General features: G+C 41.6%; 16 protein-coding genes, 1 long non-coding RNA gene and 1 pseudogene across 21 annotated transcripts; 11 read left to right on the forward strand and 7 right to left on the reverse strand.

The window, feature by feature from the left end:
- Positions 1–2,440: 2,440 nt before the first annotated feature.
- On the reverse strand, positions 2,441–12,636 carry meis3 (myeloid ecotropic viral integration site 3). Its single transcript, XM_082504216.1, has 12 exons — positions 12,576–12,636; positions 9,672–9,811; positions 9,214–9,388; positions 9,077–9,127; positions 8,938–8,988; positions 8,532–8,681; positions 8,263–8,371; positions 7,093–7,238; positions 6,394–6,470; positions 4,962–5,020; positions 4,779–4,865; positions 2,441–3,801 (listed from the first exon to the last, which is right to left on the reverse strand). The coding sequence occupies exons 1-12, from the start codon at positions 12,591–12,593 to the stop codon at positions 3,602–3,604; spliced, it is 1,263 nt and encodes a 420-aa protein (XP_082360342.1). The 5' UTR covers positions 12,594–12,636; the 3' UTR covers positions 2,441–3,601.
- Positions 12,637–22,010: 9,374 nt separating this feature from the next.
- Positions 22,011–34,827, reverse strand: prss16 (serine protease 16; the record flags this gene model as incomplete). The annotated part of the gene is made up of 13 exons (XM_082503879.1): positions 22,011–22,331; positions 23,201–23,355; positions 23,515–23,694; positions 24,054–24,195; positions 24,432–24,596; positions 27,083–27,202; positions 27,299–27,346; positions 27,645–27,722; positions 29,352–29,475; positions 29,808–29,937; positions 32,152–32,251; positions 33,960–34,135; positions 34,767–34,827. 13 exons carry the CDS (start codon positions 34,825–34,827, stop codon positions 22,260–22,262), a joined length of 1,551 nt encoding a protein of 516 aa, XP_082360005.1. The 3' UTR covers positions 22,011–22,259.
- Positions 34,828–39,579: 4,752 nt separating this feature from the next.
- Positions 39,580–40,836, forward strand: LOC309688431 (lysophosphatidic acid receptor 6-like). The gene has a single exon (XM_082504146.1). It carries the CDS (start codon positions 39,660–39,662, stop codon positions 40,506–40,508), a length of 849 nt encoding a protein of 282 aa, XP_082360272.1. The 5' UTR covers positions 39,580–39,659; the 3' UTR covers positions 40,509–40,836.
- A 367-nt stretch (positions 40,837–41,203) lies between these two features.
- Positions 41,204–43,164, forward strand: LOC309688519 (lysophosphatidic acid receptor 6-like). Its single transcript, XM_082504309.1, has 2 exons — positions 41,204–41,419; positions 42,073–43,164. Exon 2 carries the CDS (start codon positions 42,143–42,145, stop codon positions 42,986–42,988), a length of 846 nt encoding a protein of 281 aa, XP_082360435.1. The 5' UTR covers positions 41,204–41,419; positions 42,073–42,142; the 3' UTR covers positions 42,989–43,164.
- A 13,340-nt stretch (positions 43,165–56,504) lies between these two features.
- On the forward strand, positions 56,505–57,450 carry LOC309687614 (lysophosphatidic acid receptor 6-like; annotated as a pseudogene). The gene has a single exon. The product of its transcript is annotated as a lysophosphatidic acid receptor 6-like (transcript).
- Positions 57,451–57,918: 468 nt separating this feature from the next.
- LOC309687612 (lysophosphatidic acid receptor 6-like) lies at positions 57,919–61,617 on the forward strand. Of its 3 annotated transcripts, XM_082502709.1 has the most exons (3): positions 57,919–58,143; positions 58,795–58,927; positions 60,689–61,617. In XM_082502709.1, exons 2-3 carry the CDS (start codon positions 58,865–58,867, stop codon positions 61,469–61,471), a joined length of 846 nt encoding a protein of 281 aa, XP_082358835.1. In that variant the 5' UTR covers positions 57,919–58,143; positions 58,795–58,864; the 3' UTR covers positions 61,472–61,617. The 3 variants fall into 3 exon arrangements, with proteins under 3 accessions (XP_082358835.1, XP_082358833.1, XP_082358834.1); XM_082502707.1 differs by lacking the exon at positions 60,689–61,617 and having other exon boundaries at positions 57,956–58,143; positions 58,795–59,833; XM_082502708.1 differs by lacking the exons at positions 57,919–58,143; positions 60,689–61,617 and adding an exon at positions 58,465–58,480 and having other exon boundaries at positions 58,795–59,833.
- Positions 61,618–78,527: 16,910 nt separating this feature from the next.
- LOC309688352 lies at positions 78,528–79,593 on the forward strand. The gene is made up of 2 exons (XR_014271053.1): positions 78,528–78,759; positions 79,339–79,593. It is a non-coding gene; the product is annotated as an uncharacterized lncRNA (long non-coding RNA).
- A 4,942-nt stretch (positions 79,594–84,535) lies between these two features.
- LOC309687610 (lysophosphatidic acid receptor 6-like) lies at positions 84,536–96,194 on the forward strand. The gene is made up of 2 exons (XM_082502704.1): positions 84,536–84,889; positions 95,106–96,194. The coding sequence occupies exon 2, from the start codon at positions 95,184–95,186 to the stop codon at positions 96,039–96,041; it is 858 nt and encodes a 285-aa protein (XP_082358830.1). The 5' UTR covers positions 84,536–84,889; positions 95,106–95,183; the 3' UTR covers positions 96,042–96,194.
- Positions 96,195–104,436: 8,242 nt separating this feature from the next.
- On the forward strand, positions 104,437–105,488 carry LOC309687613 (lysophosphatidic acid receptor 6-like). The gene has a single exon (XM_082502710.1). The coding sequence runs from the start codon at positions 104,470–104,472 to the stop codon at positions 105,316–105,318; it is 849 nt and encodes a 282-aa protein (XP_082358836.1). The 5' UTR covers positions 104,437–104,469; the 3' UTR covers positions 105,319–105,488.
- An 8,260-nt stretch (positions 105,489–113,748) lies between these two features.
- Positions 113,749–117,825, forward strand: LOC309687611 (lysophosphatidic acid receptor 6-like). 2 transcript variants are annotated; one of them, XM_082502705.1, is made up of 2 exons: positions 113,749–113,895; positions 114,010–117,825. In XM_082502705.1, exon 2 carries the CDS (start codon positions 114,311–114,313, stop codon positions 115,157–115,159), a length of 849 nt encoding a protein of 282 aa, XP_082358831.1. In that variant the 5' UTR covers positions 113,749–113,895; positions 114,010–114,310; the 3' UTR covers positions 115,160–117,825. The 2 variants fall into 2 exon arrangements, with proteins under 2 accessions (XP_082358831.1, XP_082358832.1); XM_082502706.1 differs by having other exon boundaries at positions 114,328–117,825.
- Positions 117,826–120,737: 2,912 nt separating this feature from the next.
- Positions 120,738–124,047, forward strand: LOC309687740 (lysophosphatidic acid receptor 6-like). Its single transcript, XM_082502911.1, has one exon. It carries the CDS (start codon positions 121,137–121,139, stop codon positions 121,983–121,985), a length of 849 nt encoding a protein of 282 aa, XP_082359037.1. The 5' UTR covers positions 120,738–121,136; the 3' UTR covers positions 121,986–124,047.
- A 1,889-nt stretch (positions 124,048–125,936) lies between these two features.
- Positions 125,937–130,829, reverse strand: itm2ca (integral membrane protein 2Ca). Its single transcript, XM_082503337.1, has 6 exons — positions 130,553–130,829; positions 128,758–128,901; positions 128,356–128,544; positions 127,224–127,334; positions 126,592–126,742; positions 125,937–126,429 (listed from the first exon to the last, which is right to left on the reverse strand). Exons 1-6 carry the CDS (start codon positions 130,643–130,645, stop codon positions 126,338–126,340), a joined length of 780 nt encoding a protein of 259 aa, XP_082359463.1. The 5' UTR covers positions 130,646–130,829; the 3' UTR covers positions 125,937–126,337.
- Positions 130,830–132,582: 1,753 nt separating this feature from the next.
- Positions 132,583–146,738, reverse strand: cab39 (calcium binding protein 39). Its single transcript, XM_082502223.1, has 9 exons — positions 146,509–146,738; positions 143,665–143,820; positions 143,351–143,515; positions 140,908–141,026; positions 139,084–139,252; positions 137,892–137,951; positions 137,386–137,451; positions 136,831–136,974; positions 132,583–134,817 (listed from the first exon to the last, which is right to left on the reverse strand). Exons 2-9 carry the CDS (start codon positions 143,776–143,778, stop codon positions 134,629–134,631), a joined length of 1,026 nt encoding a protein of 341 aa, XP_082358349.1. The 5' UTR covers positions 143,779–143,820; positions 146,509–146,738; the 3' UTR covers positions 132,583–134,628.
- On the forward strand, positions 144,877–151,553 carry her8.2 (hairy-related 8.2). Its single transcript, XM_082502224.1, has 5 exons — positions 144,877–145,693; positions 149,810–150,124; positions 150,240–150,335; positions 150,415–150,493; positions 150,911–151,553. Exons 2-5 carry the CDS (start codon positions 150,062–150,064, stop codon positions 151,243–151,245), a joined length of 573 nt encoding a protein of 190 aa, XP_082358350.1. The 5' UTR covers positions 144,877–145,693; positions 149,810–150,061; the 3' UTR covers positions 151,246–151,553.
- A 4,035-nt stretch (positions 151,554–155,588) lies between these two features.
- her13 (hairy-related 13) lies at positions 155,589–158,513 on the forward strand. Its single transcript, XM_082504218.1, has 4 exons — positions 155,589–155,991; positions 156,262–156,348; positions 156,459–156,540; positions 157,130–158,513. The coding sequence occupies exons 1-4, from the start codon at positions 155,902–155,904 to the stop codon at positions 157,597–157,599; spliced, it is 729 nt and encodes a 242-aa protein (XP_082360344.1). The 5' UTR covers positions 155,589–155,901; the 3' UTR covers positions 157,600–158,513.
- Positions 158,514–163,323: 4,810 nt separating this feature from the next.
- Positions 163,324–183,108, reverse strand: LOC309688462 (period circadian protein homolog 2-like). The gene is made up of 22 exons (XM_082504217.1): positions 182,949–183,108; positions 178,584–179,134; positions 176,270–176,362; positions 175,906–176,060; positions 175,654–175,775; positions 173,544–173,745; positions 172,669–172,720; positions 171,909–172,051; positions 171,062–171,140; positions 170,854–170,960; positions 170,609–170,762; positions 170,405–170,513; positions 170,049–170,328; positions 169,752–169,908; positions 169,493–169,629; positions 169,210–169,416; positions 168,869–169,114; positions 167,535–168,565; positions 167,169–167,388; positions 166,841–167,072; positions 166,577–166,727; positions 163,324–166,226 (listed from the first exon to the last, which is right to left on the reverse strand). Exons 2-22 carry the CDS (start codon positions 179,024–179,026, stop codon positions 166,071–166,073), a joined length of 4,476 nt encoding a protein of 1,491 aa, XP_082360343.1. The 5' UTR covers positions 179,027–179,134; positions 182,949–183,108; the 3' UTR covers positions 163,324–166,070.
- Positions 183,109–188,581: 5,473 nt separating this feature from the next.
- On the reverse strand, positions 188,582–237,858 carry pik3cb (phosphatidylinositol-4,5-bisphosphate 3-kinase, catalytic subunit beta). Its single transcript, XM_082502077.1, has 24 exons — positions 237,567–237,858; positions 226,276–226,352; positions 214,637–214,832; positions 211,128–211,356; positions 208,961–209,190; positions 206,336–206,515; positions 204,896–205,063; positions 202,386–202,475; positions 201,932–202,186; positions 201,754–201,850; positions 201,534–201,664; positions 201,148–201,195; positions 200,068–200,256; positions 198,837–198,958; positions 198,464–198,607; positions 198,194–198,293; positions 197,368–197,564; positions 197,167–197,276; positions 196,924–197,002; positions 195,652–195,819; positions 195,446–195,569; positions 195,191–195,336; positions 191,606–191,738; positions 188,582–190,765 (listed from the first exon to the last, which is right to left on the reverse strand). The coding sequence occupies exons 3-24, from the start codon at positions 214,793–214,795 to the stop codon at positions 190,628–190,630; spliced, it is 3,237 nt and encodes a 1,078-aa protein (XP_082358203.1). The 5' UTR covers positions 214,796–214,832; positions 226,276–226,352; positions 237,567–237,858; the 3' UTR covers positions 188,582–190,627.
- Positions 237,859–251,959: 14,101 nt separating this feature from the next.
- On the reverse strand, positions 251,960–254,012 carry foxl2a (forkhead box L2a). The gene has a single exon (XM_082502930.1). The coding sequence runs from the start codon at positions 253,697–253,699 to the stop codon at positions 252,788–252,790; it is 912 nt and encodes a 303-aa protein (XP_082359056.1). The 5' UTR covers positions 253,700–254,012; the 3' UTR covers positions 251,960–252,787.
- Between the last annotated feature and the right edge of the window lie 34,289 nt (positions 254,013–288,301).

A 288,301-nucleotide genomic window follows, 5' to 3' on the forward strand; every position in this document is an offset into this window, starting at 1 on the left:
GTTATATGGATTGAGAATGTAAAGGCCTCAGGCTTAAACTTCAGTGGTAAGGAGACATTTCTTTGCATTTCTTCATCTTTTCCCATGTTGATGCTGGAGGTTCTCAAATATTTAAAACCATGCCCTTCACTCCGTGATATGCTAAATGTCAGATACGGCACCATCAAGATGTTATTTTTCATAGACAAACCATATTCATTCATTCCCCTGGTTATCCACATCCCCTGGAGAGACTCTGTGCTTCACCAGGGAGAGACATTTATATAAAATTATATAAAATGTCTCACTGAAAAACTTCCTGTTATCCCTTTTTGACTTTTGTGCCCTCCTTTTGGTCTGACTAAACAGTGGCAGTGTGATGGACAGTGTGTTTGCTGTAGGCTTTAGTATCTACTTTGGTGCAGAGCTCAGTTTCAAAACCAGTATAAAAAATAATGGTACATTTTCACAGATCATACTGAAACAAAAGTTGCTGAACTATTTGCATGACAGTGTTGTGAAAAAAAAAAGGGATTACCAGGCATACAGGGCTGCATGGGGGGGTGGGGGGGATTAGAGAGTAAAAGTGAGGGGCCCGTCCTGACCAGCATGGCTGAGGAGCGAGTGCGTGAAGGGACAAAGAGAAACGAAAAGTGGAGGAGTGCTGAGGTCAGGACCTGCGTGCTAAGGGAGAACGACCATTTCCTGTTGACCCCTGTCTGAACTCTGGCCTCTGACCTCCCCTGCAAGTCCCCATCCTCCTGCAGGCCAAATGGGGGTAGGGCGAGGATGGGGTATTACGTGTTTGTTGTGTCCTTTGGGTGCTGTGAGTGGATGTAAGGCAGCAAACGGTGTAATTATGTGTGGATGTTTGGGGCCTAAAGTAGAAGAGAGGTGAAGGTTATGAATAGGATTGGTGTCTACCAGGCTTTAAGGGGGGAAAGTGAGGCGACAGGCTGCTCAAGTTTTAAGTGTTTGTGCTTCTAAATATGGCATAAACAGACAGGAAAGAAGAATGTGAGCTCTTGTCTGCGCTATAAAACATTTAAGAATTCGGACTCTTTTTTCCTCCCTGTGATAATCCAGCCTGCGTGACAGATCACTGCAGCTGCAGCCTGAGGCCTCCATCAGATAAACAGATAGTCAGAGGACACCGACGTGACTTATGAGTGGAAAATAGAGAAAGATCGCACCATTTTTCAAAAAATGGTTCTTAGAAAAGCCAGCGGCTGCGATGTTTGTTATGAATGTTTGAATGTCTCTGGAGTTCCACATTTTCTAAGTGGAACGGATTGTTGTAAATCTCACGAGCTGTTTTTATTTCTCGGTGCTGTTTTGCATTAGCTTTGCTGTCCCATTGCCATATGTGTATATATCTACCAATAAGAGAAAAGGTTTATAGTTGAGGAGAATAGATGCATTTAAGGAACTCCAAACTTTTAAATGACTGTTTCTGCAAAATGAGCCGTGTGTTTACTCATAAGTGGCTGTGTTTTCATCAAAAAGCCTGCACTCTGAATGTATGGCTCTTTACAGCATACGATAGAAATGCAATGCAAAGCTGAGTTCATAATTTGACATTTGTCTGGGTTATCCTTTATGTACATCAGACGTATTATCACTCAGCTTTTGCACAGGCTTGTGTATGTGCCAAATAAAACCAGATGCACACATTTCTCCGTTTTTTATTCACATCACCTCAGTAGATGTGAAATGGAGCATTCATAAAGCATTAGAAGTTTGAGCTTCCAGCTTTAATTTAAGGAGTTTAACAACACTATTTTATTTACAGTTGAAGAATTTCATTTTAAGGTCATTTGATTTAACCACTGTCTCGTTTAAATCTAAGAAACACAAGCAGTTTACAACACATTTGAGTGCCAGATCATTTTTAAAGGGGTGACCAGGTTGAGAACACTCACAGACAATGAGGTGAAAATCAGCTTATATCAGTATCATGTCATATCATTGATACCTTTCAATGTGTCCAGCTGGCAGATCTTTAGGGTGCTTTCTGCTTCATTTATGGTACTGTGGTTGTGACCATTTGCTTATGTATTTGCTTTTCAACCAATGCAATGCAATGCTTTGCAACCCACTCCCCGATACCTGCTTCTCCTTTCATGCTGCATGACTTAATCAGTGTTAGGCCTGTTGTTATTGCTCAGCGATGTGTTGCTCTCCCCTCCTCAAGAGTGGAGAGATCCCAGAACAGATCCATGCCAGAATATGAATCACTGCAGATGGAAATAACCGTCTTCTTTTGACTACAGTGGCCTTGACTGAACCGATGTCTTCTAATTTTTCTGGGAAACACATTGCTTCACGACAAATATGAATTTTCTGATCATGATTCGTACAATTTGCTTATGCAGACATTACGACCATGTTACGATAAGCTTTTAAATAAAGGAACACTTGCAAAAGTTAATTTTAACCTGCTAATAAATGTCATGTGATAATATTACTGGTTTAAGACAAAAAACCCTCAAGTTTTATAAAAAGATTTTAATACTTTAACTGTATTCCCATCAACATCTTCATCATCATAATCATTCAGAAATACTTCAGCAGTCCAAGCAGAGTGGAGAGGGAGCCGAATGTTTAAAGAGTCCTTTGGCTGCAGCTCCCCTCACGCACCGCTGTGACAGACAACACTGTAATAGAAATGCTTACAGAGGACTTTGTGTGTGCGTGCGTGTGCGTGCTGCAATGGCTTTCAATGTAGTGTTTACTGCAATGTGTGTGTATGTGCGTGTGTATAGGAAAGATCCTAAGGTAACGGACGCCTGCAGGCGTCTTAAGGAGGTCAGTGGTACGATAGCGAGGCAGACTGGAAGTCATTCATAGTGTTTAGCTTCATGCTGAGGAAGAGCACTAATATTTCAATAAACTCACGTGAAGCTGCAGCTGCCTGGAGTGGCGTGCATAAATATAAAAATAGAATAAGAAAAAACTAACAAAAAAAATAACAACACAAAAAAACAAAAGAACAAAGCTTTAAATAAAGTTTGTGTGTGAAGGGGAGTGTGTGTGTGTGTGTGTGTCTCAGTCTCTGACAGTCAAACATGTGTAGGAAGACAGGGAGGAGTGAAGAAGGCGTGCTCACAGGACCCGAGCCCCGTGCTGTGGCAAAAAGTCCGGGATGAGTATTCATCGGTGTGTCTGATCCAATCCCTGGGTCTTCCTGTGGTTCAGCAGGCATGATGGGAAGTGTAGTTTAAAGCATATGTCTCACCCACAGGACACAGTGGAGTCATTTAAAGAAGAGGAAGCACTTCTACTCTGAAAGAGGTATGGCTTAAACCTGTGGGTCCAGACTAACGCATGTGTGTAAGGGTCACATCCACTTGTGTGAGTGTGTGTTTGTGTGCATGTGTGTTAGGGTGGAACAGCTACATTGAGGTCAGTGTCTTTCAGTGGGGAATGTAAACTTTTGGAGAAATGTGTCTTTTTTTCTTTAAATAGTGTACCTTCATTACACATAATCAGCCGCACGCACTCACACACACACACGCATACATATCCCTCCAAACATATACACACATTCAAACGGCAATTACCCCTCTCTCTCTCTCACACACACACACACACCACATATACACCCCAGATCCTCCCACAACTAATGTGCGTGTATGTCCAGTCCTTGGGTGAGCAGCGGCTCTGCGGGGTGTGCATGAGGCGGCGGGTGGAGCAGCATGGCCGCGTGAGGGTGCGGGCCAGGATAAGAATGGAGGGACGGTCCTGGGTGGGGAGGATAGCCTGGTTGGGACAGGAGAGCGCCGGGGTAGTCACCCTGCAGGGAGGACATTCCCTGGAGACCTGGTGCGAGAAGAAAGTGGAATATTTACGAGGATCCTCCAAGATGCAGAAGTACAGAAGACCCTTCCCTTCTGTCTTAAATCAGTCTTTTCACATTATTAATGGATTATAGGTTTGCACTGGAAACTATGTGAACCTGACGCAGGTATTCAGTGCAGGTTCACCTGTTTAGTTCCTCTTAAGCACCTGAATCCTTTGAAATTTGTAACAGCTTTCAATTAAAGCTACAAATAATTGTTATAATTCATTGCAATATTCTATAAATCAGGAAACATCCCTGTCAGACTTAAAAACAAACGTATGCAGGTTTTAAACAGTGCCCTGCTGTACAGCATGTATTTCAGTCCCTTGAACACTGCTGCTGACTTTTAAGAGGTTTTTTAACAACTTTATTTTAGGACACGGGGTTTGGTATTTCAGAGTGGTGTTTAGTGCTGGGCAAAGTTTTTTGTTAATATTAAAATCACAAACTTTAAAACTTCTACTTCAACTAGAAATGAAAATGAAAAAGAAACTGGTGGGTCGTTAATTAACTGTAGCCACGCAGGTAGTTATATTTTATTTAATATGTATAGATATTTCACCTAATCCATGTTATTTATTTTCATTTATTTTCGTTTCATAATCAGCGTTGCTGGTAATTTTCTATAGATTCATACTTCATACTAACTTCTACAGCAAACTGAAAAGACCAAAACAAACATTTCTTAATAATTTCAACTTCCCTCCTTAATTTAGTTCCAAAAACAAAGGCTCCTATTGAAGATATAATATATCATAATATAATAACATAATGATTTCCAGATTCAGCTTGGTGCTGCAGTTGTTGGGGGGTGTTTTCAGAGATGGATAACTCCACATTTGGTGTGCTAATGAGTATTTCCAGCAGCACAAACGGTGTGTGTCTGTCAAAATAAACTATAGTGTTTGTGCTCCTAGTGACGAATGCAGTTCAGCTGTATTTAATTCTGCCGTACCTGCTGTTCGAAGCCCGAGGTGGGCCTGGCCGTCAAGCCCGTAGCCCCCGAGAGCCGCGCCCTCCGGGCTGTAGGGACCACCCTGACCTGTGAGACAACACACGCCTTCTTACACAAATACACAACAGACACACACTCATATGCACACATTTAGATTTACTGAATGACTGACTAAACACTGACCTGAGCGATTTGACTGATCAATCATTGGCTGGACTATTCTCCTCCTGGCATTGATGAACCTGTATGAAGCATTCACATAGATAGATAGAGAGAGAGAGAGAGAGAGAGAGAGAGAGAGAGAGAGAGAGAGAGAGAGAGAGAGAGAGAGAGAGAGAGAGAAAGAGAGAGAGAGAGAGAGAGAGACACCCGTTAATGGAGAAAAAGGCTGACCGGGAGACTATTAACCTTTTCCATTTTACAACCACTTAACCCTTTCAGAGGACAGAGTAAATCAGCGTTAGGGCAAAGGACGTATCGATCAGCCCTGTGATAATTGATTGATCTGCATTGATTGGATTTGTGTGTGTGTGTGTGTGTGCGTGTGTGTGTGTGTGTGTGTGTGTGTGTGTGTGTGTGTGTGTGCGTGCGTGCGTGTGTGTGTGTGCTCAGAGAGTGTATAGGAAAGATGCGAGCACTAAATAATTTGATTATTTGATTATTGGTTTACTATTCCGAACACAGAGCTTGTGAATTACATGGCACTGCAGCTTGGGAAAAATGCTTCCTGTTACACGGCACACTCCAGTAAAGTACATTAAATGTCTATTTTCAAATCAATTTTTTTTGTGTGCACTTTTTAACTGGATTAAAAAAAAATACTTTGGGCTTTGTAGAATAAAAACTTGCAAAAAAAGTTCACAAAGCAAAGTAGCAGCAACATAATTTCAACACAACATTAAAAACAGGGCATGCTGGCAGGGAGGATCTTAAATCTCCATCAATAGAGCACCAGAGAAACGAGTCCTAAAACCCAGAAGAGATATAGCAGTTCTACACCTCTGGTTCCCTCGTTTGGATTCAGGTCTCTTTGGTTAGAAAGATGAAATAAGGTCTAGCTTTAAGCTTTAGAAATCTGGATGCATGCTCAATCACCCACACATTTGCATAATGACAAAAAATAGCACTACTGACTAACAATGGGCCAATTAACGTCATTACGCTGAACCCAGGTGGTTTTGTTTATACCATAATGCCTGCATTTTAGTTTTTCCAATTGCACTTATGCTGCAAAGATCAGAAAAGAGATGTGCATTCATTCAGATTAATTTGCTGACATGCCATGAGCTTTTATTTTACACGATAATTAAAGAACAAGAATCTGCTTTGTGCGGAGAAAACAAAGGTGATGCTAACTTCTGGTTTAACCTACAGAAAAAGGAAAAAAAACCTTTCCCTGCCACACTTTAAAGGAACAATGAACGTCAGAGGGGCGGAGCCTAAAGGAGCGTAACTATTGGACAAAGTTTAAACCCTGGAACGCAGTTCTGTTCATATAGCACCAAATCACAAAACTAGTAACATGCACAATAAAAATAAATCTTGGCATAAGAAACATAAAATGTAAAGGTTATGCTTCACATCTAAAAATGTAACTGATGTTGAGCACACTTACCAGTTGTTGACCTGTAAGATGGTCAGTCCTGTATCCTGTGACAGCTGCTTCTTCTGCTCCTCAGATGGGTACGGATGCTGCAGGAGGACACACGAGGCTCAGGTTAGAGAAATCAAACATTCCAGACTCTGCGCTGTGATCTTTTCAGCTTTTGTTGAGAATCATCTCGAGGCCTGAATCTAGAATAAAGCGACGTGTGTGAGCTCTCAGCTCGAACATCGATGACCTTCCGTCTGAGCGAACATCTGCACTCCCATTTTCACCCTCATCAGCCCCTCTCGCTTTCCATCTCAGTATCTCTCTCTAACTCACACACACGTTTTAATAATTGAAGTGAAGCAACATTTGACCTGCCTCATTTAGTAGCTAATTACCAATCCAAGCAGCTCACCAACAATTACTCACTCCATTTCTGTCGCTTCCACAATTATTCAGCAGCAAGCATATTCACATAATCACTTAATCCCAGATTTTTCATTTAATTTAATTGACCTCCATTATACCTCCATTCACCCCTCTTTCTATTCCCGTCATAGACGTTTTGTTCCATGCTAAATCCTCTCTTTCACTAATTACAGCGCGCAGACTTCCTTTGTTTGGTTACCAGTGTGGAAGGATGACTTAACTACCGTTTAAATTCAATATTTTCAAGGGTAATAATTCACTTTAATGTGGAAGGTAGATGAAAAGCCAACCCACCGACAGGTGCTGGAAGAGCCAAGCTCTCATGATATTTGTGGCCACTTTAGGGAAGATCCCCCTCTTCTTGTTGTTCCTCCTGTCTCTGTCCGTCTCGTCCTCCTCACCTGTGCTGGGAGAGGCCACGCCTCCATCGAGACCATCGCCTGCAGGGAGACCATGGAATCATCATCATCCTAAATGACTGCCAGCATCTATCAGGTCCCAACTCACGCGAGCCCACTAAGCAAATGTGTTTGACCCGAGACAGGCAAACTGCGTCAGCTTTAAAACCACACTCTGCTTTCACAAATCAAACTCACCATAACTATTATTTTACAGTTTAGTATAACTGCTGTGCATGTCATTCATTTTACGGTTGAAAGATGGTTAATTTTCTAGAGTTATTGCACTGAAACTATTTTTTCTATCCAGCTTGAAATATTTAATATTGCGAATGACAGAGAAAGGCAGTAATTTGTCTTTAAGAAGCTGAAAGCGAAGAATGTTTCTCATTTTTGTTTAAAAACACCTAAAGTGATTCATTGATTATCAATGCAGCTACCAGTAGTTATGATAATACTGGCTTGTTTTAACACACAGTTATTTATATTCTTACTATACACAGTGAATGTGTAACCTGCTTTCCCTGTGTCTGCTTCCTCACTGCAGTGTTTTCTGGTGCACACAGTAGCTCTGTTCATCATTAACTATTGATGTCATGTAAATAATACACATATGATCATGTCTCACGCACAAATTGTCCTCTGCTCTGCGCAGACTGATTCTTTTACTTTCCACTCTATCTGCCTGTCTTTTCTGTACTCTGACTCTTTAACCCTGTGGACACCTGCCAGGTAACACCCTTATGTCTCTTCTCTAAACTGAGTGGTTTCTGTCATGTTTCAGGCATGCTTCCAGCACAAAAGGACTGGCTGTGCATCAGACGTTAGTGAGAATGACCTCTCCCTATACAGTTTATTAGGACTACCCTCAGAAAAACCTGAAGCCTGCTCTTATGGCCATCAAACTAAGTATTTATAGATATATATTGAGAAACACATCATTGAGGGTACAGAGATTGGGGAAAGAGTTAAATTTAATTCCCTGATGGTTTTAGATATATCATAGCTGCGACTTCCTTTGGCTATTATAATTATGCAGCTAAGATCTGTGCTAGCCTATGTGTACCTGCATCACTACAGGTGTCTGCTGTGCTGTGTGAAGGTAGGCCACAGGTGCCTGGCGTTCCCAGAGGAGTAGTGGCACATTCATCTGGCTCTCGTAGCCACGATGCATTCTGCAGGCACAGGGAAAGATGGAGGACAGAGGTGAGATGAGGAATTCCTAGTACAGGCGGAATAAAAGGGAATTGAGAAACACTAGGGGCACTACTCTGGATTCTCAGTGGACACAGATGGATGTGTGATAAGCATGCCGATCAACATCCAACGTCTCACCTGCTCCGACAGACTGGTACAGGACCCGGTGAAATCCTCCATGTCAGACTTGGACCCACCCTCTCGCTCATCCAGCACAAGGTCTGTGGGCATTTTGCCCTTCAGACAGGTGATGTAGCGATGGCAGAAATTATCACACAGGTCGTGCACCTTGGGAAAAAGATTTATTTATTTATTTATTTTTACAGATTTTTACTTAATAATTAATACTAATAATACCTAATAATGAGCTTTAAGCTTTAAGCCTACCAACAGATTAAAGGACAGGTGCACATATTTCAAATTTAAAGAAATTATAACTATAACAATAAGAATTTTACAGACTTATTGCCTTTCTTGTTTAGTTTAATAAAAAGAAATATGATGCTAAACAAAGATAACATCAACAACATGCAGTCTCACCAACCTTCTCTAACTCCAGTAAATGAAAGCGAAGAACCTGTATGGCCTGGATCATCTGAGGAGGAAAGATGCACTTTAGTTATGAAAACATATCCCACAATGTGAAATCTGAGTTAAGTGTGAAGTTAGTTGGTGCATCATACCAAATTGTCCAGCTCGGGATTGGAAGAAAAAATGGGTTTCTCTGACCGAATCTGCAACCCGGTATTAAAAAAATCTGTAAGCAAACAACATCAGCTGAGACCTGGTTCTCTGATTGGGCCTCACAGTCACCGCTCACCTGCTTTGCGAAGGCGGCGATGTCATCGTTGAAGGATTCGGAGGAGCAGACGTCGCTGTGATTGGTCATGCCAGGGAGGTGGGAGGTTGCTGACAGGGAGGTGGAGTCTCGAGGGGAGCAGGTGGCCAGCTCACACTTCTCAAACACTAAGGCCAGCAGTGGAAACAGTGGGTGACTGTACACACACACACACACACACACACACACACACACACACACACACACACACACACACAGAGTTAACAAACTATACATAAACACAGTCACAGTTGACATTCATGTGTTAAGAGAAACTTTAAACCGCAGTATTTATGTTGCACACAGCTATAAACACTCCATGTGTATTTTCATATTCAGCACAAACATATACTTTATGTTAATCTCATAAGAGTGTGCATGTACTTAAAATTTTTCTAGCCACTGGAAGGCTACTAAATCATTTTTTGACACATGCTTACCCGTAGATCTGGTCCTTGTGGTGTTTGAGGGAGTCGGGGATGGTGGGTCCGTACTGCGGGGGAGGAAGCCCCCGGACTTCATCCCCGTACCCCCCCACCGACATGCCCTCTGACCCTGAGTAGTGCACCAGCTCTTCATACTGAAACACAATTAGATGAAAAGACAGAAAACATGAGACACGTTGGACATCTGTGGCTGTCTGACATCAAATCACACTGGGATTTTATTATGTGGTCGGGCTGTCAGTGGAACGGTCTAATATACAGTTACAGTTACTAGACCTGATGTGGGTTTATATCTGTATGCTTCTGTTTATGCTGTCATTTATATAAATGGAAAATGACCGCATATTGATATTGTAAGTTTGAGTATGTGTGTAAGTGCTATTACAACTAGTAATCCTAGCTAATCTGAAACTAACTGTCGAACCAGTGTCACTGCAGTTTGATGTAACATTCATGAGAAAAATGGCCTGGATCATCTGAGGAGGAAAGATGCACTTTAATTATGAAAAATTGCTTTTTTTTTCACTTTGGTAGAATGATGAGATACTTAAGGAAATTCTAGCAATGCCAGGATCCTAAAACACTCATGAAAGCCAAACAGAAGCAGCAGCAGCAGAGCTGCAAAGCAGTTATCCTCACTACTTGAAAAGTTTACTTTCTGTGAGCTAAGAAGAAGAGGAGGAGATAACAAAAGAAGGCGATGTCATCTTTGAAGAAAGACAGCAAGCCTGTAGCTGCTAATACAGTATCCTGGTTGCATTACTCAGACAAGACAGTAGCTGTGCAGACATCTCTCATGATTTGCTGTGTGACAGCCTCACTGAGGCCCACTTGCAGAGGGAATCATACACAGACATATGTTGCAGACGCAATGACTCACACATGCACAGAGACAATCGTGCACTCAGCAGCCCTCAAAATACGTGTCATGAATCCACATGTCTGACTCCCTGGTTCCCCCAACTTGCTCTGTCTCTGTGTGAGTTTTATTGAGTTATTGAAACTCAGTCTCTAAGGTGATGTTGCTCAGGTCAGAAGATCTGCTTCTGGGACTCCTGTTACACTCCCAAAGGGCCACTGGGATCAGACTGCACGGGACAAGTGACCCCAGCATGGACACCTTTAACTTCAGTGTTATTTTAACCCAGTCATTAATGTTATGATGCGCTTAGGCTGGTTTTTACTGCGCAGACTGTTTCCAAATAAAGGTTTCTGATTAACCACATTATTTTTATATTTATTTTACTCAGAAGTGTCCACTTCCAGATCATCAGTGATGTTTATTTGTAGAGTGCAAAAGCAGATAACCTGCAAGTGGTGAGACAGTGAAACCTGGTATAAAAGCAATTATTCTCCCTCAATGTTAACCTCTGGGAATTACATAAAAGAATGAAACAGAAATTAAATCATTCCTCTTTACACGCATGCACATGCCTTCCATGAAAACCCCTCTTTAGGACCCCTTTGGAGGTCTCCGGACCCCACTTTGGGAACCACTGTCCTAAACGCCTTATCAAATTGTTGCATTTCAGCCTCACATATGGCCACCGGGATCACAGAAAGCACCTGCTCTGAGGCCCTGTCCCCGGACACCTTCTAGTTTTTATGGAGGCTGGCTATTAACACAATCACCGCTATCAGATTGCGCGTCTCTCTTTACGCACGGCCCCTATCGAGTTTCCGTGCGTCAAGGCGGATCAAAGCGAACAAGTCGAGATGACAAATTCCGCGAATGTTCCCTTTTTTTTTCCAGAAAAGTCACGGAGCCGGTAAACAGGATTCAGATGGCAGAACAACATTTTCATTATATTTTAAAAAAAAGAAGTTATAGCTGGCCTAACAGGAGACTTTGAGCTGTTTGACTATGGTCATATGCGCCACAGTAACGCAAAGTTTTCTAAAAGAGGAAACCTGGAGCAGATGCTGTGTTTCATAAATGTCAGACACTATGTGAAAGTAAAGCTGAGCAAAAGAAGCTAATGTTCTATCAGCGGAGAATAATTTAACTGTAAATATAAATTCTTTCAAACTGAAATTTAAAAACTGTGTTTTAAAACAAGAAACACGCAATTTAATCTATGGGCTTAAAAGTACAAGCCTGCTTTCATTTTACTGGAAAATAACTAAGTGTGGATATTTTTGATAATTTTGTGCTAAACTTCAGATTTTCCACGCTCTTCTAAAATCAATAAACCTTAAAAATCGCAAAGCGCAAGCAGCGGGCGATACCCTCCACAAGGAAAGAACATAGATTTAGCATATATTTCTATAATGCACTGTTTAAAAATTGTATTAATTATTAAATTTGCCTAAGATATGGAAATGATTATCTACAGCTTTCCAAAACGAAATCTACATATTTCTTCTGAGGGTAAAATACCCGTACCTGTTGCAGGTTATAGACTGGAGCGCCACAATATAGGCGTGTTTTTCGCAGAGACACGTTAAAGCACTGATTTCCATTTGAATTGATTGTTTAATTTTAATTTTTAACTTTTCTCTTTTAATCTGCGTTATTACTGTACGAACCCGAATAAAAACATTTAACGTTAAATGGAGCAGTGAAAATCTTCTGTCTCTCAATATACAAATGAGCCATACAGCAAGTATCCATTTTATTTCTGCGATCTGAAAATCTTTCAGTTTCTTTATATGGGCTCTGTGTGCAAGCAGTTCCCGGTACACGTGGTTGTCCATGTTTGGCCCCTGCTGCTCTCGCTGTCTGCGCTGTTTTCACACGGCAGTGATTTTCTGTATACACACTGAATATCTACACTTGCTTTCCTCCATTCAGAGGTCTCTGTCCGCCTGCTGCCCGTCAGCCTATTTCTCCTCCACCACCACCACCACCACCACCAAGCCTCTGAATCACTGTAGCAAAAAAACTGACCTACTTACCGAGTTGCAGAGCTGCATCTCTTCTCCTCTGCCTCTTAATGACCTCCACTCTAAACCTATCTGACATTAGGCTATACGCAAAAAAAAAAAAGGACATTCTTTTATGGTTCCCACACTGCAAGTTATGCATCGCATAAACTAAACTAGACCGAATTTTAACTCGTGAAATAGATTATGGTTGATTAAAAGTGGTGGGCCAAAAAGTTCTTTGAATCAATATCAAATTGATTATAAGTAAGCATTTAGCTGCTATATACAGAATATTTTATGATGAGTTTTTATAGCATGAAATGATATTAATGTTCTGTCCTTTCCCCTACTAAACATCCACTGCTCTCCTTTCACTGGGCCTTGATTTTTTCTTTTTTTTAATGTGCCCTGCAAGCAAGAGGATTTCCTACCATGTGCTCCCTTTGTGACTGTTTTCTAATTACTTCTCTGTAATGATAAAACGATGTTAGCCGAGACAGGCTCTTGTCTGCCTCACTCATTAAAAAAAAGAAAAAAAAGAGCAGCCCTACCCTCTTCTCCATGCGACCCGACAGCCAGTCCTACACCGGGGATGATGATGCGCTGCTCGGCTAGCGCAGCGTGCTTTGCTCCCTTCCTCTGCCTTCCGGGGTCCTGGAAATAAAAGTGCATTTGTTTTTATATTTATTGTGAATTAAGTTGTAATTGTAAGAACAGCCCATGGGATTCAACAACAGCGTGAGGTATTGGATATAAACACTTAGGACCTGCTCCTTGTGTGCGTGTTTACTCCGAGTCCATCGTGCTTTATATAACAACATAACGACGGGACTAGAGGTTTTATGGACGGCTGATATTCTATGGAGGACCTAATGCTTTATAGTAAGATAATAGCTAATAAACGCTATAATAATCCCAGCAGCCCATTAAACGCTATTGCCGGATGAGGAGGAGTAATGCGAGGCTCAAATAAATGGTGTAAAATGTCCCACCGAGACGTAAACGCTCGCCGTATCCTGTCCTACGCCGTGTCCGGTGTAGTCCACAATCCCCCGTGTGAAAGGGAGCGGCGGCTTCCTGCAGCGCCTCGCCTCCGCCTGGTGCGCGTCTCGCTCCGGATCGCAGAGCGTCGGGATGCTCGGTGCTGTGGAAGACGGACTCACAGACAGCGTCCCTCCTTTCCCCCCAGTTTTTTTCTTCTTCTTCTTCCTTTCCTGGCTCCTCGCGTTTGGCTGTCCGCTCAGCATACGGCGACAGGCTGGAAAATGTCACGGCTGGGAATGAGCAATGGTGTTTTCAGCCTCCAGAGGAGAGACGGAGGAGGAGGAGGTGCAGAGAAGGAGGAGGTGGAGTGGTGGTGATGGTGATGGTGGCGGTGTGCGGGGAGGTTTCGGAGGGTCAAAACACGACGGGGTCTCTTGCCCCCCCACCCACGCCCCCCCTCATCCCTCCTCCTCCCTTTCCTTCTTTTCCCCTCCTCCTTATCCTTATCACACACACAAACGCCAGAGAAGAAGAAGAAGACGCAGACCCCCTCGATCGCTTTTTTGTTTTTATCTCCGCGCTGATTTCACTCCTCCACCCCTCCATCCTCCCCCTGCAGCTGCGCGGTTATCATCTCGGGATAACTGGGGAGAAGAATAGCGATAGCTCACACTGTTTAAGAGAATCTATGAAAATCCAGACACTTTGAAGGTGTGTGATCACCTTCACACACACACACAACAAAGACATTTCATTCAAAACGGTCTCCTTCTGAAATATGGGCACTTTAATCACATGTGCAACAATTAGGACTTGAATTAGAAAGAGAAAGCTGTAGAAAAATAACGCTGGTTTGCCTTCGGCGGAGTTCATCTCCACTAATTATAGGATTAAAGTTGGTCTCGGTGAAGCTATCCCTCCTGTGCCTCATAAATAAGTTTGGAGCGTGCTCATGACATTTACAGGCTCACAGTGTTTTGCTGTTTTTGTTGACGTCCATTCAAGGGCAGCCTTTTGACCCAAATCAAATGCCACCCTTTGGCCCTCTTTCTTAATTGTTGTTGTTGATTGAAAGACGTCCGAAAATAAAACCATTACGCGTAACTTTCATTTTAACCAGAAAGAGAGAAACAGAGAGAGAGAGGGGGGACCTTTCAGATGTTAGTGGCATTGCTAAACTCGCCGTCTTGTGTTGTAAATGACATCTAAGTAACATGATAATTATCCAAAACGTTCTTTTCCCCCGGGCCCTGCTGTGAGGGGCCAACAGGCGGCTGCTTTTCAATCAGCAGCGGCTTGGCGGGGATCAGGAGGCCGGGGCAGGCGGCTCTGTGGGCGGCACGGTGTTTGGCCGTAGGGCCGCCTGCGAGGGCCCCGCGTCGTCCCTGCAGCCGGGGAGGGCTTTCAACTCCGCAGGGTGCTGCTTTCCTGCGGGGGTGATCACAGAGCTCAAGCCCCATCCTACACTGAGCCACGATGCCATGTCAATGGGCTGGAAAAGGCGATCCAAGGCTTGTTTTCTCTTTAACAGGTTAAATGAAAGGATTAACACCGAAGCGTGTAACATCTGATGGATTCATCTTCGCAGGGCTTTAGATTTTCCTCTAACCCTTTCCACAACACAAATAGCCTACTGAATTAACATAAGTTAATTTTTTCAAAGTTTTTTTTTTTCAAGCCCTTAAGACTACAGTGACCCGGATGGCTGACGACATACACGACCATCAAAAGTTATTGATTTCTTGATCAGATCTTGATCCGGATTTTTCTCAAGCATTTTTCTGAATTGGACCATAAATCTTCGCACTTTATCCAACAGGCTGTTTATCTAAACACAGATTACAGCCATTTACATCACAAACACTTAAACGACCCATCACTTTTATCACAGCTGTAACACCTCCTTTCACTCACAGCATAACAACACGTTTTAACACAACATATGTTATTAAGTTTGTGCTAACGGGTAACACGGCTGATCTGAATGTTCTCACGGAGGCACACAGAGATGCCCCAAAATAACTCACAGAGCAAACTGCAGGGTAGCATTTATATTCACCTTCAGCTGGTGGCTTATCAACATTCATTAGTGGTTTATTAGCTCTTCATTAGTCATTATGCAACACTTCCCTTGTTCTGCACAACCAGATTGTAAGTTAGTAAGACTTTTCTCATTATAACGTCCTAGTTATTGCTTAATAAGTGAAAAACTGGTTATTGGAAGGAGGTCTCGTTGAATTTTCAGAAACAGACAGACTTAATTTAACACTACTAACTACAGAATATTAGATTAAATATTCTGATATCAATTAATAAATGGCACATTAAATGTTAATTTAACCTCTCTCTAACAGGTAGTTATTGTTTCCAAACCGTGGAATAATAGTTGGTAATACTTGGTAATTATTTAATAATTGAACATCATATAAATAGGTATTGTAAGTTCCCAACTACTGCTTATCAAACTCTATAAATGATTCATAAAGACTGTGGAGTGAACATATTTTGTAAAGTAAAGTTATATTAAAAATGCTTTTGTTAAAAAATGTGTAGGAAAGCAGGTAGAGTGGAATCATAAGACTCCAAACATGAAGTCTGTGGCTCATTGACCTCCTTCAGTCACTGTTATTTTTTTTATTTCTGCTTTGTGTTTACGCTGCCATCTGTTTGGTTATGTTTAGTCTTGATTAGGTTGAGAAAAAGATCGTGATTTAGGCTGAAATACAATGCAAGCAGCAGTATCTGACATCCTTTGACCAGTGAGGACAGGCTCACTGCTCAGTAATGAAATAACGTTCAATCATTAACAAATACATAATATGGTATTTATAAATATTATATGTAGTGTACGTGTAATTGAATGCTATCCTTACTGTCTATTATCAGCTATTCAATTAACTATCAGTTTAGACATAAACCCTAAATTGATGGCATTAACATAAATTACCCCCTTGCTACTCACAAGTATGCATTATTAATGATTACTTGTTTGCTTGTTAGCAGTAAAATTCATGTTTTCTACAGTGTAATGTCCCACTATTTATCAAGAGTTTTTAGCACTTGTATTTATAGTGTGTTATTGAGTTGATGAATATGTGTGTGTCCTGAAAAAGCCTTAGAAAGTGCATTGTAATTACTAACCATGAGCCAATATGCAGTTGATAATCATGTTGGAATAATTAATAATATTAATAATAATTAAAAATAAATAAATACTTATAGGTATTATAACGTGGGTTTGTTAATATAAAGAGTTAAAATGTGTGCGTTAAAACAACACATCGTGAAACAAGATTACAACATTGAAACAGTAAATTAGCTCTTGTAGTTAGGATTCTATCTTTGCTATATTGTTGCTTTATCAGCTTGATAAAACAACAACAAAAGTTGCACCACCTCTACTATGTAGAATAGATTGTCCTGTGTCTCTCCCCTTACCTCAAACCGGTCAAAGCAGGTGGCCGCCCCTCCCTGAACCTAGTTCTGCTGGAGGTTTCTTCCTTTTAAAAGGGAGTTTTTCCTCCCCACTGTCACCAAGTGTGCATAAGGGATCATCTGATTGTCGGGGTTTTCTCTGTAACATTGTGGAGTCTTTCCCTTAAAATATAAAGCGCCCTGAAGTGACTGTTGTTGTGATTTCGTTCTATATAAATAAGATTTAATTGAATTTTTTCTACCCACTAAATGTGCGATTCACTGGGTTGTTTACACAACCTCTTCCAAATGTGCACAAAAGTCTTTGTGGGTTTGTGCTTAATCATTTCTTAATGTAAAATAGATGACTTACTATCGCTACTTTGTTAGTTTTTCCATTCCTGACAATCATGACATGATTAAAGACTTTTCATAGATCAGATTAAAGCAATATTAATCTTTATGCAAAAGTTTTTCTATACATGCGTGTCAACAAAACAAAAGCCTTACTCGTACGCCATAAACTAGATTTCCTTTTGCTGCCTTTAGAGGATCCCCACCTTGTTCTTCTTATAACATGCTGTTTGGATGAGTGTACATTTTCAGCATAATTATTTAAAACCCAGTCTGAACATGAGGTCACATGCTATCACTTGTGCAGTAATTCAGTCCGTGTTTGGCAGACAGTGCGACTGCATGCGCGGTGGCTGATAAAAACGTAGTATTGGCTTCTTGTCTGACTCCCAGGTTAATTCAGCTTTACGTGTTGGCCTTGTGTTGTTGGGGACCTTGTGTAAAGAACGGGCTCGCTCTCTACACCAAAGAGCTGGAAATCAGTCAGGCAGGTTCACTGTGGGACCATTCGCCATGTCAGGGCTGCTGCAGTTATTTGTCATTCCCTGTCAAGGCTCAGGCGCTCTCTCCACTGCACAAGGCCTGTTGGGTGCACGTGCTTGCAGTAGACCCAGAGATGCATATACGTGTTTGTGTGTATGTAAATGTGTGTGCTCGCTTGCTTGTTTGCTTGCGTGCTGGAGGGTTACTGTCAAGGTGGTCAGTGGTGGTTTACAGTGGTTTACAGTGGTTCAGTGGTTTACACGAAGGTCAGTGGTACTCTTCTAATCTGGGCCTCACTGCAGGTGATGCCCAGGGCTAGAAAACAGGAAACAACAGGCAGAGTTGTGTGTGGAACTGTTTGAATGTGAGAGCGCATGTGTCTTTATGTTCTTCTTGTGTGACACAGGAAAAATAGAAAGAGGGTTTGTCTGTAAACTCATCAAGTTCCCAGCAGAATTTCCTCCCACTTTCCTCTTCCTGTTCTCAGCTAAATGCAGCTGCTGCTGCAAAAACAAATGTGACATTGCCAGCTGTTGACACTTTTAAAATTCCAGTCCATCCTTTTCATCATCTGCAAGGTGAAAATCAGCCACCTCCAGCAACTGCTGCTGTTGCTGCTGCCCCATTTCGCAACAAAACTCTAGTTTTACTCGACTTGAGAAGGCCACCCAGCCTTGTTGACTTCAGTGACTCCACCATTAAGAAAATATGGCTGCTATGACCTCTGGCAACCACACTGAACCACCCAAAACATCAGACAACCGTAAGCCTTTGCCGCCTGCTTTGCGAATGAGGGGATGAGGAAAGGAACAAGAGAGAGGTAAAAGTGGGGTGCAGTTAGTGGGTGCAGAGTGCATTTTTATGAGGCCATGCCTATCTAGTTTCTTTTTTGTCTGGCTGTGTGGACATAAATTTTTACCCTCCCTCCCTCCCTCCTTGCCCGTGTTCCTCCATCTCTCTCCGGTTTTCTTCTGGCATGCTGGCCAAGCAAATCCGCCCTTATCGACCTGCTCCTGCAGCCTGTTTGCAAACTTTCCCCCCAGTTTCTCTCAGTCCCCTCAACCCGTGTCATTCATCTTCCTTCACGTCCCCGCTGCCATCTTACCATATTTCCATTCCCTGGTTCCCTCTGCCTTCTGCTTTGCCATATTTTTTGTCTTTAAAGGCCAAAACCACCTTTATTCCCTTCAGTTATTTTCTTCTCTTCCATTCTTCCCCTCCTTCTCCTCCACCACCTCCACCCCCCCACCCCTGGTCCCCACCCTACCCCCTTATAGATGGAGATTAACTGGGGAGAGCAGCGCCATCCGTCCTCGTGACTGTTTGTTGTTAAGGAGATGGATGGAAGCTCCCTCTGCCAGCCCCACGCAGCCGCAATTACACCAGCCGCCATGATGGATGGAGGGGAGGGAAAAGGGGGGTGGTGGAGAGGAGGGAGCCACAGAGAGGGGGGCATCTATCACACCCCTTAATCTACCTGTCACTGCATGGCTTGCATGGGTAGAGGAGGGGCCGAAGGGAAGAAGAGAGTCGGCTTTACATCCACAGCTGGTCGAAGCTTCTTTTTTTTTTCTTAACACAAAATTTCTTTTTCTTTTTTTCTTTTTTTTTTTGCAGAACTTGGCCTGCAAGAAAGGGACATTAAATATCCCGATCAGTTTAATTGATTTCCCAGAGCCCACTCAATTCTGCTGAGCATACCACGTGTGTGTGTTTGAAGTGTGTGTGCATGTTCGGCGGGCATCAACAGGTAATGAGATGCAGATTCTATTGCCCTTTTGACGAAACCCACACTTTGCATAAACCTCATAACATATACATATATATCCACACTAAATCTCAAGTGATAAACATGCAGAAAGGTGACCACAATACACACACACAGTACCAAACTAAGTTGTTTAGCATCCCCCCACACACACACTCACCCCTCCAACATTCTGAGCTCCTTCTCATACCTGTTGAAGACATCATGACCTATCACAGAATAAATCTGCATACATCACCTGCAGCACTTCTTCATTCCCCCCCCCCCCCCCCCCCCCCCCCCCCCCCCACACACACACACACACACACACACACAATGGTACAGAAATGTTATGAAAAGTAATCTGAGGTCTCCTTCCCTCGACCCCTCCCCCTCCTTCTCTCCCCATCTTCCTCCTCCACCTCCTCATCTGTCCAGAGAAGAGAGAGAGATGGGATGGAGGGATTAATACTCTTCCGCCCAAGCCAACCCTGAGAATGATAGATGGACAGATGCAGGAAGGGAGTGGAGGAGGAGAGAGATTAAAGGAGAGAAGTCTGAGGGTTCATAAATCCAAAAGAGTAGAGACCTGGTCCGCATCACACACTAATAAGATCTGCAAGAAATCTATGATGAGGAAGAGAGGTGGAGTGAAGAGGAGGGAGAGAGATGGGAGTGATGTAATAGCATTAGATGTAATCTAATCATGGCAATAAGATGTGAATGGATGAGTGTGAGCATGGTGATTATGCAGAAGAGGGATGGCAGTGCGTTGATGAAGCTTTGAGGCCTTGTTATTAAACAACAGATCAACAGACAGGCCTCACTGAGGAGCTTTCTGCTGCAAAGGCTCCATAAAAACGCTGTGTTTGTCGTACTTTTTGACAGATTTTATCACGCTGGCTGCCACCAGATGAAAACAAGAAGTGGTAACACAGTGGGTGCTGTATGGCTGCAGAATGTCTCTGTCTGAAGTAAATGTAAATCAGGAAGAAAATGTGTGTTGATTGAAATGAATCATTCTGTGTGTCATGAAAGCTATGTGCTTCATCATGTTCGTGTAGGTGTGTGTGTGTGGCAGCCATCAGCATGTACAGAATCAACTGTAAGTGCATTAAGTGCAGTCGTGCAGCCTGATCTGACTTGGAACAGATAGAGTGCTCCTTCACCTCCCTCCTCTTCTCTGCGACCCCACTGCCACCAACCCCTCCCCCTCATCCCCAACTTCTCCAGCCTCCCCTCAGTCCACTGGGCCACATTTTTCATGGCCCAGCTGTCGTAGGGCTTTGATTGGTTGGCCCGGCGGACAGATAGCCGATAGGCTCTGATTAATAGTTGAGGCCCAAGAACTTCCTCATTGATCAACAGGACAGGCTGCAAGAGGGGGAGGAGGAGGAGATAGAAAAAGCATGCCCTGTCGCCCTGCAAGTGCTGGCTGATAATCCAGATAGTGGAATTTGTGGCAGTGTGCGTGCATGTGTGTGTGTTTGTTTGTTTACTATAGTAAGTAGATTGTTAAAAACAGAATGAAACAGAAGCGCTGGGCTGAAAACACACACACACACACACACACACACATATATATATATATATATATATATATATATATATATATATATATACAGACACATTTACCAACAGCAAACCTCTGGCGGTCCTTTATAGATGCCACAGTGTGCCGTGTGGGTGTGTGGCTGAGAAGGAGGAGGGGGGACTGGAATGTAAAATAAATGCTTGATGTCTGATTCAATTACTTGTTTAGTCCATTTAAATGCACTTTCATTGTGCTATATGCCCAGCATTTGTTACAGTATCTAGGTATGCCTGTGTTTGTGTGTCTGTGTGTGTGCGCTTGTCCCCTCCTGCTGCTCTGTCCAGCCTCTAGCTGATTGATGATCTTCACTCCCACGGGGTCAGCAGGGTCACGACCTCCCACTTTTGACCCCCCTACTGAGAGATATTCTCTCTCTCTCTCTCTCTCTCTCTCTCTCACTAACACACTCACACACACACACACACACACACACACACACACACACACACACACACACACACACACACACACACAAACAAGGAAACAGATGGCCTTGGGACAATTTCCTCACCTTTCTGTCACAAACAGTCTCCATCTCATCACATCCGCTGAAGTTCATTGATTTTAACAAATGTAAGCAAAAAGAAAGAAAAACATCAGAGACAAATGCTTGAGATTCGCATGCTTACTGTATTTCATCAAAAACAACAAATAAGCCACTCAGGACTTTGATAGCAGCGCCTCAAGAAATGGGTTTCATCATGTAGCAATATCACACCCTAGTGACACTTAATGGTTATGACAACTGAGGAATACTTCAAAAACAAAACTCAGATTAAAAAAAAAAACGAAAAACATTTTATTTTACTAGCACCATTTAAAAATTAATCAGTGAGAAATGGCTGTTAAGAACACAAACCTCTAAAAACTCAATCAGCCTAAACATCAGAAATGTTCAGCACAAAGTCCAAAATAAAGACATAAGAGGAAAATCTCGAAAAGCACAACACATAAATACACAGATCGGCCTCTGTGCTGTGAGATTGATATAGATGGACAGCAAAGGGGCAGAGAACAGGAGGGAGGAAATGGAAGATGATGAGCAGGAGAAGGAGGAGGCGGAGGACAGATTATTAACTATTTCTTATCAGCTTCAGACGTGGGTGATAAGGGATGATCGGGTTATAACGTGATCTGATCAGGACGTTCCTTTCTCCAGCTTCTCCTGGGCAGCTGTCTTTAGCCAGTTAGCCACGTGTTTTTCAATCTCCTGAGAGGTGGAAAGATGAGAAAGAAAGGCAGACATACATTAAGGTTTTTCATGTTTCTAATGCTACAACTGCTTGAGGATTGTTACCACACTATACCGCAAAGCAAAGGTGCTTCCTGGGTTAGTATGTGGTTTAAAAGGCTGGTTTTGATATGGGAAGCCTGCAATGTGTGATTTGCAAGAGTGCAGTAAGCACTTGATTTGTGATTGTGCACCACCAAGCAGCACTTAAGTGGTTGTTTTGTGCACTATGATATATGAATCACAACTAATTTGAGATTTATAGATTATATATCTATATATATGCAGGACAAATCCACAATACTGTGTAAAAATGCATTCCAGCATTTAACTGACACTTTCACAGTATAGTTTATTATATCACGAGGCAGTATTTTACAACTCTGACAGTTATTAAAGCTGGAATTACCTCATTTCTCTTTAAAGGAGACAAGGCACGCTCTGGAAATATATGGTGTAAATGCTGCAATGTAATTAACCAGCAATGTGCAGTTGCATGTATTTGACTAGAGAGTGCATCATCTTTGTTGTTAACTCATATCAGATGTTCTACTTCTAAAGTTTGGAAGTTTAATTTAAGTTCAAAAATAGCTAAAACTTCAGGTAAAATGCACTGATTTGAATTTTACTTTAAAATGTGGGCATTGTGGATTTTGTCCTCTGTTTCTTAGGCTGAAATAACGTCAGGATAGGATCTGTTTACTCTTCAAGCGCGCCTCTGTGCTGTTTTAAGACAGACATGGAAAGAGAGGAAAATATGCTTTAAAGGATTACAGCACTGACTGGTGTGTGAAGCTGCTCTGAAAAATGCTTTTCAGATTGAAAACTTCTCAGTGAGGCGTGGGTACCTGTCTGGCTTTCGTGAGCGAGCTGCGGTCTGTGACTCTTCTACTCGACATGTCAGCGCAGTGAGCAGTGTCCTTAATGAAAATTGTCTGGGCCTCCTCTCCTTCCTCAGTCCCGTCCTGCACCACCGACAACGTCTTCCACGGGTCGATTCCTCCTGTGGAAGTGATAAAAAAAAGTCTTCAACAGTCAAGAAAGTGCTGCAGCCCTGCTGGTTATCTAAATATGTAAGAAAAGGCGGTATTCTCTGTCTCGCCTTACTTTTGTATTTTCTCTGTAAATGTGTTGACTTTGTCTGTAGTAAACCCACTCTCACCATTAACATAAAGGATTCTGTGTGTGTGGGGGTTGTCTCCTCCGTAGTAAGTGTTTGTGAAGGCGATGCGAGCAGGCAGGGAATGCTGGGAAATACCAAACAGCGTGGTACAGAGCTTAGTCTGATCCTGCAGGGTCAACATCCCAGAGAAAGGACAAGTGGCGTCCTCACAAGTCTGGTCTACAAACATGAAAAGAAAAAAATCACGTATGATAAAGAAGTGTTAGTGTGTGTGTGTGTGTGTGTGTACATGTCTACATGACTTTGTGAGGACAGAAAATTGGCATGCCACTATACTTGTGGGGGACAACAGTCACTTATGGGGACAAGATGCCTATCTCCACAAGATTGAAGGCATTTTCCAGGCTCAAAATGCTGTTTTAGTGTCAGGGTTACAATTAGGTTATGGTTAGGTTTAGGCTAAGGGTTAGGCATTAATTTTCTGATGGTTAGAGTACGCAGCTAGGGAAAGCATTATGTTAATTATGTTAATTACGCTAATATATGAAAACAAGTGTCTGTGTGTGTTTGTGTTGTACAGAAGCCAAATTCAGTGCATGTCTGGTAGGTCCACTGTCTCTCTCCTCTTCTGCCGGCATGGACTGACGTGTCCATCAGATCCTTCATTGATTTCTCATAGGAGATGTCCAAACACGGCTCCTTACTGGTGAATCGGTAAATCTGTCAAGTGCAGAAACACATGCAAAGAGACAAAAAAGAAAAGAAACAAAACTAGTAGACAGATGTTGTGGGAGTTGCATAAGGGTAAAGGCATAAAGGAATCACAAATGCTTGCACTGCTTGTTTTTAGCTCTGAGAGGGACAGCAGACATACAGGAAAATGGCTCAGCAGTGACATCTGGTGGCCACATATCGACATGTAAAGGGGGAGAAGGAGCCCGCTCTGTTCTCCATACCTGTGAGAGTTTAACAAGGCGGTTGTAGGCTTCCATCCCATCCTGATATTCCTGGCTGTTGTTGGCCATTATGCCACAGAGCTCATTTATCGACATGAGTACCCCCTCTTCATTGTACTGCACTGCTCCCATGAAAATGTCGGCCAAGCTTTCCATCAGCTCAATCTAAAGTAAAGGAATATGTTATTGTCCACTTGCATAAAAACTGGAAAGAGATAGATACAAATAAAGGAAAGAGTTAAAGAGAAAGAAAACAGGATTAAAATAAAGGAAAGAGTTAAAGAGAAAGAAAACAGGATTAAATGAGGAAAAATATCGATTGCCAACTAGGAGACTACGTGGAAATAATTTGAAAAGTATGTCTGTGAAGGTTCTCAGTCATCCAGGTCATCGTAGTCAAAGGAGCTTGTAAAGAAAAGCTTCTGGACTTCTTTAAATTGCTTGAAGACGGTTTACGACACCAACTCTCTGCCATCTATAATCCAGTTTTGAGTTCCCTTCCCAGACTCCTTAACGCCCACTCACATCCTGGGCCATCTGATCTTAGGAATTCACATGATAAGGTGGGGCCAGGTTTCACAATGAACTCATCCGAAACTCTGGCTGATTGGGACCCACACCCAGTTTCACACCTTGGCTCAGGCGAGTAGAGGATCATCAGGGGGTCCTTTTGTCCCTCTGTGGGGGGATACTCCCACTAGGTTTATATCTGGGACTCTCCACCATTTGACCTTAGAACTGAAGAAGCTTCTTGGATGAGAGGTGAAACGTCTTCAAGTAACTTAAAGAAGTGGAAAAGTACACTAATATTTGAAGCCCAGTGTTCAAATAAGAGAGCAAAATAGATTTAGTGAGCAAATTTAATGCTTAAACTAATGAACATACAGAAATAACTTGTTAACTTTAGATGATAAATACTAAAAAGTGAATGATATTAATGGAAAGTTAAAAGTAATGAATAAATGGTAACAAGAGATTAACATGAAAAGTTGAATCTGTGTACAGTGTTTGTTAACCAGCCTAAACACTTTGACAGCCCACACGCAGTCAATACAAGTAGGCAAATAATTAAGCCCACTTTATGTATACTACTACTTAAAAAACTCTTTCATTTGACCTGGACTGTGAAAGCAGGGCTAGGTCTAAAAAGAGAGCTTTCCCAGGGATCTGGAGAAGCCATGAACTGCTATGGCCAGCAGTTTAGTGGCCACATTATATTGAATGTGAAAAGTAAAGGAGGCTTGCATCCTCTTTCAGTTCAGGTTTTACACATCAGGGTATTATCAGGACATTATTTGGAAGGGCTGCTTCCTCAGAAAGCTACTTTCTCTTTATCTGTGTGACAGATCAGATAACGTTTGGTTGAAAATGGGTTATGAAATATGAAAGTGATCCCAAAAGCAAATAATCAAAGTGCTGGAATGGACCACTGGTCCAATTGAAATGCTATGGTGGGACCTTAAGCGGGCTGTGCATAAATAAATGCCTGCAAACTTCAAACAACTGAATCAACATTGCAAAGAAGAGTGGGCCACACTTCCACCAGAACAATGTGAGAGCTTGAAAAAGACATACAGAAAACAGACACTTCAAGTTACTGCTGCTAAAAGTGGTTCTACAAGCTAATAAATCATGGCGTGTGCTCTACACACTGCTTCTGCTTTTTGGGGTTAGCTTTTGTTGTTGCTGTTGTTTTTCATTTCTGTTTTCTGGCCTCAGAAAGGATCATGCTAGTACATACAGAACACCTAATGGCTAACACGGCGGTCCACAAGAAGAACTGTTGACAGTACACGCTTTAAGTTCCATTTTTGAACCTCATGTCATGACTCCCATTTTGAGCACCCTCTTCAGTAAAGTCTGGACTCAGTGACCCATAGCTCTTTATTAGGCAGGCAATGTCATGGTCCTGAGTCTGCTGACTCAGTGTTTTGTGTTTCTTTATGCTTTTGTTTATTCTGAGTATGTATTCTGTTATGATTTGTTAGGTTTCTGTTCTGTGCCTGCCCTGGTCACACTGTCTGCTTGTGAATCTGTCTGTTTAGTTCAGTGTCATGTCTGGTTCTCTGTGTCTGAGTTTCCTGTTTTATTCTGAAGGTCCCCGTCTCATGTGAGTGTGTTCAATTTACGTTTCCCCTGTCCCGTCAGCTCCGATTTCTCCCAGGTGTGTTGCCCACCTGTCTCTCTCATCACCAGTCCACTGCCTGCATTTTGGGTCCGTTTCCTCCTTCACCACATGGCTCGCCCCGGCAGCCATGATAGGCAAATGAATAATTTTGAATTAACCTCCATATTTGTTTAAATATATTTAGCAAGAGAGCAACACTCTGGACAAGTACCATATTATGTTTTGCAGTGAAGGTCTCGCAACTACAGCTTTGGCATTTTACCATCAAGTTGAACTTTGCAATAAAATGCAATAGTATACCTGACAGTTGTCCTATGTTTATCACAGAAAGACTGTAGACAGGTTTAAAATAAAGCTGCGCTTTCTTTTTCACATGATTGCAAAGGTTCAAACAGCTTATTACCAGCATACAGTGGGAAAAGAAAGTTATCACAAAAAAGTATATATTTAATTTTTTTAAAAAGCAAAAAATGAACAGAACTGCGTGAACAAGAGCTTGGTGTCCATCAAAGCATGTCATCACCTGATCATAAGGATCCTTGGGGATTTGACAGCATCCAAAGTCTGAGGCTACCTGGTTGATATTTCCACTCATCAGAGCTTCTTTCACTGCAGCAAACGCTTCACGCACTTTAGACAGACACTGCAGGAAGTGGATGGTGTGAAGTTAACAGACAAAAGTAACAGACTAAAATCTAATCCCTGACACATGATGCACAGATGGTGGCAGACTTCTCACCTTCTCTGAGCCACCAACTGCCTCATTCAACAGGCTCAAGCCAACAACCTGAAATAGAGGAAAGGGCAGATATGTGATTCAAAAGGAAATGAACTTCAGTAGACACCTTAGTTGTTTGGAGGGATGTAGGTACAACAGAGGAACCTAAGGTCAAGTTCTGGTTATGGAGGAACCTTTGTGGTGTACTGACATCAGAAGGGAAAAACTGGACTTGATCACAGTTACTTCTTTGATGGTGAAAAACACATTCAGCCCATAAGAGTCAGCGATGAAAACACAAAGAAATCAATAATAATTAAATGAATGGTGATATTAAATCCTGTGACCATGGTTTGTGTCGTATTACGTTGTTATACTCAGAAAAGTCCAGCTTTGCCTTGACTGGAGCAGAGGAGGCCACAGCTCCATACACCAGATTGGGAAACTGCAGTACAGAGCGAGAGAAGACACACAAAAACAATTAATATATTTCTGTTGAGTTTACATGATTTTTGTAAAACATGAGGATCAATGTTAACAACCCGATAATCTATACATGTCTTTATATCCAAAACTTAACATGTAACATTCCTCTCCACACTGTTACACTACCTAACACATGACTCCGCTTAATATGGTGACTGAGCTTGGTTTAGCTCCTTGCTTTTGCTATACAGGGACTAATGCAGCAGTCAAATCCATACTTGAAAGTGGCTTCATCCTCAGATGTTCTAAAAGTATTTCCTAAAATCTTCTTTACCAAACACCACTTAAAGACTTCATCTTTCTTTGGGAATGAATTCATGGAGAGCTGCATGCAGGCTATGAAGAGTGGAAGCAGCAATCGATGTACTTTTATATATATGAATATATGCTCCTTCCTGATTTCTTTTGCATATTTCTCACATTTGCAAGTGTCAGATCATCAAAGAAATTCTAATATTAAACAAAGATAACCAGAGTAAATACAAAATTGCAGTTTTGAATATTTATTTATTGGTTAAGTGCTTTTAAGAAGTAGTTTTTTTTTAGTGTATTAAAAGCTATCCAGACCTACATGATCCTCTTTTTAAAAGGTAATTGCCCACTAAAACTAATAACTGGTTGTGCCACCTTTGGCAGCAAGAACTGCAATCAAATGTTTTTGATAACTAATAATATGAGTCTTTCACATCACTTTGGAGGAACTGGAGGATTTTTGAGCATGAACGGCCTCTTTAAGGTCATGCCAAACATCATGATTCTGGACTTTGACTAGGCCACTCCAAACCCTGACGGCCAGACATTCTCCTTCAGGATTTTCTGGTAAAGTGCAGAAAAGCTTTGGTGAGGCCCCCCCCCCCTTATTACCTGAAATCACTATTTAAAATACTGCATTTTACTCTGCTTATATTTGGCTAATATTAAAATTAGTTTGATTATCTAAAATATGCAATTCAACATGTGAAAGATATGTTAAAAAATCTGAAAGTGGGGAACACTTCTTCATAATGTAGCTGATTTTAGTCTTTTTATGGGATTTACTAACAAAACCATAGAGGTAGCATAGTAACGTCATGACCTCAGAAAGGGTACTGATTAACTCTTTGTCTAGAAAATCATTGCACAAGAGTAACCACAAATATTCACTTAAAGAATCATCTTCTTTTAGTTTGTGGACTTGAAAATGTAAGTAAAAAAAAAAAGCAAGTGATACATTCATATAGTAAGATGAGATTCAGTACTTTCTTATCTCCTCAGGGTATAAACAGAAGAGCATCTATGAATTATTGCCTGTCTACAGTTCTTCGGAAACAAATGACTCACGCTGTGTTTTTCCCTAAACTAGATCTTTCCTGTCAGTATGAAATACAAATATGTTGCTCTGATCTGTTTTTGTAAAATGATATAGAACAAATATCTCAGTCACAGTATCAGGAATAAGAAGTGTTGTTCCAGAAGAACAGTCAATAAGCTCTAAAATCTTTCTCTGTCTTTTATAGGATTAGTTTTTAAAGATTGTGAGGTGCTGTATTTTAAAGTTTGAAGCCTTATGCATCTTTGAATGCTTCCATATGTAAACCATGTCCTGTACCTTTCCTCTGAACCAGGCTGATAGAGCTCCAGAGTATGAGCCTCCGAAGCTGATCCATGTGTTTCTGTGCGTCAGATTGAAGTTTTGGCTGATGTACTGGTGGAATGCAGCCAGGTCAGTAAGTCTGAATGAAAAGAAACAAATTACAAAAAATAAAGTGCACATGCATCTAAAGAGGTCTGCACAAAAGTCACGAAGACAAATGTAATCAGATAGATGAAACGACAGAGAGATACTTGGAATCAAATGTACAAAATTACATTAGATTTGCCTGACTTACAAATAAAATTACTGATAGTCTATGTCCTAATGAATCCTAAGATAGACAGGTGTGCATTCATATGCAGGAGAAATGCGATGGGAAAGATACACATTTGCATGATGAACACCCACACACACACACACACACACACACACACACACACACACACACACTGGTAGAGAGTCAGCACTAACGCCTGCTGGCTGCTTAGGTCTGCCAGGTTCTCTGTTTTGAGGCCATCAGGGTTAATGCTGTCACCATAGAAACGATGCTCCAGAGCCAGAAGTAGAGCACCGTGCTCTTCAGCCATGTCACTATGGTGACCTGGGAAAACATGTTCGAAGCAGATAAGATTCATTTTGAAGCAAGCCCTAATATTTTTTTAGAGATGCAGGTACGGTACACGAGAGGCTTAAAAGTGAGTGTAACTTTAAAAAGTTACAAAGTGTCATGTGTCCAGCTACACTGTCCTGCTACAGTCTGAGCAAAAAATATGGAAACTATTAAGTGGTAACTAATGACTATTTGCACTATTGATCAATTTTATACAAACAAGATGATGCAGTTTAATAAATAAAAGTTTATAATATTCAATCACATAGAACCACGATGTACTGTAGATACAAAACTATGTTAAATATACACTAACTGGACACAAAATGTAGAAATCTAACAAAAGACATACAGAGACGCATTGATTATAACATGATTCCTAGAAAATATGAATAATTATGAAATTCTAATTAATTGAAATAGCTGCAGCTCTGTGCTTTTTTACAAACTTTGACCTTTACCGTGAAAGATTTAAGCTCTGTAATTAATTTGATTTCGGGTGGAAGTGTATTTATAGATAACAGGCTTTTACAGAGAATGCTGATCTTCTCCATATTGCTGTGACATTTTACACTTCCTGTTCACTATTCTCCTAACGATTCTTCTTCTCTTTGGTCATTTCTTGAAAGAGGCTCTGGGGCTAGACTGTTTGCACATTTGAAGACAAATTTCAGAAAACACGAATGAATGAACTCTCGATATATATATATATTTCATTAAAATATGACAGTGGTGCCATCAGAAAGGCTTTTCATCTATAATCTTCTTGATATATGAATGGTGACGGTGATGATTGAGCCTGTACTGCCATACAATGTGAAAAACAAGAAAATATCAAAATGATAGCGTTGAATTAGCTGTGAAAATAAGTATAATTTCTTGTCAACCATCATTTTGGCATTGTGCTTAGAAAAATCCTAAATGATCTAAACTATTATCAAAATAATGAACTAATGATTTATAAAAACCAACATCTACATATAGCTAATAGCTATAGCCATTCAAATACAGCCTCCTCCCTGACCTTGCTGGACCTATTAATCACTTTCCTTATTTTCTGTCATAAATGCACTGTGACTGCTGTCTGTGCTCATATTAAACATGGCCGGTGTTTATAAAAATTAGGTCAGTGTATGAGTTGTAGTAATCGCTGTGAGGATAAAGCTGATCTAAATCCTCAGTATTAGACTTTTTTTTTTCTGTGATTGGATCTGTATGATGTCATAGAAAAGGGATAACTATAATAAAAAGTATGCATTTTATTTATATACACCTTTCAAGACACTCAGTGGTAAAAGCAATTAAATAACAAAATCACAGTATGGACAAACTGACAAACTGACTGAATTAAACATCAGAGGTTCATAAAATTAAAATTAAACAGAAAAAGCAAGTTTAAAAAAAGTCTGTTTTAAGGCTTGCTTTAAAGATAGGGAGAGAACCAGTGTCGCAAATGTGGAGAGAGTTACAAAGACAAGGGGCCAATCGGCTGAAAGCCCATGGTGGTGAGGCGAGCAGATCAGGAAGATGTTAGAGAACGTGAGGGAGTGGCAATGTGCAGAGTATTAGTGACATGGGATATCATTAATATGACGATCTCTGCAACACACTTTCTGGCTATATGAGTACTGAAGCTCTGCTTACCAGCTTTTCAAGTATTCTGTTTATGTGGGGAAGCCAATCAGAAGAAAGGTTGCTTATAGGAAAAATGGACGAAAAGGGGAAGGGAGGAGGAGTTCAAAGATCTTGCAAAATGACTCTATTAATATATAATAGGTCTTCTTTAAAGTTTTGTCGTTGTTAAACAACAATCTACGTAATATTAATGATTAGTGATCTACTGTATATTACGTAGATTGTTCCACAGTATATTTTTAGCAGTAAAGTATGATAACAGGTGAATTTAGTATAGAAGCACTGTGTCTGTGTGTTTTAAAATTGTAACCCAGTACCAACATCTACTTTTTCCTAGGTCTCCTATACACGCTTCTCTGGGGGATTACGGGTACTTACAAAACAAGTTTTAGGGTACAAAAAAGACAAAACACAGATATACTCGCAGATGAGCATCACTTTACCTCCAAAGTTTGATTATTAAGTCATTATGTTGCCAGTTCTTTGAGTGTTTTGAACACTGATTTCATATGCGTGTCTGATCTGTGAAAGGCACAAACAGGTGACGATATGTGCTGTATTTTACACTACCTGTCAGAACATCATACTCAACGAGGGGCCCTTCTCCCCCAATGTAGAGAAACACCGGGCCATCAGGATGCTGCCAGTATGCCTCATTCACAAAGAACCTCTGGAGGACATTGAGAAAAGTACAAGAAGAAAGACATGCTTTATTTATGCTCGCCCAAACCGGCAGCAGTGCACATTCAAGGACTTGCTCTGAGTAATCCTTTACTTGATGCTGGAGTGGGCAAATTTGCACATTGGCAGCCTCAAATGGCTGCAAGAGCTAAATGAGGCCGAACATTTCAGTTCATGCTGTCAGGAAACGCCACCCTGTCACTCCGTGCTGAATCAGGAGTGATGAAAAAGGTTCATCTAGTCTACATTTCTCTGAATGGACCGCTCACTCTCTGCTTCTTAAGAACCACAGCAACTCAGTTTAGCTCTTATCTCCACAACAAAGTGAAAGCAGCAGGGTTCAGTGGGACGGGACACTTGCTCTGCTGCACGCAGCCTATTTTGCGATTTGAGCTGACAGGGCATCTGTTTTATCAGCGTCACTGCAATCCAAGCAGTCTTCAGAAATATCACACGATGGCATCTTCTCCAGTGCTTTAAATAAATTATGGCCTCCTTTTGGTTCACAGGATCTGACTGATGGAAGAGTTCTCTTATCGTTAACATAGATTTTCAAAGACCTCTCAAACATCAAGCCTTTAATTATCAGCACCATGCACTCGCACTGGAGAGGTCTGTGCCCAGAAGTGAAATGTAAATTTAGAGTCATATTTAAAAAGTAGAAAATGGATATCGTCCATATTTAGCCAAGCCGGCATTTGATTCTCTTTGATGCGATGCCTACAGATAAGATAAGACGATATACGGAAATAACATCAAAAACTAACATTTCGTAATATTCTTCATTATCTTTAAAAAAAAAATCCCTAATAACATAACCACACCATTTCAAATCCAAAATATTAAAAAAGGGGACGAGATGCTCCTAAGGGAGTGACAGGCAGACTCTATCTTTGATCAAACCTCTGGCATGCTCTATTATTTTGTCTGTTTAAATGTCATGCCAAAGTTGGAAGAAGCTCTCTGAGGCCTTCAAAGACAAGCTCGAGCTTATTAGTCTAACAGAGAATAAAAAATGATTTCTAAATTTCAAACAAAGGAAACAAAACTTGAAGTTGGTCTGGACTTGGACTGGCTACTTCAGCAAATTCAGCGCGAGAAAAGACAACCTGAAATAGAAATTCTCAAGAACCACAAAATATTATCAGAGAACCTGCAAATAACTCTTGCAAATGGTGATACCTAAAAATGCAAATTTTACACATACAAAGCAGGCGTTATGAAATGATGTGCTCTGAAGGGAAATGTGTTTGCTGCATACTAAAAATAGCATGTTGGGAGAAGAACCAACTATGAAGCACTGTGGTGGAAATGTTCTTCTGCATCAAGTCAACGAGTGCTTGAAAATAATAAGATTGTTTATCTGAAGGTTTGAGCTGAACCTTTTGTAATGATAAAAATTCTAAACACGCTGCCAAATTCAGTGAAAAACTCAGATGTGAATCCAAGTGGGAATCAAAGATGTCAAAAAAGTCATTACAAAACACCTGTAAGAAGTTATTTTTGCTAGAGCAATAGCAAAATTTCCTTTTCCCACATATGATTATTTTATATATTTTTCAGTTACATAAAAGTTTTGTTGTTTTTTTAAAAAAAAAACCTCATTAAGTCTTTTTCTTTTAACTGCCTTTAAGTGAATAACCTTTACGTGCAGGCAGGGGTGTGAAGCATTAAAGCATTGCTCAGCGTTCCTCTACCTGAGGGAAGGTGTTGCTATTTTGTTGGTTGAAATGGTCCAGGGGCTGGACAATCCAACCCTCCTTCACGTGGTGGAGAGGCTGATGAAGACTGACTGTGAGCTTCAGGAGAAGCTGCTTGTTTTTCTGAAGCTGGTTGTCACGTGCACGCCTCTTGATCATCCTCAGAATCTGTCCTGTTAGCAAAAAACAACAAACAAAAAAAAACATAGGACAGAAAAACAACTGTGAAACTGCTTAAATTAATGAATCGAAACTTGAATAGTTTGTAATCTAAATCATAAGCTAAACATAATTTATGCAAAATAATGGAGAACTTGGCACCGTCTTAGCTCTGTTGGCCAGATTAGTGATATGAACAGGTGAACCATATTTTGTTTTATCTAAACAACTGATTGATCCTCATGTGACTGAAGATGATGAATGAATCCAAATTTGTCTGTCATGGACTGCCCAGCGTGGGATCATCTTGACAGAGAACAGAGCAAAAGGCAGAAACATCCAAAAAAGAGCTTTGAATGACATTCAAGAAGTCTAGAGAAATATTCCTGAAGACTATTTAAAGAAATTACAAAAAAGTTTGACCAAGAGGGTTCAAGCTGTGTTGAAGAATAAATTCATAGAATTGTAAAAAACCCTGTTTTTGCCTTATATACTATATTGTATACATTTTAAACATTTTAATAAGCAGTTATTTCTTAATTCCCTAGGAAATTATGAAGCAATAAGGAATTGGTCAAGGCCTGTGCACAGTACTTTATATCAAGATCTAAAGTATCACATTTAGTGGAATTTTCATTAACTCACCAGAATAAACAAAGTTTAAAAGTAGCAGAGGAAGGAGACAGCGCAATGTTAAGAAATTCATCTTAAATGCTATATCCACTCTGTAACACACAAGACGTCACTCTATGGGTCCCATATATAGTCCCTGAAGGGCTCCTGTGTGTGTGTGTGTGTGTGTGTGTGTGTGTGTGTGTGTGTGTGTGTGTGTGTGTGTGTGCGTGCGCACTAATAAAAACTGCTCAGCAGAAATGAGCATCAGCCTCGTCCTGTAATTAGACCTCTCTGCTTTGTAACAGCTTTTTTCTGAATGGTTGAGTTACAGAGGGCAGTTTTCAACTTTTTGCGGCTTCCTAATTGGGAGTAGTGAGAGAGACTATCCTATGTCCACACAGAGGCTAAGTTCATATCTATCTATCTATCTATCTATCTATCTATCTATCTATCTATCTATCTATCTATCTATCTATCTATCTATCTATCTATGTATTAAAACATACAATCCAAATATTATGGAATGACACCATTACATTCAGGATGTGTACAATGTTGATATATCTGCCAATGCAAACTACTCACCAAGAGGTAGTGAGACTCTTACCTGTGCGTAACTGTTAAGTAGTTATGAACTACTTAAAGTTATTTCTCCTTTCCTGCAATATACCTAAAGTATAATTCAAATTACTTACAGTATAATTATTTCTTCTTCGCACTAAAAACTTGAATCATTACTAGTGTATCTATCAGTAAATATTTGTAGGTAAATAAAAATTATACTTTAATTTTAGAACAAATACTATATTATATTATAGTTCTACCAGAATTTCAAATTAAGTCTAATAGATTTTGTATTACAGTCTTTTCTGTTAAAACCTTTTTTATTTGGTTGTCATGTCTGCCTCGCAGAGCTGTCTCATTGCAGACAGCAGCAGCAGTGACAGCAATTGCAATGTTCAAGTCAGCCAGTGTGGCAGCAGACGGTAAAATTATGAGCACAGAGCTGAATGCTAGTCATGTTAGCCAACTCTACTTTGGTTGCGTGAACTTTAACAGAGAGGTTCTGGTTCAAATATCACAGTGGAATCTTTTGTTTTTGTGTTTGTTTTCTCAACCCCCCCCCCCCCCCCCCCCCCCCCCACCAAAAAAAACCCCCAAGAAAACCCTCCAAAACAAGATAAGAAATCAGGCCCAAGAGGAAAAGGCACTGCTAACTCTGTGCAGAACAACCATCTGCGTTATCTTCGGTATCACTTGCAGACATCTCTATGTCTTGCAATTTGCTCTAAGTGAGCGCTGATGAAACCCACGTACATGGCAAGCAGTGGCATGTTTCACAGGTTCATAATGTCAGGCTGGTTTTATCACCGTGCTAGTTGTTGCTCTGGTTAAGGTTATCTTCCATTCAGATCAATGCAGAGGACACATTTGCATGGCTTGTTTTACATTATCAGCGTTCCAGAAGAGAGTAGAACACAATAGAGAGGCACATTTAAGGCTATAAAGTACTGTATATAAAAAGCCCCAGCTGCAAGTTTAGAAACAAGTTTACTGCATTAAAAGTGGACAATAAGCCAATATGTTTACAACTTATTTTTGCTGTGCCCAAGAGATGCTTAGGGATCTCAGAGCAAATATCACCGGGGAGCTGGTTTGGTAACTCCTTTACGGACAGGGACTCCGGTCAGAGAGTAGGGCACAGAGAGTTCAGTCTCACATAGATTTTAATAATGTGTACTGTAGCCTAATACCAGATCAGTTGCATGGTAAATAGTTTACAGTGCTTTCCAAAAGAATGAAGAAAAAATAAATATTATATTGGTGGTCAACAGAGCCTGTTTATTACTGAAAAACACAAGTGCAACACTGAAACCTGCCATGATTAGCAGAACAACAGTAAATCAAATTGAATGCCTATATTCAATTAATATGACACTCTTAAAACAGGAATACATAAAGGATGTAAGCAATATTACCAACAAATATAATATATTCTCCTCATAATCTAAACTAGCAGACCTATTAATAAAAAATCTTGTACTTTCAGATCTTGTATTATCAAATATTTGGAAATTTACTTTTAGCTAGCATGAACACACAAGATTGGAATTTGCTATTCCTTATCATCCATAGAAAATATGCATAATAGCATCAATCCTTGATGTAAAAATGTACCATCATAAGAACACAAAACATCATTGAGTATTAAGAACAAACAGGAAATCTTACTAGCCATTACAGAGCACTAAAATTACAATAATAACATTGAAAAGTGAAACACAGACTCTCTGACAAGTTGATGTTTTATGTGGTCACTTTTGGATGGTAAACCCTCATATTTGCAGGGTCCTCTAGCAAATACAGTATTTGCACATTAAACAGATTTGTGCCACTGATCCAAAAAACACTAATTTTATTTAAAAAAAATATGAAAGTTGTATAAATGTTAGTTGACCACTAAATAACGGCTATAAGTATAACTCCCAATGTGTAAATATTACACAGTGCTGGCCATCCATTCATTCTGTGGTCACTCTTTGGACTTTTAAAGAACATGGGAGTCACATGTCACAACATGTCTATTTTTTGCATAGATTAGGGATGTAACAAAAACGAATTATTTATAATATTATTTTATTATAACCATGTCATAACCGTGTGAGTGGTTTTGTAAACTACGTCAGATCTTATAAAAGCTGATGTGTAATAAGATATTACATTACAAAATGTTTTAAAGCATATCGAAAGAAAACTGCATGATTAATTTGCGGCACAACTCTTGAAGTACCTCAGCAAACTTGCTGTTGTAGCTTTTACTTTCTACCCTCCATAGTCTTATCTTATCTTATTTCACCTACACAAACTGCACTAGAGGAAACTGTGAATGTTGTGCTTGGTTGCAATTTTTCATTAAACACACTCCTCATAGTAGCCATTCCTCAAGACTTTCTCGATTTGAAGCAATGCATTATCAGGGATTGTAACATCGTGTCCTTTTATTGAATTAGTTGCAATTGTACATTCATATAATATTGCATTCTGGATAAAGTGCATCTAGCAGCAGTTTAGTTTAAATGAAAAGCTCTTCTTGTTAAACAGTTACCCTCGGTTATATTTTTGTTTCTTATTTGTAATCCATAGAATTTTAGGTCAAACACTTATTTATACTTTGACTTTCTTGCTAAGGAAGTTTAATGTTGATAAGTGAACGTGTGTTTGGTTTTTCAAGCTTGGTTGATATCTGAATGTAATGACAGTTTTTCCTCTGAACACTGATTAACGATTTCTGTTAGAGGAAGTGGGGTGGAAGGAATCACACAACTAGCAATGTTTACAGTTAGCCCTAGACTTTATCCAGGCTCACATGTGCCTGGATAAAGGATTTCCTCACAAACCGGCCCCAGACTGTAAGACTCGGCCCTCATCTCTCCTCCACTCGCACACTGAGCACCGGCTCCCCACAGGGCTGTGTGCTGAGCCCCCTCTTGTATTCTCTCTACACCCACGACTGCAGTTCGACCCACAACAACACTCTCATCATCAAGTTTGCTGATGACACCATGGTAGTCGGACTCATCTCGAAGGGAGACGAGGCAGAGTACAGAGAGGAAGTCCTGAAGCTGGCAGCATGGTGTTCAGAAAACAACCTGGCACTGAACACTAAGAAAACCAAAGAGCTCATTGTTGACTTCAGGAGACACAGCACCGACTTGGCCCCCCTCTACATCAACGGGGAGTGTGTGGAGAGGGTCCACACCTTCCGGTTCCTTGGTGTCCTCATCTCTGCTGACATCTCCTGGACAGGAAACATCTCAGCGGTCATCAAGAAGGCCCAACAGCGGCTGCACTTCCTGAGAGTCCTCAGGAAGTACAAGCTGAACTCCAACCTGCTGCTGACCTTCTACCGCTCGTCCATTGAGAGCCTGCTAACCTACTGCATCACGGTATGGTACGGCAGCTGCACCAAAGCAGATAGAGTGAGGCTTCAGAGTGTGGTCAAGACAGCACAAAAGATCATCGGCTGCCCTCTCCCCTCCCTGATGGACATTTATTCCTCCCGCTGCCTCAGCAGAGCAGCAAACATTATCAAGGACAGCTCTTACCCTGGCTTCAACATGTTCAGCCTGCTTCCCTCAGGGAAGCGCTACAGGTGCATCAACACAAAAACCCACAGACTCCAAAACAGTTTCTTCCCCAAAGCGATAACCACCCTGAACTCACACATGCACAGATAACACAGCCCCCCCACTTCCCACTTCCTTTATGGACCACCACTATGCAATACCAATTCTATGTGCAATAACTCAACTGTATATACATAACACTATTTATACCAATTCTATGTGCAATAACTCAACTGTATATACATAACACTATTTATTACATATTACTTACGGCTTGTATATTGTACATTTTATATATATATATATATATATATATATATATGTTTTTCCCTATGTTAATACTGTCCATATGTACATAGCGCTGCAGAACTGTACCCCCCATCATGTTTACACTGAGTAGGAGATGCTCTGTATCTCATTGTACAACTCTATAGTGACAATAAAGGCATTCTATTCTATTCTATTCTATTCTAGACAGGAGATATAACATATATATTTAATTCATAATAACCATTAATGTGAGCTAGATCTTAACTATCTGAAATAGTTAAGATATATTTATTTGAGGTATAACAACATTTGGATTTAATTATAGCATACACCACACAGAAAAACTCAATTTACGTCATCAACCACAACTCTTGAGATGAGTCTACAAATTTCCTGTGCCACTTCATTTCAATTTACTCTTAAAAACTTTCCTCAACGCACCTCACACAAATAAACGGCACTGAGAGGAACTTTGAATGCTCAGCTATAATACTTTATAAAGAACAGAAAAATCTCTTCTGTGATCATGAACACGTCAGTCATCACTACAGAGGACAGGGTTTACGCTGGGGTCTTTGGCTGCATTATGGTGATAGGTCTGCCTCTCAACGCAGTCGCACTGTGGATTCTTCTTCGTCGTCACAGCCTCCAATCGCCCAACGCTGTCTTCATGGTCAACCTGGCAGTATCAGACCTGCTGGTCATCATCTCTTTGCCCATGAGGATCTACTTTCACGCCACCCACAGCTGGCCTCTGAGCAACATAATGTGCCAATTCATCACAATGCTCTTTCGCAACAACATCCGCTCCAGCTCCTTCTTCATTACTTTCATCAGCATGGACAGACTTCTGGCTGTGGTTTATCCTCTGAGGTCACGCCATCTTCGAACTTCATCCAATGCCTGGAAAGGAGCAGCAGTGGTCTGGCTATTTGTTCTGTTAATGAATGTCCCATGGTTTATGGACTTAAAACGTTTTAAAAACAGAAACAATGCCACTTGTTTTGGAACTGTTTCTATGAGTGCAACACAATCAGCAGTTATTTATTTGTATATGGTGTTAATCATCACAATGCTAGCAGTCAACATTGTTTGCACCATTATGGTGTCTTGGACTCTATGCAACCGTCCCAGTGACACTGCAAAGATCAACAAAAGGGTGAATGTAATGCTGATTTTTGCCATGAATTTGGTTTTATTCACGATCTGTTTCTTGCCTGTGCAAATAGGTTTAGCCACAAAAAGTTTTGCTCATTTAGCCCCACTTGTATGTCTTGCTGCTGTGAACTGCTGTTTCGATCCTCTGCTGTATTACTTTTCTTTTGACTCCTTTTGGAAGAAAAAGGAAGATGCAATGAAGGGAGGAGAAATGTAGACGCTAGACATGTTATTTTTGGTATGATATTTTCTTTTTGACATGAATTTTTTCTTCTTTTTTTTTTGGTGAACTAACTTGTTATTGCACAAAATGCTCATTTAGTTCAAGCATAATATCCCAATTCCTAAGTTCTGAAACTGAGCTTATTGTACTATTGTGTGTCTTTTGACTTGCCTCTCTCTGCTTTCTTGTCTTTCCACTCACCTCCAATGATTTGTGGCAGATGGCTGCCCTCCCTGACCCTGGGTTTGTAGGAGGTTTCTTCCTGTTAGAAAGGGACTTTTTTTCTACCCACTGTTACCACAGGTTTGATCAGAGTCATGCAATTTTGGGGGTTTCATTCTAATATTATTTTATAATATAAAGCACCTTTGGGTGACTGTCGTTGTGAATTGGAGCTATATAAATAAAATCGAACAACATTTTCACCAGTAACTCAACAATAATTGTCAGTTAAATGTACTTGTGAAGCTTAGGCAGTGGGATACATAGAGAAAAGACTTGTCAGCCTCACAGTTTCATAAAACTATTCTTTAAATATAAAGCTTCAGGACTGTAGCTGATTTATTGTACATTTTGTACACTTGACGACTGAGGAAACAACCTGTCTTTATCTGCTGGAGAGTTTAAAAAAGACCTCCGGAAGTCCATACCGCAGAACAAGATACTGTCAAGCACGTAAAACAAACCACATTGTAAGTGAAACTTTTTAACTCTTCACACACTGTTCATCACAATGCTCTTTAACAACATCCTCTCAGTGAAAACATCATCCCCGTCATCAGCTTGGAACATCTGATGGCTCTGGTTTTTCCTTTGACGCCATGCCATCTTAGACCCTTGTCCTGTGCCTGAAAAGGATCTACGCTCGTCTGGCTCATTTTGCTGGTAGAGAAACTACAGACGATGTGAGGTTTTGAAAGCGTTTGAACAATCTTGAATTTCTCAAGGCTCTAAGAGTCATAAAAAGGTTAATCTGCATCATCAAAGCTTTAAATAGCAAAATAATCTAGGCTGTTTTATGAGAATTCAGTCACTTTTTGCTAATTATTTGTAACATTTTATGAAATAAGCTTATTTGTGAAAAACAGGAAGTCTCAAGTTTACATGTCTCTATGCAAAATCCAAATCGAGAGCTCATAACACAACTACTTGGAAAAAAAGGAAATAGCTGGCTCCGTAACTGTGGAAACACTTTTGTGCGTTGGTGTAGACCTGCAGCCTGTTTGGTTTGTCTTTTTCACGGTAAAACTAGTTTATAGTTGTAAAATAGTAAAAAGAAAATGGTAAAAACTGGTTTTAATGCTACCTGTTTTTCATTGGGAGTGGGGGGGAAATACAGCTTTTACAGTTAACCTAGGCTCAGGTGTTAATAGTATTGGTTCTAAATGGTGTCAGATTGTATAAAAAAGTGTGTTTATTATTTGTCAAACAAGATATTTCATTTAAAAATGTTATACCGGTAACTATTAACGTCAGCGGCCACGATCGAATTGCACCACCAGATTTCCTGTTGCAATATTTCACACTCCCTAGTCTAATCCACCCTCACTTCACACAGATAATCATCAGAGAGTGGAAGGTTTGCTGCTCAGCTGCAATTCAGTTAATAAGGAGGCAGAAACTTCATCATGAACGCATCAAATGTCACTACAGAGGACAGGGTTTACGCTGGGGTCTTTGGCTGCATTATGGTGATAGGTCTGCCTCTCAACGCAGTCGCACTGTGGATTCTTCTTTGTCGTCACAGCCTCCAATCGCCCAACGCTGTCTTCATGGTCAACCTGGCAGTATCAGACCTGCTGGTCATCATCTCTTTGCCCATGAGGATCTACCATCACGCCACCCGCAGATGGCCTCTGAGCAACATAATGTGCCAATTCATCACAATGCTCTTTCGCAACAACATCCGCTCCAGCGCCTTCTTCATTACTTTCATCAGCGTGGACAGACTTCTGGCTGTGGTTTATCCTCTGAGGTCACGCCATCTTCGAACTTCATCCAATGCCTGGAAAGGAGCAGCAGTGGTCTGGCTATTTGTGCTGGTATTGAATGTTCCAGAGACTTTGGACTTTCCAAAAAATGCAAACCACAGTGGATGTTTTGATTTCAGTCGTGACAGGAAACCAGGTTTAACTAAAGGTATAGCAAATGTACATCTTGTGTTAATAGTCACAATGCTAGCAGTCAACATTGTGTGCACCGTTATGGTGTCTTGGGTACTGCACAGACATCTCAGTGACTCTGCGATCAACAACAAGATGAACGTAATGCTGATATTTGTCATGAACTTGGTTTTGTTTACTATCTGTTTCCTACCTTTGTCAGTAGGTGTAGTTACAGTTAAACCTACTGAATTAAAGCCATTGATATGTCTTAGTGCTGTGAACTGTTGTCTAGATCCATTCTTATATTACTTTTCCTTTGATGGCTTCTGGAAGAAAAAAGAAGATGCGGATCCACCAAGAGAGCAGTAACTTTAGGACATGCTATTTCAATGCATAATTCCAGTCACATTAAGGTTTTCCTATTTTCCAAAAAAAGTGATTGTGTAGCAATGGGACAAGTATTTTGTTCAACTGTATTGTTTTGTTTTGTTTTGTTTTTTTAAATTGTTTAATAAAATGTTTCTGGTGCTTCAAACAACAACAATGATGGACTAAGAATGTAAAAGGCTTGTTGTTAGCAGCAGGAAATTTTGGCAAAATTTGAACACTTCTTCTGTTTTCAAAGAATTATTAATAGTTGGGGAAATATGCTCATTTGAGAATACAGACATAGAGGCACGTGAACAGGAAAGGTGGAGTTGCCGGTAGACTTTTCTCAGCTTCAGTCAGAGACAATCTGTTGCCTCTGTGATGGTGTTGTTCCTATATCATCAAAACACTGTTGGTCCAGCTCCAGCATCGCAACTGACCAATCACATTGTCAGAGCATTCAGTTTGCATTAGCTAAGAAGCTAACTAATGCAATTAAAAACTATCACAAGCAAAGCAAGCTAAATTTGGCAAATAGCAAACCTAATTTGATAATGAATTTGTTATATTGCATTAATTATTAGAAAAAAAACCCCACTTGAGACATTTACTATTTGTTCCAGAAGGGAGTTTATATAAATGGTAAATGGACTGGTTCTTATATAGCGCTTTTCTACTCTTCTGAGCACTCAAAGCGCTTTAGACAACTTGTGCATTCACCCATTCGCACCCATTCGCACAAGCACATTGTTCTAAGTGCTTTCTAAGTAGCATTCACACACATTCATACTATGATGGATGCATCGGAGACCAATTTGGGGTTAATATCTTGCCCAAGGATATTTGGCATGCAGACTAGGGGAAGCCAGGAATCGAACCACCAACCTTCCGATCAATGTGACTGGTCGGTTGCAGTATTACTCTTCATTGTGATCTCCAAAAGTTGAATCTGTTCTTCTGGACGTAGCGTTTTTGTGGGAGAAATGTTTCATCACTCATCCAAGTGACTTTTTCAGTCTCAGCTGACTGCAGGTTTCCCCAATCTTATAAACAGTACATTTGCATAATGACTGAAACCAGCCCACTGAAGGAACAATGGGCTGTGAGGTCAGTTCCTTAATCTTAATTATGCAAATTCTCATGACCATTGATCAACAACAACTGACCAAAACCAACTGATCGAAGACCACTGATCAATGGCCATGAGTACCATTCACAGGGAGTTGGGGAATGGCTGCAATCACAGCATTGTAAGATGGCGAAAGATGTACCCTTAGGCCCCCTCCTCGATTCAGAGATGGTCTTTCCCTTTTCACGTAAATGGCCTCCTTGACTCCGCGCTCAAACAAGCGTTTCTCCCTGTCCAGGATGTGTACATCCTCATCATTGAAAGAGTGTTCACTGGCCTGTAGGTGTGAATAGACTGCAGAGTCCTGGACGGACGAGGTAGCTCTTCTGTGTTGTGCCATCCGCTTTGCCAGAGGTTGTTTGGTTTCCCCGATGTATAAATCCTGGCAATCCTCCTGGCACTTAACAGCGTACACTATGTTACTCTGTTTGTGTCGGGGGACCCGATCCTTGGGGTGGACCAATTTTTGGCGCAGCGTTTTGGAGTTTAAAAGCCACAGAGACCCGGTGTTTAGAAAAAATGCGTCTCAACTGCTCCAATACTCCTGACACATATGGGATCACTACAGGTTTTCGCTTGGGCAGCGGTTGTCCTTCTCTCCTGGATCGGCTGGAGCTTTCTTTTGGCACCTTCTTGGCACCCAGCTTTGACAAACGTCCAGCTGGGATAACCACATTTACTCAGGGCCTTCTTGATGTGCTGTTCTTCTGCCTCCCTGGCCGCTGTGTCAGTGGGGATGGTGTTCGCTCTGTGTTGTAGCGTCCTGATGACACCCAGTTTGTGCTCCAGTGGATGATGAGAGTCAAACCTTAGATACTGATCTGTATGTGTAGGTTTACGCTTTTAGATGTCCCCCATTACTGATGGAAATCTCACAGTCTAAGAAGGCTAACCTGACACTTTTCATATCCTCCCTGGTGAATTTGATGTGTCAGTCCACCGAGTTAATGTGATCCGTGAAATGTAGTACGTCCTGAGATTTGATTTTCACCCAGGTGTCATTCACATATCTGAACCAATGGCTTGGTGGTGTTCCAGGGTAGGATGGCAAAGCCCTCTTTTCCATATACAAATTGGCCACGATGGGTGAAACTGGGGAGCCCATGGCACACCCATGTTTCTGCCTGTAGAATTGACCCTTGTATGTGAAGTAAGTGGAATGAAGACACAGTTTCAAAAGCAAACACACTTGGTCGACGCTGAGAGTGGTCCTGTTGCTGAGGTTGGTGTCATCCTGTAATATCTTATGGACTACCTCCAACGCTTCCGTGACTGGGATGCAAGTGAAGAGAGATGTAACGTCGTACGAGACCATCTGACTCCATAATGACATCTCTCACCTTCTCAACAAAATCCATGGTGTTGCAGCCATTCCCCAACTCTCTGTGAATGGTACTCATGGCCATTGATGAGTGGTCTTTGATCAGTGGGTTTTGGTCAGTGGTTGTTAATCAATGGTCATGAGAATTTGCATAATTAAGATTAAGGAACTGACCTCCCAACCATTGTTCCTTCAGTGGGCTGGTTTCAGTCATTATGCAAATGTACTGTTTATAAGATTGTGGAAACCTGTAGTCAGCTGAGACTGAAAAAGTCACTTGGATGAGTGATGAAACATTTCTCCCACAAAAACGCTACGTCCAGATGAACAGATTCAACTTTTGGAGATTTACTTTCCTGGATGATTGAGAATGCATCAAGACGTCTTCATTGTGATATTACTCATCCAGGATGATCAACAGTGCAGCTATCTGGTAATTGCTAATAGTTACATCTTTTAAATGAGTGTGCATATCAACCAGGTTTACATTCATACTGACTGTTCTGACCTGCCTGACCTGTACAAATTCCTCATGAAGTGCTGTTCAGTGTTCGGAACTTCAGCTATGTGTGGCTTTCTTTTGTTCCACCGCTGCTGGTAAGTCCCAGTTGTATGTTTATTTTTTTTATTTTTTTTCCTTTCTTTATTCAAATCAGGCAACAAAGTATATATCTCATTTACATTGACATAGTTCTTTTTTTTTTTTTTCCCCTTTTCCCTTCCCCTCCCCTCTTTTTCCCCTTCCCTTCCTTCCTCTCCCCATCCTTTTTACATAAAATATAATTACCATTGTATAAACAATCATATCTATGTCTATACATACACATTTATTATCCTAAATAAATATATTCAAAGGAGGGAGAGAGGGGGAAACAAAACAAACGAACCCCCCCCCCCCCCCCCCCCCCAAAAAAAAAAAAACAACAAAAAAAAAAACAACACCTGCGTAGACCCATATATATATTCTTGGGGCAGATATGGGAGGAGGCCATACCTCCCAGTTTTACTTATTAAAGTAATCTATAAAGGGTTGCCAAATTAGGTAAAACTGTTTAACATTATCTCTTAATGAAAATTTAATTTTCTCCAACTGTAAATGATACATTGTGTCTCTTAATAAAGCAGAATGAGTTGGGGGGGCTTTATTTTTCCAATTTAGAAGTATAAGGCGTCTTGCAAGCAATGTTATAAAACTCAGAGCACAAATTTGTTTATTATTTAAGTTTTTAACTGTAGCTACACCAAATAGTGCCATTACTGGGTCTGGGGGGAGCCTGGAGATTTAGAGCGGACCTATCTGAGTGACGATGAGTTGTGGCTCCTCATCCCTGAGGTGCCCTCACATCCTGCGGCACCCATGGTGTCATTTCCCGACACCACTACAGTCCCATCGGTGGAGCCCAGGCTTATTTCCAATGTGCCTGTTGTCACGACGTACGGGGTGGACTCACGCGCTGGACTCCGGGGATGATGCACACAAGGAAATTTATTGTAGAACAATGTCCAAAGAGAGAGTATATACACAGATATGAGGCAGTGCTATTTACAAGGGGGTGCGAGGCAGTGCTATGTACAAAAGGTGAAGGGGGCAGGGCTCCGGGGAAAATCCAGGGGAACACGCTCGTCTTACTCCACACAATCCAGACACGAATCCACTCGCACACCCGGGGAACAGTCCAGGGAATCTGTACACAAAGAGACGCTTGTTAAATGCTGTACACATACACTGCATGGGAAAATACTTGCTGGGGCGCTCGACTTTCACTGACGCGATTCTCGCAACGATCCAGCGAAGAACAGCCGTTGCTTCCCCTCTTAAATACCACACTGATAAGGCACAGGTGTTTCTTCCTCCGAGGGCGTGGGCCAAGGGCGTGAACCCATAATGAGTTCAGCCCTGGCGAGAAAGCGGAGAAGAGAGAAAGAGAGAGGACTAGAGAAAAAGAGGGGGAGACAGTACCCCCCCCCCCCCCCCCCCCCCCCCAAACGGGAGCCACCCGGCGACCCCCAGGCCTCCCAGGATGAGCGGCATGGAACGCCCGCACCATGTCCCCGTCCAGGAGGGCCGCACGCGGGACCCAAGACCGCTCCTCAATGCCATAGCCCCCCCAATCCACCAGGTACTGCAAACCACGCCCCCTGCGCCTGACATCCATGATGCGCGAGACGGAGAAGGCCGGAAGGCCATCAACGACCCGGGCGGGTGGAGGGGGCCCGGAAGGAGGGCACAGAGGGCTGGAAAGACAGGGCTTCACCTGAGAGACATGAAAGACATTATGGATCCGCATGGTCCGGGGCAGCTTAAGGCGGACCGACACCGGGTTCACCAGAGAGTCAATCACAAAGGGACCGATAAAGGTAGGGGACAGTTTCCTAGACTCCGCCCACAGCGGAACGAATCGGGTCGACAGCCAAACTTCCTGTCCGGGCGCATAAACAGGCGCCGGGGTCCTACGGCGGTCTGCCAGGCGCTTGTTCCGCTCAGCCGTGCGGAGAAGGGCAGCCCGTGTGGCCCTCCAAGCGCGCCGACACCTCCGGACGTGCTGCTGGACAGAAGGCACGAAATGCTCACCCTCAACAGCCGGAAACAGAGGTGGTTGGAAACCCAGAGACGCCTCAAAAGGGGACAATCCGGTGGCCGAGGAGGTGAGGCTATTGTGGGCGTACTCAATCCAAGGGAGCTGCTCGCTCCAGGTGGTTTGATGGGTGGACGCCACGCATCGGAGGGCAGCCTCAAGCTCCTGATTGGCCCGCTCTGCCTGGCCGTTTGTCTGCGGGTGGAAGCCAGAAGACAGACTGACCTGAGCCCCCAGGGAGGAACAGAACTCCTTCCACACGCGAGACGTGAATTGCGGACCCCTGTCCGAGACTATGTCCGCCGGAATGCCATGGAGACGGAAGACCTGCTTTGTCAGGAGCCGGGCGGTTTCCAGGGCCGTGGGAAGCTTGGAGAGGGCGACAAAATGAGCCGCTTTAGAAAAACGGTCAACGATAGTCAAAATGACAGAGTTACCTGACGAACGTGGCAAGCCTGTGACGAAATCGACAGCTATGTGGGACCAGGGGCGGCTAGGCGTAGGCAAGGGCTGAAGGAGACCAGAGGGGGGTTGATTGACACATTTGTTCCGAGCACAGACTTAACAGGCCGCTACGTACTCCTTGACATCCTTGATGTGGGAGGCCCACCAAGCGAAGCGCCGAAGGAGTGAAACGGTGCGGAGGGTCCCCGGGTGGCAGGCGAATTTTGCTGTGTGCGCCCAATGTATCACCTGTGACCGGACAGCGGGGGGCACAAAGAGTAGTCCAGGGGGACCCGTTCTTGGGTCTGGTTCTGTTCGTTGGGCCTCCCTAATGGCCGATTCAACTTCCCATGTCAGGACCCCAATGACACACGAGGGGGGAATGATGGGAGAGTCCCGAGCGGTCTCCTTGGAGGCAGCGTACTGGCGAGAAAGAGCGTCGGGTTTGGTGTTGCGGGAACCCGGCCTGTAGGTTATGGTAAACTGAAACCTTGTGAAAAACAGGGCCCACCTAGCTTGGCGAGCATTAAGCCGTTTGGCTGACCGGATATATTCCAAATTCTTGTGGTCTGTCCAAACTACAAATGGCTGGGCAGCGCCCTCCAGCCAGTGACGCCATTCCTCTAGGGCGAGCTTAATAGCCAACAGTTCCCTGTCCCCAACGTCATAATTTTGTTCGGCAGACGAGAGACGGCGAGAGTAGAAGGCACAGGGATGGAGCTTGCCTTTCTGTTCCTGGGATAGAATGGCCCCCACCCCAGTGTCCGAGGCATGCACCTCCACAACAAACTGCAGGCCGAGGTCAGGATGAACCAGGATGGGTGCGGAGGTGAACCGATCCTTCAGGAGATTGAAAGCCTTTCGTGCTGACTCCTCCCAGCAGAAGGGAACCTTAGGAGACATGAGACGAGTTAGTGGGAGAGCCAGCCTACTGTAGTCACGGATGAAGCGTCTGTAGAAATTAGCAAAGCCCAGGAAACTTTGGAGTTGCTTACGGTCTGTCGGGATGGGCCAATCTACGACTGCCTGGACCTTAGCCGGGTCGGGCCTGAGGTTACCTTGTTCAATGATGTAGCCCAAAAATGAAACAGTGGTCACATGAAATTCACACTTCTCGCCCTTCACAAAGAGACGGTTCTCGAGAAGACGTTGCAAAACCAGCCGGACGTGGCGTTCATGTTCAGAGACGGAGCGTGAAAAGATGAGTATGTTGTCAAGGTAGACGAACACAAAGTGGTTAAGAAAGTCCCGAAGCACGTCGTTGACAAAGGCCTGGAACACGGCTGGGGCATTGGTTAAACCAAACGGCATGACGAGGTATTCGAAATGGCCCAAGTGTGTGTTAAAAGCCGTCTTCCATTCGTCCCCCTCTCGTATCCTAAACCAGATGGTACGCGCTACGCAGATCTAGCTTAGTAAAAACTGTGGCCCCTTGGAGCAGGTCATAGGCTGAAGTTAGCAGTGGTAGTGGGTATTTGTTCTTGATGGTGATATTATTGAGACCTCGATAATCAATACAAGGCCGTAGGCTCTTGTCCTTCTTAGCAACAAAAAAGAACCCGGCCGCAACAGGGGAGGATGATGGGCGGATCAGACCTGCGGCGAGTGACTCGTTAATGTACGTCTCCATGCTATCCCGTTCAGGCTGAGAGAGACTGTATAGGAAGTGGTAGGAAGTGGGGCGCCTGGGAGGAGATCGATTCCGCAGTCGTACGGCCGGTGAGGGGGAAGAGAACGTGCTCTATCTTTACAAAAAACTTGCTCAAGATCGTGATAGACTGAGGGTACAGACGAGAGATCGGGCGGCTCAGATGGTGGGGGGTTACTCAGAGGGTTCGCGGGTGGAGTTGCGGCTTTTAGACAAGACATGTGACATTCCTCTCCCCACCCCAGAATGCTTTCCCTCCGCCAATCCAGGACCGGGTTGTGTAGAAGTAACCAGGGGAATCCTAAGACCAGCGGTGTAAGAGGAGCCTTAAACACAAACAGCTGCAACGTCTCGGAATGGTTGCCAGAGAGGGTTAACGATATTGGCTCCGTAATATGGGTGATATCTGGGAGACGCTGCCCACTGAGGGCGGTAACTTAGAGTGAGTGAGGCAGCGGTTCAGTGTTTAATTTTAATTCCCGAGCAAGGGACTCGTCAATGAAATTCTGCTCTGCGCCTGAATCGATTAGTGCGTGGAGTGGATGAGAAACCGAACGAACCATTAGCTTAGCCGCAAGCATCAAGCGAGGGGGAGATGGTGAACAGGAAACCTCGCCCACCCGTACTCTCCCCTCTACTGGCGGGCGCGGTCTTTTGGCTGGTATGGACAGGAAACGGCCATATGACCTTTACGGCCGCAGTAGAAGCACTCACCAGCCCTCCAACGCCGTTGTCGCTCTTCCGGCGTTAATCGGGAGCGCCCTATCTGCATGGGTTGCTCACCCTCGTCTTCATAGTTCCGGTCCCATCCTCCCATTCCACTCGCCGTACCTCCGCCGGAAGCCGTCTCCTCTCGTCCTAGAGGCTTCTGGGAATTGTAGTCTCTAGTGCCGTGTCGCGCTCGTATGTTGTCATCCACCTTCACACAAAGGGTCATAACATCAGGAAGAGTAACAGGTAATTCCCTCATAACCAGCTCCCGTTTTAGCTTGTCACACAGGTTATTCAACAGAGTACTTATCAGTGCCGACTGCCCCCACCCGGTCTCCTCTGCCAGAGTCCAAAACTCAATCGAGTAGTCGGCCATGCTCCGTCTTCCCTGCTTCAAATTAAGCAGTTGGTGAGCCGCCGCTTCGGCCCCGGTGCCTCTCTCAAAGACATTCTTAAACTTAGCGAGAAAATCGGCATAGGTTATTTCAGGATCCGTTCTTAATACAGCCTGCGCCCAATTAATGCTTGACCACGTAGCAACTGAACAAAAAAAGCAATCTTAGCTGCATCGGTCTCATAAGTCCGCCGTAGCTGGTTGAACTGTAATGTCACTTGCGTTAAAAAACCCGCAGTCTTGCGGAACTCACCAGAGAATGGTTCCGGTACGGACAGCGACCGCTCTGGAGGCTCCGCATGGGCCGGCGGTGGAGGAGCGGAGGTCCCGGGCACAGAGGGCTCGTGAGCCGGTAACCGTGGAACAACGGGCGGAGATGTAGTCGGCGGGCTTACCAGCGGTATCTGTTGAGCGATGGCTTGAGTTAGCGCTGTCAGCTGCTGATTAATGTGCAGTAACATTTGTTCGTGGCGGTCCAAGATAGCCTCCGTGGAGATGACCGGCTGCTGGGTGGCTGAGTCCGCTGAGTCCATGGTGTGGCTGGATCGTTACTGTCACGACGTACGGGGTGGACTCACGCGCTGGACTCCGGGGATGATGCACACAAGGAAATTTATTGTAGAACAATGTCCAAAGAGAGAGTATATACACAGATATGAGGCAGTGCTATTTACAAGGGGGTGCGAGGCAGTGCTATGTACAAAAGGTGAAGGGGGCAGGGCTCCGGGGAAAATCCAGGGGAACACGCTCGTCTTACTCCACACAATCCAGACACGAATCCACTCGCACACCCGGGGAACAGTCCAGGGAATCTGTACACAAAGAGACGCTTGTTAAATGCTGAACACATACACTGCATGGGAAAATACTTGCTGGGGCGCTCGACTTTCACTGACGCGATTCTCGCAACGATCCAGCGAAGAACAGCCGTTGCTTCCCCTCTTAAATACCACACTGATAAGGCACAGGTGTTTCTTCCTCCGAGGGCGTGGGCCAAGGGCGTGAACCCATAATGAGTTCAGCCCTGGCGAGAAAGCGGAGAAGAGAGAGAGAGAGAGGACTAGAGAAAAAGAGGGGGAGACAGCTGATCAGCGACCAGCTGAACCCCCAGGCCGTGACACCTGTAGTACCCCCGACCTCTGCTCCCCCAGATTCTTCCTCAGGCTCGGTCAGACAGTCTGAGGTGAGTAGCCACAATTGCGGAGAACAGCACGCTCCACAGCTGATCAGCACTCTAACATCCATCACTTGCCATGCCCTGCTGAATCCGGACCAGTCGCTAATGCTCAGCTTGCCATATTCAGGCCATGGTGTTAGTGCTTCCTTGAGTCATTGTCAGGGCGCCAATGCAAAAAGGGGGGGTAGATGTGGCCGGATGGGTTGTGTGCGTCTCTCTCGCTGGTTCTTTGCTTGCTCGCTTCACCTTCTCTCCCTCTATTTCCGATACACTCGCTCCTTGTATCATGTGATTGGGATAATTAGGAACCCACCTGCATATTGATTACAGGGTGGTGACTGTCTGTATAAAGGGAAGCCGTTTTTTTTGTTGGTTCATTCCTCCCGAGCTTCTGGCGCAACACAGCAGTAAATGCTGGCCTATTGTTTAATTTACCGAGGCGATCAGATAGTGTGGCCCGCTACAGCACGGCTGTTTCTCTTTTCTTTACTCCAGCCATGGTGGAGAGACGCGTTTGAGTTGCGTCCACCGTGCAGTACAGCGCCTCCAGTCTTGGGGTAAGCCGCTTATATTATAGCTGCTTGTATTTGTAAATCAGAAGATTAAGGAGGAGCCAGCTGAGGTGGTTCGGGCATCTGACAAGGATGCCCCCTGGGCGCCTCCTGGGTGAGGTGTTCCAGGCATGTCCCACCGGGAGGAGGCCCAGGGGCAGACCCAGGACACGCTGGAGAGATTATATCTCTCGGCTGGCCTGGGAACGCCTTGGTATTCCCCCGGACAAGCTGGAGGAGGTGGCTGGGGAGAGGGAGGTCTGGGCCTCTTTGCTTAGGCTGCTGCCCCCGCAACCCGACCCCGGACAAAGCGGATGACGATGGATGGATGGATGGAAGATTAAGGTTATCTTTGCCCTTTTGTTTGTAGGGTTTGATTGCTGCCGCACCCTCTCAGGGACCAACTGCCTGATTTTAAGCGAAGAATCGAGACGCCTGCCTAGCTGCTGTCTTGTCTTGTTTTGCTTTGTGTTCCGTTCTGTTGGCTGTCCAGTTTTGTTCCTGCTACTTTGCCTCGCCTCGCCCCTGGGGGCTTTGGGTCTCACTCTAAGCCCCTTCTAGACTATTGTTTCACTCCAGCTTTTGCGGCTGGCTATGGCGATCCTCAGCTGGATATCGGGCTGGTGCTACAAAACTGGTACTGCCTCCCCTTTTTCTCCCAGTTGTGGAGAGTTGCATGAGACTGAGTGGGGCTACGGGCAATCAAAACCTGCACCAGCTGTGGGCTGGCTCGCAGAGTCGAACTGAGGATCTACCAGCGGCCGTGGCAAAATTCCCCCCTGGTGGTACTGTCATTTTATTATTTCTTTCATAACCCCGCCAACCACTTGGTTACACTAGATAGACTTTGGTAAACAGGTATTACAAAGGGGTCATATATAAAATTTAAAAATTACCTGTTTCTCAAGTATCTTTGTGACTCTCTTATTGTACTTACATTATAATCAATCAGCTCCCTTTTGTCAACTTAAAATATATTTACAGAACTATTTTTGCATTTGTTGCAATTTCAGCTGTCCTCTTGGCCAGATTACTCTTAAAAGAGACATTTTTAATGTACCCCGCCTCTCGCCCTATGACAGCTGGGATAGGCTCCAGCGACCCCTGCGACCCTGAAAAGGATAAGCGGAAGCGAATGGATGGATGGATGCACAAATGAAGGATACATAAAACTCACTGCCAAAAACTGATTGCGGCTTCTACCTTATTACAGGAATGTTGTTTATTGCTCAAGACGATGTGATGTTATTAATGAGGGATATATTTGACATATGTTTCACATATTATACACCAAAAGTTATTTATAACAGTTTAAATACAAGCAATAAGTTTTTGGCAAATACCGGAAATCAGTTTTTGGCAGACAATCACTTTTTGGCACAAAACCAGCTGTATGCATACAGCAACCGTGTGTGAAAAGTGGTCAGTAAAGAGATGCTGAAAAGCATGTACAGTGGGGCAAAAAAGTATTTAGTCAGCCACCGATTGTGCAAGTTCCCCCACTTAAAATGATGACAGAGGTCAGTAATTTGCACCAGAGGTACACTTCAACTGTGAGAGACAGAATGTGAAAAAAAAATCCATGAATCCACATGGTAGGATTTGTAAAGAATTTATTCGTAAATCAGGGTGGAAAATAAGTATTTGGTCAATAACAAAAATATAACTCAATACTTTGTAACATAACCTTTGTTGGCAATAACAGAGGTCAAACGTTTACTATAGGTCTTTACCAGGTTTGCACACACAGTAGCTGGTATTTTGGCCCATTCCTCCATGCAGATCTTCTCGAGAGCAGTGATGTTTTGGGGCTGTCGCCGAGCAACACGGACTTTCAACTCCCGCCACAGATTTTCTATGGGGTTGAGGTCTGGAGACTGGCTAGGCCACTCCAGGACTTTCAAATGCTTCTTACGGAGCCACTCCTTTGTTGCCCGGGCGGTGTGTTTTGGATCATTGTCATGTTGGAAGACCCAGCCTCGTTTCATCTTCAAAGTTCTCACTGATGGAAGGAGGTTTTGGCTCAAAATCTCACGATACATGGCCCCATTCATTCTGTCCTTAACACGGATCAGTCGTCCTGTCCCCTTGGCAGAAAAACAGCCCCATAGCATGATGTTTCCACCCCCATGCTTCACAGTAGGTATGGTGTTCTTGGGATGCAACTCAGTATTCTTCTTCCTCCAAACACGACGAGTTGAGTTTATACCAAAAAGTTCTACTTTGGTTTCATCTGACCACATGACATTCTCCCAATCCTCTGCTGTATCATCCATGTGCTCTCTGGCAAACTTCAGACGGGCCTGGACATGCACTGGCTTCAGCAGCGGAACACGTCTGCCACTGCGGGATTTGATTCCCTGCCGTTGTAGTGTGTTACTGATGGTGACCTTTGTTACTTTGGTCCCAGCTCTCTGCAGGTCATTCACCAGGTCCCCCCGTGTGGTTCTGGGATCTTTGCTCACCGTTCTCATGATCATTTTGACCCCACGGGATGAGATCTTGCGTGGAGCCCCAGATGGAGGGAGATTATCAGTGGTCTTGTATGTCTTCCATTTTCTGATGATTGCTCCCACAGTTGATTTTTTCACACCAAGCTGCTTGCCTATTGTAGATTCACTCTTCCCAGTCTGGTGCAGGTCTACAATACTTTTCCTGGTGTCCTTCGAACGCTCTTTGGTCTTGGCCATGGCGGAGTTTGGAGTCTGACTGTTTGAGGCTGTGGACAGGTGTCTTTTATACAGATGATGAGTTCAAACAGGTGCCATCCATACAGGTAACGAGTGGGGGACAGAAAAGCTTCTTACAGAAGATGTTACAGGTCTGTGAGAGCCAGAGATTTTCCTTGTTTGAGGTGACCAAATACTTATTTTCCACCCTAATTTACGAATAAATTCTTTACAAATCCTACCATGTGAATTCATGGATTTTTTTTTCACATTCTGTCTCTCACAGTTGAAGTGTACCTCTGGTGCAAATTACTGACCTCTGTCATCATTTTAAGTGGGGGAACTTGCACAATCGGTGGCTGACTAAATACTTTTTTGCCCCACTGTACATGCAAACATCATCGGGTCTGCCGTAGTATGTTTACAATGGGACTTCTGCTCCCGAACCTCTGCACACAGCGTCTGTAAATCGGGGCTGTACGAATTCACTTTCATCTTTACGCAGGACTGTAAGTTGTCATCTGTGAGGCGTGAGCGGTGTTTGTTTTTAACATAGTTCACGGTGGAGAATAGCTGCACTTCAGCTAAATACATCTAATTTATTTTCCCAAACCACACGGAGCCACAGTATAAGGACTAAAGAGCCGCATGCGACTCCGGAGCCGCAGGTTGCCGAACCCTGTGCTGGGGCAATCTGATTATTTCAGACCTGCTGTTGGTCATTATCATCTCTTACTTTCATCTTGCCATAATTCATATCCTAATCAGTAGAGTTGTTAATATCAGCTGGTGTGTCATGTGTTGCATTTGAAAACAGCAAACTTAATTTACGTCAGCAACCACAACCAGAGTTTCCTGTTCCATGCTAGCTCTCCTCACGTAGCACAGATGAAGAGCACATAAGGACATGTTCACTGCTTGGCTGCAATACTTCATAAAGGACCAAAAAGAACGTCTTTTCTCATCATGAACACATCAAACAGCACCACAGAAGGTGAACAGGTTTATGCTTGGGTCTTTGGCTGCATTATGGTGATAGGTCTACCTCTCAATGCAGTCGCACTGTGGATTCTTCTTTGCCGCCACAACCTCAAATCACCAAACGTTGTCTTTGTGGTCAACCTGGCATTCTCAGACCTGCTACTCATCATCTCTTTACCCATGAGGATCTACTTTCATGCCACAGGCACCTGGCCTCTGAGCAATATGGCGTACCTCATCATTACGATGCTCTGGCTGTGGTTTATCCTCTGAGGTCACGCCATTTAAGAACCTCGTCCAATGCCTGGAAAGGAGCAGCATCCGTCTGGAGTTTTATGCTGGTGGTGAATATCCCAGAGAGTTTGGACTTTCTAGAACATTTGCAGAACCACACTCAACCTACCTGTTTTAAATCTTATGGCTCTTACGAGCTTTTATTGAGTAAAACTCGATTAGCAATTATTTACCTTCAGATTGTGTTACTGGTCACAATGCTAACAGTCAACATTGTTTGCACCGTTATGGTGTCTTGGACTCTGCACAGACACCTTATGCTGGTCTTTGTCATGAACTTGGTTTTGTTTGCCATGTTCCATGATCCTCTGCTGTATTACTTTTCTTTTGACTCCTTTTGGAAGAAAATGGAAGATGCAACGAAGGGAGGAGAAATGTAGATGCTAGACATGAATTTTTTTCTTTTTTTTTTTTTGGTGAACTAACTTGTTATTGCACAAAATGCTCATTTAGTTCAAGCATAATATCCCAATTCCTAAGTTCTGAAACTGAGCTTATTGTACTATTGTGTGTCTTTTGACTTGCCTCTCTCTGCTTTCTTGTCTTTCCACTCACCCCAAAATGATTTGTGGCAGATGGCTGCCCTCCCTGACCCTGGGTTTGTAGGAGGTTTCTTCCTGTTAGAAAGGGACTTTTTTTCTACCCACTGTTACCACAGGTTTGATCAGAGTCATGCAATTTTGGGGGTTTCATTCTAATATTATTTTATAATATAAAGCACCTTTGGGTGACTGTCGTTGTGAATTGGTGCTATATAAATAAAATCGAACAACATTTTCACCAGTAACTCAACAATAATTGTCAGTTAAATGTACTTGTGAAGCTTAGGCAGTGGGATACATAGAGAAAAGACTTGTTAGCTTCACAGTTTCATAAAACTATTCTTTAAATTTAAAGCTTCAGGACTGTAGCTGATTTATTGTACATTTTGTACACTTGACAACTGAGGAAACAACCTGTCTTTATCTGCTGGAGAGTTTAAAAAAGACCTCCGGAAGTCCATACCGCAGAACAAGATACTGTCAAGCACGTAAAACAAACCACATTGTAAGTGAAACTTTTTAACTCTTCACACACTGTTCATCACAATGCTCTTTAACAACATCCTCTCAGTGAAAACATCATCCCCGTCATCAGCTTGGAACATCTGATGGCTCTGGTTTTTCCTTTGACGCCATGCCATCTTAGACCCTTGTCCTGTACCTGAAAAGGATCTGCGCTCGTCTGGCTCATTTTGCTGGTAGAGAAACTACAGACGATGTGAGGTTTTGAAAGCTTTTGAGCAATCTTGAATTTCTCAAGGCTCTAAGAGTCATAAAAAGGTTAATCTGCATCATCAAAGCTTTAAATAGCAAAAGAATCTAGGCTGTTTTATGAGAATTCATTCACTTTTTGCTAATTATTTGTAACATTTTATGAAATAAGCTTATTTGTGAAAAACAGGAAGTCTCAAGTTTACATGTCTCTATGCAAAATCCAAATCGAGAGCTCATAACACAACTACTGGAAAAAACAGGAAATAGCTGGCTCCGTAACTGTGGAAACACTTTTGTGCGTTGGTGTAGACCTGCAGCCTGTTTGGTTTGTCTTTTTCATGGTAAAACTAGTTTATAGCTGTAAAATAGTAAAAAACATTGTAAAAATTTGCAACTGGTTTTAATGCTACCTGTTTTTCATTGGGAGTTGGGAAAAATACAGCTTTTACAGTTAGCCTAGGCCACGGATGTTAATAGTATTGGTTCTAAATGTTGTCAGATTGTATAAAAAGTATGTTTGTTATTTGTCAAACACGATATTTCATTTAAAAATGTTATAACTATTAACGTCAGTGGCCACGATCTAATTGCACCACCAGATTTCCTGTTGCAATATTTCACACTCCCTAGTCTAATCTACCCTCACGTCACACAGATAATCATCAGAGAGTGGAAGGTTTGCTGCTCAGCTGCAATTCAGTTAATAAGGAGGCAGAAACTTCATCATGAACGCATCAAATGTCACTACAGAGGACAGGGTTTACGCTGGGGTCTTTGGCTGCATTATGGTGATAGGTCTGCCTCTCAACGCAGTCGCACTGTGGATTCTTCTTTGTCGTCACAGCCTCCAATCGCCCAACGCTGTCTTCATGGTCAACCTGGCAGTATCAGACCTGCTGGTCATCATCTCTTTGCCCATGAGGATCTACTTTCATGCCACCCGCAGATGGCCTCTGAGCAATAAGGCGTGCCAATTCATCACAATGCTTTTTCGCAACAACCTATGCTCCAGCGCCTTCTTCATTACTTTCATCAGCGTGGACAGACTTCTGGCTGTGGTTTATCCTCTGAGGTCACGCCATCTTCGAACTTCATCCAATGCCTGGAAAGGAGCAGCAGTGGTCTGGCTATTTGTGCTGGTATTGAATGTTCCAGAGACTTTGGACTTTCCAAAAAGTGCCAACAACAGTTGGTGTTTTGATTTCAGTCCTGAAAGGAAACCAGGTTTAACTAAAGGTATAGCAAATGTATATCTTGTGTTAATAGTCGCAATGCTAGCAGTCAACATTGTGTGCACCGTTATGGTGTCTTGGGTACTGCACAGACATCTCAGTGACTCTGCAAAGGTCAGCAACAAGATGAACGTAATGCTGATATTTGTCATGAACTTGGTTTTGTTTACTATCTGTTTCCTACCTTTGTCAGTAGGTGTAGTTACAGTTAAACCTACTGAATTAAAGCCATTGATATGTCTTAGTGCTGTGAACTGTTGTCTAGATCCACTCTTATATTACTTTTCCTTTGATGGCTTCTGGAAGAAAAAAGAAGATGCGGATCCGCCAAGAGAGCAGTGACCTTAGAACATGCTATTTCAACTTATAATTCCAGTCACATTAAGGTTTTCCTATTTTCCAAAAAAAAGTGATTGTGTGTGTGTGTGTGTGTGTGTGTATATATATATATATATATATATATATATATATATATATATATATATATATATATATATATATAAAATATGAAACCAGAAATATAAAGCATCTTGCTGCATTGAACAAAAATTGATAAGAACTACTTGTTCAACAGTTTATTACAAGTTCTACTATGAAATTTGATCCCTGGCTTTTTATTCCTTAATAACCATTCGTGTCAATTATTTCTAAACTTTGTTTGATCTTATAAAACTATGTTAGTTTTTTTGTATAAGAAGATATTAATTAATAAAAAATTCTAAACCATGTGAAAAACAAATTGTTTTATTCTTTTACGTAAGTAATATGACTGTTAGATTGTATCATTACATTTCCTGTTGCAATACTTGACTTTTTAACCTCTCCAGTCATCTCACTTGACACAGCTAAAGACCACAGAGATACATGTGTGAGTGTTGTGCTCAGCTGCAGTTTTAATCAAGGGCATGTATACATTTCTTTTATCGCCATGAGCTCATTAAACATTCACTATGGCCGCACAGGTTTATGCTGGGGCAATCTGATTTTTTCAGACCTGCTGTTGGTCATTATCATCTCTTACTTTCATCTTGCCATAATTCATATCCTAATCAGTAGAGTTGTTAATCACAGCTGGTGTGTCATGTGTTGCATTTGAAAACAGCAAACTTAATTTACGTCAGCAACCACAACCAGAGTTTCCTGTTCCATACTAGCTCCCCTCACGTCGCACAAATGAACAGCACATAAGGACATGTTCGCTGCTTGGCTGCAATACTTCATAAAGGACCAAAAAGAACGTCTTTTCTCATCATGAACACATCAAACAGCACCACAGAAGATGAACAGGTTTATGCTTGGGTCTTTGGCTGCGTGATGGTGATAGGTCTACCTCTCAATGCAGTCGCACTGTGGATTCTTCTTCGCCGCCACAGCCTTAAATCACCCCACGCTGTCTTCATGGTCAACCTGGCATTCTCAGACCTGCTACTCATCATCTCTTTGCCCATGAGGATCTACTTTCATGCCACAGGCACCTGGCCTCTGAACAATATGGCGTGCCTCATCATTACAATGCTCTTTCGTGACAACATCCGTTCCAGCGCTATGTTTATCACCTTCATCAGTGTGGACAGATTGCTGGCTGTGGTTTATCCTCTGAGGTCACGCCATTTAAGAACCTCGTCCAATGCCTGGAAAGGAGCAGCATTCGTCTGGAGTTTTATGCTGGTGGTGAATATCCCAGAGAGTTTGGACTTTCTAGAACATTTGCAGAACCACACTCAACCTACCTGTTTTAAATCTTATGACTCTTACGAGCTTTTATTGAGTAAAACTCGATTAGCAGTTATTTACCTTCAGATTGTGTTATTGGTCACAATGCTAACAGTCAACATTGTTTGCACCATTATGGTGTCTTGGACTCTGCACAGACATCTCAGTGACTCTGCAAAGGTCAGCAACAAGATGAAAGTTATGCTGATCTTTGTCATGAACTTGGTTTTGTTTGCCATGTTCTTACCTGTGCCTATAGGAATGGCTGCACATGGCAAAGAAATCATGCCGCTGGTGTGTCTTACTGTTTCTAACTGCTGTTTGGATCCTCTGCTGTATTACTTTTCTTTTGACTCCTTTTGGAAGAAAAACGAGAACTGTAGATAAAAGACCTGCTATTTCCAAAAGTTGGTATTAGATTTACAATGGGATCTATATTTTTTAAGAGGAACAACGTGTTTGTTCACAAACTTTTCTGTAGTTCAACAATTTGTATGGCTTCACCAATAAACCAACATTAACATGTTTGTGAAGCTTTGCGTGTGAGACAGATGGTGAAAAGGCTAGTTGAAGTAGTGGTTTCGTATTTTATTTAGACCTATGCTGCAGCATGACAGCGTCAACCACCAAAAGAATGGTTGCTGTATTAGAAACTGAAGCTTAAAAAAGACAGCTGCAAAGCTTTTTTTAGTTTACACATTCAAGAGGTTACTACTTGTTGTCAGCTTAAGAACTTCAAGCAATATCGTTTGTTAATTTTTTCACTTTTAGTTTGACTATTTGGATCTATTCATGTGCAAAGTTTAGTGCGCTTCTGTTATTTTTCTCCTAAACCCTTCTCTTGGATGATTTTTCTAAAAAAGAAAACAAAAACAAAAACAAAACTAACTGCTTGTCTTTTTCAAGTAGTTGAAAAAGACAGTGTGAGAAAAGGGTGTTGATTGAGAGCCTATTTTACATTTTGCTCATTGTTCAGTTGAGGAAGCAGACTGTTTTCATCTGCTGGAGAGCTAAAGAAAAAAAAACATCATGGTTTGTCCTCCGGAAGTCACTGCTGCAGTACAAGATACAGTAGGGCACAGGTTACAAACCACATTTTAACAGAAATGTTTCAACTTTTCATTGCAAGGCTTGTTCAATACAACATCGTCTCCTATGCTGCCTTTAGCAGCTTGCAACATCTGCTCGCTGTGGTTTATTCTCTGAGGTCAACTTCAAACCTATTTCTGTGTCTGAAATGGAGCTGCACACGCCTGGCTGATCTTGCTGGTGGGGAAAATCACAGAGGGTGTGAGGTTTCGAAAGCAGTTAGGCAATTTTGAACTTTCTCAGGGCTCTAAGCATCATGAACAGATTCTTGCTGCAACATCAAAGTGTCATAATTTGGCTGTGGAGTGGGCATGGAGTGGACCCACGTGCAGGACATATTGCTGATGCTAACCTAAACTGATACTAACTCAGGGAAGTAAGAAATCGGGAACTTATAAACTAAGGAACTACGAGGAAAATGGGGAACACACAAGGCAAATGACACACAACATTAAGGGACAACATGACAAATAATTGAGGAGAATTTAGAGCGTAAATACACACGAGGTCGCAAAGCAGAGTGGATTCACCTGGGGAACACAGCTTGGCAGAATCTAACTAGTGTGACAAGGGGAAGCAAAACTAAACATGACACACATGAGACGGGGGACTGTCAAAACAGAACAGGAAACATAATACTGAGACAGAGACAAAGACACAGACGAAAAGATAAACAGACACAGAGACACGACTTACTTGACATAACTAAACAGCGAGACCAGAAAACAACAGAGAGAGATTATAGACAGAGAGACATAGGACACAACTGGGGAACAAACAGCGATCACAAAGAGAACTAACAAAATTATAATAAACAAAAGCTAGAAAAGGCACAAAAACACTAAAGTGTGTGCCTGAGGCAAAAAGAAAAAACCCTAACCCAAAACTACCATCAGAAGACTAAAGACCTAAATATAAATCATTTCTTAAAAGCAAATCATTAACTCAAAAGAAAAACTCAAAACCGTGGATCCAGGACCTAAGGACCCTGACACAAAGTTTCAAACGCAAAAAAAACAAAACAATCCAGGCTGTTTTATTCAGTATTCATGCACTAATTAGTACATTCACTAATAATTTAAAACATTTTAGGAAATAAGCTTACTTGAGACAAACATGATGTCTTAAGTTCAAAATTTTATGGCAAATACAAATACAGAAGCATAAATATGGTACAAAAACTGGAATAGGAGAGACACCCATTTAGTATTAAATGTAAAAATGATCTAAATGTTTGGCCCTGTGGGAAACACTTGTTTGTTTTCTTGCAGAACCACAGCATGGGTTGGTTTGTTTTTTTCTACTTGCTGCTAAAAAAACAGAAGAGTCAAACTCAGCACCTTCTTGTTGTGAGGTAACGGTGCTAACCACTGTGTCACCGTACCCCCCCCCCCCCCCCCCCCCACAAAATATACAAACATTTTTCATATGCAATATGAACTTGACTGTTAATCAGCTTATATCACCATAAATAACCATAGTAAAATTTCCATAATTGATAACCTATTGCAATAAGCCAGCCACAGAGTGCTGACCCACACAGGTGTGCACACGGGCATACGCTGTTCATAGACACAAACTACACCTATCTTGGCTGCTACCTCAAAGCACATTGTGCGGTCTTTAGTATTTACTGTTATTCCCATATGGAAAAGAAATAGAAAAAAACTTATAAAAGACTTGCATAAGATTTGGCTTACTTCATATAGTGAATCATGTAAGGCTTATATGATTTACTCATGAAAGTGGCCACTTTCACATTACTTTCATATATTGTTTTAGTAAGTATCCAAAACATACAAGTTTCATTTATATAATTTTTCAAGGGATCTTATATCCGTTTTCACTCTTGTATGCTTTTCATACAAGTTTCATGCAAGACAGATACAAAGTTTATAAGATTTATATATATCTTTTCCATATGGGTTTACATTTAGCTAGATTAATGCGATGGTGTTGCGTTTATTATGTTGCTCTCTTTTTTGCTTGTTTCCTCTTTTTCTCCCTTTTTTCCTCTCTCAACAGGTGATCCAAGAGATTTTGGTCTTTTTTAATGGCCTTTCTCACTGTCCCTCTTCCCCTCTGCCCTCCCCCCCCCCCCCCCAAAAAACAAACAAACAAACAAACAAAAAAACAAATGCTGAGTCTACAAGAGTTTCTCTGAACTGGTGTTCAGAAGTTAGTCTTCTACACAGTGCAAGATGTGACCTTTGTTGATGGGGTGTAAGAGGCTACTGGGATCCCTGGAGGCAGCCTGTTCATTAGTGATGTGTCAGTCACGAACGAAACGGCTCTTAGGCTACGTTCACACTGCAGGCGAAAGCGCATCAAATCCGATTTTTTTGACCCTATGCGACTCATATCCGATCATGGTGTGACAGTGTGAACGGCACAAATCCGATATTTTCAAATCCGATCTGGGTCACTTTCGTATGTGGTACTGAATCCGATACATATCCGATGTCTCAGAAAGCGACTGCTGTGTGAACGGTCAAGTCGCATTAACTCCGTCTTTTACGTCACTGACACAAGACAGACGCCAATTATCAGCGCCAGAGAAGACATCGCGAACGCTTTCTGGCCATTCGGTGAAACTGCTGGGAAGACAACGTTGGAGAAACGTTAACATTTTATTTGTACTGCATAACCTGCAGGTTCTGACAGAAATCTGCAACTATCCTTTGAAGCACCGCTCCTCTAAAACAGCAATAAGGATCATTATTAGGTTATCTACATTATTATGTAAATAACAAAATAACTTAAAGCAAAAATCGGGAAACATGAAGTCCAAAGTCTTTATATTAAGGGCCATCAGTCAAACAATATAGTTTGTTCTGGGTCTAAACAGAGCGCGTTGTGTATGACGTCTTCTTTTGCGCATGCGGGCCGCTTTGAGCGTTCACACTAGAGAGCGTTTGCTGTCGCATTTTATTTGTAGTGTGAACGAGCAGACAAAAAAATCGGATTTGATCAAAAAATCGGAATTGAGCATTAAGACCTGCAGTGTGAACGTAGCCTTAGAGCTGGTTCTTTGACACGAGCCGGCTCCTTATTGGGAGCTGTGGGGTTTTTTTCTTTCTCTCCCCCACTCTCTCGCACTTTTTTCCCGCTTCACTCCGCACGCAAGCCTTGTGCTTTGCGATGGGAAGAGGGGGGAGGGCCGGTAGTTACACTGGCAGTAGCACAGGAACAGAGCAGGAGGGAGAGAGAGAGAAAGAGAGCCAGGAACAACAACGTCACATTAGAAAGGTATAGTAATCATCCACAACTATTTTCAGTTGCGGATGATAAAGGACTCAGGAAGTTTATTCATGCAGGCCCATATGACAGAGAATGTGCATCTTCTTTTTGTTTTCATATTTTAATTTATATTTAATTGTGTTGTGGTTTGCAGTGTTTTGTGTTGTTTCACTTTAAATTGGTTTAAAAGGAAAAAGCTGAAAATTTAAATAGTTAAAAGTTGAACTGTGACTAGTAGGTTTTTGTATTATATGATTTATTTATTACATTTTATGTGGAGTGAATAAATAAAAGTATATTTACGGTGGCCCCTACAGACAAAGCACGTACAAACTCCAAAACATGTACAAACTCCGACGCCCGTACAAACTCCAAAACACGTACAAAAGACAACAGAAGTGCTCCAGGATGCTGGGCGCAGTGTTGAGCTTTTGTTACCTAGTGGCTACACAAGCCAGGAAGTACCAACGGCCGGATTCGGTGTGTGGTAATAACAGGTAAACATTTTTTTTAATTATTTGAATATATATGAGTGCTTGTGTATAAATACACAAACAATACACATATGCTTTCAATTGTGTAATTTAAGTGATCTAGGTAGCTCTGTTTTGGAAGTTCAGTTAACACTAGAAATGTGTTTTGGAGTTTGTACGTGTTTTGTCTCTAGGGGCCACCGCATATATTCATATATAAACATATATAAATAAAATGACTTTTTTTTTTTACATTAGTAATTCCTTTTGTGCATGATTTTATATTATTGTTAATAATAAATTAATTAAAGCAACAAAACAACCTGAAGAGCCGTTTCGGAGCCGAAAGAGCCGGCTCTTTTTAGTGAGCCGAGCAAAAACAGCCAGAAATCCCATCACTACTGTTCATGGTGAGGAAATCTTTTTTGCCTGAGGTTCTTTGTTAGCAGGCCATCAATGGCACCCTTCATAGGCTGCGTCCACTGAGAATGCTTGAAAACATGTATTAGACTTCCTGCCTGTAAACACACACGGGGGACAGGGGGATAGCTTGGGACTGCAGTTCCAAGAGGCAGCATTTCCAGAGTGTCTGCATGTGACATAAGACTAGCTCCTTGGTCTGACCTGTCACTATCACTGCTTTAACTCTGTGTTAAGCAGGAGATCAAGAACTGTGGGAAGCTTTACTTCAGACTGCTTCAGGTTTTCCGATGCAATGGAAATTCCAGCAGTACACCCTAGTCGTGCCCTGCAACTAAGAAAGATCTGTGGAAACACGAGTGCTTCTGGTCCATTTTGCCTGGAAATAGAAGCCCTCATGCTATCAAACATGTCAATATGCTGAGATTTGTTTTAAACCAGTCATTTTTACAGGCGATCCAAATACCAGTAAGTAGTCCACACTAAAAAATGCTGGGTTAAAAATGACCCAATTTGTAACCCAACGCTGGATCAAATATGGACCGAGCCAACGCTGGGTTGTTTCAACTTAACAGGGTTGGGTTACTGGTTTGACCCGGTTAGGATAACTATCCAAAAATTGGATTAAATTGACCAATGTTTAAAGTTGAGGTTACCAAAAATTGAGTCGAAACTCAGAACCCATCACAAGGGTTATATTACCATTAACGTTTGGGTTAAGATTCCTACTTAGTATAAAATTCAGCATATAAAAACTAGATTCAAAACAGATTTTCTCAAAAATCTTTTTATTGCCATATGATACATAGAACATAGACAGCAAAATTCATAAAAAATATATCATCGAAAGTAAAAAGCAAGTAACAAAAAAGTAATTAATTCATTATATCATATTCATTACTTCAAATCAGTCTTTGGTTACAGCACATACACATGTTAAGACACATAAAGACATGCTTTGTGAAGTTGACTCTGTTTTTAGAACAAATTACATTTAAAAACTCTTAAATTGATAAATTGATGATTTTTTTTCAGCCCCCAATATTTAGGTTTTTTAATTGTTGTTGTGTGTATCCATTGAAGTGTAGATACTTACATATCCGGTGCTACAGCAGTCCTTTAAACATGGACACTGATCTAATATTGATGATGCCAAAATTGCCTTTATTCCTGAAGTTGGGCTGCAAGCAAAAACAGTTGCATTTCATAAAATTGGATAAACAAAAACTTTACTTTTCTGTAGATTTCTTGTAAAATAAACAAATACCAAGAGCAGAAGCTTTGGAGAAAAAAAAAAGAAATCCAACATTTAGACTGATCCTCTTTGTTTTCATCACACAGCACACACACTTAAGGAACTGCCACTGGAATCATTTTACTTGGGCCAGCACAGGGCAGTGTCCCTGACGTTCTGGCCAAGAAGCCTAAATGTAGAGACAGTGAAAATGCCGCACAAACTACCACCACCACCACCAACAACAAAACCTATAACTGATTTAGTTTATGTACAAGAAATACTGACTTTTCTCCATAGTCCTCTATGAAGTGTAAAATAAGTATCCAGATCCTCCATCTTTCATGAATGGATATGTGCTGGTGTTCCTCAAGACTGGCAACTAAAGATATCCCCTCAGGTGCATCTTACGGATGTTCTAAAGTTAAATAATTAAGGTTAAAACATTTTCAATGTTAATTTTAGAATAATTTAATATACTTGTGATGGCTGCAGTTACAGCCACACAGTGGTAATATCTACTGAACATCAGTGTACATGTACAAACTCCAAAACACGTACAAATTCCGAAGCACGTACAAACTCCAAAACACGTCCATTCACCAGCCTCTTTCCTGGCAGCTATGTGGTCAGAGGATGAGGAGGTGGTCTCTGTCCTCCACTGGTTCCTGTTCCCTCATACCGCAGTAAACGGTGCCCTAGCCACTGCCACTCCTCTCCTCAGTCATCTGTTCTGCCACCTGTTCCGGCTGCAGGGTCCGAGGGGCCCGTCTGGCCTTTGTCTGTTGTTCCCGCTGGGGGTTCTGGAGAACCGCCTCAGCCTTCTGTCTCCGCTGGAGGCCCTGAGGAACCTGTCCAGCCACCTGTTCCTGCTGGAGGGTCCGAGGGGCCCGTCCGGCCTTCGTCTGTTGTTCCCGCTGGGGGTTCTGGAGAACCGCACCAGGCTTTGTGTGTCTCTGCTGGAGGGACCCAGGGGTCTGTCCAGCTGTCTGTTCCTGCTGGGGGTTCTGGAGAACCGCTCCAGCCGTCTTCCGTCTCCGCTGAAGGGTCCGAGGGGCCCGTTCAGCCTTCTGTCTCTGCTGGAGGGCTTGAGGAGCCTGTCCAGCCACCTGTTCCTGCTGTAGGGACCGAGGGGCCCGTCTGGCCTTCATCTGTTGTTCTCACTGGGGGTTCTGGAGAACCACTCCAGCCGTCTTCCGTCTCTGCTGAAGGGTCTGAGGGGCCCGTTCAGCCTTCTGTCTCTGCTGGAAGATCCGGAAGGCCTATCCAGCCTTCGTCGCCTGCAGCACCACCACCTGCGGCTTCCTCGCCGTCGCCTGCAGCGTCACCTTCTGCAGTTTCCACACTGCCGCCTGCAGTGCCACCACCAATTCCATCGCCTGTGGTTGCCGTGCTGCCATCTGGTCCTGCTTCGTCTCTGCCTGAGGCCTCTGCACGGGCTGATTCCGCTTCGTCTGCACCAGAGGTCTCGGCGCCACCTCATCCTGTCCGGCCTGCACGTCCTCGTCCTGTCCAGCCTGCACATCTTCGTCCTGTCCGGCCTGCTCATCCTCGTTCTGTCCGGCCTGCTTGTCCTCGTCCTGTCTGGCCTGCGCATCCTTGTCCTGTCCGGCCACTTTCCAGGCCGTTGGCTGGACATCATTGCGGCCGGCCTTCAGATCTGCTCCGTTGCCGCCGCTGGCTTCGCGGCCAGCCTCCAGACCTGCTCCATCACGGTCGCTGGCTTCGCGGTTGGCCTCTTGAACTGTTTTTTGGACTTTTGTGTTGTCGACCTCCAGGCTGGACCCCTGAACTGCCTGGTTCTGGACTCTTGGGCCATCAACCTCCCGGCTGGCCCCCTGAACTGCCCAGGTTTGGACTGTTGTGCCGTCAGCCTCCGGGCCGGCCCCCTGAACTTTTTTGGGACTGTTTTCCTGGTCGCCTGCACCTCTCGTGAGCCTGTTTTTGTTTGGTTTTTTTTGTTTCCTAGGCTCCTCTGCTGTTGCCCTCTGGGGCTTCCATACTCTTAGGGTACCTGGGTCGTTGACCCAGTGGTTTCAGGTTTGTACCTTGTAACATTGGACCCGATAAACATACGCTGGAGCGCATATGATGACAGCAGAACTTTTTATTTGACACTGTGGTTTTTGTATTGTTCATTGGGACACAGACACTCCTGCTCTCTCTGCTGTCACGTCCGCTCCCCCTCCGACTGTCACTGCCAACATATAAAGAGACACAATCACTGTCAGATCCCAGCACACCTGTTCACCCCACCCCTGCACCGCCCCGGGAGCTCACTGCGTCACCCCTCCTCTGCAGCTGGCCAGAGACCACACCCACGCCACATACCTTTTTATTGGTGTTCTTATCTTAGTTTATTTTTGTGAAGGTTTTGGTTTCTGTTTTGCATTTCTATTTTTTCCGTAGTTCTTCTTGGTGTGTGATTATGTGGTTCTCAAGTTTTGGTTTCCTTACTCCCTCTATTCTGTGTCCAGTCAGTGTCCGTGTCTGCCCTGGTCCCACGTCTCTGTTCCCTCTGTTGCAGTGCCTGCCTGTGAGTCTGCGTCTCTGTGTTATGTTTCCTGTTTTACTTTGAAGGTCCATGTCTTATGTTAATGTATCTGATTTTGCTTCCCCTGTTTCGTTAGGCCCGATTTGCCCCAGGTGTGTTTCCCTCCTGTTACCCATTCCCTGATTGCTCTCTCTGTGTATTTAAGCCCTGTGTTTCTCTGTGTCCGTGTTGTGATCTCCCTTATCTACCCTCATCTTGCTGTGTGTTCTGTCTCCCTGCCAGCCAATTCAGGTTATTGTTATTTTCTGTTTAGTGTTTGTATTCTCAGTTTTGCTAGTTCTCTGTTTGCCATCTAGCAATTAATCTGAGTTTGAGTTCACATTTTGCCTCCGAGTGTCTGCACTTTGGGTCCTTCATATCACCACTCCTGCCTGCACACAGCCTTCACATGACAGATTAGCCAAGTTTCCCCTTTGTCTCGTTTAGGTAGGTTAGTTTGTTTGAGTTAGTAGTATTGCTTGTTGCCAGCTTTTCTGGCAACAAAGAGTTCTGTTACTTTAACCTCTTTTATGGGCCCACGATTTTGAATTCTCTGTATAATTTAACCAAGTTTGTTTTATTTGACGCATAGATGGTTAGATTCTGACGAATATCTAACCATGCAGTTTAAGGCACGGTTTACAAATTTGAGTACACAATTGACAACATTTAACAACTTCAACCTAACACCCTGCCAGGCATAGCTGGACTTGCCATCGGGCATTTGCCCAGTGGGCCGATGGTGATTTTTTTTCTTTTTTTTTCGGCCAATGGGGTTTTTTTTTTTTTGTACTGTTGTTGTTGCTGTTTTTGTAACGGTATAAAGAATGAAAGGTGGTGGATTGGCCAGATGCTGGCAGATGTGTAAAAATAGCTTCCACAGAGGCCAGCAGGTGGATGAGGGAAAGGAGAGGCAGGAGAAGGAGAGACCCAAGGCGGCCGCTGGTCCAATTGTCAGGTCAACTGAACTTCAGGTATGAAGTTCTGAATTGCAGTCTATCTGGGTCAGATATAAACCAAGTTTAGGTGGAGTTTATTTTCATTTTTACAGTCAGCTACAATAACTCGTACTGCGTACTAGCTAGCATGAGTTTCTATGCAGCTGGGTGGGTGCTATGATGTTACTGATAGTGAACTTTATTCTATTCATAAGGTTAATTAGTAGAGTTGCCAACCGTCCCCTAAAAAACGGAATTGTCCCGTATTCAGAGAAAATCGCGTTTTGTATTGAGCTGAAAAGCAATGCAGTTTGTCCCGGACTTCAGCTACAATGGGGAAAAAAGACACAAAGCTGAAGTAATTCTGGGTCTTTACGCTGTCAGCTGCTTCTTCTTCTCTCATTCTCCCCCCCTCCCTCTCCTGTTGCTACTTCAATCATAAAACTGATCAATAATCAGCTGATCGGCTTTTCTGTTGCAAGTCCCGTCTCTCTTGTTTGTTTATTGCCCAGTTTGTGCCAGAATAAACCAGCAGATGCTAAACAACAGCAGCACGTTTAAGCCTGATCAGCTGTTGTTAGAATTTATTTAATATTACTTTCTAGTATCAGATGATGTTTGCTGGAGCCACAGCTGTAAAAGCTGCTGGTCATGATATCGGTTTGGATATGTGGTGAGAGGGAAACATGAAGATGAAACCAGGAGATGTCCTTACTGAATCATCAGAGCTGAACAGGTGATGGAGAAACAGATTTACCTTTTAGGTCACATGAATGAGTTGAAGGGAAGTTATGAACTGTTTCTGAGAGACAAAAAACATCAGGATCCTTTTCTAAGTAGCTAACAGCTGGTAACTGTGCAGGGGCGGGTCTAGCAAAGTTTTGCCAGGGGGGCAGGTAGGGCATTAACAGGGAAAGGGAGGCACAAAGAAATACTTTTCTTTCTTATTCTCATTTAAAATGTCTATCTTTTATTAAATAATTACCCGAATCTTACAACCAAAGTTTTCGTCTGATGTAAATTGTATAGAAATCCATTACTGTATATAGTAAAGTCTTCTCTGTCTTAATTTCAGGTTTCTACCATGTGTTGTAGATAGTTCAGGGGGTTAACTCGACCAAGCAGTCTTTTGCTTTCGGCTAAGTACTGTTTAGAATAACATAATAGGGAGGATAGTGTAGGTTTAAGTTGATTAGATTGATACATATATACCAACAAGACAGTGTACATTGTGGGAATGTAGGGATAGGGAGAGCTCTAATCCCAACAACATCACTGTCACAACAGTTTTTGTTTTCATTCAAAGGCTTTATGGCTTTTCCTATAATACCTGGTGGGCTGGTCTCTAGTCAAAATGCCCGGGCTGATTTTTTTTTGTCCCAGTCCAGCCCTGCTGCCAGGTTAACTCTTTAACTTAGCCTTGTGTGTTGACTAAGAACCAAAAGGCTTAATACAAACGATATTTGTAAGGCATTAAATTAGTGTTTTTTATTTTACTTTGATTATACGTAGAGTGAGGATCAAAGATGGTGGATAAATATTGGGTGGGGGCAGTATAAATACTCAGGTATGTTGCTGTTACATCACGTTTTCATTAGTAGCAAGTAGTGGTGCAATGGATCATGGTTGATCCGAAATCCAAACCGATCCCACTCCACGGTTCGGTACACACGTGATCCGAAGATTTGAAAAAGAAAAAAAAGTATGTGTATGGTGTGCGTGGTGGGTCTGTCAAGCGGTAGTTATGGCCAGCGCTAGTGATCGGTGTGGCGGAGCAGAGGAGTTTGCGGTATTTAAGCAGCCTTTTGCTGCCCAATCCGACCGGGCTAAAGCTATTACAGAAGCCATTGGGGTGTTTAGCTGCAGACGGGAGGCCGTATTCCATTGTGCAAAACAAGGGGTTTAAACTGTGATGAACGTGCTTGAGCCACGCTATGTCTCGTTGTGCGTCCACTTCAGTGTGACACGATCGTTCCAAGCATGTATGAGCAGGAAAAGTTTAAAGTTATGGCTGAACTGTCCCAGGCATCTTCTGTTGCCCTAACTACAAATGGGTGGACCTCCAGGGCAACGGAAAGCCACGTGACCATGACCGCTCGTTATATCACAGTCGAGTGGTAGATACAAAGCCCTGTACTGCCCTATAGATTACATTAGATTAGATGAAACTTTATTTATCCCTTGGGTGGGTTCCTCCGGGAAATTCAGTTTCCAGTAGCACAGCACCGACAGAAGTTGCAGAATGTGAGCAGAAATATACCATATATACACACATATAAATACAGAGTATATAAAAGGGATAAATAGAATAAATAGGAATAAGAATACAAGGGAACAGCACATTTCAAGTATTGTGAGTCTATTACACCGTTGGATATTAACAAAAACTATTGCACAGTGAAAAGGCACTACAGCTTACTTGTTCCCCCTCCTTTATCCCCATTTCCCCTCCCTCTCCCTTCCAGCGAGGAGTTAAACAGTTTGATGGCGTGTGGGACAAAGGAGTTTTTAAGTCTGCTGGTCCTTGACTTTGGGAGAAGCAACCTGTCACTGAACAGACTCTGGTTGTTTATGGCCGTGTGCAGAGGATGACCAGCATGGTCCATAAGGTCCATATTGCACCTTAATTTGTTTTTATATAACTGCGTGGAATGAGTCTTCAGTTGAATGTTTTTTAATAGGCAAAAAATACTTAAATAAGTAAATGGCGAGTCGAATTTTTGTCTTTTTTTACTACTTTTGCTGATCTGAAAATTGATCCGATCCGTGACTTAAAACAGTGATCCGATCCAAACCGTGAGATTTTTGATCCGTTGCACCACTAGTAGCAAGCCAGCTAAGCACAGGGATGCGCATGCCCTTGGGTCAGAGGAGGTCGGAGTACTGGCGCAATCTCTTTAAAAAATCTAAATTGGACAAATTATCATTTCCTTTAAATTTTAAAAATAAAAAGATGTTGTTATCAACATCGGGGTCATTTAGGTTAAATTAAATAATTGAATTAAGTTAAATAGTTTAGATAGACTATGCTCCTTTTTCTTTTTTACCTTTTTCCCACAAATGCAACACCCAATCTGATACTTTCTTTGTTCTATATACAGTGATCTCTAAAGAGTTTGTCAAACAGAGTGACCTCAGCCTCATTTCAAATAATAACTTTAAAAGATGATATCAAGCATTTTTAAGTAGAAATAACTTTCTTCGACACAAGCTAGCTGGTGTTATCTGTTAAAAGACCTTTAATGAGTAGGTAAAGTTCTAGAATAAACCAATAAATTGCGTTACCAACCCTATGATTTTCAAACTGTTAGAATTCACTTTTTACTTACCATGTTTTAGTTCATAGTAGTGGAGAAGTCCAGTGATATCTGATCAGGTCACAGTCTAGTTGAAAAAGGCAGTTTGTGAAGAATGATGTGGCTTCTTCTGAGGCTCATCTTCAACCCTAACAATTGGGTAAAATTTTGACAATATTTTATCAAAGCTTCCCACTCTACATGGCCGTAACTTTGTGCTGAAAATTGAGGGGGGGGTCAAGATCTCCATCTAAATAAATAAATACATCTGGGTAAATTCCCAGATGATTAAACATGCAACTATTTTGCTGGTAATAACTGAAATGAGTAAAGAAAATCAACAGAGTTGCACATATTAAAAAGACCTAATACAGTGCTCTAAAAAAAACCCTTTGCCCTTTCCTGATGTTTCTTCTTTTTTTTTCATCTCTATTAGATGTTTCAGCTCATCAAACTCATTTTAATATTACACAAAGATAACTCAAGTAAATATAAAATACAGTTTTTAAATTTTGATCTCATTTAATAAGGGGAAAAAACACTATCCAAACCTACCTGATCTTGTGTAGAAAAGTAATCCCAACTTCTTAAATCAGTTAATTAATTTAATTGTTAAGTAAGCCAAAAGTCCAAATCTGGTAAACCACACTGAGAGCATTTTTCCACAAATGGAGAATTTGGAACAATGATGGACCTTCCCTGGAAAAACCAGCCCACAAAATTAATCCAAGAGCATGAGTGTGTCAAGAATTTGCTCTGGCCATTTTCATTTGAAATATCTGTGGAAGTGGAAAGTTAGTGTAATAATTCAGGTATTCTGAATCTGATGTTCTTGTTAGTTTGTAAATTTCTGATTGTTGACATTTCTGTGTATAATACAGAACTGTAAACATAGAATGTGTAGTAGCAGTTTTTTTTTAATGATAAGCCTTGTTTGTTAAACAGTTTTGTTTCTCTCTTATTAAAATCGGTAGGAAAGTCAAATGCGTATTGTTTTTATTTCATTTTTTAGTTATAGAAGTTTTGTTTTGACTAGAAACTTAGCAATGGAATTTTCATGACAGCAAACCGGTTTATTGAGAGACGAGACAAGTTTTCACTTGATTTATTTACAATGAAGCATCTAGCCCAATTATTAAAACAACTTAACAGATGTTCACAAACCAAAACAAACAAACAACAGCAAAGAAAGAGAGAGAGTTCTGTTTCACTCTCATAAAGCCTCAGTTACTGTACAAACAGGTTTTTCCAGGCGTGCAGCGACCTGTCCTTTTTTAAGAGTTTGCAGAAAAAGGCTATTCTGGGCTTTAGTGCAGAATTCATAACATGAAAAAGTGATAAAAAACACTGCTCTGAATTAAATTGTCAGTATGAAAATGTTTTTCCTTATGAAAAGCAGATAGTCTGAGGGGAGGTTTGTTCCACTGGCTGTGACCCATGCCACACTGTGATCATGAAGGACAGTATATTGCCAAAAGTATTTGCTCAACTGCCTTCACACTCATATGAACTTGAGTGAAACCTCATTCTGAATCCAAAGGGTTTAACATGATGCCGCTTCACCCATCCAGTTATAAGAGCTTAAAATCTTCTGGGACCCTTTCCACAAGGTCTATGAATTTTTGAACAGAATCAGAGTTATCTTTATTATGCCAAGTTTGTGCACACAAGTAAAAAGTTTGACGCTGGTTTACTTTGCTCTCTTCATGCCAAAAAATCCATGAATGCCCTGCCTCCTGTTATGTTCTGGATCGTCTCAGGAGAATCTTTACACAGCCTGCACCTGGGGCCTTGCGTGGTATGGTAAACTCCAGCCTCTATTGATCTTGTGCTAAAAGCTTGTCCCTGTCTGCCATGATTAGTGCCTCTGTTCTGTCTTTTAGTCTTGCTTTGCCCAGCCATGGGTACGATGTTTGGATATCAGCCACTTCCTCTATCTGCCAGTGGTACATACCGTCCAGGGACCTGTCCTTACATAATGGTTCTTCTCTTTGTTCCTCTTTTATCATGGGTTTCTGTCTGAGGTATTCACCAAGCACATGGTCATTTGTGGCCATCTTAATGATGAACTCATGGATAGGGCAGGGCAATATGGCCAAAAATATTCATCTCGATATATATTTGAAAATTTGTAATAACGATATAACTGATGATATAGTGGATGCGAGACAAAATACTTTACAACTCCACAACTTTATTAGTGCAAAAAAACCCATCAATTTATTTTCACTTAAACAAGCAGCTGGGTTTTTTTGGAGATTATGTATCTGAATTTCAGGAGCGGGACCACGCCTCCAAACACACTCCTTCCGGTTGCCACCTATATAGATTCCCCCAGTTCTGCAACTGTTCATTCTCGTTTACGTTCCCCACCCTTCCTCCCTCCTTGTTATCAATTCTTTAACTTCTTCACTTCTATTTAGTACATGGGGATCTGCCAGGCCCGGGAGCCGTCGGCAGATCCCTTCGAGGCCTTCCCCAAACCGCAGCTCAATTCATGTCCAAGCATTCACCTCTACCTACTAAAACGCTGTCACTCCTAAAATGAGGACGTGTCCTTCATGTGGCTCAACTCCAGTCTTTCAAAAGACTTCATGACCACAAACATCATGGCAGCAGTCCTGTAGTTATTTAATTATGTAATGGTGGACTTCTTTGGGACAGAAATGATATTGGAGCATTTGAATCAGCAGAGGAACTTCAGAGACAACTTCGGAGACATTCAAGCACAAGCGGGGCACACCATCAGGTCCTGGAAACGTCCTGGTCTTCTGCCTCTGGACAAGCAGACACACATCCTCCTCACAGCTCTTTAAGCACTTTTCCATTAGTACCCACTCAGATCGACTTGCACAGATTGGCTTGGATCAACAGGTTTTCCATTACAATCAAGTACCACCTAATGTGTGTGGTTGTTGTCATAGCAACACTGCAGAACATCCCGTGACATGATTAGTATATGACATGAACGTTACAACAAAGGTGGACGTTGAGAAAAGAATATACCTGCTGCTCGGTCTGTGGCTTTCAGTCAGAACAGACCACAGTGGCGTTTTTTGTGCCCATTTCCCTCGTTGCCAGGTTTCAAAAATGGTCTTTCAATTTTTTGTGAAAGAGACACTCTCGTGAGCCATCAAATAACACCACTGTCCAGCCAATCAGTGGCATGCAGTCTGACAATATGCTATCACATTTTAGTACCTGTTAAGTCTATTAGTGTCACAGTCCTGGGTCTGCGACCCAGTGTTTTGTGTTTTTGGTTTTATTCTGGGAACTGTGGTTTTCTGTCTTGTATTTCCTGTTTTACTTTAGAGCAGGGGTAGGGAACTCCAGGCCTCGAGAGTTTCTAGTTTCTAGTTTCATGTTTAGCTGACCCCAGTTTGGGGTTTTGGTAATTCTTACAGCTGCAATAAAGGCTCATTCTCAGTTTGAAACACTCTCTCCTGCATCATTGTCTCGTAAACCATGACAAATAGACTATCTTTTTCTGGACAATTTGAATTGTACTGGGCTGTCAACAATTTGAAAGAGATTTAAAGAGTTATAGCTTTACAATCATCAGATATCAATTGTAGAAAATAGCAGTTTAAGCCCCACAAATATTTTATTATGCATAAAACATCTTTATTTAAAGATCTTTATTTATTTAATTGTTTAATTTTATTTAATTTAACGTTCACATTCATTTCCATCACACCACAATTTTTTTAGATCAATGTTATTAGCATTGTGTTATCCTCAATTGTTTATAAATATTCATTTTCATGATTTAAAAGATTGCATTTTTCAGTGGTTAAGCAGAATTCAATAAAAATGCAAGATGTTACAATCCCTGACAATGCATTGCTTCAAGTGGAGAAAGTCTTGAGGGATGGCTACTATGAGGAAGGCAGCCTGGAAACTTTACCTGCAAGATACATCGTTGTGTGCCTCCACTTCACAGGGTGTTTCGGTCTTTTATCACAAGCTATTCTGCCATTTTTTTTTAGTTTCTTTTTACTTTCCTTGGTTAGGTTTAGGGATTCAAAATCTGATCTTGGTTATATTAAAATCATCAGTAGTGGACCTTGAATTTATTGGGTGTTTCAGCCATTATCACTAGATACACAGCAAATTCAAAAGTGTTAAATGTTTTGGTGTTAATAGTCTTCTTGCAAAAGTAGAGTTAATTTTACTCTAAGTAGAATCACATTCTTTTAATGTAACTCTGAGGTGTAAAATGATAGTAGTTAAAATCGAGTGTTAAAAATGAGTGTTTCTATGTCAAATCTGGACGTGTTACAATGGAAACATTAAGTCTTGACCTCTTAACTCTGAACTCCTAGAGGGGCCATGACACCAATAGAGTAAATTCACAGACTCCGCCCCCAGCACCATAGGCTCCAATCGAAGCTGAAGTGAAGCCGTTTCAGAACATTTTGCTCTACATATTTGAGTTGTTTGCCATGCTTGGTAAGTCATTTTTTCAAAGATTGTTTCAATTATTTCTATTAGCTTTTACTTCTGTGGCTCTTTGGAGTTGAGACAAAGCTGTGTGGAAGGCATTAGCCATGTTGCTCGCTGATAGCATAATATTCTGTTTTAGCTAGCTGAAAGGTATTGTTTGCGGGCAAATACCACAGCCTTGAAAAAAGCTTGCATGTGAATTTTCAGTCAAACTTTTGGTCAAATACACCTAAAACAATGTCTAGAATGTGAAATGTTGGTATAATGGTGCTACTTGAAGCCTGAAAACGATCGCCCATAAAGAAAAAACGAGCAAACAGCAGTAGCTGACGTCCTGACTGGATTCTACGTTAGCATAGATCCCTCCAGAGTTTTGTGCACACGGTTTAGGTAAAAATTAAAAAGGTTGAGGTTTGCATTTAGTTCAGTATTACCTGTTGCCTGTGTCCTTGTCTTCTGGGAAAATACTTTACACAAGTAATGGCTCAAAGAAGATTCCTTTTTTTTTTAACTGTGCTGCAATTGTTACTGGATTATTTGTGCCATTAATTAGTGTCAACTAATTTTTATTCAATCTCCACACAGGATATGCTTGTGAAGATGGAATATGGGGGAGAGCAGAAGTGCGTTGGAGTTCCACAAAGGGATGAATGAAGGACATGCATATTGTATTGAAGAAATAAGTGATGAGAATGCTGTTATTTGCATTTACCAGCTCACCTATGTCAGACCTTTTGATAAACAAAATTCTAATGAAAGTGAGAACATGTACACTGTTACATCTTTCAGAAAATGTTTTGAAATTGTGGTGCACAGTTCAGAATAAATGTTTTTCAAGAACCATTGCGTCTTTTTAGTAAATGTTTATTTCCAAAAGAAATTTCTAGAAGTTCAGAACAGTAAAATTCCCGCTTTTTAGAATGAATTAGAAGATAATTCTTACGTAGTTAAACTAAAATACTCTTTGAGAGTTAATATATAAACTCTTAACACCAAGTGTTAAATTATCAACTCCAGACAGATTTGGTGTTTAACACTAAATCAGAGTTAACGTACCAACTCTCCAAAAAGAGTTAAATTAACACTCTCTGGTGTGGACCCATATAGACACTTTAATAGTGTTGAAATCAAATCCGACAGTGTTAATTTGGACATGCTGGATTTGCTGTGTACCCTCATCAAAGGACGCCCTGTCAGGGTTGATCAGGCCTTGGAGTGTGTCACTGATTAATGTTAAACTGTTTTTTCTCTTCTACTTTCTTCTTTTTTAATTTTCTACAATTTAATTTCTTCTATCAATTCACTGCAAAACGAAAAGTAATACTTAACTATTGAATATTTAAAGAGCCTCACTTCTTGTGTCTCTCGGTTAGCTGACTGCCTTAGGTGCCTAAGTGATGTCAGCCCTATTTAGCCATAGCCAGTGATTGGTCCGCTCAGCAGTGTTAGCTAATTCTCTCATAGCCTGCTGTTGTGCCCGTCCTCTGACTCCAGACTCTCTAAGCAGTTTTGCTGTTGTACTGGCAACAAAGCCCCTGCACCCCACTTCCACCAGGTGCACCTCGATCTTCCTACCTCTGTCCTCTGCCTCAGCTGCCAAATTGGCATACCGCAAACACGTCCTCAATTGCATCCTCCCACGGTACCGTCAGATCAATGACATATGAAAGTTTTTGGGAGTTAGACCACAGGTCGCAGAGCTGACTGCCTTAGGTGCCCAAGTGATGTCAGTCCACTTGCATCTGCCAATCCCCGGCAACCTTCAGGAGGCTCAGGTCCAGGGTTGAAGGGCTAGTCCTCGGCTTGTATACCTCCCAGACAAATGTTGATGGATACTAACGCTCCTCTTGGTTCACGAAAGGTTGGGCGATCGTGGCTCAAGGTTTGACAGTTCGTCTTGTAATCGGAAGGTCCCGGTTCGAGCCCCGGCTCCAACAGTCTCGGTTGTTGCGTCCTTGTTGCGTTTTATCCCACACACACTTGAGAATTTTACCAATACTTTTTTAACTACATGTTCCTCGATTCTTAACACTGTTGCACCTATCAAACACAAACGCCCCAGAACCTACTCGCAATGCTGGTTAAACGACTCTGTCCGTGTTCTACGGCGTTTGTGCAGGCGCGATGAGAGGAGGTGGAGGAATGATAGACTCCAGTCATCATATGACATTTTACGTATTAGCCGCTCGAAATTCCAATCTGCTGCCAGAATGGCTAAAGCAGCCTTCTTCGCTAAGATTATTACTTCTAATGGTGACAATCCTCGCATCCTATTTAAAATTTTTAACTCAGTGGTGAATCCTCGTCCCTCTATGCCACTCTCGTGCTCCCCAGGTCTCTGTGAAAAATTTTCAAACTACTTTCTAGATAAAGTTTTATCTCTTAGATCTACGCTTCCTTTGGTGACTGACAGTATGTCTAATTCTGACTGTTCTGCTGCCTTACATCAATTTGAATTAATTTCACTTCCCACCCTGAAGCGTATAACTGAGAAACTAAACAATACTAATTGTGTACATGATGTTCTTCCATCTCGTATAGTCAAGGATTGTTTTAATGTAATTGGACCCTGTCTATTGTCTATATTGAACCTCTCCTTGCTTTCTGGTTATGTACCTTCAGTTCTTAAACATGCATTTATTCAACCCGTTTTAAAGAAAAATAACCTGGATCATAGTGATTTTGCCAACTATAGACCGATTTCCAAGCTTCCTTTCTTGGCTAAAATCCTTGAGAAGGTGGTTCTACTTCAACTGCAGACCTACCTGGACGAGAATAATATAAATGATAAATTCCAATCAGCCTTTAAACAACATCATAGCACTGAATCAGCGCTTCTTCGTGTTTTTAATGATCTTTTACTTATGGCTGATAATGGTCGTCCTTCTGTTTTAGTTCTATTGGATCTTTCATCTGCATTTGATATGGTTGACCATAACATCCTAGTCGCAAGATTAGAGCACTCTGTTGGCATTAAGGGCACTGCCTTGGACTGGTTCAAATCTTACCTCTCCAATCGGCTTTCTTCGGTACATCTGGCCTCATCTTCCTCTTCCCCTGTACCTGTTTGCTGTGGTGTCCCCCAGGGTTCTGTGTTAGGCCCGACCCTTTTCTCACTGTATATGCTTCCTTTAAGCGCTATCTTTGAGAAATACCACATTGCTTTTCACTATTATGCGGATGACATCCAGATTTATTTTGAGTTACATGATGATCTCGCTTTATCTTTAAATAACTTTCGTGAGTGCATGAGTGAGGTCAAGAAATGGCTGTTGGCAAATACTCTTATTCTCAATGAAAAAAAGACTGAAATCATGATTTTTGGCAGTAATGCCCTTCGCGCCAAACTTCAAGATGCCTTTGGCTTTCTTACTAGTTCTTTCTCTGATACTGTCAGGAATCTGGGTGTCTTGTTTGACAGCTCCTTTAAACTTGATAAACAGGTGTCTGCTGTTGTCAGATCTAGTTTTTATCAGCTTCGTCTCATCTCCAGGGCCAGACACTATATCCCGTATAATGACTTAGAAAAGCTCATTCATGCTTTTGTAACGTCAAGACTAGATTACTGTAACTCACTCTATTCTGGTCTCCATGTTACCCTTCTACATAGATTACAGACAGTTCAGAATGCTGCGGCACGTATTCTAACTAAAACCAAGAAGTTTGACCATATTACTCCGGTTCTTGCTGAGCTGCATTGGCTGCCTATCAAATACCGTATTCAATTTAAAATTTTGCTGCTTACTTTTAAAATTATCAATAATACTGCGCCAACCTATCTTAAGGAACTTTTAAACCCTTATGTCCCTGCCAGGGCTTTAAGGTCATCCTCGCAGTTATTGTTAGTTCAGCCCAGATCTCGGTTGAAATCTAGAGGCGATCGATCGTTTGCCTTTGCTGCACCTGAGTTATGGAACAGCCTCCCGATTGGCATTCGGGAGTCTGATTCTATTTTTTCTTTTAAAGCACGCCTTAAAACGTATCTTTTTGAACTTGCCTTCTCTACCCGTTAAATGCTGACTGTTAACTGCGACCTATTGCATTAACTTTTTACTATTCCTTCATTCTTGGTGTTCTCTATCATGCGGCACTGGGTCTGCTATAATCTATGTGCTGCAGTCCATTTTATTAGTGGCTTTCTACTGTGAACATTGTCTGCTGTTCTTATTATATTTGATATTAATGCTCTTAACTGTATTATTTTGCTCTTAACTGTATTATTTTATTGTTTTTTGTAAAGCACTTTGGTATGCCTAAGGCTTTTAATGTGCTCTATAAATAAAGGTTGTTGTTGTTGGGCAAGACACTTCACCCGTTGCCTACTGGTGGTGGTCAGAGGGCCCGGTGACACCAGTGTCCAGCAGCCTCGCCTCTGTCAGTGCGCCCCAGGGCAGCTGTGGCTACTATGTAGCTTACCATCACCAGTGTGTGAATGACTGAATGTAGTATAAAGCGCTTTGGGGTCCTTAAGGACTAAGTAAAACGCTAACAAATACAGGCCATTTGATGGATTTCCTCTTGCACTCAGCTTTCTCAGCTAGACACCTGAGGACCTGGTTGTGTCTCCATCTGTATCTGCCTTGAGTAAGGCTTGTCCTGCAACCAACCAAGATGTGCTTGAGCGTTGCTGGGGACAAGATGGGCCTTTTCCAAACCACAGCTGCAGATTTATCGGGGAAGGCAGCACATCATATGTGGCTGGAATGATGAAACTTAGCCTATGAGCCTCCATTCCACAGATTTCACTCCATGGGAGTTTCCTCTTTTCAGCACTCTCCCAATTCATCCAGCAATCCTGCTTGGCCAGCGCTACAGCTATGGCATACATGGCTGTTTCCTCCAATCGACGCACCGCCTCCACCACAATTTTTTGACATTTGGCTATAGATGCCTGTTGCCAGAGAGGTGTTAATGCACCAAGACCAAATCCTCCTCTCCCCTATTGGATGTGACCCACTACGTGACATTGGTAAAGAGCAGATTTGGCCTCTAGGCACAGCTGTGGCTGGGGTCCACTTCCCCCCTGTTGCTAGGTTGGGAGCAGCACCACAACAATAGCTTTCAACTGTCTCACTGAGGTTTTTTTAATCTGTTTCTTACATGGCTCAATTGTGAGTTTTCCAATTCAATAAATCAACTGTTGATATTACTGCACAATATTGTGTTTTTCTTCATAAAGTTGTTCTTTGTTTTTCTTAAGCTTAAATTACATCTAACACAATGAAACCGACATTTTATGTCAGGAATTAACTCTGGAATTATCGAGCTGAGAATCAAAATGAAATTAGAATAAAACAACACTTCTCAAAGTTTGACATAATTAAGTTCAAAATGAAATAAACAAAGTCTTGCCTCTAAGCGTTTAAAGCAAGTTTAAATGAAATATAATTTGTCTCTGGGCACCATCATTAGAATAGAATAGAATTCAACTTTATTGTCATTGCACATGTCACAGGTACAGGGCAACAAAATGCAGTTAAAGAGAAGATAGGGCATCACATTTAAGTATCTATTCTACTCTTGCAGTTCACCAACAGTGTTTTCAATTTTTATCCTCACTACCACACTATAGGAATTAGTTGATTAGTTTACTTGTAGAACTATGTGAAATTAAAACAAAACAAACAAACAAACAGAAAAGCAGAAGTCGCCACGGTATTTTTTGTATTATTTCTTCCACTCAGAACGTGTTATGCTTGCTGAGATCAAGCAAGCAAAACGTGTCAATCTAAGTGCGTTAAAGTCCTGACCATATTTTCGGTTTTGCCGTTTTGAATGGCACTGCAAGCATACAAAGCTCTGTAAAGAAAAGAAGAAAAGCAGTACAAATATGGGGCATGTCTGATGTCAGATACAAAGAAAAATTATTAAAGAGTCCAGTGGGAGCAAAAGGAGCGCAATTTTCCTTATTATGCGGAGTTTGGCGGAAACGTCTCACAATTTAAACTCCAGCGGCGGTCTTACGCATGGAAATGCAACCTGTCAAACTGGAAAACTTTTTGGTGTTTATGTTGTTTAAAGAAATGTCCTAAAAGCCACGCCCAAAACACAACTGTTTCCCTGTAAGTCTAACACGCCGACAGATGTGGGGGCTCCGTCGTTGGAAAGCGACAGCAGAAGAGTTGCGGACCCGCAGGTACGTAGGTCCACTTTTACGTATGGGAGATCGGGAAAAAGGAAGGCTTCCTGAATAAAGATACGCAAAGTATATTACAGAGTATATTTGAAGAGATTGTCTGACTGAGCACAGTCCAAGCTGCAGTTAGGCGCAGAAACTTTAGTTTAAACCCCTCTTGTAGCTTGTAATCCGTCTTATCAAACACGCTTCTGACTGCATGGGCACAAATTGGCCTTTTTCGCGTTTAAAATGACGTTGTTTCATTAAGGCTACATTTAGACGAATTTAGTAAGTTTCCAAAACAAATAATAATAATAATAATGATAAGAAGAAGAAAAATAACTATAGCTATTAGGTTAAAACGCAAACTGCCAGCAAGACCTTCGGACGAGTACGCTCATAACTCAGGAGCAGGTTATGTTCAGACTTTCGGTTTAAAATCGACCAGAAGCGCCACGTTTGACTGATTTGTTTATTTACTATGTGTGGTAATAGCATGTTTTAAGCGCAGCACAGTAGCACATCCAGCGATAAAGTAATTAACTGGAATTAAAATATTTATTTTACCGGTCTGAGAATCCCAAGACTAACGGCAGCAGTAATCTCTTGTCTTATTTCTATGAATGGAAATACGTTTGTAAAATGTGGGAGCTTGCAGAATAAAAAAAAGAAAGAAAGAAATGCGAACTTTTATTTTGAAACTTTTACTTTTAAACATATTTTACATGCTTGTGTGTTTGTTTTATTTTAATTTGCAGTTACTGAAAAAAATATTCACAAATGTCTAGGTTGATACTTTCACAAATATACTGAGAGCTGCAAACTTGTGATTTGAATATTAATAATTTTTATTTCCCTTTTTACTACCTCATAAATCACAAATTCACACATTGACTTTTGACTTTGGCAACACTTCTTGCAAGGAAAGTTTTGCAAAACTCAAACTAATAGCTGCATTCATTAAGTGTTTTGTTGTCTTTTAAACGTGTCTCAGAAGTAGGCGACAAACAAAAAAAGCGTCACGTTTCATTAAAAGACCCATCAGACATCTGACTAACTGGCATCAGACTAAAAGGTTTCAGCCAAAACTTGGTTAGACTAAAAGGTCTCAGACAAAAGAGCATCAGACTGGTAACGGCCTAGGAGAAAGCTTGGTAGTATTGAGGTAAGTATTCAGTGTATCCCATTTATTTATGTAGTAATACAAATATTCCAGAAATGGGTCTATTATGGTATGTTATAATGTACACGGTATGAAGTATGTTGTGAATATTCTATAACTATAAGTATGTATAGGCTGTAGTGAGTACAAGCTATGTACAGGCTATGAACAGGATATAAATATGAAAAACTATACAGAATATGAAATAAATAACTTTACAGAATCTGAGATATACAGCTATATAGAAATGGGAACTATGCAAGTTGTAAACAGTTGTAGGATTAAAGATTATCGAATGTACAGAATGATTATTTACACAGAGCTATACAGTAGTGCAGTTAAGATAAGTGAGGGTGTAGATAGTTTCTACAGAGGCTATATAAAGTGCTAGTGGTTGTGAGTGGTGGTTCAGTCCATGTTATTATTGTGTGTTTGAGGGTACAGTTGTCCATTGTGGGTGTGGGTATGTTCAGTCCATGTGTTAACGTGGGTCAGATGTCAGGAGGCAGAGTTCAGGAATCTGACAGCTGTGGGGAAGAAGCTGTTCCGGTACCTGGTGGTCTTAGTCCGGAGGCTCCTGTAGCGCCTCCCAGAGGGCAGGAGGGTGAAGAGTCCATGTGATGGGTGACTGGGGTCTCTGATGATTTTCCCAGCCCTTTTCAGACACCGCTTCCTGTAGATGTCTTTTATGGCAGGAAGTGGTGCTCCGGCAATGCGCTGGGCAGTTTTCACAACCCTCTGCAACGCCTTCCGGTCTGAGGCAGAGCAGTTCCCGTACCAGACTGTTATACAGTTGGTCAGGATGCTCTCGATGGTGCAACGATAGAAGTTCACCAGGATGTCTGAGGACAGGTGGTTCTTCCTCAGAGTCCTCAAGAAGAAGAGGCGCTGGTGAGCCTTCTTGACCAGCTTGGAGCAGTTGGTCGTCCAGGTGAGATCCTCGGAGATGTGGACTCCCAGGAACTTGAAGCTGCTCACATGCTCCACAGCCGTCCCCTTAATGTGGATGGGTGGATGTGGGTCAGCATTCCTCCTGTAGTCCACGATGAGCTCCTTGGTCTTCTCGGTGTTAAGCAGCAGGTTGTTTGTGTCGCACCACTCAGCCAGACGATCCACCTCCTCCCTGTAGGCGGCCTCATCGTTGTCACTGATGAGGCCAATCACCGTGGTGTCATCTGCAAACTTAATGATGGTGTTGGAACCATCAGCAGGTCTGCAGTCGTGGGTGAAGAGGGAGTAGAGGAAAGGGCTCATCACACAGCCTTGTGGTACACCGGTGTTCATTGTGATGGTAGATGAGCAGTGGTTATCCAGCCGGACATGTTGGGGGCGGTTGGTCAGGAAGTCCAGTAACCATTTGCAGATGAGGGAACTGATGCCCAGGTCTGTCAGTTTCCTGATGAGTTGTGAGGGGTGGATTGTATTGAACGCTGAACTGAAGTCTATAAACAGAATTCTGGCGTAGATGTTGTTGTTGTCCAGGTGTGAGAGGACAGAGTGCAGTGCGATGGAGACTGCATCCTCTGTGCTCCTGTTCTGGCGGTATGCGAATTGGTGGGGGTCCAGGGTGGGGGGGAGACAGGATTTGAAGTGTGCTAGGACCAGCTGCTCTAAGCACTTAGTGATGATGGGGGTGAGTGCTACTGGGCGGTAGTCATTGAGGCAAGATGGGATGGGTTGGAGTTTTTGGGTATCGGGACGATGATTATATGATTATATGATTATCTAACCATACCATGATCCACTGTCTGTGATATGAAACAGAAATAATTGCACGTTGGAGTATTTACTGAAGCTCTGTATTTGAAACTTCAATTTTACTGCTGTAATTTTTAAATTTAATTTAGTAATAAAAGAAATGTAATATTGGACATATCATATTTTCATTACACAAGTGAGATGACACTAGTCACATGAGCATTAGCTGTTATTTTCTAGCTATTATTATAATGTTTTTACAGTCCGTTGGTCGCTCAGCCTCAGATACTTAACATACATAAGATTAAAAATTTCTCCTTCATTTCTGTCAAAAAATGCAGTGTTAAGCAACTCGAGCAATTCAATTCAATTTTCAATACAATTTTATACATAGCGCCAAATCAAAACAACAGTGGCCTCAAATGCTTTATTTTGTAAGGTAGACCCCTTCTATAATCAAAAAACAGCGTGCCGTAGGCTAAACCAGTCGCTTTTAACAGCCTCGAAATTCCGGCCTTTGCCGTCTTCGAAGGACCTGACCTACGTCGATCGCAAAGGACAAGTCTTTTGAAGGATGCAGACCCTGAATTGGCACACACTTTGATGCCCTTTTAATGACATTAATGATGTATTTAGATTTGGGCTGAGAACTGACAACAGTATCACCTGCAGGAAGATTCTCTCTGAGGCACTTTTATTTTGAGACCGTATGGTCTGATGCCTTTTAGTCAGAATTCAGAATTTTTCAATGAAAGCGATGCTTTTTTTGTCAATGTTTTGATGTCTGAGGCCTTTAAATCTGATGTCTCACAATTTCTTTCTCCATACCATCTGTTCTGTGCCCACCTTACTAGTGAATTAGGTGGAGCACTCTGAATTAAATCAGGATATAAAGCATTATCTTTCTCTTGCTTTAATGAACACTGTCGATCTGACAACTAGCCGCTTAATGAGGCTTTCTCCGGGGCAACAGCATCCGGTTCCAATGTCATCACATTAAGACATTATCCACATATCAGTACATGATATCCCCCTTTTCCTCTTTAGCCTTAATAACTTTGTTTTCTTTTTTCTCTCTTTTTTTAACACTGAACATTGTTTTCTTGTCTTACTTTGTGACAATTATTTTTTCTGTCTCACCACACCTGTACCTTTCCTTTCCCTAATATATACATATATACATACATATATGAATATGTCTGTGAAGGTTCTCAGTCATCCAGGTCATCGTAGTCAAAGGAGCTTGCAAAGAAAAGCGGCTGGACTTCTTTCGGATGAGAGGTGAAATGTCTTCAAGCAGCTTGAAGACGTTTCACCTCTCATCCGAGAAGCTTCTTCAGTTCTAAGGTCAAATGGTGGGGAGTCCCAGATTTAAGTCCTAGTGGGAGTATCACCCCAAAGAGGGACAAATACATATATGAACTTGAAACTTGTACATTTTATATTACCTCTACACATTAACATATTATGGTTTATTTAACCACAAAATCATGAAACCTCTCAGGTATCTTTTTAGCCCTCTGTGATCTACTTGGTCTCGCTGGCCGCTGGGGGCCCTCTTGTGGTTTTGGTGTGAAGGTGTCAATCTTTGTGTTTGTTTCACTTTCCTCCCTTTCATTGTGTCTTGCTCGTGTTGTCCTTCTCTGGTCTCATTTGTCTTGTATTTCTTCACATGTGTAGTATTCCGGTGATAGCGAGCTCCTGTTGGCAATTCAACATTGACTTGGTTTCCAGTTCTGCTTATAATTTTGTGTGGCATTGTGTTGAATGGTGTTGTAAACTTGTCCACTTTGTCTTGTTGACCCAGCACTGTCTCCCATGTCAACTTTTGAATACTCAGCTCCTCTTCGTTCATCAGCAGAAATCTTTGATTTTGATTTGATCTTCCTCTGTCGCGCAAATCCAACTCAGTTGATTTTGACTCACAGGTGTTCGGTAACTTTCCTCTCATTTTGCAGTCGAACAGGAGTTCTGCTGGACTTTTGCCTTTGGTTGGATGTTCAATGCTGCGATAATCTGTCACATGTTTTCTCAGCTCTCGTTTCCAGTCAAGGCTGTCAGCTTGTGTGATCCTGATTCTTTTCATCATTGATGCATTTTGACGTTCCACTTCTCCCTTTGCTTGAGCCAATTTTGGTGTGGTTCTTATATGTTTGATTCCATTAGTTTCGCAGTATTCTCTGAAAAACTCAGATTTGAACGGTGGGCTGTTATCAGATTTAATGGTAACTGGTAGCCCATGTCTACTGAATATATAGAGTCAATGACTTTTTCAGCAGTTTTAGATGTCATTACACCATACTCAGGGCGTGATCGTGGCTCAAGAGTTGGCAGTTCGTCTTATAATCGGAAGGTTGCCGGTTTGAGCCCCAGCTCCGATAGTCTCGGTCGTTGTGTCCTTGGGCAAGACACTTCACCCGTTTCCTACCGGTGGTGGCCAGAGGGCCTGGTGCTGCCAGTGTCCAGCAGCCTCGCCTCTGTCAGTGAGCCCCAGGGCAGCTGTGGCTATAATGTAGCTTGCCATCACCAGTGTGTGAATGTGTGTGTGAATGGGAGGATGACTGAATGTGTAAAGCGCTTTGGGGTCCTTAGGGACCAAGTAAAGTGCTATATAAATACAGGCCATTTATCATAGTACTTAGTACATCTTTCTATTCGTGCACAAGGTCTAGATCTTTGGCTGTATATGATCTCTATATGTGTTCTGTGATGAGGTCAAACTTCCTGACATACACATATGGATGTAGTCTCTCACATGCTCATACCAGTGCTAGGGCTTCTCTTTCCATTTGAGAATATATTTGCTCACAGTCTATTAAACTCCGACTTACGTAACACACTGGTACCTCTTCTCCGTTCTGTATTTGTATTAGCACTGCGCCCAAGCCTACAGGGCTTGCATCTGCTATGACCTTGGTTGGGGCTTCTTTGTCAAAATAGGCTACTGTACCTGCTCTGGCTAACTTCAATTCAATTTTAATTCAATTTTGTTTATATAGCGCCAAATCACAATAAAAGTCGCCTCAAGGCGCTTCATAGATACAGAGAAAAACCCAACAATCACATGACCCCCTATGAGCAAGCACTTTGGTGACAGTGGGAAAGAAAAACTCCCTTTTAACAGGAAGAAACCTCCGGCAGAACCAGGCTCAGGGAGGAGCGGCCATCTGCTGCGACCAGTTGGGGTGAGAGAAGCAAGACAGGATGAAAGACATGCCATGGAAGAAAGACAGAGATTAATTAAGTGTGATTCAGAGGAGAAGTCTATTAACACATGTTGAGTGAGAAAGGTGACTGAAAAGGAAATATTCAATGCATCATGGGAATTCCCCAGCAGGCTAAACCTATTGCAGCATAACTAAGGGAGGATTTATGGTCACCTGGTCCAGCCCTAACTATATGCTTTAGCAAAAAGGAACGTTTTAAGCCTAATCTTAAAAGTAGAGATAGTGTCTGTCTCCCGAATCCAAACTGGAATCTGGTTCCACTGAAGAGGGGCCTGAAGGCTCTCCTTCCCATTCTACTCTTAAATACTCTAGGAGCAACAAGTAGGCCTGCAGTGCGAGAGCGAAGTGCTCTAATAGGGTGATATGGTACTACAAGGTCATTAAGATAAGATGGGGCCTGATTATTTAAGACCTGTATGTGAGGAGCAGGATTTTGAATTCAATTCTGGATTTAACAGGAAGCCAATGAAGGAGAAATATGCTCTCTCTATCTAGTCCCTGTCAGTACTCTTACTGCAGCATTTTAGACTAATTGAAGGCTTTTCAGGGAGTTTTTAGGACATCCTGATAATAATGAATTACAGTAGTCTTACTTAGAAGTAATAAATGCATGAACTAGTTTCACAGCGTCACTCTGAGACACTTAAAGTTCATGTTTTAAAAACATGTTTAGTGTTTTTCTGTCAGTACAGAACATAATGTCATGTGGTTGGTTTTGGGCTATTAGACTTATATTAGTTATGTTAGCTAACTTGTGACAGAATAGATAACAAAACTAAAACCAAAAATCAGCACGTCAGCAGGGAAAGTAGGTCAGGGTGTGGAAGGGGAAATGTTTAATGCAATAGTAGAGCACTCATATTCACTGATTTTAGAACTTGTAGTCAGAGTTGTGGTTCTAAGTAGTAGTAGTTAAAAAAAAAAAGAAATAAATATGAGTATAATTTAAATAACAAGTTTGCTGCTCTCAGTATATTTGTGAAAATATCAATGAGAATATCAAACTTTTGAGTTAAGTTTTAACTTAAAAAGTGAAAGTTTCAAAATATGAGTTCACGTTTTCTACACATTCTCAATTCTCTGCAAGCTCTCACGCCAACATATTTAACTCTCAATTTGCAACAATGTTGCATTTTACTGATACATTTCTTATGTTCTTTTCACGTTTTTAATCATGATTTCATCGTCATCATCTGACAACATCTCGGTTTGGCGTAGGCGTCACTCATAGGGATCATTTCGCGTAGAAGAAGATTGATATGATCTACAAGTTGATAACAACCCTTGTGATACTCGTTATCTACAATTAGGGTTTTAAATGTTGTCAAGCTAGTTAATGCAAACAAAGCCAAACCAAAACCAAAAGCAGGGCTGACGATACTCTGGAAACACAAAGTATGTTTCTGTCAGGTAAATCTCAATACCTCAATACCAGATGCAACCTATAATTTCCTTCGGGATTAATAAAGTATTTCTGATTCTCAATTCATTATTTCCATAAGGTTCGTTTCACTTGCACTGCAACTTCAGTTACTCAACTCCAAGCGCTTTAATTTTATCTGCTGAAACAAGTAGTTCTTATACTTACGAGCCTGCTGGAATTAATTACACCAGCCTGGTTCCTTAATAAAAATTTGACATGTTCCAGTCCAGTCCAGTCCTTTTGATAAAACTGTAGCGTGTGCTTAGCTTGATGTCACAGAAACACATAGGTACAAGTCCAGTTAGAGGGCTGTTTTTATTTCAAAATTCAAAAATATTTCAAAATCATTGCAAATGCTTTTAATCAGTATAATTTACTTTGTTATCTGAAGACAATGTTGACATGTATATGCATTTGTATGATCTAGAGAGCAACTTTTTTCTGTCAGTGAGGTCTTTTGTCAAGTATGACATACTAGCAGGTAGAAGCACCTACTTGTTGAAAATGAGAAATCTGCACATTTATTATCTGAAGCAGTTAGAGTGGAGTGTGTGATATAACAAAAAAACTTAACCAGTGTAAAATGAAAACGAGCTAAACTGGAACACGGGTTATTTTCAGGAACAATAGAATCTCTCAGTTAACAAACACACAGATGTAGAGAGACCTGCTGCCCTCTTGGAGATTTTAATAAAGCTGCAAGAATCCTTTAGGATTATTAAGAACCTATTTTTAGTTTTTTTCTCTTCTTTGCGGTTCACAGGGCCTTAAGTGAAATATTTATTTTCACTTTTATACTGTGATCTCTAGGGATGGGTATCGTTTAGGTTTTATCCGATACCGGTGCCAAATCGGTACTTTTGAAACGGTGCCGGTGCTTAAACGGTGCTCGAACCGGTGCTTAAAGAATGGAGAACACAAACTTTGTCCAAAAACCTCTCATGTTCAGCTGGGTTTTTTTGTAAAAAGATAACAATGTGTGCCTTTTCTGCAGCTATGGGGCATATATGGCATCACTCTTGGCTGGAAGCAGTGCTTAAACAATGGAAAAAACACAAACTTTGTCCAAAAACCTCTCATGTTTAGCTGTTTCCCACTTTTTCTTTGGTCATTTTAGCCTTTTTGGCCAGGGTGAAGCGAGTATCTGCCATCAAACAAGAAGACAGCCGCATGTAGCTATGATGATGTTTGCTAGTTCACCTTACATGCATTAATGTAATAACGTGGTTAGCCTACTCAACGTAAATTACACACGAACAACATGAAGCTACTCATGCAGAGAAGAACGGCTGCTGCTGCATCATCATCATCATCATTTCTGCTACACTGGCAGGGCTAGGGGCCAGGACTCTATTCTTCGGGTTTTTGGGGGATGTTGCTCCGGGTCCGATAACTGGCAACCCACCCGACGTGCACGGTGTGAGGTCTCGCAGCAAGCTATCAAATACGGCGCATTTCTCGGCTTTTAAAAAAAACGCTATGCTTCGCCAGGTGTTTAATCGGATTCTTGGTGTTACCTCCTTTGACAGTATCACAGTATCAGCTTAAAGCACTTGTTGCAGGTTGCTGAGTTTGCATATTTTGCTGTGAAGTACAGCCAGACTTTTGACCGCTTCGCCTTGGACATTTTTAATCTGTAGCTCTGCTCTAACTGAACGTACGTACCTGGCCCCGCCTACTATCCTCGGAAACGTAAAATGATTGGCTAGAAGTGTATCACAGCTCAGGAAAAAAAAGCACCGAAATAAAGCACCGAAATAAAGCACCAAAATGTGCGCTGCTTTTCGGTCTGGTTACTACCGTTTATGTCAGATGGCACCGGACACCGGTACCCATCCCTAGTGATCTCTGATTCATTCTCAAAAAGAACTCCCCATCTTTTCTCCCACTCTAACTCTAGAGTTACAGTGGTAATCTATACTAACTAAAGTTAATTGTTTACACGTAAGGCATTTAAACAACTGGCACGTAATTAATTGTTAATTTCGTGTCCCTTTTTCGCGTTCAGTGTGTAATAGCCTTTAGCCTTGAGTGGCTAGCTGTAAACAGTTAGCCACTCTGGGCTAACAGTAAACACAAGATGCAGGGTTTACGCTTAGCTTAACTGTGTTGTAATGTAGTGTCACTTCTGTCAGTTACCACAAATGTTGAGTCATGTCACAAAGTTTCCTGTGCCCTCGCAGACTAACCTCACCTCATTTACTTAGCCTGGCAGGGCAAAAGACACTGTCTCAGCTGAACTCTGGACACACACACACACATACACTGATATGCACACACTGATCCCCCCTCCCTTTCCAACACCTTCGATGCTTGTGCCCTACCGGGGAAGATGGCAGGATGCTGCAGGACCGGATGCGCTGTCTACACCGGCTTTCTCTTACCCTTTACCCGCCCCTGTTGCTTGTCTTGTGTTTCTATGGTGTATTGATAGTCATGTGCTTTTTGTGCTGAGGTGTTTTTTCTGTTATCAAACTGTTCTCCCACTAGGAGCTCAGTCTGAGTGGAGTTTTTTTCTCCTCCTCTTACCTCATGTTATGTATTTTCGTTGTTGTTTTCCTATCAGCCTACCTTTCTGACATGTCTCCCCAATGTGATGTTTTTGTAAAGTTGGTCAGAAGGTTCCTTTGTTAGTGCGCATGCGCCATTAGCGTGCTGCCGCTATAACCCTAATTTCCTTTGGGATTAATAAAGTATACTGATTCTGATTCTGATTCCACACAGATAACCAGCACAAAGAGGAACATTTGCTGCTTGGCTACAATATTTTGTAAAGGACGCAGAAGGATTTCTTTTCTCATCATGAACACATCAAACATCACTGACGTGACAACAGAAGACCGGGTTTATGCTGGGATCTTTAGCTTAATTATGGTGATAGGTCTGCCTCTCAATGCGATCTCACTGTGGATTCTTCTTCGCCGGCACAGCCTCAAATCACCCAACGCTGTTTTCATGGTTAACCTGGCACTCTCAGACCTGCTGTTGGTCTTCACTTTGCCCATGAGGATCCACTTTCACGCCACAGGGGAATGGACTCTGCCCAGTGGGGTGTGCCTCATCATCACAATGTTCTTTCGCACCAACATCCGCTCCAGCTCCTCCTTCATCACCTTCATAAGCGTGGACCGAATGCTGGCTGTGGTTTATCCTATGAGGTCTCGCAATCTTCGAACCTCGTGCAATGCCTGGAAGGCTTCTGTACTCGTCTGGGTGATTTTGCTGGTGATGAACATCCTAGAGAGTGTGGACTTTCTAAAGCAGTTGAATAACCACACTCGCCCTACTTGTTTTGAGTCTTACGAATCTGCAAAATGTCCTTTGGAAGGAATCCGATTAAGAGTTATTCAGTTTATGATTGTAATATTGGTCACAATGCTGTTAGTCAATATTGTGTGCACCACTATGGTGTTTAGGACTCTACACGGACATCTCAGTGGTGACTCTCCAAAAATCAACAACAAGATGAATGTAATGCTGATTTTTGCCATAAACTTGATTTTATATGCTATATTCTTACCTGTGCCTATAACTATGGCTATGGATTGTGCCCATGTCAAGCCATTGATATGTCTTACTGTTTTAAACTGCTGTCTGGATCCTCTGTTGTATTACTTCTCTTTTGATGCTTTCTGGAAGAAAAAAGAAGATGTTGTGTAAATGTAAATAAATGGGGATACTGTCTGTGTCACACACTGCTCAGGCCTTTTACTTCAGCTGTGTGTGTGTTATTTTATAAATAAATGTAATATATTTTGTTTTTAAAATCAAGCTGTAGACTTGTTTTTTTTAAGCTCACTGCCAGTTGTTTATTGAGAGATGCACTTGCCACCGCAAACATATGATTTTATAGAATATGAGGCATTACCAAAAATTAAACACCATATGAAGCAGTTCAAATGAGGTCAACCCTAAACATCAGCAGCAGCAGTAATACTGATCAATATAACAGCATTCATATGATCAATATGGGGAACAGCTTTTCTGCAGTAAAAGTACTGCTGATGATTTATGTAGAATTTAGTGTAAAACACTTTCATGTCTAGTCAGGTATTTTCATATTGAATTTTAAAAAATTCCCCAACTACTTGCCATTGTAAGCTTAATGTAAATATCTATGTTGTCATAATCCTGAGTCCGTGACTCGGTGATTTTGTGTTTGGTGTATTTATTGTTATTATTTTCATTATTATTTGGGGGGGGGGGGGGGGGGGGTTTGTGATGGTTTGTGTTTTGTGTTTTAGATACTGGGTTTCTGGGTTTGTGCTCCCTCTGTTGGTCCCTGGTGTTAGTGTTCCCCTGTCTTGTCAGGTTAATCAGGTCCAGCTGTGTATTTATAGTGTGTGTTTGCCTTTGTTCCTCGTCGCGTCGTCTGTGTTCATCCTCTGTGTTACCCTGCGTACTCTGCATTTCTCCGTGAATCCCCTGCTGTCCTCCCTTCATGTTCAGGTTTGCTACTCTTTGGTTTAGTTTCTCCCAGTTTAGTTCATCCTTAGTTCTGTTTTGCCATCCCCACTTTATGTTCGGTATTCTTAATAAATCACCCTCACATCTGAATAAGTGACAGTACGACGTGACCACAAGATGGACCCAGCAGCACTTAATCCATCTAAGTAGCTATGGGAGAATCTCATCGATGCCTCACAAGAGCTCATCGACCTGTGGCTGGAAAGCCCGGATGACAAGTCCCATCACGCTATAGAGAGGCGGCTACAACGTCTGGTGACGTCTGGTGACGTCTGGTGACCATCTCACCCTCAACGTCGCAAAGACATAGGAGTTGATAGTGGACCTCCGGAGGTGCAGAGAAGTACACACCCCCATCACCATCAACGGCGCTGCTGTGGAGAGAGTGAGCAGCTTCCGGTTCCTTGGAGTACATCTGGCTGAGGATCTTACGTGGTCAGTACACACAAACAAAACAGTGAAGAAGGCACAGCAGCGCCTCTTCTTTCTCAGGAGACTGAAAAGATTCGGCATGAGCCCCCGCATCCTCAGGACCTTCTATCACTGTGCCATTGAGAGCATCCTCACTGGATGCATCACCACCTGGTATGGCAACAGCACCGCCTACAACTGCAAAGCTCTCCAGCGAGTAGTGCGGTGCTCTGAACGGATAATTGGAGGTGAGCTTCCCTCCCTCCAAGACATCTACAGGAAGCGCTGCCTGAGGAAAGCGGGGAGGATCATCAAGGACTCCAGTCACCCCAGCCATAAACTGTTCAGACTGCTTCCATCAGGAAGGAGGTTCTGCAGCATCCGGTCCCGTACCAGCAGACTGAGAGACAGCTTCTTCCACCAGGCCATCAGACTGCTGAACACGTCATAGACACCTCAGCTTCACTACTGGAACTTCAACATTATGCACTCCACACTGTATATAAATGCCACTTGTTTTGCACATATTCAACTCTGTATATTTTATATATTTTATTATTATTATTATTATTATTATATATATATATATATATATTTTTTTTTTTACTATTTAATTTGTAAAATATGTGTACACACACACACACACGTAGGAAAATATTTAGTATACACATCCAGAAATGCATATACTATTATATATTGTACATATATTTATTAGTTTCAGGTTGGCCATTCTTGTATTTTGCTCGTTTGTGTTGTTGTGTTTGCACATCTCTGTTGCTTGTGGGGCTCGCACACAAGAATTTCACTCGCATGTGCTGTGCCAGTGTGCCTGCACATGTGATGTGACAATAAAAGTGATTTGATTTGATTTGATTTGATTTGACTGGTCTCCCATGGCTTCTGGGCTCGCTATATCCGTGGGAGCAGGAATTTCTCCTTTTGGATCTTGGACTTCATCCCCCGTCTGCATTCACTTTCGAGCAGCCAGATGCAGTGAGTGAGCGGGATACTTTGGCTTCCCCAGATTCCGGGACTTTGTTTTCGGGGGCTATTCAGAGCGGGATGAGAGATAGTATGTGTAGCTTACCTACCTTTGTGGTAACGGACCCTTCCCAAGTGGGGGTCTATAAACCTTCTGTTAAACCAAAAGACTGTCTCTGTCGCTCCAGCCGAGCCTGGACTTTATTGCCACTCTCCAGCTCAGTTTTGTGTTCAGCCGTTAGCTCCCCAGTCAGTAGCACAGCCATTAGCCTCCGCAGGAGCACTATTAACTGTTCAGCCACCATTTCGGTCAGCCACTCAGCTACCATCACCACTAGCATCACTACAACCCATATTTCTGTCCATGGCTCAGTCAGCAGCTCAGTTAATGGCTGAGTCACAATCTTCACTCGCCCCTCTACAGGAAGCTATGCCCATACACCCCTTAAAGGACTGTTTTTCCGCCGCTGTTTCTGAGCAGGGAGACAAACTGTTTCACAATGGACCTGTTCCTCAAAAGCTGGCAACATTAGAGACTACTACTCACTCCAGGGCTTCCCCAGAGGCTGGGTTACAACCCTCAGCTTACTCTGGACCCCTGGAGGCCAAGATGCCAGCTAGGGACTGCACCCGGCTGTCACTGCCTGAGCAGAGTCAGTGCTCTGCGCAGCTGCAGCCTTCCTCATGTGTGCCAGAGGCCCATGTGCCTACTGGTTTTGTTTCACGTTCACCAGAGGCCCACGAGCCTGCTGGTTTTGTTTTGTGTGTGCCAGGGGCGCCCATGCCTACTGGTTTTGAGCCTGTTTTTGCTGGGGGGACCAAGGAGCCCGTCCAGCCTTCGCCATCATCAGCAGCTTCCGCTGAGGGGTCTCAGGAACCGCTTCAGCCTGTTGCTTTTGCTGGGGGGACCGAGGAACCCATCCAGCTATCACCATCGCCTGCAGTGCCACCACCTGCAGCGCCTTCGTCTCCGGCTTCCACGCCGCCGCCTGCAGCGCCTTCGTCTCCGGCTTCCACGCCGCCGCCTGCAGCGCCTTCGTCTCCGGCTTCCACACCACCGCCTGCAGCGACATTCTCGTCTGGTCCAGTTTCAGAGCCTTCAGCCTCACCTGGTCCAGCTTCAGCCTCAGCTTCGCCTTCGCCCAGTCCAGCGCCGGCATCGGCGTCATCCACGCCTGGTCCAGCGTCGGCATCGGCGTCATCCACGCCTGGTCCAGCGTCGGCATCGGCGGCATCCTTGTCTGGTCCAGCCTCCGTGTCTGCATCCTCGCCTGCGGCAGAGGCTTCATCATCCTCATCATCACCTGCTGCATCAGCTTCGGCTTCGCCTGGCCCGGCCTCTGCTTCAGCTCTAGCCCCGCCTGGTTCAGCTTCAGCAGCAGCTTCTGCCTCATCCTTCTCCTCATCCTTGCCTGGTTCTGCTGCTGGCATGCCGCCATCCGGTCCACGTCTAGCACCACCTCATCATCACTGGCCGTTTTCTAGGCCGCTGGCTGGTCGTCATCGCCATTGTGGACGCCCTCCTGAACGAGGTCGCCGCCGCCACTGCCTTCCGCATGGACGGCCTCCTGAACTGTTTGCGCGCCGCCACGGCCTTCTTCGTGGCCGGCCTCCTGAACTGTCCCATCCTGGCCTTCTGTGCTATTGGCCCCCAGGCCGGCCACCTGAACTATGTTTCGGACTCCCAGTCCCCTGTGTGTTTTGTTAACGTTTTGTTTGGGACTCTGGGGCCTCCACTTTTGTCCTGGTCCAGTCCCTCTGTCCTGGACCCCCTACCGCCCACCCGGGTCTGGTGGTGTTTTTCTGTGGCTGTCGGGAGCCAGCCCTTGGGGGGTACTGTCATGATCCTGAGTCCGTGACTTGGTGATTTTGTGTTTGGTGTATTTATTGTTATTATTTTCATTATTATTTGTGGGCTGTTTTGGGATGGTTTGTGTTTTGTGTTTTAGATACTGGGTTTCTGGGTTTGTGCTCCCTCTGTTGGTCCCTGGTGTTAGTGTTCCCCTGTCTCGTCAGGTTAATCAGGTCCAGCTGTGTCTTTCACCTGTGTGTGTGATTTTTCCCAGTGTCCCTCTGTGTATTTATAGTGTGTGTTTGCCTCTGTGTTACCCTGCGTACTCTGTATTTCTCCGTGAATCCCCTGTGTGCTCTCCCTGCTGTCCTCCCTTCATGTTCAGGTTTGCTACTCTTTGATTTAGTTTCTCCCAGTTTAGTTCATCCTTAGTTGTGTTTTGCCATCATCACTTTATGTTCAGTATTCTTAATAAATCACCCTCACATCTGAATAAGTGTTGCATTTGAGTCCTCCTTCCACACATCACACGGCTGCTGCCCCAATTGTGACAGACATGGTAGCTACAGAAGTTTTTACAACTCTTCATTATGTGTGTGTGTTCACATGTGTATATGTGGCCCTATAGTAGCTCCACTTGAGAAGCAAAACAAAAAAGTTAAGTGCTGTAGTGCTGGAGGGTTGGCAGCAGAGTTTCATAATTTCATTGCGTCTGTAATGTCATGAAAAGTAAACTTCACCAACCACAAAAGCTGAGTTTCCTCTTACATTTTTGACTAGCTGCTGCGTCACGCACTAACCTTGCCTCACTTCACACAGATAAACAGAAAAAGGAAGAACGTTTACTGTAATACTTCATAAAGGATAGAGAAATATCTTATTTTCCATCATGCACACACCAAACATCACCACAGAAGACCGGATATATGGCTTCATTATGGTGATAGGTCTCGCCTCTCAAAGTGGCTCACTGGATTCGTCTTCGCTGTCACATCTCAAATCACCCAATGTCGTTTTCATGGTCAACCTGGTCATCTCAGCCTGCTGCTCATCCTCACTTTGCACATGAGGGTCCCCTTTCACGCCACAGGCACTGTGTGTGTGGTCAAATGAATGGCAGCAGCCTCATGGCCCTCTGCTCACTTCTATGGCTGCAAATAATGTGTCAGCATTATGTTTTGGGCATTGTCAGGAAAGATCTGTGTGAGCAGAGCAACTGGTGGAAAGTTAACATTAGGTATTCACATATTCTGACAGTTTTGTTAGTTTGTAAAACAATAATTGTACAGATCTACATAATGCTGCTTTGTAAATATAGACCATCTAGTATCCGCTTAGTACAAATAAGAGTCTCTTGTAGTGAAATAAGGGGAATTTTCAACCACACATTGGGCACAAAGTGGTAAATGGGTGATTGCTGGCAGATAAAGAGCCCACTTCTGGCAGTCGTCCAGTACTGTGCTATGCGTTTCCCATGTTGCTGACTGATATCTTATTTGGAAAGTTAAATGGGCAACATTTAGTTACTGTAATAGCTTTTTTTTTTCTGTATTGACACATTATCATTTGCTAATTCAGTGATAAACTATACCTTTTACTCTACGCATAAAAATAAGACATGGTTAACTGGTAGAGCCCTATGAGGTATGTTTACTATATCATACCAACCATGTATTTATTTAATTTAAAGCAAAGCGGTAACACTTTGTTCACAGGCAGAACATTCCGTTTATAGTAGTGTTTTTTCTGTATTTTAACAGTTGTGGTTAGACAGGTTTTAAGTCCTGTCCTCTTTTTCTTTGGTTTTGCACTTAAAGTTTTGCATGAATTCTGATAAAACTTTGTAGGTGTGTGGAGTGGGATCATATTAACGCTTCATTAAAATTTGGCTTACATCCACCAAGGTCTTCAAGGTCAACTTTAATGATTTATTGGGTGAAGAAAGCCTTATAACTTAAACTATGGTTCTTACAAGTATGGTGTGTATGGTCAGCAAATAGAAAGCATTGCATAAAGATTTAAAATATCATGTCACATCTGATCCCTGACGTCTCCTTCAAGGTCCAGAGACTGATCTGAAGTGATAGCAATGCTACTGTAAACTGTAGTATAATATTATAGAATCAGCTCAAGTCATTCATGTCCTGTTATACACGTTACCCATTAGCCACTGCTACAAAGTCTTTGTGTAATCAAAGTCAATTCAATTCAAATTCACAATTCATTAAAAAGCAACTGTATTTGTCCCTAAGGGGCAATTAAAAAGACAATTAAATATCTGTCCTGCTACCCTTATCTGATTTTTGCTGTACTATGAACCTATTAAAGTATTTTAAAAAGAAAAGAACAAAGAGAACAAGATGGATATATGTAGAATACAGCACTGTTCCCTTATAGGGTGAGCTGGAAGGAGACAAACTTTCTGTCCGTGCTGTCTGGGTACCTCGGCTTTGTCCCACAGTCCAAAGGCATGCTTGTGAAGTTAACTGGTTGTTCTAAATTGGCTGTAGATGTGAATGTGAGCATGAATACTTCTGTCTCACTGCGTTTGTATTGTGATAGACTGGTGACCTGTCCCTCCTCTCACCCACTGACAGCTGAGATAGACTCAAGCCCAAATTAGAAAAGATGGAACTGGATGGATGGGTTTACAAGCATACACGGGAACACTGGTGTACTGCCTGATGGTTTTCCATAAGACCAGAGATCGACAACCTACGGCTCTTTCGCCCCTGAGCTATGGCTCTTACCTGGCTTGCAGATTTGGGTAAAAAAAAATATTAAAAAAGTAAAATTAAATAAAACTAGGAACATTTGAAATGTTACAGGCATAGTCTCCCCTTTAGGAAAGTAACCTGATGGGTAATGTATTCTGTGCCAGAGGCTGAAGTGGAAGACAGGCACGTGCGCGCCAGCGACTGAGTGAAGTGCAATGAAGTTTACGGAGATTGGGAAAAAGAAACCTATGCTTATAGTACTAGCTAGTGCAACCAGAGGGGCATGTAAAGGACCCATTTCTAAGTGAAATGTTAGTAGGCTATACCAGACCAGGAAGCTATAGCAGCTACGAGATGAACTCTGACTCACACAGGCACTTGAACGCAGAAGCTGGCAGTGTTAAATTTACCTCAAAACCTACGTGGGCATACCGACGTGATCTGTGCGTATCAGGTGATTCGTCCACACGTATGTAAGGTTTTGTGAGCGAGCGAGAGAGCTGTTTCGTGTAGTCTTATACGTTTGTACGCACAAAAAGGCTTTTGATAGTCAAAATGATCGGATTCTTGAAGCTGATCTTAATAAATTAATTATTTACTCAGGTTTGGATGTATGCGTTTGTAAAATAGTTTTACGTGTGGTCAGATATTTCTGTGTGGATTGAAGCACGCGCGTGAGTCCTCTAAAGTTACACACGCATCATTGAATACGTTTGTAAAGCTTAGTTTACGCTTTTGAGACATATTTCTCTCCATATTTCGGAGGCCTGCATATCTTGAGATCCGCATAGCAATGCGAGCAGGTTTTCTCAAACATAAACTACAGGAAGTCCAAACACCTTCTTGCAGCCCTGATATGGAAATCAAACAAAACAAAGTGAGAACACTATTATTTAATATGCTGTCATTTTCAATCACAAAATATCTATAATACCTTTTGCAAATATCTGTATATGTTCGACCCTGACCTCAAGCTGTTTTATTGTCGCCTGTTGAGAAGAGGACAGTACACTGAAATAGACTGAAGTCATAATTTCATGCAAAAAGCTCTTTTTATTTTAAAATTATTACTCCACTGCTACGTTTTATTTATTTGAAAGTGGGCTGTTTGTTATTTGATGAATTTTCCATAAGGTGTGAACTCAAATAGACCTGTGGGTGGAGAGGCTAAAATGTGTTTTTTGATGTTAAAGGTTGCCGTCCCCTACATTAGACATAGCCATATTGCGTTAACAATTTGTTTAAAAGTCCTACAATGTCACATCCAAAAAGTTGGGACACTGTCCCAAATGTCAATACACGTAAAATATTTACAGTGAGAAAGTTGGAATCTGATTGCAGCAATATATCTTAGGAGACAGAGGCAACAAAAGCTAGAAAACAGAAATAATGAGAGCAATATTTTGCAGCTTATTGGGTTAATAGGCAACAGATCAGTAACATGAGTTGGTATAAAAGCAGCATCTTAGAGAGGCAATAGTTTCTGTGTAGTAAAGAGAGCCACATGATAAAAGTGGCTCTGCCATCCAAGATCACAATATCGTCAAAGCACAAATGTAGAGGAAGAGCTTATGAGATGAGCTTGAGTTTCCTGTAGTGACACTAGTTACAGTCACAAACTAGTCACGTCTCACTCACAAAGAAAAACCACACAAAGAGGAACCTTTGCCACACTGCTTCCGTTCTTTAAAAAGGACATTCAGACATTTCTTTTCTCATCATGAACACATCAAACAGCTCCACAGAAGATGACCGGGTTTATGCTGGGATCTTTGGCTGCATTATGGTGATAGGTCTGCCACTGAATGCAGTCTCACTGTGGATTCTTCTTCGCCGCCACAGCCTCAAATCACCCAACGCTGTCTTCATGGTGAACCTGGCACTCTCAGACCTGCTAGCCATCATGTCTTTGCCCATGAGGATCTACCATCATGCAACAGGCACCTCGCTGGGAATTATCACATGCCTCTTCAGCCTAATAATCTTTCGCAACAACCTCCGCTCCAGCGCCTCCTTCATCACCTTCATAAGTGTGGACCGACTGCTGGCTGTGGTTTATCCTCTGAGGTCTCGCCATCTTCGGACCTCGTGCAATGCCTGGAAAGGAGCAGCACTCGTCTGGGGGGTTTTGCTGGTGGTAAATATCCCAGAGGGCATAGGATTTGTAAAACACGTACAGAACCACACAGAACACAATTGTTTTCAATCTCATTATTATAAAAGTGTAACACGATCAGCAATTATTTACCTTCAGATTGTGTTACTGGTCACAATGCTAGCAGTCAACATTGTGTGCACCGTTATGGTTTCTTGGACTCTACACAAACATCACAGTGACTCTGCAAAGGTCAGAAACAAGGTGAACGTAATGCTGATTTTTGCCATCAACTTGTTTATATTCTGCACATGTTTTCTGCCCATGCCACTACACGCAGTTACAAAAAGCAAAGGAAAAATAGCTCCACTGGCATTTCTGACTGTTTTGAGCTGCTGTCTGGATCCACTGATGTATTATTTTTCTTTTGACTCCTTCTGGAAGAAAAAAGAGGACGTGGGAAGAGAACTATAGATTAGTGACCTGCTAGAGTTGCTATCAGATGTCCCATGATAAATGCCTGTTTTTTTGTTTTTAACAAAGTAGCTCGTTTGTGCACAAGATTCTTAAGTAGTTCAACCACATGCAAAGTTTTCAGCAGTTAACCATCAATATTCATTTCTTCAGCAACATTTGCGTGAAAGCCAGAGACTGAAACAGCAAAAGCAAAGGCTTGGGTTAGTGGCTTCATATTTTATTTTCACTGCAACATGAAAGCCTCAGCTACAGAAAGTATGGGAAAAGGCAGCAAATCACATAATTGATTAAATCTACTTTATATTTGTTCACTTCACAACCAGTGTTGCCAACTTAGCGAGTTTTCAGACCCCTTAGCGACTTTTTTTTCTAAAAAAAAAAGTCGTTAAAAAAAGACGTGAAAGCGCGTACCTCTTTTACTCTCAACAAGCAGCGGGTGCTGTAACGCAGTCAGTTCTTCTTTTACTCTTTTACTCTTATGCTGTTTTGTGGATCACAAGGTTTAAAACTACTTATAAACACACACACACAAAGTAATTTCACCAGAGTGCCTATTTCGGGTCACTTGCCGGTCCAGGCCCGGGTAAAGGAGCAGGGTTGGAATTGTGACATTAAAAAAAAAACAATAATTGCTAAAAGTAATTTAATTTGTAGTTCTAAATAAACTCTAAATGCATTTAGGACGTTTTTTTACTCACTTTATGTCTCTTCCACGATGTTATTTCTCTCTCCAACAACATAGATTACAATTAGATTAGCATGACCAATTATGCAAATTAGGCGAGGACGTCATTTAGCGACTTCTAGCGACTTTTAGGACAACCGATTTTCCTTACTGAGGAGTTGGAAACAGTGTTCACAACTGAGGAAGCAGCTTGTCTAAATCAGTTAGAAAGCTTCTGGAAGTCACCGCTTGTTGAACTAAATACTGTCAGGACATGAAACAAACCACCTTTTAACAAACAGATAAGAAAAACAGAAGAAAAATGGTGTTTTTTCGTCTTTTTAGTCAGACTAGCTGCTTTGTTTTTGTGATAAGTTGTCTCCTTGTTGTACATTTTTCAGTTGCATGAAAGACAGGTCAGTAATGTGGTATAAAAAGAGCATCTTAGAAAGGAAGAGTTTCATCAATCTATAAAAACTGCATCTCTAAATTGTGAAAAAAAATCAGAATAACATCCCTCAATGTAAAATTGTAAAGGCTTGAATATCTCATAATCTACAATACATAACACCATCAATGCATTATGAGAATGTGGAGGAATCTCTGTGCGCAAGGGACAAAGCCCAAAATCAACATTGCAGTCCTGTGATTTTCAGGCCTTAATATAGCACTGCATTACAAAAAAGTATGCCTGTGTCGTGGAAATCACCACATGGGCTCAGGAACACTTGCAGAAATTGCTGTATGTGAATCATAATCATAATTTACTGTGCCAACGACAAATCCAAGTTAAAGAAAAAGAAGAACATGGTCCAGGAACACCACCATCTTCTCTGGGCAAAATGCATTTAAAATGCACAAATTGAAAAACTTTTCTATGGTCAGAGCAATTCTCTGGACTAAAGAAGAGATGGGCCTTCTAAAGGTTACACTTCTGATGGTATGGGTGTGCATTACTGACCATGAAATTGGCAACTTGCACATCTGGAAAGGCACCATCAATGCTGATAGTTATATACAGATTTTAGAGCAATGCTCTAAATGTTGATGACATTTTTTCAGAGAATTTGTTGCATAAGACAGTGATAAATAACATACTGGCTCTATTACAGCAGTGTGGCTTCATAGTAGAAGAGTCTTTTTTTAGATCAGTTGCTGCCATCAAATTTAAAATGGGCTAATATTTGTCTTTAAAAGGTACATTTTCTCAGTTTAAACACTTGGTATGTTTTCTATGTTTTTTTGTGAATTGTTTATGAGTTCAAGAGCTTTTCATTTGGGGCTGTTTTTCATCTGCCTGAAACACACTTGCTTCCACAAAAAAGCCTCTCTAACCTTATGGCTGATTTAGTCCAATATACAATAATGTTAAATTCTGCTTGATATTAGGGTTGCTAAGGTTTCATTTGAAACTTCTGTCGATACAAGTGATTGCTCAAAATGAATTTTAGTGGCAGCCCTGTGACATACTAGCGACCTGTCCAAGGTATATCCTACCTGTCACCCTATGGTAGCTCGAATAGGCTCCAGCACCCCTTCAACCCTGAATTGGATAAATAGAGGTGAATGGATGGAGATTTTAGTTGCCACTATATCAGCCCACCTTATGGCACATCATTTAGAGAGGGAGCTGCTGCTGCTTTGCTCTGTATGGCTCTTTCTAAAATTAAGCCCATGTGTTTCATTGTGGTAATTTGTGCTGTCTAATTGTGATAGATATAGTGTCACATATAAAACTCTCCCACTGCCTGTTACAACTGCTGACAGCTAAATCAATCTTAGCATGTTAGTTATGCTGTGCTCGCCTTTCTTTTGAAAGAAATTTGTGAAGAATGAATTTCCCTTACTTGCTGCCTTTTCTCCCGCTTGTTTTGTTTTGATTCTTTGATTTTGCTTTGATTTGTTTCATCCATGTGCAGTGAAATTGATTTCATTTAGTTAGGTTAAATCTCCTGTAGATACGTTTCTATTGGTATTGTTAAACAAATGTTAGCTTGTGTATGTCGCAGTAATGTTGGGCTAATATATGTCAAAGTGTATAAAGATTTTAAATAAAACAAATATTTGTTGTTTACACAGATGCTTTTTTGTTTTGTTTGTTTTCTTTTGTGTAACAGCAAAATGTACATTACTTAACTGTCCTGTAGCTGATGCGGTGTTTCCTGGAGGAAAAGATTATAAAAGGATGAAGAATTCTTTTTCTACAGTTAAAGCTGAAGATTCATAAAACTTCCAGAAATACCAGTAAAGTTCACCAATGTTTGACTGGTGTTTGCTATAGATTCTGCATTATCCACTTTTCTGTGATGTGACCATGCACAGAGTGGTCAGTAGAAGAAGGTTTAACTCAGCTGATATAGCTGCAGATGAAGATGCAGATACATGGTACTGGACTGTGAGCACGGGGCCCACTAAAGGATGTTGGAACCTTGTGCCACCTTCACAAAACCTTTTCCTGACAGTTTGATAACTAACATGCACAGGAATAGCCTGCTGGAGGTCATTCTGTGGGAGTCTGGCAGCTCCTCCTAGTAGAAATGAGCAGACACAGATCTTGCCCTTTAGGGTGAGGCCTTTCTATGGCCCTGTCCAACTCTCTTTGTGCAACCTCCCATCTCCTGGTATCTCCTCCATATACTCAAGACTGAGCTCGGAGACACAGCAAACTTTCTTGCATGGATGTGCCATCCTGGAGGAGTTGGACTACCTGTGCAACCAGAATTGGCTGTAAGCATCTGGGCTACCAGCAGTGACAAGAACAGTAGCTAAAAACCAAACAAAAGGAAAATCAGTCAGGAGGGAAAGTAGAGAAATGGTCTGTGGACACTGTGGCTCTCCAGTGCACCTGTTGCCACTTTTATTTATCATCACCATATGTGATGATGGCGCACAAGCGCCACATATTTAAATGTTTTCCAGAAAAAGACTCCAAACGAGGAACATTCACTGTGTCCAGTCTAATCATTTATCATCACGCTGCCACATTTAAGAAATTGTTTCTTGTTCTTCTGTTTAGTTTTAGCACAGGTTATCTACTGTAATAACATGTCTTTACCTGTTTATTCAAACGGATCATCTCTCTTCAAAACTTACAAACGTATTAAAGGTAACTGAAAACAAACCATCTGGCATCCATCATTGTAAATTCAAATGAGCCTAGGCCCTGTAATGTTTCATACTTTTTATTTATTTCATGTAAAATTACGCTCTCTTTTTTTTTAGACAGTCCATATTTCATTTTTATGTGTACAGCTGAACAGTGACGAAAAATATCTTATTTAAGTATAAGATGGGGAAAATCTGCTTTGAGGCAGCAGCCAAGAAAGCTGTAGTCCGCGTCTGTGAATACCCGTGTGTACACCTGTGTGCATACCTGTGTGGATCAGCATGCTTGCATTCCAAAGGTTTCTCCATGTAACGATCTGCTAGGGAGTGTGGGGAGCCACAGCCCCGTCCTCCAGGGTATGAAGCAGGTATGGAGGAGATCAAAACTCCAGACATCCAGAGGTCCCCAGAACACAAGAGACCAAGGAAGACCAACAGAGGGGCAGCCGCGCCACTGTCCCAGTAAGAGCTGAGGAGAGTCCCAGATGAGGGCTCATTCAGCAGCCGCGGAGCAGAAGCCAGGGGGAGTTGCAGTGACGCGCCCGTGAGCTCCGCCGGCACCCAGCTGTGCCTGAGTGACCGAGCCCCAGGCCGAGAGGCCGGGGGCACCCCACCTCCGAAGTGGCCCGAGCGAGCCCCAGGCTCCAGGCCCCGATAAGCGGCCGCCAAGGAGTGAGCCGGTGTGTACCCGGACGCCCACCCCCAGACACAAAGAACCACCAACGCACCGACACCTGAGGGAGTCCGCCACTGGCAGGGGAAGTGGTGGGTGGAGATAGGCCTCCAAACCTTGGAGGGCCTGAGATGTCCCCAGAGAGGTGGCGTCTGATACCCAACCTGACAAATAGACAGAGACATACAGGCACACACAGACACAAACATCCATCCCCACCCTCATGCTCTCATATGCACTTACTCCACACTCAACCAACGTGGAGACAGACATAAAGAGACGCTGTACACACGATCACACTCCCCAAGCGTACTCTACGAACCGGGTCTAGGTACCCTTGCCCCTGGAGGGGGGAACTGCACCCAGACCCAGGTGGTGGTGGTCTTCTCTCACCCCCGTTCTCTGCGGCCTGCTGGAGCGGGGGGGCTAGGAGGAGTTGGCCGTCCAACTGCGGTCTGGAGTGTGGGGCCTCCCTGCTGCTGCGGAGTCGGGGCGGTCTGCCTCTCCCCACCGCAGGGAAAAGGGTAACACCACCTGGGAAACAGGACATGTTAGCTGCATTTAATTTTCAGTTACTCTTTATATAGTTAGGTAGGAGTCAGGCCATGTTTCTTTTTAGCTGAAAAACATTATAACAGGTAACCTGCAGTGTTGAAAACTTCCGACGATGTTTGCTACCCTACAATCCGTCCTACTCTGTAGTAAAACCAGCGCTATTTGACTGTCCTGTTGATGTCATTGAAATGTATATAGCCTATTTAAAATCTAAAACTTAACATTGTCCGTAGCCTGCTGTTGTTACCACTGTCCTGTTTGAAATGTAATGAGAGAAACTGGTTATTTTGTCATATGTGCATGTACCGATATTGAACCCAAGGTACTAACTAGCTAACTGACTGGATGCCCATTAACCTTATAGCTCCTGTTCTGTGTGTGTGTGTGTGTGTGTGTGTGTGTGTGTGTGTGTACACAGAGAGACAGCCAGGCTCATAATGGATATGAGGAAGTTTTTTCAAAAGAAGGAGCCACATTCTGTCATGGTCTGCGGTGGGTGGCTGGAATTTCCATAAGGCTCCTGAACTGACCTGGGATCCGCCCCTGGGCAGGGCCAACTCCAGCTCCTGCACACCTGGAGCCTATTGCAGGCAATCAAGCCAGAGGGATTTAAACCACACGTTGATGTTCATTCACTGCCAGTTCGTCATCAACACATGTTGGTAACAGGCCTTATACTTCAAGTGCTTGCTGTGATCTAGCTTGTTAACAAGACTCTTGTGCTGCAGTTGCTGTATTCACCTTGGCTCACGCTCCACCTCCCGACTCAGGATACCAAGCAATCATTTTGAAAATCTCTCTGTGCCTCACCTGCCTGCCCTCCTGCCATCACACTCCATCTGAAGCCCCGGATCTCAGGCCAGCCTTTCCACGCCACTCAGCCTCCCCCTGGATTCTCATCACCCCCCTCTCAACACTCCATGTCCCCTACTGCAAGTAAGAATTGCTACTCTTACAACTGGCCACTTCAGAGCTGCCTCCAGAATCAGAATCAGAAAGGGTTTTATTGCCAAATGTTGAGCAGGTTTACAACATTAGGAAATTGCTGCAGTGCTTCAGTGCAAACATACTGTCATAAATTACGCTTAAATAGACATGAGAATAAGAATTAAAAGTGCTAAGTAGATATATACATGAGTGCAGGTGGTGATCAGTGCCAAACATGGAATGATGCAGTGAACACAGCGTAGGGTCATGTGTTAGTGGTGGGAACAGTCATACGGTTATTGTTCATGTGTCCAACAGCAGAGGGGAAGAAACTGTTCTTATGGCGAGAGGTTCTGGTGCGAATGGACCGGAGCCTCCTGCCTGAGGGGAGCAGGTCAAACAGACTGTGTCCAGGGTGAGAAGGGTCAGCTGAGATCCGAGCTGCACGCCTCCACTACCTCCCTAACTCCTCTATCTTCTCTCTTCAGTGTGACTGTTCCCTGCGCAGCTCCACTCCGCATCTCAGGCCTCATTCCCTCGCCCTAGCCACGTTCCCCAGGCCACGCCTCGTCAAACTCCACGTCTTATTGTTTTGTTTTGTTTTTTGTCTTTGCTATCTTTTCTTTTTTTGCACTTAAGCCTAATAAATTGTTACATCATCTGCTGTCTCTGCTCTGGGTTTCTGCACCTGAGTCCTGTTCAGTACATGCCACTCGGCCCCGTGACACATTCAGGTAAAAGTGTAAGATCAAATGATCCATCAATAACGGATAATGTTGGATCAGTGTTTCAATATTTGTATCCTTTATTAGATGTACATGTGGTTTGGTTATTTGCCTTTTGGTTGAAAATACACTGAGAGAGGACTTTTTTATTAGTGATCTTAATAGTATTTTTTTAATCTAATTGAATACAATCTATTTGTGTATGAATGTCAGTCCAAAGAGGAAAGAGGGGAACATGAGGAGAAAGTACAAGGTCAGGCAGAACCAGGTAAGAAAACAGACAGGGAGTACTAACAGGCAAAACAGAAACTGTTAAACTGGCAAAGGGGGGGGGGAAACAACTAATTTTACTCATACAATCTGGAAGTTGTGTTCTCCCTATATTAAAGCTGCTCTACAGAATCTGCAAAACAAACTGGGTTGTCAGCCCTGGCACTGCATTACCATATTGAGCTTCAGTCAGAGGAAGTCACGGTTACCAAAGACTTTTTGAAGCTCAAGAGTGAGGCTGGTGCCATTCCAGATATGTTAACATTGTACAATCTTCTGGATAATCAGATCTTCCCCACACTGAAAACTGTTATTCAGGTTGCCCTAACAAACCCAGTTAGCAGCTGTAGCTGTGAGAGGTCATTTAGTTTCTTGAGTCAGCTCCATACCTGGCTGAGAAGGACCATGGGTCAAAGCAGACTCCAGCACCTGGCTGTGATGTCAGTTGAGAAAGAGATGCTTGAGAGACTTGACCACCAAAATGTGATAGACAGATTTGCCAACCTCAAGGTGAGGCGACATAGGTTAAAAGAAAAGAAAAAATCTGCAGAGCCATAGTAGCATCTGCAGTAAAGATCTTTTCATACATTATATACATTGTACCATAGGCCAAGGTGTCTCAGTTTTCTAATTTTTTAATAATATTTTGTACATTTCAAGGACTCTTCTATTTTTGGAGTGTATTTTTTTACGTATCCGTATTATATTATACATACACTTTAAAAGTGAATCTGTCCAAAAAATGCACTCAGTTTACTTTTTACTCACTATGAGCATCATTTTCATCATCAGTTTGTTTGTTTGTTTTTTATTCCAATCCATTCTTCTTTAGCAGCATTTAAATAACCTTTATCAGATTTGATGGTTTTGTTACAGACTTGTCAAAAAAGTGTTTTGCTTTTCTTTCACAACTGTGGGGATTAAATTGTGTTAAAATGTACAAAACAGTGATGTCATGTTTTGTGACGAGGACCCAGGCACAGAGAGATTTGATGAATTTAAGAATCTTATGATTTAATAAAGAAATTTGCAGACTTGCACAGAGAGGGTAAAATTATGATAACTGATAATGGAGATGAAGACAACAGACAATGAGGACAGGGAGGAACAGGGGTTTAAATACACCAAGGAGACAGTCAGAGGGAACTTGGGACAACTGGAGACATTTAGGGATGCAGGGACTAACAGAGACAGGGAAGAAGTCTCATCGTGATGAGTAAAGTTTACCTTGCCTGGATGGGCAGCTCTCTGGGTGCTCAGCACCCCCAAAGCTCTGATCCTAGAATCGCCCCAGTATAGAAGTAAAGTTTATATTACAAAAAACCCCTCCCCCATTAAAATAAACTCAGAGACATTAAAAGAACTAAACTCAAGACTAAATGTAACGGTCTTTTGCATTTGATGTTTGTTAAGCTGTATGTCTGGATTTTGTTCTTTGCGCCCTCTGGTGGTGAATTGTGTAGGGTACAGCTTGATCTCCTCCCAGTTTCCTTTTTTGCTAACGCACATGGTGTCTGCATGCTGCAGCTCACAGTTAGCTCCACACATGGAGAAAATATCGTTCAAAGAGTAGAAATAATTGAGAAAGAAGATGGAGGATAAGGCAATAAGGCCATAAAGGACTATTTAGCACCTCCTGGATGTCAGCACATGAGGTTTGTGTGTTTTAAATGTTTTGTTTTCTGTAATTAAGGACTTTTGATTGATTGGCACTAAGTACAAGAGCGCATTTTGATGTGATGTTTTGTTTATTGTTTGTCCGTGAGCAGTTCTCACGGGTTGCCAAGAACAGAATAACCCCTGTTCTATAACTACATCGTGCGTACGTCAATCCTTGAGGGTGCTACACTAAACCACTGCAAAGGAAAGAATCAAGAATATAAAAATACACTCAAAATGCACAAATATAGAGGCAGAGCTTATGAGATGAGCTTGAGTTTCCTGTAGTGTGACTAGCTACAGTGACAAACTAGTCACGCCTCACTCACAAACAAAAACCACACAAAGAGGAACCTTTGCTGCTCGGCTTCAGTTCTTTAAAAAGGACATTCAGACATTTCTTTTCTCATCATGAACACATCAAACAGCTCCACAGAAGATGACCGGGTTTATGCTGGGATCTTTGGCTGCATTATGGTGATAGGTCTGCCACTGAATGCAGTCTCACTGTGGATTCTTCTTCGCCGCCACAGCCTCAAATCACCCAACGCTGTCTTCATGGTGAACCTGGCACTCTCAGACCTGCTAGCCATCATGTCTTTGCCCATGAGGATCTACCATCATGCAACAGGCACCTCGCTGGGAATTATCACATGCCTCTTCAGCGTAATAATCTTTCGCAAAAACCTCCGCTCCAGCGCCTCCTTCATCACCTTCATAAGCGTGGACCGACTGCTGGCTGTGGTTTATCCTCTGAGGTCTCGCCATCTTCGGACCTCGTGCAATGCCTGGAAAGGAGCAGCGCTCGTCTGGGGCTTTTTCCTGGTGGTAAATATCCCAGAGGGCATAGGATTTTTTAAACACTTACAGAACCACACAGAACACATTTGTTTTCAATCTCATTATTATAAAAGTGTAACACGATCAGCAATTATTTACCTTCAGATTGTGTTACTGGTCACAATGCTAGCAGTCAACATTGTGTGCACCGTTATGGTTTCTTGGACTCTACACAAACATCTCAGTGACTCTGCAAAGGTCAGAAACAAGGTGAACGTAATGCTGATTTTTGCCATCAACTTGCTTATATTCTGCACATGTTTTCTGCCCATGCCACTACACGCAGTTACAAAAAGCAAAACCAGTATAACCCCACTGGCATGTCTGACTGTTTTGAACTGCTGTCTGGATCCACTGACGTATTATTTTTCTTTTGACTCCTTCTGGAAGAAAAAAGAGGACACGGGAAGAGAACTATAGATTAGTGACCTGCTAGAGTTGCTATCAGATGTCCCACGATACATGCCTGTTTTTTTTGTTTTTTTTGTTTTTGTTTTTTACAAAGTAGCTCGTTTGTGCACAAGATTCTTAAGTAGTTCAACCACATGCACAGTTTTCAGCAGTTCAAGGTTCTTTATTTGTCACATGTATAGTTATACAAGTATAACACACAGTGAAATGTAGCCTGACACGCTCCTCGACATGTGCAAAAAAAATTGGGGGGGGGGGGGGGGGGGGGTGTGTGTAGAGGAAGAACATTATATATATATATGTATATACATTGGGTGTGCAGTAGTAGCAGCAAGCAGGTGAATTCTGTACGTTAATATGAATAGACATCTGACATCTGACTATTTTACAGTTAACCATCAATGTTCATTTCTTCAGTAACATTTGTGTAAAAGCCAGAAAGTAAAAGAATAAAAGCCTTGGCTTGGCCTAGTGGTTTCATGTTTTATTTTCACTGCAACATGAAAACCTCAACCACAGGAAGACCGGTGGCTCATCTGCTTTACTAGAAACTGTGAAAAAAGGCAGCTGCAACACTGGAACTAAGATGTTATTTTTGTCAAGTTCAGTTAATATCTCAATCAGTATCATGTAATAAGTTTGTCAGAATTAACAATCTGACATGAGAAGATGTATTCAGACACACTGAAGTTTTTTTCTTAAAGCCTTCTCCTGAAGTATTTCTCATGCAGTTGAGAAAAACAGTGTAGAGAAAAAAAATCACATAATTCATTAAATCTACTTTATATTTGTTCACTTCACAACTGACGAAGCAGCTTGTCTAAATCAGTTAGAAAGCTTCTGGAAGTCACCGCTTGTTGAACTAAATACTGTCAGGACATGAAACAAACCACCTTTTAACAAACAGATAAGAAAAACAGAAGAAAAATTGTGTTTTTTCGTCTTTTTAGTCAGACTAGCTGCTTTGTTTTTGTGATAAGTTGTCTCCTTGTACATTTTTCAGTTGCATGAAAGACAGGTCAGTAATGTGGTATAAAAAGAGCATCTTAGAAAGGAAGAGTTTCATCAACCTATAAAAACTGCATCTTTAAATTGTGAAAAAAAATCAGAATAACATCCCTCAATGTAAAATTGTAAAGGCTTGAATATCTCATAATCTACAATACATAACACCATCAATGCATTATGAGAATGTGGAGGAATCTCTGTGCGCAAGGGACAAAGCCCAAAATCAACATTGCAGTCCTGTGATTTTCAGGCCTTAATATAGCACTGCATTACAAAAAAGTATGCCTGTGTCATGGAAATCACTGCATGGGAACACTTGCAGAAATTGCTGTATGTGAATCATAATCATAATTTACTGTGCCAACGACAAATCCAAGTTAAAGAAAAAGAAGAACATGGTCCAGGAACACCACCATCTTCTCTGGGCAAAATGCATTTAAAATGCACAAATTGAAAAACTTTTCTATGGTCAGAGCAATTCTCTGGACTAAAGAAGAGATGGGCCTTCTAAAGGTTACACTTCTGATGGTATGGGTGTGCATTACTGACCATGAAATTGGCAACTTGCACATCTGGAAAGGCACCATCAATGCTGATAGTTATATACAGATTTTAGAGCAATGCTCTAAATGTTGATGACATTTTTTCAGAGAATTTGTTGCATAAGACAGTGATAAATAACATACTGGCTCTATTACAGCAGTGTGGCTTCATAGTAGAAGAGTCTTTTTTTTAGATCAGTTGCTGCCATCAAATTTAAAATGGGCTAATATTTGTCTTTAAAAGGTACATTTTCTCAGTTTAAACACTTGGTATGTTTTCTATGTTTTTTTGTGAATTGTTTATGAGTTCAAGAGCTTTTCATTTGGGGCTGTTTTTCATCTGCCTGAAACACACTTGCTTCCACAAAAAAGCCTCTCTAACCTTATGGCTGATTTAGTCCAATATACAATAATGTTAAATTCTGCTTGATATTAGGGTTGCTAAGGTTTCATTTGAAACTTCTGTCGATACAAGTGATTGCTCAAAATGAATTTTAGTGGCAGCCCTGTGACATACTAGCGACCTGTCCAAGGTATATCCTACCTGTCACCCTATGGTAGCTCGAATAGGCTCCAGCACCCCTTCAACCCTGAATTGGATAAATAGAGGTGAATGGATGGAGATTTTAGTTGCCACTATATCAGCCCACCTTATGGCACATCATTTAGAGAGGGAGCTGCTGCTGCTTTGCTCTGTATGGCTCTTTCTAAAATTAAGCCCATGTGTTTCATTGTGGTAATTTGTGCTGTCTAATTGTGATAGATATAGTGTCACATATAAAACTCTCCCACTGCCTGTTACAACTGCTGACAGCTAAATCAATCTTAGCATGTTAGTTATGCTGTGCTCGCCTTTCTTTTGAAAGAAATTTGTGAAGAATGAATTTCCCTTACTTGCTGCCTTTTCTCCCGCTTGTTTTGTTTTGATTCTTTGATTTTGCTTTGATTTGTTTCATCCATGTGCAGTGAAATTGATTTCATTTAGTTAGGTTAAATCTCCTGTAGATACGTTTCTATTGGTATTGTTAAACAAATGTTAGCTTGTGTATGTCGCAGTAATGTTGGGCTAATATATGTCAAAGTGTATAAAGATTTTAAATAAAACAAATATTTGTTGTTTACACAGATGCTTTTTTGTTTTGTTTGTTTTCTTTTGTGTAACAGCAAAATGTACATTACTTAACTGTCCTGTAGCTGATGCGGTGTTTCCTGGAGGAAAAGATTATAAAAGGATGAAGAATTCTTTTTCTACAGTTAAAGCTGAAGATTCATAAAACTTCCAGAAATACCAGTAAAGTTCACCAATGTTTGACTGGTGTTTGCTATAGATCGTGCATTATGCAGTTTTCTGTGATGTCAGAGTTTATAAAAATGGTGGCATGGAACAATTTAGGTTTATATTTTAATTTTGTGCTGAATACATTTGCTGTTTAACTTGGTTAACATGTGACCATGCACAGAGTGGTCAGTAGAAGAAGGTTTAACTCAGCTGACATAGCTGCAGATGAAGATGCAGATATATGGTACTGGACTGTGAGCACGGGGCCCACTAAAGGATGTTGGAACCTTGTGCCACCTTCACAAAACCTTTTCCTGACAGTTTGATAACTAACATGCACAGGAATAGCCTGCTGGAGGTCATTCTGTGGGAGTCTGGCAGCTCCTCCTAGTAGAAATGAGCAGACACAGATCTTGCCCTTTAGGGTGAGGCCTTTCTATGGCCCTGTCCAACTCTCTTTGTGCAACCTCCCATCTCCTGGTATCTCCTCCATATACTCAAGACTGAGCTCGGAGACACAGCAAACCTTCTTGCATGGATGTGCCATCCTGGAGGAGTTGGACTACCTGTGCAACCAGAATTGGCTGTAAGCATCTGGGCTACCAGCAGTGACAAGGACAGTAGCTAAAAACCAAACAAAAGGAAAATCAGTCAGGAGGGAAAGTAGAGAAATGGTCTGTGGACACTGTGGCTCTCCAGTGCACCTGTTGCCACTTTTATTTATCATCACCATATGTGATGATAGCGCACAAGCGCCACATATTTAAATGTTTTCCAGAAAAAGACTCCAAACGAGGAACATTCACTGTGTCCAGTCTAATCATTTATCATCACGCTGCCACATTTAAGAAATTGTTTCCTGTTCTTCTGTTTAGTTTTAGCACAGGTTATCTACTGTAATAACATGTCTTTACCTGTTTATTCAAACGGATCATCTCTCTTCAAAACTTACAAACGTATTAAAGGTAACTGAAAACAAACCATCTGGCATCCATCAATGTAAATTCACATAAGCCTAGGCCCTGTAATGTTTCATACTTTTTATTTATTTCATGTAAAATTACGCTTTGTTTTTTTTTCTTTTTTTAGACCGATCATATCTCAGTTTTACAGGTCCTTCTTAAAAAATCAGCATATTGTGATAAAGTGCATTTTTTTTCTGTAATGTACTGATAAACATTAGACTTTCATATATTTTAGATTCATTACACACAACTGAAGTAGTTCAAACCTTTTATTGTTTTAATATTGATGATTTTGGCAAACAGCTCATGAAAACCCAAAATTCCTATCTCACAAAAATTCTGACCAATAAAAGAAAAGTGTTTTTACTACAAAAAAAGTCAACCTTCAAATAATCATGTTCAGTTATGCACTCAATACTTGGTCGGGAATCCTTTCTCAGAAATGACTGCTTCAATGCAGCGTGGCATGGAGGCAATCAGCCTGTGGCACTGCTGAGGTGTTATGGAGGCCCAGGATGCTTCGATAGCGGCCTTAAGCTCATCCAGAGTGTTGGGTCTTGCGTCTCTCAACTTTCTCTTCACAATATCCCACAGATTCTCTATGGGGTTCAGGTCAGGAGAGTTGGCAGGCCAATTGAGCACAGTAATACCATGGTCAGTAAACCATTTACCAGTGGTTTTGGCACTGTGAGCAGGCGCCAGGTCGTGCTGAAAAATGTAATCTTCATCTCCATAAAGCTTTTCAGCAGATGGAATCATGAATAGGTCCCCCAAGATCTGGAATCGGTTCTTCTCCACAATCTTCCTCAGGGTCCGGTCACCTCTTCTCATTGTGCAGCGTTTTCTGCCACACTTTTTCCTTCCCACAGACTTCCCACTGAGGTGCCTTGATACAGCACTCTGGGAACAGCCTATTCGTTCAGAAATTTCTTTCTGTGTCTTACCCTCCTGCTTGAGGGTGTCAATGATGGCCTTCTGGACAGCAGTCAGGTCGGCAGTCTTACCCATGATTGCGGTTTTGAGTAATGAACCAGGCTGGGAGTTTTTAAAAGCCTCAGGAATCTTTTGCAGGTGTTTAGAGTTAATTCGTTGATTCAGATGATTAGGTTAATAGCTCGTTTAGAGAACCTTTTCATGATATGCTAATTTTTTGAGATAGGAAATTTGGGTTTTCATGAGCTGTATGCCAAAATCATCAATATTAAAACAATGAAAGGCTTGAACTACTTCAGTTGTGTGTAATGAATCTAAAATATATGAAAGTCTAATGTTTATCAGTACATTACCGAAAATAATGAACTTTATCACAATATGCTGATTTTTTGAGAAGGACCTGTATGTGTACAGCTGAACATTGACGAAAAATGTCTGATTTAAGTATAAGATGGGGAAAATCCCTAAATTACACAATACTTAAAATAACAAAACTCTAAAAATTTAATTGACTATTATTTTTTATTTGTTTTATTTTCAATGTTCTTGAAAGTTAAAAAAAAAAAGTGAGGGAAGGAAATAAGGCAAGCTGACTGCAGATTAGTGAACTTCAGTTTGGAAGCCGTTCATGTGTGAATTCTATCATGGTCCTGCCTGCAGTGGAGGCACAGTGGTTGCAATAGCCTAGATTAAAGACTCAAAAATAATACTGTCATTTCCAATATTTCTAAACCATCATGATCTGAGGCTGCAGATTGTGTGAGACCAATCAGCGAGGACCAGAATGAAGACCACACAGGAGAAATTGGTAAAAGAAAACAAGACGTTTATTTTGTATTTTGGCTGACACAAACCTGACCTGGGAAAATACTTTATAGAAGTAAAGTTTATATTACAAAAAAAACCATCCCCCAAATAAATAAACTCAGAGACATTAAAAGAACTAAACTCAAGACTAAACCATATTGCAAAGGAAAGAATCAAGAATCTAAAAATAAACTCATTACAGTCAGAGCGTATTAAAAATGTGTATTACAGGAATCATAATCAGAGATCCTATCTTCAAAGCACAAATATAGAGGCAGAGCTTATGAGGTGAGATGAGATGAGATGAGATGAGCTTGAGTTTCCTGTAGTGTGACTAGTCACAGTCACAAACTAGTCACGCCTCACTCACAAACAAAAACCACACAAAGAGGAACCTTTGCTGCTCGGCTTCAGTTCTTTAAAAAGGACATTCAGACATTTCTTTTCTCATCATGAACACATCAAACAGCTCCACAGAAGATGACCGGGTTTATGCTGGGATCTTTGGCTGCATTATGGTGATAGGTCTGCCACTGAATGCAGTCTCACTGTGGATTCTTCTTCGCCGCCACAGCCTCAAATCACCCAACGCTGTCTTCATGGTGAACCTGGCACTCTCAGACCTGCTAGCCATCTTCTCTTTGCCCATGAGGATCTACCATCATGCAACAGGCACCCCGCTGGGAATTATCACATGCCTCTTCAGCGTAATAATCTTTCGCAACAACATTCGCTCCAGCGCCTCCTTCATCACCTTCATAAGTGTGGACCGACTGCTGGCTGTGGTTTATCCTCTGAGGTCTCGCCATCTTCGGACCTCGTGCAATGCCTGGAAAGGAGCAGCGCTGGTCTGGGGGTTTTTGCTGGTGGTAAATATCCCAGAGGCCAAAGGATTTTTAGAACACTTACAGAACCACACAGATCACATTTGTTTTGAACTTCATGAATATAAAAGTGTAACACGATCAGCAATTATTTACCTTCAGATTGTGTTACTGGTCACAATGCTAGCAGTCAACATTGTGTGCACCGTTATGGTTTCTTGGACTCTACACAAACATCTCAGTGACTCTGCAAAGGTCAGAAACAAGGTGAACGTAATGCTGATTTTTGCCATCAACTTGCTTATATTCTGCACATGTTTTCTGCCCATGCCACTACACATACTTACAAAAAGCAAAACCAGCATAACTCCACTGGCATGTCTGATTGTTTTGAGCTGCTGTCTGGATCCACTGATGTATTATTTTTCTTTTGACTCCTTCTGGAAGAAAAAAGAGGACGTGGGAAGAGAACTATAGATTAGTGACCTGCTAGAGTTGCTATCAGATGTCCCATGATACATGCCTGTTTTTTGTTTTTGTTTTTTACAAAGTAGCTCGTTTGTGCACAAGATTCTTAAGTAGTTCAACCACATGCACAGTTTTCAGCAGTTAACCATCAATGTTCATTTCTTCAGTAACATTTGTGTCAAGCCCAGAAAGTGAAGGAGTGAAAGAGGCTTGGCCTAGTGGTTTCATGTTCCATTTTCGCTCCAACATGAAAGCCTCAACCACAGATCGGTGGCTGACTTACTAGAAACTGTGAAAAAAGTCACCTGCAACACTTTTTTGTGTTTGCAAAACTGCGTCCTTACTTGTCTTCAGTTTACATGAAGTCAATATCCTGATCAGTATCATGTAATAAGTTTGTCAGATTTAACACTCTGACATGAGAAGATGTCCCCTCCCCCCAGAAAAAACAGAGTCTTCCAGAAGTCACGTGTGTGGAACTACATACTGTCAGGGACATGAAACAAACAACCTTTTCTCATATCGTTGTTGCTTTGGCCTAATATTTAATCAAGACGTATAAGAGTAATATCAATCTCCTCATTTCTCTTTTGGCAAATAAAACAGCATATACATAAGAATAACTCTGACAGATGGGTGTGTGTACGCATGTAAAGTACCACATGAATGAATAATGTTGAGGATAGATTAAGAATAATTAAACATTCAGCAGAAAAGCTGGTTTAAAATTGACTAATCACAATATTTTGTAAATATTTTTGAAAACATTACATACAGCACTGTTTAAGCCCATCTCTTCTGTATATTTTAAGTCCTTTCATAAGACTCAGGCCTTTGTTTTTTTTTGCGAGTGCCTCAGTAGTGGAGCCAACGGCTCAAGGCCTAATTAAGTCCCACCAGATGGAAGGGTGTTGGTGTAAGCCTACAACAGACTGTAAGACGACTGATTATCTCATCTGCAGATTTAAAATTATCCAAAGGTTATCACTGAAAATGCTATTAGACACTGAAGATTGGTTGAATTTCCCAGACTGGCCATTACATTTTACTGTTGTTAATGTTTACTATTGTACACGAAAGTTGATTGTGTCATATTCAATATAGTCATCATTTGCCAAGACCTAGTGATCATAATTGACTACAACTGGTAGTTTCTACTTGCCAGGATATAAGGACCAAGTTATCTGGACGTGTCACCACTTTGCCAAGTCTTGGAAGAAGGCCCAAACCGTTACATTCTGCTGGGATGAAATTGGTTTCGATGTTGAGGAACAACCCAGAAACCACAAAAGTTCAACTGTGGCATGAACAGGAAAGTGCTGTAATACTAGGGCCAATGTCCAGTGAGTTTTACTTCATGGTGAACTGAGAAGGTTTCAGAAAAAAAACCCTGCTACAAAATCAACACTTTCAAGCTGAAATTTACACCTGCCCACACGAACAGGACAAATGACTTCTGGAGTTTTACCAGTCAAAGAAACAATGATTGAGTTATTTGGCCACAATGGCAAGAGGTATGCTTGTTTAGGTATGTTTAAACCTGAGGCTTTCAAACCTAAGAACACTGTATCAGACATCAAGCATGGTGGTGGCAGCACTTCTGTTGTGCATGGAGTAATGAAGAACAAATGTCATGATCCTATGTCTTTGACACAGTTTGTGAGTTTATGATGGTTTTGTGAATCTTTCTTTTGGATTGAACAGATTTTCATCTTCTTGTCCTGTATTAGTTAGTCTGTAGTTTTGTATTTCCTAGTGCATCTGTGTTTAATATTTCTATTTTTTAGTTTTTGCCTGCTCTCATGTCTGTTCTGTCTTCAGCATCTCCTGCTGCTTTCTGTTGTGTGTTTTTTCTCTCCAGTCTGTCGTGTGTTTCCATGTTTATCCCCGTCCTAATGTCAAGCTTTTGTGTCCTTGTCTCAGTCTCTCGTCTCTTGTTTTTTGTTGTGTGTTTTCAGGTCTCCCGGTTCTGAGTTTCCAAGTTTAGCTTTTTACCTGATGTCTTGTATTTTTTTATACCATTTTTGAAACTTTTAAGTCACAGCATTAAAGTTGCTTTTTTTTCAAGTCATATCCTCGACTCAGAGTCCTGCATTTGGGTCCTAGTCTGCCTGCCACACAGCCATGAATGACATTCAGATTCTTCAGCTTCACCTCAAATCAACACCTAGCTGTTTGAAACTTGGACACAGTTGGGTGTTCCAGTTGGACAATGATCTCAAAGACACATTAAAACTGGTTAATCGATAAAGCAGTCTATCATTAAGGTTCTGGAATTACCAGCACTATAGAAAATTTGTGGACTATGGTTAAAATGAACTCCATCAATCTGCCAGAATTACAATAGAAGCTTTTTCATGGCTACCAAAAGCATCTTGCCAAAGTGCAACTTGCTAAGGACATTAATAGAGCCTGTATGAGCGTTTACGTATAGCTTTGACCCTGTGTGGATTGGAGAAAATCCCCCAAAAAGTCAAATGTCTGCAGTCAGTACTTGAGGCTTTTTTAAAGTCATTAAAGACAGAATTCATTAAAGGTTATCTGATGACATGATGGCATCAGATAACAATGTACAAGCTCTACTTCCAATATAAACAGAAAAGATAATCCTGAGACCAAAAGCAGTGGTTGAATCACAGTGGCTACGTCCATGTTTTATCCCATCTGTGTAATACAGTCATCATTTCTTCTAATATTACCCTACATTAACCTACTACAAGTTTCACACAGCATGTAGTTCAAATCACTGACAAAGACTGGAAGATGTAAAAAGCAACTATAAGGCGCATATGTCAAATACAAATAGCAGTTAAGAGCGATTTCATTATGCAAAACAAATAACCAACACATCAAAGTCCCCTCTTTTACTTTAAGAGATTTCTTTAGAAAATCTAGGGAGATTTTATGTTTTTGATTAATGGTGACTGGAAATGTAGTTGCTGGCAGAGCTGCAGGTTCACACGAGGATTTTACTATAGAAATGTTTAAATCGGTACAGAACACAAAATAGAAACCGTAAAATGAAAAAATACTGGCAGCAGCCAGCGTCGACCCTCAGCCTCCTACTGGATGCTCCCATGGTATCGAATTCAAAATCCTTTGTCAGCTTTTTCTCCAGTTATCGCATTCACAGAATTTTCAAAAAACTTGACCTCTGACCTCCAACCTCGAAGTCTAGGTCACTGAGATTAAAATTTGTCGAAGATACACCTACGCTGTCACTTTGAAACTCCTGCATCGCTTCTTTCTTGAGTCATCGTATTCACAAATTTGGGTGTCAACATTGCTTTCCCACCCACCCGTATGGTGACAACAAAACCCCCTTAGTCTTTTTACATTCATAAGATACTGACTGAAGCCTAGTAACGTTTGAAATAAAGTAACATATGCCTCAACTCAGTCATTTTTTTTTTTACTACTTTATTCACAGACAGATTTCATTGGCAGACAAAATATACAGATCACAGTTGGTTTTGTTCATCTAACATATAATACGCTCCCTTTCACTTGTTTTGACTTTAGTCCAGTCTCTGACTCTGGACTAAGGCTTTAAACGTGGTTTTACAAAACATTCTAAGAGTGCTGTTTCTCTTATACATAAACACATGCAAGGGAAAACAAAGGTTAGTCTAAAACGATTCAGAAAAGTAGTGGGGACGGGGGGGAAGAGAGAGAAGAAAAAGTGTGACAAATTAGAGGTCAAAAAGAAATATGGGTCTGTGTTTCAGGGGCAGAATATTATTCCAAAGAAGAAAAATAGTAAGTGTAGTGCCCAATGCAGCCTGGTCTAAAGTCTACTGTGCGATAGTGCTTTTTAACAGGATGAAGGCAGAAGCGAGGAAGCAACAGGTAAGCAAGAGGCTAAAGATGCAAGCAAGCTACTAGTCATCAACAGTTACATTACACTGAACATGAGAAAATATAAATAAATGAATCCATGTTTGCTCAGGAAGGCAATACCTCATGCTTTGTGTAGATAACTAAGGAAAACAACGTAACCTCAAGGGGAGCACAACAAAACAACATGGGGAGAAAGTCGTCTCCCCCGGCAACGGTAACCATCATACAAATCCCCAAAGAGGAGATGTCTTGAAATCATTATTTTTGGCTTAAGGCCTTTGCTACATGGAAAATCCTGTGACATAACCAGCAGCTTAGTATTGCATCACACTTTAGGGTAAATATTACCTAATTCGAAACAGAATAAAGGGGAGGTACTGAAATAAAATTAAAAACAAAACAAAAACAAGTAAAGTGCAACTCAGACATGATCAGATCCACAGGAGGTTGCTACAGTGGCTGGAGACATGACTGGTGATGTGCCTTTGTGTGGGCGGGAATCTCACAGATGACAGTCGCGTTTACGCTTCATCGCAGATAACCGTCTCCACCACAAATGTATTCTCAAAGTGGCGGATGTGGTGGCAGTCCTTCGTGTCACGCTTGTTGATGCCTATGAGGGAAAATGGGGCGAGACACAGAGAGGCGATCAGCCGAGTCGCTGAACTTCAGATACAATCACAGCTTAAACGATAAACCTCTTAATCCCCCAAAAGAAAACAAAAACACAGGCATGTATCAGCTCTTTTTAATGGCCCCATTAACCCCAACGTACGCCTGCGGGTGACGCGGCGGTTCAGGCGGTACGTGTCCTTCCCGTTGCACAGGCGATAGATGAAAGGTCCCAGCTGACGCATGTTGTGCACTTTGCCGGTCACCACCATCTCTTCATGGATGATGTAGGTCTGAGGCAAGTATGTGCCCTTCTGCAAGAGACACAGTAACAAGCTCGGTGGGAACACAAAGGGGCTGATGATGCTGCAATACTAATTCTTGAGGGGACTGACATCTGTGGAAATTTTCCCGAGTGACTTTTAATGCTGGCAAATTGTAGCAGAGGAATATTTCCAGTTAAACAACACCAAAATGGTGTATTAACTCAAATTAATTTTAACTTTGCCAAAAGTATCAACTCCTTCGAACATCAGCAAAGAAGGTTAAATTTTTTTTTCTTTAAATTAAAAAGCTTGGGAAGCTTCGACAGACTTACTAAGCCATGCTAGTTGTTAGTGTGTCCACATAATAAGCAGTGTATCAATACATCACAGAGTACACCAACGATATTACAAATAAAGGAAGAAAAGAAGTGGGGTGGTTTTCTTCTTATTCATTTCTTACACTGCTAAATATGTTAGCTTCCAGCATTTGGTAACAGCTGGAGATGTCGCCTAAGATTGGCTGTGTTACCTTGACATTGATAAGCAGCTCCCAGAGGTTGCGCGGAGGCATCACAATGGTGGTGTTGAGCTCGATAACGTAGCACTTGTCCAGAGCAATGTCATGATATGCAGTCAGTCCCTGGAAACAACAACAAAGCAATCTAATTATGACCAGTTCTCCATTACTGTAGAGTCTTTAGCTTACAATGTAAAGCACCTTTAGCTGACTAGAATTTCATTTGGTGCTTTAACAATAAAATTAAACTCTCATTCTCATTTAAAAACAAAAGCAGGTCAGTATTTCACTGACTGAACTTTGATATTTAAAGTAAGTCAGTAATGTTAGCTTTTCTGTATATTTTGCAACTTTTGTGGTTGAAAGATAAAGCCAACGTGGAATCGGTGAAGACCGCAGTTCCTCAAAAGGCCACTTGTTTACAACACAGTTTTGTGTTTTGTAAAAAATAAAAATAAAAATAAAAAAAAAAATTGTAAAAAGCCTTAAATATGAATGATTATCAGGCTCACTGTATAAGTGCATGGGGCTACATCATTTATTTACTTATTTTCTCAGCACCAAGTAGCAGGTGTCTGTGTCTGCAGTGCAATAAACCCATGTCGTCTATGGATGCACTTTGCTAACAAAGCTAGTTAGCATTAGACGACAGCTTTGCACTTTGGCCAAATGAGCAATGAGTATACAGTATAGTTAGAGTCCACTTTCTGCTAGCTGTATGCTTCTTTCCGATGCTCTGCACTCATTCCCTCTGATGCAGCCGAATGAGCAATGAAATCTGCCTCATGTTCATATTTTCCCCCAATTCTTGTCAGCTGACAAAGACAACGAATATGAAGTCTTGTTTTTAAAGCAGCCTATGAGCTGTGTGGAAAAACTCTAGCTGTTCTATACTCCTGGACTGCAGATTTTCATGAACTCAGACAAACTCCATGTTCACATTTACTAGAAGAAGAAAAAAAAGAAGTTATCATACTGAAAAAATGTTACAACCCACATTTTGGCTCAGAACTGCATCTATGTGTGTTGTATTTGAGGCTGAAACTTGAAATAGACATTCTGGAGACATGCGAGTGTGGCGTTAATGTGTCTTTAAGGGGTAGAATATCAGACCTATATGTAACATGTGTATATTTGTCCTCACTCTGTGGAAATCATGGATTATATCAGCAGGGTCACTTCCTCCAAAGTGAGGCACGGGCACAGTGATCTTCTCGTAGTTGTCGGCCAGGTAGATGCCGACATTCTCCTCCAACTCCTGACGGCCACGCAGCGGAGCGTACACAGAGTCTTCATACAGCACCCTGCAGTGAAACAAGTTCTCCTCTGGGATCTACACACATGCACACAGATCAGCTTTTAATGCAACACAGCAGCCAAGAAACATGACTGCAGCAACATTATCCGTCTCAGATGGCAGTGATTACAATTATTTATTGTTTTTAAAAAGAAGAACATTTCCCCCCCCATTTTTTAGTGCAGTGTTTCATTGCAAGGCCAACAAGGGCACACATATGGCACACTGCAGAGCATAATCGAGTCTTACATGAGGTATGAAGTAGTAGCGGTAGACAAAGATGGAGGCTAAAACCAGACCAGCCATGAAGACCACCAGACCAAACGTCAGGCAGCACAGGCCATTGAGAGGAGACTTCTTGGGCCGCAGGGGTAGGACCAGCTCCTCCTCATCCTGGAGGACACCACAAATGCATACATTAAAACTTCGAGAAGTGCACAGAGCAGCATTTCTAGCCAGCTTCGATTCGATCGCGTGACGGGTGGCTGAAAAGAAATCTGAATTTAACTGCAGGAATTAGCAGCACGGATCTCGGACAGGAGGAACGGCTGACGGAGACGGCGGGTAATGAAAACTTGACTTAGATAGTGAGTAATCTTCCCAGACGCCTCCAGTCTCGCAGCCCATCTGCTGATGCCACGCACCCAGCCAGTGTTTGGAGGGTGGCACTACACACAGTTAGTCATTATTGTTGTAAAAGGAAACGCGCACACACACAGCGAGTGGCTACTATCTGAGAACTGGCTCAGCGAATTACTGTAGATGTGCTGCAGAGTAACTACAGCAGGAGAAATTATCTTGTGAAAAGCAGACTGTAAGGAAACAAAGGGCTGCTATTCTTAGCTGGAGCTATGAAGGGAAAAATAACAACTGTGTGCATGTGAAAAAAAAGACTCTTTGAGGATACCTCAAAGAAAAATGATGGCAACTGTGTTTGCGTGTGTTCCTATTATTATTATTTTTTTAAAGGGAGATGACTTCAAAATGCTTGAAAGCTTTCACCAACCACCCCCCTCACCCCACCAACATTGCGTGGTATGGCCCGAGTGCCTAATTTCAGGACACCGCTTTTGCTATTTGAGCTGAATTTGATTCTTCAAGCCTTTGTTCTTTGGAGGGAGCATTTGGAGGGTGCACAAGGACAAGGAGACAGCAGTGTATGTGTGAAGGCAGACTTTTGCAAGTTCTTTGTGTTCCTCCGTCCCACTGAGATGGGATCGTGGCAGCAGCTGAGTGCGTGTCACACCATGAGGCCTTGTCTGTCTGTCTGTCTCCTGTTCAGTACATTTGGAGGAGCGCAAGTCACTCAGGGGCCGCAGCTCTGCACTCCTGCGATATTCACTTCCTATGCAATGCCGGACGCCTCCTCTGTATTCTGTCGGTGTTTGTCGTCTCTGCTGCTCAGCCATGTATTTTTTAATAAGAGTGATGCAGGGGGATTCCGCAGCACAGCAAACTTCAGGACTCCGCAGCTCTGCCTCCCTTTAGAGCTGTGACAAATAATCCTGCATGCGCTGCAAGCCTCGGCAACCCATCTGCCATTTTGTCATCCCAAAGCTCTGCATTTCTTGCATTCTACCCCCCCCCCCCCCCCCTTTTTTTTTTTTTTTTACCCCCCCCTACCCTTTTTTGAAAGCTTGGGGGTTTTGTTTTTGTTGAATACATCAGCACTGCAGGGGAAATCGACAGATAAACCAAGTACAAAGCCTTTAAATTGGTACATTGTGGCTTTTTGCTGTGCTTTTTGCACATTGGAATAACTTGCATCAAACGCGCGCTGGCGCACAGGAAAGCGTCACAGCAATGACATGTTTTTGTTCCCAACCAAATGTCGATAGATGCTGTCAAAAAAAGGGGAAAAAAAAAATCCCCCTGCTGCTGCTCATGACCGAGCAGGTGCAGGCTGCCCTGCGGACCAAGCAGGCAGGTGAGCCTGCTGGACACACAGCAGGCATCGCGTTACATAAAGACCATCTACACACAAGAGTTGATATCATGCTCGATTATAATGGGTTAAATGTGAACAGGCGACTCTTTTGCTCACCATCGGATGAGGAATGAGGATCTCGGTCTTGTCGCCATCGCTCTCTTTTTCCACTTTCTGTCCCGAGACAGCCTGGAAACTGATCTTCACCATGGCTCCGGGGTAGTGGGGCAGTCACTGCTCGCCTGTCTATCCGCTGCAGGTGACTTCACTCTCGGGCTGTGTTGACGATAGCTGGCCACCTTTCTCAGACAGATCCCTTACTCTCGCCCTCTTTTCTGCTGTCACCACCGGGGTGCCTCTCTGTTTTTGTCTCTGCCCACCGGAAGTGTGCTTTTTTTTAATCGTCCTTTAAAGGACCAATCTGCCGCTTTACTGTCTACTGTTCAGAGGAACAGCTTTATTAACGAGACAAACAGTTTCCACATAAAACTAAGGCTGTAGCTATAATGATATTTTATAATAATATATGCTGATATATTCAAACTTATCTACCCTCAGCTTAAATTTCTGCTTGAAATTATTAAAATCTTTTAAAATTAACTAAACCTATCAACAGAATATGAAGAAACGGCTAAAGTCTGTGTGCAAAATATCCATCTATCCATAATTAACCTAACCCCACTAATTGCATGTCTTTAGACTGCGGGATCAAGCCAGAGTACCCAGCGATAACCCACGCAGACACGGGGAGAACATGCAGACACGGGGAGAACATGCAAACTCCACATAGAAAGGCCAGATGGTGGATTCAAAACCACGACCTTCTTTCTGTGAGGCAGAGTGGTAACCGTGCTATGTATGCACTGTGTTAAAGAAGTATGGAGTGGCCGCTGTACTACCACTTTGTACCACAAGATGATGTAGTGAGTAATTATTAGCCTTTTCTCACACTTCTGACCCTGATCTGGTTGTCTTCATCAGTGACTGTATGAAACGGTCATCGGTCTGCATTCACACACAGCTTAATGTGTTCATTTCTCAGCGTCTCAAACTTTTTCTCAGACTGGCTCTGATTTCATGCACATACATGATCTTGAAGAGCACTTTATGGTTTGACACTTAACTTTTGATACTTAAGTAGTGATAGGTCAGTTTTCCAACAACAGTATTTCTACACTGGAATATTGCTACGTGGTGTGGTATAGGTCCTGCCTTAATATAGCGAGAAACCAGGGTTCTGTTTCTTCAGGAATAGTTCTCCAAACTCCTTGAAGGACATTCAAAACGCTTCTTTGCATGTTTCTGCCTTTTGGTCTGTTCTCTGTTAAGATGACCCCACACTGCTTTCGTAATGTTGAGGTCCGGGTTCTAGGGACACCAATCCGTGACTTGTAGAAAAACACACAGTGGAACACTCTCTAGATATGGGTTTACTGCACTGGCAGAAAAATGAAATTACTGCCAATCAGATGCTTTCTAGATGATCTTTCACAGTGGATCAAAATCTGACAGTTGTGTGTTCGTAATTCCATCAATTTTGGTAAAATCACAAACCATGACAGACCCTCCACTGTGTTTTACAGACGACACTACATTCACTGTTCTACCTCTCGCCTGAAGTCCTCCATAAACATGGATTCAGACACCGTTTATCTGTTGTAGCGTTAAGGCCTGAAACTTCTTTCATCCTCCACTTTTCTAGCTTCCTTATTTAATAAGGACACCCTTCACACCATGCTGGGATATTATACGTTTTGAGCTAACAGCTCCTTAGGAATCACCTTGGTGTTTCAGAAATACTATTTTGTGTCTGTCGCCATTTTATCTTTGGCAGTTTCCATAGGTTCAACTAAAGAATGGTAACAAAGTTCCTAAAGATTCAATTACAAATTTTGCTTTTTGTAAGTTGTCTGTTCTGCATAGACTGAGCGATTCCCATCTTTATGTTAGAAGGATTCATCAGTCAGTGTTAATGGTCAGGTACAAGGACTGGACTGAAAATGAGTGGAGAAATTAGAAAAGGCTATTTACAAGACACTTGACTTTGTAATGCTTTTACCAAGTACCCACATGAACCTTAGAATCACAGAGCACACATACAATCAACAGCCGAGACTTTGATAGTCAGAAGGAAAGCAACAACAGGCTTTGTTTTATTCCAAATACTTTTTTTGTTTGTTTTGTTTTTATTCCTTTATTTCGATTGTAGGGCCCAAGCCTTTGACACTTCTGAAAGCACCCACACGCTCGTTGCTGAAACTGGAGTCAAAGCCAGCGTACAGCCATGTAGCCAAGAGTTCAACTGGACATTTCAATGTTGTTAAATAGCTGGAAAAAACAATTCCAGTACAACATCTTTAGTACAGCATCATGCACAGCCAGTGGAGCAACATGCTTGTTCAATGCTCATGGAAGAACTATGGGCTTCTGGTTTCTGTCTAAATTGCTTGAATGTGTTGACCATAACACGTTGCCCGAGTTCAGTGTAAATGCAGAAAAATCTGTGGTTTCATCAGTTTTGCTCAGTACCATGAGGACAATCCAAGATGCCCAAAGTACTCTGCTACCCACAATGCTTTACGCTCACAATTGTACTGGAATTAAATCAACCCTCTGAAGAGACAGGCTCAAACACAAGGGAAAAAAAGGGTGTAGGGGGTGGGGTAAGAATGTGGAAAGATGTGCTGAGTTTCCAAAGTCCTAATGAGGTCACCCCAGAAGTACACTCACTGTGGGGCTGCACAGCACTCCAGGGCCTCATGCCAAACAGTGAGAGAGAAAGAAAGAAAAAAAAAAAAAAACACAAGTTAATGAAGAAACTGGGGAAATCTTCATCACCCTAACTCCAGTAAGTGATGCTGATCATCCAGTACTTCACAAAGTGCACAAACACACAGGCTTTAATGTTTCAGTAAATGCTCTGCGCCTACATCACCTCCCCCAATACATATTCAGCAGTCTGAGTCTGAAATACTCAAAAATGTAGATGGAGAATAAAAAGAAGATTAAGAGATCCAGAGCTAATACAATGACATTCCTCTGCTGGACAAATTGTTAATATCCTATAAGGTTAGCTAAACGTGAGCTGGCCCTTCAAAGTATGTACAAAGAAACCCACCAGCAATCAGCAGTAAAATGAAATGCAAAAACAATGTCACTTAACTTGTGTTGTTTTTTATGGTTTAGAAAGCAATTTGATTACAATTAACCGAAAACATTATGTTTAAGGTAATATATATAATATATATTCATGTGTCAAGGTTAAACAAAAATCTACAAAGCAAAAGAAAAGAAACAAAAAGGCATATGTACATGTTCATCCTGTCCCAGAAAACAATAAAAATGTCCATGTCTTGGGCTTCACCAGAATTATACCTTTCCTCCCTCCCTGCTTTGCGCCTGTGCTTCATGTGCCCTGTGGTGACGAAGCACACGGGAGGTAAACGGTGCGATGGCGTCTGAGAGTTCGCCCCTGTAAAACGAGCCGCTGTTGCTTTGTTGGATGAAGGCATACATGTTGCTGTGATGCACACAAATTTCAGTTTGTGGCACTGAACGTGGGTGCCGGGCTCGGCAGGCCATCACAGAGCCGACGCCGGGCACAGCAATGGATCTGTCACATTTCGAGGCATGCAACGACCACACACACACACACACACACACACACACACACACACCAATGTTCAACTTGCTCGTACCATTTCCAAGACATACACACATTCTTGCAGCATGTGTGTATGCATGTTTTGTTTTTTTTGTAATACGCATGTTTGTGTAAACGGGTCCATTTTTGTTGCAGGAAGTCTGCCTTACTTTAAATGCACGGATATTTTCTGCCACTGTGTTTGATGGGCTGTGGGTTGTGTCAATATAATATACCGTAAATGTCTCGATGTGCAAGAAAGCAGCAGCAACTATTATTTTCTCTTTTGAGGGAAAAAGACTGAAAGGAACAAAAAGAAAAAAGTTCCGGGGTGCAGAGGAGCTGGCAACTTCCTGACGAGTTGATACGAGTAGATTTGTTCTTCTTTTCTTCTTTTCTTTTTTTTTTTCTTTTTTTAATTTGTTTCTTACATTTTGTTCAGAAACCAGAACAGCAGCTGCTGATGGGGTCCATTAAGCAAATGTTGCCTGGATGATGTCCAGACATGGTCCTGGTGGCTCCCCCCCTAAACTTCTGCACGCTCTTCGCCTCAGGCCTCCTGAGGTGCAGGCTTCTTAAGATCCCTGATCTGTTTGACCAGGTAAGTCTTTTCATCGTTGAACTGTTCGTCTTCTGTCCTGTCGTTTTGGAACTTGCTCAGAAACTCGATGAGTTTGGTCTGGTTCTTCAGCAGGATGTCGAGGATGGGCTGTGTCTTGTTCGGGTTGGCCACAAACACCTGTGGAGAGAGACAGAAAGAGGGAATTTTTCATGATTTTGTTTTCTACAGAATCTGTATCTGTGGTGCTAGCAGGACCACATGTGCTCACAAGAAGAGGCTCACCAACACTTCACCAAATAACTCACTAAATAGTAACAATATATATTGCACTATTGATTATATTAGTAACCGAGTACTCTGTTATTCCATCGATTAATGAAAAATCTGATGAGAAATACTTTTGTCCTAATAATGAGCAATAATAAATATTTCAAAGAGAAAAGAGGATCTTTCAGAATAAAAAGCTCAGATTTGCCAAAAAATAAACAAAAACAACAACTAAACCCTTTGACTGTATGTAGAGGTCATATTAAAAATTTATTCTTTAAAGAAAACATTTTCTTAAATGCAAAAACATAAATATCTCAAGTAGAGTCATATGTCAGAGTTGAATAAAATTCGATGCATATACAACAAGGTAGAACAGGTGTGTGTTCATGTGTTTTCATTGTAAGCCTTTAAAGAAGAAAGTGGTGGCTGCAAGAAATGCGAGCATACCAGCATTTTGAAGTGTGCTCTGTGCTTTGATGCCAAATTCTTATACTGCTGCTATGAAAACATAAATGATAATAATAACATTAATATCAACAACCCTATCCCGGACAGGGTGAACTGTTCCCTCAATGGTCTTCTCATAGGGGTCTTCTGAATTGCTCTTTGTCTGGTCCCTCATCCAGAACCAATTTTCCATGGGAGACCCTACCAGGGGCCAAAAACAAACAAAAGGAAAAAAAAACCCTAAAAACAACATCGCCCCTGGGATCCCTGGGACACACAAACCCTTCAACCACGATAAGGTAGAGGGAATCTAAGTCTCTCCCTTAGACATAGGATGAGAAGCTCAGCCATCCGGGAGGGGCTCAGAGTAGAGCCACTGCTCCTTCACATCGAAAGGAGCCTTTTGAGGTGGTTTGGGCATCTGACAAGGATGCCCCCTGGGCGCCTCCTGGGCAAGGTTTTCCCGGCATGTCCCACCGGGAGGAGGCCCCGGGACAGACCCAGGACATACTGTAGAGATCATATCTCTAGCCTGGCCTGGGAACGCCTTGGTGTTCCAACGGACAAGCTGGAGGAGGTGGCTGGGGAGAGGGAGGTCAGGGCTGGGCTGCTGCCCCACGATCGATGTATGTATGGATGATAATAATACCAATGTGTCCAACCTAACAACCCTCAGGTCAGTGGCTCAGAGTTTTACTGGCCCATATACATTTTTATTTTATTTATTTTTTTTAAAGCTATTTTTTCTTATTTTTAAATATTAATGTAATTTAGTGAACACTATAATTTATGTTTCATTTTCAATCTGAAAAATGTTTGAAATAAATATGATCTAGTGCATCCCATGTCCGCCATGAGACTCACCCCGTTTGCTGCATGTACGTTAAACTGTGCCTGTGTCGTCATCACTGCTGCTGTTGTGTTGTCAGTGTTTGTTTAAAACTCTGTGGGCTTAATGTTGTCAGATTTCTTTATTCACACGTTGCTCCTAAATACGTTTGTACTGCAGGTCTGTTTTTAGTCACAAATGTAGTTGAAATGCTCATGTTTACATTGTTTAACACATCGATGCGCTGCACAGCTGTGCGTTAAATGAAGCACTGAAGCAAAACATTTGTGTCAGGAATTTTTTATAATTGAATTACTCCATGAACTGGTGCAGCTCTGTCTTGAACTGCAGGCAGTGACAGTAGTCTGTGCTCTGCATTGCAGGCTCAGTGAATTCAGCGTATTGGCACATGAATCAGTTCTCTACCTGCTGCTTCTTCCACTAAGCAAAAGAAAGCAGAACAGAACTAGAAATGATCCACATGAAAAGTAGAAGAAATTAGAAGAAAGTCTGCCTGATGTCTTGAATAATTTACACAACACTATTAAATCAGGAAGTGCATTAAGCACCTTAATATTTTCTTTACCCCCCTCAAGCCTTGCCTCTTCTGTAGAAAGGACTAGCATACAGTGCTTTGATTCTACCTTAAAAACGTGGAAAGCCTCGAACTGGATGTTGCGGCTCTTGTCCCGTAGCAGGTTCATCATGAGTTTGAGATTCTCTGGCTTGCTGATGTATTTTGTCATAATGGTGAAGTTGTGCCGGTCGAGGAGCAACTCCCCCAACAACTAGAGAGAGAAAAGAAATAAAAATGTATTCCATCAGTGTATTTCTTCTACTATATTTAAATAAGTAGTCACGCTTTACTCGTTTGTATATAAATCATTAGTGATCATGAATAAGGCAATAAAAATGTGTTTGAGAATCACCAGTGGTCAAACATCTGGATTACAGATTTAGTCATCAAGTACTCAGTCTTCAGACTGAAATCGAATTAAACACTCCAAATATGAGGCCAGTGAAGGAGCCATTAAAGCTCTTTAAATAACCACATAAGTTTGTGGTCTAACCACTAGATGGCAGTCATGTTAAGAGTGATTCAGAGAAACCCAACACTAGAAACCATTTTTAAATAGCTCTCTGAATAGAGTTGCACCACTACTTGAAACCTCTTTACTGGCACAATCCTGGGCTCTTACCTTGAGGGACTGCCTTTTAGTCACGTAGTTTTCTGAGTGGAGCAGCTTCTCATATTCACTAAAGAACTAGAGCAGCAGAGAAAGAGGCAGTGAGGCAGACAAAATACAAGTGGTCAGCGAGAGAGGCAGTCATCTAAATGCTTCAAGCGGTGTTTTCACAATTACATCTGTATCTTGTATCAAAACACTGTGACAGGAAAATGAGAGCTTTTCCTCTCACGGACTGACAGCTATGTTGTGCTCCCAGCCTGCAAATTATCGCCCAAATGGCTGGTTTGATGTTGTTAGAAAAAGAGATTGCCAGCATCTTAAACCGCCTGACTAACAGAGACAGACCTAATTCACACGTAATTGGTCAAAAGAAACTGTTTTTGTTTTTTAATCTAAAGCTTATAGTTGTCTCAAACACTATCCTTGGCAGGGGTGAGGCTATATGGTTTATTTAAGAGTACATTTTTTACATATTTTGATCTAATCTAGATATTTTTAGTTAAATGTGAACTTACTCTGTCATAATGTTGTTCCAGAAACTCTGCGCTGAGTAGCTTGTGTCTTGTAAGGAGGTCCTGGAAACAGACAAAGCCAACTATCAGCGACACATTCAGACCTGACAGTTATGACTGGGTCCCATCTGTCTCCTATTTGTACAGCGCAGATACAAACCACAACCCAAAGAAATCCATTTACGTTTTGTCACTAAATGAACCACTCTGAAGCTAAAAATTAGCGAGAAAAGACATGTCAGCTCACTGTCTGATGACTGAAACTGTTCCAAGACAGCAGACAAATGCTTTATTACAATGGTTTATCAAAGTTATCTCTTGCTGGATGGAATGAACACGTTTACTGTCAAGACTAACATGCCAGTAAATGTATTCAATAAGTAAAGGTGTGAAAGTCTTTTTGAATAGCACAAGATTTAAAATAGTCAAAGAACTCCACAGTAACTACACAGCTTGTTTGGTTTCTATCAAAGCTAACAAAGGGCCGTGCACTTAAAACACTTGACTACTTGGATTTATCAGGTTTTTCCTTTCTTTTCTTTTTTTTTTTTAAATATGTGTCTAGAAGAAAACCCCTCTCACTCACAGCAGTAATCATCCTGCTTCAGTTCACATCGCTGTCTTGTACTTAGTGACTTTGTTGCCCGATTTAGCCATTTTCAGATACCCTTTAGTGGAGAATCCCCCCCCCCAAAAAAAAGAATAAAATAAAAAAAATCTCTCAGCATGACAGAGAACAGCTGTGTGTCATGCCAGGGGAATAAAGTAATAAACTTTCTGTTGCTTCTTACACTCTCTTTGAGTGATTATTTTACATGTACTACAACTTGGCCCTCGATTTGCATGCTCAAAGCTGGCACTGGCCTGTCGTCCCCATCCTGAAAAAATACCATCTTAAACATGAGCTGCTCCAATGGGAGACTGAAGTAGCAAACTACAAGTAAGGGCTTACATAATAATATAAACAGCTATTTAAACTGTCATAAACATAAAAGCATGACCAGGTTTTCCCTTTTGAATCTAAGAGGCAGATCATGAGAGCTGAAGTGTTGAGATCTGGTTTTTAATTCAAGGCATTTGGTGACTGTGCTTTGTCAAGTCTGTTTTCTTTAAGCTGTTTAGGCAGTTACAGCTATGAGGAACCATAGATGTTTTAGAGCATTACTTCAATAGATTAACAACTTTGCTGACTTACTTTGAAAGTGGCAAATGCGTCTGAGGCGATGTCGAATGTGGACATCTCCACGTATCTGAAGAAGTCGTAGAATTGTTCTGACCACAGTGTGATTTTGGCCAGTGGCTCATGTCTGATGCACTCCCTCAGCATGATACCGCAGTTCAGTGCAATCTCTGGAGACTCATACCTGCATATAACATCAACATATGAAAAATGATTTCTCATTTTGTATTTCACATGCACGCAAACACAAGCGGTAGGAGGATGGATGGTTTCCTGAAAAACTGAAAACAAGAACACAGTGAGCTGCAAAATGTTTGGCATAATAATGGTGTACAGAACAAGAGCAGGCCGATATGACTACAAATATTTATCACGATATACATTGAAAATTTGCGATAACGATATAACTGACGATATAATTGACACTAGACAAGATACTTTACAACTCCACAACTTTATTAGTGCAAAAAAACTTTGTTGTGTAGCTGACGGACGAAAAGCTAAACCAGTTCCACATCACTGAAGTTGCAGCATTTTTACAAATCAATTCTGGTTCATCCGTTTCATTCAACAATCCGCTTTCGCCCTTCTCATTCTCCGTCGCTGGCATGCTTTTTCCGCCATGTGCATATGAAAACAAAGGCACTGCGCATGCGCGTTTTACCCATATTCTATGGCAATATTTCATTTTCTTATCGTTGCCCAACATTATACCGGTATTACCGTGAACGGTATGATATGGCCCCGCCAGTTTCACATAAAACAGACTTCCAGTGTTTAAACTGAGTGCAGCTAGCCAAAGATCCTTCAGTTTTCAGGAAAGACAAAGCAGGGATAGTGACTGAGCTGGGTGAAAGCTTATGATGTTTACACTACTGATAATGAGGATCAATTCCACTGTGCGACACACAACAAGGGAAATCCTCATTAGTCCTATCACAATGGGAGTATGCGCACAAGATGTATGTTCTTTCAGAGCACCACTTTACTGCAGACATTTAAATAGTTTCCCTTGGGATTAATTGAACAAACACAAAGAACAGAAAGCTTCAGTCACGTCAAGCTGTGCAGTACAGTAGTGCATCTATTCACCGTGCCCCTGGCACAAAATGACTGATCCTCGTGTCGTGTGCTTGGTTTTCACAAAACAGGTTTAAGAAGAGATTTTTAAATCCTTTGGAGTCGCTAGGATTTCTGCACAGGTGACTCCAAATATTCTCATATCTTCATCCAAGTCAGAAAGACAGAAACAATCTGACTAAACTGACAACATAAAACCAGTTGTGCTTCTCATGTGTTGTATAACCTCTCCACTTACCTTTTCAAACCTTCACTGAACTACTGAATCTGAGAAGCGCAGACTCCAATTCTATCTAACTGAAACACCTGACATTTTGAGCACAGCGATTCACAAACTTATTCCAGCCTGGACTTGCATGTAGCTTGTTGTACTCTAAAAAACAAGAAAAGTGTAACTGTATATGTTACTAGTAGCTGCTCTATTACTGCAAAATTAGACAAGGTGAAGGGCAGACCAGGGGATATCTGTAAGCGTGGATGAGGTGCACAGAAACGAGCCACCTTCCACAAGGTGTAGCACTCTAGGATGCCTTATACTGGTGTTTTTATAATCTGTAGTGAACTGGACTGCTTGTTCTATTTTTACTTTTCTTATATAGGCAGCAGCTCTCATTTCCCTTTATGCTAGGAAGAAGTTACTTGGTTCCTTGGTCTTTTCAATACCAAGTACTGTTAACAACAACAATTATAATGAAATAATCATTTGGGGGGGGGGGGGGGGGGGGGCGCGGCAGTATTACTCCGTGTATATGCTCTTACCCTTTAAGCAGCATGAAGAGAATATTCTGCTGGGTGCAAAGATACTCCACCGTGGGTGTCCGAGTACCAATCTGACGCCTCAGGATGTTGTTGAAAATCTGAGCCACATCTTTTTTACCCTGACAGAAAAATACCACATGAAGGCTTAGACAGAACAGAAATGCACACAATAGAGAATTTATACATGAAGTCATTTTACAACAAGCTCTCTGGGTGGAAAGCCAAGGGGCCGTTGTAAATGTAAGGTGTGGTGCTTTATTGCATAACAGCTAATGAACGGCTAGGAATCTGCTGCATTTTTAATTTTCTGCAGTGTGGCAATAAAACCTTGATGAAAGATTCGTTCTCTTGAGGTTTAAACATATTGACAGGAAACAGCACTAAACAGAGGAGCCAAAAAGAGAGACACTGTCGTATACTGGCAAAACTGAACATATAATAAAAGTGTGTAAAGTTATCAGAAATATCAAATTACTGTCACACTTTGATATTGGACTCTTGTGCTTTGCAACTGTTCACCAGGCTTTTCTTTTGAGCAAGGGGGCAGTATGAGCGAGGGTAAAAGAGGAAGGAGGATCACACAGTACAGTGAGTCACACTGTGATGGGGTGAGTCAGGGAAGCCTGCAGCAGTTACCACACACACCATGACATATTGCAGCGAGACATGAGTTTGCTCCCATATCAAAACAGGCAGGTTTGTCATTAATAGCAAGCTGTCAATCCACGTGCACTTTTTCGAAACATCCTGCTTTTTCCTTCTCATACATAGTTTAGTTCCTGCACCATTGTTTTAAAAACAAAATGCTTTAAAAAACCTTTAAAGAGAAAAACAACAGTACTTTTTTTTTTTTTTTAAACCACAGTTAAAAGGGAGTACATTTCTGCAGATTTTGCACTGCTGGTCAAACAGAACAAGAGCTTTAAAAACATCACTTTGAAATGTGGTTTGAACCATTTAATGGTGCAGGGTCCTACCAGTCTGTTCCATATCAAGGAATCTAATATTTTTAGCTTTTATTTTTAAGCGATCAATTACATATTTACAAGATGCATACTTAAATAATTTTTTTTACCCAAGTTCAGGAACCTAATTTAATTTGCAGACCCTCTTTCGTCATTTTATCCATGCATCCATTCTCTCTATTCTTATCAGGGTCATCAGGGGGCTGGACCCTACCTCAGGTATTATAGGGAAAGAGGCGGATTAAACCCTAGACAGGTTATCCTTTGACACTAACACAGAGGGCATTTTATATTTAGTTATATCATTTGCTATACTGCATTTGATTTGTGCATTTGCTACTGTGAATTAGTGGGGAAAAAAACAAAAACAAATCATCAGTGAGTGTAAAGTTACTGCAGGTCCACTGCCAACACACAATGATGACCAACAGAACACTGACATGTTAAGCATCATTTATGATCTTGCACATGTGTCTGTCTGCGTACACTTTTGTGTTTGGATGGGAGGGGTTTTCACCCATGGCAGATGCACTCCTCCTAAATCCTGACTGCGTGTTGCTGGAAGCAGATGACACATACTTCTGCCAAATGCCAATTGGTTGACAAGTAGACTGGAATAGGCATGGGAGCAACAGCAGAGTTAACCGGGAACTGCAGAACCGCAAAAAGAAATTCAAAGATAAAAAACAAAAAAAACAAATAGCATGAAAAGCACAGACAGTGCTGAAGTGACACTTTTCATAGTTCTTAACACTGTTTCACTTCAGCTCTTTGTTTATTGGAACTTCACTCTTCTGCACAGCTGGCAGACGGACAAAAGCATAAGCAAGAGTGGTCCACACAACGACTGTACAACAGAGCTCTCTGCAGGCAGATTGGACATCCCCAGAGTGCAAGCATACCACAAACGCAAGAATAATTTTTTATTTTCATTTACTGTTTCCATTTTGTGAATCAAAATAAGGCACATGTCACGACATAAAGTGATTCTTCAACTAATATTAATGTGAAGTGATTTTAAACAAATTAAAAACAACACCTGAAACAATTAGTGGATCAACAAAGTTCCTAAAATAAATAGCAAGAATGGGACAAACATTATGACTTAACACTGTTTTGCTTTCAGATCATCAATATCCATCCACTTATACTGACTGATTAATGTAGGCTTAATTCCTTGTGCTCTCTAGTTGGTTTTATTGTGCGTTCCCTTTATGTTTGCAGTGAGAAATAAAATGTATCCACACCTTTTCAAACTTTCTCACCACAATCTGAATCCTCTACATCATGTGTGCTAAGTGCTAGACCTTACATGTCACTGTAAAGCTGCTAATGGCTTCTAACTGCAGATATTTTATTAGGTTAGTGCCCCTGTAAGACGCATTCTTGCAATGCTTGCATACCTTGGATAAATTGAGACCACTGTTCAATATCTACCACTAGTTCCTGTTCTTTCAACTTCACATCAAAAGTCTCACCTCAAAGTCGATGAGCTGCAGGTCTGCTATCAGGGTGCTGAGTAATCCACTGTTGTAGAGTTCCTGGGCGAGCTGGGCCACTGCTTCTGTCTGGGGCTCTTTTTCATTAGTCCCATACAAGATCTCCTTCATGGCCACAAGACTCTTTGACACCTCCTCTGTAGCCTGAACACACAAATTAATCCAGGGCACAACATCAACATATCAGATTATCTCAAAGTTCAAACAAATTCCTTCAAACTCGTGTCACTAAGTACAGTGAACTCTCTTAGGTGACGGACACTGCACCTGACAGATGAAGAGATTCACCCTACCTTCTCTGCCTTTTTGTCCGAGATGTCGTGCTTCTCGAGCACCGTCATGCTGTCCTTAAGATTCTTGACGATGTCCGCCGGCGACTTGTGGGACTTGCCAAAGGGGAAAGGCATGGCGGAGAGTTACCACGAGTGACCAGGCAGCCGACTGTCCACCTGAGGAAAGAAATGTAAAACAAATCCACCTTTCAGATAAGACCAAGTACAATCACAGAAATGGTAAAACGAGCAGACACAAAACCCTGAACAGGAGAAGTTTGAAAGGTTAAATACCGCAGAAACAGGAAATGTATTGACTGCTGCTGCACTTACAGGTGTGCATGGTAGCAGTAAATGTATCCCTCTACTTGTTACTGTATTCAAGACAAGAAGAGATTTTTTTTTTTTTATCTTATGAATTAGCGTTTTTGGCAAATGTTCATTGGATAAGCAGAAATGCTGCTCATGTCATTACTCTGGATTGAGCCTTTGATGAAGTTGTATTGTTATGCAACTTTGAGCTGAGAAGTAGAAGTTGGGTGGGGGCAGGGCAGTGGTGCACTCCATATATCCTGTAACAAACACTAACCTACGTAGTAAGTCCCAAAGAAGCTCTCAATACTAATAAAAGTCAAGCTCATGTTAGTTATAGAAATAAATTTGTGGAAATATGTTTTTTTAATGATTTGCACATATCTAGATCTGACCTTTAAAGCTTCATTTAGCAGCTGTAAAAGCTTGTGAAGTTTTTTGGTCATTATTAGTAAATGATTAACTGTGAAATGAGCTTACTATGACACAGGGCCACATAAATGAAGACACCACCTCAGACCTTTGTATGCCCGACTCCTTCACTTCAATAGCATACCTAAACAGACACTACATTGCCAAATATACTTTATCAGTTCAAATTTAGGTTTGTAAACACACCCTTTGAGTCACAAATCTATAAAACTAAATCCTCAAACGATACCAAAAAACAAACACTAAAGACCCTAGAAAGGCCACGGGTGATGCAATCGACTGATGTCACCATCTCATATCTCACTGCTGCTCCTGTTTAACTGTGTGACTTAACAAGGACCCCTTTCTACAAAATTCTCCGACCCACCCAACAACCCTAAGTTCACAGGGCAGGGCAAAAGTCAAAGTTTCATGAACAGTCACGAAGAGGCAACACCAGGCCAGTAAACTGTAATCCCATTCTCATGATCAGGTTAGCTGGAGGAAAAATAGAAAGCGTGCTGCCCTTTTAGGACATATTTCCACTTGATGTTTGGTGAATTTAGTGACCTAAAGGTACAAATCTGGCACTGCCACAAACCTGTTTTCCAGCCAGGATCCTCTAAACTGTGCACACAAACCCTGGAGTTGTCACACACTTCCTCTTATATCTTGGCAGGGAGTCCACATTTAGAAAGCAATGCTGGAGCCAGGAATATAAAACCGAGCAGCAACCAAAGTGGGGTGGCAGGCTGCTGCTGTTGCCCACCATTCATATATGATGTGTCATGTGTGACAGAGCTGAAACAGGAGAGCCTTATGTTCCCAAGCGGATGGTTTTTGCTTGCTCACAGCTTCGTTAACGTACACAGGCTTCAGCTTCGCCAGGTGGCCACATGCGTCTTTCGCGCAGGCTAATGCTCGTTAATGTAGGCAGCAGAAGCGCCTCTCTGCTCCTGACCTGATACAGTACCAGTGACGCAAATAGGAGGGAAATACATATGGTGCGTTCAAAATCGGTAGATCACATCTAACCCACAATGACTCCGGTACTAATCAGGAGTCCGAGTAAAATTGTGCCAACCTGACGTCTGTACAACCTGTCCTAACACAGACAAAAAAAAAAAGACAAAAAGAAAATCCAAACCCGCTCGACCTCTCTTTGGGTAAATTAGCCTAGAAATACTTGTCGTGGCAAGTGACAGTGAATCCTGTCCTATAAGTACCTACCAGAACTCAAACAATACAGTGCCATAGAACAGCTCAACGTTAACCTCACCATCTCTCTCAGTCCAGACAGCAGCGGGTGCCCTGCTACCATCTGAAGGTAAGCTAGCAACCGCTACTCGCTGCTAGCAAGTGCTAGTCAAGTCCCCTGATTTATTTAAAACATTTTCCAAGCGATATATAAAATATATATATATTATACACATCAACACATCTATTTAATGAAAGTATTACCACTCGTACAACTTAAAAGCTAATTGCAAACCTACGGCCCAATAAGCTGTGCAACATAAACCTGACAGTGAGCACCGCCCATCTCTGTTATCCATGCCTGGTTTGTGATGGTGTGAAGTCTGCCAACTTTGCGCAATGTTAACAAAATGGATACTGAATAACATGGAGTCTAGCAAACAAAGGAGCGTTTACCGCAAAGCTGGAACAATATGCCACTTAGCTTTCTTTCATTTCTGCAGGACAGCGAACTTTATTTGTTTGCAAGGTAGCGTGGCCTATAGTTTTTCAATCACAGTCCACCAAACAACCGTGCTACTGTTGGCTGGCTTATGGAAGTGTGTATATGACTGTGTGTGTGCTGTCGACACACGGGAGGCCTCGGCAGGCCCACTGCTTACAAGCATTTTCCAGCTGCTAAACCTTCATTTACAGCTGCTAGGAGTTGTGGCAATATATTACCAACTCACTAGCTATCATAAGGTAAAAGTGGCTACGTTAATTAGCTAACTCGGCCTAACGTTAGCCAGGCCTGACTGAGGCTCCTCGCGTTAGTGCTTTGAAAACCATGCCTGGCTTTAGCAACTATCAGCAGCAGGCTAGGTTCAGCTAAACCGTTTCCACTTGCTCAGAAAGCTATGCCTGCAAACCACAATTCATAGGATAATATTCACAACACAATACCTTGCAAACGGCGTTTTCACTCGTTTCTCCCGGTTTGTCAAGACAGTAAAAGGCAATCCAGGTGCTCCTCGGACCAAAAACCGCTTTGTTTTCCTTGCTCGTGTCGCCTCCCCTTGTTTGTACTGTTGTTAATTGTGCAGCCCCTGTTTCCTCCTAGTGCTTTCTCTGAGCCCGACTGGTAATGTTAGCAGAGAGCGGCTGTCACTGCAGTGTCGTCTAGCGCCTCCGGTGGTCGCCTCGTGCAACAACAGTGGGGGTTACACTGCAGGGACATGCGAGATCACCGCATGAGGGCGCGCTTGCTCCATAGACAGATCATGGGACCTATAAGATGAATTAGGTAGAACCCCAAGCGACAATCTGCCTGCAAATAAATGTACGTATGAGGTGTCTTAAAAGCTTAAAAGCACTTCCTTTAGCAACAACAACCTTTCACTTGCACTGAACCATATGATCCCACTTCTACAGTTTCCCTGCAACCGTCCAGTGTGCAATATGAATACTAGCATCGGTCACAATCTGTACATGCACTAAACTTCAATAGAAATGTGTCTTCTTGCCTATAAATATCTTCATGTCCTCTGATCAGTAATAAAACGTTCAAGATATTTTACTTTATTACAAACTTTAGGATTATTGACTTAAAATCAGGAAATTTGAAATATTTGTCTTCCTTTTATAACTATTTCAGTGTACAGAGAGCATATGTGGAACGAAATCTTAGCACCCCATTTAAGGTTAGAAACCAAGGCCTTTTAGGATGCAGTTAGCATAAATCTGGAGTACACTGTATCAAATGTCACCTGAAGGAAATATTGTACTTACAGGTTATGATTTGAACTCAAAGCATTATTATTTCATCCAGTTTTGACAAATGAAATGATGTACATTAACACATTTGAAATAAGTCTACATTTTGCTTGAAATAACTCAGCCTTTTCCTTGAATTGTCTACATTTTGCTTGAAATAAAACTGAACTTTGTTTGAAATGGGGTTTTTTTTAAGTTGTGTGGTATGCTCTCTCTATTAGCACAAACTCTTCCTTAACTCTAAACAAAACAAATATTGGATGCATTGCATCCTTCCAAATTTCTAAATTAATTAGTTGTACTTTAAGTTGTTTTCTAAGTGATGATGCAGTGTATTGCCAACAGCCAGAGTATTTTAAAGCCTCTTGTATAGGAAAAATGTTTTGTTAATGCACAATACACAAAACCATTAACTCCTTAGATATTAAGTTAAGAATGTGCAGGCAGTGGCTTGGGAAACAGACAGCTGTGATTCACTTTAATAACCAAAGCCTCAGGTGAGAGCTAACAGAAGCAGGAAGAGGCTTTAATTTTATAGCTGTCTGTTTAGCTGCATGAAGTGGAGTTTAGCAGCTGTTAGCTCCAAACTCTGTTTTTCATCTAAAGGTGTAGTAAGGGTTCACCTAGAGCTGAAAGTTACATGTTGGGGGATAAGACAGAAGGAGAAGGCTGGTTTCTAAACAAGAGAAGCCTCAGGTGGAGGATAGTGGTGGGATATGGCTGACTATCAAAAAGTAATTGCAGCAAATATGGCCCCCTCATAAAGCATTATCTGCTTTTGCTGGCAAACTTCTAACGAAAAATGAAACCTTGTTTCATCATTTCATCAAATGTTCATCATAATCATCAGATTTGATCTTAACCCATAAACAGTTAACTGAGTAAAGTCAATTGCAACGTAAAATTCAAAGCAACTACATCACCCAGATGGTTTGAGATACCCACTCCCCAAAGCGAACACTGATGGGATTGGCAGTCCTGCATGTCAAGCCCTTGCATACAGGTAACATACCTGGTGTATTTGTGCAGTCTGTTATACTGTAACAATTCAGATCCTCTGTGTTATTGATTCCATTAGAATTCAGAATTCAGTAGTACTGACATTACACTCGCTGACCATGCTGGTGCAGGGTCAGATTTCAGAACTGCTTTAAATCTGCAGAGTTTCCATTCCACTACAACCCAGAGGTGCACTAGTGGATTGAGATCTCAGAGATTCACTTTCACATAATTTTTTAAACAACTGGTTATTGGAGTTAATGTTGCCTTGGTACTACTCAAAGCTATCTGGCCATTTTCCTCTGACCTCTGGCATCAAAAAATAATTTTCTCAGAGAGAACTGCAACTCACTGAAAGTTTTCTTTTTTCAGAAAACTTTTTTCCCTTTTTCTCTGCAAACTGTAGAGATGGATGTACGAGGAAATCCTAGTAGATCAGCAGTTTCTAAGATACTCTGACTTGTCTCTCTCTGTAGCTCATGAGCTGTTTCGGGGCCTATTTTGTCTTTGTTTTTGCCACTGTCTGCCACTGAACACTGGAAAAAGATGGATCAGTAAAATCAAAACTCTATTACAAACACTTTTGTTATAGTAGTGCGACAACAGCCCCACAGTGGCTTCAAAAACCCACTCCCTTTAAAAATACAGACGCCTACTTAACGCTTCTCTGAGGGATTGATGTATTTGGATTGGTTGCTATGTGTTACACCTGGCCTCGTCACCGGCTATCTACTGGTCACTTGCCAAAGGCCGAGCCTCCTCCTCGTCCTCCTCTGGTCGGGCCCTGTGTGAAGGTTATTACTCACTTCATGCTGATTAAGTTTGGGTGAATAGCGCTCTTTGTCCGACCTCGATTCCCACGACCCGGCATTCGCCTGGCAGTCGCGTGGCTCTGAAACAAGGGCTCCCACTTTAGGGGACCCAAAAGGTAGGAGGACGGGGAGGGAGCGAGAGAGGGTTGAAGGGGGAGGGGGTATCTGGTCAATCTGACATCTGCTCGTAAACAGTTAACAGCAGATGTCTCACATTTTAAAAACACCGAATGTGATCAAAGCAGGCTAAATACACAGCGTGTCCCCCCCCCCCCCCCCCCCCCCCCCCCCTCTTCTGCGCTTCCACGAAGGTACAACCTCTCCCAGTGCAACCAGCTTCTGTTAAAGTAATTCAGGGGTTTTAAAGGATATGATTATGAACTATAACAGGTGACAGAAATATATTCTCAGGTGATTTGTCAGCCTTTTTGTGTCGTCCCGTGAGCTCTGAGGAAATAGGTTTGGTCTTTTTTTGCAGGTGTAATGTTGCCCTTGAATAGAATAGACGTGGGGGTCCCGGGAGTAAAGCACGGTAATTGCACACTCTTGTTCATGCCTGGGAGAAGAGGAAACTGCAGTTTTTTGGTGTTGTTGTCGGGTGAAGAGGGGGGAAGGGGGGTGTAGCGCAATGGTTTCAGGCTGGACATCTGTCGCTTGTGAGCTTTTTTTTTTTTTTCTAGGCCGGGTCTCTCAGTTATTCAATGGAGCCAGTGACCTGTCAGTCTTGACTGATGGGACCCCGTGTGTGGGAAAATCCCGCAGCCAAAGAGTTGGCGCATTCACATGCTAATTGCGCCCTATAAATAAGAGGGTCGCGCCGCGCCGAGGACCCTAGAGACGAACTGAGATTCAGAGGAGAAGGGACAAAAAAGCGCGCACACAAACACACACATATACACATACACACACCATCACACACCACAGGTTAAAACATGACTGCTTCATCCATGGCGCACAACCTGGGGAAACATCCTAGCGCAAAGGAGGAAAGAAAGGTACTGGACATACTGAAGACGGGTTTCTTTTTGACCAATTTTTTAAATGAATCCAGCATAGTGCCTCTCCATCTTGTTTTTGCTGCTCTTACCTGATTTGGTTACTTTTTTACAGCTCAGAAAGCCGCTCATTGAGAGAAAGCGGCGGGAGAGGATAAACAACTGTTTGGATCAGCTCAAAGAAACCGTGATCGGAGCGTTCAGGCTGGACGTGAGTATTGTCCTTACGTGTCTCCTCTGAGCAAACAGCGAGGGCTCAATAATAACTGAGGTTTCTCCTCTCTCGACAGCAATCCAAACTGGAGAAAGCGGATATTTTGGAGATGACGGTGAAACATCTGCAGAACATCCAGAACAACAAAGTTAACGGTAAGGAGCCGGGCACTTGATTGATTACGATATTACGAGCTTTGTTACTGCTGTTATTCATCGTAATAAAATAGATTTATATCTCCGTTTTTTTAAATTTGGTTAGGCGTAATAAACCGATAACGCGTGAGAATGAAAATCCACTGACCCATTTGGCATTAGGCAGCAGGGGGCAGCATCAGCACATATCATGGCATATGTTGGAGGTCTGACAATGTTTTCACTGGGTGGTGGTTAGAGCAACGTGGTATGTGGAGCTGCTGGATGGGCGAAAGTGGAAAAATTAGAAAATGATGTCTGAGGTGCTGAGCCATGGATGGAAATGTCATTGCAGCCAACCGGTTATACTGGTTGTGCTGTTTCCTGTTACCACCGGGGTTCGCTGTGACACATGTATCTTTTTCTCTCTTCATTCAGACCCCACGTTAGGCCTTGAGGCCCAGCAGAGATACAGCACGGGCTACATCCAGTGCATGCACGAGGTTCACAACATGCTCCTGACCTGTGATTGGATGGACAAAACTCTGGGCTCCCGTCTTCTCAACCACCTCCTCAAGTCTCTGCCTAGGTCCACCGATGAGCACCCCCTCACCCTGCCCACACCCAGACTCGATGCTGCTCTTCCAGCCACCCAAGTCGTCCCAGGGTCCCCCCTCAGAGTAGAGCAGTTCCAGAGAGAGGCTGGACCTCAGGAAAGGCCAGCACTCCACAGTTCCCACCTGGGGACACTTGAGATGTGGAGGCCCTGGTGAACTGCTGGATTGATGATCTTGGTTGTCCATTCCGTTAGACCATCCTTTGTTATGTATCTTATAGATATGCTGCTCAGAAGACAAACATGTGGGGCGGTTTTTGTTCCAGTGATTATTATTGTAGGTGTGCTATAATGATTCTATACAGACCTTTTCTCAGTACTTCCCTTCAGAAGTTGACCTCTTGTAGCCTGCATTATAGAAGGCTCTTATTAATCTTTCGTGTATTTATTGTATTAACAGCTTTATTTATTGTTATTATAAGGCATGACTTTGCTTCTTAGACCACCTGCTTGGCCTTTGCATAGATTCCTCCTTTGCTGTACTATTAACCTAAACATTATTAATAATAAAACTTATTTTGCACTCACTCAGATTGTATGATCTTTGCAGGTGCTCTTTTCTGTTGGATCTTGACAGGAGTACTTTAAGGTCTAAGAGGCCTACAAGTGTTTATTGTAATATGATGTTACAGTAATATGGATTAAGATTTTTAGGGATTATACAGCATTCGACTGTGACAGGTTCCAGCCCTCTTGTGGCCCTGGATGCGATAAACTAGGAAAATGGATTCATGGATGGACTATTGTCATGTAATGGACATGAAACAAGTCAAATAAGTGCTAAACTCAACTGCCTAATCGAAACGTGTCAAAGTCAGAAAGAAAACACTTAAGTACTACATAGACTCATATCCTTATGCTCAGTTGTAGTTTAGCTGATTAAGCAGAACAGAGAAGCAGCTAATATTTGGACTTTTCATAAAGGGGTGAGAACAGATGTCAAAATTTCATTTCCACTACCCCAGTAAGCTAATATGTCTAACATGAACACCCTGGGACCAACAAATCTACAAACCGGATATCATAAAATCTGGCATGCTGCATAAAATGTAAATAAAAATAGAATGCAGTGATCTGCCCCCTAATCTTATTCACAATAGAGCTTAGAAAATATATCAAATGCTTAAACAGAGAAATTTTATCGACAAATATTAACTTGTTTTGAACTTTATGACAGTCATCTTTAAAAAAAGGGTAAAGTAAAAAAGAAAAGTAAGTGGCACTAACACTAAAGAGCTGGAAAACCATGTGAAATCATTAGGTTAGCGGGCCAATAACATGACTGGGTAGAAAAAGAGCATCTTTGAGAGGCAGAGTTCCACCAATCTGTAAAAACTGCCTCTGCATATCGGGGAACATTTTCAGAGTTCTTGAATATAAAATTGCAATCATTTCAAATATGTAATGATCTACATCTACATCATGTCATGAAGAGAATGTGTAGAAATGTGCGCATTAGACAAGGCCCAAAATCAATACTGGATCTTCAGGCCCTCATAAAGCATAGCATTAAATCATGGAAATAAGTGCAAGGGCCTTAGAAAACTTCCAGGAATTACTATCTATGAGTAAAATTCACAGTGCCATCCACAAATTCAGGTTAAAGCTCTATGGTGCAAAAGAGAAGCCATTCCTGATCATGATCAGAAAACTCTGCCATCTTCTCTGAGCCAAGGTTTATCTAAAATCCACCGAGGTAAAGTAGAAAACTGTTCTGTGATCAAACAAATAAAAATCTCAAATTCTTGTGTCATCTGGACTAAAGAGGAGACGGACCATCCAGCTTGTTGTCAGTTTTCAGTTCAAAATCTCTGATGGTATGGAAGTGCATTAGGTGGATGACAAACTTGCACATCTCAAGTTATATACAGATTTTAGAGCAACACATGCTCTCATCCAGATACCCTCTTTTTCCTGATAGGCTGTTCATTTTTCAGCAAGAGAACGCTAAACCGCAACTGCACTTATTACAACAGCAAGTCAAGGGGATGAGCAGACATTTGAAGCATGATAAAAGGGAAAAAATGATGACAAATAAGACCCTGGACTGCAGTTAGAATCGGACAAGAATGAGATATTTCTCTCCCAAAAGTCCCACAGCTGCCTTTCCTCAGTTCCCAGATGCTTACAGACTGTTGTTAAAAGCAGAGGGATGCTACACAGTAGTAAACATGATTCCGTCCCAACATTTCTACATAATGTTGCATCAAATTGAAAACAAGCTTTTCTTTTCTTTTTCTCTTAAAATTGTACATTTTCTCAGTTTAAATATTGGATATGATTTTTAGATTCTTTTGTGAATCAAATGTGAGTTTATGAGATTCGCAAATCATTGCATGCTGTTTTTATTTACATTTTATACAGCATGCCAATAGACAACATGAGCTAACATGAGCTAAAACAACTTTGTGAGTAATATATATTAGAGCTGAGCTTCTTTTGCTCAACCCTAATATATATATTTGCACTGACTATAACTACAGTCAGTGCACCCAAATCATAACACAACCGTTTCCTGTCTCACCTCTAATTGTGCAAAGCAGATTCCAGTATGCAACTCAAATTCTGCTGAGGTATCCCCCCCACCCCCTCATATAAGACATTTCTAATAGGTCATGGCAATAAAAGAAGTGTGAAAAGAGAGCCATTTTTAATGTTTCTTTATTAGAACTGCTTCCAATGAAACCTCTTTGCAGAAGGTCTGTGGATTATTCTGAGATGGAGGAAGCTGCTCGACATATTTGTTCCATTTGACTTTATCCGGATACACCTGAACTCTGTATGTTTGTGGAAAACAACTCAGTCATAACGATTGTTTCTTTATGATTTGATGATTTGGGAGGATATGACATATAGATAAGTACCCACCAACACTTATCACTTGTGTGCAGGTTTGTCTGGCTAGCACGATTTGTAATTATAAATGATGCCAGCATTGTATAGTGCGTATGTGAGATGAGAGGACAAGCTTATTTATGCTTCACGCTATGTCGCCAAGCTTGATTAGCTTCGTTCCGAGTTCGCTACATTACAATAAGGGAAGCAGATAAATACAGTGAGGATCTAAACGAGTTGTGTGTGTGTGTGTGGGGGGGGGGGGGGGGGGGGTGCCATCTGGAAGCAAAACAAACGTGTCAGAGATGGCTCATACATTCACGTTTTAATAAAGATGCAATTCATTATAAGCTTCTGAGAAGTGCAAACGTGCGAGTGTCCCATTCCCCAGCTATTATAGTCCCTGTGATTGGCCGCCACATGGAGCCAGGCGGCTGGTCTGAAGAGAGAGGGAGAGAGGGAGACAGAAAGGGGGACGCCTGGTCCCTCGGCGGAGCTCGCCAACAAAAGCGAGCCGAGACAGCTGCTCTCTCCACAGTCCACACCATTAAAGCTCTCTGGAACAAGAGATCTGGGGGTGGCGAGGTGCCAAAAAAAACCCCTTCACTTCAAAGGTCTGAAGGGCTTCATTCATTCGGGGCACGGGGCTTCAGTCTTAGCGGAAATGCTGCTGCGCAATTATGGAAACAGCGCGTAAAACACGAACTTAGCACGCAGCCCTGCATTTACCTGGAAGCTTTCACAGATGCACGCTGACCCAGCCACTCTGCTCTGCTGTGAGGGTGATCTGAATAAAAATGACGTAAACAAAACATGTAATAACCAGGCCAGAGGATTCTCTCAATGCGCCATATGCACGCTCACCAGCAAAGCACCCCAACGAATTCCAGGCGAATTAAATCATCAAAATTGGTATTATGAGAACAGCTTTTGACTTATTCACAGTTGTGCAAATGTGTATATTGCAGTGTGTTTGAACACACATAAAAAAGAGAGAGAAAAAAAGTCGTCCACGTTGCACAGCAGCCAATGTGAGAATGCAGTTGCGCACAAATCAGAAGTCACAACAACAACGGGGAGAACAAACGAGGCGCAGGCCAACACCTGTCGCTTTCTTTGGAGAAGGGCCCTTAATTCCCCGAACTGATTTAGTTTTGGCCGAGGGGCCGCCAGCAGCAGCAGCTGCCAACTGAAGGCATCGCGTTACATCCGCCAAACAGACGGGTAAATCTGCTGAGGCTCGGACACAGAAGCCAGCAAAGAGGAAAAGAGGTCGGGCAGAAAAGAGACGGGGGCAGGGTTTAAATGCCTCGATGTGGTGTAGGTGCAGCGTCGTGCTGCAATCATTTTGGTTGGGCTGGTTTGAATAAGTAACTGACTGGTTTATATTTGACAGCCTGAAGAATTTCATTTTTGTCTTGAGTTAAACATATATTTGAGGCTTCTTCTAACATATGAACAGTCAAACAAAAACGAAAATAAAAACAAACAGCACTATTCTAACACTGTACTCTGTGTCTCTGTGCTGATTCGTTTTGTGCAGATGAATTATAAGTGCGAGCAGTTCACTGAAACTAACTGAAAGGGGGACAAAAACGAACGTTCGTTCCCCTAACCCAAAAAATTGTCTGATTAAAGCCAGTCCAGCTCCTCGGGGCGCAGACCTGGGCTGACCGCAGACAAAGGGGGAGAGCGCTCATTGGCTCCGACCGTGTGCGCTCTGTTGTTCCCCAGCGAGAGCAGCACAGCCCCTTTTCACATGTTAATAAGCCCCTATAAATACTAACAACAGCCACTCAGCGCCAGCAGCACGTCTGACTAGGATTACACAATAAACAGAGGGCGCCTCGCCTCGCCTACGAGTTTGTCGATTTTTTTTCTGCCTCTAACCGGTTCCGTTTGCCAGCTGCCCCTCGAGGACCACTCAGGAGGTACGAGCAGCGGTGGGAGAAGCCACAGTAACGGCGATCCAACCAACATGGCCCCCTCGGCTCGGCCAAACGGCCTCGGACTTGATGTGAAAGATGAAGATGAGTCCTACTGCGGGATACAGAAAGCGGATAGAAAGGTGGGGGACCGGTGGAGGCACTGTCCAGAGACACTTGGCAGTGACGCACTTGTCACGCCGCTTTAACGCTGCGTGTGCACAGTTATGAGGCAGGGATGGTTAGTTTGAGAGGAACCCCTCAATGATTCAAAGTTAGTTACATGCTTTAGTGAGAGAAGAATGACGCTGGGTTGCCTTTGCGCACCAACCGCGGACAGGTGGACGCTTATGACTTTGAATGGTGCTTCTTTCCTCATGTCACTGAAGTGTTTTCTTTCTGTGCTCCCGCAGACTAGGAAACCTCTGGTGGAGAAGAAGAGGCGAGCTCGCATCAACGAGAGTTTGCAGGAGCTGCGGACTTTGCTGGCAGACACAGACGTGAGTACGGAGCGCACACAGCTCCTGCACTGGAGTTTCACTTTTGCTCTGCGCCACAATGAAGGCGTAAACTGTGGCCTTGGTGGTGCTCATCTGGTTTCTTTCCTCAGTTTCATTCCAAGATGGAGAACGCAGAGGTGCTGGAGCTGACCGTGAAAAAGGTGGAGGACATACTGAAGAACCGGAAACAAGGTGTGCCCAAATTTATCCAGCCCGTGTAACTATAAAAGAGTAAAGATCTGTTTTGTTGAGCGCTCAGAGTGCCAAATAATAAAACGCTTGAGTATTGCATTATCGATAGAATTACTCTCATTATTATTGCAAGACAGGGGTACATTTTCACCCTGCTCTAATAAAAGAGCATGTGAAGAGTCAGGAAATGCTTGATTTAAAAATATAAACAGTGATGAGCAAACAAGAGCTCAGTGGGGTCTTTTAAATTACAATTTCCGTGTGTTTTATACCATTAACTCTCATCTAAATATCTTATACAGTATTTTACAAGAAAAAAAACACTTTTTCCGCAGAATGGTCACCATCGGAGGTTTGTATCAACATGCTTATATGTAGAGCTAGAGCAATTTGCAATTATCTTATAAGAGGAAGTGATATTTTATCACATAAAAGGCTGAAAAGTAACATTTTTAGCTGTTAAGTAATTGTAGTGTAGTGAAGGAGAAACATTTAGCTGTCACGTGTCTGCAGTCAATAAAGTAGGAGTTCTTCAGTCTTGTATTATCAATGCTTTGGATGCTGAGCAGTCGTGTCTCTCCTCTCACAGAGGCAGAGACACTAAACCGAGAAGCCAACGAGCGGTTTGCAGCTGGTTACATCCAGTGCATGCACGAGGTCCACATGTTTGTGTCCAGCTGTCCTGGGATAGATGCGACGGTGGCAGCTGAGCTCCTCAACCATCTCCTGGAGTGCATGCCCCTGAATGAGGACCACCTGCAGGACATGCTGACGGATCTAATCACGGACACTTCTGAGGGCAGCAGCAGCAGCACTTGGCATGGAGGCAGCGAGGCACTCTGCGCTTCTCTCACTTCTCCTGGTGAACGGAGTTTCTCCTGCGGGTCATCTTCTGCCCTCTCCCCAGCCCCTTCCTCCATGTCCAGTGAAGACTTGTGCTCTGACCTGGATGAGACTGACAGTGATCACAACCAGAGCTCTACAGAGGGCATGGAGAACAGGGAGCCTCCCAGTATGCCCACCATGACCTACCCCTGGTCTATGTGGAGACCTTGGTAGAGTAGTGGTGGGAGTTTGGATGGAATACAGTTGGGATGTGTTGAAAGGGGGATTATGGGCTTTCATTTTTATGGTGTGACACAGCACGTCCCACTGAAAGAGAAAATTCCACCCTACAATACAAGAGGATTTTGTGGCTGTACCAGTTTTGGCCTCCTATAAGACCGGTTAAGAAGGCTGACTACATGCATGGATTTTTTTTCTTAGGCCTCCTGAACTCATGGCACTGATGTCCAATAATTAAAGTCTGTTCTCTTGAGACCAATTTAGGCACCAACAAAAGCCTCAGCTGATCACTCTGCAGTGATTCTGAATACCGGCGTGCAGATGGATTTTCTTCACAGTCACTACTGAATTCAAGTTTACAGAGATTTCCCCCAATTCTGGGAAATGTTTGGAATCAGAAAATGTAAGAGAACATTTCATCAGAAGTCCTTCCTGGAGTACTTTGGACATTTATATATATTTCAAATTAAAAGTGGATTCTCCTTTATGCCATCAGAGGGATCTGCTACACTCTGCTACGCTTTCAGCTGGAGGCTCAGAAAAATAGCCCTCCTGTTCTTTTCAGTAGTAACACCCTGGCTTTGAGTCCTCTTGTGACTTGTCTTTACACCTGGAGAAACAAAAAGCAATCCCTCTCAACACCCAACAAAGCACAGAAAAGGCAACAGTGCAGGACTCTCCCTCTTGTTTGGTCTATACTTCAGTGTAAATAGGATTTGTACAAGGAGAAAAGCTCTTTCTAGAAACTGAGAAGTCGGGCGATGCCCCAATTAATATAAATATTTCTATTGCATTTCAGAGGTTCCTTTAGTTTATCGGACCAGTAGTTCCTTTAAGAATGACCATTTTATGTTGTAAAGCTGTTTAGAAATGTCTTGCGAATAAAATGTCTGAATTTTTCTAAATAAAATAACGTAACTGAAAACTTCTTTGTCTGACGTGACTCCAGCTTTGGAATAGAAGAGAGAAACTGGGTCAACGTGTTTGTGTCTGAAAATACTGATAAAGCAAACCGTTTCTGAAAACAACAGCAACCCAAACACTTGAATAAGTAGCCCAGTGCATTCAAAAGGAAAAGTATGTCCTTCACTTAAACTTTCATTGATTCATACAGTGCGTGCATGCGCGCGCGTAAAGCAGTCGCACCTCTCCGAAAGTGTCTTCGCTCTCACCTCTGTCACAATGACCGTGTTAACAAATGCGTGTTAGATCCTGTCTGGACCAGTCACCCAGACGCACCGTCGGAGGTCCTCACAAAGGGGCAACTCCCCTCATCCCTCCTATAATCGCATGCAGTAAGAGTCGGGTGTTGTGCCAGAAAGTGATTTCCGGTATTTGCCAAAAAAAAAAAAAAAAAGATTTCCCCCATTTAAACAGCTATAAATGACTTGCTGGCGCATAATCTGTCAAACATATCTGTCATCACACCAACAACAAGTCATTCTGAGCCACAATCAGCTGAAATCCATTTTTGGCAAAGTGATGTTTATATATCCTTTATTTATACTGCTAAAAAGTCTCGTTGACATTAAAATGCCTTTTTTTAACGAGTGATCTGGCCGAAAGGGCAGCGGAAATTATAAACAAATATAACACAAGACTTCTATAAAGATATTTTCGACTGGAATGATTATAGTGTAGGTATACTTACGCAGAGCCATAAAGATACTTGCACCTGTTTCTACTCGTAAAAGTAAATAACATGTCATATTTCACAACCATTAGGTTACAGCTAATAACCTAGGTGGGGGAACCGCACGTTGAGCACGTTGTTCACTGTCTGATGATCCTGGATTACTGGAGGAGGAGGCAGGCCAATTATCAACCCCCGGTGGAGTATGGGGGCTTGGAGGCTCTGGGTGTGAGCGTCGGAGGAAACATATGCGAAGAGGAGCTGATCAAAGCTTTGAGCCACTGTTTGACAGCGGAGCGTCAAAGTATGTGGAGGTTTGGGGGGGGGGGGGGGGTACTAAAATGGTCCAAGTGCATGCTGAGATTCTTCACCAGGGCACAGCACACACACATATACACTTGCAGGGATATCTGTGTGAGGACATCTTTTGACATAGTGCACTCCTTTCCCCAGTCGTTGCAAATGCCATAGTCTAACCCTAAAGCCTCCTAACTCTGAAAGAGGAGGTGTGGAACAGGAAAATGATCTAACAATGTTATGATCTAAAGGTTGAAATGAAACAAATGAATCACACTAGAATCAAACTCAGACAACTACACTTGTGCTAGTTTCACTCCCCTTTGTCTGGTATTTCTGTTCCTCTCAGTATTATTTTGTGTGAACTAACAGATTCAACGAAAACATGATGAGGGAGGTCAAATTATTTTTAAAATAAGGAAAATTTGGAGCAGGCCGTTTCATCAGCTAGCTAGCACAAAAATGGCTTTAAGATAGTCAATATACAGAAAATGTTTCTGTGCTTGTGACTTATGTTTAATAGCTCAAAACCTGGGATGTTATGATAAATCCAGTGCCTGTCTAATGTAGGACTGTTAGCCAGTCATATCTGGTTTCAGACAGTTAAGTCCATAAATGTATGCTTCTTACCCAAACACACCTTTAAGATGTTATCAAAGGTATTTAGACACATTCAATTACACCCACACACCCATTCTGTCGACCACAGGACTCCACAGAAATCCCCAAAGCTTTCATTTAACCAAAACGTACCTGATGCAAACTCACAGCATCATAGGAAATGTATATTTTTAGTCAGATATTTCCAGTAATGAGATCAGTGTACATACAATTAACAACCGTGAATCAAAAGCTGAGTCTTAAGACTTTGTCCTTGGGCAAGATACTAACCCTAGGTTTCTCTCCAATGCATCCATCAGAGTATGAATGTGTGTGAATATTGGAAGCACTTGTACAGGGAAAAAAAGAAAGAAAAAGTTCTTGCATGAACAGGTGTGAGTGGGTGTAAGAGGAAAGTTGCATAAAGCACCTTTGAGTGCTGAATTACAGTAGGAAAAAAAAGAACCAGTCCATGTACCATTCAGATATTACACATCGTGAATGTGTGGTCGGATTTTATGCTGACAGGCCGACAACATTGAGGGGAGGGAAGGCGATCAGTCATGAGGAAGACTTATCTGACCAAATACATCAGCTGTGGGTTTGCGACTACGCTTGTGAATTCTGAGGTTAAAGGTCAGTGCAGTGCAACAGTTGGTGTGAGAGAGGTTCAACAGCAGAAGAGAGCATATGGTGCTGAAACAGATCCCCAGGGGACCCTGAAAAACACCCTCAGGACTCTCAACTGTTTTTGACTGTTCGAGAGAACAATCGCCTCTTATGAGCCGGCGGGGGGGGGGATGCCTCTGTGTCCCATGTAAGACACAAATTTATCACATTATGCATTTGCTTTTTAAAATAAATGTCAAAATGTCGTTGCAGCCCTTATGCTGCTACGATCAAACCTAATTATTCAGATTTCCAGCTCCAATAGAGGATTGTTACAGACCCCCTCCCTTCCCTCCAAATTCACCTGCTTGTCTGAAATGATGCATTTCAGCTTCTCTCCATTTAAGCCAGTTTCCTTGGCTGCCCTTTGCAAGTTAAAGGTTTGAACAGCAAGTGGTTGGAGCTCTGAAGCTGAGATGAACGTATTAGGGTATCCACTCTCCCTGACATCATACAGAGCCAGGAGTAGGAAAAAAGAACCTTTGTGTTAAGAGCAGTCTAAACTCTTAAGTCTCAGCTTTTGATTTACAGCCATTACTCGTACATACACTGACCTCATTACTGAACATTTTGGACATGCTTAATATGAGCATCCACCACCGTAACAGCATGTTTATGACAGGAAATAAGGAAACATAGGTCCCCTTCAAATTAATGAACTTTTACAGGCTCAAGATATTTTTGAATAATCGTAGTGTGTCATGATGAAAACAGTGCGCATATATATATATATATATATATATATATATATATATATATATATATATATATATATATACATACATATATACATACATACATACATACATTTATCCAACCTCTGGAGCATTGGAGCCTGTTTCAGCTGTCAGCGTGGCAACACAACGCAAAGATAAGTTTTAACTTCCATCTACTTAAAAAAAAAAAAAAAGAAAAAGATTTTGAGTCATTCAACATTTTGCAATGTTGAATGACTGAATTTTGATGCACGTTCGTTTCAAGTGTTAGCAGAAACATTAAAAAGGAGTCAAGCAATATTTTTTTCTAGAATTTAAATGTGATTTGTGTGAATGCCAAACACGAAAAGCCATTTAACTGGACTCCATACTAGAGATGGACCGATCCGATATTACGTATCGGTATCGGTCCGATACTGACCTAAATTACTGGATCGGATATCGGAGAAAAATAAAAAATGTAATCCGATCCATTAAATATCACGAAAGCACCTCACAAAACTTGCAACACGCCGTAACTCACCTCAGAACGTTAGCAGTCGGAGCAGTATGCATCACGTGATAGAGCAGCTGTGGCATGCCGGACCTGTCGGTGGTCTGGATAGCATTTGGAGCTTCGCTAGCAACCTGGCATTTCATCTCCGACAAAGTTATCCCCGAGAGAAGTAAAGCAAGTGTGTAAGTCCATCTCTGAATGTTTGTAAAGCATTCCTGCGTTAAGCTTAACGAGCGACTGCCTCTCGCTCTCCGGCTGCTACTTCAATCCTGAAACTGCTTAAATCAGCTGATCGGCTTTTGCGAGTCTGTCTCTAGTTTGCTTTTGGCCCACTTTGCGCCAGAAAGAGGAAACCAGCGGCTGAACAACAGCAGCACGTTTAAGCTTGATAAGCTGTTGTTACAATTTATTTAATATTACTTTCTACTCGAGGATCTTTTTCTACGTAGCTGACGGCTGGTAACTGTGCAGGGGCGGATCTAGCAAAGTTTAGCCAGGGGGGCCGATAGGGCATTAACTGGGAAAAGGGGGCACAAAGACATACTTTTCTTTCTTATTCTCATTTAAAATGTCTAGCTTTTAATAAATAATTATCTGACACCCAAAGTTTTAATTTGATGTAAAATGAATAGAAGTCAATTACTGTATATAGTGACTATTAAGTCTAATATATATATCCTAGTAAGCTATAGTACATTTTCCTTTGGGAAGGTACCATCTGTGCAGTCTGCAATTTTGTTGAAGAAAGATGTTGAATCTATTTAATATTTCTTGAAAAATAATTGATTTCTGTGCATTTTTTTTCACACTGCATCAAATTAAGGTTGATTACGTTGATTAAGCATCATGAGGTGGAGCGTGAGGGGTGGTTCCCTATTTTTTTATTTATTTATTTTTGTTGTTGCTGGGAGTTGGAACCCTATTAGTTAGGTTGCTTAATATTTACGCTAAGTACTCTTTAAAATACCAGAATAGTGAGGATGGTGTAGGTCTAAGTTTATTAGATTGATTAGTATTGCTGAACTATGAAATATTTTTTTTGTATACAGGTATAACAGAATAGCTTTAGTGTAGTTGTTGTTTTAAACTTGAGTATGAACTTGCAGACTTGCAAAATGCAGCAAGATATTTTAAAAAACAGTTTTGTTGATTAAAAAACACTATATCGGATTCATATCGGTATCGGCAGATATCCAAATTTATGATATCGGTATCGGTATCGGACATAAAAAAGTGGTATCGTGCCATCTCTACTCCATACGCCCTCTTTAGTGTTTAGCTTCATGTATAATAAAACAACACAGAAATCAGAGTGGTTCTATTTTTGCAGCTTTATTACACAATCCCACTTTCCAAAAATGTTCGAACACTGCATAAAACAAAATAAAAGCAAAAGCTACACATTTAAACTCTCTCTTATACATATGTATAAAGACAACATATTTAGTGTTAAAACGGACACATTTCAGAAAAGAAAATGCAGCATTTTGAATTTGTCTCTAGGATTTGCAGGTCCATGCTTTAAGTTTTCATTTAAAATTTTATGCCACATCCCAACATTTTTGGAAATGGGGCTGTTCAACATTGTCAAACAAGACATCTCACCTCAAAATTTAAAAAAAGCACAGAAATGTGCCAGATTCTTATACCACAGACTCACAGTGGTAATGAGACAGGCTTATATAACCATACACGACATCACGTGCCGATACTGTGTGTACACATTTACAGGTCAAGGAACGTCCAACAGATCACCAGTGCAGTGTTTAAAATCAGTCTCTCTCTTTATGGAGACTTATGAAACAAAGTCAGTTTTAAACATGACTTGAGACATATCCGGTCTTTTATACACAGGTGAGCGTTGCAGGCTCCATGGAGATACTTTGCACAGAAAAAGAGATTAATGACAGAGAAAGATGCAGTTACTAAAGGTGGTGAGAGGCGCCGTACTCTCCTCAGGAGGAGTCCATAAACCTTTGCCAGTCCGAGGCAAAGAGTCTCCGTACGAGCCCTCAGTCACTGGAATCACTCAAAGTATCTCACCACTCTGTCCATTGCTCTTTGCTCACAGGTGCATACACATTCCACATACGTTCTGCTTACAGTAACATGAACCCGGGATTTATAAGAGGTAGGGTTCGTCCCCAATGACAAACAAACAAAATAAAGACACACAAATAAGAGAAATAGAAAAACAGAATATTTAAAATAAAATAAAAAAAAAAAAAAAAAAAAGGACTGCCAAGTTAATGAGAAACCAAAAACCATGAAAAAAAAAAACTAAGTTGGTGAGATGCTCTTGGTCCAGGTACACTTGCAAGCCCTGTCCAACAGTTTCTCTGCCTTAGCACCAGAGTGGTCTCTACTTCTTGTACGGTTTGTGTCAATTAAGCAGAGGCAGGGTGGACCCATTTACTTCATACTTCAGGAGCTGATGTTTCTCAGGCCAAAGTGTAAAAAAACCCCACTTTCACCCAAAAAAAAAAAAAAAAAAAAGAGGAAAAAAAATAGCAGGGAAATATCATCCCTCTTATTTGCTACACATGTAATACTGCTTTCCCACCTTCATGCAGACGTCAGTGCCAATGCTGAGCAATGACGTCAGCGCCGCGCATTTGCTCTGGCCAATAGGCTTCACAGTACTCCAGGATATGTATTGCTGCACCTGCAGATACTCATGATTTAGTCCTTTCGACATGCATTATTTTTAAAAAAGAAAAAGAAAAAAAGATTTAAAAAAAAAGAAAAAAAAGAAAAAGAAAAATTAGGCATTGGGTTCTAATTTTTGATGCAAAAATAGATCCAGAAAAGAAGGAAAAAGGACTGCATTAAAAACAAAAAAAAATCCCTAAAAATGTAGTTATTTGTTCTAAAAGTGAAATTATGTAGTGGAGCTGCACCACACTGACAGAAAAGATATTGAAGTTTCTACAAGTCCTCGCTCTTAGTGCATCGCTCCTCTGTCATTTGCTTCGTTTTACAAAAATACTTTGGCAGCTTCTTGATCTTTGATGATGCCCACTTTTTGTTATAGCACCTGAGCTGCTCTGTAAGGTCTGCAGAGGCCTGCAACACTTACAGACTGTGCTGTGAAAAAAGGAGAGGCTAGCTCTGCTGCTTAAGCGACTTTAAAATTCCTGTAGCGTTTCCAAGCTTTTAGAAATGCAATACATTAGTCTTTCAGATGAACAGATTCGGCTTAAAAATATTCTTGCCAGATCCTTTGCTAGATAATAAATAACACCCATAAACGGATAACTTTTATCATTAGGCATAAGATTGTCAGAGTTGAGGAAAGTTCCGGCCAGCCTCCGCATGTCACTCTGCTGGCTGTTGTCTGGTGCTAACACTGCTGCGCCTGCGTACTTTGAGTACTCAGGTCCAGGACGAGCAGTGACATAAAAACTCATTCAAAATACAAAAAGTGCCAATCCCCACCCACTGACCTTCATCATCCAATGAGAATCCCCATTATTCTACTATTCAGCTATTCCTAACAAGAAAATGACGTGGATCCCGGGCTGTGAAGTTTTTTGGGGTTTTTTTGTCGTTTTTCCGTTTTTGTTATTAAATGGGATCATGTGGGGAGTCAGGAATAAACAAACAAAATTGGGCAGGAGAAACTTCTAACAGCAAAGCCTGGCTGCTTCTGACAGCTTGACACTTAGAATAATAAAAAAAAACATTTCAAAATCTTACATATTTAAAAGTAGTAGCTCTCAGTCATTAGCTTTAGATTTATAATGTGCTCTGCCTTTAAAAGAGAAATAAATAAAAAAATAGAGACAGGTCTTTTCAAAGAATGTGTGTGTGAGAGATGGAAAAAGTGACTTGCTGTGACAGCACTACTGCCCCCTGTTGGGGTGCATTAGGAACTGGACCACAGTAGCAGTCCTACACCCACACACAAGCAGTGTACACCCTCCTAACCATCACACTCACAACACAGAGTTCTGCTTGTAGTGTGCATGTATGAGTTCTTCAGGATGGTCAGGCACACAGCTGTTTATCACATCCATAGTGTCTATTTATGCACATGCCCTCTGCTGGCTGTTTAGGAGCCTGATTCCATTTGAGGCTGAGGCTCCCCAGACTGGCTCTGGGTGTTCTGACTGTCTCTGCTCAGCTCCTCGCCCAGCTCGCTCATGTCCATGTCAGGCAGATCCTCTTCGATGGGTGCCGCTGCCGCATCCTCGCAGTACACACACTCCTGAACACAAACACATGCCATCGTTACCTTACAACATTTATAGATATACATTTAGCTCATTTGAATCCATTTTACAGTTATATTTTTAATTGTTTTGCTTCATTACATTTGTTTTGTCTCATTATTGGCTTGTCAGTTATCTGTAATGACTTTGAGCAGCACTAACTTGCATGAAAACTGCCATCTTCCCTATAAAGTTCATTTGCAGAAAGTAGTGTACAACTATTGTGTTTTTTGCAGAACACAAGTCACGTTATTTTCCATGGTATACGTTTTCAAATTATTTGCAATGGGAGTGCTGTGTGTGTGTTTTTTTTTAAACTATGCTTAAAACTGTGTCTGTCCCCCACCTTAACGTTGATGGCAGCAGGCAGGCCTCCCCTCCTCATCCAGGGGTGTTCCTCCACTAGCTCTCGTCGCTGGTCTGATGTGAAGTGAGGCTGGCTCTTCTGCATCTGCCTCAGCCTCTCCTTGTCTTCCCTCAAAACCCTTTGAATATCTCTGATGGTCAGAAAACAAATACATTTGTGTGAATGATATTTAATGGAGTTAAAAGGTTAATACTTCATACAGGTGGTGAAGCTTATAATATTTAATTCCACTTAGTGACTCACCTGGATGGCATTTGATATGTCATCATGACCTTGTCATCAACGTTGGCCATCAGCAGCCAGAGGGGCTCCTGTAGGACATACTTGATGAAATGCTCTCCCTCCCCTCGAGATGAGACTTTGTCCTGCGGCTTGCCGCCTTCAGACCCGCCCTCTCCCCTCATCTTGTTTTTAGACTTGGGGTCGTGCTCAATAGAGTCGACACTGCCAAAGTATTTGCTGGTGTTGCTGCTCCCTGTGGGGGAGACAAAGACAGAGTCACAAAAAACCCCCCAAAAAACTCTTAAATTTTGTGGAAACTCTTGTCAGACCTCAATGTTCAACTACTGACCTGTTCTGCTTCCAGAACCGCCGCTAGCTGAGGTACCACAGCCAATGCAGCCTGAGCCTAATCCCGAGCCCAGTCCAGAGCCTGACCCTGAGCCCATGGATCCAGACGTGGCTGATCCGGTACCAGAGTGAGAGTCTTCCTGTTCCTGCAGCAAGATGTCCAGCAGGTCGCAGGATGATGAGTTCCCGTCACTGTGAGCCCCGTCTCCTGGAGACTCCACCTAAGACACAAGGTGGTGCACACATCAGAGATAATTCCACACTCACTCTCCACTGGCACGCTGTGACACAGTTTGTGTTTAAGTGCTGGCACTTGTACAAGTTAGTAACTTTGTGTTAGTATTTGTAAATGTCCTGTGGCTCCTACCTGCTGTTGGCTATCAGGCTTGGAGGCGCCTCCGTTCTTATCCCCTGTTGTTCCCACTCCTACAGACGCTGTTGCCGCACTGCCGCCCTGTCCTCCAGCAGAGGCTACTGTAGTGTCCTGACGCTCCACTGAGCGCTGCCCCTCCTCCATGCTCAGCAGATTGAGCTGCAGGGGCGAGCTGCAGCGGGACTCAAACAGCGGCGGTGATGTGGCGGGCTCTCTCGCCCCAGAAGCAGGGGTGGAAGATCGTGACGCCGCACCCTCGCGAGGCTCTGCTGCAGGGGTTTTGGGAGGCTCGCTGGAGAGACTGTAGGGGAAAGGTTGAGGTGGAAAGGGGGCTTGAGCTACAAACTGGGCCTGCATTGGGAAAGACGGCTGGGCGGTGAACGGCTGCTGAGTAGCGAATGCGGACTGAGCAGCCTGGAAAGGCTGCTGGGGGGTGAAGGCAGTCTGCACAGGAAATGGCTGTTGGCTGGTGAAGGGGGGTTGCGTCTGTATCGTGTAGGCTGGCTGAGGGGGCTGAAAGGGCTGCTGGGTAGCGAATGCAGGCTGCGGCTGGGCCTGCTCAGGGAAAAATGGTGGTCTCGGAGCTGCTCCTATTTGTCCTATTTGGGGGAAGATGTAATTGGGTAGCACCAGAGCTACCACAGGTGTAACAATGGGTGCAGGAAACGGAGTGGCAGTGGGCGGGGCTTGGGTGCTCTGCCCTTCTCCAAATCCTGTAGAGAGAGAGGGGTCCGGTCGGGGAGCCTGAGCTGGAGCAGCAGGTGTTGGTGGGTAGAGCGGATATGCAGGGACCATGGTGGGGTAGGACACATTAAAAGCTGACTGCGATGCTTCTGATGGGGACCAAGAGGTCTGGTTGAGGCCCTGGAGAGGGGGGCGTGGTTTACGGTTTGACACAGCGCTGTCTGATGAATCGGGATGCTTCATCCGTATCTTCTTGGACTTCCTGTTGCGGTTACCCTTCTTGGCAGTAGTTTCTGGCCTAACGGTGCCTTGTTTAGCAGTGCCTTGTGGTCCAGGTGATTCTGAAATGAGGATATAGACGCAGAGGTCAGAATGTCATTTTTGTTGAGCTGGAGAATAAAAAAAATGCATGTAGATGCGCACTAACTGGAGACCAGGAATATACTCCCCACATGAACTGGGAATTTGGTAAAATCATGAGATTAAAAAAGATAAGATTAAAAAAAGATAGTCAATGTAAAGGTGAGCCTTATTTCCTCTTTGTAGAACTTTTATTGTGTTTGGTTGCCTCAGTTGTTAAGCTTCTAGCTAAACTATATCTTCTCCCAACAAAGCAGAAAAGCTAAATTTGAAGCTTACAGTACCTTCAACACTGGGTGGACCTCTGTGCTTGTACAGGTATGTGGAACAGTCCCTCTGGAAGCTCCTGGAATTACGGAGCTCTCTGCATCGGTTGAGGAAGGCCTGCTCCTCTTTCTGGGTATGTGCTGCCAGCACCTGCTTGGTCAGGCCCAGCCTCTTGTAGGCCTCCTTTCCTTGGCTGGGTGGAGACACCATACTGACAGGCAGCGCAGGGGGTGCTGGGCTCTCTGCAACATCCTCAATTATCTCTGTACAAAGCAGTGTCATAAACATCAGTCAAATAAACTCATTAAAACACGGCTAATGACAGTCCTGCTATGTTTCTACGGACACAGAAACTCACCAGACTCTGGCTGAGGTTTCTTGTCCCCCACATGTACGATGGTGCTGCTATAGCTGCACTGAGAAGTGATGGACACCACACTCTCCGCCTTACTGGGCAGAGTGAGGGGTGCCAGGGGGCCTCCCACCACAGCAGCTGCCCCAGATGGAGGCTTCTTTAGTGCTTTCATGTTTGACAGGCCTGACTGAGAATCCAACATCAAGGGATCTAAATGAGAAAGATTCTGTTAGTGCTGAGCCAGTACCTTAGACTTTGTGTGCACAGATGCATGATTACTACATACCTGCATTTGTATCCTGAGGCACTTGCATGCCATCCTCTGAGCCTTTCTTGTCATCATCTGAGTTGGAGGAGGTGGTGTTTGAGGAGAACTGGTATTTTCTTTTCACTGTGATGGGTATATTACAACTCTCCAGATACCTAAGAAACAAGAAGGAGTTTTAAATGAGAGAGCTTTGATATTGTGCAAACAGAGCATGATCTCTCTGCCTTTGCACAGGGATTACTGTGCAGATGACTTCATGACCAAATCTATGCCTGACCTGATGACACTATCCAGGCAGCTAATCTGCTGGTAGGAGCACACAGTCTGGTCTTTGTAGGTGAAGCCCTCCATGCTGGCTGCAGTACTGTCTCTGGCCTGCAGAGGGGGCACTGAGTCTTTTGGACGCACAGTTGAATATCTTTGAGCTGCCAATGCTAAAGAGAAGAGGAGATAATATGAGAAACACACACGAGAAGACAGACAGGAGAACCAAAAGACACTCTGCGTGTGTTTCTGCTGTACTTAAATTAATAATCACTTTATTTTGAACTTAATAGTTGCCAACTGGACTCACTCTCATGGGTCTTCTTCTGCTCATGTTTGGGGAGAGAAGGTGACGGCGCGGGAGATGGGGAATGCAGACCGATCTGAGGGTCCTGATTCCTGAGCATGTGGACATCTTTACAGACCTCCTGGAAAGTCCTGGCGGGCTTGGTCTTGCCTGTGTCCTCTGCTGTGTTCCCTGCTGTAATGTTCCCATTGCTTTCACTGGATGAGCTGATGCTCACCAGCTGCTCATGGGATCCATTGCTGCCATGGCTACCATAACCACTGGAGCCCATATTGTGGACCGGCTGCAGAGAGAGTAGCTGTTAGAGGAGCTGTCAAATGCCTCTTGTGTGTGTAAAAGTGAACCGTGTGCGTGCATACTTGAAGCAGCAGCCGGTGAATCTGTTCACTGATTTCCTGGATGTCTGAATCTATGATCTTCCCTCCATGGAAAGCCGGTGCTGCGAAAACATCTTCGTTCACAGGACCCCTGAAACATGCAGGCATAGAGCTGTCACCTAATGTCCTCATAAATACAGATGTCCAAAAAACAACAAAAAACCCCACCACAGTGGGAATACTTACATGCGCACTTTGTGCCTGCCAATGACGAAGGACACCTTGCGGCTCCAGGGATTGACAAAGCTGGACCAGCTGGTGTCGATTGTGATGTACTCACCGTTTCTTGCACAGAAACGTATTGAAGAATGATCGAACGGCTGACCAGCGTACTGCAGAACTGTTGGTAACAGAAGGTAAAGTGTGAGCGGAAGAGCTCAGAGTATAAGAACGCAGTGAGACAGTCCAGGTATGCATGCAAATGTTCGTACTTTTGCGATGTATTGCCAGCATCAAGGGTCGGTCACTCGGGTGTAGGTTGAGCAGCACGGGGGTCCCTATCAGGTCCTGAGGGAGGTACCCCAATAAAGGCAAAGCCCTATTGGGAAAACAGTAATTACTTTAGTAGAAAACAGGCCAGCAGGATGACTTCACACAAGGCACCACTGTAAGGATCATAGAAGGATTCAGTCCACTCACCTCTCATCCACATCCTGGAACACACAGTTAGGGGTGTGTGTTGTAGTGAAGATACGCTTGTCAGGAGGTATTCTGGGAGCTAGGTGTGCGAAGGGAAGGGAAAAAATGTCAGTAAACAAAATGATTGTACAGTAATCCCCTGAAACAAAAGGATGATAGCATCTCTTGTTTCACATTAAAAGGATTAAACTCACACGAGCTGGTTTTGAACTTTCAAAACATGAGCAAGGGGATTGATCGGTAATAAACTGATCAATTGGATTTAAAAAAAACAAAAACAACTATGAAACAATGAATCTATTATTGAATCTTAAGCACTTTCTGAAGGCTGCTTTTGTTATTAAAGCAGACCTGGACCCTTGTCCAACTAATTAGTTTAATTAAAACCTTATTTAAAAAAATGTGACACATTAAAAAAAAAAAAAAAAAAAATAGTTAATCAGATTAAAATGGCCTTGCAGAAAAAATGTAACACTATTTCCTTGTTTTCCAGGTGATCAGTTTTTATAGTGGCGACAGTATTGGGTGGATGATAACTTGTTTATAGAGATTATCATAAGGCTCACCATCTGTTCAAGTACACACATGGATAAAAACAATAACTAATAAAAAAATCCCATAAGCATCTTTCGCTGGTACATTTCAGGCTGTCATCTCTGATTTGCATAGTCTAACTAGTATAAGTTTAACTAGTCTGTGCCATCTATGGTTCAACTTCTAAACGTGTGAAACAAATGACTTTATTTTCCATCTGATACATGTCAGAAGTAACTGGTAAACAAAATAAAACTGCATTCATTATTGGGTGATACGCTTGAGTGCTTTATTAAAACAGTGCAGTTCTCACCTTCATATCCAGAGTGCACCCTCTCAGCCAGCAGGAGGCAGCAGAACTGCTCCTCAGCCAGCTCAGCGTCCTGGACCTTCATCAGGTACGGAGTCATCCGGAAAGGATAGTATTGGAGGTCTCCTTTACGGTCCTTGCCACCACTAGAATGCAAACACACAATGTCAAGACCCTTTCATAATAATGAATATTGGGTTTTTTTGCCTTTCAAAATAAAATATTTAAAAAAAAGAAAGAAAAACGAGCTAAAAGCATTAAGAGATCCTTTTACCAGTTTATCTACTAATCATGTAGTGAAATTACTGTAATTATTTAGTTAACTGTGGTTTTAGTCCTAAGCTCATCATTTCTTTCATAAAAACAACATTTGTGGTAGAAAATACTGCATCTTGTAGAAAAATTAACTCAAACTTACAATGCTCAACCTAACCCTCTTCTGTCACACCAACAATCCTCTTTCTACATCCATGAACCTTTCTTTTGATCCTCCTGTTATCCATGTTCAGGCATATTCCTCCTCTATACATGTACAAACCAGCTCAACCTATATTATATAAATATACAACTTTAAAGTTTAAATGAGCAATAGCAGGTACCCCATCTGGCCACTAGATGGAGATGAAGTTCAAAAGCTCAAAGCTGCTGACTTCCTTCCTCCCTCTCACTTTTCCCCTCTCCTACCCACCATCCCTCCTCTGACTCAGAGCTTGCTTGGACAGGAAACTGTGGCTCAAAGCAGCTGCCGACTGCTGCCACTCACCTGATGCGGCAAAAGAAGGATTTCTCCTGCATGCACTCCGTGGGAGATGACTCTGAATAAAAAGAAGAGGGGAAAAAGGTCGGATGAATAATTGAATTAGCATGAGTAGTTCCCACTCAGCCATCTGTCAGTCATCAATATTCAAAATACTCTTCAGCAGACCTGAGATGTTTGCCTCTCATGTGTCATAGATAAGAATGCAAGAGATGCAATTATACTACAAAAGTTTATTTTTTTTTTTAAAAAGTCATTTTTGAGACAATTTACAAAAAAAAAAATTATAGATGCTTATGAGTGGAAATGCTGGAATTCACTGGACTGATACCAGCTTCCAGTTGTTAAAGTGGGAGTGCAATCAACTATAGAACATAAGTCCCTTTGGAGAAAATTTTTGAAAGATAATGCACAAATTTGTAATCTCTGAAATGAGTTTTAGTAGAATTTATATGACCACTGGGCAGAAAATTATATTACAACCCACTAATTCACCAACTCTGTGATAAGAAGAACCTAAATGCAATACAACCTGAAGGTGTACACATCATCAGTTAACACAGACCTGACTGCCAAACATGCCACATTTGTTAGCGTCATACATTTATTAATGTGTGATTGAGAATGCTAATGAAATATGTGCTATGCATGTATGAACATGAGTATGTGGAGGAAATACTTCCATGTGCAGGTGGTGCATGTGTTTCATATTGGCTTGCTGCGTGACCCTATTTTGGAAATTTTACCATCCGTGTCTACAGTGCCCCTTACCATACTGTACGACCAATTATGTCAAGGAGGCAAAAATTTATCTAATTTATATTTATACATATACACGTGTGAGCTTTTGTGGAGCTCAAACCTGCATTCGTCATCCTTACCTGCTCCTGTGCACATGCTCCATGAGGGCAGGCGGTATGGTGTGGTGAAGCTGTAGAACACGCTGACATCCTGAGGAGTCAAGAACTCCACAAACTTGGCGTTGTTGAACACTTCCTGCTTGCAGTTCAAGATGGATGCTGCCTGGTCAGAGATGTAAACAATCTTCCCCGTGATGAGAGACACTGCTACAGCGAATATATCCTAAAGGCAAAAACAAAAAGATATTAATCATTTAGGATTACCAAATTAGGTACTTCTAGCCCTCTCAGAAGATTTAAAAACACATCTTCAAACTGACTACTACTCAGATGACAGATCGGCTGCTCCTTATCATCCCCCACTTTATTCTTTATCTTACGTCTGTTATTTTTTCCACATCAACTTCAAGAATAAATAAACAATAAAGCTTGTTCTTTTTCTTTTTTATAATGGTCATCACCCCTGTGGAGAAAACTCTGCCTTTTCTGGCTTCCCTCTTGAATGCTATAATTAGGTTTCTTGAGACAGACTTTCTCCTGCTTTTGTTGCCTTAACAGTGCAGGGAAATGGGGGTGGTGGTGGTGGTATCCAAATAAAACTGTAAGATTGTAGGTAGTGAGCCTAGAGTCTTAGGCTCACTACCTGCAAGCCCATGGATGCGTCTGATTTACTAACATACATACATGCACTGACACACACTTTACACGAATAAAAGTGTTGGGCCACAACTCTTAATCTGTAAATTCAGGTGTTTTCAGTCTCATGGCTACGAGTGTATATAATCAAGCATCTAGTTATGCAGTTATGCAACTAGATCTTCCTAAATTTGAGTCTGGCTGAGTGTTACTGGACTAGGATGCCACTGTTGTAACAAGTCAGCTTGTTAAATGTCTTCCCTCTAAGATCTTCCATGATCAGCTGTAAGTGGTATTATTGCAATGGGCGAGTCACAGCATATCAACCACAAAGCAGCAGACCACATAAAGTTAGAGAGCTGTATTGACTGTAAGTGCTGAGGTGCATAGTGCAAAAGTAAAAGTCGTCAATAATGTGCTGATTCCGTAACTGCAGACTTCCAAAACTGATATGGTATTAACATCAGCACACAAACTGTGTACCAAGAGCTTCATGGCACAACCTTTTATGGCTGAGCAGCTGTATGCAAACTTTACATCAACAAGCACAAACTCAACCGCTGGACGGAGCGGCGTCGAAAGTGAGCGATAAATTGCACCTCTCTTTAGTGAAAGAACTTTGACTGCACAGAGCCCTGACCTGAACCCCATCTAACATCTATGGGAAGAACTAGAAATTGGAAGTTGTATCCAATATTGCTATCTAACCTCACAAAGGCACTTCTGGATGAATGGGAAACAAATTCCCACACACGCACATGCGCACGCGCACACACACACCAGCTGACTGGCCATATCTCACTTGCCAACTTCATTGCTACCAAATCTAAGTAGAAATGAAAGTTGGCTAACTTGCCAAGTTACTTCACCAGCTAATATGACTCATGATACAAACTTCTGAATAATGTTGAAAAAACACGGACGATACTTAACAGTAAATCATAAAATGTCTCAAAGAAAGAAAATAACTAACAGTTGTTTTCTATAGTAACAGCTAATAGCTAGCCAATTAGCTATATAGCATGTATCTGATATTGGTAGTTTGCTCATCTCCATAACTTTTTTATCACTGTTATCATTAATAACAGTAGCTCAGGTGGCAGAGCAGGTCAGCCACTAATCAGAAGGTCGGTGGTTCGATCCCAGGCTGCCTCCTGGCTGCATGCCAAATATCCTTGGGCAAGATACTAACCCCATGTTTGCCTACTGGTGGTGGTCAGAGGGCCCGGTGCCGCCAGTGTCCGGCAGCCTCACCTCTGTCAGTGCGCCCCAGGGCAGCTGTGGCTACAATGTAGCTTGCCATTGCAAGTGTGTGAATGTGTGTGTGAATGGGTGAATGACTGAATGTAGTGTGAAGCGCTTTGGGGTCCTTAGGGACTAGAAAAGCGCTATACAAATGCAGGCCATTTACCATAACATTGGTTTTCACCATTCAGGCATAAGACTGGTTTAGCTGTTTATCCTTTAAGATGAGGTAAAGAGCGGTGGTACTTACGGTGTTTTTAAGGGTGTATTCCGAGGTGATGCTGTTGATTTCCTCAATGGTGTAAGATGTTACATCAAACCCTGGTGGCTGACTGTCGTTAATCATCAGCATCTGGTAGTACTCCTCATTGGCTGCAACCAAGACAATATGGATAAGTGAACACGTGAGATAAAAGTTTATTTTCAGTATGTAAGTAAGTATAACATCAGTCATACAACATGAACACACAGATAAAAACAATGCACACAAGGCAAGTCTTACCTTTCACCTGTTTGATACAGCGCAGTGCATACTTGAGAGTGTTGACAGTGCTCGACTTGCCCTTGCTCCTTTTTTCTGACGGCAAGTGCACCTTCAGCTCCTTGAGCGTCTTGAAGAGCTCCTTCTGTGTCTTAGCTTTGGCTGACTGTTCACTGCTGCAGGACCCAAATGAGACAGAGACATGTGTGTCAACATGACAAGATCTCACCATTGATGTCACACTCGGCTTTCCAGCAAAGGAAGCAGAACAGGAGGGGAACGTACTGACAAGGGGTTTTAGACCTTTCTGTTCACATTTCCAATTGTTGTTGCATTAAATACCAGTAGATTTGGGCTGGGCTTTTTTTCCCAGAAGTGTACTAACCTGCAGCCACTGGTTGATGGGTTGTCCTGCTCGGAGCTCACCAGACTGAAAGCATTGGAGCTGCTTGGCGGGGAGGGGCTATGAGAGTTTGAGCTGTAATCACAAGGACAATGTCATGTTATGAACAAAGGTGTGCAGGAAAACCAGAAAACGCATAACAAAAATGAAGAGCAAACATTTTAAGTGATTCAGGAATTTGATGCTATAGGCTGTTCTTAGAATTGCACCGTCATATGAGCTGCTCTTTTTTTTAAATATTGGAAGGACAAATAAAGAAAGTGAACAAGTGTTAAGTGTAATTAACCAATTATATTCACGTGCGCTTTTCAAGTCACATGAAAATTTATATTTAAAAAGAAAATTTCAAGTCCTTAATTAATTTAGTTACCTCTGAGGCAAATACTAAACCTTGAAAAGAAGACTACTATGATAATGTATAGTGGAAAAAAAGAAAGAAAAAAAGGAGCATTCAAGAAACGCAAAGTGCAATGGAAAATTCTGTGGGCAGTTAAACAACCAGGTCAAGCCACCCACAAAAAGCTTTTTTTGAACAAGTTATAAACTGACTTTTGGCATAGACTTTTTACAAACATGCATTTTATTTCTCTTGGATGTTTGCCTCAAATTTAAATCGTGACACAAAGGTTCACAAAGTTTGTTCTTAAACGTGATAACGTCCTATTTTGAAACAGAGTATGAAGAGTATGACAAACGGATGTGGTTCTGTGGACACTGTACAGTCGATGCACAGACAGTATAAAAGATGGATGCAGCTACCGTGATGTCATCCACTGGTTTCTGATGTACCATTTAGTCTCTTAAGTCTCGAGATTAGCACTTTCACCTTTGCAATCTTCTTTTCCCTTTTTAAATTTTAGATGACATGAAATTAGTCACTGAAGCAATAAACTTATTAAGAAGGACATTAACTCATTCACTGCCAGCCATTTTCAAATCAGGTAACTCCCCACTGCCAGGGTTTTTGAGCATTTTTACTCATTTTTGAAGAGCCACAGAAAACTGTGTGTTATGATCATATAAACGCTGAACCTACCAAAATGAAGAACAGACTCTCTTCTTTCATCCAAAAAAAAAAAAAAAAAAGCTTTTTTCTACCATTTTCCATTCTTTAGTAATCAGCTGTAGAAGAGAGGTGGGTTCCACCAAAAATGCCTGTTTTGACCAAAAAAAAGGGAGAAAACGAGCTTTTTGTGAAAAATACATTTCAAGCAGAAAAGTGCCTTTGACACTAATATTTCTTGCTTTGTGACACCTCTAACATATAAAATAGTTTCTCACTTCTATAAAACAGAAATAACACTGAGAAAGGTTATGTTTTATCAAAACAATTTATTTACAAATATATGTAAAAATAAAATTCACTGACAAGCTGCCCGAGGTTGTATTCTAGCCCCTCCCATTGAAAAACGTAATTGACGTCTATAGACGTCAATGGCAGTGAATGAGTTAAGTTAGAAAGACATTTTCTCATATACTTCTAAGGAATAGGGCTTTTAAGCAAGCCCTATTATAAATCCCAAGTTCAATCTATCAGAGTCAGTGGAATGAAGGAAACACAGTATTAGGTGTGGAGTCTAATCAAGATGAGGCGTCACTGTTGCAAGTATAGCTGACATGTGTTTCCAGTATTTTCTCCCCCCTCGTGGATGTAAATGGAGATGGAGACAGCATCAGCATTGGATATGTAACAACAATCTTCACCAAGTGTGCCATTTTCTTCAAACAAGACTATTATTTAAAGGATTGCATCTCAGAATCCCATATGGTTAATCAAAAAAAGATGAGGCCACCAGAAAACTATAAGTGGGAACCGAATTGAAATCAAATTTAATGACATGTAATTATCAGGTCCAATAATATGAGTGTGAGCTGAGTATTTCACACCCTAATGAGTATGGGAAATAGTGAAATATCAATAAACTAGAAAGAGTCTCAATAATATTCACTTTTCCTGCAGTTTCTCTTCCAAAAAACAAAACAAAACAAAACAACAACAACAACAACAAACAAACAAAAAAAAAACCCCAAAACAAAACATTTTGATATGAACCTATATGTCATGATTAGGAATAAACACCAATTCCCAACTTGCTTTCCTCCAGCTTAAGCAGTCTACTGGACTATAGCAATGACTCAGCCCAGCAAAACTCAAACAGCCCTTCAATGACTTTAATGAACCTTACTTCCGTGACCTAGTTGGTCCGCTCCCCCACCGTGGTGGGAAAAAGAAAAAGAAAACAAAACAAAAAAAAACTTCATTTACCACGATTCAGTGGTTTCGATGAGTTCTCACCTCTTGTTGCTCCCCGAGGACTCCATGAGAGCGGAATCCTTGCCATTGCCGTTTGAGCTGCCCACCGACTCGTTGCCGTGGGACTCATTGCCATGTGACTCGTTGCCATGGGATTCTGTCCCGCTCCCGCTCGAACCACTGCCACCCATCTCCACATCCTCGTGCAAAGGTGGGCGCGGTCTCTTCCTGTCATCATGCGGGGACCCCGGGTGCTCGTGGCTGCTATCGCTCCCCTCGGAGGCCAATCCTAACTCTGGTTCGAGTTCGACCCCATCTTGCCCGCCACAACCCTCACTGTAGCTGGCCATGCGGTGAAGCTGGCTAATGGAGCTGCAGGGAGTGCCCTGCGCTTCCTCCACGTGCAAGCCTGCCCTTTCCCGGTTCCGTTCACACACGTCCAGGGTTGAGTACAGGTACTGCTTTGGACCACTATCCTCAGACATGGGACAAGTTAGTGATGGAAGATTAAGTTACCTTCCACATGGCAATGCCACAAAGTTGATGGCACTGTAGCATAAATGGGGTTGTTGTCTCAGGAGTGGAAATGCAGTCTGAAATAAACAAACAAGACAAAAAACAAAACAAAAACAGGTGAAATTACTCATACCAACACTTTACAGCACAGTACACTTCTAATGATAGAAGATCAATAGCAGAAGGAACACAACTCTAATATTAGAAGCAATCAATGTGGATTAAATCAACCCATCTATCAAAGTACAGTAGCCATGACTTTGATCTGATCAACCTGTGTGGCCTCACATCTCCACATTTTCAAAAGTCAACCATAAATAAAAAGGGCACCACAGCACAGATAGAATGATCTTGCTGTTACACAAACACAGTCACACCAAAGGAGCTGCCATACAGCTTTCAAAAGGTTTGCACAGTAAATAGGCCAGTCGTTTGCCCTTTCCAGGTAGACATCAGTCCCAGACCAGCTTAATCTGGTTCAGTTTTTCAAATAAAAGGTGAGTCTCCAGAGATGAAACACAGGTCTGCTGACACAGTACAAACAAAAACCTCCGCTGCCTGCACATAATCAGGACCAACTTGGATGTGAGAAGCAGAAACAAAACAAAAGCATGAAAATTGGGTTTTATTGTTTAAATAGTCTCCTGTATGGATGGCTGCATCACAAATTACACAATGAAGCAGTAGGAGGAAAACCTGACAAGCAGTCTTTAAGAGAAACAGCCGTATCATTAATGTTAAAGATACAGCTCCCACACATACACATTAACTGTCCATATTAAAAATCAAAGATAGCCTTATGTAACACAGTACAGTGACCGTGGATGCACAGTCCTTTTAGCAATTACCTTTAAAAAAAAAAAAAAAAAACATATTATATTTCATAATTATTTAAGTGAATATATATGGCCTGTGTTCTCATTCAAGTCAGTGTTAGAACTGACCTGGTCATTGTGTGGCCCCTAGACCACATTAGGCCCTTTAATTGTCCCTGAGCAGCCCTCATGAGTTTAATGGGAAATTAGGACTTCCCAATGCTTCCCATTTTAGCCACCAATAGCACTTTATACTATATAATACTGAACAGAACTAAGTTCAGCTTATTGGTGTGACCCTCCAAAACAGTGGCCCTTTGAGAAAACTAATTGTCCACTTCTGTGTTAGAAGTTCAGCCATGCTGTAAATAGAGACCTTTTTTCACTTGCTTCTGGAAAGCCGCAATTAAATAAGAGCCTTTAGAAGATCTTGGGGAGTAAAAGCTGGTCTCCAAAAGACAAATACAAGATCCAGTTTTATCAGTTTTTATCCTCCTACAATTACCTCAGCAGTGGTTGGAGCTATTCGTGTCTTTCAAAGCTGAACAGGAAATACCGGCAACAGGTACTGAGGCCAAATCCAAACTATTTTACTGTTTTGCTGCTCTCCAGTGTCAGGTTGCAGCTATTTATGTAAGCGCGCACATTCAGCAGCCTGTCTATTCTTCTCTCTCTTTACATAAGCACTTTTACATAACTTCTCAAAGTTTTAAGAGTAGGTTCTTCATTTTTTTTTTTAAACTAGAAATATATATAAAAACACAACCCAGCAGACTTTCCAAACCACCCACTCCACTTAGAAAATGACCCACTCTTGTTTAAAGGAGGCAGCAGCCAGGCGCTGTGAAGAGATGTTTTATTGGCTGCTGGAAATGACCAATCGGCAGAGAGCAAGGAGTTACAACTGGTTAGAATAATGTCACCCAAACAAAAGAGAGACCACAGCTTGTAATCATGGCAACAAAATATTTATTCCTATTACATTCTCTTTAAGGAAATAAGACCAGCATTTCCTAGAATTGTGTCCTCTAGTTACTTTCTATACATGTCAGCACATATCTCATAAAAATCACAGGGGTAAATTTTGTTTACAATATACGAGCTAAAGTTAGTTTTATTGCTCAGATTATTTCATATAGGGAGCCTGAAGAGCTAATAATAAATGCACAAAAAGAGAAAAAACATTAGGTTAACAGACAAAAAACTAAGTAATTGAAGTATGTTTATGTAAATCATTCCCCACATGTGCTTATGTGGGAGCAGTCCACTATGGATAAACTGAAGCTTTACTAAACTGTAAATCACACACAAACACGACCATATGTTAAGCACTGATCCCTGAAACTCGTGCAAACTGTCATAACACCGGCTCCTCTGTGGACATAACACAGAACAAACCATACATGAAACTGCTGAAGAAAATCTGACTACTATCCTGTATTTTAAAGTGTGTTCAACTTCAATGAAAGACCATGCAGTGCAGACGTTGGCTTACCAGTGACCCCCCCTTCCTCCATCAACATAACAAGAAACACCAGCATCCAAGCACAAAAGTACAACTCCAACCACCAGAGAGTCTTCCCAAACTCTCTGCAACACTGCCGAACACGTCACTGAGCAGAATAATGATATAATGAAACTGAACTCCCTCTGCTTCCAGCTCAGCCCTCAACTAGAGGGCTTATACAGCCAGCACACTAGCACAGATCTCAGGCATTATACAACCCTGCTCCAGTCACATGGATTTGGCCATAGCGCAGCACAAAGCTATGGTAGCCTTGTTTCATAAAACCCACATGGTTTGTCTTGTAAGTAGCTCCTCCTGAAGTGCACTTTTTTACTGGCATGCGAAACTGAAATCACATGAAGACCAATAAAGGCATACTGTTACATTTTTGAGAAAAATAAACTCATCTGACAATCCACACAAAGTTAAAACATGGCTTAACAAATATTAGTGGAAGACAACATCAATATAGATGTAGAAAGATGCTGCACATACGGTGGCAAAACCTATCATTTTTACTTAACCCCCTCCTGTTATGGCCCATCTCAATATGCAATAAAAATGGCATCAGACCGAGTGAGTTACATCACAGTGTAGGCCACCAACTTAAGATATTACTTATTAATGATGACTGCTGACATACAAGTTGTAAAAATTGTTAAAAGAAGACACCGGGGTGTGTGTGTGTGTGATTATTGTCACACACTTTTTTTTCCTGTAGCTGCATGTTGCCATGGTATAATCACTGTTTTGGCCTTGTGGGAAACTGCTTTGTAACATGAAAGCCACACGTTTGGGGTGAAAAATAAAAGACAGCTCAAGTGACATTTTTAGGCTTCAAATAAATGCTTTTGAATAACATGCGCGGTTTCTACTTTTTTTTTTTTTTTTAATCTGGCAAAAGTAGTAGTTTTAGGTAGAAATAATCTTAATCTGATTATTCTTCTTCCCCTGTCTGTCAATCCAAACATTTAACAAACACTTTTAAAAATCTTATATAAAGAAATTAAACCACTTCCTCGGGCCATAATTGTGCCAACAATTCAAAGCCATTTTGTAAAAGTGTTTCGAGTGCGAGCAGCTAAAAAGTAAACCTGACGAAGAGCCTTTTTATACGTCTAATATTACACTTCCGTGCATATGAAATTTCTCACATAGATACTCTCGTATTAGATAACGTTTATATTAAAGGAAAAAACATTAAAAATGACCCCCCTTCCCCCATCTGACTCCCATTGACCTGCTATTTAAAATCCACACACACGTTGACCTGCAATCCAGTGCACGGTACACTGACACAGTTATGTAAAAGTAACCGAATCGTTAAAAAGCAGCCACGAATCCACGGCGAGATACCCGCAGAGGACATATTTCATAAAAGCTAACATTTATCTAGCTGTCTGACTGAACAGAAAAAATATAACCGGCATTTTTTGGTTTTAAAAGTACAAAAAGTAGAGCAACTCGGGGTTCACGCATGCGCAGACCGCATTTTTGTTATGCAACTTATTTTTTCGCTCGTCAATCTTTTTTGCTAAAATGAAAGGGCGCAAATGAAAGCTGACCAACCTGAGCAGTAGTTGGAAAAATCCTCTCTCCGGTGGTCTCCAACGAGATGTAAAATCAAAAGCGACACGTAAAAACTATCCAGTTATACCGTTCAGTATTCCTCAATGGGAGCAGAGCTTCAGACGGCTTGACACAGTAGTGAATGGATCCTCCCCGGTTCTCTCCCGCACAGGCCTATCATCGAATCGCCGAGCCCAGCTCGCGACCTCAATTTAGACTCCTCCCTGTGCTTTTTCCGATTGGCTGGATGCAAGGGGTTTCCATGGAGAACGTGACGGAAATGCGATATCGGAAGCTTATTGGCCTAAAGTGCTGTCCGTCGTTTTATATAAACAAGGCTTTGACTGCACGTGGAATCTCATGTTGTGTGAGAGTGGGGCAGTTACGACTGCGTGAGCAGCAGAATCCACAACAACCTATCAAATGTTAAAATTACATAAATGAAAAAATGCAAGGAGGAAACGAACAGGAACTGATGATGACAGAGAGAAAAAAGTGTCACAGAAAATGACAGTCAGTCTAAAAGTTAGAAACTCATTTCGGGAAGGCAAGTGCGAGTTATTGCGTGATTGCTGTTGGAAGCCTTGAAATGTTTCACCTGTGTGACCTTTTCAACAGATGCGCAAGCATCGATAATGCAGTGAAAGTGTTTATCGAAGCAAAGGGACAGGTCTGTGGTGGGGAAACTTGACACATTCTTACTTGCGTCACATCTATTTCTACCCTTCAGTTGTGGCGAGGTTTTTTTTCCATTCAGAGACCACAGATAAACCATGCCCACATACATTTGTTAGTTAACGTACAGATGTGTATCATATGCCATGCAAACAAACCAAAGCAAACTACATTTTAAAAACGGCCTTTACGTCTAGATTGCGTCATTATGCTTTGAAATAAAAGGTTTGCAGTCTTTTGTTACATTTTTTTAATGGGCTGCTATGTGCCAAGCTTATTCATCACTGTTTTTCTGGGACTGGACAGCACCTGCTGGATATTTTTTCCCACAAGCTGGCATGATAGCCACAACACAATATTTTCTCTTTTCTAGCCAAGATCCTCCACAGAGCAGTTTACCTGCGTAAGCAGGATTCTAAGCTTTGTAACTGCTTGTCAAGTGGCAGCCACCCACCCTGGCTCAGGTAGCAACACACCATGCAAAAGCCTGCACTCCTTAGAACATGTGAGAACGAACACCCTCCTTCTCAGCCTACACTTTATAAAGCCACTTTTATGATATCACCCAGAGCCCAGCAACAGGCTCTCCTGCTGGCATGTTTGCTTTGTGTTTTTCTCAGGACATCTTTGGTTATAAGTGTAGGTGGATCTGACTCTGTATAATTAGACTGATTCATGAATCACCCCTCCTTTAACTCCTCCCTAAACTACGCGCATTTTCTGGCAGTGGGAGCAGGCTTGGAGATCCTGGAGGTGGGTGGAAGTCCCTAAACAAGACTGAATCATGCTGTGTATAGCTTCATCTGCTTTGACTGTTGTTCATGATTATCTAACCAGAAATCCTCTTCATTAATTGCCCCACATGTGAAACTACACAGTTCATATTAGCCATTTGTCTGCTTTAAATTTTTTTAAGATGTATATATTTGGATTCTTAAAGATATGGCTAATGAATAAGAAAATAAAGTGAGGCGTGAAAAGTGTAGAACATAACTGTTTTGCCCTGAAATATCTGTTTGGATGCAAACATAATTTATATACAGTGTTATCAGGGTGTAAAGGATGACACAGCAACCTCTGGATGCTGGAAAATGAAACCACTGCAAAATTTCTAAAAACTGCAGTACCCCTAAACGCCACACGGGCTGGCTCCAAAAGCAAATCACTAGTCATATAATTTCACGTGAAAATGTCCAGTTTTACAGAATTTAAAAGCATTCAGCATTAGTTTACAGCTATGCCATTGTACCTGACACAAGCTATGAAGTCACAGAGGCCTGAATTTTGGACCCTTTTCGAAACAAGGCAGGAAAGGCAGGAAAAAACGGCATGAATCAGTGGGTGAAACTTTCTATGGCTTTTACTTTGAAAAGTTTATGGTATTCCTACAAAATGATGGCTTGGACTAGAGTCCCTCTTACTGGGTTTAGGGGGCTAAGCTGATGCATACATCATAAGCAATTTTTTTGGAAGGTGTGACTCAAAGGCACAGTGGGGTCAGAACCAGTAACTTTTCCCCCTTATACTATTTTAATGCCAAATGAAGGAATAATTCTGTATATCTTTATATATACAGTTACTTCTAAAAACTAGGGAGGATGAAGTCCTTTCAAAATTTCTAGTTCTTATTGTATTGCGACTCTAGCTCATAAGTCTCTTCAGAAGTGTTGCCATTTGTACTGATAGGTGCTACATCTGATCAGTTCTGGACTTAAGTAGTTCAGTGTCCTGAACATGACCTGTGTCCGTGTGCTTTTTGGAGCATTTCTAATGGAAGTATATGATAGACTGTGTGGTGCAACCTATCTAAAAGGTTTGTGCTTTAAATTTCAGTAAGAAAATCTACTATTTTATTAGTCTGATACTTGGCACCAATTAGTCTGTGTATTGAACTTATATAGTTTATTAATGCAGCTTACTAACATGGCTAGCCAGCCTTAGCTGATAACATAGCAAGCCACCATCCCATATAAATATGGTCACATTTGTCTCCAAAAAAACCTACCATGGTGGCAGGACAAAATGCTAATGTTGAGCCTTCTAAATGCCCACAAACAGTCACATCGAAGTAGCTACATCTATCTGTAATATACAGTCTGTGGTGTAGTGTGAAGTCATCAGTGATGTAATACTAATTATATTAATATGAAGCTGCTATTACAGATTCGTTCCTAACTTTTACACATTTTAATAGTTGAAAAAAAAAATATATACACACACACACACACACACACACACACACACACACACACACACACACACACACACACACACACACACACAAAACCAGTCAAATGACAAACATGACTGTTTGCACACTCCTTGAAGTGGTTTTCCAACTATTTTAAATAAATCCCCAACAGTGTCAAATTTGTTGAAAATTTGAAGAAAAAAAAAATTATGTTTTCACCCAGTATACACAATATCTGACACCGTGCCTACACCCCTACGACCAAAGCTTCTACAGGTTACTGTATTATGTAACTGCACTGAAGAACAACACACGTACAGCAGATGAGTCACACAGAGCACTGATTGTAGCCCAAGTGAAAGAGAACTGATAATTGATGATCTCTGGAGGTAGTGACTTTGTTAGCATTGCCCACAGAGAAAAATAAAAATCAGTCCCTGAGTCATCCAAACAGCAATAAAGAGCATTTTTGTACCGCTCAGACACAAAAGGAGCTTCATGATGAGCAGGGTGGCATTTATAAAAATCCCCTTATGGTCCTCTAACTGTAGAGATAGGTGAAAAACAGCGCTACTGACATGTGCAAGTTTGATGGCTGATTTCTATTTGCTTTTGTTTTTCAAGTCTACACTTAACAGCTAATTTCACTGGTGGAAATATTACTTTTTTAACTACACTCAACAAAAATATAAACGCAACACCTTTGTTACTGCTCCCATTCCCCATGGGATGGACGTAGAGACCTAAAATTCATTCCAGATACACAATATAACCATCCCTCCCAAACAGTGGTCACAAATCAGTCCAAATGTGTGGTAGTGGGCACATCTGCTATATTGAGATAATCCATCCCACCTCACAGGTGTGCCACATCAGGATGCTGATCTGACATCATGAGTAGTGCACAGGTGTACCTCAGACTGCCCACAACAAAAGGCCACCCTGGAATGTGTAGTTTTTTGCGCTATTGGGGGTCTGGGGACCCAGAACCGGTCAGTATCTGGTGTGACCACCATTTGCCTCATGCAGTGCAACACATCGTCGCATGGAGTCTATCAGATTGTCAATTGTGGCCTGTGGAATGTTGGTCCACTCCACTTCAATGGCTGTGCGAGGTTGTTGGATATTCGTGGGAACTGGTACACGCTGTTGTATACGCCGGTCAAGCACATCCCAAACATGCTCAATGGGTGACATGTCCGGTGAGCATGCTGGCCATGCAAGAACTGGGACATTCTCAGCTGCCATCTGCCCTGAACAATGTGAACCATGATTCATCCGTGAAGCGCACACCTCTCCAACGTGCCAGACGCCATCGAATGTGAGCATTTGCCCACACAAGTCTGTTACGGCGACGAGCTGGAGTCAGGTCAAGACCCCGATGAGGACGACGGGCATGCAGTTGAGCGTCCCTGAGACGGTTTCTGACAGTTTGTGCAGAAATTGTTTGGTTGTGCAAACCAATTGTTCCAGCAGCTGTCTGGGTGGCTGGTCTCAGACGATCTTGGAGGTGAACCTGCTGGATGTGGAGGTCCTGGGCTGGTGTGGTTACACGAGGTCTGCGGTTGTGAGGCCGGTTGGATGTGCTGCCATATTCTCTGAAACGCCTGTGGAGACGGCTTATGGTTGAGAAATGAACATTCAATGCACGGGCGACAGATCTGGTTGACATTCCTGCTGTCAGCATGCCAATTGCACGCTCCCTCATTGCTTGTGGCATCTGTGGCATTTTGCTGTGAGACAAAACTGCACATTCCAGGGTGGCCTTTTGTTGTGGGCAGTCTGAGGTACACCTGTGCACTACTCATGATGTCAGATCAGCATCCTGATGTGGCACACCTGTGAGGTGGGATGGATTATCTCAATATAGCAGATGTGCCCACTACCACACATTTGGACTGATTTGTGACCACTGTTTGGGAGGGATGGTTATATTGTGTATCTGGAATGAATTTTAGGTCTCTACGTCCATCCCATGGGGAATGGGAGCAGTAACAAAGGTGTTGCGTTTATATTTTTGTTGAGTGTACGTGCAAATTTATGCATGCAGCCAGATCATTAAAGCCACCTATACTTAAATTCAGCTCGCCCCCACCCTGCCAGAAAAGCTCTGACTTTTCAAGGTATGTGCTCAAGACCTCAGAGTTCATCTGTTGGGTGAGTCACCAAGAAGTTAATGGCAGATAAGTTGAAAGGTGCAGTGAGACGGCTCTGCAGATTATTAGTTCAATCTAATTGAGAGCTGGGGAATTTGGAAACTAAAGCAGCATTAACAGTCACGTTCCTATAGCTGTTTTTGAATGTTTTATTCAGTGCAGTAAGGGCCATCTTCCTACTAAAGCATGTTTCTGTAGTGGACACGTACCAGCATGAGAACATGGGATTATTCATAATACACAAACTGGTCTTAAAAAAAAAGTTGCCTGCAGTTTTTGCTAGAGAGGGCATCACATTTTTGTAAAATTTCAGAGGGTTTGAAACCTTCTGCCCTTTTGATATTTTTCATTTAAATTAAAATAGAGGGAAAAGAGGGAAACTTCTCTTATAACTAGACTCACTCATTTCTGGATGTATACAAACTGGTTTGACTTTTATATTTTTTAGCAAAAATAGCTGTCGAAAATAAGCCTGTGTATATTTCTGTCTAGAATCAAAAAGTTCTCTTGCCTCTTAGAAGAGGGAAAAAAAATATCCATTGGCCTATGTAGGCGCAGAAGTCACTCAGCCCACATCAAGCAGCAGAATAAAAAAAGACCACAGACAGAAATGCAGCACAGTGGAAAATAAATTTAATAAAACTCCTATGAAAACAGAAACCAGCAAAACATTAAAAGCCTGTACATTTGACAATATCCAGTGTCTGAGACTTCTGAAGGCAGGTAGTGCAAAATGCAGCTGCATCACACATAAACCAGCAGGCAAAACCATTACAGGCTTGGGCCCGGGACCAATGTTTCATTTGATTAGATATGGTTCATATACTGGGATATTGCACAGGAAAAAAAGAAAAAAAGAAAAATTCCAAACAGACGCAGATGCTGGTAGAGCACCATATGTTGAAACAAGTAAATAGCTTTACATTGCAGTGTAATGTCCCTACTGATAAATCCCACCCACACAGGTCCAGACTTCAGACTCCGCCCACATCTGCTTGTATGAGGACAAAAAGCCCTTTCAGAAATGCACTCCTTCCAATTAACCTGTGGGCACCTGAACAGGCCACCGTCATGTCTGCTCACTTTAATGGAAAAGTTGAGCTATCAGTCTCACCATAAGCATTTTTGTACACTTCAGGTCACATGACATGACTGGGCCCGTCTTTTAAGCATCCTTGTGAGTTGCTCCGTCAGTAGAGAATGCCCTTAAATGATGATTTTCATCTTTGCCGGTCCAGAAGACATCTTCCTCACTGGAGCCTGTGTGGGAAGGGTGGGGGCAGCTCACTCAGCAGTACCATGCAGCTTGTCTCACTGACAAGTCAGTCAGTAATGTTACTCATCCCATGTCTGAAAGGGGCTAAATACACTTAAATAGAGCGGCACATATCTGCACATTCGATGGAAACAGACTGTTAAAAATACAGTAGAAAAAAAGAACAAAAAGAAACTGCTAAACATTTTTTCTGTTTTGGTCCTACCATGTTAAAAGCATCAGTTATTTCTCAGTGTACTTGGTGGCTTTAATGCGTTGAATTCTTTAAAAAGGAGGACAATCTGGGGTAGTGGTAACTGGCAGGCGATAACACTTTGGCCAACAATGCTTTTGATTTGACAAAGAGACGACGCACATTGTCAATTCAGAATAAAATAAACTAGAATGAACTGTTTAGTTTATTAAAAGACTATTTAAAATTTCTTATATATGCCTCTCTATAAACATTCCAGTGTTCAACGGTCCAAGTGAAGTGAGATTCAGACAGTGGACCAGTAGGCTCAGAGCATCTCTCGCATCAGTCCTTCTCTTTCATCATTTCCCTCACAAGTTGACTTTGTGGACTTGTACTCTGGCACATCCACATCCAGGGATACATTCTTAAATGGCAGAGGAAAAAGAAATGTCCGAAATGATACAATCTTCCTGAATTTTCTTTTAGGCACACTGAGACGGGAAGCGAGTGTTAAGATGCACTTCCTGTGGCTGTGGTGCACACCATTTTAAGACACAGAGTCAGATGGGTTTTTTTTTTTCTTGTCTATTTCATTCTGTCCTTTCTACACCCATCTCTTAGCTCTACTTAAAACAAGTTCAGGGGTGTGGGCACAATATGCACTCCATCAGGGTCTGTTCAGGCAGAGTTTCAAGTCCATCTGACATAACTCAGCCACTCCTAAATTTTATCTTGTTAGCCAGTAGTTCAGCCTGTTCTGTGTGGAGTTTTGTCTGAGAAGGTTTAGCGTGGGCACAGTGGGTGCTTCAGTTCCCTTCCTTTGGCTGCGTGCTCCATCGACTTTCGTGCCTGTGCAAAATCTGCAATGACATTACCCACCGTGATTCCACTGAAATGTCACAAGACCATGAATGAAGATGGCTCACGGGGCACCGTGCCAGTGTGATGCAAGGTGAGGAGGGATACAGCAAGTAAGGATGCAGAGTAGCTTAACTGAAGAATGAGGGGGCAGATTTTATTCTGTATAGTACAGGAGGGGGGCGACTCTGCTCAAGTTTTGGATATTCTGCTAGATTCCCTTCTTTAAATTAGGGTCTCTGTCACCCTGTCTCCTTGGCACATCCTGCCTCTTCCCTCACACTCTCACGTTCCCTCACTGCGTCCTCTTGGGACCACTCCCCTAGCCTTTGAAAAGTTACAGCTGCCCTAAGACCGGTTGTCTTTGGCCACATTGTGGGCCATCCAGTTCACTTTAGTTGTCCAGCTCTCTCTCAGGGCTTCATCAAACTTTTGGCGGAACTGCTTGAGGGCCTCCTCATCAGTTTTACCCAGAGCCAGGGAGTCCTGAAAAGGGAGCGGAAAGTAAGACAGGATAAGTCATGTGGGCAGGAGGATGAAGATTTAGTCTCCCTGCATACATGCTGACACTCAGTTATTTAAAATGTTATAGACATGTGTATCTGTAGAGTACCAATTTGGAGAATATTAATATTTTTATAAAAGGATTCTACGCTGAAATCTGGAAGACAAATCACCCCCATGTGAATTAACTTCATGATGACATAATGGTCGAAAAATAGCAAGGTTTAGGAACAATGACTGAATTACTGACACTGAAGAAATAATGTTAGTATCAAGATTCTTACGAAGGTCCTGAAGCTATAAGCAGCTCTTTTTTAAAGATGATTTATGGAAATTAAAATTAAAGGTATCGTGGCTCAAGAGTTAGGAGCTCGCCTTGTAATCGGAAGGTTGCCGGTTCGAGCCCCGGCTTGGACAGTCTCGGTCGTTGTGTCCTTGGGCAAGACACTTCACCTACCGCCTACTGGTGTTGGCCAGAAGGGCCGATGGCGCGATATGGCAGCCTCGCTTCTGTCAGTCTGCCCCAGGGCAGCTGTGGCTACAACTGTAGCTTGCCTCCACCAGTGTGTGAATGTGTGTGTGAATGGGTGGATGACTGGGTGTGTAAAGCTATACAAATACAGGCCATTTACCATAGGTAGGGGTCTAAAAAGAAAACGGGATGATATGGATGCTAAGCTAAGCTAAAATATTTGGTTAATCTTTATAAAATACTGATATGTTTGTGCATTCCACCACTACAACACCATATCTATACATGCACACTGTAACAGAACTACAGTTTTTGTGCTCTCCTTGCATCGCCACTTGTGATTGTCGTACCTTTAAGTACTGGATGTCTTTAACTGAAGTGAGCTCAGGTAGTCCAGCAGTCAGCATGAGGGCAAACAGTGTAATGAAGAGGTTGCCATTCTTCCTCAAGATTAGATAGGCCTCCTCACAGTACTGTCGGAAACTACAGGAGCACACAGAGACAAACACACGTTAGTCATTTTGGAACATGGTTTCAATTATTTGCTTTCTAATGAAGTCTATTGTATTTTCTTAAAAACAAACAAATAAAACAAAAACCATAAATCCGTCAGATTTTATCTGCACCAACGTGAAAGCAAAAGCTAAAAGAGAACATGCGAACAGTACCATCCATTGAAACTTTCAATGGAGTTGTTAAGAGAGGTGGAAAAAGGCTTGAGAAAAAGGCTGCTCTGCTGTGGCTCTAAATCGCTCCCTTTTAAAATTGTGAGATGGGGCTTTAGGGGATGATTCACTCGTCAATCAAACCCCATCTTTCTTGAACTTTATTATAAAAAGGTTTTTTTCCACATTCCTAAAACCAATACAATGTTCCAAAATACATTTCAGTTTTCTAACAAAACCTTATGCACAGAATTTCTTAGTGAGCACAGACTGCTGGCCACTGAACCCATTAAAAACAAAACAAAAAAAAAAAAAAAAAACTGCTGTGCCCATTTGATTCAAGTTTTGTCTTTTTACAGGAAACTGTAAATACAGACTATAACTGAGCAAAAAAAACCCAAAAAGAACAAAAACTCCATTTGTATGCCTGTTTTTTATTGCAGTTCACTTCATAACTGTATTTGAGTTATTTGATGTATAAAACAATGCTAAATGGACTTGTTTTTACACAGAGCTTTTCTACTCGACCTGAGCACTCAAAGTGCTTCACACAACTTGCCTCATTCACACCAGCACTTTTTTCTATGCTTTTTTCAATATAAGAGCTTTCTATCCAACATTCGCATGCATTCATGCTCTACCTCCTGAACTACAACCACCCATGCTAACAAAGTACACATGGTGAAGTCAGTGATTGTGATTCAAGGTTTTTGTTTACACTGTTTGTTGCTAGCAACACAAATGTGTCTGAGCTAAAGGGTGGACCAACACGCTCTTCGTAACGTGCCACACTTCCTTTTCACCATGCAGTAACTCGCTGCACTCATGACTTTGTCTCTGCTTGTAAGAAGCATTTTGAATCCACCTTTTTCCTTGCAGACTTCTGAAGGACACAATCACAGTTGCTCTTCTAGCTTTAATAAAAGCTTGCTGCATAATTTTTTTTAAGCACGCAAAGACCACAAAAAGACACCTCTGATAAATACTTCTTGTGATCCAGAGGGAAATGCCAACTGTCACATTTTGTGCACAATGTGCCAGATATTAAACCACAACTGACGCAGCAATGCGCCGCTACTCCACTTTTCTTTTTACAGTATGCTTTGCTGAGCGATAAAGGTTATTTTCAAGCTCACGTCATGCAGGATGTGCATCTCTGCGCTGCTCTTCACCAGCGCACTGCTGTGCAGATTAGTTGGATAACTTCAAATGTTGCTTCAGCATACTGGGTCTTATGCATGCAGACATGAGGTAATTGTAATTAAACATTTAATGCCTTGGGCTGGTCTTTAAGCTCTTCAGTAGTAATGAAGACATTATTTATATTATTGGTTCATTTATTGCTCAATTATAGTAACTTCAGCTGCAAAAACATTTGATGTTTCACAGGACTTGCTTCTAGGCATCTACCTTCTTGTGAGACAGTTACAAATGCAGATATGCATATAGGCCACAATAACAGATTACTATACCACACGGGTATTTCCACGTCACAAAATGAATCATCTACTTGTTCCACAACAGATCAGAACTTTGTAAACAACAGAGAGCCATTGCTTCGTAATGCCTTTGCACACCACCGCCAACGTGCACCTCATTCTGCAAACACAATACATGCACCATTCCACGTGACTGACATGTCTGAGCTTAGGTATCATTATCGCTGAGCAATAACTTAATGTAGTATCAAACCCATATTTTTCTTGACTTGGCAGCAGCAGCTCTGCACAGGTTTTTCTTTTTTTAAACTTTTTTTTTTCTTTCCTTTAGCAAAAGAAAAAGAACCAGCAACAACAGTTACCAGAGCAGCTTTTAGATTACTAGAGAACATAATGCCTTACATGGATGTTTTCTATTATATTTGGATTGTCCAAATTTCATATAAAGGAAGAATAAAAGTAGAAAGCTGTATCCTTCACTGAGCACATTTTTGCTCAGTGACACATGCTGTTCACTGAGTCTCTACTGCCAACTACTGGAGGGAGAAGGTACTGCACTGACACTGCTAAAGCTGTGATGTCATTCCTATGTGGCTGAAACAATTTTTTTTTTTTTTTTTTTTAAGTTTGCAGATGGAATATCACTTCAGAGTTACTTAGAAATACAAATGGAAATTGAGCATTTTCTGTCATGTAATGTATGTAGCTTTTTCATAGCATGATGAAGTCAGTTGCAATTTTCAGGATGGTAAATCAAGGAAAAAAAAAAAGAAAAAAAAATCAACCAAGAAACAAAAACTTAACATTTTAGTCTTCTATTAACTTACCAATCATACGCTTGTGAGTTGCTAAAACAATTTACTCAGCTCCATTATAGTAAGGGGATGTTTCTAGGTCTCTCTAAAATGCTGACTCTTGAATCCTCACCAAGAACAGGAAAGCATATCAGATCACTCCGGTTCTCCGATCTTTACACAGACTTCTGTCAAAGAACTGATTTCAAAGCACTGAATAGCTTTGAGAGAAAATGCATTTCTGATCTGCTCGTATGAATAAAGTTTGTGTACGTCCCCAAAGTTAAAACAAAACTGGAGAACCAGTGTTCAGATACATGAAGTGTAATAGCTGAACTCCTGTAGTTCTTTTGAAACTATTATGTTTTATCAAGTATTGAGCTACCTAGTTCCACCCACTAGACGTCAATTTAGGAGGTTTCTGGGTATGAGTGGACACTATGTTTCTGTAGAAAATTCTCGGTAATAGTTGTATTTTGACCAGATTGTGTAGCCAGTCTGCGCCATTTAAATGAATTTAAATGAAATGAAGAATGGCAGCATGCATTTAAGACAGCAAACTCCTTCTGTTGCTGCACCCCCTGTTCTGGCCGCCCCCGATGGTCCACACTATACTGCAACATTTACTCTCTTTAGTTGTAAAGCTTTTTATTTTTGTCTTGTATTAAAATAGTTACATTTTCCTGTATGAGTGATGATGATGATAATAATAATAATAATAATAATAATAATAATAATAATAATACATTTCACCATGATGTAGTTTACAAAAGGCACTTCTGGTAGCCATCTTGTTAAAGTGTGCCACACAAACTTAGCATCAGACAGGAAAACCAGAATTAGGGCCTTAAACTGTACTTGGTTTATTATTAGTCCAAACAGAGTAAGCTATCAAATGTAAATGATTATCAAATTAATCTTAATGATACAAAAACTTGACTGAATTGCAATAAATGGTTGAAGTTACAGTTTGAATCACAGTGGTTCGTGTGAACAGAGGTGCTGGGGCTGGAGGTAAACAGCAAAGTGAAACAAACCTGCCAAACTTTTCTGTGTTTCCAGTCTTGCCCTGTTGTATGACGTGGATGAAGTCGTGTGTGAGGATAAATGGTACACGCTCCCTTTTGATGCCAAACTTGGACTTGAAGTTGCCCAGGATGTGACCGAAGTCTATGTGAAAGAGCTAAAAAAGAAAACAAAAAACCCCAAAACACACAAGGCCAATCAGTGAAGCCTGTGGAATCAGGAAAAACCAGGTGGAGAATGGAAAAAGAAAACTCAGATTGTCTAACCTGTCCATTGCTGCGGACCATGATGTTGTCACTGTGGCGATCTCCAATACCCAGGACATAAGTGGCTACACAGTAGCCTGCACATGACAGAGTGAACTCCTCGATGGCCCGGTCAAGAGCATCACTGTAAATGCACAACCACAAACAACACTTAAGATCATTTCTGAGGCTGCAGGCTTTTATCTGATCACTGGGCTCCAGCTTACCCAGAGTTCCTCTCTTTGAGCCAGTTAAGCAAAGCATCCTTGTTGAATGCCGCAGCTGCTGCTACATTGCTGCTGGTCAGCTGGATGTTTGCGATTGTTTCTGCAGATGAGACGACCTCAATCAGCCCGGTGCGGTCGCCTGTTGCCAGGCAACCATATGGTACAATTCTGTATAGACGGAGGAGAGCGTAACAATATCAGAACATTTATTATTATTATTATTTTTGGTTTATACATGGATAGACACTTGAAATATCTGATGTAGTGACTTTTGTCCTTTAACGTACAAATGAAGAAATTCTCAGATCTTGCTCAGTAATACATGTGTGACAGGTTTCTGGGTAAGTAGATAAATGTAACCGTGAGGGTTTTTTTCCCCCCAACTGTTTTTGCACTCCCAGTGTGGAACAATACTTTGTTATGCGGTTGGTCATGTTATTGCCAATGTTTTCACTTTAACTTCCTTCAGTTCCACAAGATGGCAGCAGGTCCTTGTTTTGTGACGTGGACCTCCTTACAATGACCTCTTCACTGTTCTATTAAACACAGCGCCCTCCTAGTCTTTTAAACCTAATACTCAGAGTAGGCTTAGGTTAGAGATTGTATTAGCAGTTTGACAGACTTTAATGGAGACCAAATGTCTTAAAGGCGTTTGTTTCTCAGTCTAACTCAAAAATTAAAAAGCAAAGTAAATTATAATAGAGACAGCTGACAAGGAAGACTGCAAGTGATAAAATATCTCAGTATTTTTATTATATCGTCCCTGTTTTTATTCCCAGTGTCCCACTGCTTTTGAACTGTGAACCTGTGTCCCTGTAATCTGAAACACTGGCCACAGGCTCAACTGTCAAAACACCCCCCTCCACCGCTTAGCTCCAGATGTGTAGGTCTATGTATAGAGAGGGTTTTTGCAAAGTGTGAAGTGTGGATTTGATTAAAAGGTTTTTGACTTTCAGAATTGCACAGAAAATTTCTGGGGTTGATGCAGCTTTTAGAGAGCAACCCTGTGTAACATATGTACACAGCATGTTCAAGTAATTTTAAAGAAAAATGATGGGGTCATTTTTTAAATATTATTATCTATTAGCAATAGAATATATGGGTCAGGGTGTAGTACATGTGTGCCTGTACACAACTCTGTATACATGTTTAGAAAATGAGGCCAGAGGTCTAACTAGCACGGGGAGATTAACTCCCCACAGAGCACAGGAAGAAGAAAAACAATCTTGGCAAAAATCTGTCAGTCTAACACGCACACACACAAAAACTCACCTGAGGTCCAGATTTGCCTCCTTCCAGAGAAGGTCCATTAACCTCAAAATCTGGAGGGTCAACATGTCTTGTCTTAGGTCTAGGAGTAAAAGTCAAGATGAATACTGGGAAAGTGCCTCAGTTTGGAAAAAAAGGCAATATTAAGCTAGAAGGATGACTTTTCTCCTTCCATTCCTTTGCCACTTCCTGCTTCTTTTAATCTCCACCTTTCCAAACCCCCCTCCCCCCTTCTCTGATCCCTACCGTCTCCATTCTTAAAGATGATTCCCAGGGTGTCTCCACTCAGCAGCTTGTTGTTGTAAACAATCCAGAGGGGCTTCATCTTTGAGTCCATATACCGACACTTCTCCACACTATAGAGAGAAAAAAAGACCCATCAGCTTCCTGTAAGAGCAAAGGTTGTCACACTCCGGTATAAATACATAAAAACTTGTGTAATCTTACTTGATGTCAGACAGCAGGACACTGGGGTTTAGAGGGGAGTGAAGGTCTGAAAGAGTCTCCGAGTATCCACTCTGTCTTAAACATGTCATCATGGCCTCCTTGGTCAACATTGCTTCCTTGGTTTTACTACGAGTGTTCTTGATGGTCCCTAATTTAATCAGCTCATTGACTGACTTTAGCTTACTCAGGGCTTCCACCTGGCATATCAAGAGAAGAACAATGTAACAGAACCAAACATACAGGTTTGATTTAACCCCGTGAACAAAGTTCTCCTGTTACTAAGAACTGATATCATTCTCCTGAAATAGACAACGTCAGCATTGTGTCACCACTGTGTATACGCTACCAAACAGGAAATTTGGCCAGATAAATGATAAGGAAGTCACAGGATGATTTGAGAAGAGACTGTCAAAACCAACAGTGTAGGGGCCAAAGGTCAGCGGGCAGGATGGGTGACAATGCTGGCACCGGAGAGGCTAAAAATACCATAGAGCTACCCCAGCTGAACTTAATAGATCAGCACTAATCTGTCAGGTGTGTGCAGATTTTTCAAAGTAAAATTGCAGTTTCTAGCAATAAAACATTTCAGCATATTTGAGTAACAGAAAAATGTTGATGATTTATTAATTAAATCTTAATAATGACATATCTACATCATGTCCTGACTGCCTGAAATAACAGTTGCAATACTTTAAGATTTCTGCCTCCAGCAAGTTTTAAGATTTGCAAATGAAACGTGGGAGTCTAAAACAAAGCCGTCATCACTTTTACCATTTTTTTTTTAATAGTGTGAGAGAATAGGTGTGTGTGGGTGCGTTCAGCTTGCCTGTTTCTTTAGAACCTCAATATGAGGGATGTTGCTTCTACAATAGGCTTCTAGGAGTAGCGCAAACTGGACTGAAACAGCTGGCATGTGGATCTCTGACCTGTAGAGGGCAGCACAGAGGAGGAATGGACAAACGAGAAACATCTAGAAATTTCAAACATTCCCTCTCCTTCTCCCTTAATTTGAATATGTAACTGTTCAAAGCCTGCATGTTTATTTCCACAACACTCAATTGCCTCCACACACACGCGCACACACAACCACACCCACCGTAGATGCCAGAAGAGGAAGTGTCCAATCTGGCGGTTTCTTTGAGCACGCTCTAACAGGAAATGAGTGAGGGCGCAGTCATAATAGGGCTCGTAACGCAACACCTGCACCAATTGTAGCAGGTACTGTGACAGTTCCTCATCACTGATGAGGGGAAAGAAGAAACAGGAAGACAGAAACTTAGAAAGACCATTTTTCTAAACAGTAATGTAATCCAGTGTATGATTAACAGCATTTAAAACAGACCAAGTGTGTTTGTGGTCAGTTGATGTATATGGAACAAAGAAAAAAGCATACTTTATTGGAGCGTATAATAAATGTAATATATGACAGTGAAGTCTACTGCATTTCATAAAAGTGTGCAAGGATTTACCTCATGTCCTTTAAACAGCGCACAGCATACTCTCTGACATACTGGTCAGGATAGTTGAAGTCCAGCAGCTCCAGAGCATCTCTGGGACTCAGTTTGGGCCAAATCTGGAGCAGTGCCTGGAGCTGAGAGAGACAAACAACTTTAGAAACAGATATGCTGACATTTAATCAGTTAGATATGATGTGTGACCAAAAAGGACAACAGATCCTAAAGCATCAAAATCATTCTCCTGTTTAGAGCCATCTTCTCATGCACCTTCTCTTATTTTTAGATCACTCCTGTTAAATACACTGTAGAACTTCTGAAGTGCAAAACTCGTTATCCATTTCAGGGAAGTTGACTAAGTTCGAGGAAGCCAAATCTGGCAAGTGGCCTAGGTGGTGAGCAAGACTGGCCAAAAAAACTCCCATGTTTCCTTAGCACACACTACAGTTGTGATCATTTCGTCTGAATATTAGAGCCGACAGCCTCACCCCGGAGGACTAATTTACGCTACACATAGCAATAGTACAGAGATAGAGACTGATACATTTTACATCAGGGAATGCTTTTAGTTTTTAAATGGACCTGTGAATCAAATGCCCATGGGGTCACACATAATAAAGATGCTAATAAATTCTATAGCAACAACAGTTAGGACTGTAATTTCTTTCCTGTAAATACGGTTGAGTGTGAGTGACTTTATTATGATGCAGTTAATCATTTCAACAGTGATAATCTTGCCCCCAAGTAGAGACTCTATCACAGGCTTTTTGCTTCATCTGTGCCGTGACCGATGACGCTCTGCTTCTCACAACAGTGCTGGCAGCTGTGGGTTTATTATTAAATTAGATTTTAGTTTCAAGGAGGACAGTTTAAATTCAGTGCAACTTGCCTGCACTCATAGACGTAGATGAAGGTGTGACCAAGTTTCATAGGACCCTCTTAACATTGCACATCATATCCGTGCTGTGCATTTTTGACACCAACCCATAACATTTGTAGAGCTCAGACTACTATACATTAAGAGATACTGTCACACATTTTATGTCAAAAGTAGTAAAAATATGAGACTGACATTTGTGCATAAGCTCAATATATGAAATATGACCTTTTCTGAATTGTATGGGATTGCACTGAATCAAACAGTTTGCTTTTTAAAGAATCAATTTTTTAAAACCTTGAAACAAGTGCTGACTTAATATCATTATATCCTCAGTAACACCCCATAACAATGGATATGCTTCCTAACCTGGGCCATGTCCTCATGTTTGCTCCACTTGACAGAGAGTAGCAGCTTGGGCAGCGACTGGGGGAAAGTCTCACGACAATCTTGTCGTAGTGTCCAGATCAGATCCTTTTCATTTTCACAGAGCTGAGAGACCGGGTCACGCTCCATGATCTCCTTCAGCTCCATGTAGAATTTCTTAACACCACGACCCTGAGAGCAAAACGGTTCAGAAAAGAGAGAAAAGGTCAGCTGGGTTTGGGATTTTGAGATACAAAGGAGCAGAAAGGTGGACGTAAGGAACTCAGAGCGTGTAGATGAGCAACTGCATTTACTGTAAATAACCACATGAGGGCAGGAGAGCATTAAAGTAGTAACATTCTCACCATCTTTGCAATGTGCATGAGTGGGCCAAGAACTAGCATTCATTTGTTTGTTAAAAACTTGTAAAGTGTCTGATTCAACAAAGAGGCAGGATTTTAGTAGCTACAAAATGTAACCCAAGTCCTGACATTCACGTTCTTTACAGGTAAATAACAGCTGAGCTGTACAGCGCTCTATACTAATATGTAACATGACACGCTGTAACAATGAAATTACAACTTTTAGTCAGCGATAATCTAGTTTCTCTCACGCACAGACTGCATATTTAAAAAAAGAAAAGGAAAAAAAGAGACCGTGTTCAGGCATGCCCTCTAAGTAACAGCAGATTACGTAACTGGCTGTAACACACCCATGAGTGGGTTTTCAGTTGAGGGGTGGTAAGAGGAAAACGTACATGTAATCTGATTAGCGTGCGTAGTTTTGTACTTTTGAAGAGGATTTGAATATTTTTGCAGCTACACCCTGCCAAAGTAATAACAATGGGTTTCCAAGGAAACTAGCAAACGGGTGCCTGTTGAGGTTATATTTGTACTGTGTGACTCTAAGAGTGTGTGAGGAGAGAGATGGGCATGCTGCATCATTTCTCACATTTCGTGTAAGCCATCATGTAGCAATCACTACTGTGCTTTCAGCTTCGCTGCACTTTTATGTATTCTGAATGAATTCAATCATCTAAACACATTCGCACACAGTCAACTCCTTTTTTGTATATGAACTCACAATGGACACACAGTCAGCGCTGACCATCTCTGCAGCTTTTTCCAGTATCTGCAAAAAATTCAAATGAAAAAAAAAAATGCATGAGTGAACGCACACTGATGCATCAGAGTGCATTAAACAGGCCGAGCACGTCCTGATCCTCTCATGCTAACAGCTACCACTTCATCATAATCACTAGGTACTATTTTGAAGAGCACTAAGCCACTCTGCTGACAATTTCAGCTGAACTCATGCTATCAAAAAAAGCCCATACTCAGTTTTTCCATTCGCAGATGAATAGTGTTTATCCATACATCACAAATCTAATCTAATTGGTATGTTTTAAAAGGGCAAATGGGTATCATCTTATTAATTTGACTGAATATGACGATTGACTGCTGTGTGACCTTGTCAAAAGGAGGGAAGACGATGGGGTGTGAAGAGTACTCTGGGAAGTGGATGTGCAGTGCTGTAGCGTTCTCAGTGTATGGGTTGGTCTGAATGGTTCCTATGGGGTTCAGCATCTCTTCAAGTTCATCTGGGCAGGAGAGACACACATGCATAGCTGATATGAATTTGCCCTTTATTAATTATTAAATTATACCATGACTTTGTGTATGTCTATACCAGGAAATGATGACCAGCAGTGCAGGATGATGTCTCCAGTCTTCAGCTGCCCTTTATAGTCAAACACCATGGTGTTTACCCAAGCTATGGGGTAGTGCTGGATCATACAATTAAATGTTAGTCAATATAAGATAGTTTGGAAAAAAGGCACTTGTCTGATAATGTGCGTCCCACTCACCACTTTCCCCGCCTTGCGGATGGTCTGATACTTGTTGATGTGTGGATTTTTGGTGGACTTTTGCTTCTTAACCTTGTCCATCACGGCATAGATAGCAAAACAAAGGCGGGTCATGCGGGGCAGGTCACAAACGGAGATTTCAAACTCCACTGTGTTGTCTTTCCACGTGTGCTCTGAGCGCCCGCTACTCTCGTTGCTAACTGCCGGCTTGCAGAGAAGCTCTGTACCGTGAAAGAGCCCCGCCCTAACCTGGACCTGTGTACGGCAGGAAGGGTTGAATTTTACAATTACAAGCCAACCTGCCAATGGCCATAGATGCAAACTTAGACAAAATATCTTTGCTAGTTTGTGTGAAACTGGAAGGACAGATGGCACAGGTTTGCAGGGTTTGTGCAGTGACAAACTAATAGGTACACACATGACTTTTTAATAGATGCAAACAAGAAGAGTTTACCTTGGCAGTTTCCTCTGCGTTCACCTTGCTGCCTTTCACAAGAACTATCCTAAAGGGCTTAGGCACGTCCCACACACACGTCTGTACTTGCTGCAGAGGAAGAGTGAGAGGAGGGAAAAAAACCCAAAAAAACAAAACAAAACTGAGGGACTGGCATAATGTACTGTGAAGATATACACACTCAAATGCTTAAAAACTAAATAAAAAAAACAAAAACAGCAACAGTTCCAGACACAGGCACAAACAACAGGAAAGGTCAGGCAGGTCAGTCTGATGTCAAGCCAAGTGGATTTGTGAGGGTCAGCAAGTCAACAGAACAAACAGTCACATGACACCTACAAACTATGAACAACACAGCACACTTCCTGCCCGTCTCTTTGCTCCTATGTGATTAGACTGATGTAATGTCAACGTGATCCCTTATCAGAAAAGATGGAAGTATGTTTGTTTGATTCTACTGTTGCAGGCAGAAACAGCTCCATGTCAAGTAAAGCATAATCACAAAAAAACAAAAACAAAAAAAAAAACAAAACAAAACACTCCGTACTTCTGTTTTCTTTTCTAATTATCAGTCAGCTTTCCAACAGCAGAGCATCCAATAACCACTTCCTTGCAAGAAAATAAAATCTCACTTCCTGTCTCAAATAGCCGCAATTCTACAGCAACCTTATTAAAGTCTGCCCAGTGTCCGTTTCTGTCTGCTTCCTCTATTGCACCATTCTTTTCTATGGTACTTTAAAGAACACTGACAAGACCGATATAATAAAGAAAAAGCACAGAAAATATGCAAAAGTCCACAAAACAAAAGAAAAACACTTTAAAATGTAAGCTTTTTTTAGACTAATTAGAACAACAACAAGAGGAAGTGATAGGAGATGTAATCGTCATAGACCATGAACACATTTATTTACACGTGCCATGCACTCAAAATGATTTATATCTTAACTCAGTGGACAAAGAACATATATCTATATCTATATCTGTCTGCATTTAATACGGTGGAAAGAGTTACATCCATGAGTTTCCTTTACCTGTGATGAACAGTGTGATTTAGCCACTTATATGACAAAGTTTGGAGATGCGTGGTTGCATCATACACTGTGCTTCAGATCTAGTTTCATACTCTGTGCTCTACTATTAGCCCTTAAACAGAGCAGCATTTAGTGCATTTTTGATGGCAGGTAACCCCCCCCCCCCAAAAAAAAACAACAACAAAAAAAAAAAACCCTAATCTTCACAATACTGTTAGTACACATTTTCATTGAGAACCACAACAACTACTGAAAAATCATAATGCTTCTTAACTGTAGTTAAAACCCTGCCAGGTAAAAACTGCGCCATCAGTAAATAGAAAACCTTGATTACACTTTCCATATCAGCCCAGGTCCAAGTGACATACATATAATCACAATCAAGGCTTCACAGATAACAAGCAAGGTGTTACAGCTGTTTAGTGAGAGGGTGATAACTGAGGTAGGAATTCTCTTGTTGTGATGTTGAGAGAAAGAAAAAAAAAAAAAAGCGCTAAGTTTGTTTTGATTAACAGACATTTCCAATGTTGAGCAAGAGGCGTTACAAAAAGGAAAAAAATATACCAACTTTAGAGCTGAGGCAATTAAAACTAATTCAAGTGAAATTAATTACAGGTACAAGATATCACAGGGAATTGTGTTCTTGGAATAAATGTCACTTCATGATAGGACACAAATCATGACACAAAATGATTGTGATAGTTTCAGTGCAGGGAGTGTATGCTACATGCAGTCAAAGTGAGAAATGGAAGGGCAGTGAAATGACTGGCTGTTAGTACTGCAGAGGAACAGAGATCTTAAATCAAGCAGGTGCAAAGTATAAGGAAAGGTTATGAAGCCGTAGCTGTTCCTGCAGCGTTACATAATAAATTTAACGTTTCAATCCTTTATCAGGTGACTCATGGTTGAAATATTTATCAACTTTTGAAACCACACATCACCGGGGCTTCAACAGTATCAGGCAATTAAAACCCCTAGGAGACTAGCTAATGAAGGCCAATGAAATTCAACCTGACATTTAAAATGTGGATGCACGCATTGAGCTGTGATGTCACTGTGCACCTGCAAGCAGTGCTAAGACGCTGGCAATGATTTCCTGACAGCGTGGCAAATGCTGGTAGTGCAGTACAGGCTGACACACTGCCTCATAAAAGAGACACCTGCCAAAAGTACTTGTTTACTTACTAAACCTCCACACCTGTGCAGGTGAATCAACTAAAGTGTGCAACTTTTCTTATATTGATGCGAGAGCAAATGCTGGTGGATATCAAGTCACTGTAATCTAGTGCACATAAGAACGTTTTCTTACATTTTCAACCCCCTGTTTAGGCCTGATCACGTCAAACAAATCGCCATCAAATCAGATGATGTACAGCTGTTAGCAAAGCACAGTTTCTTCGAAAACAACATCAGCCGATTAGCAGACACACTCATAAAAATTATATTGTTCACAGAGTCATGCATAATATTTGGACTAACCGTGGGAGGCCTTCTCTTGGGAGGTAGCGGTAAAGGTGGGTTGGAGGACTTGCGGCTAACCACAGCGCCAATGGCTGAGATTTCCTTGTCAAACATAGTCTTTACAGTGCTGGTGTGGACCAGGGTGAGGTGGGGAGCCTCCTTGGCCTGCAGGCATGAGCGAATGTACTGCACACAAGACAGGACAGGAGATTTTAGGAGGTTGTAGCCATGTCATGTTAAAGCAGTCTCTGGAGCAGAAAAAGTGCTAAAGTCACTTAAGCTAATGAGCTAGAGACCGAATAAATGAGAAGTGAAATTTAATCTCTGCACAACTTGTCAGCAGACTTCAATGTAACATGGAAGACTGTGCACAAACAATTTCAGGTATTTCATTATTATCTTGATTATATTTTTAATGTTTAAAAAGCACATCATGCAGCCTGCCCACATGGATCCAAACAAGATTCAGATGCATAAAAATGTGACTACATCTTTACACACACACACACACACACACACACACACACACACACACACACACACACACACACACACACTGCTGGACTAATAAAAACAGACCTAAGAAATCTATAAAACGAAATATTTCATGATTTCTACCTGGCAGTGTTTCCCAATGGAATTTCAGATGTAAATTAAAAACATTTAAAAAAAAAAAAAAAAAAAAAAAAAAAAAAATCACAGACCAAGCAACCACTTCAATATACTTAACAGAAAAACAAGAACTTACGAAGCATAACATGTAGATACACATGTATATATTTTTTCTCAGCTTATAACAGCTACCTGCAAGCTAATACTTTGGCAGTTTTGAGTCATCCATCATACTGCTCAATATCACTTAAACTTTATCATGCTTAGTTGTTTCATATTCAGAATGAACTAACAAGAAAACGTAAGCTTGCAATTGATTACTCTGAAAAATTAATGTGCAAAAAACCCCACAAAACACAACGTATAATTCTTAAGGGGAATAAAGAGTAACTAGCGAGCATATGTTTCAGCAAATAGCTGTAATCGTGCTCCAAATTGTCTCCAAAACAGCTGAAATGAGTTGTACATAAACACACTTTATTTTGATTTTTTTTAAGAAATAGAACCCACAAATAAACCTCTACTGAAAATATTTCTTAGAAACCAATTTGATGCTGATGGTTCGAGTACAACCTCATACTATTTGAACTTGTAAACATCTTTCTTTGCAATCAGAAAACAGGCTTTGGTGTGTTGCTGTCACAGCAATAACACTGCGAGACCCTTTTTGACCTTCAGTTGCGGTGGTCTCCCTATTGGTATTACTATACAGCAGCAACAACATTTTAAGAAGACTGTATCTGCTATATCTGTGCATGAACCTGAAAGTGAGACATGTAAGTTGATGTTGAAGTTCATCAGCCACTCACAGACACTTAAACACAGCTTTGATATGCAGCCACTGACCTTGTATTGAATCAGTGGATGGTCTCCACCAAGGAATTCCAGACATTGGCTGACCCTCAGTATATACTGACCCCTCCATACCGCGTCCTCAGATCCGTGGGTGGTCAGCCACTTTTTCAAAGCCTGCTCCATCAGCTCATTGGGGGTGCAAGACAATGACACCTTCAGACTGGCAGAGTCCTGCAAGAAGGGAAAATAGACAGTCAAGTGTTTATTACTGGTCAAAATGTATTTGGGACCATCTGAGAATAAAATAGCTGTTTGTTTTTTTTAAATCATCGTTTGTGTGTATATTTGGTACCCTCTATGATTTAAATACAAACATTACACACACACACACACACACCCCTAGAAGCTGCATTTGCTTGTTCATCTTAAACAGGAAGAGCACAGTAAAACAAGTAATGATATAAGATCTATAAGACCATAACAAAAGTCTCTCAATTTTCATGTGTACAAGTAACTGATACACAGAGTGAGTACATATACATGCAATCACTTGGTACACTGATGGCTGAATTCATTCAGGATTTCCACTGATGTGTGTTCAAATACGTGTTAGCCTCCATCGCCTTATCACAGGGAATCTACCAGGTTTGCTGTGTGACCGTGAGGCTCACTGCGTCATGCCATTTATAGCACAGCACTGACCCGATACCAGAGATGGAATTGCTTTTAATTTCCTGGTGATTTAATAAAAACATCCTTCATTAGTAATTTAAAAAAAAGCGACCTTAGCTGCATTAGTGAGGATCTACACACAGCAGAGATATTAAAAGTTTTTCTAATTACACGCTGGTAACTATAAAAGCCATATTTTAAACGCTAAAATGAGACTTGATTTGGATACTGACGTGAACATGGAGGAGGAAGTCGGTCAATGATTTAGACAGTCCACACCAAACCCTGGTTATTTCTGAACAATAAACGACACCACTGCACTTCCTGTCTATAATGTAGCTTATTGTGTCTGATCTCTTAAAATAAGACTTCCTGCCAATGTTCACCTGAGTGCGGTGGCACAGATGGTCAGTCTTTGTATTATGTGCATGTGTGTGCCTGTGATGTTGATCAAAGCTGATATACAGGAGTCTGGAGGGATGTGACCATCTGTTTTATTATTAAATAATATTATTTCTATTACAGAGGCAAAGAGAAAGGCCGAGACAGATGGAGGGACATAGTCAAGTGAGTTCAGAGAAAAGAAGGGAGCTCATTTTAATCAGCATTTTGGTCCCTTGAGCTGCCATGCTAATGTGTGCGTGCATCTGAGAGAATGGCATAATTTCACTGATGGTTTTGACCCACTTATTGTCGTCACATGTCTTGCTAGTTGGGCTCAATCACGTGACTGTTGTGAAGCTGCCAACTGTGAGAGCAGGGGAGAAAAAAAAAAGAAAAAAAAAAAAAAGGCTGAGCTACAGTACATGTGCCTGCGCTGGTGGAGTCACATGGTTACTTTTGCTTCTAAAACAAGGTGGTTTTGTCTTCTGTAGTGGAGCAGTAAGTCACACGGTTATTCTCAATTCATTATGTATACAGAGATGTTGAACAGACAAAACTTTACACGTATATTGTAAAGCTCATTACAAAACAAAGACAGCTTCTTCGTTAGCACTCATGCTATCTCTTTTCAACACCAAAAATATTACTCAAGTGTCTTTTTGTCTACTCTTGCTGATTGCAGTAGAAAAACGATAGAATAGATATAAATTAGCCACAATTCACTGAGGATCCTTCTCAGCATCGTGCAATATAAGCACAAAATGAAGCAACACGAGGATACATTATATGAACTTGTTTTAAAAATAGAAATTAAGAATTAATGTCAGAGCTGTCAAAACCCTCAGGAAAGGTCTAAGATCATCCAAAATAAGTTCTCTTTTTGACTTATTCCTACAACGCTAGTGCAGAGCCTGTTGAGAGGAAGTATAACAGGTTTTATTGATGCTGTAAAAATGATTAAAGCTGATGTTTTGAAAAGAGGACAGCCGTAAGAGGTTCAGCGATTGTGGTAGAAAGACCAGACTGGATGAGGCATTCTAAAGAAAGCTGCAACCTGTGAACTACATGATTGAGTTTTTCCATCACAAACCTTGCATTTATGAAATTACAGGACTATAATAAAGAAAACACTTTTTTACAGAATGATTTTGAAGTGAAGGTAAAAACATCTATTATCCTGTTTAGGCCCATTTTGAAACAGAATGGCTATAAAGCTGTGCAGGACTCATTTATTCCAACCCATGTTTATGCATCTGAATGAAATGAAAATGTAGCCTTCTTTGATAATAAAAAAAACAAAAAAAAAAAACAAAACAAAAACACAAAGACTAAACTAGTAAAGACTAGTTTTCTGTTCTACTTTACAGGCATTTTTAAATGCTTTTTATACCCAAATTTTCTATGTAACATTCACACTCCAAAGGACTAACTTGAGGTTCAGTATCTTGCCTAAAGATACTTTGGCATCCATACTGGAGCAGCCAGGGCTCGAACCACCAACCTGATTAGCAGACCTGCTCTACCTCCTGCATCTATAGTTCAGTGTATCCTTTTTATTTATCCTACATAAACTGCCACTGATTAAGCTACGCTGCACTGTTCTGCATTACAGACCCTCACCTGGGACTGGTCAAAGTGGATAATGACTTTCAGGTCCACCGGTGCATCGTTGACTCCGGCTGTGATCGCGGTCACTGCCGCAGGCTCCAGCTGTGGGGAGTAGCAGGCTTGCACCCACTCCGAGAATGCCATCATTTGTATTTGTTGCATCCTCTCTTCACTGATCCGAAACATCTTACTCCGAAAATCCTTCACCTCCTGGTCATTTAAGGCATCAAGTTCATGGAGACCTAGAGAACACGAGTAAAGGACACCGTTACAACATTGCAAAAGAAAGCCGTGCCACCACTTTAAGAAAGAGGGGCACTTGGATATCAGTAATTTGTCTACAAATCTAAATTGATGATTCTTAATGTTACAAGAAATCAGCGTAAAAAAACAAACAAAAAAAACAAACTGACTTCAACCAATTCATCAACAACTTTGCAGCCCTTCAGTTCATCTACTGAAACAAGCTGTTCCAGCTGTTCCCTATAAGCCAGTTTATTTCTTTCTTCTGACTCACAAACAGAAGGTTTGAACAGCACATTGTGGGGGCCATCTGCTTGAGAGGAACACAGTAACGATATTCCCTCTCTTTTACATCATACAAAGCATAACAGGTTCAATTTAAAGACTGATAATGGTCAAGTTGAGTTTTTATTAAAAATGGCAATGTGGATTCTTAGTATGGAACAACATTAATTAGCATTTTTAACTAAAGTCAGTACGAAACTTCTGAAATAAGAGAAACGAGTAGGAAGATGGTGAATATTCCTAAAGTAACACACTTGAACACAGAGGCTTTAAAATTAATAGAAAATGCACAACCACCTGTGGGATGTTCAGTGCCAGACACCAGCAGTAATGAATGTGCATAAAATGATGACTGTCTCCATGTTGGATTACAGTAGAGCCCCTTAATATTCACACACAGAGGTATAAGTTGCTGTTGGGCTGATCACAGTCCACCTTCTGCTTTTATCACTGGATTATTATTATTATAATTTTTTTAAAGGGTACTTTTCATTCACTCTTGAGTAATGAAAACATGTTGACATTTAAAGGCATTTCACATTCATATGACCCTCAGCATTCAAGAAGGCTCTGAAGCACATTAGCTGTGTAGACCAAGTTTGTGTGGCTGCATTACTGGAGGGGGAAAACATGGTTGACACGTGTGTGTGTGTGTGTGTGTGTGTGTGTGTGTGTGTGTGTGTGTGTGTTGACCTTCTAGACAAGCCTGTGAGGTTCCCTTTGAAACACCGCTTTACTCTTTCAAAAGCCTTTAAGAGATCAGGTCAGACCAAAGTGGAGTCAGGGGGGGGGGGGGGGGGGGGGGGAATATCAATATCACCTGAGTCTTGATCAATTACACTCAGAGCCTCTTCTCTTCTTCTTTGAAGAACAAAGGACTTCCAATTCGTAATCTCTTGGTTGGAAGAATGCTGAATGTGTGTCTGTTTAATAATCCAATGGGGCTACACTACTTCCCTTTCATTACTGATTAACCTCTCTGTTATTCTCTTCAGTAGTCACGGCATCGTTTTGCCTTTAAAATCTCTGAAAAGACTTTCCACTATACTTTACCTGCAGCCCGCTGTAATGCGTTTACGCCTGCTTTCAGGAATCACTCCCGAAACTCAACGTTACTGTGCCTTCTTTCATGTATGATAAACAAACTGAGTGTTGATCATGACGCAAGGTTTTCACCTTGCTTCAAGACTTAACACCGCTTTTCCTCCAAATAGTTAATCACCTCAGAGGACTGGGCTGTTATACGGTAGTTACAGAGCCCCTGTGTTCTTTGAAAAGGCCCAATCTTCAGAGAAAATGCAAAGTGACATGTGATGGAAGGCATGTCAGGAACACGTCCAGTCAAACATCACGCTTCTCTATCAGTTAGTGATAGAAGCCATCTGCACAGGAGCCTTGGGTCTGAATGCATGGGAGAGCGTGCTGAGTGGGAGAGCTGCTTAGCATACTGGAGGAGGTGCTAACGGCTTGTTGTGAGGTAGGAAAGATTTACAGTCCCATTTACCAGCTCTTAAGTGCTTTTCTTTATTGGAAATGTCAAACACGGAGAATAAAGGAATCTATCCGGAGCGGAGGAACGCATGTGAGAGATCTTGTGTGATAATGTACTGCTTCAAACCGAGGTAGAGTCTTAAAAGCGATGCTGCATTACCCTTGCCGATGAGCACGCCGATCTTGGAGTCCAACAGGCGCTCTGCTCGACCACAGTTGCGCATCACCAGCTTGAGAACGGGCAGGAAGGGGCGAACGTCGCACAACCGACGCGTTTCGTCCTCCAGCTCTTCGTGTACGGCTGCCTGGTTGACACACTCGAACATGTGGCTCTCCATTTCGCCGAGTGCAGGAAACAGTGGGAAGCTCTGAGCCTGCTTCCATAAGAGCTAGAAGGGAGAAGAACAAATATGTTCCACTAAGGTATTTTTGCCCCACACACAAAAAAAAAAAAAAAAAAAAAAAAAAAAAAAAAAAAATCACACGGTGAGTTTTATTGTAGCCATTAGCCCATATTAAATAAATCTTACATAAAATGAGCAACTGTAATAAACATCACATTTTATTTGACAGTTTCATAAAACAAGGCTGAGAGCATTTTCAAGAATGAGAAATGGACGTGACTCATATCTTTACAACACAGTTTCTGGGTGAGGCAATCAGAGTACGACTCCCCTGCCTGCCAGCCCCTGGTGGTACACTTCATGCCCCTTTGCCCCCCACAGCCTGATCACAGGATGGGTGTCAAAGAGCGAGTCTTTTTGTGAGGAAAAAGGGATGCACTCTGGCAAAACAGAACAAGCCTCCTCTCTCCTCTCCACAAACACTCAAAACATTTCCCACAGTTACTTTCTCTGAACTGCTTTTGTGAGCAAGTGATCTCAACATGTGACAAATGGAAAACAAAGAGTTTCAAATGATAACTCATTTCCCAGAATCGCTGTAAAACATTTTGGGGAGCTCGGCTGTAGTCTGAAACATGAATGGAGGCTTGTGAATGAAAGAAGCAGTCATTCACAAGCCCACTGCTGGCCATATGATCACTAATAAAGAGTTTTGTACAGACGGTCTGAAAGCCTGCAAAAAGTTAAAGAATATTCTACCCTTTAGCTAAACTAACAGCCTCTGGCCTTTCACAAACACGGCTTCTGTTTGATTCACAGGTTTATGTACTTTTTAAAATGCAAACACGTCCGTGTATGGGTTTATACCAGTGTGCAAGGACGCAGACCTCAGTGGGGAAGAAAAAAAAAAAAATTATTTCAAAGACCCATGAATTTCAGAGAGAAATCAGGACTTGCGGTCAATGAATAGCAGACACTCTGTACACACAGCAACAACCCACCTCCTCAGGCTTTAAATGGTGCCCTTTTTGGGGAAATAATGACTTTGTGTTTCAGTGCAGCACATGTTTGTTTTACACCAGAATTATAAAAATAAAAATTCTGTGCAATCCAATAAACAGCCCTGTACTGAGACCAATAAATGCTACCTTTGCAGAAGCTGGTACATCTTAGGACTGAGCATCTGTGTTCTCATACAGTCAGTCATTACAGAAGGAATCTGATTGTGCTGTGAATGAGGGCCACACGCACACAAACACCTACGCTGACAACAAATGCCTCAAAGTTATTTTCTTAGAGTTGTGAACCTCATCACGTCTGTGACTTCTGACCTCCACTCACATACAGTGGGGCAAAAAAGTATTTAGTCAGCCACCGATTGTGCAAGTTCCCCCACTTAAAATGATGACAGAGGTCAGTAATTTGCACCAGAGGTACACTTCAACTGTGAGAGACAGAATGTGAAAAGAAAATCCATGAATTCACATGGTAGGATTTGTAAAGAATTTATTCGTAAATTAGGGTGGAAAATAAGTATTTGGTCACCTCAAACAAGGAAAATCTCTGGCTCTCACAGACCTGTAACGTCTTCTGTAAGAAGCTTTTCTGTCCCCCACTCGTTACCTGTATGAATGGCACCTGTTTGAACTCATCATCTGTATAAAAGACACCTGTCCACAGCCTCAAACAGTCAGACTCCAAACTCCGCCATGGCCAAGACCAAAGAGCTTTCGAAGGACACCAGGAAAAGTATTGTAGACCTGCACCAGACTGGGAAGAGTGAATCTACAATAGGCAAGCAGCTTGGTGTGAAAAAATCAACTGTGGGAGCAATCATCAGAAAATGGAAGACATACAAGACCACTGATAATCTCCCTCCATCTGGGGCTCCACGCAAGATCTCATCCCGTGGGGTCAAAATGATCATGAGAACGGTGAGCAAAGATCCCAGAACCACACGGGGGGACCTGGTGAATGACCTGCAGAGAGCTGGGACCAAAGTAACAAAGGTCACCATCAGTAACACACTACAACGGCAGGGAATCAAATCCCGCAGTGCCAGACGTGTTCCGCTGCTGAAGCCAGTGCATGTCCAGGCCCGTCTGAAGTTTGCCAGAGAGCACATGGATGATACAGCAGAGGATTGGGAGAATGTCATGTGGTCAGATGAAACCAAAGTAGAACTTTTTGGTATAAACTCAACTCGTCGTGTTTGGAGGAAGAAGAATACTGAGTTGCATCCCAAGAACACCATACCTACTGGGAAGCATGGGGGTGGAAACATCATGCTATGGGGCTGTTTTTCTGCCAAGGGGACAGGACGACTGATCCGTGTTAAGGACAGAATGAATGGGGCCATGTATCGTGAGATTTTGAGCCAAAACCTCCTTCCATCAGTGAGAACTTTGAAGATCAAACGAGGCTGGGTCTTCCAACATGACAATGATCCAAAACACACCGCCCGGGTGTAACGAGTGGGGGACAGAAAAGCTTCTTACAGAAGACGTTACAGGTCTGTGAGAGCCAGAGATCTTCCTTGTTTGAGGTGACCAAATACTTATTTTCCACCCTGATTTACAAATAAATTCTTTACAAATCCTACCATGTGAATTCATGGATTTTTTTTTCACATTCTGTCTCTCACAGTTGAAGTGTACCTCTGGTGCAAATTACTGACCTCTGTCATCATTTTAGGTGGGGGAACTTGCACAATCGGTGGCTGACTAAATACTTTTTTGCCCCACTGTATGGCCTCATCACCTATAAGCTGACATCACAAGCCATTTGCAAACAGAAAAACACTCTGCCAGCCACAACAATCACCTCTGTCAAAACAGGCATTGGATAATGTCTGACTGACTGACCAGCTGTCTGAATGTTGGGCTGCAGCCTCTGTTTTCCCTTAATGTGACAGCAAGCCTACAGGCATGCAGGAACAACTACACAATAAGCAAAAGAAGTCCTCAAAGTAGGTTCCCAGTTGAATTTTATATGAACTGATTAAGTATTTAGACTAGAATAATCCTTTAATTGTCCCACAAGGGGAAATTTGGTTGTATCCACAGCAAAACAAAAACAAAAACCATATACAAACAGAACAGGACACAGAACAGAAACACTTTTTACATATTTACATCATGGACAATAATTACCAAAGCAGAGTACAGTACAGTTAAAATTAGAGTACAGATAGTGTGCAAACAGAGCAGGATACTGAAAGAGGTTTAAATAGTTGAGGTGTAATATTAACACTGGTCAAAACAAAAACTTTAAATAACCTTGTTGCTTAGGAAACCTGTGCAGTCACCAACCCAGTGACACTCACCAGTTTGATGTGCTGAATTGTAGCTTCGCGTGGAACGTCCATCTGGATATAAATACCAGTGGGAAGCAAAAAGTCCACAGTGATCTGGTCCGGAGCGTGTCCGGCCAGAGGTGAGTGTGCCGCCCATATGTCCAGGAGGTCTGTCATGGCGGGAGGCATGGCAAGAGGAAGTTAACACCACCTCAACCATAAGGACCTGGAGAGACAAACAAATTGTACACTTAAGTTCATTGTTGCTATTCTACTGTAAAAAGCAAACAAAAACAACTAACAGATGCCAAATAATGAGTAATTCCCCACCTAACCCAGAATAAGCTCGACTAACTTAAGAGACAAGCTGACAGCATTTTCAAACTGATGTAAGAGATTTGAATATGGTCAAAAGGAGATGTTTAAAGCTTTTCAAGAATAAAAGATGTACACGCATTAAACTTGTACTGCATTTCAACAACCCAGCAAACAGTTGTCACAAGTTTAAACTTTCATTTGTACAAAAAACAAAAAACCCCAAAACTGCTTCTTAGACTCCAAACACAATCCAGCCTCACCAAACAACAACACCAACTTTTTAAATCAGAGTTCCAGACACAACAACACACACACACACACAGTGCCATTTTTACGCTCATACATTTTCATTAGCGAGAAGTTGACAGGCGCAGATGATTCAGTGTCACTGTGTCCCTGTGACGGAAGCGCTGTGCTGAGTCCAGTGGGAAGCCGCTGCTTTAATTTGGAGGAGGGCCAGAGTGCAGAAGAATGCCCACTAAGCAAACAGAAAAGTTCAGCCTGCCTTCCCCTCATCTGACAATCTGGTGCCTCCGGAAAAAAACACACATAAAATGAAAACACTGGCAACGGGGTTCTGCATGCATAGGAATGCACACAAATATGAATCATGTATACAGACATTTACTGAATATGTCGGTAGACTCAGAGGCTGGTGCCAAAGTGAAAGCGAGCATGGTGAGGCTATTTTTGTAACAGTCCATTACTGGCAGATGCAAAAGTCTCCAAGCCATGTAATCGACACATACTATGCATATAGTCAATTCAAAGACAGGCGGACAAACTCATGCACCCACCCAGTTTACCTCGTAAAGTTCCATACAGATGGCATAAGTGAGTTTCCATCTTCTAGTGTTAAAAAAAAAAAAAAAACAGAAAAAAAAAAAATCCACAATCTGGTTTCCATTTGGGCCTTTGCCTCAACCACAGCTGCACATCGCACCACTTCCACCTGCATTCTCATTACGTTGTCCTCGAGTGGCCCGGGACATTAACTCTTCCTCCAGGCCACAGGGCCATCTCCATTCCAGCTCGATCAGCCCATTAAAAACAACAGCTCTGATTGCCTCTAATGGCCTTTCTCCTCTATGTTAAGTGCTCATGCAAGCCATATATGAGCAACCATTTCAGCACGTGTCTGAGTGTGGTGCAATATCTGCGGTGCATTTGGAGCCACGATCCCAGCCATTTAACATGATCAACCATGCAAATGGAATCAGCCTCGTGCGTGTTTCTGTATGCTCTGGAACTATAGACTATTGCCTTGACCAAGAAAACAAAACAAAACACCCAGATACTGCAGACAGTGTGTGCTCGTGTTGCTCTGTGTTCTCACACGACAAACAGAAAACCACAAGTAGCCACTGAGACTAACAGTCACAGGTCAGACAATGGCAAACTTGTTATGCCACAAAGGTGCGCAGTTACAAACACGAGTAACTTGACACCATGTCTGTCTGAAACACTGACAGCACAGCACCATGTTATCAGGGATGGATGAACGAGTGCATGTGCAAGCTCATCTACGCATGTAACATCCCTCTCTCTAATTATATGCTTCAAAAATGACACTTTCACAGCAGACAGCTTGAATACAGTCTCATCCTGCTGTGATGCAGACACACTCAGCCGCTTTCGCTCTCACATACCACACACACACAGGTGAGCAGGGTTATTGAGGATGTGGTGGCAGTCAGCCAGAGGTCTGCTGCTAGGTCAGGTTTCAGCGGGAGGATCAGAGAAGAACAAGCGGCTTTGCAAGCTCAGTTAAAGAAAGAGCGTTTCATGTGGCAACAAACAGAGAAGCCTGAAGGGGCACATCTAGTTGGCCTGAAGTTGGCTAAGTAAACAACGCATCACGATGTTAGCCTCCATTCCCAAACTCCACAGGCAAACTCTGATGACTCCTGATGGTTGGAGGCGCAGAAATATGATCCTACTTGGATGTCCTTCGTTTTCTGTGCAATATGAGGATGATTATTAGGCAACACTTTCAAAAAACAAAGCACAAATGAATATTTCTTGTCTAACATTTCTTTATTTTGGAATTAACCTCTCACAAATGTAACAAAACAAAAAAGAAAACAAAAGAAATTGCCTGGGAAGAACACAGCTACAGTCTATTCACATCCCAGAATCCTTTAGTCTTTTGATCAGACAGCTGCCAATGCACTGGGAACAGGGTTTGTGGGTAAATCAAAGGAGACCAGTAAAAGAAGAGAAGTAATTCCTTTGTTACGATTTTATTTTATTTTTTTTATTTAATTAACAAAAAGGTAACGGAGAACCCTGACTAACAACTTTTGATATTTAGCAGACACCACAACCAAGCCAAGTAATCACAGAGTTCACACCACAGAAGAAACAAAGTGAACCTTTGCTTCCTCTGAACTAGTCTGAATGTTGTGATGGCTTTCATGCCCAGATGCATTTAACAGTAACACTGGTATTACTCAGCACTCCCTTTCTAAAGCTCTCTCTGTTTAACAGTAAGAAGCCTGTGAGGCTCTCTACAATGGAGTGAGTGTGTCTGTGCATCTCTGTGTACAAGTAATTAAAAAAAAGAAAAGGGGAGCAGGGCTTAAATAAATGGTGTCTGCGTAAAAGGTCACGCCTGGTGATTAAGGGTCCTGTGACACATTTTCCTTCACACTGTGCTAAAAATAAAGATTCACAAAGAGGATCTAGGACCTCTTCACCTCTCCACTCCAAACCACTGTCCTCCCGTAAATGACTATACAGACAAATATATGCAAGACAGACGCTGCCTGAGTCAGCTTTTCCACTTCTGGGCATGCAGTGTGTACGCGTGTGTCCATGTGCGTACATTTGTCTGGATGTGGGCATGACTGTGCACAAGATTAAAAACAAGCTTCTTTAAAAACTAAAACAAAAAACCCCAACTATTAAACATCACTTTAGGCTTGGCAATTTTCTATAGATTTCATATATTTTATAAACTAAAGGGCACATTGATACATTGAAAAAGTGATTTGGTGCCATTTAAATGAGAGTCTATATATAGTTATAGTAAGCAAACAGCTTCAGCACTGATGCCAGCAGTGTACTTCTTGGTATACCGGTACTACTTTGCATATTAGCACCTGCACCACATTTCTTGTTTCAGTTTCAGCCACAAACCACAATGGCACAGAATGAAACTCAGCGTGAGAAGTTGTAGAATATAACAAAGATTATTCCCTCCACACAAACCATAGACAAAACATTCATATCACAGATAGCAAAAAAACCCCTGAAATTTGAATCAGCAGTGGGAGATAAAGGCATTCCTTTTTAATAAATGGGTTATGTTTACTTAAAAAGCCAAAAAAAAAAACAACAGGAAATGACTACCTCAGGTATTACAGACTGGTATGCTACCACAGAGGCAGGCATGAATCAACTGTTTTTCATAACTTTAACACTTGCTTTGAATCAGCTACACAGTCTAGTCTGTGTGTAGGTTGACTGAAAAGCTGTTAAGATCTGCAGTAGGAGTTTATCTGGCGGCTGTGTGGATAAGTGATCAGCTGAGGTGTGTAGCCCTGGCTGTGATTCACCCATGAAGTAGTAGTAGAAGTAGTACTACTGCTTACTGTCATTAGGAGTGGACATAGGTGGTGGCTGTAGACGGTAAACACACATTCAGGCATAACGGTCACTTCAACTGTGACACACTGTGACTGTGTCGGTGATTAGACATGTTTGTGTGCACAACTTTTCAGACATATTTCCACAGAAGTCACTACCGAGCGATGCAGCGGTGTAATATTTTTAGGTATCGTGCCAAGTATGAGACTTACTTATAAACACTTCATCTTTAAAGCATTCAATTTCTAACAAAATCAACTTCCTTTCTTTTGTACCGAACACCTTCTTGTTCATTGTCCACATGACTCATCTGATGATATAAAACCAAATCATCTTCACAACATAGGAAACGAGCAGGGACCAGAAATGAAACCAACTCACCAGCAAAACAATATTCTCAGTCACAAGACGACATCCATACTGTATCCGGGAGAAAACATGAATGAAGTGAGCGTATCTTTAGGGTTGACATGAACAAACCACATCTGGTCAGCCAAGAGTGCGCCATGTGTCACTGGCTCCTGTGACACAATGGTATACACCCACTTCTTAAAGAGGAAATAATGACACCAGACAGGAAGTGAGTGACAAAAAAAAAAAAAAAAAAAAAAAAAAAAACCCAGGGAAAAAAAAAAAAAGTCCCAACTAGTCATTCATAAAAGCTGATGGACGCTGAATCACAGACTGGACAGGTTTTTTGTTGTTGTTTGAAAATCACTACAGAGCCAGTTTTTAAATAGGCATTTGCTGTGTAGTAGACTACCCAATATACAATACCTAGTATATGCAATGTACTATACAATATGCACAATAATACTTGCTTGTGCATAGAAAATCTGTCAAACACATGACAAGAGTGTCCACTCTGCCCACATGCGGCTCCATAGAAAGTAAATTAAGCAAATCCTTCCACATTATGTTCAAGAGTGATATCTTGGCCACCAATGAGGCCAAAACATCGCTGTTGAACATGGTATCACTTGCAATGCCTTATTCAAGGCTATATGAATAAATATTAGAGCCAAACAGTAGAGAAGCCAGAAAATGAGCATCACATCGCGATCACACCATCGTCTTGTATAAACAGGTTATTACATCTTCACTGAGCCACTTTATGCCAAACTTTCTGATGCATTACAATAAAGACAATTACTAGTAAACCTGGAATCAATGTGACAGATGCTGCATCACCATTCATCCACCTTGACACTAATCATATCCAAGCCATTATGACACGGTTACATCACAGACAAGACACGAAACAACATGCAAAGCTCCATCTTCTTTAATATCCACGTCTGAGAAATCTCTTGTGACAACTGTGCACAACCACATCAAACTACATCCATCTGTGACATCATGACGTGCCACTCCACCAGATAAATTGTGACCGTGCAAGACTGCGTTTAGATGGTATCAAGTTTGAATGACAGCAAAAGGTCTAATATGCTCTCCTTGCATGTATCAGGAAGACCGGGTCATTAGCTGAGTGGAGGAGAAATGAAGCATGACAGACAGAGCAATGGAAACATCCTTTTCCTGTGCACCACAGATTGCTTTTAGATCAATGCATAATTCTCCTCATATTCCTCTCCCAAAGGGAATGAGTAAGACCCCAGGGAATTTAACTCCATGTTCAGAATATAGCAGAAAGAACGGAATGAAGATTTGCCTTCTGATGTATGGACTTAACCAAGCTCAAAAAAAAAAAAAAAAAAAAATGCTCAAGCCTTAAGGGCTTTGAAGGGATTTCCAAGGTTTACAAACAATATTGAAATCACTGTTTAAGTAACTGCATGGTAGGCTCTAGGTCCTGAGGTAGCAAAGCAGGCACAAAGCATGATGCTCCCTCCACCATGTTTCACAGGTTTTGGTGTGCAGTGATGAATTTCTTTTAGAGTGCATTTTTGTATCCCATGTGTCCACCACACAATGTCTGGGAAGTGCGCTCATAGAAACATGCTTGAATACTTTTTCTGAGACTCTTGTGGTACCCTTACATCTTTCCATTAAGACTTTTAGATTAGATTGTGCAGGATGACCATTCCTTAGGAGAAGGTCATCTCTGAGTTCATGAACACTCAGGTCTTTATAAGTGTTTTTAATCCTTGCTTTGGTTGGTGCATCATTATTAATGAGACCTGTGAAAGTCATCACAGTTTTGCTTGCTCTAACCAGAGACTTTATCAGTAACCCGATTTTGAGTGGAAGTATGGGTTGTAGAGATGATCTAGCCAAAACCCTTCCAATCTCATCCCCTTCATCAACTGGTACCTTTTAAAAGAGGACACATTTTATCCCAACTAGAACAAATATGTTCAATGAAAGTACAGCTGGTTCTCTTAGGTTAGGTTTGTCACGTTCAGCATGTCTGAGTGTAATAGAAGATGTACATTTGAATATTCATGTATGCAAGATGTAACTATATTATAACTCGCATACATGTAAAGATGCAACAAGCCTATGGGGTAACTATGCCGGGGGGAGAGTGGTTGTCTCATTATCACATGGTCTGTGGTACACACCCTAGTTTCTTGAGTCCACATAGCAAAATGTCCACCCCGATTCCACCAGTTGGTTTTCAGCAGTATACATATTGGTAGGTGCCCAACTGCCAGAGAACAATGAAAATACTTGTAATTATTAACATAATCATGCTTCAGTGGTGCAAGCCATCATATTGGGACAGTGGTGAATCACTGAGCATGTTTTCCATGAGAAGATAAAGTAGCAGAAGCAACAAAGTGTGGAGGAGCAATGAATAAAGGAACAAATACGCAGTGCAGATCCAACAATTAGTCCTGTAACGCTGTTGATCCTTTCAAAATACCGACTGTGTTAAGTAATATTAAGCATTAAGCAATAATTACTACAAATGAAACCAGCATAGTGAAGATTTTGAAACGCTGAATAAGTGTTCACCTTTTTAGCTTCATCACAGTCTGTGTCTGTGAGGAGGCAGGTGACAGAATAGCGGGTGAGCTTGTCTGATGTGCAAGTGTGATGTCCCACAGAGCCTGATTCACTTCTCAGGCACGAGACAAATAAGGACAGACACAAGTTACGTACAGATATAAATACAAGCAGCGCCAGCACAGATCTCTGTGACTATACTGTCAGACTTCAGGGCTGAGAGCAAAAAAGAGGGAATGTTAAAGACTATTCAGGAGGGTCTGAGAAGCAGTCAGTTCTGAGATGGCTGGAAAAGAGAGGAGAAAAGATGATGAATTAAAAAGGGAAACAGGTGCAGTAGAAAATAAATGGGAATGTTAAGTTCATGAGTTCACTAAAAGACTCCAAAAAAAACAAAAACAAAAAACAGACCAATCCGTGATAGACAATGAGATAAAAAGAGATAAAAGGCAGAGATAAAATGCAAAATGTGACACAATGTGTGACTGTAGTGGGTGGACCAAACTGGGCCTGAAGTCCACAATAAGCCTCTGTTTTTGCCAAGTGTGTGCGCGCATGTTTGTATGTGTACGTGTGTGCCACCAAGGCCAGTCCCGTGCCCTGCACAAACACTGCCCTTGTGTTGCCCTTGCCCTGCCAGCTTGGCCTCGCAGACCAACAAACACATACTGAGCAGTAAAAAACACAGGCTGAAGGGGGGCATCGTCGTCACACAGTGCTAGCCATATTTTGCTGTGTGGGATGTGCAGCCTCAGGCGGCTTTCTCACACCTTCAGTAGCTTTCACACGCGCACACCGGGGTCATCAGCATATGTAAATAAATTGCTTTGTAAGAGATACTTTAAATACAACACCGGAAATCCAGCTTTCATGTGAGACATGCAAACAAACATACCCAAACATAGCTGGTGCTAACCATACCTTTGTTGAAAAGCTAAAGATCTATGCAAACTCTGAACACGACCACATACGACTATTCAAAGCAAGTTCTGATACTAACGCAAAAGGCAAAAGGAAGCCCTAGAGGGGAAATAAACCCCTATATACAGAGTTAGCCTTGCCCATCTAATTCTGTGAAAGAGGAAATGAAAAAAAAAATTAATCGCAAGCATATCTAGACAAACTACTACACCTCTTGTCCCCTTCTCTTACAGAAAACTTTACACAGACAAAGTATACTCATGGAAAATGTTTAGGTTCTCTTCCTTAAATACACACGATGTCATTAAAACAGGAATCAAGTATGTTTTGAATACTTTATAGCAAGCTACTTCCTTATTTCTTTTCTTTAAACCAATTTGCATAACAGAAGCCGGCTAATTCTTCCCATTTTGTAGTTAGCTGTTCTACAAGCTGCTCTGTGAGGGTGACATAAGGATTAGCCTTTGTTCGATTTGACACAACAGCTTCTGTTTTTGAAAAGAACAGAGAAAGCTTTCCTCGGAAACTCTGACAAAGAGGAAACAATGAACAGCTATGATATGAGGGAGTGAGCATGTTGGCCACCTTATTTATATCACTTGGGATCAATTTATTCCTACTGATTACAACACTTACCTTCCTTGAAAGTACATCTTCTCACAGTTGCCACTGTAAATGAAATTCACATGGTCATGTCTCCACTTTATCCAATAAGGGCTTGGATTTAGTTTTAGATGTGTAGCCGTATACCCGAGATTTATTTATAAATCGTTATGCTGCTATGCACCAGCTATAGAAAATATAAGACAAGTGCTACCTCACACAGAATGAAACGCTCCAAACTTAAGCATTAAGGTGTCGATGCTGTAATTGCCGCCTGTGTTAATAAATATGGCAAATAAACAGACAAACCTACAAAAAAAAAAAAAAAAAAAAAAAAAAAAAAAACCCTCCCACTGCTTTTACAGCACCTGCATGTGGCTTTCTCTTATCTTACCCAGGATTCTTGTTTTGCGTCTCCCTCCACCCACAGACAGCTCCACCACAGCCCCCTGGGAAGGCCATTTGCTTCAGCTCTATTTATGACAGGCCAAATGTACAATCGTCGGGTCACTTTGTCTCACAGAATTCAATGAAACAACAAATTTATCGACAAAACAACACAGCTTACTGCGGTTCAGGTGACTGTCAGAAGAACAATTGACTGCAACAAGATCCTTTCACAGGGAAAAGCCCGAAAATAGACTTGAAGAAAACCCCAGCCTGTCACATAGCCTCCACAGGACTGCAGCAACTGATTATTTTGTGAAAACAGTGGAAAGAAATAGACAAATATAACACTAAGCTGCTGTGAAATGTAGCAGGGATGGCACACACAAACAGAGCTGAGTTTTCAGCACTCGTCTCCCAGCCATTTATCTCCCTCATAAACAAAAGAGCCACACACTGGCAATGAATGAAACTCACACAAGCCTGGAAATGGAAGACATTTCTTGGCTCCAGCTATCATTTCACTGTAGAGGTGACTGGGTTGCTGGGAACACTTAGATCCGGTAAATGACACGCTGATGCCCGCCTCTTCAGTTTATGCATCCATCTGTTTGTCTGGGCGGCTCGACTCTACACTCGCTCATCTGCATCCTTTTTGGCGTCTATTAATACAGAACTCAAGCTAATGCTAACCACACACACACACACACACACACACACACACACACACACACACACACACACACACACACACACACGCACGTTGCGGTGACAGAAAACATCATGTAGCATGCGAGGGCACTGTGTCTTTCCACCCATCTATAATTAGATAAATACAGAAGTTCTCGTCCTATTGTCCAGATAAAAATCACACACACAAGTCTAATTATATGCAACCTCTGTAATACCACGGGAAGAAAGGTCAATGCCATAACGATAATGCCAAGCAAACACACTCCTAAGAATAAGCTTAAGGGCTGGGCTTCCTAGGATTGTGTGTTATAGGGTTATAGCCACACTGATGTTAATATTTGAAGCAAGAATGCGAACACTTGAGGTCATTTCTGTGAAAAACAAAAAGGTCAGCACAGACTGACCCTCAACTGACTTCTGATGAAACATGGAAACCCTCCAATACAGTCGTGTTAGTGGAAAGATATGGAGAAGGAACACAGCATGAGTAATTGGATTGAGCTATTTTTCCACATTTGAGTGGGGGTGAAGGATGAGGGGGAGGGGAGAAACGGAGTGCAGGTAGGAGGCGACCGTACCAATTACTGGTGATTACTGGCCACAGACACCAACCGTATGAAATGTGGTTATTAAGCAGACAGATGTCAAAACTGCACCTGTAAAGCCCTAGTTATGCAGTGCTGTGATTGAGAGGAGAAGGATGTTAACCCAGTGTTTACTCTGTCAGCATTCGCAGCTAGCACACATCATTGCACACCCGCAGATTTAGACTGTGTTTGTACCTGGGCTGTGTTCATATCCATACATGTGTATGTACAACATGTGCGCTGCGAAAGGGGACACAAGCAGGCTTCATGAAGTGAATTACTAATTAAAACAGTTTTTGAATTGCTCTTCTGCAAATGTTTCATTTACCACATACTTGGAGCAAACAAATCCCTGCGAAAAAGTCAGATGCTTCTCCAGGGAGTCCAACCCTGTGGATGAACCCCACCACCACTTGAACTACAGCTGGGAGCTGTGTTCAAGTGCAGCCTGGTATAGAGGCACGTGAGCCAGTTATTCTCCTGCTTAGAGTGGCCTGCCAGTTCACAGTGGATCTCCAGAGCAGAAGGATGTCTGACCCTGGAATAAGATCGTATCCGAAGAAGCAGCTGCACAATTTTCAGGGCCACTATAACAGCCAGGGAACCAGGCAGTAGGGAGCAGACAAGATGGGAAGAGCCAAAATAAGACCAAGAGGACTTGAGAGGTTCACTAGTAAACTGAGAATTGTTCTGACAGATTGAAATTAGATTAAAAATGCTGAAACTATCTGCCACAGCTACTTATCAGGCAGTTAACAAACGTAGGCAACCTGCCTGTGTGTGAGAAACACTGTATTTTATTCCCATTTATCACCTGGACTAGCAAGCACCATCACAAATCTGCTGATTCTCAGTGGAGAACTTTTGAGAAGGCTGACTTTAGGACTAATTTCTGACCACTTATTTTAGACTTTTTGAAAGAAGTTTGTCAAACTGCTTCATCTCAGTCTACTTGTAAAAGGAAATGAAGGCATGAGCGAGGACAGAAACAAAACAGTCAGGGCTGGACTGATAAAATGAAACCACTAATGCTGAGTGCACTGCATGTCAGCAACTGTTAATTTTATATGCTGTTCATCAAATCATCATGTGTGTTCTTAAAAAAAAGACTTACAGATCAGCTCACAGAGCCACCACTTCCTGCACTGAGGACAATATTACATAAACAGTCTCAAGCCTGGCTGAAGGTTGTACAGAAAGGAAATGACTGCCAAGGCCAGCGGCACCTTAAATGATTTTACAACATTAACGAAAGTCAAGTGAGAAGCAAAGGGGGGGGGGGGGGGGGGGGGGGGGGGCAGTAACACCACACCTAGCTGCAGTGACATGAAAATAAACAACGCACGACTTCGATTTTGTTGTACTGTCCAGACAAGATCCACAGTAATAAAGCCCAGAAAGGAGGATATAAAGGATCATAAACCAAAAGCAGTGAGTGTACCAAGATGGTGTAACACTGATCTCTAACAGGGAAGTAAGGTATGCTGGCTGGCTTCCACACATTCCCCGCCTGTCAGGACGAGGCCTACTCGCCCAGATTCCAGCTAAGACTGAGTGCTATTCCTCCTCTTCCACATGCACACAGCAGCAGAATCACACAGGTAAAATAGGTCAAGGAATTACAAGATACAGCATGTTTACATGCACATGTATTACCAGTTTCCTGAAGTCACTTATTTCCTGTGGCTCAGCTCCTGGCTGGGGGGATCTGGATAGCTTCTGGGACACTGCATCTGATAAAGAAAAAGAACAAAGTGTCAGGGTGAGGGGAAAGCACTGAATGTTGTTACTCATTTCTGTAGTTGTTTTTGTGGACCGAGAAAGTAAAAAAATAAATAAATAATTAATTAAAAAAAAAAAAAGATGTTTAGGTGATGGTAGATAAACAGGAAATATAAAAAGGGATTTAATACAGAAAAACGGAAACAGAACGAGACTGGTCCTGTAGGTGAGAAATTATACCATTAACAAGTCTGTCAACCTGGTGTTACCTCCATGGCCCAGCTGACCTGCAACGTGATATAAAACAGAAAAGGCTGAGCACTGAAACCAAAACTTCCTTACTGACCCTCTTAACTGTCCTTTTCTTACAATCCTTTCCTCTGCCGCCTCCATCTATGACAGGAATGTCAAACTCATTTAACACCCTGGTCCACTCACAGCCTACTTTGAGCTGAAGTGCCAGACAGGTGAAACTCCCCATCAGTCAATGTGAGGAAGTTATTTCACAGAGTAAATGTGTAGTTTAAGAAGGTTAATTTCAACAGTGTGTGTCGGTTTCTGTAAACACACACACACTGTGAAATAAAAGCACTGTAAGCACGACTCTTTGGGCTTAAATTATAATAGATTATAAATTATAAAAGTTCTGGCATATCATTCCATTATTATTATTATTATTACTGCCAATCCACTGCACAAACTGATTTTTCTATATCAGTAAAAAAAACAAAACAAAAAAACCCCATTTCTGTTATTTAACTGTTTCTATAAATAGCCATGAGGAGGAATTTATAACTGGGAAAAGCTGTAAAACCTATGAAAACATTTGTGGGCTGGGTTGGAGTCTTTTCTGGGCTGATTCTGGTCCCTAGTCCTTATGTTTGACACCCCTGTTCTATGACGACTGTCCCACTCCTCCAGGACCTGGGAGCATCAGGGCTCCCAGGTCCTCGAGGAGACAGTCTGACCAACAAGGCACACTGCCTGTCAAGAACAGTCATCCGGCAGGCATTTGTAACTTCTGGAGCAACAAGCACATGTGTTATCTTTTGAACACTATGACTGAAAAACAGCAGTGGATGACTCCCCTCATTCTAAATATGTTTTATCAGTTTAAACAGGGGAAATTATTGTGAGTGGAAGGATAAGGTTTGATGCTTAAACAAAATATTGGTCAATATAATAAGATACATTTTATTTATCCCAAAAGATGGTAAATTAACAGAGTCAGTAAGCCCTTCAAGACGTAATCCGGAGTGTTACAAAATAAAAAATAAATTCAGTAAAATAAATAAAAAGCAGACTTATTAATTCTTTCCCACTTTTTAAAATGGCAAAATATAGAAAACTCTGTGGTACCTCAAAACCTTCAAACAAGACTTCCTGACCTGACCTCTGTTTGTACTGTATATAACACCAAACGCAATTTCATTGTTCTTGACAATGACAATAAATAAATAAATACATACATACAAATACAAATATGCATGGGTCTCTGTATCTGTACACCGTCTACAGTTCAAAGAGCTGTAACTATGGAAGCCAAGATGTGAACCAGGCAATATGGCAAACAAATATACAGCATCTAAAAAAAACAAAACAAAAAAAAAAACAAAACAAAAACACCACACTGATGACACGCAGTGCACACAATGACTGAAGCTGGTAAACTTCCGTTTTTTCCCCTGTGGTTAAGACACTCTCCTGTTTACTAGGAGAAGAACAACTGCAGTGAGCGTGTGTGAGACTCGGACATTTCAAGTAAGAATGAGTATACTTATGAAAGTGCAGAGAATAAATTCATAGAAAGAGGTAAGACTTGGCTTTTCACCACAAAATGTGTTTGTACTCACCGCACACAGATACAGGAGAAAGGCACGTGGGGTGACCAGTTCCAGGAAGTGTGCTGTTTAACAGTGATAAAATCTCAGGCCAGAGATGGTCAATGTTTAACTCCTTGACTGGATTTGACTCAAAGTATCACATGATACACAGCAAGCGTGTGTTTGAGATTTTAGGAGAAAGCTCCAAACCAGCACAGAGGGTTCACTATGGAGTGATTCAGGGATGACGTTTATGCTGAAGGGCAAACCCCAAACTTAGCCTTTTCATTGTTCTGCGCAAAACAACTTCACTGTAATGCCAGTGGCTGCCAGTTTGTTTTTGGGACAGAGTCGAAAATAACGTGTTTAATTGCAGACTCCAGAGATATCACTCAGCACAGATCTCTGGTTGAATGTCACAGATGATGCTTAAGTTTGGACTCATTAACTCACCAGCACTCGTGTGATTTTCCAGGAACTAGAAAATTCAGACAATGTCGCGTTTAATCTGTAACACGCATTCAGGCATTTTCTTCTCTCAAATGACAAAAAGGACAAATGACTCAAATGACTAAAAAGCTTATATCATTTTGACATTCTGCCATCCTCTTGCACACGTAAACAAGACCACTTTAAAACAATTGCAGTGAGAACACTAAGATTACAACTACACCTGACAAATAACTACTAACTAAATAATAACCAAGCAACTATTCTGACAAACAGATTTTGCCCCTTAAACATCCATTTTAACTGAGTAAAGGAGCCCGTACTAGCCTCGTCAAATCACTGATTTCATGAGAACTGATATTTGAGCATCAAATCTGTAACATTAATGGCGTTTGTTTTCCCCTCTGGTGTTGAAGGCAACAAAGGTGCCGTAAGCCCTGCACACAGTGCAGAGCCTGATGGAGGAAGAGTGCTGAAAGCTGTAAAGGGATTTATAACAAGACAAAAACAAGGGTATGACTGAAATGGAATGCAGAACAATGATCGTTTTATTCTGTTTAACGCTGGAAGAGAAAACTAAAAATATGATTAAATTACAAGCACAGAAATAAGACGCCCATCATCAAATTCTTGCTATTGCGGCATTGCACATGAAGCAATGGAGCGTAAACAGAACCATGTCTGAAAATGATGAGAAGAGAAAGCAGAACACTCAAGATTAATAAAATTTCAAGTCAATTAATAATAAAAATTCCAGACTGGCAATTTTGATTGAAATGGCCTCTTTACTAGAAGCTACGAGTTTCCAGCTACATTATCAGGATACTAACTAGTCATGTAAGGAAGACTTCATTTGTTTAAGCAAATAAGTACCTGAGCTTCAAGTTATTTTTGTAAGATAACTGCACGGGGAAAACAATTCCCAGTAGTGAGTGACGTTAACCTCAAGTGTAATGTGTACATCTTGCGCAAAAGGGATTAGGCTATGGTACACACAGATTCCTAATGCAGGATTTTCACATCTTCGGAGACTCCCTGTAGAATGATAAGAGTGACAGAAACACCACAGTGGGAGTCTGACTCTGAGTTTCTTTCTCCTCGTATAACCACACACCCTTCCTCTCCTCCACCCATCCTCTGGTCCGGGAATGCGAGGAATGCGGAGTCTTAAAACGGCCGGGGGGCTTCATCACCAGCAGAGTTTCTCACCGTCCTCAGTAAGGAGCATCTTATCTGCCCAGATGTACTCTGACCACATTGATTACACTGAAGTTATTTGAGAGCCAGGATAGCTGCCATCCTGTTGCTATTCTCCTTAGTATCCTCCTTGCAACCTCCAGTCCACAGAGACCAGTGAGAGCTCAGATTTTAATCAGGTGTTTTACTTTATTATGCAACCCTCAAGGCACCCTCCTACCCAACAAATGTCCTAGAGGGCACTTCCTGTCTGACTACACAACTATGTTTTTATTGTGCCTTGTGCATTGACTTAACCCCAGAGCCAACACATAAACATAGTGCATGATGTATGATGTCAGCGGACTGCTAAAAACAAATGTTCACTGTTAACGACAACTACAAACTGCTGCTTTGAGATATGGGTCGAAATGGTGCCAAGTAAAGAGCAACAGCTAAAACACACAGAAGGAATGCACTAGTATGCACATTTTTAGCACTCCCCAAACCAAGTGTGGTCTGAAGGGGCCTTACATTTGACCATGCGTCATCACTGCCTCACCGTAAACAACAGACCACTGTCTGTCGTCTTCTAAAAACAATACACACCCGCTCATTAGCACAGAGGGATGTTTAGAACCCTCAATCACCAACAAATATGGGAGACTCACACACAGGCTGATTTTTTACAGTTAAAGTTGTTTTTTGTTTTTTTAAAGTGTTTGATAAAATCCCATTCAGTCGATGTCTTAGCCTTTACCCACACCTTCCCCCTTTTTAGCTGCTTGCTTCAATCTCTATTTATAGTGGCTGTTTGTGAGGCTGCCCTCAGGTGGGTGGAGTGAAAGACTATCTGTGCATTGACTCTCAAAAAAAGCTCTCTCGGACACTGTAAATCAGTTACCTTCTGTCAGGGCTGACAGAGAAAAGGTCCCTTCCCTGCAGCTCACACACTGGCACAAGCCAAAACAAAACAGATACTCTGTGACCTCTGACTGAGATCACTTAGTTCACTGGAGAAAAAAAAGAGAACAGAAGCAAGAAACAGACCTCAAGAGAGACGACCAAAAGTCTTGACATAATCTGGAATTTAAGGACGCAGGGACAACACGAAGACAACAGGAAGTTAGAAGACATCCCTTTGCAATAAAAGGCAGTTAAGACCGATGTGATTGTTTTACAGATTAGCATACACATATTAAAGAGCCGATAAACAGCAACTTATTCAAGCTGCCGTTCTAATCATTACAACTCTTACCAGTTTTCAGCATTTGCATGGATGTGTGGGTGAGGGAACATTGGTAACATGTGAACGCGCCATATGCGTGCATATGCAGATATGTGTGCACACACCGAGCCTTGCGAAAAACAAATGCCATCATCTGTGCACGTGTCATCAGCTTTGGCAGACATGAAGCAGCGCTGTGAGAAAGTGTTGCTATAGAGACGTCAGGTTAAGGTTTTGACCTCAGAGGTTACAGAATGGAGGCTGTCAATGTGAAATAAATCTGAATACTAGTAAAAAATAAATAATGATTTTACTTGTGCTTATTAGGCAGAAGGTTTATTATTTAATTAAGCCTAAGCTGATCCCAGGCCTGTCCTGGGCAATATAACAATTTAAATACTGGGTAAACAACCACTAGAAACCTGTCAGTGTCTTCCAGTTAGTGAAATGTTAGAACGTCACTGAAATCTAGAAAGCTAACAAAAACAAGACAAAACACACAGACGGACCATCTAAACCTCTTCTATGAAACATATTGAAATAACAATCCTCAGTCTGATATCACAAATTCAATTTGTCATCAGTGTCTCAGCTATTTATATGTAGTGTAGTAATGTCATAACCGATAATATAATTTTCTGCATAGATGCTCCCCTTACTGGATGTGCTATGTGGGCAGACAGTAAGAAAATAAGCAGAGTTAATTCCCGTTTGAATGATCCACCACTACAGTGTTCACCTGAAAACAAAATTAACTGAATCATAGCTTAGACATTGCCATGTTTTCATATGGACAGTGTGTAGTTAGGAATGCGCTCCAGAGCTTATCTCAGATTAGCTTTTCACATCCACTCAACGTCAAACGTTTTCTTTACAGGGATGTCGGACGAGTGAGCACTTCATGGAAAACTCTTGTTATAAAAACATGTTACATCAAAAGTGATCACTTTATACCCAGCTTTAACCTTTTGGGACTGTCTTCATATACATAACTTGCCTAAATGCAATCAGGTGACAGGTTTATGCTCCTGCATGCATGCACGCAGGACTGGATAAGCAATGGTGCATAACACACTTCTCTCATATTTGATGACCTGTAATGCAGATCAACTGAATTCTACTCTGTCTTGCCAGAAAAGCTTACAGACCGCTTTTCAACACCTGACTAACAACTTTAAATGCAAGAAAACAGATTTAAACTCCTGCTTTCTCAAAGCTTTTTACATCTGTGGCTTTCGGACAAGTGAGCATCTAAATTACGGTAGATTCTAAACATAAAACTTCAAGTCAAAGACTTCCTTTGCTCAGCTGACACAATGTAAACATGTTGGCTTAGAACAAGATCTATTGATGATTCAAAGGATCATGTCAAACCTAAGCTGATTTATGGCACTTGACCATTCGATTTAACAAGGGTAAATATGTCTCCATCAACCCCAACTATGACCCTGAATTGGATAAGTGGAAGAAACTGGATGGATGTGTCTAACCACATATGTCAGTGACCACATCTGGCTTGGGTACAGACAGATTTCTCTCTCATATTTCAATCTGCTCATTTCTTCCCCCTCTAACCCTCTCCTGCTGTCTTCCTTGCATTCCTTGGCAGGTCCTGGCCTGCTGTGCAGCAGAGTGGAGAATTCCAACAGGCCACTCTCACCTCACAGTCAGTCACATTTCTAGCTGTGGCAGTTTCTTTTCTATGTATAGTTGGGACCAGCTAGCGGAATTGAACATTTTCATTGACCATAATGGCTTAAATAGGGCTTATCTAATGCAAGTGATCCTGAAAGCTAGCAGACAAACTGGTGTGCCACACCAAACACACCTACTCACACACAAATGAAAGAAGACTACTTTTACTGGCTATCTTACACGCTGCTCTTTGAGAGGATGTTATGCAAGCCATTACTTTAAAAGTATAGCAGCAGGAAGTGTCAAAGAGATTGTGGTGGTGGGTGTGTGTGAGTGAGTGAGAGAGATATAATGGGGGATGACAAAAAGAAAATTAAAAAAATAAACAACCCAAAAACTGCAAACCACAGCTATGTGCTCCATTTCAAGAAACCACCAATAGAACACAATTCTGGTTTCAAAAGCAGGACACACACACGCACGCACGCACACACACTTCTTATGAGCATACTGTGCTATCAAACAACATATTATTCTCTTTAACATGTTCCATTTAAAGAGCATCCTCTGGAACCTTGCTCAACAGCTAAAATGGGGCATTTAGACAGCTGAAGAAACGAAAGTCTGAATATTTTCTATTGCTTTTGGAATCACAATATTTACAGTCTAGTACAAATTGGCAAACTAAAAGGTAAAAAACAAAAATACCAAAAAAAAAAAAAAAGGCAAGGTATCTTAAAGTGGTGATAGTCCCTCATTTTGTTTTGTTGATAATGAAGCGCAGCATCTGCAAAGTCAAAAATGATGTCATATCTTGTAGAGGTGTTCAATAATTTGAGAAACAGTAACAATAAAGTTCAAATGGGTTATCCTTTCATCCTCAAACTAGTCAGTGAACCCTTGTACTCTGTTGAATGGGGCTTCGTGATCCTGGTCGTCGGTTTTGCTCAAGGATAACAATGATTACTCATAACTGTGCATTCATTTGGGCCATACTTGTCACCTTCCAGAGAGGGACCATACTGGGAACAAACAAACAAAAAATGTATGATGCATTTCAAATTGAACTATGACTTAGGAGATTTCTCACACTGCTCACACAGTGGATGTGAACATCCTGATAGCTGAAAGTCAGCATGTTCACCTCAGAGTCATTGTTTTGCTTGAAATCCAAGTTGGTGGAGTAAAGCCAAAGCAATGAAAAACACCACTGTCTAAATACTAAGACTGCACTGTCCTCAATTCCACCATGCTGCTATATGCCAATAAAACCTTGATGTTATGGTGTGTGCAACAATCCAAGTGTCACTGATCACTATGAAGAAGCTATGACAAAAACATAGCTTCTTCATAGGGGAAATTTCCCCTTGTGGGACTAATAAAAGTATATCAAATCAAATCCATTCTGCTTTTATGTAAAGTAACTGACTATATTAATCACATTCTTCCCTTAAACTGGGCCTTAGCTACACCACACCATTTGACACTGGGACCTCTAATACACTCTTCCTTCCATTTGTAGTCCACCTGGCTTTGTCTCCACTTTAGCTGTACACATTAGTATTCATCATTTATTAACCAGCTAGCTAAATCCTCACAGAAAACAGCCTCGGTGTACAATAGTGTTCATTCTTGTAAGTAAAATGATGTGTGACACAGGCACCACCACAGTTGTAAAAACTTTTTCTTTTTGTGAAAACACTTGCTTAGAATTCTGCCTTCATTTGTGCCCCCGTTTCTCAGGGGCCTGCTTTGGGACCAAATCTGGCTTGGAATAAATAGCTGCATTGTTGGCTCATGTCTTTGGAGTGACGTCAGTTAGCCTTATCAGTGTTCTCCAACTTTACCTCAGAGGGAACCTGACAGCAGACCTTGCTCAACACACAGTAGGCAGGAGCATTGCCCATTTTAAATAATATCAAAATGCATGAACTGGGCATCAATATTTCTCAAAGTGCCACAGAAGCAGCAAATACTGCCCAGCTCCCCTGGGAAATTATTTTCCCCTTTTATAAAATGTTGTGTAGGTCCAAGATTTACTGCCCGCAAAGATTTAGATCTTCAGCTGCGAGTTATACACTGCAGGTGTAACTGTGTGCGATACACAAAATAAGTTCAGTAAGGCAGCATTTGCAATGCTTTTGCTTGCTATGAATATTGTGTTTACATTTTTTGGGGGACTCAAACATGGACAGTGCTACTTACATTTCTAGATAATCTGAAAAACCAAGTCCTTTGCTTACAATGGCCAAAAGAACAAAGTGACTGGTGGCCGTGGCTGCATGCCTGCTAGCAAAGCTGCGTGTTCGTATCATCTGTTGTGCTGCCTGCAATATATCACCACTGAGCTGCTGATTAACTAGATGCACATAAATTAAACTCACAATAAAAATTTAAGACTGAGCTAAAGGATATGTAATGACTTTACTAACACTAAGGTGCACACACACAAACACAGATCTCAGGTTAGTTGGAAAGAAGGCTATTGGTTTACTAGAAATGCCAAAACCTGAATGAAAATAGGTCTAAGGAAGTAGCCCAACTGTTGAGTCGTACATTACATGATCAGTAGGTTTGGCTGCAATTTCCTGCACCCTTTGGAAACACCACGATTTCTGCACTGATTTCTTAAAAAAAGAACATTGGGGGGTTTTTTTGGTTTTTTTTAAGTAGTTGGCTCTTGGGGAAATCAGTGCAGGGTAGAAAAAGTAGAGAACATCTTTAATTCAGTAACTCACAGAATTTTCTTTAACAGCAATAACTCCCATCCGACAACATCAACATAGTCACAACACACCATGTCAGTTGTGTTAAGGTCAGGTCTGCCTTGGCCATCCCAAAGCATGCACTTTCTCCTATAGGTTATATACTTTTGTGCTTTGGGTGATTGTCTTGTCGTACTACCCTGTCTCTACAAAGCTTTAGGTATTGTACTTCTGTACAGTTGTACTGCTGCCCAAACTATAATGCAGCCTTTACCATGCTTTACAGTTGGGATAATGTTACACTGTAGATATACAAGACTTAAAAACAAAACAAAACAAACAAAAAAATCCTCCAAATGTAACATTCTATTCAAAAGGTCACTGAAAGTCAGTCCACAGAAAAACGTTAAAGAAAATTGGGATGGTCTTTTGTAAGCTTGAGGAGGGCTAGAGTATTTGTTGGAGAGCAGCAGTCGTGGTGTTTCTTTTCCCTGTAATAACATAGACAATGAGCAAAGATCTCAGTGCTGTTGCTTGCTTGCTGTTACCCTTGAATTCTTTTTCACCTCCTAATGGACTCCATATTGTGATCTCAGACACTCACAGCTACAGAAAGTAGCTGTAGTCTTGAATTTGTTCAAAAGTGTTAATCGTATTGCGGACTGACAAGCACAAAGGTCTTTAAAAATACTTTTTCACGCATCTCTATTAAGATTCTTCTAAGGTCCCGTGAAGGTGATCAAAGTCTGGTTCACTCCAAACAAACTTTAAGATCAGACCCATATTTTGTAAGGCTTTATTTACAGGGACCGACACTTCTAATCTTCTGTCTTTAACACAAACACTTGACTCTAAGTAGCAACACTCCAGGGGATTACTTATGTTTCCCGGTGTGTACTATAAGTGATAGAGAACTCAGCCGTTTTTGTTTGTTAATTTAGTCTGATTGCGATTGTCGCCAATTGTGACTTTTATCAAGACTGATTACATTTTATTATAAATGAATCGAGTGGGTTGGCGCATCTTTCAGGTAGACATCATGCACGGTCTCATACAACCTCTAAGGCACATCTGACTAGTTGGAACAGACATTATGTTGGGTGGACAGTCAAACAAGACTTAAAATAACAAAAAAACAAAAACAAAACACAAAAACCCCACAGGTGTCACATTACCATTTAGACCAGGGGTGGGGCCTCAAGGGTCGGTGCCCTGCAGGTTTTAGATATCACCCTGGGTCAACACACCTGAATCAAATGATTAGTTCATTACCAGGCCTGTGGAGAACTTCAACACTTGTTGAGGAGGTAATTTAGCCATTTAAATCAGCTGTGTTGGATCAAGGACACATCTAAAACCTGCAGGACACCCGCCCTTAAAGCCCGGAGTTACCCACCCCTGATTTAGACTGACGTAGCAGCTTTACCCCCACTCAAGTTTACCAAATTACTGAGGGTTTTTGTTGTAGTTGTAAGATTCTTAATGAAATAAAAACAAAAAGGTCATCATGCTTATTGCAGAAAAGCTGACTGTGCGAATTGCTCCCTTAAGTTTCACATCCTCTCTGTTGTCGGTCCATTTCTCAACAATGAGATACACACAGCTGTCAGTTGCACAGAGACTACAGATCCGTTAAAGGTGCGGGCCGGTTTCCGACTTTAAAACTAACAACACGATGAGCGAGCGTCAAAGTCCCCCTCAGCTGAGGAGTAATCACTCCGGAATGCTTCGTCCCTTTCTCGTGTGGAGAGAGCTCACGATAAAGGGAATGTGTTACTTGTTTTGCTTAGATAATGAAACCCACTACCCCTCAAACAACATCTAAACGTTTAACACGCCGACAAGGTTTTCTGTGAACATCAGAATAACATTTCAACTTAAAACTATGGTTGTTTTTCCGCCGCCCACCACACCGGGTAGGCTGATTAGTTAGCTTTAAGAGGGGGTTACAAAAAAACAAAAAAAAACAAAAACCTCTTCATCGGGGTTAATTAAAAGATGACAGACTAGACTGCTACGATTAGCTGAAGTTGTGACCGTTCTCCACAGCAGGGCTGGGATTTTAATGCCAAATATAAACAGCAATAAATGCAACATTAGACGAATTGATGAACTGAGTTTGGCGTGATGACGTCCTCACTCCCCGAGCGAAAAGCCCACAGCTAAAAAAGAAGTGATTTTTTTTTTTTATATATAAGTGGGACTTACCTTCATTAATTTTCTCCTGGGAGGTCGTTAAAAACGCAGAGGACACGCCAAAAGAGCTGAAAGTTAAAAGTGCTGCTTTATCTTCACGACGGAGTGGGCCAGGCTACTTTCACGCACAGCGAGTCCGCGTATCTGACAACACCGCTCGACAGCCTCTCCACGAATAGCACGGATCCCGCAGGTGGACAAGAGATCTGTGTGCTTCCTGTTTGTTTCAGAAGGTGAACAACCACCACCAACACCACCTCCGTTGCTGCATTTCCCTCCGCCACCGGCTCTATTAAGCCCGATCAGTAAAACAAGAACAGGACATCCGGTAAATGTTCAAGAATAAAAATTAATTTTCATGAATTCGCGGTGAAATACAAATTTAAGCCATACAAATAAGACATGGCGTTGTCTATATGGAAGGTAAATGTCTTCAGATAACTTTTTGTTTGTTTGTTTTAGATGTTATAAGCTATTATTTGGAGTGGGAATTGCAGTTTAGTTTAAAATATGATAAAGATGCAGAAAAGGAACTCATATGTTGACACCCAACACCTCCCTGAGAGCATTCAGTGCAGCAGCACCCAAAGGCAACACAAAACTGCTCTTATCTTGATTTACTTGAAACACACGGTCTTGCATTTAAATACAAATTCTTGCAACATAGAGGTTATGAATGTTGATGTTGTAGACTGCATCTTTTCAGAAACATCCTGTTGTATGCAATAAATGAGCGTTGCTTATAACGAGGATCATCACGTGTAACCTGACGACTGCCTGTTGCCCTCCTTATGGGGCCTATGAAATCCAAATCATGTTTGAATGTGGGCCTTACAGTAAATTCATCCCGTTGATGCAGATTAGGCCTACAGGGTCACTGCAGCAGCTGGTCAGTCTCTTTCACATGTAAAACAAAACACAAATATGCAGGGGTTTTGTGGGTTCGCTCTTTTAGAAACTGTTACTTGTACAGTATTTTCTTTGTTTGTGGCAAAATACGGATACAAAATTCTGCATTCAGTGCTGTTTTTTTTTTTTAATATAATTAAAAAAACAAAAAAAACAAGCACATGTGGCGACACGGCGAGGCTTTTATTTTGAAAGCGACAACTTGGCGATTTGCTCTGAGGCTTGTGTGAGGCAGCTCTCCGGATGAGCTGTGAAGGATACCGGGCTTTTCACCAACAGCCGCTCACAGCATGTACAAAACGCCGAAGTAATGTCACAACATTTCTTAACATCCTTGTTGAGAAATAGCTTGCCAGAGTGAGTGCAGCCTATTAAGCAAGCTCCGCATTCAAATTGCTCATACCTCAACGGATTATGGACAGGATCCATGCGACTCTTTAGTCGCCATTTATTTTTATGTAGCCCCCAAATCATTCACTTAGGCCACGAAGCGTCATTAAACAGTGTCCCTTTTCATCGCTATAATCTTCACAAAACCTGCACAACTCTACAGTGCTAGTAAAATATTGAACTTTGCTGCCATCTGGCGAACAAATCTATCATTATCTATGGTTAATGCGTCAACCAATAAACCAAACTGTGGGCCAGATTGTAACTAAACGTTAAATAAAGAGCTTGTTTTACCCGAGACCGCTTGTGACCTTACTAACGCTGATAGACCACTGTATCAAACTGTGTTATAGCTAACTTAGAAATCACACATAAGCTATGCGTGATTTAAGTTATGCATTTAACAAAAGTTCAACCTGAATTATTTTATATTCTCATTGACTGGTAAACCCAAATAAAAACAAAAAAACAAAATAATACATACATATATACATAGATACATTTTCAAAGATATTATGTGAGGCATATTTTGAATTCCTAAAGAGGGATGCAAGAAAGAAAAATGAGTGCCATTGATCCAGAGGTCTGTCAATATAAAAGTTTGTTATTTTGAGAAACACAAATGAAAAAGATGTTTTAAAAAATCTATTTTCTTATAAATATGAAGGCACAGCTGCTCTGTATTGTAGGTCCAGGTGTAGACGACAAACCTGCTGCCAAAGAAGTTGACTGCTGAGTATCTCACACTTAAGTCGTTTTGGAGATTACCTTTCATATTTTGCCATATTTTAAAAGAACAAATTTACAAAAATAATTATCTCTTCCAAATAATCATTCCAAATGTCTCTGTTTCGGTCAGGTCACCCAGCAAGCCTGTGATTGTATGATTATAGAAAATGCATTTGTTCAATATGTAGATTTTAAGTATTGTTGTTGTTTGTTTGTTTTCAACATCAGCACTACTAAAGGTGCATTGTGAAGATTTTTGTGCCTCACCTAAACCCATTTTAAACCTGCTTTTTGGTCATGTGCATCCTGTAAATTATTTTATACTGGATATGTTGTGAGTTTCAAATGTTAGTCAAAGGATGATTCTGAAAACCAATAAGAGGAACTGGGTGGAGGCAAAGGCAATGATTAAATGGTTGACGCTAAAGAAGGAAGTGCAGAGTTTAGGGAGGAGTAGACCGGAAGAGTACAGCTGAAGTGTTGAAGGAAACTGCCAAGAAGGTGTTTGTGTGTCCTCTGGACAGAGGAAGAAAGACAAGGAGGCAGGAAAGTATTCAAAGCAAGAGGTTAGCAAGAAAAGGTGGGTTCGTCTGGGAGATAAAGAGGGCATGAGGTTAGGTGTACAGCAAGATGGCAAGAATTTTAATGATAGCATGTGAGGCTGGATAGTAAGGAAGGAGAAAAGGACTTGTATCAAAAGACTAAGCAGAGAGATCGAGCTGGAAAGGATGTGCAGCAGATTAGAGTCATAGGGTGGAGATAGTAACAAGTGAAGAGAGGATGTGTGAGAGTGTAGATGGAAGGACTACAGCATTTTTGATAAACTGATGATTGAAGAAAATGAGAGAAACAATGTATGGATGGAGAAAAGTTATTAAATGAGGAAGTGCTGAGAGTTGAAACACAGTTGGTCCTGATGACATACCTGTGGAGGAGTGGAGATGTCTGGGAGAGAGGGCAGTGGACTTTTTAACCAGATTGTTTAGAACAATCTTGGTGAGTGAGAGGATGCCTGAAGAATGGAGATGAAGTGTACTGTTATTGATTTTCGAAGAACAAGGTTTATGTGCTGAGCTGTAATAACTACAGACAGATAAAGCTGATGGGCCATACCACGAAGATATGAGAAAGAGTTGTTGAAGCTTATCAGCAGAGGTGACTTCAAATAGTATGGCTTCAAAGCGCTACAGATGTGATGTCTGCTTTGAGAATGCTGATAGAGATGAGGTCAGGAGTTGCACTTGTGTCTTTTGGATTTAGAGAAAGCACATGATAGGGTGCCAAGAGAGGAACTCTGGTAGTGCAGGAGGGCATGTATGAAGATAGTGGTGAGTTACGTCAGGAATCTGCTCTGAGCTGCTTCTCGTTTGCAGTGGTGATGGAGGGTTGAATAGATGAGTTAAGGCGGGCGTCTCCATGATGTTTCCAGACGACATTGTGGACGTAGCGTTTTCCAGATGAAATGAATCAAATTTTTGCGTGCTCAAACATCCTTACCTGGATGTTTGAGCACGCATCAACACAACCATATAAGGTCATTTTCTGTTTTGGTTACTGATAGCACTATTATTACGTTTATATCTTCTATTACTTTATAAAACTTTATAAATTTTTTTTGTTTTTCTCAATTTACACTTTACACTTTATCTCTTCGGTTAATCTGAAAGGATGCAGTGAGTTATTTTTTATACTGATAGTGGAGATAATTTTCTCCTCAACTCTCCAACTATCACAGGGATTAATAAAACAAATGAAATCAATTTAGCATTAAAAAAAACATCCGTGCTAAAGGGCTGGATTTTGCTGTCACACTGAGACAAATCCCACTAGTGGAACTGATCACAGCCACAGAAACAGCAATTCGAAACAACAATATTGCAGAAGTGGAAGCAGAGCAACTACGGACGAAGGTTTCGGCCTGTCTCAGCAATGCAAAGCCCCCAGCATCCAACATCACCATGGAGGAGAGGAAGGCACTCACATCACTTAGTAATGACAACAACATTCCGGCAGACAGGAGTAGGTGCACAGTTTTGCTAAACCAGAAAGATCATGAGAAAATTTTGTCACTGCTCAGTGATGAAAATACTTATGAGCTCCTGAAACGAGACCCAGGAAGTGGTTACAGGAAGAGGGTGATAGACTGTCTGAACCAGTTAGAACAAGACAAGGCTAATGACCGGACCTCATACCACAGGCTATACCCAGGGGAATCTACACCAAGTCTGTATGGTTTACTGAACATACATAAACAGGATGCACCTTTAAGATCGATTGTCTGTATGATCAACTCGGTCACCTATAACATCTCCAAGTTTCTGGCTTCAATCCTCAACCCGCTGGTAGGCAGCTCTGAACACCACATTCAGAACATCCTGGATTTTGTTGAGAAGGTGAGAGATGTCATTATGGAGGCAGATGAAACCATGGTCTCGTACGATGTTAGATCTCTCTTCACTTGCATCCCAGTCACAGAAGCGTTGGAGGTAGTGCATAAGAGATTACAGGATGACCCCAACCTCAGCAACAGGACCACTCTCAGCATCTACCAAGTGTGTTTGCTTTTGGAACTGTGTCTTCATTCCACTTACTTCACATACAGTGGGGCAAAAAAGTATTTAGTCAGCCACCGATTGTGCAAGTTCCCCCACTTAAAATGATGACAATGACAATGAATAGCAGACACTCTGTACACACAGCAACAACCCACCTCCTCAGGCTTTAAATGGTGCCCTTTTTGGGGAAATAATGACTTTGTGTTTCAGTGCAGCACATGTTTGTTTTACACCAGAATTATAAAAATAAAAATTCTGTGCAATCCAATAAACAGCCCTGTACTGAGAGCAATAAATGCTACCTTTGCAGAAGCTGGTACATCTTAGGACTGAGCATCTGTGTTCTCATACAGTCAGTCATTACAGAAGGAATCTGATTGTGCTGTGAATGAGGGCCACACGCACACAAACACCTACGCTGACAACAAATGCCTCAAAGTTATTTTCTTAGAGTTGTGAACCTCATCACGTCTGTGACTTCTGACCTCCACTCACATATAGTGGGGCAAAAAAGTATTTAGTCAGCCACCGATTGTGCAAGTTCCCCCACTTAAAATGATGACAGAGGTCAGTAATTTGCATCAGAGGTACACTTCAACTGTGAGAGACAGAATGTGAAAAGAAAATCCATGAATTCACATGGTAGGATTTGTAAAGAATTTATTCGTAAATCAGGGTGGAAAATAAGTATTTGGTCACCTCAAACAAGGGAAATCTCTGGCTCTCACAGACCTGTAACGTCTTCTGTAAGAAGCTTTTCTGTTCCCCACTCGTTACCTGTATGAATGGCACCTGTTTGAACTCATCATCTGTATAAAAGACACCTGTCCACAGCCTCAAACAGTCAGACTCCAAACTCCGCCATGGCCAAGACCAAAGAGCTTTCGAAGGACACCAGGAAAAGTATTGTAGACCTGCACCAGACTGGGAAGAGTGAATCTACAATAGGCAAGCAGCTTGGTGTGAAAAAATCAACTGTGGGAGCAATCATCAGAAAATGGAAGACATACAAGACCACTGATAATCTCCCTCCATCTGGGGCTCCACGCAAGATCTCATCCCGTGGGGTCAAAATGATCATGAGAACGGTGAGCAAAGATCCCAGAACCACACGGGGGGACCTGGTGAATGACCTGCAGAGAGCTGGGACCAAAGTAACAAAGGTCACCATCAGTAACACACTACAACGGCAGGGAATCAAATCCCGCAGTGCCAGACGTGTTCCGCTGCTGAAGCCAGTGCATGTCCAGGCCCGTCTGAAGTTTGCCAGAGAGCACATGGATGATACAGCAGAGGATTGGGAGAATGTCATGTGGTCAGATGAAACCAAAGTAGAACTTTTTGGTATAAACTCAACTCGTCGTGTTTGGAGGAAGAAGAATACTGAGTTGCATCCCAAGAACACCATACCTACTGTGAAGCATGGGGGTGGAAACATCATGCTATGGGGCTGTTTTTCTGCCAAGGGGACAGGACGACTGATCCGTGTTAAGGACATAATGAATGGGGCCATGTATCGTGAGATTTTGAGCCAAAACCTCCTTCCATCAGTGAGAACTTTGAAGATGAAACGAGGCTGGGTCTTCCAACATGACAATGATCCAAAACACACCGCCCGGGCAACAAAGGAGTGGCTCCGTAAGAAGCATTTGAAAGTCCTGGAGTGGCCTAGCCAGTCTCCAGACCTCAACCCCATAGAAAATCTGTGGCGGGAGTTGAAAGTCCGTGTTGCTCAGCGACAGCCCCAAAACATCACTGCTCTCGAGAAGATCTGCATGGAGGAATGGGCCAAAATACCAGCTACTGTGTGTGCAAACCTGGTAAAGACCTATAGTAAACGTTTGACCTCTGTTATTGCCAACAAAGGTTATGTTACAAAGTATTGAGTTATATTTTTGTTATTGACCAAATACTTATTTTCCACCCTGATTTACGAATAAATTCTTTACAAATCCTATCATGTGGATTCATGGATTTTTTTTTTCACATTCTGTCTCTCACAGTTGAAGTGTACCTCTGGTGCAAATTACTGACCTCTGTCATCATTTTAAGTGGGGGAACTTGCACAATCGGTGGCTGACTAAATACTTTTTTGCCCCACTGTACAAGGGTCAATTCTACAGGCAGAAACATGGGTGTGCCATGGGCTCCCCGGTTTCACCCATCGTGGCCAATTTGTACATGGAAGAAGTGGAAAAGAGGGCTTTGCCATCCTACCCTGGAACACCAGGTTCAGGTATGTGGATGACACCTGGGTGAAAATCAAATCTCAGGACGTACCACATTTCACGGATCACATTAACTCGGTGGACCGACACATCAAATTCACCAGGGAGGATATGAAAAGTGTCAGGTTAGCCTTCTTAGACTGTGAGATTTCCATCAGTAATGGGGGACATCTAAAAGCTGACGTGTACTGTAAACCTACACATACAGATCAGTATCTAAGGTTTGACTCTCATCATCCACTGGAGCACAAACTGGGTGTCATCAGGACGCTACAACACAGAGCGAACACCATCCCCACTGACACAGCAGCCAGGGAGGCAGAAGAACGGGACATCAAGAAGGCCCTGAGTAAATGTGGTTATCCCAGCTGGACTTTTGTCAAAGCTGGGAAGGCGCCAAAAAAAAAAAAGCTCCAGCCGATCCAGGAGAGAAGGACAACCGCTCCCTAAGCAGAAATCTGTAGTGATCCCATATGTGTCAGGAGTATCGAAGCAGTTGAGATGCATTTTTTCTAAACACCGGGTCTCTGTGGCTTTTAAACCTCAAAACACGCTGCGCCAAAAAATTGGTCCACCCCAAGGATCAGGTCCCCCGACACAAACAGAGTAACATAGTGCACGCTGTTAAGTGCCAGGAGGATTGCCAGGATTTATACATCGGGGAAACCAAACAACCTCTGGCGAAGCGGATGGCACAACACAGAAGAGCTACCTCGTCAGGCCAGCACTCTGCAGTCTATTCACACCTACAGGCCAGTGAACACTCTTTCAATGATGAGGATGTACACATCCTGGACAGGGAGGAACGCTGGTTTGAGCGCGGAGTCAAGGAGGCCATTTACGTGAAAAGGGAAAGACCATCTCTGAATCGAGGAGGGGGCCTAAGGGTACATCTTTCGCCATCTTACAATGCTGTGATTGCAGCCATTCCCCAACTCCCTGTGAATGGTACTCATAGCCATTGATGAGTGGGCTTTGATCAGTGGGTTTTGGTCAGTTGCTGTTGATCATGAGAATTTGCATAATTAAGATTAAGGAACTGACCTCACAGCCCATTGTTCCTTCAGTGGGCTGGTTTCAGTCATTATGCAAATGTACTGTTTATAAGATTGAGGAAACCTGCAGTCAGCTGAGACTGAAGAAGTCACTTGGATGAGTGATGAAACATTTTTTTCCACAAAAACGCTACGTCCAGATGAACAGAATCAACTTTTGGACATAATCCCTTAACTGATTTCAAAAATCAATTTAAAATACCAACAAACCTGACACACACACACACACACACACACACACACACACACACACACACACACACACACACACACACACACACACAGAGAGAGAGAGAAAGAGCGTCTGCTATGGTGCGTTTCTTTGTAATGGCGTTATTGAGCCACAAGGGAGCAGCAAAGAGCCACACAGCAAACTTGACCTGAACCATGACAGTTCCCAAGAAGAGCCAAAACGAAAAAAAAAAAAAAAAATCGTAAGAGTTTCTCAAAATCAGTGAAAGCTGACGATATCCATTGCCACCACATGATGATCGGACCTGCTATGAATCAAAAGCATTTCTTCCTGTTTGCGTAATCTTAAACATCTCTCTGTACCTTTATGTTTGATGGGCCTCATTAGAGATGTAGAGGTTAGTTATATGCCATGCGTATGACCTCTGGTGGGCAGGGGTAAAAGGCTCTCCCTCAGAGTTCCTCTCATAATGTTCTCATTGTCTGAAATTTGCTAAACATAAGCTGGGCTCAAAGACAGCATCTTAGGCAGTGAAGCTTTGGGTCCAGCATGCTTCCATTACGTCTCCTCTTATTTGATTAAATGTACTCTAACTCAGTCCAAACCCACACTGTGCGTAATCTCATCGCGGATGATAAGCATGTAATAAAACACACATTTAAGTTGAAAGGGCACCTTATGCGAATGGTACAATTATGGATTTCCAAGTATGATCATTCGTTTAATTGTGAAGCCTTGCCAAGAGGTATGTAATTGCTTGAAAGAAATATGGCTGAAATTGGATTGTTTTGAGATGTGACCTGGGATTGTTTGGCATCCACATAGAGGCGGGGCCAACTTCCTGTTTTGTATACGTATATTTAAACCAAATATTCACAAATCTCATTATTTAGAGGAAATTCGGAGAATATTAGAATGTGACAATGCAAAACACAGTTGTTAAAGAGCATTACAATAACTGACTGAATCCATTTAAACGTAGGATGTGTCGTTAATCTCATGCAATTTGTATCCTAAAAGGCTTCCTGAGAGTATAAATTTGAGAGCGTCCAGAAGATGTTTTGCTTTAAATAAGCTCAGTGTTTGGCATTCATATCCGCGTGGGGTTTCTATTACTGATAGTGGGCTGATGTATAACTGGCTTTCAGTGATTATGTGTCTCACACCATCCCCAGAGGTCGGCCTAAGTCTGACCATGAAGTTGGACTGATTTATTATACAGCCTACAGTATTAGAAGAACAGGTGCTGGCCCTTAATGATCCCAGTGGGAATTTGCTTTCGTCTTTGATTAATTGGAATGTTAACAGGAGAAGAGTTATCCTAATAGCTTCTTGTTGCCAACCCTGCGGAAGTTTTTAGAGGGGCGAGAAAGGAAAGCGCTTTAAAAATAGACTCCATCAGAGCACGCTGGGAAAAGACCTGCCATTTAAATCCCGACAAAGCAATTTGCAGCTCATAATCAAGGGAACGGAAACCGTTTTTTATCGCATTTCCCTTTACAGTATAAGCTGGTCAGTTCCGCCACATCCACAGCAGAAGTTAGCGTGAGCCAAACGCTGGTAAATCTTGACCTTGTGTGCACGTTTGTTTGTTTGCTTTAACAGGTCAGCCGGAGCATAACCTCCAGTCGTTGCTGAGAGGTGATATTCCGTCACGAAAACACTGTTATTTGATAAGAGCTCGTGATTATCACGTTGGACAGAGATTATCATACATGAAATGACAAATTAAACAGGTATATTTTTAGAGCCTCCAAAGTGAGATGAGATAATATTTAGCCCGGTGACTGCTTATTTTCAGTCTCTCTTTGTCAGCATCTCACCACCTCTCCTCTCAAAGGCTGTCAGACTCAAAGGATGGCGTGTGTGTGACATCTGAGTGGCTGGAGGGTACTCAGAGGTCAGTGCGTGATGATTTTGCTCTGCAGATGGATGACTGTCTTTTCCTTGAATAGATGACACTCCTGTGTATTTATAGATATGGTATTTCTAGACATTTTGTGGACCTTTGTTGCCCAAAGTTCCAGTTAACAAACGCGCGGTTCCTATTTATAAACTGTGGCGGTGTATCAACACACACCATTGCAATATTTTTGGCTTAATAAAAGAATTATTATATGTCATCCATTGTTTCGTCGAGTTGTCATTAAGATAGGGATCAGCAGTCACTGAAAACATCACGTAGATCGCCGTGGCAAGCTGGAGATTCACCAGAGGACGCGCTCAGAAAATAAACAACTCCAAATTCAGTAATGGCGTGGACATAGCACAGTACGTGGCAGAAAGGCTGAAACTTTGAGCTTTTCTACTCTGACAGGAGAAGACGAAAAAACGCATGCTGATTGGAACAATTGCCGGATTTTCTGCGAATCAAATCTCTGCATATTTTCCTGTTTGGAGCAGATGTATACCAAACAGTGGTGACCCCCACTCTCCTTTTCAATGGGTTCGGGGTGATGTGCGCCGCGTCTAAGTGGAAACTGTTGCTCTTCAATCTCAAACATTGACCAGAATGCCAGGAATTCAATTGTGTGCAGGCATTGGGAAACCTGCAACCTGCGTGTGACTCGACCTGCCGGGTCGCATCGCCGATGCCCCGTGGAGCATGCAGGCTGTCATACGCGGAACGACTCCAGGTACGCTCCAGTGTGTGTGTGTGTGTGTGTGTGTGTGTGTGTGTGTGTGTGTGTGTGTGTGTGTGTGCCGGAGAAGAAGCGAGGGTCAAATGCGTTGCCTCCACAATGAGTTGACCTCATTCGTCTTGTTGATTATAATCTGTCATCTCCGAGAGCACAACAAAGGATACAATCATGGTTATTCAGAACGCGCTCTGCGGAAAAGACGCGTGAAAACAAACCGCACATTGCGCTAAACCTTTTCACCTTGTGGAGAAATAATTATGATTGACAGAAATATTCACCGATGCAGAAATGCGCTCGACTCACATTTAATAATAATTAGCCAGTGTTATTTTAATTCTGACTGCACGGTTGCTGTTGTTATTCCCGCTTAGTCACTAAAGCGTCACTTTCCAATTAAGATGATACGTGGGAGATGTGTCCATAAGGCTGTGCTCGCCATAGTTAAATCGTTGTTCTTCTTCATGTCTCAGCAGCTCTAATGTCATTGTGAACTCTATTATTGTTTCCGACAGCCACATCTAGATATATATGGGCTGCTAAACGTGCTCTTAGTGTAAAGGCCTGAAGGAAGCTGCTCTTATATGTCTAAAAAAAATTCCACCAATTCATTCATAATGAATTCGATATATTATAAACTCCCGAGGTCAGCGTAAAAGAAGACTATATTAAAGCAGGCCTGTGTCGCCTGGGCTGAACCTCGGCTGGCCTTATCTGTCTCAGCCCCCCGAGACATCCTGTATGCAGGCCCATTGTTCCCTGCCGCCCTGCTGAACTGACAATCTTTCTGCGCAACTGCACACCTGCTGCGCCCGAGTCCGCACACGTCTTTGTATGTTCGCGCCTTTTATAGGCGAGCCTTTTGGTCCTCAAGTTTAACTAGTAAGGTGTGTGTGTGTGTGTGTGTGTGTGTGTGTGTGTGTGTGTGTGTGTGTGTGTGTGTGTGTGTGTGTGAGAGAGACACAGAGACAGCGATGTATGTTTACATATGGAAGCCTTTGGTGCAGAAAGGCTTTCGCCAATATAAAGTGTAAAAAGCAATTGTCATATAAAATAGACCTATAATAATAATAATAATAATAATAATAATAATAATAATAATAATAATAATAATAATAAACTTTGTTAATAAACAAAAAGTTCAACTTTCCCCTTTTAAAAACAAACAAACGCACAAATAAATCAATAAATATATGACAAAAGCTGCTGTACTGATTGATGGATTCCAACTTTAAATCAGGAGGAGAAAGAAATAAAATAAACTCCACCTCTGGTTGGACAGTTTATGTAAAAGGTTGCACTGGTCGAAACATTATTTCTTGTTAAACCCCTGTATTTATTATTTCTGTAAGCTTGTTTAGAACACAGTTGCCTTTCAAAAGCGCCCTTATCTCCTTATTGTTTACAAAACATTAATGTGAGGAAGCTGAGAACGTACACAGCTACATTTCAGGCTTGCCTCGACGCTCCCTCTGCACACAGGAGGATGGAGAAGTGTCAGTGTTAGTCTGAGTGAGACCCGGCTGATGGCATTTTCATTCTGTGTTTCTGTTCCCGCAGTTTTTATACGAGCTTTGGGCAACAATGTTAAGAGGTTGTCTGAGCTCACTGATCCCCGACAGCTGCCTGCTGCTGAGCAAGAAGAAGAAGACACGCTGTTTACAGTTGGGCCGAGTGTCAAGTCAATTTATCTGTGATTATGACTTTGTGCAGAGTCTGTCTGTCATGATGAAGTGATGTGCTGTTTTCTCGCTGGATTATTGAAATTATTTATTTATGCGCTTGAATAATAAATGAAAAACAGTCATCATGCGACATGCGCTGACTTTTGTGTCTGAGGATTATAAGTGAATTATGCGCTTTATCAGCAGCCAATACCCAGGGGCGAGAATTCCTTGTTTATGCAGTCCTCAAAAAAAAAGAAGAAAATATAAGAAAAAGCTATCGTTTGAATTTCGTTTATATACATGCAAAAAGTCTATGCGACTTTTTCTGTCAATAAATTACTTAAATTATCCATGACCCACATGCATTTTGTACATATGCAATGAAATAATTACGGTTAGCTTACTTTAGCAAAACCTCATGTAATGTGCGTATCCATGGCGCCGTAAGCGTGGCTTTCGTTCGGTCACCGATTGTCTCTGCAGTAGAAAAAAACAAGAAAAAGGATTTTTGCGTCCTATTTTGGCGCACCTGGACGATGACCCTGTTTGACCGTCCCTGTGACGAGTAAAAGTTGGAGAGAGGTGAATGCTTGGATGCGCCTCCTGTGGTGCCCTGAAGTCATGTGTTGGGAGTTTTTCATCTTTAAATGATAGTACAATAATTAATTTAGGAAATAATATTTTTTAAATGACCTGACGATTCCTTAGTAATCCACTGTGCGTGAAAGCTATAACCTATTCGAAAGAGACACTTTATTTGCAGTGATCGATCACTCAGATGTAAACGCAGACAGCAGATAACGCCAATATGTCGATGCTTTGTGATAATAGCAGAGAAGAGGTTGAGATCAAGTTTTACCAAAAGGCTATTTTAATTTTCTTCATGGATGTTCCTCTGGGCTGCATGGAATTTTATTTTCTTTAGTTCTGCAATCTCTCAGTAAAACAAAAAGAAGGGAAGAAGGAGGAGCTGTCTAAATGTGCCCCACTTTCACCCTTCAGAGCAGACTGTCAGCAGATGTCAATATTTTGTAAACTACATTTGGGATAAATGACTTTATCTTTTTTTTTTCTTCGTGTAACGTGTTACTATTACTGGTATATATATATATATATATATATATATATATATATATATATATATATATATATATATATATATATATATATATATACCTTAACTGATTTTATTTGTTTATTACCAATACTTATAGCTAAAAAAATACTAAAAAACGCAAACAAACAATACACTAATGCCGTAAATCAATTCCACCATATTATCGAATTTATTATTATTATTATGATTATTATGATTATTAATATTATTATTATATTATATCATTATTATTATTATTATTACTAGCGGTAGAAGGCATTAGTAGTGTTGCTGCACTTATAGAGAAAGACTATTTAGATGTATATGTATATTTGGATATTTATGATCATAAATTACGAGCTGAAATTTTCCAGTTTATGTGTGTATTTTGTTTCTTTGTCTGTTTGAAATTAACTAGTAAAAAAGAGGACTGTTACCTACACGCAACGCCGCTGCAGATGGGAAAAATATAAAATATTAAACATATGACATTAATTGTCCTTAGCGGGCATAAATACTAATGAATAAGTCTAAATGTGTTTTTATTGTATTGCACACAACGCAGACACTGATTCTTAGTTGAAAGAGAAAGCTTTTACCTGGTCACACTAATATAATAAATCGATAGATTTTTTAAATGTGCCTAATTTGAGCCAAACAGTTCAATAGAATACATATTTAATTTTTAAAGTGATACTGAGTGCGCCTATCAGCCATTTTTATGTAAGCCTATCCTCAGCCGACCACGCGCCGCTGTTAATAGTGTTATTTTCTTTCTTGAACAAGCTGTGAAAAAAACTCCTGCATCATAACCAATGTGGCACTTTCATGTCGTGTTAGGTTCACAGATTTGTTTATTACTGATTGCTCGCCTACTGCCAGCAGTGGTTGCTATAATAGCCTAAAGCATACAACAGATTACTTCATGACCACTTAATTATTTAAGAAATACAACTTTATTAAGAAATTGACAAACCTAAAAAAAAGGGAAAGTGCTAATTAAAATGAAACATGGCCCCAACATTAATGAAACATAACTAATCACATTTATATATATATATAAAAACGATATTTAGAAAGAACAAAATCTGACACTGGCTGGCGTCACTTTGGAATTTACATCATGTAATCAAAAAGTATGAAAAGCCCTGAATTGTTTTTTTTTCTTTTGGTAGTTTGCTGGATCTCTACCCACACCTTTTAAACCTAACAAAGTATCCAACTATAGCAGGAGGTGAAGTATCACCGTGCAGGCCTTTCTCGGTGCAGCTTACTAAGAAAGCCAAAATTAGCTCTGATTTAATCACACATTAAAACTCTGACTTCATTAGGACGTCTTTCGGCAGTAAGCCGAAGGAAAGCTGAGACAAATCATTACGCACACCAAAAATACAGCTGGACCGATGTCAGCAATGTCTATCCATTCAAAATAATCAGTTTTTCATTTCACAATTTTGATTTTACAATACCGAGTTATGGCCATCAGTCCAAGTGTAATACAGGCGCACGAAATGGCTCCCAGAGGTTGTGCTACCTGATGAATGAGCAGCCGATGACTCCTTTACATCCTGTTTCCATTTCATAAAACTTTCTCAGCATCACCTCGTGCATATAGCTCCCCGTCGGCATTTAGATGTCAGCTTGGAACCGAAGAGATCTGAGTCAGAGTGGTCTCTTCAAAATACTGTCGGCTCTGTTTTGAAATCACAGGAATTACCTCTCTGTCTCTCTCTCCCAGAGTCTTCATTTTTGCACGGACCAGTTGGTAAACTTCAAATATCAATCCTCGTGTGTAACGCCGAGTGTTTGGTCTCGTGTTCCCAGTATGAGCAGTGCATCATGGAGAGCTCCGCGGGCTGGCGGGAGCACGCGAACTGAAGGCCGGCTCCGTTACTGGAGGAGACCGGAGGTGGTGCCGCGGTGGCAGGGCTTAGCTGCTGGGTATGATGGGGATGGTGATGGTGACTCATGCCGTTGTAAGAGTTCACCATGCTGGGGAGCGCCATGCTCTGCACCCGGGAGTAAGGGTTATATGATGAGGGGGCTGACAGCCCCTTGACGTTCACTGGACTCACGTTGCCGCTGGCCATCTGACAGGACGTGTAGGGCATCGGAGTGGGCGGCTGGCCCAACGACCAGGAATTGTTCATAAAGCTAGACTGCAGGTACTTGGGTGGAGAAAGGTAGCCATAGCTGTCCCCTCCGAACAAGGCCTTCCCCGGCTGGAAGTGCGTTGGTGGGGGTCTGAAAGGCCGCTTCATCCTGCGGCGTCGCCTGTAGTTCCCCTTCTCGAACATGTCCTCACAGGCTGGGTCGAGGGTCCAGTAATTCCCCTTTCTCTCGCCGCCGCCCTCCCGCGGCACCTTTATGAAGCATTCGTTAAGACTCAGGTTGTGTCTGATGCTGTTCTGCCAACCTTTCTTGTTCTTCTCGTAGAAGGGGAATTTGGTGATTATATACTGGTATATGCCGGACAGCGTGAGGCGCTTCTCGGAGCTCTCCCGGATAGCCATGGCAATGAGAGCGACATAGGAGTACGGCGGTTTCTGGGACGGATCCGGCTTCTCGGAGACTTTGTCCTGAACCGGCTCCTCTTTTGGGCGCTCTTTCTCCTTGGTCGTGTTGGTGTCGTGGATCATTAGGGCCATTGCGTCATCCTCTGGGTTTTGGTAAGTGGCCATCATTGCGCACACACCAAAACAAACAAGTCCAGTCTAAACTTTGAAAAGAACACCTTTCTGACGCTTCTGTCTCGATCGGTGAAATGCTGCGCTGCAGAATCTCAGGATGCACCAGTGAGTCAAAAACTGTCCTCCAAATTGCGCACGAAGAAATCTTAATTGTAATTTTGCGGATCAGTACGTGACATGCACCAGACCTTCCTCTCTCTTCAGCTGAGATTTTTCTAAGCTGTTTTCTGATGGACGCGCAACCCAAGTTTTGGACTGTGAGTCAGTAAGGCCAGCCCTTTCCCCTTTTTTTCAGGGCCGCTGACAGGCTGCTTTCGCTCTAGCGCTCTACACCGAGCGACGTAGTGCTTTGTGATTTGTGCGTATTTTAGTTCCGCCTTCCGTGGTTCCAGTCAATGAAAAAACGAGCTCTTCTTCACTTGTTGAAAATTGTATTAATCAGAAAGGGTTCAAAATACTAGTAATAATATGCGCGATAAACACCTATTTACAGTAAAATGCAGGCATAAAACACTGTAGGAAACCTGAAGCAGTTAGTGAGTAATGAAAATAGAAATACAGGTATTCGTTGAAAGAATGCAATTATGCTTATAGCTAGTGAATTCGTTGCTCAAAATATTATATTAACATGACTGACTCTGCTGTTTGAGTCAGAAAGGAAGCAAGCTTTTCAGAAAAAGGGGTGGAAAATATTAATAATAACAATAACAAAAACAGATAAAGAAATGTTCCGAAATATGTCTTTGCGCAAAACAACCCCAAAATTAAATATTTGGAACAAACGTATTCCAATTTTCAAAGTAATTATGTTTAATATATCTATATTTTTCCACGTTTGAATGTGAAATATAAAATTTCACTTTTTCTAGTAAATTCAATATATAGTCCAAAATATACAATCTAGTCCACACATTCTCACCAGAGTCATGCATATTTGTAAAGGGCTGTAGAGTCCACATAATTCTTACAAAATCCGGATAGCTAGTGGTGCTTAATTAGCTCACCGCGGAGAGGGAAGTGCGTGGTGAAGTATACATTTCTCTGGCCACCCATGAGGGTCCCCTCGGCTTTCTCTGGGAGTGTATTTCCGTGCTTTGGGAGTCTTTGCAGGTGGAGCAGCATTGCCATGTGTGTCATCACCCTGCACCCAGTCTGCAGCCAGTCTGCAGCAGCTGAACCGCGCTGAGAGCCAACCATCTCTCAACATGCAATTACCGCCGACTCACACTTTCGAGAGTTACGACGCGTTGTTATTTCTTGTTCCAATGTCTTTTTCACGTGTTTACGACGGACAGCACTTCCCGATAATCTCTGCACCGCCATTACAGGTTTACTTTGCAAGTATATGGTTTGGTTAAAACATGACATCATCATGTTAATTAATACAAATATTATTTAAGAGTATACACTAAGAATTCCTACTTACTTGTCCGTAAAACTGTAAAATCGTTAAAAAAGATACTTGTGCAAAGAAACGGCCCTAAATGAGAAAAATCAACCCTGTCTCAGAGAAATCACTTTTGAATTTGAAATATCAAAGGCTAAATGCTTATACATGGAAGTTAAGTTACATTTTAAAAAATTATAGGTTTATTCCCATTGCACTTGAAGGTATTGCTTGTACTCATTTATACACTCTATATGTAGAGTGGTTTGCGTTTGTGCAAATAAAGTAGAAATCACAAAAACAAACCTTTTGTCCCGGCCGTTAAATGTTTAGGTTTACCTCGCGATTCCATGACTTGTTTAGTCTTCCTTTATTGTTCCACATTGTTCCTCTGTTTTCTGCTTCTGCACTCACAAAAAAAAAAATTGACGGGGAGGGGGGGATCGTTCATATATATATATATATATATATAAATAAAAGCATTACAAAATATAGCCCATTGTTATCGCTTTTAATTATGTATTGTAGTCCTCTAACCCTTTCAAACTTCCCCGGTGGCCCCTGTGCAGCACCCGTAAAACCCTGTATCTCACCGCTTCTAGGCTAAAATGCTAAATAGCAAAACTTAATCAGCAATTTCTTTCAAAACGGGTGTGCTTATTTAAATATAGCCTTTTGATAAGGTAATTCCAGAGTCTGTAATCTTTGTAATCTATGACGTCTTGAAAATAATAATAAAGGTCATCTGCTGTCTCAAAATAATTGGCCTGCTTTATTTGTGTCACCTAAACGACCCCACGTAACCCCGTTAGGTTCCGGTTCAGGTAGTCTAGCTCTAAATGTTTTTTTCTTCTTCTCTCTCTGTGTTGTCAGAGGACTTACTTGACACTTGTCTGTTCAGGTTCAAGCCGCTGGTCTTAGGGCAATTTTATTATTATGCTCCGTCTCTCTCCATACCTGTAACCTAATAGAGGAATGGTTTGTTGCGCGACACGCACGCGCTTCACGTCACATAACAAAGCTGTAAACAGCATGTCGACAATCCGTAAACAAAATAAGGACCCTGAAACCTGAACTGGTTGTAGTAGTTACAGGCTTCAGGACAGCCCTGAGGAATGTTAATGTGAGAGCACAGCCTGTTTTTAAGGTAACTTTGACATACAATAAAAACAAATAGACTATAAATAACTTCCCTGTAGACTGTCTACTACTAATATAATATAATTAATAAAAAATAATAAAAGGGTGTATAACTGAAGAGTAACAATGATTTTTTTAAAATGTCTTCCACTTATTTGAAATTTTCTTCTCTGCACCTTAGCAATTGTGCTTTGAAAAACCCCACGAATAAAAATCCATCTCACAAACGTTTTTGTTGTTGTTTCGGATTATTTCTGCCTGTTCTTAATAATACCAGATATGAGTACTATCCCTGCACATTTTCTGGATCCGATGGGCGAGATAGCGGCGTGCACTCCCGAGACTCAAAAGGCTGTCACAGAGAGACAAGAGTAGTCCGTGTCTTCTTCCTAGATAAATACACATACTCCAAAAGTCTTCTCAAGTTATCGCTTAATCCCAGACACCTCGTGGAAAAACTTCCCAATAAAAAAGCCTCCAACTCCCCGGCCCACCACCCGCACACAGTCCGATAGACTTCCAATACTTCTAAAAATATTTTATTTATATTCATGTAAATGCACCTAAAGTTAGGAGAATGTTTAGTATGTGTATTACAAGCCCGCGATATAGATTTTAGTCCATATAGTCCATCTTCGTGATGACTACAGACATGATCCAAATCACAACAATTGTAAAACAATCAGTGTTTAAATGTTTTGCTCTTTTAAGTTACTTTTACTTTAGTTTACTTTTTATGATAGACTCGCAGCCACAACTTATTTTCCACATATGCACAACACCTAGGCCATAGTTTTCCTATAATGTGAGCGTGAGGCAGGCCTCCAGTGAGCTGAGGAGCCATCATTGTAACGGGCCTCAATCTAATTTGAAAGAGTGGAATTCCTGTTCTCTCGCACTTCCTGCACTCGCAGGTCTGGGACTAGGATGTTTATAATTGCGCATGCGGGTGGAATGTGGCGAACGGAACCACCAGGTCAGGTCGGGACCGGAGAGCAACCGACCGGACTGGAGACGACCAGCCGGCTTCTGACAACAGGCAGGAGCTACAGCAGTGCGTTTCCACAACATTATTATTATTATTATTATTATTATTATTATTATTATTATTATTAGTAGTAGTAGTAGTAGTAGTAGTAGGATAAAAGTAATTTCTTCTAATTTATTAATTTAATCTTAACTGTGATAGCGTCATCATCATCAATAACAATAATAATTATATAATATTTGTTGTGGTTGATAACGTTATTATCACAGTTATGATTAAATGAATACATTATTATTATTATTATGATCTTAGTTTTATTTTGAATTATTTTGAACCATGACTCTTATTGTTAAAATGGTCTATTCTTATTTATTAAGCCTTTGTAAAATGTCCCACTTTTTTTTCTATCCCTCTCTCCAATATAGTCTTAAACCATCCTACATTCCCTTTCCCCCCCAAGGGAGCCTCTGCTTTTTAAAAATAATAGCGCAGTGACAGATTAAGCTGTGCTCTGTGCCCTTTGTGTGCATATGTATTTTGATATGGGTGAATGAAAAAAACACAGCCTTCAAGCACTAGCAAATGAAAGCCTGTTATTCTGTTTCATAAAGTTGAGAATTTAAGGTGAAAAATTGCCAAAACAAAGCTTATGAAGGGTTTTTTTTTAATCTTGCTTAACACTGTCAGGGACTCTTTATATCTATAGGAAGAAAAAACAAGTGAAATACACATGATAATATTTGACTTAATGTGTTATTTGCAGTTATTATAATTAAAATGTGGTTAATAATCTTATCTGAGGTCAGAGGTTCTTATCTTCCATAAGCAGTGGTGCATCTGTCCTGGACAGCTGTTGGGAGAGACAGCTCTCACTGCTTGTCCTAGTTTGATCTTACTGGGCTGGTTTCTGGTTCATTTGCATCTGGCTCGCCTGCATTATTAAACATCAACAACACGCCGCCGCTCTTGAATGGAATCCTTATGAGGTGCAGGAAAGAGAGGGGAGGGGTGGGGGTGGGTTGAGGGACAGAGGGAAGAGATGAAGAGGAAGGAGAAGGATGTACCCTCAGCCCTCATGTGGCGTCCCCAACATGGCTCTTGTTCCTCTCAGAAAGAAGAGCGTGAGATAGAGCAAATAAACACTGACCACCAGAATCTCCCCCTGCATCTCCTTTTGCATCCCTGCCCGCATGGGTTAATGTTTGAGTGAGGAATGCAGAGAGGCAGATATATGCATGCACTATACTCTTATTTTTGAGGTGTCAGATGTGTACTCACGAGTTTGCACAAAATGGAATCGACATATTGTGGGTGTCACTCTGCAGAAGGTTTGAGAGACACTTCCCCTCTTTGTACAATCCATCCCCTCACTTTGAAACATTCAGACAATCATATGAGAGCATCCCACATCCCCACTCATGACCGTACATTGCCCTTCATCACACTCAGTCAGCAGTTCTTTTCTAAACATAAGTCTGTGGGAAACTGCATGGTCTTCCACTTTACTAAGTCCTGTGTAATGGACATTCACCAAAAAGGGAAGAAGCAGTGAGTTTGGTTTTGCAGAAGAAGTTACTCTAAAAAAAGTTTTGCAACAACACAATAAAAAGAAAGGAGGAATAACATTTGTAAAACTACTTAATTTGCATGCTTTGTGTTATTGCATACTTCTGAATGTACCATGATTAAAAATGACGTGAAAACAGTGCATATATGTGGGCTGGGCTGTATTAGACCAGGAACATAAAATGTGCTTCCACTCACCCGCCTCAGGTGAGAGGGTCAGTGGGGAGCCATGGCAAACCTTTACACTCGGGCCCCTTAAAGCCGTGTATGTGGGTATACTGATAAATGGAACGACTCAGTAATGCAAAAGAGCATGAAGATTGATGCATGATAAAAAGGCGGAGGAGAAGGAGACTACTGGACAACTCCAATGATGAGTTAAAGCGTAGAGGGAAATGTGGAGAGAGGTAAAAGTAGAGTCCAGGGCAGAGGAGAGCCTCATTGTGTTCTTGCTAACCTTCAATGAGAGGTGAAGTGCTGCAGCCTCCTGCCAGCAAGATTCTCTTTGAGGTTTTCCTGATCTGTTGCCACACCTTAAATGACCAAACTCATATCAAGCCAAAATTGCCATCCTCACAATACAGCATTCCTTTTAATACTCACCGGCTGAACCTCTTCACCCTCCCTGAAACAATCCAGCTAGTCACAGCCAGACTCCCACTTCATTCCCAAGTAACCTCAAACCCATTTCCACATCTTCATCCCAGCCGAGGGGATTAGATTTCATTCCAAATCAAAACAAGTCACTTCGTTAGAGGTAATTACACAGGTAGCCTACCTCGCTGGGCAAACAAACATGGCTGCCAGCTGACACCCCGAAGACAGATCAAAGCCTGGGGGTGACAAGGAACGGGAGGAGAACGCTCAAACGGCGGCTTGTTAACCACTCTAGTTTTTTTTCTTTTCTTCCTTGTGCACAAAGAGATGTGTGAGCAATGTTTTGAGACTTCTTCACCCACTTCCTTCATACAGACTGGGGTAGGGGTGGGGGGTTGGAGGGTTCTGCAGCTGAAAGATGGCGAAGAATCAGAGGTGAACAGAATGACCTTTACAGTAGAGCTGCGTGTGAGAACAGTGCGAGTTAATGGTGCAGAACGGCAGAGCTATACTTCATGTGCTGTGCTGGTGGCACCCCGCTTTTGGTGGTCTCTGTGTAAGCTTGGTGAAGAAGGACAGAGGACATGGCAGGTGTGCAGCCTTCTAATCTGACACTTCTGGAAGGAGAAGTCTGTCATAATTCCCACTTCTATGCCTCTTTCTGCTTAATGCTTGCTTTTTGTAATCCTATAGGCCTTTTTTCTTAAATCTTGGGAATTGCTTTGAGGAACACAGTGTCACATTTTGTTTGCAAAAAAACCTTAGCACCTCTTTAAGGTATGCTAAAAAATATTGCATACAATTTTCTGCAAAAAGCACAAGCCCTGCATAAATAGCCCATACTCTCTCTTTCTCTTTCTTTCCCACCTCACAGCCTCTCTTTGAACCGCAGTGTTGTTAGGGCAACCAGGCAAGGTTGTTCTTCCTTTCCTCAACATGCCAGTCTACCCGTGTACAATGGAGAAGAGACTATGTGGGCTGGAGTGAATAAGGTAAGCGATGTTATCTAATCTCCAAATGGAAAGACAGCAGTGGGAAGCCAGGCAGCCTCGTCTGAACGCCAGCTGTCCACTATGGTCTATTTACCTGCTTTCTCTCCCTCTCTCTCATTACCTTTTTGTATTCTTTAGTTTCTTCTCTATCGCAGCATCTCTTGATTATTCATAAATGGAGTGATATAGCATGCTTTGCTAATGATTGGCAATTTTACTATTAGTCTTACAGGCACTGCTGGGTCAGATGCCACCCATGCATTTACAGAGGTTTTGGGGGGAGGGGGGGACACAAGGGTTGAGTTATGGTCTGAAATGAAAGCAAAAGTCACAAAAGAATACAAAAAGAAACGCTTCATTTTGGCTTCAACTCTTATTTTCTTTCTGCATATTTTACACTGAATAGATGCTAGGAGATGATTCTCGAGGCCACTACTGCCGACTTCAAACATGTCCAGTAAACAGAGTCTGATGATGGGATCTCGAAACCACACACACCACTAAAACACTTTGCTTGGCCAACGGCGTGTCACTCTCTGCATATGGCACGCCACACAAACCTCTCCGATTCCAGCTCCTCAGCCTCCGTCCTGACCAAAATAACAAACAGGAAAATCACGCAATGGGACACACACACGGAGAGGCAAAATCTCACAGATTTGAAAAACACTGTGCGCTCACTCACTGACACACACGCATAAGCAGCAGATACTGTGGCTGTGGTAACCTCAAGGATGGTTAAGGGGTCGGCTACTTGGGAGCGGAGAATGAGATGAGAGTTTAAGTTTAGTCTTTCCAAATGGAACACAGAAGAATCTTTTCTGGCTCCCATTACAACCCATTATTCATGTAACTTTACATAGAGCTGAAAATGTATAGCAGGAATATCCACTTTGCAACAACAGGCGTGTGTGAGTATAATTATGATAATTAAGAATCTTCAATAAATACGACACAAAATCTACTGGCATTAGATAAGATCTGCTACAGTGTATGGTAACTACTGATATGAAGTTATCTAAGGTAGATACTTTGCTACTATTCACTAATGAACTTGCAGTCAGTATCTTACTCAAATTAATAAACAAAGCGTTATCAAAATAATTACATTCAGTCTATGGAAAGCAGGCGGCCATCAGACTATCCCCTTGTGCAAGGTGACATCCATCACTGTTTAATTCAGAGTGGTGGAGGAAAGGAGGAGTACTAGCGAAAAGGAGAACATGTCCCAGAGAGAGCAGAGCAGGGCCAGGGCAGAACAGGGGGGATAAAAGGAGAGGGCGAGAGCGCTTCCTTTGGTAAGTTTTCCCCCCGAGGGCAGAGGAGGAGGAGAGGGGCTGCTCCCCTAACAGATCTGAAGATGTCCTGTTTTGCTTTTCCTCTGCTCTCCCTCTTCCTGCAGGAAGCAACATCATGCTGGGCACCAAAGCCTCGGCGATCTGCGGTTGTTCGTGTCTACTGATGTGTGCCGTGTACAGATTTGATGATGCAAGAATGGAAAGGCATACAGATGTGCAAAGTTTAATGTAATGAACGCAAAACCCGAAACTTGACTGCAAGTGAACGGGCTGGATTCAAGGCTTTGGGAGAATGTACTTTAATTTTTTTTTTTACAACTGCAACTCTCTGAAGACTCTGTGGCTACTAATAAAACACTGAGGACCACAGAGAAAAGCTGCCATGTAGCATATTTTTAAATAAGAATGAATGAATCCCAAAAAAGCTTTAAAACAGAGGAAACCAGACTGTTCAAGGCTAATACTTTTGACTTTATTTGATCAAGGGAAGTGAAGTGGGAAATCTGAAACAAGTCTCAGTATAGGCAATGAAGCAAAGTCTATATTATAAGTGCTTAGTGTGTTTAAAATTTTAAGTCTTGAGAAAAGTTGAATTACTATTACTGAAAAATGTTCAAGTGACAGCTAAAATGAAAAGCCTAACACAAACTAAAATCTTAGTGTTAGATAAGCAAGTGTCAGCAGGATTATCATCATTTAAAATGAGTGATGTGAAGGCAGCAGTGACTTTTCAGGGCCGAAATCAACTGAGCTGTCAAACTGAGGAGTGAGAATTACAAAGCAGCTAAAATGTAAGGTGATATGCAACCACAAAATGCAGAAAAGCACAAGCAAAAAGAAAAGAATTTCACACCGTTAGCAGAATTCAACCCATAACGTCTTCCATTAAAACAGCAATAATAACACGCGGTTTTCCAGTTTGCATGTACGTGTGCCACACATGTTCCTACAGATGTCCCAATCATTCATAAAACCTGAAGATATAAAATAACACATACTGAGGCCCACAGTGACTTTTGTTCACATGTCTGTCCGCACTGTTGTAATTCACACTGACATCATCACCCACACACACCCAGTGTCGACTCTATGCTCAGGGGGTCTCTCAGGACCCACATGTGATCTTTGCGTCTCTATGCGTAGCCAGGGCGAGTCGTTCTCTTTCTCTTTCTCCCCTTCATACGTAAGAGCCCCGTTTCTCCTTCTGCCCTGCTCGCCTCTCACCATTCATTCGCACTGGCTGCCTCCGTGCATGTGTTTTCCTCTCATTCTTAGTGTGAGACTTTATCTGGGGATCAGATAAGGCTTCGGTGCTGGTCTTAAACCTTCAGCAGATCTGTCCAAACACATGAGCTCATGTCAGAGCGCCGCTGCTGCCTGTTAACTCCATGAGCTAATATAGGGTCCATGTGTTCGCTGGTCATGCTGAGTGGAGGTGTGGCTTTTTCTGTCTCCATCCCTGACTTCAATTTCCTATCATTTTCACATCCTATGATTTTCCTATTTGCCATCCCACCGCTTATTTTTTTCTTTTTCTTTCTTTTCTATTTTGTGCTCTGCTTGTGTCTCCGGATCAGCTACAAGGCCGAAACAGCTTGAATCTGATCATGTTAACACTATCAGATGTGGAGATCTCAAACACGGGGCGTCGTCAAGACAACAAAGCTGAAGCCACACAGGCAGAGCCGGGCTCAACCAGCATGACAGTCTCTTTTGGTAATGTGTATGTGTGTGTGTCTGGTAAGGGGAAGGGTGAGCAAAAGGGTGTGAACGTGCGTGTGCGTATAGAGAACAATGGCCTGGGTATGTGTGTGGCTGTTTGGTGACTGGCTTGTGTCAGTGTGTGTATATTACATCCCTGCGGGGGAAGGGAGGGGGTGCATTAGGAGGGGGACTAAGGTTACCCCCTGACAGAGGCAGCGAGGGGTCATCCCGCGGTGGGACACTTCTCAGGGGTGACCCCGCCGCCCCTTGTGGCCCCCCGAGCAGACGGGACTTCTGAGGAGAGGAGAGGAAGGACCAGAGGAGAGACCCCCAGAGAACAGGACCCCTGGTCTGCCTCCCAGACCCCGGACCCCAGACCCGTCAGGGCCCGACCCAGGCCCAATGTGTTCCCAATCAGGAGAAACACAAACAATACTTTTATTAAAGAAAGGAGACCGCCGAGGCCAGCCACACACACACACACACACACACACACACACACACACACACACACACACACACACACACACACACACACACATTTCTTCCCACTAGATAGAAATGAAAGGCAAACCTATGTTACGTTAACAAAAAGCTTTAACTGCGCTAAATCAGCATTTCTAAATAGCCGCTCCCCACACTCGCCATCAACCCCTGACGCCAAATCCTTGCCTTCCCTTTCCTCCTCAGCCAGCTCTCGCCTCCTCTCCTCTTGGTCTCTATCCGGGAAAACAAACGGAGGGATTAGGGATTTGTGGAGAGGTAATGGAAGCCAGGTGGAGGAGTGTGACTGAAGGGGTCCCCTGCCAGATTAGGGGGTGAGTGGGTTGGCGGGGGGTGCACGAGTGCCCCAATCCCTCACACTCCTTCCTAAAGACAGCTAATGTTTCTTTTGAAGACATAATCCCGTTTGGCCATCAAATAGCACTTGGCAATTATGAGTCTTTGCGGGGCATGTATGGTATTACCAGGTCGGGCTACCAGTGTGTGCAGGGAAGGAGGGAATTTAATTTGAATTCGGGATGGAGATTCAGAAGATACATCTGATCTGACATGTTAATAAACCATCTTAAATTATCAAAACGAAGCATTTGATTGTAAATTTTCAAAGTCTGACAAGACCACTATTCACTTTTTTGCCTTCTTCTGTGATGTTTTGTTACTGGAAGTTGCAAGTGAACTTTCTCCAAAGGTGTGTAACATTTTTAAAATATAAATTTTACTTTGCAGAGCATCTTGTTTACTGAAAGTTGTGTTTATTTGTGTTGATATCAGCTCCCAGATAACCTGTGGCTTGTTGAGCTTGTGGGCATTCTTCTTCATAAAGAAAAGGACGAGAGAGAGTGATGTACTGCAGCAGCTTTCTAGTGCTACCATCTACTAGACTTCAAAAAGAGCTAGTACGATGTCTTTTCAAACATGTAATACTTGTTTTTTCCCTCAATCTCTCTGCAGCTATCTCACCAACACCCTCACTTTATTAAATTTGCGCTGCTGTGAGTGGCCGCTCCTATTCCTTGGTGCATTATGGGACAGTGGAGCACATTAGCATTCGTCTCTCTCTCTCTCTGTGTTTTTCAGCTTGCATTAGGAGTATTTGAGTGCTTGTCACCTACAAGTGACATGCTCAGATCAGAATGGATACTGTATGCAGTGCAGGTCAGGTCACATGTGCAGCCTACAAACGTTGCCCTCTTGTGGACTGCTGCAGAGAACAAACAGCATTAGTGACTGTCTAATGGAGTGACTGATCCCAGCCTGATAACGGCCTGTTTTGTTTGTTTTGTCGATGTGTTATTCCAAACAGCTCCCGCCTGGTCATAGAGACCGGTGTGAACACAGAGAGCTTATGAAACAGAGGGGAGAAGGGGTCCTTCTGTTTGAAATCAGTGTTCATTTTTAAGTTCAGATGACTAAATAATGAGAAAAATAAAATATTATGTTGGACGTGGAGGACGAGTCAGTCTTTAGGGAGATGTTCGGCTCTGAAGATCTGAGGAAGGCACTTCAGACCCTCCTTTTGTTAAATCTCAAGTAAGCCGGATAGGAAGGAACAATTAACCCCTATGAAGAAAGAGGTGAATTAGAAGTCAGACTTTTCACACCTTTTCTGCTCTGTTCACACACATCTACACGCACACACACACACACACATACACACACACACAAATCTCTGGCATTCTCTATGTGACCTGAAGCATGATATCCAGTAGACGATGGAGAAATGTGTGTATGAGCTCCTCACTTTGCAGGGGCGGGGAAGCGAGGGACTCATCATGCAACACCGTCTTATCGGCGTCGTTCTCTTCATCAGCTGTCTGTCTCTTTATCTCAGAGAGGGGACTCCCTCCTATCAGGTGATCGGGTTGTAGCTTTCTTTGCCTTGGCTAGTTTTGTACATTCTGACAATGCTCGTGTACCTTTATGTGATTCAGAGTCTGTCTAGACAAATAGCACAAAAAGGAAAAAAGAACGCTTAAAAGTTTCCTTGTGATCAGCAGCTGGAGTAGGGATGAAAAAATCATTACAAGTCTAACTAGTTTGAGCTAAACTTAGGAAAGGCCCACATCAGCACTGCCTTGTTGAGGTTGAAAAGTTCAGTGAGCTGATTGCACAGAGCTCAGATCTGAGTTGAGCTAAATTAAAGACTAAGACATTCAATTGTAGAAAGAGTTCATCAGTGATTGAGAGGGAAGGAAAACACTTCTCCTCTCCTTTGTAAGTCCTCCTGTCTTCTTCCTCTCTGCGTGCTGCTGCCGAGGGGCGCGGATCGTTCAGTCGGCGAACGTCGGTGTGGTATACATCAAAGGCCAGCACACGCACACGAAGGAACACGCCTGAAATAAAACGCCTGCACAAAAAACAAACAGCGCCCTTTGTTCTGAGAGCAGAGGCCTGTTTCGCCTGTGATTAGAGAAAAGAGGGAGGGAAGAGGAGGCCGCGGGTGTGTGGACGACGTAGTGAGTGGCCGCAGCGGCTTCATCAGATTCTTTGAGAGGGATGTGAAAGAGTGAAAGAAGCGGAGGGTGTCAGTCAGCAGGGCCCCAGTAGCCAGGAAATGACACTGTGGCGGGGTTGTGACGGTGGCACGACATAGCTAATCACTAATTGCTGATTAGCCCTTCCGTGCATAGTTGTAGTGCGGGCGCTTGAGTAAGAAGGTCTTTAGAAATACAAGTGAGCAGGATTTTCTGTGTGTCTACTCATGAAAATATTTTTCTTTCACTTTTGTTAATGATTGTCTGTCTGCTTTGGTGGTTTGTCTGTGTTTGTTTCAACTGGAAAGCAGTTCTTTCTAGCTTCTGTGTTTGTAGCTACCAGCTACATGCTAACCACAATGGAACTTGGCAACGCTTTAATTATTGTTAATAAGTGTGAACTGAAGGTGGCATGTACATTTATGAAATGACACAACACTGTAAATTGTTAACATTTATAAACATTACTTTGATGGCTTTCGCACAGTGGAAACTGATACTTAGAATACAGAAGTCAGCTGCGTGGGAAATCAACAAGATTGAAACTTGAAAAACTGGTCTCTCACCGTTTAGATTCGTCTCCACCCGTAGTTTAAACTTTTGCCTTTTTGGTCAGGTTTAGGCCCCAGCATTACTTGCTTTGGACAAGAAAAAAATGTGGTTCGGATTAAAATGTGACAAGTCGAGAGAGAGTTTCATTATTTCGGCTAAAAACAGGACAGATGTGAATGAGGCTCACTGAACAGTAATGAAACAACAATAAAATATATTTTATCTTAAAAACACTACAATTTGATAATCATAATAAAAATACAAATAAATAAAACAGATTATATAAAATGTAATTCTTATGGTACACAAATATTTCTGCACTGCACAAATGAATGGAATAAGTAAACAGAGTGTATACCATTATATATAAACAAGAAACATAATTTTAATCCTGTTGTTTGTCTGCTGCAAATCTATCCTTTACTTCATTAATTATTCATTATTGATGTTTAGTATAAAGTCAGTTTTACCTTTAATATTATTTTAATATTTTACTGGTTTCTAAATTTTTAATAACATATAAAGTCTGCAGCTGTCCTTGGGGGAAAAGCTGCAATGGTGAACTTTGAAACAAGTAATGGAGTCATGCACATCTATCTATATTTTATATGTATAATATACATATTAAATATGCAAATATAAATATGACACACATATATATAATATAAAAGTATACTTCATTTTCAAGGGTGGAGGGTGGTGTGGGGAATCAAACAACATGCTGAGGCCTTATTCTTGCAAACAAATCTCTGGATCTGTGTTTCCATGAGTGGTTCCAAGAGCAAGATGGTCAATTGTATTGCATTGCTGACCTTTAAGGTTTTAATTGCAGGTACACGTGTCAACAGAATGCTGTGACAGCGACTGAATTTATCTTTCTTTTACGTTATTGGACTTTTAATGTTAATTTTTGAAGTTGCAATTTTGGGCCACGTCGGCTGAACAGATTAACAGTGCAAATAGTTTTTCACTTCCTTTATCTTTAAAACCAACATAACAAATCTGAGACATTTGAAATTTCTTTGTCTTTGATCTCTGAACTGCACAGGCGTACGTTTCCTATAGTGCGATGCCATTACCTCCTTTGTTTCATATCTGTAGTCGGATATCAAGAACAGGCCTCATCCTATGTAGTCCCATTTGAGCAGATCGATCTGAAAAAAGAGTTGTATCTCACCCTGGTCAGGGAGATTATATCCGACTGCTGTAAATCAGACACAGGTGGATGAACTTCCTCCTTCCTATGTCTGCCTCCCAGCTAACCTCTCCTTTACCCTTCTTTTCTTTTTCTCTTCATCGGTCTCTTTTTTCTTCTCCACTTGATACACCCCTCTTTCTGTATTGCAGTTCAGGGTATCATGAAAATAAAAACATAACCGAAAGAAAAGTAAAAGGTTACAGCTACACATAAATATCTGTGCATCAACAAATTTCAAGTGTTAGCAATCCAGTCCTTGAGGGAGAAGATACATACTCATGTAAACATGGACACTGATTACTAAGGACAAGGAGGTGCACATTCACGGCAACTCTGATACCTTATCTCAGAAATTCTATGGAAAAAGAGTGGCCTTTAGGGGAGTAGCCTACCATTTGGTGTTTGAGTGCACAAAAGCCTCAGTGACACAGAACATCTGCTGGAGTCCTGTTCAGCTAGCTTCACAACTTCTTGTGAGGTTTATTTTTGCACAGACGGTCACAATTTTACAACTAGCACATATAAGTAGCAGTCCCACCATTCGGTTACTGGAGGATAGCTAACACACGCTCCTTTAACTTTTCAAAAAAATTATAATTTGAGGGAGAAATCTAAATCTGCTTTTCCTAAAGTCCGTATGATTGTAAAACCCAGAGATGGGAACACTGCTTCATGCATGTGTCGCATGTCTATGCATTTTTGACTTTTCACATGTCAGTATACTTACTGACATGACACACTAAGTGATCAGAGTTACATTGTAAAAGGGGACATTAAAAGCAAAAGGTGTGTTATGATAACACACAATTTACAAAAAGATTTCTGGCAATTTTTGTGTTTTTTTATGTCTTTTCGTGATACTAGACAGGCCTACCCGTAGTTGTCAGTGCTCAGGAAAGCTTACTGAGGTACATTAAAAGGTTTTTATGAATAATTACCACTTATCCCTGGTGGTTGTCCTTATCTCACAATATCAGTCTTTTATCCCATTTAGCCCTTGCTCTAATTCATTGTTATGTATGGGACAATTATTTTTAAATGCACAAATATTTTCCCAAGATGTTGCTCATGAGATAAAGCTAAACATTCTCCAGTGAAGGCCATTTTCGGCCTTGTCGGTGTCTCCAAGGGACGAGTGGCGCAGCAGTGGTGTGACTGAGATTGGCGCCGACGTCAGGTCAAAGAGGAACCGAATGTTCCCCAAATGCCCCTCAAGGGTAAAGCCTTGGTCTGCTTCTTCTGTCTGTTCTAATTCAACTTAAATCATTATTTTATAGTCCAAATATCATTAAAGATCATGGCTAAGTTCACTGACTCTTTTCTACAGCACAGACTTTTAAAAAAATGTAAGAACATTTCAAGGGTGTAACTTATTGTTCTTCTTAGTTTTTATTAATATTAAACAAATGATGCTGTTGGAAGTTTAAACCAATGGAGTAAAGCTTAACATAACAGTCAATAACAGATATCTGTGCAGTAATATGCCATTTATAACATGTACTGTACTTTTACCAGAACCCCCTGAGCCCAGAGAACAAGAGGGTTTGTTGCTATTTTACAAATGTACTAAGTTGATGAAATGATTGCCAGGTAAATCTGTGCTTAAAAAAAGCACAGTAGGGATAATATACCCCTGCTTGTTGTGACAGTTGTAACACTAATATTATGACAGCACTATGGAGTGGTTTAAAAGTAGTAATAGGATAGAGAAGATAAATCTGCCGTTCCAATCAATTTGCAATGTGTCGGCCTTCATGTACGGATGAGTAGAGACGACATTTAAAAAAAGAATATCCACAGAAATCTATTAGTGCATGACAAATGCTTTGGGAATGTATTTCCAAACGCTGGAAACTGGCCTGGTATAATAGAGATGAAAAGCTAAACTTCTGACATGTATGAGTTAATAATAAAGAGTTAATTGTACTCTTCTCCTTTAAAACATTTTTTACAAAGTTGACAGCTGGAAGTGGAACTTTTGAATGTCTGTGTCAGGATTTAGGTAGAAGTAACAATAAAAATGAACAGTTAAAACTAGATTGCTATGCTGAATAATAATACATCAATAGCAAAGAAGGGGTGGAAAAACAAGCAACAATGATAGCGGGCATTTCAGGGGTGAAGGAAGGCAATGTGATAAAAATAAGAGCAAGTTTAGAAAACAGACAAACAGATTGTAATGCAAGCATATTCCACACTTACATTTCACAGACAGAATTAAGTAAAACTACAGGCTAGTTCTCTTTCGCTTAGGTTTGTTTGCCACTTGTGATTTTAGTGTTATTTCAAGAGCTTAAAGGGTTCCCAGAATGTTTTCGCACCAGGGCTAGATTAAGCTGCTATTGGACCCTGGGGCAAAAATGAGACGTGGGTCTTAATTAAGTCCTTAAAATAAACATTTCACCAAACCCTTTTGCTTCAAGAAATCGACTAATATTACAAAACTGAGCTATGCTCTGCCTGTCCTGTTGGTTAGTTTGGTTACTGATATGTTTGCCATGTCAACAAAACATTTCACATGTAATCAGTGATGAAGCAGTATCTATAATAGATATTTCGATTAGTGGAAATTCATTTTCAAATATGTAGTTGTGCATGGAACTGTAGATATTTATAATTGTTATCAATATGAGTAAAATTTCAAACCTTTACAATAAGGGGGGGGGGGGGGGGGGGGGGTCCAGGTCAGGTTACCAGTCTTTTGTAGGACTAGGAGGGACAATTCACCCTGATGGCTAAATTGGAATTAGCCAATCCCCTCTGCATGTCTTTGGGCTGTGGCAGGAAGCTGGAGGACCATGCAAGCACAGGGAAACCTCCAGAAAGGCCTCAGTTGGCTAGTAGACTTGAACTCAGGAGCTTCTCGTTGTGAAGCAGCAGGGCTAACCACCAAACACTGTGCTACCCAACACTGATAAACTGTTATTAATGAAATTGACAATGCAAATATCTGCACTGAGTATTGTTTTTAGTGGGGTTTTTTTTTGACTAGTGAGCGCTGATTTGTTGGAAATTAGATTGACATATAATCAAAAATAAATCATTGATATTTTGACTTGAATTATAACCAAATTATAACAGGACAGTCTATATCTATAAATTATATTTATAAATATCTATTACTACCACTGATAATCCCCCTAGTAGTAAATGAATCGCTGATATGAAGAATTAATATTTTGACAAGAGAATCAATTATAGCTATGTTGCTATGATGTAGCTATGTAAGTATTAACATTCAACAGGACTTTTAAAAGATTGTTTTTCAGAGAAAAAAAATGACTTAGGTCAATGTATCATAATTAATCTGTTTCACTACATTAAAAAAAGTTACATGAATGGCTCCATTGTGGAATCATCACCGTCTATCACACGTCTGTCACATCCTGACCTCACTCTATCTGTCCCTCTGGATGTGTTGACACTCACCATGTTCCTGATATCTGGGAACAACCAATCCCGCAACCCCCTCCTCACCCCCAACGCCCCGCAGCCGAGGCCACGGGCCTCATGGGAACCGCATATCTCAACCTGGTGCACACATCAGATTGTTGACACGAACAGATACCCTGGCAATGAAAATATTTTGCTTCTTCGAACACTGACATTGGCCTACATGGACCTACATCTCTACCCCCATTGGGATAGACGGCTCCCGTGTAGCGAGAATGTGTGGGTGGGTGCAAATTCTTGTGGGTGTCCGCATTTGCTGACAGGTGCATTAAAATTTCAACTCGGGGATTATTGCTATCACAGCCAGTGGCGTGTTTGTTTATGGCAATAAGGTAAAGTGGATGTCAGTTGAGTGTGTAAAATAGGGGCATAGGTTTAAAGGTGGAGGTTGCTATCTGTTGTCATGAAGTAGACAAGGCACTTTAACAATAGTCACTTACAGGAGGTCATGCAATTATTTAATCCTTCATAATTAAGACCTTTTCCGCAACATTTTTTCTGCAGTTTACTCAATTTTCATCAGTGTTTCAGTACATGCAACACTGATCAAGAACAGAGTTTTATTTGTGACCCTTGTCTTTCAGAAACAGAACATTCTAGAAAACGTGCTTTAAGTAGCTCTTCATCACACAATAGTTTGTGTTAAAATATTAACAGTTTGGGTGGTGGAGCAGTTAGAGTCATAGAAACACCGTTACTGCTAACAGAGCAACTTTCAATTCACTTGTATTGACGTGTATGCAAGAAATTAGCATTTAGCATAACACACTAGCTAGCTTACTGTGAAAAGCTTGCTAGAATCTCATACTTTTTTCTGCTGTTCAAATATTTAAATAGCTGCCTTTAGCAGGTAAAATTAGAATCCTTAAGAGTTGTTGACAACATTCTCTACTCTCAACCTAAAACCTAAAGTCACTTCCTTTTTGTCCTACCCTCCATCCAACACGTGCCCCCCAGAGAAGCTGCAATAAAAACAAGTCAGCCATCCAGGACCCCAATGGACCCCGGTGGTTAAAAGCGTATGTGGAACTTCTCGATTATTTTTACCTGACACAGGAAAGAGTCCACTCACAATAAACGCAGGGCCGAGGTGGTGACAGATCTCGTTAACCTTATTATGAATGAAAGGGGGAAATGGGTACAGGGGTGCGGAAGGGTGAACGTGTGCCTAGATGTATCCCTGAGCTTCACTCTGACCTTTAGCATAACCCACAGAGGAACACACACATGGAGAATGTTCCAGCAAGGGTACACGTGTAATCTTTTGCTTTGACTTTTGAAGTTGCTTTAATCACATGTGTGGTAATATATTTAAATAAACCTGAAAAATGCATAATTGACCACATAGTGTTAGCACTGCAGTCTGGTAGCCAACAAGTATCAGTTCAGCCCAATGCACTGCAGCTACATCAGCAGTAACCTTAGGCTACGTCCCCACTAGATAGATTTGAAAATTTTCAGTCGTTTTCACAAAGTTGTGCGTCCACATTGAAACGGCTAAAAACGCTTACATTCCAGTACTGCGCATGCGTGAAACGCAAGAAGATTCAACCTGCCTCATTTCTGTCTGCCGTTTGTTTACTTTCCAGTCATCATTTTCGAAAGTCTCAGTTTTCGCTGTCCACACTGTGACGGGACACAGTGACTGGTCTTCAAATGTATTCGTTTTTGAGAGATTTTTCAAAACGCTTCGTTTTCCTTCGGGGAAAACGCCGTCTCAGTGTGGTCCAAAACGGAGAGAAAACGATGCGTTTTCAAAACGCATCAGTGTGGACTCACTAGGTGTAATGATAACAACTGATTCTTGCAAAAGGACAAAGAGCATATCGTTAGCTTCATAGCATAATTGCCTAAGTCATTGACTTAGTCAAATGACTTAGGCAATTATGCTATGAAGCTAACGATATGGAGACATGTGACAAAAGACTGACAGGCCGTCTATGGTCTATTTATGTAACATTTTCAGCACTTCAGCAGTCATGAACTCATAAAAGTGATTTATGAGTAATTAAAATAATTAAGGTTAAAAATACTTTTAACCTATAAAGGCAGCTTATGTAGAGAAGAGCAGTGTGTCATGACTTATGGGATAAATCATCATCAGTTCGCAAATTCTGAACAAATACTTATGACACTGGGATTTTTACTTTCCACAATAATTAGTTAAAAAAAGGTATTACTTAATAATAGTTAATTGCAATAATTACCACAAGAAAATACACCTTTCAGCTTGTCATGTATTTTTTTAAACTGAGCTTTTTGGAGATCTGTAGTATAAATGTGCCTATATCTAAAGCACAACCTCGGTCAACCTCTGTTCTGTGGTAAAGACTGTAATTAACAGATGTGACTGTCACACAAAAAGGTTTGGACATTTTTCATAGTTCATGTTTGAATTATATTTTTTTATTTCCCCCCAAAATTCAAAACAATTCAGTGGGCTACATACTGAACTCAAAAGATAGAAACAAAGTATCAGTCCTATCATGCAAGTATCAATTTGATACCAATACCAGTGTTTAGGATTTTGATCAGTCACCTCGACTGATTGGTTCTAGCTTCATCTGTTGTTGGTGTCTTAGTTAGATCTTAAAATGGTTTGCACCAGGAGTGCACAACCCATTTTACATCATGGGATGCATACAAACCAATTGGTTCTCAACTAAGTTAGAAAGACTACTAAAACTGCTGCATTATTACCAAGTAAAAACAAAACAAAACATGAGCCCTACAATAGACTGATGACCTGACCAGGGTGCACTCAGCCCTCACATTATGACAGCTGGGATAGGCTAAAGGCCAAAAGTGATCCTGAATGTAATAATTGGGAAAAAATACTTCCAGGATTTTCCTTATCTTTCTATAAAAAGTATCATTTGTTGTGGTAATTCTGACCTTCGGCATGGATGAAATGAAAAGTTTGGGCAGCCACAGAAAATTTTAATGACTTGGAACACTATGTTTGGTTGTGCAAAATAAAGTAAAAACAAACAAACAAAAAACACCATCAAATAGTATTTGGATTTTCCATTTGGCAGATGAGCTCAAGCCATGTGTTTAACATTCCTCATCAATAAGTGTTAAAGATTAGAACCTCAGGAATAGCATAACAAGTTTTTCCTGCTTTATTTTTCCTGACTGTCCCCTAATCACCTAATACTCCAACTAGAAAGAGTTCTTAGTGTTTTTGGAAAATTTCTTGTTATTTTCTGCACGTGCCTGCTCAAGTTTAAGGAATTACCACACTGCCAGTAATTTAAAAGGAGTGACCACCAGACTAAACAGGGTTAAAGACCTTTTAAGCACTGGTTAACAAAATTTAGCTTGCTTTAAGCACAACAGACGTTGGCTGACTAATACATGTCATGCCCTCAGGCCTGCCCAAAGCTGTATATACTCACAACTTCTCATTTGGTTGTTCCTTATGTATGCTATTCCTGGCTGTCTGTATTCACTTACAATCCCCTCTTTTTTGTGGCCAAAAAATATGAACAGAGCTTTCAAATAATGTAAGTTCAGTATGTTGAAACTTGAATGAAGATTGTTTATAAAGATTTCTAGACCGAACTTTTTCTCATATCAAGTGATTTGTAAAGAAATTAGCCACAATTAGCATGTTGGTTAGAACCAAAAAAGCAAAACAAGGAAAAAGTCGGAAATCAATCACAATTAACAAGATGAAGGAAAAGAAAATGTTAAACTGAAGCATTTGTGGAGTTGGCAGATGACTGTTGTTCTAATGAGTGCCCATTAGGAAATAAACTGATTCCCTCTCAGAACCTTAAAACAAATTTCCTGAGGCCTACTCCTTTGATGAACTTGGATGCTAAGAGGCTGCTAAGAGGCTGCTAAGAGGCTGCGTGTCACTGGGTCACCAAGGTGACGGGACATCCTGGCAGGAAAAACAGGAAATGAGGCTAAAGAGTGACTCTGATTGGACCCCTCCTTGTTGGCGTGCAGTCCGATAAGGAGGCATTGAGAGGCTGGTGGGGGCCCAGCCTCTTTTCCTTCGTTTTTTGTGGTATGAACGTTAATGAGAGCAAGAATGCAAAAACGTTACTGTGCAGACTCACAGACATTTAGCTCGATTAACAATCGCTTTCAAATGTTGAATTCAGCATGAATTCAGTTCAATTCAATTCAGCAGAAAATTAGAAGTCTTCCAGGTGTTTATGTCTTAAGACATCCCTGAAGCTTTACAAACTGGTGTGAAAATAGGAAAGAAATTCACCTATGCATCCTTTATCATGTTTGTCTAGGCCGGTATTCAGTGACATTTTGCCACCTTCTGACCCCACAATGTAACAATAAATGATTGGGTGAAGGCTGTGGATGATCCAAACTCTCCATATTCTCTGTGCTATCCCCCCGCTTTGCCTCCCTTCCAAGTCCTTGGGCTGTATCAGACAAAACACCTGCTTGTCTACTCCAAAGACAACTTTTAAAAGTTCACAAGGCTTTGAGAATCCAAACAATGCAGGGGCTGGATGCACAAAATGGTATTGGTAAGTATCTATCTTAATCTTATTCAAAGTCTTTAGTTGTTAAGTCATGTCTCAGTGTCTTTTTGCTCAAACAAAACCTATTTGAACCACTTTGACTTGTGGACCTTTCAGCCTCTTTGAGATCATCGTAACCCAGCTTGACCTTCTGTAAGTTTTTAGGTAGATAAATGTCAAATTATTTTTCTCAGAACCTTCGTCACTGGTCTCAACACTCCTCTGAAATCATTGTCTGATGTGTATATAAAGGACACTGTGTACTCCTTCCTGGAAGAAGTCATACAGGTTCCCAAAAAACCAAACGATGTCTATTAATACAATAACAAGACTTTTAAAGACGCATACTGTACTGGCAGGCTGCACATAACACGAGATGCTGTATTTAAATAAATTTGTGCTATCGATCAACAGGGTCTAGCATTTTTACAGCTTTAGAAAAAAAGTGTGTGCTTCAGGGCAATTTTCACCAAATTTACATTATTATTACTTTGGTTAGTGACACCCAGTTGGTGAAATTCTAGAAAATGTCTTGTTTTCCAGATATTAAATTTAGAGGGAAAAACACAGAATTTACAAAGTTGCATGGAATTAGAGGTATTTAGTTAAGGTCTACTATTTTGTGAGTGAGGTATTTCAGAAAAAGAATAAAAAATAAATATATAGAGAGAAATGTAACCAGTTTGGCTTGTAATCATAATGATCTGGCACCCTGCAGCCAGCCACAAAGGTATTGTTATGCTAATATAAAGAAAGGTTTGTGGTTTTGGGGTAATCTGTAATCCAGAAAATTACCTGTTGCTGTTTGATTGGCAGAAACAAATGTCATCAAATAGCACAAATAAGACACTCAAAACAATGTGGCATTATTGCTGCTTGAATGTCGTTTGAATGATTATTCTACCAAAATGTATGGCCCTAAGCTTTACTGGCACACTGAAATCTCTGCCACTGATATATTTCTTGAGTCCAAGTTAAATGCTTTGACCTCTCAGGTGTGAAGTAATCCTTAATCTTTGTCTTCCTTCCCAACCAAGTTCACCTGAGAACCCCGTTGCACCTGAGAGAAGAGAGGTTGGGGTGGTTAAGGGTCCGAGGGCTCGTCACAACATCGGGCTGCTCACACATGTCTTAGGACAAAGACCCCAACACCTGTGAGTGCAGAGGTTGGGGATAAGGTGGGGTGGGGGTGTGTATAGGTGGATTGGAAGGAGGTTGAGAGGAGCGTATGAATGTTACATTGACATACACGGTAACTGAGCTAAGTGCTCAAAGGCATTTAAAAGGATGTGTCTGTGTGTGTGTGTGTGTGTGTGTGTGGATGTGTGTATGTTGTTTGAAGCAAAGCTAAGAGAGTGAAATGAATGAGAATGTGTTGAGGAGCGTGTGCTGTGCGTGTGTGTGTGTGTGTGTGTGTGTGTGTGTGTGCGTGTGTGTAGTTCTCTCCACGTTGCTGCCTTTCCTTACAGTCCAGGTGTGCATTGTGGTCTATTGTCATCTGACTGGACTTATCACCCCTCTTCTCCCTGTCAGCTACCTGCCCTTTGATGTCTGGGAAGTCTTTCACCCCCTTTCCTTTTGGGGTCAACATTCCAGCAACACACAGACACAGAAGTACACGTGCATACAAAAGCACACCTGCACGTACACACACAGACTTAAAGACACACAAACACATAGAAGAGAGGCCGGGATGAGGAGAAAGAGGGAGAGGGGAAGGGAGGAATAACAAAGGAACAGAAGGGGAGTGAAGTACAAGTAAACACTTGTTCTGTATCTGTAGAGATGGACTTAAACCTGAGCAAGTCAGATGCAGACAAGGATCCATGACATGATTAATGAAATGATAGAGTCTTGTATATAATTACACAGAGGATAGCTGTGAATCACTTTGCATGTTTTTTTATAATTTGAAACTTCGTTAGCTATATGTTTTGTCCTGCTGGGTGTCAACAAAGCTCTTCAGTAAGGAGTGAGAAATTGGAAAAAAGTGATCCTGAGAGCATTTTAATGTAGCAGCATATTTAGTAGGCTAAGGAAAAATGACAATGAATGAAAACCCCAACAATCATACAACTCTCTGTCAGCAAGAACATGGTGACAGTGGGAACAAAAAACTTCCTCTTAACAGGAAGGAAGAAGAACCAGGCTCGGGGAGGGGCAGCCATGTGCTGAGACCGGTTGGGCAATAGAGACAAGTGACAAAGGCACAATTTAAAAAAGGTGAGTGAAGAAGACACACACAGTGCATCATGGGAACCCCACGGGAGGCCTAGGCTTATTACACCATAACTAAGGTAGGATTCAGGGTCACTTGATCCAGCCCTAACTATAAGCTTTGTCGAAAAGGAAAATGGAAAGGATTAGCATTACAAGATGTTGATTTTTTTTTGACAATTCTTTTCCTTAAATTTTCATTGTCGTTACCACAGGAAAAAGCAAGCTCATATTGCATTTACTTGTGTTAAAGCTAAAAACTAAACACGGTACTATGGGCAGTTTGTAATGGATTTTTCCGTTGCTGTTGCTCTACCCGTCTGCCAGGTTGGGTGAAACTCAGTATTTGTGGTTTTTCCGTAATCTGGCTCACCTTTGCCTCAATTCTTGCCCCGATGGAAAGAAAAAAAACTCAAAACAAACTTCTGTTGTCGTCAAAAACATAAATGTTCTCATTTATATGCTGCTAAGAAGGCAAAAATTAGACTACAATCTCCAAAATGTCTTCTTGTCATATTTCTTAAAATTCAACTGTGAAAAATGCTAAAAAAAGAAAAAGAAAAAAAGGAAAAGTACAAAAATACCCTCACAGTGTCGTCTCAGGCCTAACTCGACATGCATTTCATGAAGTTGCTTGGTTCAGGCTTGCTGTGTCCACATACTGTATATAACCACATATTTAGTAATCACAAACACAGTGTTTAACCAGAGTTATGTCTGCTGCAGCAGCCCTCGCTCCTCACACCAAGCCCGTCTCCATCTGTGGTTGTTTTCTCAGAGCTCTTGATGACTAGTGCTGACAGATGACAGACTGTCAAGAGCCTCTGATCACACAAACAACTTCCCCAGCGCACTTTCACTGACTTTTCTTTTTTTATGCACTCGGCTTGACTGGCATGTAAAATGTATGAAGGCAGTTTTGTTAAGAAGGAATCCCCTTTCTTCTCCCATTTCTACTTCTGCTAAAAGGATTCAAAGGACCTGTTGTAAATGGCTTTTTACATGCAGAGAAACATAACGACACTGAAAAATATCAGTTTTGTTGTGTCAGGAAAGGAGAAAAAGCGAGGTCCTCGAGTTCAAGTTTTCTTTTTGACCTTTGTACTTGATGGTGTAGTTTTACGTTTCAGGTTAATTGGTGCGGAGACGACGCCTCTGCTTGTGTGCTTGTGTGCATATGTGTTTGTGTGTGTCAGGGTTTGGATCATGCCTGTATCTCCATCCCCCGTTCTTAGCCAGGTGCATGGCAGTGCTTTGGAGCTTTTATCCCAAGCCGATCCCTGGGAATGCAGAGAATTTCTCCCAGACGCTCCTGGTCACAGTGCCCCGGCAGCTCCTACTCACACCCACAGATACACACACATACACATGCACACACATACATCTCTTCCGCCTCTCCCTTAACCCCGACACCACTGACAGACACAGCCCAAAGAGCAGACACCTGGCTTTGCGCATACACACATGTGCACACACATACACGCACGTACACACATGCACAAACACACACACACCCTGGGGAACTTCAGGGAAAGTCGGGGATCAGCAGAAACACTCTAGAGAAACAGGAGAAGGCAGAGGACACCAGATGCAAGATAGTACTCAACAAGAAGGAGAGAGAGGTGGAGGACAAAAAGTGAGACTGAGACAAAGGCAAAGGGCAAAGGTCAGCTTGACAAACAGTGAAATGGATCCTAAAATTCACAGACAAGCTACACATAAAACTTAGAAAATAATAATCATTTCACATTACAGCAAGTCATTTATGCTCAATATCATGGTTAACATCGTGACCTTCTGTATGACATTAATTTTCTTTTCTAAAAGTTTTCCCCATTTAATGGTAATTAATATCATCACTTTAAATCACATCATTTGTAAACTGGGCAGGAAAGGGTTAACTTGATCTGTCAGTGAGGGTGCAGCCCTCCTGTCAGTCAGGAGTTAACACCACCTGAGAGTCCTGTCAGCCTCACTTCCTCTCCTTTCTGTTGCCTGCCAATCAAGCTGCCGCAGTGCAAAACCGCACCTGCGTGCATGTGCAAGTGTGTAGTTTCTATGGATTCAAAGTGAAGGAAACACAACAATAACAAGAGGTTTTCTTTTTAAAAAAAAACTTCACCAGAAATCCTGCCAGTTAAAGTCTGTGGGATGAATAAGGAGCGAAACATGTGAAAGGAGAACGTGATAACAAAACACTGCGGCTGCAAAAACCTGTTGCTCGTAGGCCTACTGTGGCATTTCTCCTTGTTGTAGTGCTGAGTGGCATGTGTGATAATGTCTACTCTCAATTCACACGCTGAAAGAATGAAAATCATTTAGCTGCTGGGAAGAGAAGCCGCACGCATGCACGCACGCACGCACGCACGCACGCACGCACGCACGCACGCACACACACACACACACACACACAAACAGTTCATTATCTAAACACTGCAGGGCACGGTTCTTCACTCCCCTCTCTTCTCTCTCTGACTGTGTCTGCACCTCTGAGGCCAAGGCAAACACTCGGTGTGTGTGTGATACACTCATATCTCAACACACTTCTTCCCCCCATGCCAATTCTCCAGATGTTCTGCAACTTAAAGGTAGGTGGTGAGTCTCAGGAGTGGTGTTTATCGGATCATACCAACTGAACTTCAACCCCCGTCTCCCCAACCAACTCTTCTAACACATCTAATTCTTACTGTTTCCTCTGAGCAATTATCTGCAATAGCATCCGTTCCTCTTGCTGTCTTCACTTGAGCAAATGCATTAAGTAGGAGGAAGTGCACAAGATTGACAACAAAGAAAAATAAATCAAAGACACGGAAAGTGAGTCTAAAAAGGCAGCAAGTACAGCTTGTCAGCAGTGCCGCAGCAGTGCAGCTGTGTGGTATCTCTGTCACTCGGCTGGTCTCTGTTTCACATAGAATTCCTCTGTGGCTTTCTAACAGGAGGAAAGCCCTCCCTTAGTCACACAAAGCTGATCTCCTATTGGTTCCCCAGAGGCCCCCGGACCTCCCTGCACCCAGACAAATACAGACACTGCACTTAAGAGTGTGTGTATAGATGTGTGCGGGGGCAACAGTAGAGACAGTGTCAGTGTACACCTGTCTTCGTGTCGCTGCACTGGTCAAAAAAATATGGTGCATAAAAGGAATGTCTTTTGAACAGCTGTTCAACACAACGAGTCGCACGAGTGTGGAAGTCAGGCTGAAGTTCGGAGACCAAAATGAACAAGAAAAAGTACCAGGCCCCTGAAGTGGAGAATTGTAGGGGTATTTTATGCTGTGGTCACATCCAGTGGGAATCTGCATCTTTTTTGGCTGATGCTTCAGGGACAGTTTTTGAACACTCGGGTTTGGGTCCAATGCTGCAGTACTCTAAAAAACCATGGTTGCCGGTATTCTTTATATGGGCTATTTGAAATATTTCTGTTAACACACTGGCTATGACTTCATAATAACCACTCTGATATTTACTTTGTTGCTTATAAATTAAATAAGGATTAATTATAGATGTTTTCATTCACTTTATTCCATTATTATTACTACTACAACTAATTATTATTATTATTGAATTAAATACTACAATTATATGAGTAAATATTTGATACATTCATAAGATTATTTACTTATGATAAATCATTAGTAACACATCTATAAACGTTGTATTAATCCATCCATTGCATTCATAGATTATATAATTGAGTTTTAATGAATAATAATATAAAGAAAGAAAAATATAATAAAAATAAAATAAAGATGTTGTAAAGCATCTAATATTATAGCTGTACATATTGGTATAGATAAATATGATGGCTCATCTCATTTATTAGCCATACACATTTATGTAAGATGTTATTTAGATTTTTTAAAACTGTCCTTTAGTAAGTAAACACTATAACAAAATTACAAAATAAACATGACAAAAACACTTACAGGTGTTCCTGATTTGTTGGTACACCATCTACTGTACCTTTTAAGTTCATGTACACTCACATTTTTTTCCTGGCTTCTCTGAGCGAGAACATGTAAGGGGATGAATGGAGCCTTGTTTTGTGGACATGTACTGTATCACAATATGTGAACCTTGGTTTGATACAGATTGATATCAGACAGTAACCAACAGCTAACACAGCGACTCAGGGAACCTTTGCAACAGATGGGTCGTAAGAGCCAGTCTCCACATAGAGTCCAACAATACTGGGCCAGAAAATGTCCTTATGTCCTTACACAGTTTGTTTAGCAACACCCTGAAGTAGCTGTTTACTGTATTGCCTGAACAATACAGACGTTATCAGTCTCTCACATTGTGGAGGAATTTTGGCACACTCGTCTTTACAGTATTTCTTCAGTTCATTGAGATTTGCAGGCATTCGTTTGTGCACAGCTCTCATAAGGTCCAGTCAAACCATTTCAATCTTGCTGAGGTTTAGACTATGAGTTGGCCATTGTTGCATGACCAAATTTCCTCAAAGCTTTAGCAGACAGATGGCCTCACATGTGACTACAGAATACTTTGGTTCATGGTCAGCTCAATAACTGCAAGGTGCCCAGGTCCTATGGCTGCAAAACAAGCCAAAAATCATCACTTCTCTACCCCCCTGTGCTCTGTTTGATTTTTTTTCCAAATGTGGAGCTGTGTATTATGGACAAACATCTCTACTTTGGTCTTGTCGGTCAAGAGGACATTGTTCCAGAAGTATTATTGGTTCACATGCAGCTTTGCAGACCTAACCAATACTTCCATATTCTTTTTAGAGAGAAGAGGCAGACAAGAGGCTATAGTTTGGCTGCTCTTTCAAACAAGTCACACTTGTTTAGTCTTTTTTTTTATTTTATTTTACTGTTAACCGAGGCCCGTAGTCTGAGATGCAACATTTGGATTTTTTTTTTCTGTCCACTCCTGTGAAGGTTGTTGCATTATGTTAATATACACTGGAATGTTTCAGACCAGCAACCTGCCAAACCCTCAGCTTTTATAGGAGAGTTTCTTTTCTTTTTCTGTGACTTTTTTTTTTTTTTTAGAGCAATTTGGCTTCAATTACATTTGAAATCTAGCATAATTTAAATCAATAAAAGCTTAGCTTTAAATATAATATCTAGATTATTCCAAAATCATGCATGTCAAAATGGACGTTACTTGAACCTAGACAGCGACATACGCTATACATTTGGAGTTAAGTAACTTTTATTTTAATTAAAGACTGAGCAAACAGTAAGTCTAGTATCTGTGACTTTTGTCTATGTTTCGGACATGGAGGATTTACTTCAATCACTGAGAAGCTATTATGAGTGGTGTGTTTTTCCTCAGTACTATATTCTAAAGTCTATCATAGGAATGATAGCAACAGCAAAACTACGTTAACTTGGGGACTGCTAGTCCTATCAAAAAAGAGAAAACGGTCAGAGAGAAGCCTTTAGGACAGGAGTCTTTACATAATGCACTTCCAGTCCAGAGATCCTCTAGAGATACTGACACAGACTGTTCAGACAGAGGAAGAAATAAAACAACAGTCTGCCATACGCAATGCAAGCAGCTCTGATGAACACAAACAGGAACCAGGCAGATGGATGGAGAGGCATGGAGGAATGAAATTAAAGAAGGGAACACAAGAACTCTCCTCTCTGGCTCCACATCGAGTGCTTAGCAATCTCTCCATCATCATCATGTCATCACTCAATTAAAAGGTTAGGCTCTGTTTATTCTTTCTATTAGCAAGATTTGGAAAACATCAACAATCACTTATTACCAAGACTCACTGCCTCCGGGCAAAGCCACTGCTAATTGTATTTTGTGTGTGTGTGTGTGTGTGTGTGTGTGTGTGTGTGTGTGTGTGTGTGTGTGTGTGTGTGTGTGTGTGTGTGTGTGTGTGTGTCTGTGTGTGTGAGAGAGAATGTGTAAATAGCTCATTTAACAATAGTGGATAATAGAGGAGCACTCTGTCCTGACTTGGAAGCCAAACCAATGTTTGTGTTATCATTTAAAAAAACTGACATCTTGATCATTGATTTGTCTTTAATGACATTTCTTAGAAATTTCTGTGAAAAATAACTCCATGTTGAAAAATTGCGTTGAAAGTGAATAACTAGCTGGAGAAAGATTCACTGTTTTGCAACAGCCTGTAGTGTTTTTGGCACATTGGAGCACCAAGGGCTCCAATCCAATATCACTACAATGTAGAAATCATCTAAAAAAAACAACCTGCATGATGATCTGCTGGAGAAGTGGCACAATCCCTGCTTGATGCATGACATAACAGGACCCTTGCCACTCACCATTTACAGTTTCATTAGTTGACTGCCTCTCTTTCAACATTAATGACAACAGGTCTAAATGACAGGCTGTAAAAGAACAATACAATCTCTGAGTAGAAGTATGTTTTCTTTCTTCCATGTTGGACTTTTGATCTTCATAAATGTTTGAATGACATTTTATTAACATTTACTAGCAAGGATCCACCTATTTTCCTCATCACATTGCCCAACAGGCCCAAGTTGCAATGCAGCAGTGCTTCAACACTGAGCTCCACACTGAGGTGGATATTGTTTAATTGTTTTCAAACATTTTCAGTCTAATTTCCACTCTTTACACAGCCAACCCGTTCTCACTCCCAAAGCGTAACATTTTACGCTAGGTGACAAATCGTCACCATATTACGTTTTCGGCTACCCACCACGTTCCTAAATGACGACCTCGGAAAAAGAGGAAATATGAGAACCGTCTGGACTGAACCTACACATGTTCGCTCTTTTTCTTCAAATCGCTTAGAAACACGCTATTTAACATCATTAAAGTCCTGGTTACGGTCTGGAATAAGGTTATGGTTAGGGCTAGGGATAAGGTTAGGTTTAGGGCTGGAATACAGGGCTGGAACGTCTATTACCGCGGGAGCGTCATTGCACTGGATTCCAGCCATAACCCACCGCGTACCATAAGAACGCCGAAGGTCTCCTTTCGCGTTCCTCAGGAACGCCGCGGGACGTGACAAAACGTCGACATGTTACGCCTCGGGAGTGAGAACGCTCTGACACAGCATGTACGCAGTCCTGATCAAGGTTATCAAAGAGCTACAGCTTGATGCCCTTAATGCATTTTAATTCTCACTGACCTTGGATCAGCCTTTGCTAACAGCAGCCCTTGATATCATAATCAGCTGAAAGAAACATTCCTGGTAGTTGTGATGGAACTCTGAGATCTATGATTTCTTATCTTTCAAACAGCTCTTTCTCTTTTGTGCTCAGCGTTGTCTTTTCATCTGATGCTCCTTTATTTCCTGGCATACCCTACATGTTAGCCCTGATCAAAATTAGAAGTAGGGAGATTCTAAATTCCATTGCTATGTGCAGTTGTACGTCTCCATAGATCCCGGTACCACAGTACATCCTGTAGAAACTTCCATGTAATTGACAGTAATGCTGCATACAAATTGGAAGCAATTCCCTCGTCAGGCATTGTTTTGAAATTAATGGCTGGTCACTCCCAGGTTCTGGTTGCCTTGCCGATCAACTAATGTATCTAAATCCAGGTATCAAGTCAATCATTTGCATTGATCACTCTCATTGGTTATCAAACCAGTGTCACAGTCTCACCTGTTATAGCGTCTCATTACTATATTCCTGCAAATCACTTGCAGTGTGAAATTGGCTTAATAATTTTTAAAAAATAAATAAAAACTATATGGTTATCATGACAACACCTGTGGCCTTAGCACAAGTAGGGCTGTTCGATATAATGATATATATCGGATGATGATATAAAACGTCTATCATTTCATTTTACGCTATCGTTTGTTTCGTGGTGATAAACTGTTTATGGCAATATTCTTTCATTATTTTGATGGTCACTATATTAATTTCTTAAAGTTCTCTCTTTCTCTTATATTTTATATAACCACACTACAGACAGACAAGCGCTTGTTTTTATGCCTTGTGGTTAGCAACAACGAAGGTAAAACCACCGCTTGTCCGCTTGTTTATTTTCCACATAAACCTTACACGATAAAGCTCAAGATCCTGTTGAGACTTTTCAAAATATACAGAATCACGTGAAAGATGCAGAGTATTTATGGATGAGAAGCAAAAAAGAGCCGTCAGGTGCTAAAAAAATAAACCTTAGACTCAAACGTTAGAACAGGCTTTTCCCCGCAGCACGCCGTTTAATAAATACTCACAAAGAAAACAGCGGCCGTTACAACTTATGTCTAAAAATGTATCGTTTCATGCATCAGTAAAAACACTTGACTCCAGGTACATGACGCCCAGCTGGAAACACTTCACGCAAGTCGAGCTGCCCGAGATTCAAAGAATTTACAGAAAATGTTACATTTTTGTGATTTATATCGTTATCGGGACGATAGATGTCTTAATATCGGGATATGAGATTTTGGTCATATCGCACAGCCCTAAGCACAAGGGCCATTTTTCCAGTCTCCAGTCAGTGTGCTCCACCTAATAATATTTGTAAAAGAAATTAGTGACTTAGACATTACTGACTTAAAATTCTCCTTTGAGCTAACTAAAATATGTAAAATGTAATCCTGCTTGGCCCAAATGACACAAACAAACAAGTTAAGCAAGCTCAGGTCATTTTTTTTTTAGGATTTTGAATGTTTTTGTATCTTCCAGATGGTTGCGGTACACTTTACTCTGTTTTATGCAGGTAAAACTCTCAGGTATCCTATGAGTTTAAGAACTGATTTTTAATATTTCCCTGCTTGTTTTTAAAGCATTGAATGCTCTGGCTCCTACTTATGTCTGCAATTTGCTTACTCTATGAGCCTAACAGCTGCTGGTGATCCTCCACCAGAACCCTACTCATATTTTCTAATTATTGACTTGGCTTCAAAAGTGAACAGGGTTTTGCTATAATAGTAGGTTTTCTTTTAAAAGGTAAATGTTTTTTTATTATTATGACATCTAGGCCAGTGGTCATAATGGTAGGAGGAGTAAACATAAAATAGGGGGCTATATAAAAATGACTGAAAAGAAATCTTACTCAAATGAAAGGTTCTTTAATTACATCTTGTTATGTAACTCTGTAAGTTGAAGCCCTGTTTTTGTTGTCTTCTGTGTTTTGTCACCACGTCGGCATGATAAGCAGGTAAAATTGGAAGCGGATGATAAAACACCTCAGTGCCCATGTTTGTCTCTCTATTCCCACTCCCATCTGCTGTCTGCTGAACTTGTCCCAAAGAGTCCAGATAAGCATCTCCCCAAAATCTGAGACAGGACCCACACACAGAGCACCACCACCATCAAATACCACAGAGCAAGTGAGTGTATGCCTCTGTCTGAGGCATGTGTGTTAGATCGTGTGGGTACACATAAAGTTATGTGTGATTGAATCTGGGCAAATGAGATAAGGTTGGTGCTACGATAATGATGTTTGTGAGAAAACTGCGTTGTGGAAGTTCTGTGCACACTCGGTCTGCAAGTACATACAGTAGTACGTATATGTGTCTGAGCAAAGCAGGAAGCAAAGTCTTGCGCACTGTGATGCTGGCGATAAGGGTGGTGCATCTGTGTGTCTGTGCATATGTGTGTGTGTGTGTGTGTGTGTGTGTGTGTGTGTGTGTGTGTGTGTGTGTGTGTGTGTGTGTGTGTGTGTGTGTGTTGCCAGGGAGGTGGGACGGGGTTCAGTGGTAGGACATGTTCATCCATGCTGGTATTCGTGAGAGGCTCCCAAATACCAGGGTGGGATTGGAGGAAGGAGATGGTAGGGTGGAGGTGGGGAGGTTGCCCAAATCCTGCTACTTATCTCTAAGCATAAATGAAGAACAGTGGTGAAAAACAATTCAAGAATATTACCTTTACATGCATCAAGAGCAGAACATGGCATTTCTCACTTCTGTTGTTTTTAAATGTGCATAAATCTGAGTTCTCAAATCCTCGACTAAATATCTAAAGATACTGTATGATTTTAAAAGTGATTGGAAACACTTGTGCCCCTTTCTGCTCAACTGATGCTGATTTCTGAGAGGAAGAGTTAAAAACTACATTATTCAAACTAACAATGTACATCCTCCCATGGCATAATTCTT

Source organism: Aulonocara stuartgranti (assembly GCF_965226115.1).
Source record: "Aulonocara stuartgranti genome assembly, chromosome: 14".
Taxonomy (NCBI): domain Eukaryota; kingdom Metazoa; phylum Chordata; class Actinopteri; order Cichliformes; family Cichlidae; genus Aulonocara; species Aulonocara stuartgranti.

Bases quoted from the DNA above. Each gene is read 5' to 3' on its own strand.
- meis3 (XM_082504216.1), bottom strand. The intron at 9,389-9,671 runs GTAAGCATGTGT...GTGTGTGTACAG, and splicing joins CACAAGGACCAGATCTACGG to TCACCCACTGTTTCCACTGC. The intron at 3,802-4,778 runs GTACGGCAGAAT...TTCTCGCACCAG, and splicing joins CCTCGGGCTTCGAACAGCAG to GTCTCCAGGGAATGTCCTCC.
- LOC309688431 (XM_082504146.1), top strand. From the start codon at position 39,660: ATGAACACGTCAGTCATCACTACAGAGGACAGGGTTTACGCTGGGGTC.
- LOC309688519 (XM_082504309.1), top strand. From the start codon at position 42,143: ATGAACGCATCAAATGTCACTACAGAGGACAGGGTTTACGCTGGGGTC.
- LOC309687612 (XM_082502707.1), top strand. From the start codon at position 58,865: ATGAACGCATCAAATGTCACTACAGAGGACAGGGTTTACGCTGGGGTC.
- LOC309687610 (XM_082502704.1), top strand. From the start codon at position 95,184: ATGAACACATCAAACATCACTGACGTGACAACAGAAGACCGGGTTTAT.
- LOC309687613 (XM_082502710.1), top strand. From the start codon at position 104,470: ATGAACACATCAAACAGCTCCACAGAAGATGACCGGGTTTATGCTGGG.
- LOC309687611 (XM_082502705.1), top strand. From the start codon at position 114,311: ATGAACACATCAAACAGCTCCACAGAAGATGACCGGGTTTATGCTGGG.
- LOC309687740 (XM_082502911.1), top strand. From the start codon at position 121,137: ATGAACACATCAAACAGCTCCACAGAAGATGACCGGGTTTATGCTGGG.
- itm2ca (XM_082503337.1), bottom strand. From the start codon at position 130,645: ATGGTGAAGATCAGTTTCCAGGCTGTCTCGGGACAGAAAGTGGAAAAA. The intron at 127,335-128,355 runs GTGAGGACAAAT...TGTTGTTTCCAG, and splicing joins TAATCCATGATTTCCACAGA to GGACTGACTGCATATCATGA. The intron at 126,743-127,223 runs GTAACACAGCCA...TGTCTCTTGCAG, and splicing joins AGCTGCTTATCAATGTCAAG to AAGGGCACATACTTGCCTCA.
- cab39 (XM_082502223.1), bottom strand. From the start codon at position 143,778: ATGCCTTTCCCCTTTGGCAAGTCCCACAAGTCGCCGGCGGACATCGTC. The intron at 141,027-143,350 runs GTGAGACTTTTG...TTTTTCTGTCAG, and splicing joins TGCAGCTCATCGACTTTGAG to GGTAAAAAAGATGTGGCTCA. The intron at 134,818-136,830 runs GTAGAATCAAAG...CTCTCTCCACAG, and splicing joins AGGCTTTCCACGTTTTTAAG to GTGTTTGTGGCCAACCCGAA.
- her8.2 (XM_082502224.1), top strand. From the start codon at position 150,062: ATGACTGCTTCATCCATGGCGCACAACCTGGGGAAACATCCTAGCGCA. The intron at 150,125-150,239 runs GTACTGGACATA...ACTTTTTTACAG, and splicing joins GCGCAAAGGAGGAAAGAAAG to CTCAGAAAGCCGCTCATTGA. The intron at 150,494-150,910 runs GTAAGGAGCCGG...CTCTTCATTCAG, and splicing joins CCAGAACAACAAAGTTAACG to ACCCCACGTTAGGCCTTGAG.
- her13 (XM_082504218.1), top strand. From the start codon at position 155,902: ATGGCCCCCTCGGCTCGGCCAAACGGCCTCGGACTTGATGTGAAAGAT. The intron at 155,992-156,261 runs GTGGGGGACCGG...GTGCTCCCGCAG, and splicing joins TACAGAAAGCGGATAGAAAG to ACTAGGAAACCTCTGGTGGA. The intron at 156,541-157,129 runs GTGTGCCCAAAT...CTCCTCTCACAG, and splicing joins ACTGAAGAACCGGAAACAAG to AGGCAGAGACACTAAACCGA.
- LOC309688462 (XM_082504217.1), bottom strand. From the start codon at position 179,026: ATGTCTGAGGATAGTGGTCCAAAGCAGTACCTGTACTCAACCCTGGAC. The intron at 173,746-175,653 runs GTAAGTACCACC...TTTTGCCTTTAG, and splicing joins AATACACCCTTAAAAACACC to GATATATTCGCTGTAGCAGT. The intron at 169,909-170,048 runs GTGAGTCCAGTT...TCTTCTCTTTAG, and splicing joins GCAGAAGAAGACCCATGAGA to CATTGGCAGCTCAAAGATAT.
- pik3cb (XM_082502077.1), bottom strand. From the start codon at position 214,795: ATGCCTCCCGCCATGACAGACCTCCTGGACATATGGGCGGCACACTCA. The intron at 206,516-208,960 runs GTGAGGGTCTGT...CCCTTCTTGCAG, and splicing joins TCCACTTTGACCAGTCCCAG to GACTCTGCCAGTCTGAAGGT. The intron at 202,476-204,895 runs GTTAGTCCAAAT...CTTCCTCTGCAG, and splicing joins CCAAGAGAAGGCCTCCCACG to CAAGTACAGACGTGTGTGTG.
- foxl2a (XM_082502930.1), bottom strand. From the start codon at position 253,699: ATGATGGCCACTTACCAAAACCCAGAGGATGACGCAATGGCCCTAATG.